At 47.4% G+C, this 288,358-nt stretch overlaps 1 protein-coding gene across 3 annotated transcripts; it reads right to left on the minus strand.

The window, feature by feature from the left end:
- Nucleotides 1-49,935: 49,935 nt before the first annotated feature.
- MVB12B (multivesicular body subunit 12B) lies at nt 49,936-231,815 on the minus strand. Of its 3 annotated transcripts, none has more exons than XM_027615789.2 (10): nt 231,642-231,815; nt 218,643-218,765; nt 172,721-172,828; nt 167,676-167,772; nt 160,472-160,601; nt 156,677-156,799; nt 126,109-126,203; nt 70,398-70,453; nt 67,906-67,965; nt 49,936-50,071 (listed from the first exon to the last, which is right to left on the minus strand). In XM_027615789.2, the coding sequence occupies exons 1-10, from the start codon at nt 231,714-231,716 to the stop codon at nt 49,985-49,987; spliced, it is 954 nt and encodes a 317-aa protein (XP_027471590.1). In that variant the 5' UTR covers nt 231,717-231,815; the 3' UTR covers nt 49,936-49,984. The 3 variants fall into 3 exon arrangements, with proteins under 3 accessions (XP_027471590.1, XP_027471591.1, XP_027471592.1); XM_027615790.1 differs by lacking the exon at nt 231,642-231,815 and adding an exon at nt 230,957-231,063; XM_027615791.1 differs by lacking the exon at nt 231,642-231,815 and adding an exon at nt 230,916-230,975.
- Nucleotides 231,816-288,358: the final 56,543 nt, after the last annotated feature.

Below are 288,358 nucleotides of genomic sequence, written 5' to 3' on the forward strand. Positions count from 1 at the left end.
CATTTCCAGTCTCCTGTCCCATGTGGAGGGGACTTCCTAGCCACACCTGGGACCAGATCTGTTCAGGGTCACTCCCAGAGGGAGAGGTCTTGGCTAAAGCCAGAGCTAGAGGTGGTCCTGGTGTGGTCAGGGAGTGAGGATGCTCAGGCTGAGCTGAGTGTGAGGGCTCTGGTCAAGTTCAGGTGGGAAGAGCTGATCACGCATTATGTGCTGGGCTGTTAATACATATTGTTCTCATTTCTCACAGGGTTGTTCCCATCTGAATAGTGTGGATGAAGAACCTGGGGCTCAGAGGGGGTGAGGTCACTTGCTAAGGTCACACAGCCGGAAGTGATGGGTTTTAGGATTTTAATCCAGGTGAACAGATAGCAAAGCTTTGTCTCAAGGAGAAATTTTTAAACCATAATATTTAAAAAACACATTACTTATTTCTTGGATGTGATCCATTTTTTAAAAAATTCAAAGTTGTAAAAGGCATGTGGACCAAAATTCAAAAGTGATATAAAATAACATTAAAGTTTATGTCTTCTTCTCCCTTCTCCTATTGTACTTTGCCTCCCTGCTTTTAATTCTTTTGAGTATATTCCCAGAGCGGGAATTGCTGGATTGTATGGTCCAACTTCATTCTTTTGCATGCAGATATCCGGTTTTCTCCATACCATCTGTTGAAAAGACTGTCTTTTCCCCATTGACTAGTCTTGGCATTCTTGTTGAAAATCATTTGACCATACACATGAGGGTTTATTTCTGGACCCCCTATTCTATCCCATTGGCTTGTATGTCTGTCTTTGTGTCAGTACCACACTGTTTTGGTTAATGTCACTTTATAGTAAGTTTTGAAATCAGGAAGTGTGAATCCAACTTTGTTCTTCTTTTTCGGGATTGTTTTGGCTATTTGAGGTCCCTTGAGATTCTATTTGAACTTTCGTTTTGGGGGATAAGTTTTTCTATGTCTGAAAAAAAGGTTGTTGAGATTGCATTAAGTATATAGATTGTCTTGGCTAGCATTGATATCTTAAAAATATTAATTATCCTATTCATGAATAAGGGATGTTTTTCCATTTAGCTGTCATCTTTAATTTCTTTTCAGCAATGTTTTGTAATTTTTACCGTATAGATCTTTTACCTTCTCAGTTAATTCCCACGTATTTTATTTTTTTATTAATGCCTTTGTAAACGGAATTGTTTTCTTAATCTCCTTTTTAGATTGTTCATTGTTGGTGTACAGAAATGTAACTGATTTTTGTGTGTTGACTTTGTATCCTGCTACTTTGCTGAATTTATTAATTCTAACCATGTTTTGTCTGTGTGTATGTGTAATTTCAGGGTTTTCAACATATAAGATCATATCACCTGTGAGCAAAGATAATTTTACTTCTTCCTTTCTAGTTTGGATGTCTTTTAGTTCTTTTTCTTGTCTAATTGCTCTGGCTAGCATGCCCAGTACTATCTTGAGTAGAAATGGCAAAAGCAAGCTTCCTTGCCTTGTACTTGATCTTAGGGAAAAGCTTTCAATTTTTCACCATTGGGTATGATGTTTGCTGTGGGTTTTTCATATATGGCTTCTATTATATTGAGGTAGTTTCCTTCTATTCCTAGTTTTTTGAGTGTTTTTTTTTAATCATGAAAGGGTGTTGAATTTTGCTGAATGCTGTTTCTGTGTCAACTGAGATGATCATGTGTGTTTTTTTTCCCCTTCGTTATGTTAATGTGGAACATTACATTGATCAGTTTTCAATCAAACCACCCTTGCATTCCAGGAATAAATTCCATTTGGCCATGGTGTGTGATCCTTTAAATATGTGGTGCAGCACATTTTGCACTTGAGATTCAATATTATAGAACAAGATGTGCTTGTCTGTCTAATATCAATCTCCTCCCATTATGTTGATCTCATTGAGGGCAGGGACTAGGTCAGTCTTGTTCACCACTTTTTCCCCAGCACCATGCACAAGGCTTGGCACAGAGTAGGGCTCACTAAAGAATGAATGAATGAATGAATGAATGAGCAAACAGTAAAATAACAGACAGAAGTTAACCCAAATAGATAACAATATGGGATTACATGTGATTTAAATTTTCTTTTTATACTTTTCTTTTATACATATTTATCCTGATTTTATTTTATAATCAAGTAAAAGTTAAATATACATTAATTTGATGGTAGAATGAGAGACAGCTCTGGGTGCCCAGAGGAGACAGGATTGAAAGGCATGAGATCAGGACAGGAAACCTAATAAGGAGGCTGCTGGGATGTCCAGGTGTGGGGTGATGTCAGGGGAGTGTGTACAAGAGACTGTGGGGACCAGAGCCCCAGTTTTCCCTTTGGAAAATGGGGCTAATAGCCACTCCTGTACTTAAATTACAAAAGCCAAATGAAAAGAGCCATCATTTATTGAAACTTATTCCATGTCCTTCCCTGTCCTATTTAATGCCCCCATTCCCAGTTGGGGATTATTATCTTTGTCTTCCAGGTGGGGAAACTGAGGCAGTGGTCCATTCAACTCCTAGCTCAGCCATAATATAAGCCATGTGACCCAAAGTAATTAGTTTCTGAGCTTCAGTTTCTCTATTATGTATAATGGGATAACAACAGTCCCTACTTCTTGGGGTGTTGTGTGAGGTCAACAGCATTGTGCACATAAAGTTCATAGATTACCTGCCAGGATGGTCTGGCAAATACAAGCTGCCCATCATCACCATTACTGAACGCAGTGAAGCTGCCCTCCTAGAGTCACACGGCCAACAAGTGGCCAAGCCAGGATTCAGCCCAGGTTTCTCTGACCCCAGAGCCCAGCTCCTTCCAGTTCCTGGTGTGAGGGGCTCCCCCGGTCAGCAAGAGCTCTGGGTGGCAGGTGCCTGAGTGGAACTTACTACAGGCTGAGTGTGAGAGGGCTCTGTCCAGAGCTTCTCCCTGGTGATACAGTGTGGACAGGGGAGGGGTTAGCCATTGTGACCCCATGGGGGATTTTGCGGGGACTGTGTGTCCAGTGCAGCAAGCGGTTTCCCGGCAACCCACGCGCCACTAATGGGCCTCCCTTCATACAACAAAGCACTGAGATAACAGACAGATTTAATTAAAAAGAACACACGTCCTCCTCTGCAGGGCGGCTACAGCCAGGGTGTGGGGCCCGCAATTAAAACTTAGCTCTATAAAGTCAGCGCATAGGCATGGGTGCCCGCAGCTGCCTCGTTTTCTAAAAAGAACGCCCCCACCCCCACATGCCCACATTATTTATCGAGTTAATTTTGTTCTCTGGCCACAGGGTGAACCGACTCTGAGCCCCGAGCCCGGCTGTGCCAGGCCAGCACTTGCCTCCTTTGCGGAGGAGCCAGGCTGAGATGGCCAGCTTTAAACGAGGAAGCACCGGGTGGGACTCTCCCTGGCTTTGTGGTCCCAGGCAAGTGACCCACTCTTCATCAAGAAATGGGGCAGAACCTGAATCTGCCCCCCGAGGTCGGGTGAGGCCCAAATGGGGCACACGGTGGGCACTCAGAGAGTATCAGCTCTTAGTGTTTTTGGTGTCATGACCACTGGTGGCGAGAGCTTCTGGAAGGAGACCAGGAGGCCTTGGCGAGAGGGAGGCTGGGATGGTTGGGGAGGCCCAGGCTGGGCACTCAAAGTTGTAGAGGTAGCCGTTGAGCGGAGACTTTGGAGTCTGAAGGATCCAGGTTTGAATCGTCCTTCTGCCACTTCCTAGCTGTGTGGACCTGGGTGAGCGACTTCCCCTTCTGGGGCTCTGTTTTCTCTTCTGTAAAGTGGAAATGAAAACAGAATCTTCCTTTTGGGTTGCAGCCTGAGGAATCCACAACCTGGGTACCACACCTAGCACTGAGTGAAAGCCCAGGAGGTGTGGGCTGGGGTACTGCGGCCCCGGGGAGGTGGCTTTGAAGGCCGAGGGGAGGGGTCAGAGATGCCTGGTTTCTTGCCTGGCTCAGGGCAGTTTCTCTGCAGGCCAGTAGCTTGCAGGCAGAAGGGGCCCTTCCGTGCGTTTCCTCTCCAGGTGCCCGCTGCTGTCAGGCTGGGGATGGGGGCGCCTGCCTTGTGACCAGATAGGTGGCCTGATAGCAGGGTCTGTGAGACAAAGCTATCGGAGACGTCAACAGGATACTGAATGGGCTTCTCTGAGCGGCGGGTACAGGATTGCTTTTGGCTCAGATTTAATTAAAAAGACTCAAATCTTTCTGATAATCCTCCCAGCAACGGCTGGAGCAGGGCCTGAGGCAGGCTCCCTGGCAACGACGCATCCTGCTGATAAAGAACTTTGGGGGGAGGACACAGTGAGCCCCCTCAGCTGGTCCAACGTCGCTGCTATCAGCCCTGCCCATCACGCAGCCAGAGAGGGACAGCAGCTGCCGCCACCCTCCACCCCCACCCGCTCCCTCCTTGCTCTGTGCCCCTCACTCCTGCCGTGCACATGGGTGGGTTGCTCTGTTCCTGGGTCTGAACCCTCTGCCCCGCCTTCACACCTACTCCCCCAATCCAGCCGCCCAGGTCTTGCTTTTCTCCTGCTCCTCCCCTAGTGCACCAGCATTGAGCCTGGGGTGTCCAGTTTTGGGTGTGCATGGAATGGGCAGGTCTCTGGCTCTGCTTGGAGGCTGAATCAAGAGCGGAAGGGTGAGGCTGGGCACCCACGCCTGCATCCGAGGGGCACTGCTCCCCTCCTACCTCCCAGGCTTGGCTTGTATTCTCCCTTCTGCCTGGTCTCCCATTCATGGATCCTGACTAGTCGTTCAAATCCCAGCCCTAGGGGTCTCTTCTAGCCCTCCTCCCGTTTACATATAAGTCCGCAGAATCCAGCGCAGAGCCTGGCAAAGAGCAGGGGCTCAAGGGTTATCTGATGATTGAATGAATGGAATGAATGAATGAAAGAAATAGATGAGCAAGACTGAGCTTGGTGTAGGAGTTCCGTTTTTTTTTTTTTTAAGATTTTATTTATTTATTCATAAGAGACAGAGACAGACAGAGAGGCAGAGGGAGAAGCAGGCTCCCTGCTGAGCAGGGAGCCCGATGCGGGACTCGATCCCAGGACCCCGGGATCATGACCTGAGCCGAAGGCAGACGCTTAATGACTGAGCCACCCAGGCACCCTAGGAGTTCCTTTATTTTTTTTAATATTTATTTTTAAAGTTTTATTTATTTGATAGAGAGAAAGAGAACACAAGCAGGGGGAGTGGCAGGCAGAGGGAGAAGCAGGCTCCCCACCAAGCAGAGAGCCCGATGCGGGACTCGATCCCAGGACCCCGGGATCATGACCTGAGCCGAAGGCAGACGCTTAATGACTGAGCCACCCAGGCACCCTAGGAGTTCCTTTATTTTTTTTAATATTTATTTTTAAAGTTTTATTTATTTGATAGAGAGAAAGAGAACACAAGCAGGGGGAGTGGCAGGCAGAGGGAGAAGCAGGCTCCCCACCAAGCAGAGAGCCTGATGTGGGGCTCGATCCCAGAACCCTGGGATCATGACCTGAGCTGAAGGCAGATGCTTTTTTTTTTTTTTTAGATTTTATTTATTTATTTGAGAGAGAGAGCATGAAAGGGGGGAGGGTCAGAGGGAGAAGCAGACTCCCTGCTGAGCAGGGAGCCCAGTGTGGGACTCGATCCTGGGGCTCCAGGATCATGATGTGAGCCAAAGGCAGTTGCTTAACCAACTGAGCCACCCAGGCGCCCCCCAAAAGCAGATGCTTAACCAAATGAGCCACTCAGGTGCCCCAAGGGTAGGGGTTCCTATACTGTTTTACCTCATTACTAGGCCAGTGACCTGGCAGGCAAATGACTTGCCTCCTCCATGCCTCAGTTTCCCCCCTGCACATCAGGGGCACCCATCAGGAAGGTAGGCTGCCCTGCGGTGGGGGGAAGAGATGTGATCCCTGCCAGTTCATCACCTCCTGCCCCCACGCCTGTCACTGCTCTGTAGGGGCCTGAGGGGTGCTCCATGGTGCAACCAGCTCCACATGGCCCCAGCTTTGGCCCCCCCAAGGCCAGCTAGCAGGGCTGAGACGAGTCTTCCTCTTCACCGTCTTCTCCCTGGACCCTGCCTCACCCTGGAACCCATTAAAATATTTTAAATTTAATTATTTTGATATGCAACAATCCATGCAGCTCAAAGTTATTTGTAGACCGAAGGGTGAAGCCCCCACTTCCTGCCTCCACCTGCCACAGACAGCCACTGCTGTCAACTTTTGGGTGCCTTTCTCAAGCTTCTTTATGCACATGGACATTTGATATGATCATAAGATGCAAACAAAACAAAACTCTGCGCTGTGATCTCTACCTTGCTCTTTCCACTTACTGGGTCCTGAAGATCTTTCCATGTCGCTGTGGAAGGGTATGCTTCTTTTTACAGCTGCATAGTATTCCATTGAGCAGATGGCCTGCTGTGATGGACATTTTGATTGTGGTCTATCTTTTGTTATTATTAACAAAGCTGCTTGGAAGAAACATGTACACACATCATTGGGTCATTTGTCTGTAGAGCCATTCCCAGAATAGAACCTGTTCGATTGAAGGTGTAATCCATTTTAATGCAGCACAACTCAGGCATTCTGTTGTCCATTTGTGCTTACTATGTGCCAGGCACTAAGCCAAGTGCAGAGGGCTGAATGGTTGAATGAGCCAGGCCTGATCCTTGTCCTCTTAGAGAATAAACTTCTGCTCCATGGTCTTCCACCCACCTTGTCTACTGCTGCTGGAGGGCTGCCCTCACTCAAGAACCTGCTCTGGCTCCCTATGGCCATTGGCTCACATTCAGTTTCCCAGACTAAAGGGTGAGGTTCTCTGTCCTTTCTCATCTGGCCTGTTATGTCCTAATTTTCCAGCCAAAGCTTTCACCAAAGCTTCCTTACTGACTTCACCTCTGGGCAACCCCAGAAAATAAGCCCCAAGCTGGGTGGGTACCTTTGCTACTGGAGCACCTGTGATGTGCTGGGCTGCTGGGCTGTGTTTGGGAGCACTGGCTCTGGGGTCAGACCATTTGGATTCAAATCCCGTCCCATCACCCTTGAACCCTGTGGCCCTGGGCAAACCATCTAAGCTCTCTGGCCTTGGCTTCCTCATCTGAAAAATGGGGACAGTAATCTGACCTGCTTCCAGGCTTGTGGTGAGAAGGAGATGATCTCAGGCAGCAAAAGCAAGCACCAGACAGGAGCAGGCTGGCATCATATGCTTGATTAATCCCCCCAAATACCTTCTGAGGGGGGTTATTGGCCCCACTTTACAGATGAAGAAGTGGAGGCAGGGTCAGGGTTGGAATCCAGCATGTTGGGCTCCAGGTCCTTACCTTCAATCACCAGCCTCTCCAGCCGCCTGTGGTTTGCCCACTGCACAGTGATGCCCAGCCTGCCCACCACAATGGCCTTTCCTGCCTGTCTCTGTCTTTGTGGCCCTTCTGCTGGGCTCTGGCTTCTCTCTGCTTATTCATCCAGTTGTGGCTAGGCACTATTCTAGGAGCTCAGGATTCAGCAAGGAACAAGATGGATATTACCTGTGATGATCAAGAGTTGATGGGGGGCAGGGTGTGGAGGGAGGGAGAAGCCAAGAGAAGGAAGAATCTCAAAGGAAGGTGGGTCAAGAAGCTGGGACAGGACAGAGATGCACCTGGAAGGGGGTGGTGGCTTTGGTGGGTGAGGGGAAGTGGGCAGAGCCTGAGTGGAGGTGAGGAGCAGGGGTGCTGAGGACCCTCCCGGGAGTTTGCGTGTGCAGAGGTGAGCAATGAGAGGGCCCAGACACTGGTACAGGGCGTCCAGGGACTTTTCCTTTAAGCATGGAGACCAGAACAGGGTTAGGGCCACAGGAATATGGAGAGAGAGATGAGAGGCCTCTGATAAAGGGGCTGGAGGCAGAGCCCAGCAGGAGGGATTGACCGTAGGCTAGGTGGTCCCGTGGTGTGGGGGGGACTTATGTTTGGGGCCCTAAGAGGTCAAGGGCACTTCCCACCTGAAGCCCCACCTGCCCTGGGAAGAGGAGCTTGTTGGGGGCCAGCCAGTGGGTAAGGGCCTGGGGTGGGGGGCCCCAAGGAGAGGACCAGACGGCCCTGGCGAGGTCTCCCCATCACCAGGTGACTGCTCACTCAGAGCCCCTGCTGGGCTGAGAGCATTTACGTGGACATTCTCATTCCATCCACACAGCACCCCAGTGATGAGGCGCGAGCATTATGCCCATTTACCAGAGGAGGAATCTGAGGTTAGAGAGGATGGGAGTTTGCCTGAAGCCACACAGCTGAGGAGCCAGTCAAGGGCAGTGGTGGGATTTGAGGTCCAGAGGCCAGGCCTTGGCCAGGGTTCCCTTCACCCAGGACAGAATCCTGGAAGACCCCACCCTTCTGCATGGGCCTCGGCACCAGGGCATTCACTTGCTCTCTCCTAGCCTGTGTTCGGCGGGGGCGGGCACAGGAGGCACAGAGGGAATCAAGGTCCAGGCTCACCCCAGGGGCTCACTGTGCTCTTCTGATGTGGGGGTGCATCACAGGGACTGCCACACTCTAGCCCCGCCTATTGCTGAGGTCTGGCCTCTGTCATGCCGAGTGCTCCAGGACACCCTTCCACCTCTCGCCAAGTGGCTGGGCCTGGGGCCACCAGGCTCCCTGAGATCCAGACCAGAGGGATGGGGAGAGGAGCCGGGGCTCACCCGATTTACCTCACCTCATCCCCAGTGTCCAGAGACCCATAGTAGCGTGGGAGCGGGGATTTTGGGAAAGATAGGGAATGAAGGGCACTATGAGAAATGGGGTGTGCAAATGTGTGTGCCCAGGATGAGCCCACGCAGACTCCAGGGGCCTTCAGTCTCCCCTCCCAAGCAATGTCACACTTTCCTCCAGTCCTCCTGCACCAGGACATCCAGGCCTCGGTCCTCACCCGCTGGGAGTGCAGTGTGGGGAAGAGGGTACAAGGAATCTTGGGGGTTATGAGACCCTGTGTGCAGGGGTGTCATGTGCCGAGCCCAGCTGGAGAAGCTTGGGGGAGGTTGGGTGAAGGGCAAAAAAGGAGGGCCAGAAGCCCTCCCTCCCCCTGCGCCAATTCCAAGATGAGATTCCTGAGCCCTTGGCGATTCTGTGCCAATCGGGAAGCCCCCACTCTACCCACAGTGCGCCGACTGGAAGGTAGGCATTTTCTAATGGGGTGTTTGTTGCTTGTTAATGTGTAAGAATCATTTATGAGACAGCAGGTGTGAGGGAGGAGGGGGTGGTGGTCAGGATAGTGCCAGCCTCCCTAGGCATCTGCAAGAGAGGAAGGTTCTAGAGGGTTCTGATTGAGCATCCTGTCTCCAGGGATGCAGCAAGCCGGCCACAGTTTCAGGGCTGCAGGTCATCTGCCCAGAATGGGGTTGGGAGGGATGATTAGAGTCCAGGGAAAGTGAGTTGTTCTGGAGACCCCGGGACTCTGGGTACAGGGTGGCTGCTGGCTGTTTCCAGTGTGGGGGGTGTGTCTGAATATGCATTCAGGATTGGCTTGCGTGGGGAACAGTGTGCCAGGAGGCAGAGTGGGGTCACATCCCAGATTGGGAAGTTGTACGTGTGAAGGTGTGAGGGGCCAGGCCTATTTCAGGAAGAGTGACAAGTTTAGTAGGGGCAAAGGGGAATGTGGTTCAAGAGAGACGGGGTGCTGTATGACTTCGGAGTAGTCTGAGGCCAGAGTAACTGAGGCCACCTCCCTAGAGGCCTTGAATGTTGGGATGTCAGCGAAGCGGTAGCATCTAGCCCTGGTCTGCAGGCTACCCCGTCCCCCGGCACCCTCCAGAGAGCCGGCTGGCCTGGGCCAGGGCTTGGCAGCGTGACTGTTGTTATAAGCTTCCAAGTGAGTGTGATGCTTGTTTGGGATGGAAATCAGGACAGTGGGGAAGGGACGCTAGGGAAGGGATCTTTCCTGGGAGTGTGCCCTGGGCAGACTGTACCACCACGTCTGGCCCCACTTCTACGATGTCCCCAGACTCAACCACGTGACCCATTCCATTGATCAGCCTGTTAGTCACCAACTTTCTAGAGAAATGATTAGCTTCTACTTTTTAGTCAAAGTTATGAAAGTAATGCACACAATACCAGTTCAAGAAAGTTTAGGGGAAAATGACAAATAGAAAAAAATAAAAACTATTCGTAGTCCTGTCACCTAGAAACCAGCACCATTTAAGATATATCTTCCAGGAATATGCATTTTAATTGATTCAGCAAATTTTTTTTTTTTTTTTGAGAGAGAGATTGGGAGAGCGCAGGCTAGCTGGGTGAGGGGCAGTGGTAGAGGGAGAGAGAATCTTAAGCAGGCTTCATGCTAAGTGTGGAGCCCAACACGGGGCTTGATCTCACGACCCTGAGATCATGACCTGAGCCGAAATCAGGAGGCGGTTGCTTAACCAACTGAGCCATGTAGGTGCCCCTCAGCAAATGTTTATTAAGTCCCAATTTTGTGTCTAACAGTGAGTGAGATGAAGTAATGAATAAGCCAGATACATACAACACACACACACACACACACACACACACACACATTCTTTTTCTTTTTTTAAAAGATGGGATCATGCTATTTGCACTATTCAGTAAACTGATTTTTGACAGCTTTTGCATGTGGAAGTACACACACATATTTGGCATAACGTTCTTGTTTTATTTTTTTATTTATTTTTTATTTTATTTTATTTTTTTTAAGATTTTTATTTATTGAGAGAGAGAGAGAATGGTAGAGAGAGAGCATGAGAGGGAGGAAGGTCAGAGGGAGAAGCAGACTCCCTGCTGAGCAGGGAGCCTGATGTGGGACTCGATCCCGGGACTCCAGGATCATGACCTGAGCCGAAGGCAGTCGCTTAACCAACTGAGCCACCCAGGCGTCCCTTGTTTTTTTTTTTATATTAAAAAATCACAAGATAAAAAATTTAGAAGTACCAATGGCTTTTATCCCATCCCCCTTCATCATCCATTGTTAACAATTGAGGGGGGAGCATCTTTTTAGGATTTCTGTGCCTATACATGTAAATATACATATTTTTCCACAACATATTTTCCTATACATCCCGCTTGGCATTTGCCCTTCATATTTAACCACAGTCTTGCAGGTGGTTCCACATCAGCACACAAAGATCTCCCTCATTCTTTCTAATGCTGCTTAGGATGGGTGTGTAACAATTTAGCCTTTTCTCTAAACTTTTACTTTGTATCCAATTTTTCACGTATTTATAAAGCTTGCTTCACAGAATACTCTTGTGCATGGAACTTGTTCAGTACTTTATCTTTCATGATAAAGTACCAGAAGGCTGTTAACGTGTGTTGCCTCCTCCAGAAGGCTGCACCAGTTGGCTCTCCCTCTAGCGGTGCGTTAAGAGTGCCTTTTTCCCTGAATCCTCATCAGCACTGTGTATTACCACTCTTTTGAATCTTGATCGATCTGATAAGCAAAATGTGTTATCTTGATGTTACCGTGATTTGCCTTTTTTGAGCATGGCTGAGGTTGGCACTTTTTCTTACATATACAGACCGTTTTAATTTCTTTTTTGTGAATTGTTTCTATTGTATTTCTAGATTTTTAAGAGATTCTTATATGTAAGTATATTCACTTCTTTCTGTCATAGATCTAACAAATATCCCTTCTTCCTCCAATAAGAGTGTATCTTTTATATTTTCCTCATTTGGAATACTTTTATGTAGTTAAATATAGCAATTAAAAAGATTTTTTTGGTCTTTGAAGTCATATTAGGAAGATCTTCTGCACACTCAAGATTATAAAAATACCAATATTTTCTTCTCAATTCCCTTCTAAAGGCTTAAATCCTTAATAAATCTGGAATTTATTTTCATGTAAGGTACGAATTGGACTTAATTTTTCCCCAGTGGTTCCCCTAATGTTTCCACTTATTTATTAAAAATTCCACTGTTTCCTTATGGATTTGGATCCTATATTTTGCTGTATTTAATTCTCATTGTTTTTGGATCTGTCTTTTGGCATGCTTGTCTCTTCCTCTGCCAGTGTCTCTTTGATTTATTGACTATAGTTTTACAATATGTTTTGTTATCTTATAAGCAAACTCTCCTCATTGATCTTTTTTTTTCAAAAAAAATTTTGGTAATTCTAATACATCTGTATTTCCAGATGAACTTTAGAATTATTTAATTAAAAAAATAAAAATCCCACTGCGTTTTGTTTGTATTTGGGTTAAATTTGTAGATTACTTTGGAGAAAATAAGCATTTTATAGATTTTTATAGTAATCAATCTTCCCATCTAGTTATCCAAGAGTGCTATGTTGCTCAATAAAGTTTTTTAGTTTTATTTGTAGAGGTCCTATACATTTCTGGTTAAGTTTATTTGTAGGCATTTGGTACTTTTTATGGCTTTTATAAATGGGATTTTTTTCATTATATTTTCTTTTTTTTTTAAAGATTTTTATTTACTTATTGAGAGAGAGAGAGAATGGTAGAGAGAGAGCATGAGAGGGAGGAAAGTCAGAGGGAGAAGCAGACTCCCTGCTGAGCAGGGAGCCCGACACAGGACTCGATCCTGGGACTCCAGGATCATGACCTGAGCCGAAGGCAGTCGCTTAACCAACTGAGCCACCCAGGCACCCTCATTATATTTTCTAACTGCTTGTCACTGACATATAGAAAGCTATTTCTACTTATCTAACCACTAGCTATTTTACCAGATTCTCTTTTTAGTTCTAATAATTTTTTATTTAAGTGTTGATTTTTATTTAAATTCCATTTAATTCCATTTAATTAATAAATTAAATTTTATTTAATTTTTTAATTTAAGTGTCAAGTTTATAAGCAAACAGCATCTTCATCTGAAAATGGTGATACTTTCTTTCCCAGTGTTTCTACTTCCTATTAGCTCCCTGGGATGTCATGATTATTTGGAGTGGGTGGTTTACCTCCGTGGACTGGGAATCATGAATAACCTCCGGTGTGGCTTAGTGAGCTGAGCACCACTTTCAACACCTGGCGGTGGCCAGAAGAGTATGTGAGTGTATGTCTGTGTTGTGAAGACAAAAGAAGGGCTCCTGAGCCAGCAGAGCCGGGACAACGGGGCAGGGTAGTTGCCATCACAGCTGTTCTTGTCAGCGGCCTGGGCTGCTTTGTGTACTGCCGGCGTTTCATTCTTAGGTGCGAAGTGTGCACAGTATTTAAATTGAGAATGAGCATTGAATGCAGTGGACAATATAAGTAGCTTTTCCTCATGTTGACCTTGCATTCTTGGACCTGCATTCCTAGAATAAATGCTATCTAATCATGGTGTATTATGCTTTTAATGTCCTACTAGATTCTCTTTGATAGTGTTTGACTTCATATTTCCCCATCAGTATTTCAGCGGAGATTGACCTACAGGGCTTTATTGCACTGTCTTTGTTGGATTATGGCATTAGATTTATACGAGCTTCACAGGATTATAAGTGACACTTTCCATCTTTTCCTCTTCTCTGGAATGTATTAGTTGCATGTGAATGATCTGTTCTTTGTGAGAGCTCATATTGGTGCCCTATCTGGATCTGGTGCCATTTTAGGGTCATCTTTCCAAAACTGAAATTTGGCTAGGCCACATGCTTTCAACAACTTTTCACCAATCACAGGGTAGAGTGCAAATTCGTCAGTCTGACATTCAGGATGCGGTATGAGTTAACTAGCTCGGCATCGCTCTCACCATTTCCCCTCCCTCTCTTATACTCTGGCCACACCTAGCTTCTGGAAGTTGCCCAGCCCCTAGAGTGGGAGATTCAAGAGGGTAGGAACACGTTTGTTTTGTTTAATGCAAGAGCTCTGGCACCCTGCAGAAGCTTCCTTTTAAAAGGTATTCTTTGAGTTCTTACTGAATGGCATGCACTCTGTTAATATTGCTGTCTTTTAGTTTATGTCAACACATGTTCACTAAGCATATCCTTTGTGCCTGGTCCTATGCTGGCCCTGGGGAGAAGGAATCCCAGGCACTGTACTCAAGTTGCTGTTTGGCTGTTGGGGAAACAGGTGAGTAGAAAGACCTTATACACAATGAGGTAACTGCAGTGAGGGGGATATGAATGGGCATCAGGGGAACACTGGGAAGGGCTTCCTGACCCAGCCTGGGGAGAGAAATCAGAGAGGCTTCCTGGAGGAGGTAGCCATGGATTTAGACTTACCTGATAAGGAGAACTGGGACCAGGCTGTTCCAGGCTAACAGGACACCGTGAGCCAAGGTCCAGAAGGAAGAGCCAGCACGGGCCCCATCATCTCCTCGGGACAACGGCACTTGCCTGCTAGTGCATCCTGCCCTTCCCCCTGCTGAAAATCTGCTAATGGCTTCTTAGATTACTCCAGATGAATTCCAAGTCCTTGACACAAATAAGGCCCCGTGTTTCTCTGAATTTACTGGATCACTCTCTTCCAACCACTGCTGTTCCTTGCATAGCCCCAAGAGTCCTAACCCAGGGCCTTTGCATGGTTGTTCCCTTTGCCTAGAGACTCACACCTTTGCTTTCTCCAGGTCTCTGCCCCAAAGTCACCAATTGGTGAGGCTGTCCCTCTACCCCTTTGGGAAACAACCCCCTCAATTATTCTCTGTCCTTATCCTGGTTTGTTCCCCCCCCCGCCAGCAAAGCCACCTGATATTATACATACACATACATGTGTTTATATATACACATGTATATATAAACACACACACATATGTGTATGTGTGTATCATAACTTATGATATGTATATGATTTTTAACTTTTTTTGCCTGCCAGAATGAGAGTTTCAGTAGAATAGGGATTTTTCTTGTTCACTCTTGTAGCCCCAGTACCTAGAACACCCCGTCTAGAGGAGTGTGCTCAACAAACATAAGCAGTTTGGCATTGCTGGGAGCGGAACGTGTCTGAGGGAGGAGCGGGGAGGTGGGGACCAGTAATTAGCAGCAGGAGGCCGGGGCAAGCCTCCCATGATAGTGAGGAGCTGACCTTCTCCTGGAGGTGAGTGGGAGCCAGGAAAGGGTAACAGGATGAGGCTTATGCCCTTTGGAAGGGTGTGGACTGGAGGGAGTGAGATTGGCAAACATTGAGGGCTAGTTACCCCAGGGTAGGCCAGAGGTAGTGGTGAAGGGCTGGGGGTGAGGATGGCAGACAGGGAGGAGGCCAGATGGACGGCCTGGCTGCGGGCGGGGGTGGGGCTTGAAGATGCTCCTCGCTGAGCGGGCGAGTCCCGGGGGGCGGGGGGAGGGCAGAGATTCCATTCTGGACGTGTCACATCCAAGGGGCTCCTGGGCATGCTAGTGGGGATGTCCAGCAAGCTGGGGTCAGGTGGGTCTGGAACTCAGGAGAGAGGCCTGGACTGGAGAGAGGTTGAGGTTGGGAGCATGGGGAGCCTGACTTCATTGGCATTGCTGCCATGACCACCACTCATCATCCTCAAAGTACTTTTTTTTTTTTTTAGATTTTATTTATTTGACAGAGAGAGACAAAGCAAGAGAGGGAACACAAGCAGGGGGAGTGGGAGAGGGAGAAGCAGGCCTCCCACAGAGCAGGGAGCCCGATGTGGGGCTCGATCCCAGGACCCTGGGACCATGACCTGAGCCGAAAGCAGGCGCTTAACAACTGAGCCACCCAGGCGCCCCTCAAAGTAACTTTTAATTGGGTGCCTTGTATGTATCAGGCCCTGTGCTCGGAGCTCTAGGTAGATTCTTTGTTGACTCTTCTCTAGAATCTGGTGGTATGCTGGTACAGGTCTTAACCAGCTCTCTGGAGAACCACCCAACCAACCCTGACGTGTAGTTTGCCAATTTCCAGGGTATAAATACTCCCAACACGGCTGATTTTAAGCTACCAGCATGATGTCATCAAACATGGAGTTGGAAAGGGATGTGCAGCGGTTCACCGTCATATGACATGTTTGTAACACAGAGGCGGTGGACAGAGACAACCTCAAGAGCATTGGTAAGAGTAAAATGAAGTAAATTTATAAGAATCAATGACTTTGGAATATTTATTACCTTTGATTTTAATATCACTTATTTAATTGTAAATTTATGGCTGTTTTTAACAACCGGCTCACAAAATGATTCCTGAAAATTAACAAGTGTTTTCAGGCCAGTATCAATCAATTCCAGCCCATTGCTGCAGTCCCGTGATGTAACAGAGAGGTGAAGTGAGGTCTGGTAAATGAGAGAGCTGGGTATCCTTGGGCAAGTAACTTCTTGTCCTTGAGCTTCAGTTTCTTCATCTGTAAAATGGGGACAATTAATGTATTTCCCAGGAAACTGGGGAGACTCAATGAACTCATGCTTGTTTTTTTTTTTTTAAGATTTTATTTATTTATTTGAGAGAGAGTGAGGAGGGGAAGAGCATGAGTTGGGTGGAGGGGCAGAGGGAGAAGAGAAGCAGGCTTCCTGCTGAGCAGGGAGCCAGATGATGACCCGGGGCTCGATCCCAGAGCCCTGGGATCATGACCTGAGCTGAAGGCAGACGCTTAACGGACTGAGCCACCCAGGCGCCCCTGAACTCATCATGCTTGTAAAGCACCTGGCGTACAGTAAATGCTGGACAAGTGGGAACCCTAGTGTGTGATAGTTATTTTGATAATAATAATCAACATGGATCCTGCCCTTAAGCTATTAATAGTTTAGTGGAGGGAAGGAGCCGATGATAAGACATATACACGTTCATAGGATTCTGATTCAGGCAGAAAAGGAAGGCTTCCTGGAGGAGGCTGCATCTGAACTGGGTCTGGCAGGTTTGGGAGAAGGAGGACCCATGGGGGTATGGGGGAGGCATTCCTGGCTGATGGTTCACAACAAGCAGAGGATGGACCCAGGATGCAGGAAGATGAGAGTGCCAGATGAGGCTGGAGGCAACAAAAGGAGCAATCGAAGCCAAGACAAAGTCTGAACTTCCCTCTGAGGGCAGTGGGGAGCCCCAGTGGCTGTTCAGCAGGGCCTGAGGGGGATCTGATTGGCCTTTGGGAACTTCAGTGCGACTGCAGTGGGGAGGAGGGCCAGGAGGGGGCAGGAGGGGAGGCGGCATTGGCCATGGGTGGGGTGGGGTGGGGTGGTGGGAATGGCAGCTTACCCATCTGGGCTCCTTCTCTGTGCCTGGGTGGGGCTGGGGGGTGTCCAAAGACACAGGCTCCCTTGACCCCTCCTCTCCCGTAGCTCCTGGAGGGGAGCAGCAGGGTTCCCTCCCTTAACCGCTATCATCCCCAGACCTGCCCAGGTCCAGGTCCTGCTCCAGCAGCTAATCCTGGTCACATTGGGTCCCAAGGCCGGGGCGGGGCAGCCGGGCAGCTGGCCTCAATTAGCTGGGGAGCCGGGTCTGGACAGTGTCATTAGGAGAAAACCAGAGCCCAGCCATAAACTCTAATGAATGCATTAATGGAAGACTTGTGCGCCTCAAAGGGAAAAAAAAAAGCGAGTCTAAATAAAGTTATTAACACAGCCCACCTGTGTTCGGCTCTTGGCCTATATTGTTCAAATAGCCCATTAACTCCTGAAGCATCCAGTCTTGAAAGTGAGCCCTGCCTCTCTGAAGCAGACGTTTAACTGCGTTCATATAATTCAATTAGATTCCACAGTCATGGTCCAAAGGCATTCTCTGGGCTTTCATCTCGGTAATGGCCTGCAGGCCGGCGTGGAGAACAGGGGGTTAAAAAGAGGGGCTTGGAACCTGCCTTTTGGCCTGACTCACCCCATCACCTGGAGGGGCCTCCAAATGAGTTTCCTGGGGCGGAATGCATTCCTCATGCACCCGACTCTTAGATGGTCTTTGGTGCCTGGAATTGGAACCCAGACCCTTCTCGTGCCTTCTCCGTCCAGCATCCAGGTCCGCCGCCCCCCCTTTGGCTCCATCCCCCTCATCCAGTGGTCCAGCAGTCCAAGGACCCCGACTCCACTCAGCTGACTCTATTAATAAAGAGTTAAGAAAATTCATTAGGAAGTGGACCTTTAATAGATTCCATTAAAGCCTTCTTCCTACTTCTGTCACTGAGAAAGGATAAAAATCCTTTTATCACTGTACAACTTGTTAATGTTCCACCCCGGGAGCACTTCATCTGTAATAAACATCTTCACAAAATATGCATCCCCAGGGAGGAGCCGTTAATTTCCTCAAGGCCTCACACATGTAAGGGGTTTTTACTGCCTGCAGGTGCTTCATGATATTGCGTGGGCTTCTAATAAACGTCCAGTAAACCGCAGGTAGTGCCTCGGAGAGGGATGGGCCCGTGCACCTGTCCACAAAGGGTCTCCACACGCCGCACCTCCACCTTCTGTCGCCCAGCCCTGGCACGGCCAGCTTCGGAGACGAGCCTGCCCCTCGGGACGCCTGCAGGTAAGTTCCTACAGCTCTAAACTCCATCCGACCTGCTTGCAGAGCCTCGGGGGGAGCCGGGGACTGGCTGCCATTTGACGCCAGGAAAATTCCGCCCTGGAACTGTCACACCTTGGCAGGGAGGGCGAACACACAAAGACCGTGAAGGCGTGTTCTCTGGTTTATTTCTTGGTTTCCTTTCCTTGGTTGCTGTGGGGGAGTCGCCCCCGTTAGGATCTGTTGTGGAAATGTGATTATCGAGAAATTTGACTTCCCATTTTCTTAATAACTGAGATGGAGGAGAAAGAGAGCTTGTCTCTCTTAAGTGCGATTCATACGAAATGTGTTTTGTGTATCTTCAGGGCAATTTTTGGAATGTTAAAAATAATTGCTAGAAAAATACATTGCAGCTCAGTCACTAGAAAAAAGATTATTTAAGGAGCATTTCTTGAAGTAATTAGAAGTTTGCATTTAATAAATATCGCGCTAGTTCCTGGGATTCTCTCCAAGTTGTGATCACCAAATTAATGGTGAGGTATGTGCTGGGTACAGATCTGTGCCTGCAGATATGATGACATGTGGCAGGGGAAGCTGGGGACGCTGCCTGTGGTTCTTTTCTAACCTCGACATGAGCTGGAGAGCGAGCCCCAGGCTCCTGGGGGTTCGCAGAGGCCTGCAGGGGTGTTGGGGGGGGAGACGGTGGGGGTAGGGCACGGCTCTGCAGCCCCTTCCGGGACGAACCACCTCTGAGGACTGGAGGGCTCGTCTCTAAATCCGACAGCTTATGCCGCTTCTGGACTCTGAACAGCCTGCATTTCTGGGACACTTACATGGTGGTGGGTCTCTGAGGGACATGACCCGAGGTCCGTAAGGTGGCCCGAAACTTCTGTGAGCTTGGTTTTGGTTCAGATCTGTAAATGCTGAGCGTTGGTGTTCCCCTGCACGGGGCTTGCTGGCTTGGGGCACACACACTTCGCCCCAGGGAAGCTGCCCAAGCAAGGGAGGGAAGGGAGAGGGCTCCTAGATTCAGCCCTCCTGGGACCCCCCAGGCCTGTAGAGGCACCACACTGGGGCCGCAGAGGCTTTTGGAAAGGGGAGATTCCTCAAATCTTTCTGGAGGCACTGAGGCAGAAAAGCTAACTCCACTGTGTTTGCAGACCCCCTCCTTCCCAGCCAGGGGCGGCAGCAGAATCTCATAGTCCCAGAACCCAGCACTGTGAGGTGAGGCAGAGCTGGGCCTTTGGGATGTGCCCGTTCCTGGTCTGGGGTGACAAGTAATACTGATAACTTTCATTGCCCACAGCACCCACCGACGATACACGTCCTAATGCTCCTGAGCTCTTGAGGTGGGTCAGGGCCAAGCACCTTAGGGGCTTACCTTGGGAATCTTCCTAACTACTCCTTTATAGGTGAGGAAGCTCAGGTTTAAGAGGTGAGGTTAGTGGCCCGAAGTCACCCAGCAGAGGAAGAGGAGGAGTTCAGGAAGGCCTGGAACAGAAGCGGAGGGCTCTACCCATATCCCCTCCTGGAGTCCTCCCACCAAACCTTCGAGGGAGGTCATAGAGTCCCCAATGTCTAGATGAAAAACTTTGGCTCACCTGGCAGTGGGGCAGACTGGCACGGCTCTGACATCTGTCTCCTTCCCCCTAGACATGGCTGCCCCTACCCCCCACTTCTCTGGGCTGGGAGGAGAGTGGGGTCATTCACCCCCTGACCCAGCCCTTGCCATCAGTCTGGCCCGGCCCAGCATAAGCCATAGGAGGGCTAGGGAGCCTGGAGGGGCATCAGAGGCCACACTGGACATGATGAAAGCCCTGGAGCGCGGACCCAGCCGAAAGGTTAGAGGAAGCAGGATTATTCCTCCCGGGGAGCGGAAGGCCCAGGGGGCAGGGGCCCTGGCTAATGGAGAGCACCAGATGCTGACCAGCTGTTCTCCGTCTCCTCCGGAGGCCCAGCAGGACCAGAAGGGCTTCTACAGCAGGAGGGAATTAGGGGGGATAGGAGAAAGAACTGGCTGAGGGAATGGTTGAGCTGAAGGCAGCAGGCAGTCCTCTGAGGAGCTGTAGGAAGAAACAGGACGGCAGTTCCTAACTGGGGCCTGGGGCCAGAGAGCGAGAGGATGTGGACGGTTAGCCTTGAGGAACTGCACCCTCTTCGTCTATGGACATGATCTGAATGAATCACCCCTGCAGCACTGGCATCCTGAGATCCCAAGCCTCCGACAGGAGCCTCTGAGGCCACTTTCCCAAGCTCACTGAGCAGTCAGGGGCCTGGGGAGCCCCACGTCTTGGGGGCAGGGACCCACACAGGCCAGAGACAGCTGGACCCAGAAGTCAAGACCTTCAGCTGTCAAAGCCCCTAAACCAGCATGATGCCCCTACCCCCACAGCTTATCCAAATAAACGGCACTAAACTCTAAAGTGTTAGGAAGGCCTCCAGAGTCCCCCTTCTCCTTACAACAAATACATGGGTGCTTTAAAACCATTCAGGTAAAATTTCTAGGTGTCCACGCTCAGCTGGTGCCCTAAGCAAAGGCTCTGTCTGCTCACTGGGTGAACCAGCCTGGCGCTTCCTCCCTCTGATCAGGGACAGGGTCACTGACGTGGGGGCCTTGTGTAGGGAGGACTGGGTGAGACCCTAGAAGGCCCACTGAGGGCTGGCATAGAACTGATCGCCTCCTTCCTGCAGACTTCACTCCAACCCTCAGCTCATGAATGGGAAAGCCAGGGCACCAAGCGAGGGTGGGACAGGCCCCTGGGGAGGGATCGCACAAGGATGATGGCAGCCAGGCATTGTCCCCGGTGCAACCCAAAGCAGTGCTTTCGTGGTGGACTTGCTGCTCCTTCTGGATGGGAAAACTCGGATGTCCCTGCTCAGCTTCCTCTACCCCATTTGGAACTCAGGGCTAGGGCTATCAGATAAAATACAGGATGCTCCTTTCAAATGGGATTTCAGATAACAAGGGATAATTTTTCGGTGTAAGTGTGTCCAGTGCAATATTTGGGACACATTTATACTAAAACAATTCCTTATTTGAAATTGAATGAATTCAATAGAAATTGAATGGTGCATCTGGTTTGTTTTTTGTTTTCGTATTGTATTTGCATCTTGCCAAATCTGACAGTTCTACCCAGGGCTCCTTTTCCAGTTGAGGGTGCCTGTTTCCTCCTAGGTGAGAACCTTCCAGAGAGCCTGGGGTCTCTGGCAGCAGGACCCCAGGTTGGAAGCACTTGTTCTTAACATTTGGAAATGCCAGAGACCGTAATCACCCCTTTACTGTTCCGAAGAGTAGAAAATGCGTTTTCCTGTGCTCGTTTTCTTTCAGTATGTATTTTTGGCGGGGGCTTGGCGAGGGGGGGGGGTGTTCCCTCACGATGAGAATTATTTTTCCCGGAAATGAGGCATTTTTGAGTTCGTTGTTTGTAGAGAATGTGGCAGTACCGGCGGCCTGCCTCTGTGTTGTCTGGTTTCTCTTGGAGAATACGGAAAACAGCCTCCATACGGGAAGCTTTTCCCTCTGATGCTCTGGGAACTCATCTCCTTGATTTAAAACTTGCTAGGACACAGGTGAATTTTTAAGGGGTAAAGTGGGAGGAAAGGAAAAGGCAGAGTACTAGCACAAACTCTAGGGGCAACTCTTGGAATGTGGTTCCTTGGATCAGTGGTATTTCATTTTTCAAAATGATTGAGGGCTTTTTTTCAAAAAATTATTTCCAAAAGGGCCATTGTATTTGTCTATGAATAGATTTAGGTCTTTTTCTTTCTCCCTTTCTCTTAAGCTAAGACAAAAATGTTAAAGACAAATTATTTGCACTGAGCAATCAGGAAAAAAAAATGTTTGCAGAATCAAGAAAGACTGACAGATGTGGAAAGAAACCGATAAAAAGCAAATAAAATACGTGCCAGGAAAATTCGTTCTATTAGATTTTCTTTAAAAATTTTGGATTTTATACCTTGGCATAGTACCCTAATCCTATTGTTTCAAATTTCCATAATGAAAATTTCAAATATTGATGGCTTTTTTTTCTCACGTTTTCTCAAAGTATTTGATGGCTTTTTCTTTTTTTAACCTCTTCCTGGACCAGAAGAAATATCCCAATGTGGGAAAATAATGTATTCCGTGTATTTCCTTTCCAGGAGGGCATTCAAAGGAGGCAATCCGGCTCTGGTCTTACGATGGCAGAATTCTGTAAAGACAAAATCCTAACTCCGGTTCACACCAGAATGAGAGCGGGGGGGTTTGTTTACCAATGTTCAGCCTAGCCTGAATAATGGGGCGAGTCCCTCATCACTGAGTGAAGGGTGCAGCCAGGCTCTAAGGGACCCAGACCTCAGCCTTTATCTCCTTTCTATCTCCCATCCATCCTCTTTCCTCTAGGAGCATAGACTCCAGATCAGAATTTTGGCCCCCAGCCTGGAGCCTGGAGGTGCAGCTTGATGTCGATTACGGCCCAATTCCAGAGGTGCCATCAAAGAGTTAACTAGGATGTCCCAGTGCGCAAATGTGGGATAATTGGGAAACAAATTCTACAAACATCCTGAAAGGGGCAAAAGACCTTTGATCTTTCTATAGAAAGGCCGACATTACAGACATTACTGCCTTTTGGGGTCTGCACACATCTCATACCAGGTTAGAGGATGGTATCTTTCTGAGAAATCAGGCGACACCTAATTCCAGCGTACCTTAATTATCCTAACTGGATTCGTATGTCTCGGGGCATTTTCCCCAAAGATTAGAGGAGAAGGAGGGACTGACAAAATAATTAAATATGCAATTTGCCAAGCGTGGGCAATATGGCTTTGAAATCACCTTTTCAGGAAGTTTTACCGCTTGTTCATGGACATGTATATTGCAGGCTTCAGACTTTTATTTAAGCTCTTTTGATTGCCTTAATGGATTAATACCTGAGTGCTATCAGCGAGGGGCTGAGACCCAAGGCTGTTTCTAATTTTGTAAATATTGCGCCTGCTTCCTCTGGTGTTATGACAAAAACAAGTATCTAGAATTTGCCTTCTCACTTAAAGCAACATGCCGATCCCTGCAAATAATTGCCTGGTGTCGGAATCTGCGTCTCACAAGTGGTGTCGTCGATTACAGGAAAACTTCCATGGTGCCAGGGGCTTGGGTTGTGGGCGGCGGCATTGGCAGGACCGGGCAGGCCCGTGTTGCACGCGGGGCCTGGATCGGTTTTGGGGAGCATATCTGAAACAAGCCCGCATCTCTGGACTGCGCGATGCCTGTCAAACTAAGGCCCCCCGGCAGCATCCAGGGGTGTGGAGGAATGTGTTACTGTCCCTGCTTATGACTCCTGACATGGGTAAGGAACATTCCATAGGGAAGGGGCGGGGGAGGTGCTCGTCGGGATTTGGAGAAGAATCTCGGCTTAGACTGCTGCATCGGAGGGAGGCATCCGGAAACCAGAGCCCGGAGTTTGCTCTGGGGGAATAGTTCGCATTCTGTACTCATGATGGGGGAGCTGGAGTTAAGGAGAAGGAACAGGCCTTAGTGATGGCACCCTTCCCATCTTTTGACGGAGCTGGGCGTCTCGGGGCGGCGTCCTGTTCCAAGGATGTTTCGTCTGGTCGGGACATCTGGGGGGTGCCCCGGGGGCCGAAGATGGAGCTTTAGGGACATGCGCGGTAGCTGTTGCCCAAGGGGGTGAAAACAGAAGAGAAAAACAGTCAAAAAAGATAAAAGGACAGAAGGAAGAAGCCACCCTATCTAGGTGCACGCGCACTCCACGCACACCGAGATTGCCTTTGAAGGCCGAGGCCCCCGGCCTAATTGTCCCAGGGACGCGCGGCCGGCCGGGCGGTTTCATGGTTCCCAGATCTCTCTAATGAGGCTGTGGCCTCTCTCGGTAGGGACGCTGCTCCCTGGAATCAGCTTTGATAAAGCGGACGGACCCGTCTGGGACGAGTTACCAGGTTTTCCTCTTCCTTTTGAACCCTGCGGTGGTTTTGCTCTTTCATGGCAACAGAGCAGGGCCAAAGTCTCTGGCCTCTGGCCTCGGGGACGCAGGCCATCCCACCTCCTGGCTCGGGGGACAAGGACATGGCAATCCCTGGATGGGGGACGCTGGCCCCGGGCCACAGGCAGTGGGCGAGGAGGGGGCTGGGAGACTCCGTATTCAGACCCGCTCGCCATCGCACGGGCCCCCGGGGTAAGCATTGCCTAAAACGCGTCTCAGCAAATCGCAGCAGCCCCGGGGCTGGCCGGCGTGGGGAGCGCACACGGGCCAACAATAACAGTGGCAGCGACGTTCATAGCACTCGCTGCTCATTGAGCGTGCCGTCTGTGCCCGGCACCGTGCCAAGTGTTTGCCGAGGATCATTTAGTGCGGTAGCACTGTTGTGCCCCTTTCACAGAAGAGCAAAGGGAGGCTCCGGGAGTTAGGTGGCTTCCTGGTCAGAGGCAGCATGGGACCGAAGCTGTCCTCCCACAGTCCCGGCCTTTGACCACTAGCCTCGCCCAAGGGGCGGGAGCCTCAGCTGGCCCTCAGACCCCCTCGCCAGACCAGTTTTCTATCTGCACGGTTCTTCCTTCGTTTCTTCTTACCAGTGATGGGCTTTCTGAGGCCACAGCCATAGAGTCTGCAAGACCCCAGTTCTGAGGTCTCCCTGAGCCCTGACTGCCCTGGGCAGCCTCTCTGGCAGGGAGGGGGCATTGAACCAGGCACCCTGAGTGAGAGGAGGAAAAAGGGCTGCTCTAGGTCCTTCTTGGCTGCCTGCTGGCCACCTGGGACCCAGAAGGACCCTCCCCACTCCCAGCCCAGTGGGACATGTCCGTGATCTCTAGTGGTTATAACTGTACACCCCCTTAGGTGGTTCCTCCTTGTCGGAGAGGCAGGCCTCCCCTCCCCCCATCCCTCTTGCTGGCTCGCAGACGTTGAGCAGCCTCAGAAAGGCCGTCCCATCCCAGAGCCTTCACATGGGAGAGGGCCTGGTTCCAAAGGCAGCTCTAGGGAAGCTCACCTGGATACGTGGTTCTGGCCAGGTCAGATTTGTCTCTGGTCCGGCGACCTCTGCCACCACCCTCATCTCTGGCCCCCGCTGCCTTCCTCCTGCCCTGATCCCAGCTGCCTGCACTTCAGGCTTTCCCATGCTGATGCCTCAGGCCCGCCACCTGCTTACCCTCCACCACAGCTGCCCAGAAAGACAGGCAGCCGGTGTGCCCAGTCCCCACACACTGCCAGCCATTCACCTGGGTCTGTGGTCAGCTGGGCTGTGAGGAAAGACCTTAAGTTTATTCTCACTGGTGAAAAGAGAACCTCGCTGGTAAGCTTTAGTTCATTCCATCAAGCACCCAGTTTGTGCCAGGCTCTGGGCTGGTGCCAGGAGCCTGCAGCGAGGGGGCTGGATGTGGCTCCTGCACTCACCGAGGGGTTTCTGATTCTGCTGAGCGCCGGATTCTGTGCCACACACTTCACGGATGATTGGGACAGCCCGGAGTGTGGCTGTGCCACGAGGAGAGAAAACTATGGCCATTACCTCGTACTTGGTGTCTGATGACAGTCCTGGCCATGGTCCTTTTGGGGCCCAGGGGACGGTGTCTGATGAGACGGTCACTTCAGCTTTGTGCTCCCATCTGAACCAACTCTTTCCACAGCTCATGGCAGAGCCACGTGATGCTTCCATTATGAGAGGGCAAGTTGAGCGTGCCTGCTCACGTGCCCGGCAGAATGTTCTTTCATGTCCCCCCATGGATGTGTTCCCTTGTACCTTTGGGTCACATTTGTGGTGAGTGTGCAGAGGCACAGAGCAGTAAAGGGAGAGGCATGATGAAAGCGAAGCATTTCCCCTAAACTTTATTATGAAAATATTCAAACACCTAGAAAAGTTGAGAGAAGAGTACACGGACGCCCATACACCACCTCCTAGACTCAACCCGTGTAAACATTTTACCATACTTGCTTTATCTATGTATACACATGTCCACAAGGGTTTTTCTGCTGTAAGTTTTTGAAAGTAAGTTTCGTATGTCATCCCTAAATATTTCAAGCGTGCATTTTCTGAGAGTAAGAAGCCTCTCCTCCATAACCGTAACACCACTGCCATTTGAAGAGAATTAAGAGTAATTTGAGAGGGTGGGATTTTGATAGACATAAGTACTGGTACCTCAGAAAAATGAAAGACACAGCAGAACAGGATTATTTTAAAAGCTTCCTTTGGTTTCAGTCGCCACACGGGGCAGCTAGGAGGAGACCCGGTGGCAGAGTCTGTGAGTTCGGAGGCAGAGTGCTGGCACCCAGTAGGCGCTGGGGAGGCTTGCATGCCAGGCCCGCCTCCAGGTCCCCCCCCCTACAACCCCCCCCTTGCTCTGACTCCACCCCTGCTCAGGACAGAGGCTTGTGAGGAGAGCTTGTGAGGAGAGCCGGGGCTCGGCAGGCCGACTGGGGCTGGGTTTCAATCTTTGTGAAGATTGTGAAGTACCCCTAAGTCCCTGGCTCCCCTCGGGGCCGGCAAAGCCGGGCCGAGGGGGCGCTCCCTGCAGTGTCCCCCCAGGCGTGGTGTGGCCCCGTCTTTTGCCCTGCCGAGGGGGAGCATTTTAAGGTGTACCTGTGGCCGGGGCCATGTACTTGTCTATGTGACTGTACGTGTGGAAGGTCAGACGAAGAGCTTTGCTACAGTGGAACAGTATTCAGCTTGAAAAAGGAAGGACACTGTGATGCACACTCTAACAGATAACCCGAAGGACAGCAGGTGAAATATGCCAGTCACAAAGCGACAGATACAGTATGATGTCACGCACAGGACGTAGCTAGAGGATTCACATTCGTAGACGAAAGTAGACTTGTGCTTGCCGGGGGGCGGGGGTGGTGGGAAGTGTTTAATGGGTGAGGAATCCTAGTTTGGCAAGGTGAAAAGCGTTCTGGAGATGGATGGTGGCACAACAGTGTGAAGGTGCTTAATGCCAGAGAACTGCACGCTTAAAAATGGTGAATTTTACGTTTTGCATGTTTTACCACAAGAAAGAAAAGTGGGGTTTTGGTGCCTGTGACTGGCTGCATCGCGAGGTTCTGTATTAGGACGATGGTGCTCCCCACCCGGCCGCGCCTTCCCCGGGGAACACGACTCCTGGATGTTGCTCACGGAGAAAGCTGGAATGTTGTCAGTCTGAGGAAGTCTAATGGAGCCAAAGATACTTGGGAGTATCAGGCCCAAGACCTGTTTCTGGAAATGGTGCCTCATTTGAAGCGAATCTCACCAGGCAGGAACGAAACAGGGGCATTTTGTCAAAAGAAAGAACTTGATGAAAAATTGTTTTATGAAACCTGAATTTTGGCATGTTTTCACATTTCAGTTTGTCAGAAGGCAAACCAATAAATGTTAAACATGTTGTTTGTTATTCACAGTTGATTTCTTTATGATGACAATTTTATTTTAAAGTTCGTCCTAGAGGAGCCTCAGGACGGCTGGGGAAATCTAGAAGAGAAGGGCCAAGGGACCATTTACAGCGTATCCCTGCAGGACTATTGGGTGAGCACATTTTATTAATAACGACAAAAAAGGAGGTGGCCCAGGCCCAAAGCCTGCTCCCACAGCGTACTGGGCGGGGAGGGGGGGCCGGGTAGCGTGGTGTGCTGGTGGCTGCACTTGGGGCCCTGTTTCCGAGCTCCAGGCGCCTGACCGTGGTCACCACTGGCTCGTGCAGGCCCGGCTTGCCAAGCCCCTCGGCCTCACTGCCTTCTCCTGCGGTCTTTGTTCTTGGGGCGATATCCCCTTGTCAGGGCTGCTGGTCTGTGGTTGTAAGTGGAGTGTGCTGGGGCCTCGGGCCTCGGTGCCAGCCTGTCTCCCTGCAGGGTATGGATGGCCCGGCAAACCAGCCACAGCAGCTGTCCCGAGGGGGAGAGGTTGCACTTGCGTGAGTCCCCTTCACTCTCACCTGGTCTTTATTGGCAGTGGCTGGAGAAGGGGTCAGTTTCCAGCCCCTCATGCGCTGAGGGCAGAGGGACCCAAGAAGACGCTGAGGTTGCACAGCTGGTCCTTCCTGCTACCTTCCCTCCAGAAGCCTGTTTCCGCCACTGTGAATTGGGGTCTCTATACCCACCCCTCGGGGCTCTGAGCTCCCATTTTGTGGGTGTGCACCCTGGACTGGGGGCTTCGGAGGCAGTATTCCACCCAAACCCCAGGACAACCCTATGTCCAGTTCCGATCCCCATTTACAGATGAGGAATCTGGGATCAGAGAGGGAGTCCAGTTACCCAAATTGCCCAGTAGTGAAGGTGGGGCTGGGCCAGTCTGTCTGCTCAAACCTGTGGGGGAAATACGGTGACTGCTCTGCCCTGGCTGGCTCAGGGTAGGCGCTTGATATCCATGAGGTGACCTGGCCCCTGGTCTCAGGCTGAGGAGGAAGGGCAGGCTTCTACTGAAGCCCAAGGGTCCTGCCAAACGTGGGCAACTGTAAGCCCTTGAGGGTCTCTCTCTTGCTAGAGCTAAGGCCTTGGGCTCCTGGGTCTGTGCTCTTGGCCCAAGTCTGGTCAGCTGGTGAAGGGACTGCCTGGGCCCCACACCATGGATGAGTCCCCACATCTGCTTGGGTGGTGGGGTGCTCTTTGGTGGGTTCTGGGCTGGGAAGGCAAAGTGGGGGCAGCAGGTTTAGGGAGCCCCCCCAGGAAGAGAGGCACAGGGCTGGCTGTCATGCAGAGGAGTTCTGCAGGTCCAGAGCTCTGGTGGCCCTGGTCTGCTGTCACACAGCATGCTGGCAGAGGGCCCCCTGCCCAGCCCTTCCTGAGGTCCCTGGTGAGGGCACTGAGGCTCGGGCCAGTCGATGCCCCGCCTTGGGCTGCCACATCCTCTGCTTCCTTTGGCATGTTTTGGGGAGAGGGGTTGGAGGGAGGAAGCATGCCCCTCCACGGTCCTCCCCACTAAGGCCTGTCAACACTGTTTTCACACCCAGACCCGGGTCAGTGGCTTTGAACACAGATATTGATCAGGGCAAGCTGAGGGGGCCGGCCAGGGGCCAGTTTGGCTAGTTTGGCCCAAAAAATACATCCAGCCACCCTCTAGGGCCCTTGGTTGCTACCCCTGCTGGAGAAAACACTTTTGAGAAAGGGCGGTTGGGGAGATCAGCTCTGGCCGGGGAGTGAGTGTCTTGGCCCTGGCCGCTGGCTGGTGGCAGAGGCCGGGCGGGTGGGGGGCCAGCTCCTGCCCCTTCTGACCCAAGGCTTCTTCAGCTGCTGGCTGGCGGGGCCTCCAGCAAGGCAGCCTGATCCTCCATAGAAGGATAAGGATCTCATTCTTCACTTTCTAAGCCGCACAAAAGCGGTATGCATAATTAATGTGCAATAAATGTGAGCGGCTGGAAATTAACTAAATGAAAAAACTTATACTTAATTGTAAAAATTTAATTTTGCTTTTATTCTTTTCTTTCTCCCTCTTCCCCTCCCCCCTGCCCCCCCCCCCCCGCCCTTTTACAACTTGTTATATTCTCAGAGCCCCTCAGATCTCGCCGGAGATCATATTCTGAAAGAGTCGCCCCCTGACCTCTTGCCAGGGAGCCGTGGACAAGATTAGTTTTAAGCTGCAGCCCAGCTAGTTACTTTCAACAGAGGGTCTGAGCGTGCCCACGAGCGGGGTGTTACTGTGTCGCACAGAGGAATGTTGTAATCATCCCCCAAGACCTTCCTTGGGGGACCTCTATGCCTGATTTTAAGGGCTTTGGTAGATGTAATTTTGAGAGTTGCCTTTTGAAACTCGGAGAGCACCCATCACGGTATTTAAAATTCCTAAACATGAATTCAGTGGTTAAAAAGTCAAAGGATTAAATACATTTACGTATATTCAAACAAAGTATTTGAAGCAATACCATCTAAAGCTTCTTTTCTTCTAATTTTTTTTTTTTTTAAAGGACAAGACCTTTTCTAGATGATAAGACTGGGTGGCAAAATTTCCCAGAGGAAAAATTTATTGACACATTCTTATTGTCACATCTCTTAATAAACCCAAGAGTTCAGCCTCAAGAAACAACCCATCCACTTGAAAGATTTTTTTTAATTATTTTTTTTTTTAGGAAAACACTCTATTAACAGATACTTTAAATATGATTTATTGCACACACAGAACAACAATAACTTGAAATATCAGATCCTTGGAAATAAATCACAGCTGATCCCATCTGCCTTACATACCCCTCTTTTCCTGTTTCTGCCGTCTCTCTCGGCCTGGTCTGTATCAGCAGATAATTTTAAAAGAGGCGGAAAAATCAAGAGACCCAACCCAGAGGCATCTAGGTGGTTTGGGCAAGAATCGTGTTTTCAGAACATCCTACTTTGTTCAGGACAGTTTGTCGCTGGCCCTTCTCAAAGTCTTCACAAACAAAACAGTAACCAACTCAGGGTGTCCCTGAGTCACTCTGTTACCGGATTAATTTATAACAAGGCGCCAGTCCAGTTGCTCATGCTTGCTGCTGCCTTTGCCCAGGTACCTGGTCTTGTCTCGGGCGAACTGCCATCATCCCAGAGATGCCCAGTCATCGGGGACCACCGGCAGGCCGTAAATAACCAGGTCTGTGGCTTCAGATCATCTCTGGCCGGCCAGGTCCGCCACAGCCCAGCTGGCAACTACGGCTGCCTTTGTGAACAGGTGGTCTGGTGGGGGGGGGGGGCGCCAAGGCCAGGCAATGAGCTGGGCCAGCGGGCTGGTTTCTGCAGCAGCCTTTAAGACCCAGTCCGTTTGGAGCCCGAGCCAGCCACCCAGGGCTCGGCCGGGCCCCAGGCGCAGACCTCTGTATTAAACAGGTTCTGACACTAAAAATCAAGGTCTGTCGGCTGTTGTCATAGGAATGCAATATCCTCTGCAGGTCCCCTTATTAAAAAAACCCAGTCTTGCTCCTGCTGCCTGGGATAGATTTCTATTCCGTTTGTATTGATCACGGGGAAATGTCTCATTCCCTGGCTGACAAATACAGTCAGCAGGGAGGGAGTTCGTGTGTGCTGGAAACATTTGTTTCCACAGTGATTTGGGGGACCCCGAGCTGAAGCCGTGGTTGTGCTCCACGAGATGGTGGCGGGTCACTGCTCTGATGCGGCATTACAAACGCGGGGGTTATGGTCTTGCAGAACAATGGAGCCTGCCAAGGCTTCAGAGATTATCCAGTGTGGCCGCCGCATTTCGAAGACTTCAGAGAGGGGACCTGCTGTACCCACATCCCAGGTAGTGGCGTTTCTAGGAATCTGTCCTACAGAGAATACCTGTGTGTGAAAGGATATTTAGCACAGAGCTGTTTGTAGGTGCAAGAGGTGAGAAACCACATAAATGTGCATCACAAGAAAGTGGGTTAAAAAATATATTATTAAGCAGAACCATGTTAAGTTGCCAGTTTTGCTGGTCAAAACTGGATATTAATCATTTCATGGTTGAATCTATTACATCTCTTGAATGGAATGGCCCGCTGTCTTAGGAACGAGATGGAGAACTCTCCAAGATCTTTTATGAAATGAAAAAAGCAAGCTGCAGAATAGTGTACCTGTTATGCTCCATATGCGTTTTTTAAAAGGGCAATAGACACATATTTGCTGGAATAAGCCTCAACTCTGGAAGGAGACCCGGGGAATTGTCCCTGGTGCCTGCCATGGAGGAGGGGACCCAGGGGGCCGAGGGAGGGAGAGAGCAAGACTGACTTTGCCCTTCACGGCCTCTGTACTTTCTGCATTGTAACCTGTGTGTGTGTGTGTGGGGGGGAGACAGAAGATCAATTAAGATGTAAAAGACAAAGACCGAAATGTCCGTGAAGCCCCATTACTGGGGGTTGAGAGCTCAGACTCTGGTCTGAGAATTTTGGGCTTCAAGCCCCCTCATCTCAAGGAGGCTCAGTTTTCTTATCTGCCAAGTGGGGGTAATAGTGGTGTTCACTTCGTAGACTGGAAGTGAAGATTTCTTTGAGACCTGACTGGGGCTCGGCACAGTGGCACAGAGAATCCAGTAAATGGTACATGTGGTTCATAACACACACGGAAGTCCTTTCAGTGACCTGCTCGGCATTTTCGTTTTCTTGGAAGAGAGATTAAAACTAGCTGTGTGTGTTTGGAGTCAGGAGCTGAGACTCCAGAGTACTGTGTGGACCTCTGTTGGGGGACCATTTCGTGATGCAGGGACGGCCCATGCTGCATTTACAGGGTGGGTCTGATGATTTTTTTTTTTTTTCTGAACCAGTAAATGGTCTTCTGCATCTCTGTGTACACAGGCAGGTGAACTAATAGAATTAAGCTTATTGGTTTAATTCCTCTGGGCCCCCTTGGTGAGGGGAGAGCAGCTGGATGAATATTTTAATTAAGCTCTGACACCCAGAAGTCAAAGTCCCTGAGTGGTCCCAATGGGCAAGGTCTCGCAGTTTGGGGTTTAATCAAGTTCGGTTTCAGAGTTCAGATTTCTTCCTGGACAGAAATATGTCATTAGGCGTCCAAGATTTCCACTGGAAAAAAAAATACAACTTGACTGTATTTTCTCTAGAGAATGACACCATGATTCGATTAGCCCCTTTTCCTTGACATTTTGCCCACTTTATTAACTTCTGCTTTGCTTTTAAGCAGGCAACTACTGTTTTACTTCCCTGAAGAAGCTCATAATATTATAATTCAAGTGTCAGGACAGATTAGGTTAAACGAACTGTGTAATTCCCGAAGGAAAACAAACTTCAAAACGGACGCAGTTTGCCTTGTAACATGTCATGGATTGCATTAGCGTTGAATGGGCGATTCTATCACCTCATGTGCTAAAGTTGGCTCGAATGTTCCCCACTCTGCAAGGTGAGAAATTACTTAGCTAACAAAACATTTCGTTTTCCTCTCTTTGCATTCTTTCTTTATGAGATCCTGAATGTGACATTTTCACCAAAAAATCCCTGTGCTTATTTGTGAAAAATGTATATTAAAACCAAAACCCATCAAATGGAAAGAAATCACAGATGGTTTTATTCACAAGCAGTAGAATTAATGGCCTCTCTTCTCTTTATAAATATTAGAAGCAGATGAGTTCATTACGATTTCACCCTAATAGAGAAAACCTGCTTGATTTTGACAAGACACCGACTTATCTAATACATCTCTTAAATAACAAAGCTACTTCCCGCCCGTAAAACACGGCTCGCAAACACCAGCTTTACCTGGACCGCTCCTAAATTAATGAAAAACACTCGAATCCAAAGAGAGCAAAAGAAGTGTGTGTGTGGGGGGCAGGGGGGTGCTACGCGGAGAGATGGAATTCAAGGGATTTTTGAAAATGTGACTGATTTTGAAAAGAGCGAGTTTTGAAATGTTTACTTTGTGGTGGTTTGAAATTTTTACATCTTTCAACAAAGCGCACAGAGAAGTGAAACCATCTGAAAGGGCTTTTGAAAAGAGCGAATCAGCACAAGTTGGATGAAGCTGTGGTTCCTTTATCTTGGGCAATCTGTGCCCATAGTGCAGGAGGGCGGCCCGGCCCTCGCCCCCCTCTGCTCCTGGAGCGCTGGGGCTCAGCCGGCTCGGCCCCCGGCTTCAAAGCGCTGTTGGCGGAGCATCCTGGGAGGGAACCGGACACCTCACTCCGGGGCCCACTCGGCCCGGCCTGCTCGTTCTTCTCCCCCAGCACGGCTGCCTGATGCGGTCATCTTGTTAGTCATGGAAAGCCGGGGCCCTCTCTGTTTGTGCCGCTTTCACCACTTATTAAGTGAGAAGTGGGAGGCTTTACTTGAAACTGCAAAAGATGTTTTTTCTCCCCAGGGCCACAGCAGTTGGGGCCGGGGCTTATCCATCACTGCAAAGATCGGCTCTCTGAGAAACGGAATGAGCCAGCCCTGCCCTGGGGAGGGGGGGGGGGGTGGGGTGTGTGTGTGTGTGTGTGTGTGTGTGTGTGTGTGTGTGTGTGTGTGTGTGTGTGTGTAGAAAAATGAGCGGCACATGGGGCCCACTGTCCCAGGACCTTCTTGGCTTGGCTCCCATGGAAGGGCGTGGGCTCCTTCATCTGAAAAATGCTGAGGGAACGCCTTGGGGGAGGCAAGACCCACAGCTTAAGAAAAATGGCACATCTCCGTGGCTTTGGTGTCCCATTCTACTCTACGATTCCTTTTCCAACTTCCCCCAGCTCCGAGACCACCAGGGACTTACACTGCAGAGATCCAGACACCTGTACAAACGTGTCACTGCTGGGGTAGGGGGTGGTGGTGAAGGTGAATTATTTCTAAGCCACTCCTTAGAAGTGAATGGATTCCGGTACCTCTGCATTGTCTCGGGAGCCTGCATCTCGCTGTTCTGTGCTCCCTTTCTCCAAGTGAGGGGCTGTGGAATCTCTGACAGGCCCAGGTGGGATTCTGAGTTCTGAGATCATTGGAGTCCCTCCTTCAAGCCTTGGTTCCACAAGCGTCAAACTCCTGTGGGGAGATTTTGGGGGAAGCAACATGTCTGAGCCAAGAACCCATGATTGAAATTCTCCAATAAATCCCTCCCAGCTGAGCCCGTAGGGTCTGTAGTTGGTTCAGCAAGCCGGGATGGCAGGAAGGGGGGTGGGAAGGGTTGCAAACTTCAAACGGGACCTGGGCTTGGGGGAAAGACTGTGGAGGGGCGAGGCCACCGACAGAGGGCTGAGAGTTAATTAAAGAGGCTGCGTTTTGGGTTCCTATAAATGCAGCCCTCTCCATATTAAAGCGCCAGCGACTCGAGTTCTGTGCAGGGATGCCCTCTCGTCCAGGGCTGAGCCTGAAGGGGAAGGCGGCTCGAGCCCCACTCAGGGTGGACATCTGCAGCCCTCTGGAAGGCCCCGGCCAGGAGCACTTTGCCTTTCCACCTAGCAGTTCCAGGGGGGGCCGAGCCTCTGCTCAAAAGCCTCCTTCAACATTGAGGGTTGGCTGTCTTCCAGTTGCTGGGTTGGGTACGTGACCTGGAAGATAGGGGCCATCATCCCTCCCATTTTACAGAGAGGGAAAGTAAGGTCTAGAGAGGCCAAGCCACTGGCTCAAGTATTTACGGCTGGTGTGGGGGACAGGCAGGGTTGGAGCTGGGGATGGGGCAGAGACCAGCAAAGGACAGGTTGTCCCTGCTGCTTACATTCCGCCCTCAGCTCAGCTCAGCCCTGCCCCACCCCCTCGCACTGTCCTTGACATTCAATCAGGTGCTGGTGATGTCTGGCCCAGCAGTTGGGGCTGGGCCTCCCCAGCTTCCCAGCGACAAATGGTTCTCATTTGAAAGAGAGGTTATAAAAACACATGCCCAAAGACACTGTCAGAGAACTGAGGATTAATCTCATTTCAGTCAAAGACCATTCCAAATGTTTTTTTGGGGGATATGGGGGCCGGCAGCAGCCCTGGTTGGGAAGGAAGTCAGGGTTCTTGGCGCGCACCTCAGGTTGTGGCGGGTTTGGAAGCATGTTGTGATGTGGGCTGGTGGGAGTCAGGGGTCACCCCCTACCTGGCCTGGCTGAGTCTGACCAAGGTGTTGCTTTGCTCCCCAAGTCGCAAGGCTGGCTTTGCGGGAGGCCGGGACTCCAGGGTGGACCCCCATGCTGCATTCAGTACCTTGCTTTCAGTTCAGGGCAGTTTCAGTTGCCAAAAGGAAGGGAAGGATTAGACGCCTGGGACATTTCCATTTTCTGGCTGGTGTCAGAAAGCTGAGTGTTTTTGCCTGGTGACTCAACCAGAGAGGGCCCGAGACCAGGGTGGAGGGGTGTGGGCACCGCCTCTCAGTCGCCTGTGAGCTGCAGGTGAGCGTCCCATTTGAGGCAGGGCGAGAGGGAGCTCCAGCTCTGCTTTGAGCCAGCAGCTCCCAAACCCGGTGGCCTGGTCCGGAAAGGGCAAGCTGTGGGCTTCTGGAGCACAGGCGAAGGGCCAGACTCTGGGGGGCAACGCTGAGCTTTCATGACAACCCCAGTAGCTGCTTTTCCTGAGAGCTGAGGGGTGCCAGGCAGCTGCTGCCATCTCCTCTGCACAGTGGCCTTGTAAGGACTTCCTTGTCCCCATTTTATGGCTAGGGAAACTGAGGCTCAAGGAGGTAGGTGCAGGTGGCTGGCCTAAGGCCGGGAAGCAGGAGGACGGTGATACGATTCCTTTAACTCTCTCAGCAACTTTCCGAAGTAGGGACTGTTGACTTCCCCGTATTAGGGATGTAGCAGCTGAGGTTCGGAGTGAAGGCTCTGGGATGTGACTTGTCCAAGCCCCCCATCTGCAAGGGAGGGTGGAGCTGGGGGCTTCCGGTCCCAAGGCCAGGGCTCAGGCCCTCAGCTCCTCGGGATTCCAGGTTAGGGCAAGGGCGGCCGGCCCCGCCCGTCCTCCACCGGGGCGATCCGCAGTTCACGCGGGCTGCTCCCCGTGGGCCGGGTGGGACCTCAGAGGGACGCGGAGGGGGCTGGCGCTGCAGGCTGGCGTCCACCCAACCAAACGTCCGCGGCGCGGAGCCCAAGGATTGATTTTCCGGCAGCCAGGCGAACTCGCGGAGCTGCGCTTTCTTTCTGGAAGGGTGGGAGAAGCACCAGCACGGCCCAGGGGCCCGGTCGGGCGCAGCAGAGCGCCCCCGCGCGGCCGGACTTGGGCGTGCGCCCCGGCTGCCCGGTGCCTCCTGGCCCTGCGGGTGGAGGGCCTTGCAGGCTTGGCGCTTTCCTGAGACCCTGCCTAGCCGCATCGAGAGGGAGCTGCCAGGATGGCCCTAATTTTACAGAGGACACAACAGGCAAGAGAAAAGTGCAAGAGACACTCCTGGTTCCCCCAGCTGGGGTTTGCCTCCCTGCAGGGTGCCACCTCCCTGGGAGCTGCTGCAAGAGGCTGCCCCAGCTCCTGCAGGAGCCCACCCTGGGGAGCCCTCCAGTCGGTGGGCTGGGGTGCTGGGAGCCCAGCTCTGCAGCTCTTGCCAAGCCCACAGTGGCTCAGTATACCAGCAGGAAGCTCAGACGGATACAGCGAGGCCAGTGCTGAGACTGGAAGCAAATTGCAAATACAGAGTACTTGGGCCTTCTGGCGAGATTCAGCCAGGGAGCACTGATGGGGCACTAGCATGCGCTAGGCTGGAGGTTCCCACTCCAGGTGGACAGGTCTGGAGTGGGCCATGGTCACTGTAGACACTCAGTCCCCTTTCTTGCCTTCCGGGGCCTCCCCATGGCCAAATGCCTCTGGGTCCCTCCACTGCCCCCAGCACTGTGCCCTGCCCCGGGCCCAGCAAGTTATGGGTCTGGGTTCAGTTCCTCAGGAATGCCCCGGGGGGTTAGTTGCTGTTAGCCCAGAGCCCCTGGGTCACATTTAGGGGAGGCAGCAGAGCTGGGCACTGAGTGGGGTCCATCTGACCGCTAGGAGTTCTCCCCGCCGTCACCACCGCGTGGCAACACCCTTCCATCCCGCCTGTGGTCAGGTGCGGCACTGGAGTTGGGCATTCTGGGATCGCCCCCCACCCCCCACCCCACGCTGGCTCTGGTTTGGCTGGCCGTGTGCTTCCCAGGACCCTCTGGAGCTTCTGTTTCGGGAATAGCTGCGTGCAGGACTGTGGTGGTAACACAGTGAAGTGTGCACTCTGGCCATGTTTGCGGATGCTGTGTGGACAGGTGTGATGGCCCCCACCGCCCCCTTGTTTGCCCCTCACTGGGAGCATCGTCCATCCCAGGCCAACCCTGTGTAGACTCAGTGCACACCTCATCTCCCCCAGGGGCTCCCCCTCTCCCATCTTCCAGGGCTCCTCTCCGAGGGAAGGTCCTGGCAGGAAAGAAAAGGCGTTTTTGAATCTGCTTGGGAGAATACGCGGATTCTTAAATTTAGCAAGACACAGAAAGCACTAACCATAAAGGAAAAGATTAATAATTAGGCTATATTTATTAATAATGTCCTAACAAATTTCTAAGTTATTTTTAAAATTGAGGTATAACATTATGTTAGTTTTAGGTGTACAACATAGTGATTCTGTGTTTGTATATATTGTGAAATGATCACCATAACAAGGCTAGTGAACATCGGTCACTATACATGGTTACAAAATTATTTTTCTTGTGATGAAAACTTTTAAGATTTATTCTCTTAGTAACCTTCAAACATGCAGCACAGGATTATTAACGATAGATAGTCACTATGTTGTATGTTATATCCCCATGACGTATTTATTTCACAACTGGAAGTTTGTACCTTTTGACCCCACCCCCCTTCACCTCTGGTAACTGCCAATTTCTGTATCTCTGAGTTGGGTTTTTGTGTGTTTGTTTTTTAAGATTCCACATATAAGTGAGATCATATGGTACTTATCTTTATCTGACTTATTTCACTTAGCATAATATCCTTAAGATCTATCCAGGTTGTCACAAATGGCAAGATTTCATTCCTTTTTATGGCCGAATGGTATTCCATTGTACATATAAATCACACCTCTTTTAGGCATTCATCCATCAGTGAATGCTTGGGTTGTTTTCATGTCTTAGATATTATAAATAATGTTTCAGTGAACATGAGAGTGCACATATCTTTTCGAGTTAGTATTTTTGTTTTCTTCAGATAAATACCCAGAAGTGGGATTGATGGGTCACCTGGTAGTTCTATTTTTAATTTTTTTGAGGAAGCTCCATACATACTCTTTTCCATGGTGGCTACATTTTCATTTTGAACAACAGTGCTCTATATTCTTGCTAACACTTGCTATTTCTTGTCTTTTTGAGAATAGCCACTTTAACAGGCATAAGGTGATCTCTCATCATGGTTTTGATTTACATTTTCCTGATGATGAGTGATGTTGAGCATCCTTTCATGTACGTGTTGGCCATCTGTCTGTCTTCTTTGGAAAAATGTCTATTCAGGTCTTCTGCCGATTTTTAAATCAGATGTTTGGGTTTTTGCTATTGAGTGCTAGGAGTATAACTTCGGCTCATCAAAAGACACCATTAAAAGGGAGGGTAGGCAAGCCATAGAGTGGGAGGAGATATTTGCACAAATATATGTTAAAAAAACTCACTTTGAGAATATATACAGAATTTAAGAAATAAAGTAAGGAAAAGACAGGCCATACAATAGAAAAATGGGCAAGAGACTTACCAGGTTTTCACAAAAGATGATATGCAAATGTTCAATAAAGGTATGAACATGTGCTCAACCTCATGAGTCAACAGAGAAATGCAAATTTTTAAATGCAGTCAGATCCTACTTCACATCTACTAAAATGGCTAATTTTTCAGTCTGAAATTTTGTTAAGAATGTGAAGCAACTGGAACTTTTGTGCATTTATTTATTTTAGAGAGAGTCAGATGCTTGACTGAGCCATGCAAGCACCCCAATCAGAGATGATTTTAGGTATGATGTTGATACTTTGGAATTTATTGAGACTTCTTCAGTGGCTTAGTACATAGTAAATTTTAAAAGGATATGAGATCTATGTTGGGTCGAAAGTGCTGTGCTTCTTAATTAGGCAAATTGCTCAAATCTTTTATCTGCTCATGTATATTTTTTAATTGAGGTACAGTTGCCATATAACATATTAGTTTCAGGTGTACAATATGATGATTCAGTGTCTGTATATCTTGCCAAATGGTCACCACAATAAATCTAGTGAAGATCTGTCACCCATACACAGTAATAAAAATATTTTTTCTCGTGATGAGGACTTTTAAGATCTATCCTCTCAGCTTTCAAATACGCAATACAGCAGGTAACATTATTGTCACCAGGCTGTGTGTTATATCCAGATGACTGTTGTCACAAATGGCAAGATTTGATTTTTTATGGTGGAATAATATTAAGTGGTATAGATACACCACATCACACATTGTCTTTCTCCATTCATCCACTGATGGACACTTAGGTTGTTGTCATGTCTTGCCTATTGTAAATAATGCTGCAATAAACATGGGGGTGCAGATACCTTTTTGAGTTAGTGTTTTTGTTCAGGTAAATACTCAGAAGTGGAATTGATGGGTCATACAGTAGTTGTATTTTTAATTTTTTGAGTAACCTCTGTACTGTTTTCCACAGTGGCTGTACCAATTTACATTCTCGCCAACAGTGCACGAGGGTTTTTCTACCTCCCCTCTAATACTTGTTAATTTTTTTTGTCTTTTTTGATACTAGCCATTCTAACTGCTGCGAGGTGATATCTCATTCTGCTGATTTGAGGAGTAATGTCGAGCATCTTTTCACCAATCTGTTGGCCATCTAGATGCCTTCTTTAGGAAAATGACTATTCGGGTCCTCTATTTTTTAATCAGATTGTTTAATTAATTTTGCTACTGAGTTGTATGAGGTATGAGTTCTTTACATATTTGGGATATTAACACCTTATCAGATACATGACTTGCAAACATTTTCTCCCATTCAGTAGGTTGCCTTTTCGTTTTGTTGACGAGTTCTTCTGTACAGGAGCTTCTTAGTGTATATAGTCCCACTTGTTTATTGTTGCTTTTGTTGCCTTTGTGAGGAGTTTTTTGATTAGATTCCAAAAGCAAAGACTGATATCATGGTGCTTACTGCTTATGCTTTCTTCTAGGAGTTTCATGGTTTCAGGACTTATACTTAAGTCTTTCATTCACTTTGAATTAATTTTTGTGTATGGTGTAAGAAAGTGTAAAGAACAATTTTGCGTATGGTGGAAGAAAGTCCGGTTTTATTCTTTTGCGTTTGGCTGTCCAGTTTTCCCAACACTATTTATTGAAGAGACTGTACATTCCCTATTGTATATTATTGGCCTTTTGGCATAAGTTAATTGACCATATATGCATGGGTTTATTTCTGGGCTCTCTATTCTGTTGCTGTATGTATTTGTTTTATGACAATACCATACTGTTTTGATTACTATAACTTTGTAATATAGTTTTAAACCAGGGAGCATGGTGCCTCCAACTTTCTTTCTTTCTTTTTTTCTTTTTTCAAGATTGCTTTTGCTACTTGGGTCTTTTGTGATTCCATACAAATTTTAGGATCCTTTGTTCTAGTTCTGTGAAAAATGCCGTTGGAATTTTGATAGGGGTTGCATTGAATCTGGAGATTGTTTTGAGAAGTACAGACATTTTAACAATATTAATCCTTTCAATCCATGAACATGGAATATCTTTCCATTTATTTGTGTTTTCTTCAATTTCTTTAATCAGTGTCTTATAATTTTTAGTGTACAGGTCTTTCACCTTCTTAGTTAAATTTATTCCTAGGTATTTTATTCTTTTTGATGCAATTTACAAATGGGATTGCTTTCTTAAATTCTCTTTGTGATGGCTCCTTATTAGTGTGTAGAAATGCAACTGATTTTTTTGTATATTGATTTTGTATTCTCCAACTTTACTGAATTCATTTATTCTAACAGTTTTTTGGTGGAGTCTTTAGGGTTTTTTTATCGTATCATGTTGTCTGCAAATAATGACAACTTCTTTCTTCCCAATTTGGATGTATTTTATTTCTCTTTAGTGCCTAATTGCTCTGGCTAGGACTTCTGATACTATGTTGAGTAAAAGTGGTGAGAGTGGGCATCCTTGTTTAGCTCCTATCCCTGAAAGCTCTTCACCATTGCGTATGTCAGCCATGAGCTTGTCCTATAAAGCCATTATTATGATATAGACAATGTATAGGTATAGGAACGTATAGGTACATTCCCTTTATACCCAGTTTGTTAAGAGTTTTTTTTTTTATCATAAATGATGTTGAATTTTGTCAAATGCTTTTTCTGCATCTATTTTATCCTTTGTTTTGTTAATGTGGTATAGTATTGATTGATTTATGGATGTTGAACCATCTTTGCATTCCTAGAATAAGTCCCACTTGATCATCGTACATGATCCTTGTAGTGCATTGTTGAAATCAGCTTGCTAATGTTTTGTTAAGGATTTTTGCATCTGTGTTGACCAGGGATATTGGTTTGTCATTTTCTTGTGGTGTCTTTGTCTGGTTTTGGTATCAGGTCATGCTTGCCTTGTATTTGCTCATGTGTTATCAATTTGGCTAGTTTCTAGGAGAGGCATAGTAAAATCTTCAAGTGTAATTGTTGATTTATCAGTTTCTTTTCCTCTCTGGCCTGTTAGTATTTCATGATGGGCAGGAGCAGGTTGTTTTGAATAAGACCCTAATGTTTCCAGTGTCCTCCTCTCTCTCGGGGGGATAGTTTTTGTTTATATTAAATTCATGTTCTGTCTGGACTATTCTTCTTCTGGTGTTGGTTGGTCAGTGTCTTATCTTCCTTTTGGTGGACCAGCTCTTCTGGAGTCTGTTTTTTTTCCCGTGGATTTATTCCTGAGGACTCTAAGCTTCATTGCTGGTAACATGTAACTGAGGGATGTGGTTAAAGCCCACAGCTTGGTGGTTCTTAATCTCAGCTGTACATTGGCATCACCTGGGGAGAATGAAGAAGACTGACTCATGGGTCCTCCTCCAGAGACTCTGATTTCACAGATCTAGGTGTGGTCTGGGCACAGGAAGTTTTAAAAACTCTATAGGTGGTTCTATCATGCAGTTAAGGTCATGAAACTTTGTGCTCCCTCCAGAGGAAGACAGGGGGATGGATGTGCCTTGAGTGTTCAACTGTGCCAATGTCTGCCTATGTGCCCTCCCCCTTCAGGAGATCCAGACCCTCATGGAAATGGCCAAGACCTCTTCCCAGCACCACTTTTTCTAAGACTCATGTCTCTGGTTGAACTTACCTGGCCCAAAGTGTGGGGTGAGGGGAGGAGGGAGCTCAGGGGTCAGCCGAGCTCCTGTTTTGGGGGAGAAAGGATGAAATGACCCACCCGTGTGTGTGTGTGTGTGTGTGTGTGTGTGAGAGAGAGATGAATGAGCATAGCCAGCAAATTGCTTCCCCATGTCATCTGTGGCATTGGCCATCTTTCCCTCTGGTCTGCTGCTCTTCCCCAAAACCAAGCCTCTCCTAGCTCCTGTGATCCATTGATCATCTTTCTTTTTGTGGCAGCCCCATAAGTTGGGCTTGAGGGGGAGAACCAGCAGCCCATGGCCATTTGTCTTCCTGCCACACACCCATCATGGATCTTGTTGGATGCCGTGGCTTCAGAGATGGGCCAGGTGAGGGACCAGTTCTCACTCTGGTCTCTGGCCTCTTTGGGGCCAGCATTAGGACTTGTCCAGGGAGGGCTGCTGCTGGTCATCACAGTCCCTGGGGTGGTCACAAGCCTCGCAGCAGGTGCCACTGGGGCCCATTCTTCTTGGGCTGCTCAGCAGTGGAGTCCAGCCCAACTGTCTCCCCACCTACTTTGAGGAATTCATTCAAGGAGCATTTGCTCATGCCTGTTTTTTATTCTAGGCCTGTGCTAGGTGCTTTATTTGCATATGGGTGTAGCTATAGAGGAAGGTGTCCTACATGAGACTGTACCCCTTCCTTCCGGAGCAGATCATCTAATGAAAGGATCAAAGGGCTGCAGTGTTGCCATTGGGTCAGTGGTTCCAGTGTACAAGGTGTGGAGTGGCTTGAAGGGGAGGAACGTTAGCTTTGCCTCCAAGGGATCAGGCAGGACATCACATAAGAGGTGTATGAGCAGAGTCTTAGAGGGTGAGCAGGACTTGGCCAGGCAGAAAAATGAGGGAAAAGCATTCTAGGTAGAGGGAATAGCATATGCAAAGGCAAGGAAGTACAGAGTTTAGAGTATGCGAAATCACAAATAATCCATCAGAGAGATTTGCAGGAGCTGAGGCTGGGACAGGAGGCGGGGTCAGACTGAGAAAGGTGGTGTTGGGGAAACCTCAGGGGCTTTGATCTTGTTCTTAGGGTAAGGGGTGAAGCATTGTAAGTGGAGGAGCCCCGTTGGGTGACTCTGAGGCAGATGGATGGGAGAGGAAGACCGTGGGGGTGGGGTGGGGTGGGCAGGAATGGTTAAGGGGCTGATGCTGTAATCCAGGTGAAACATGTCAAGGGGCAGAATTGGGAAAGGAGCAGCCAGAAGAGAAAATAATGGCGGAGTTTGAGCACAAATCTAGATGGGTGAACCGTCCAGCTGGAAAACGGGTGATCACAGATGGCTCCAGGGGGTGGTGGGGGCACCTCTGCAGGAGATGGGGGGGCCTGTTCCAGGACAGGGAGTCAGGAGAAGGGGAGCAGTTTGGGGCTTGAGGGGGGGAGATAGTGCACTGGGCTTGGGATGTGCTGAGGTCAAGGTATAACACCCAGGGGCCGCCTCCCCCGCCCTGCCCCACCTCGCCCCACCCCGCCCCGGTGGCTGCTGGAGCTCAGGGAGATTGGCCTGTCAGGAACACACAGGCAGAAGCAGGGGAGGAAGTGGGAGAGACATGGTGGAGGGGATGTAGGGGTAGAGTGGGACAGACTAGACCATCAGCTCTGCGAGGACAGGGATGTCAGTGGTATTGGGTCGCTGCTGAATCCCCAGTGCTGGGCTCAGGCCCTACAAGCAGAAGGTGCTTCTAACACATGGGGTGAGGGGATGGACGCATAGATGGTGGGAGGGTGAATGATGCTCCATCCACCTCGGTGGCTTCTCCCCATGGCACAGATCTGCTGATGGAGGATCTGTCCGTGTCCCCAGGCAGGGCTGCCCCTCCTCCCCCTCCTCCCCCTCCTCCCCCTCCAGGCTCTCACTCCCCTGTCAATGGGGAGATGTCTGTCGAGGGTCTGAATAAATCTAGATCTGCTCCAGATACATTGTGATCACACACTCCCCTGCCCCCAGGGCCGGAGCTGCCCGGGGCCAGAGGGGTCACCTGACCCAGGCTGACCATTCAGAATCTGCCCTGGGACTCTCGCCTTTGGATCTTCTGAACGGACACATAAACTTGAGTGGCCTGTGGACGCACGAGTCCCTGTGCATTGCGTGCTGGCATAGAGAGCACACGGGGGGGAAGGCCAGAGTGTGTGAGGACGGGAAGCAGGTGGCCAGGTGGAGGCAGGTGAGGCAGTGTGGGCAAGAACAGGAGAAACAGGCGCCAGGTCTGGCCATGAACCCTGCCCTGGCCTAGGCTGCTGCGAGTAGATTTTGGTTTCTTGCTGCCCAAAGGCCAGTGAGGTGCCTCCCCCCGGGGCCCTGGGGGATCCATTTGTCTGCCTTCCCGAGCCGAGCATGAGGCCTCTTGCAAACAGACTCTGTGTCCTGGGTGCCGGAGGCCATCACCTGCACCCCGCTGAGACCCAGCACTTGTAGGGACTCAGTAGTGTGGATGGCCACACAGAAGCCTGGCCCCAAAGACCTGGCGGGTCCCTCTGTCTCTGCTTATGCTCGGTGCCCGGCAGGTGTCCTCATTCCATCTTCCCGGGGCAAGCCACGGAGGGAGGCGGTGTCCCCCTTCTGGGGGTGCTGGGTAACTGGCTGAAGGCCACGTGGTCAGGCCGTGGCAGAGCCAGAATCTGAATCTAGCTCTTCAAACTCCACGTTGAGTGTGCTTTGTGGGTTTCTCATGAAATTCTCTGAGCTGCTTTCCCTTTCTCCCGAGAGCTGGCAGAGGTGGGCGTCCTGGGCTGGAGGCACAGACACTTTGGGGGCTCTCATGGTCCTCATGAGAGCTGAGCTAAAGGTGGCCCCATTCTGAGTCTGGCATAAACAGGGCCGGAGGCACTGACAGCTCAGACTCTTGACGTCTAGCCCAAAAATGCAAAGGTCACTTCTAAAGGAGGCAGAGAGCTTTGACAGTGAAACCTGAACTGACGGGTCTTCACAAGGAGCCCCGGGCGGTGTCCTGCGGCCCTTTGGTACCTTCCCCGGTGTTCGGAGGGGCATCTTGCACGCAGGTGAACAGTCGGGGTGGGGCTGAAACCGTGGGGGCCACATGTCCTCCTGAGCAGCCGAGCAGCCCGCCGGCTCTGAGCCCTGCGCAGACAGGGCCCCGGGCCCGGCGCACATGAAAGCGCACCCCTGCATTCCTTGCTGGCGGCCTCTTGTAGCACACGTGTTTCACGTGCTTTCGTGGTGACGGGGGTTTTCGCCTCAAGGAGCATTCCTGAGGGCTGTTCCCAGAGAAGGGCAGGGCTTGCTTTGCCCTCCTGAACTCCGCTGGCTTGTACCCAGGTCTCTCAACTCAATGGGGGCAGAGAAGCCCACCAGCGCTTTCTGGCAGGCTGGGAGGCCCGGTGGTGGCTCTCGGCTGGCCCTGCCAGCATCTGCGATGGGCTGGGGAGGGCGCTGGGGATGAGCTGGGGAGGGCGCTGGGGCCCGGAGCCTCCCCCGAGGGACTCTGACCTCACTCAGGTAGCACCACAGCAGCAAACCGAGAAAAGGTTAAAACAAACGTTTATTTAACAAATTATATTAAGACAGACAATCACACAGTGAAACTTCCCTTTGCCAAATACAAGAGTCACCTCAAATAAATACGGTAAGGACATCGTTCCTAGGGCGAGTGCACAGTGGCCTGGCCCCGGCCCGTGCGGCCCCAGGGCAGCTCCCATGCCTTCTGCCGGGAGAACAGAAGCCCTGTCTTGGGGGCGACGGCCACTCCCGGGTGGCATTCACAAGGGGCGAAGAAAGAGGGGCTGACCCAGGGGTGCCAGGCTGCTTGGGTGGGGTGGGGGCCCGGCCATCCCCTCCAGGTCCCGAGGGCATGGCGGACGGTGAACCGAGTCAGATGAGCTCGGCTTCTGGCCCCCACAGGCATGCACCTGCTTGGCCCTCAGGCTCCCGGGTGTCCGGGGGCCCTGGTTGGGGTGGAGCGAGCGGGCAGGCGGGCTCCTGCCCCATGCTGAGCACCATGGCGCCGTGCAGCGGCGGCTGATCATGCTAGAACCAGCGTGGCTGGTGGTGCTGGGAAGTCTTTACTGGACATGTGCTTGTGACGGGCCTGCTGGTGGGGCGGCTGCGAGACGAGACTCGGCTCCAGATTCCGGCTCTGCCCCGTGCCTGCCCCGTGCCCCGTGTCCGAGGCGGACAGGCCTCCGCTGCTTCAGCTGCCACAAGGGGCAACAAACATCCGCTTCTGGGTGTGTGTTTTTTAAGGGGAACAACAGGAGAAAATGTGCTTAAAGTGCCGGCCTAGGGCCTGGCAAGGAGCAGGGGCTTCAGTGTGGGTGAGTCCTTGCTGTCGCCTGCCCCGGGAGGGTGTCCCGAAGGACACCGGACAGGGGCGTGTCGGGGGCGGCAGTCTGGACTTCCAGCGAGGGAGGCGGCCGGGGCAGGTGGGGGGGGGTCGGGACACCTGTTGCCTCCGCCACCGGGGCTCCCAGCCCCCCAAGCGGAAGAGGGTTGTGGCCCAGATTAGTTCCTGGACCCGGGGTGGGGAAAAAAGGCTTGAAACAAATTTGTGAGTGGACATGAAGTCAACAACTTACTCCTTGTTACCTTTGTGCCATTTCCAAGGGCTTTGGAGGGAGACTGAATTTTCAGAGGGAAAAGGAAAGACAACAGGGAAGCTGTGCTCTGGTTAGTCTTTTTGAGGGGGGACGGCAGCAGGGAGTGCTGGGGGGCTGAGGGCCAGGCTGCTGCCCTTCCCAAGAACCCTCGTCGTCCCCTCCCCACGGGACCCCAGCGCTGGTGCAGAAACGCTCCCAGGCACAAGCCAGGGGTCCGGGCTGTCCTGCAGTCCACACAAGCCCCCACGTGCACCCCCCCAGCCTACTGTCACACGCTGGCTTGCCCCCACCCCAGAAGGCCAGGAAAGAGGGCAAGGAGCAGCCTGCAATCTACCCTGGTCACTGTCTAACTTGTCTAAGGGTGGTTCAGGGGTACAAACAGTCACTGTCACACGTAGCTTCTGTCTATGATGTGGTGGAGGTGGCACAGCTTATCCAAGCCCAGCTGCTCTGTCCGCCTCCTGGTGGCCTCTGGCCCGGCCCGGCCTTGCTCTTGGTCCATCCCCTATCTGCAGGACGGCCTGGGGGCTCGGGAGGTTGCGCACCCTCCTCCTCCCCGGACAGCCACCCTCCCGGCCCGGCTCCGCCTTCGTGCACCTGGACTCGGGCTCCTGCGCGCATGTCTCTGGACACCTCTGCTAAAATGCCCAGTTGTCAGACAAGGGCCACCAGGCGCTGTCAGATGACGATCTCACAATCAGGCTGTGAGCAAAGTGCACAAACCAAGTGAAGAGGAGTAATCAGAGTTGCCCCTCTCTGTGGGGCTTCAGGTCACATGGGTCACTTGGTTCTGGACCAGCCACCCATCCAAAAAGCAGCAGTAGACCCGGGTCCTCTGGGCCCCACGGGGCTCCAATTCCCCAGAAAGACGACTAGCTTATTTCAGTGGGGACATCTGAGACCAGTTCAAGAGCTCTCTCCTCTCCTGGTTAAGCACCAATCCCCAAGGGTCCTCCGATGGACTGCTGGCTCCAGCCCGTGGCCCCCTGGGGGTTCCACCCACTACCTGCATTTTCCTGCCACTCTGCTGTGTGGGAGGCCCAGGAAGGCTGGCCCCACCAGGGACGTCCTCAGATCCGGGTGAAGGCAGGGAGAGGCGACCACTTCCCTAATGCAGAGAGAGCAGGAGGTATTGAATGATCCACGGGCGACCCAGGTGGGCAGGTGGAGCTGCTGGAGATGGCGGGGCCCATGAAGGTACATGAGGTATTTTTGTCCGCCCTACTTCTTAGCCAGCGGCCACCCTCCTCACAGTGCTGGCCTGTAGTGCCCCGGCCAACACGAGCCATCCCAGGAGCCCCAGGGAGGTGGGGTCCATCCCCGGCCATGGTTCTCCTGGGCTCCCTTCGTGGTGGGGGACCCTTCCCGTTCTCCAAGCGCCCCCCTCCAGCTTCCAGACACATGTCCAAAGCTCCCACCATCTGGGGACCCCCAAGAGGGGAGAGACCAACATTCTGTGGAACTAATTCAAGACCAATCCTGAGAGCTAGACCAGGCAGGCCACCGGGGGGAGGGCCCGAGCCCCCAGGGACGGCAGCAGCCCTGTTCTCATGGCAAACATGTGTGGAGCTGAACTCGGCAGCCGGCAGGGTGAGAAGTGCCTGTGCGTCCACTGGCTGGTCGTGGCAGACATGTCCACGCTGGCCCAGTTCAGTGGCCTGGCTCATGTGGACTTCCTGAAACAACTGTTGCTGTTTGCGGAGCGCATCACGATGCAGCCGGGCTCTGAGGAGCGAGCTAACCCGGTCCCCGCGTCCCTCTGGGGCTGGGCACTGGCTGAGTGTCTTCTCACCCGCGGCCGGTGGCGGGCCCGTCCCTGGGCCAGGACACTGAGGCGGCTGGCACGGCAGTTGGCACGTGGGCATTGCAGAGATGAGCCCTTTGGGAGGAACGGGGGTGTGGGGGTGAGCACAGTGTCCTGGGCAGCGAGACTCGCCTCCGAGCAAGCACCAGGTCCCTCCGCCTTCTCGCCCAGAAGGCAAGTCCCCTGTGTGGGCAAACGGGCGGCTGTTCCCCCACCTCAGCGGGGCCACCACTGGGGCAGGGACCCAGGCTCGGGGCCACTTGGGGACGATGGGCTTCTTCCTCCTGTGTGTCGTCCGCGTCGCTGTGAAATGCGCAGGGCGCTCGCTGCTGTTGGCGTGAGGGACTTGTTCCACGGCAGCCCCGGGTCTGGGGCCCGCGGTGAGGCCCGGAGGGGGCTCTGCACAGCTGCCACCCGCCCCGGGGCTTCCAGAAGGAAACGGATAGCGTCGTGGCAGGCAACAGGAGGAAAGGGGGCCCGAGGCGTCACTGGGCAGCTCCCGCAAGTGTGCGGGGCCCTCAGGGGTGACTCCCGCGGCGGGTAGGGTTGTTCGTGGGAGGGTTGGTCGCCACACAGACACGTTAGGAGCCGCTGGTCACTACAGCAAACACAGATTAGTCCAGATTATGAACAGTGTCTCCAGGGAGGCGGGGGTGTCCCGTCAGGCAAGCGGAGGCCACAGCCCAGCTGCCCAGGGTCTCCCGGATGAGCCCCACGGTGGGTGGGCAGGAGGGCCTGGGCGAGGGAGGGGCGCTCAGTAGTCTGGGCAGCAGCGTCTTCTCCACACGGGGCCAGGGTGGTGGCCGGGCCCTCAGGACTGGGGGATCTGCTGACACCGAGTGGGGCTGGGCGGGAGCCGGGCAGCAGCGCTCTGTTCCGTGCGGAAGCTGTATTCATACTGGAGGAGGGAGAGGACAGAGCAGCAGGGTCAGTGTGAGAGCAGCAGAGAGCAGCAGTCCCAGGCCTCGGGCCCAGCGGGGGCCCTGGTGCCACCTTGCCGAGTGTGCGTGCACAGAAACGGGCGCCCTCTGGGTGCGGTGGGGGGGGATGTAGAGACACACCTCTGCGGCTGCAGGTGGCCCCCCAGTTTGTGATGAGGGATTCCATTTACAGTCCCTGCTCTGCTAACTGTCAAGGAGGGACCGTGGTGCCCGAAGCCACGAGCTGACCATGGGCCAGGCTGTCTGCTGGGAGAGGGGTCGCAGGCCAGGTAAAGGACTGCTCTGGAACTCCATCCCCCACCTGACCCGAGGCCAGCCACAGCCACCAGGCCCAGGGGACCCTTGGACTCGGTGCCTCCTGGCACGCCTGCTGACATGCTAGGTGACCCTGGGAGGTGGGGGGGCAGCACCCCACACGTGCGTGTACTCTCCTGAGTTCTAGCGCCGCTCCCTGAAGGGGTGTGGCTGTCCTCAACTGATGAGGGCCCGAGGCTCCAAGAGGGCAGCACCCCCACACCAGCCACCCAGCCTGGGCCAGGGCGGTCCCTGGAGGGGCACACCTGTCCCCTGTCCCACCTCATGCTGAAGACTGAAGCTTACCTGACTCTAGGTCATGGAAATGTGTAAAGGTAGGTTCTCGAGTCTGATGGAAATTCAAAGGCAAGTACTTCTGTTGGGGAAGGGGGACCGCCTGCGGCTTGCCCCGAGGGCCAGGCACTGGCCAGGAGGGATGGCACTGTCCAAATGTGGGGCTGGTGGGCCGGGCGGAAGAGCAGGCACAGGCGAGGGGGGCCCTGCAGCAGAGCTGGGCTGTGGGGTCGGGGGCAGGGCCTGGCACACTATATGCCACAGCAGCCATGTGGTCCCAGGGCTTTAGGAACGAGAAGCTTAGATGAGGTCAGTGGTGGTTAAACATTTTAAATCCTATCCCAAGACTTTTTAGCAGTAGAATTGCCCTAAAAAGGGCCCTCCCTGTAAGAGCAAAGTGGAGCTGCCCTGGTTGAGGAAGCTATTTCCTCAGGGACACGGGGCGGGGGTGGGGGGAGAGGGTGACAGGAAGCCTGGCTGCCTCCCCCTCCCCGCCCCCAGGGATGTTGCCTGCCACAGAACAGCTAAGCGCTGAGGGCTTTAGCGGTCAGTCAAGAATGAGGGGCAGCTACAGCCCTTTGAGGGTTTTTCCCCTCAAGTGGAAATGGTGAGGAGGCAGCCAGCGGACCCCGCTGCCCAGCACTGTGTCCTCAGCCGCCCCTGCCTGAGGGCCCCACAGGGCTGACCCAGCACAGACAGACTGGGGCTGAGCCCCGTCTTGTCTCTGTGTGAACCACAGGCGTGAAGAGCCTCAAGCGGCCCCTGAGCCAAAGGGCCCCGCGACGCAGATAGGACGGTGGTGCCTACAGACGTCGTCTATCACCAGAAGGGGCGGGAGGGAAGGACTTGACTTTGGAGGGTGACCTCAGGCAGGTCTTTGCTCCTCTCTGAACCTCTGAGAGCTCCTTTCTGAACCGGGGCCACGGTCAGAAGTAACAAGTGTTGGTGAGGATGTGGAGAAAGAGGGACCCTTGGCCCTGTTGGGAATGCAAACGGGTACAGCCAGCGTGAAACACGGTATGGAGGGTCCTCACAAAATCAGAGCTAGAACTCCCCTAGGACTCAGCAATTCCTCTTCTGGGAATTTATCCAAACAAAACAAAAACACTAACTCAAAAAGATATCTGCAGCCCCACGTTCACTGCGGCAGTATCTCCAACAGCCAAGACGTGGGAAAACCCTAGGTGTCGGACGACAGGTCCCTAGGTGTCGGACAACAGGTGAAGGGATGAAGACGCGGCGTAGAGATGCAGTGGGACTTACTCAGCCATAAAGAAATCTTGCCATTTGCAACAGCACGGATGGATCTTGAAGGCGGCATGTGAAGCGCAATAAGTCCGAGAAAGACAAAGACCACGTGCCCTCACTTATATGTGGAATCTAACCCCCCCCATACTTACAGGTACAGAGAACAGACTGGGGGTTGCCAGGGGAGGGGGGGTTGAAGGTACAGATTCCAGTTGTAAAATGAGTCCGGGGGATGCCACGTACGGCAGGCTGACAATCGTTAATACTGCAGTGCATCTTGGGAAGCTGCTAAGAGTAAATCTTAAAGGTTAAAAATTTTGTAACCATGGTGACAGATGTTAACTAGACATGTTATGATCATTTTGCAATATATACAAATATGGATTCATTATATTGTACACCTGAAACTAATGTTCTCTGTCAATTATACCTCAATAAAAAAGTGGGATCACAATCTGCTCCCAGGGCTGGCTGTGGGGATGGGGTGAGCTATCGCAGGTTAAGACCCTGCACACTGCTGGCACCAGACACATTTGCTGGCTACTTAGGAAAATCTAACAAAGCAGCTCCCAGCCTGCTCCCCGATGACCAGGGCACGGGCCACGGCTGGACTCCAGCTCGAGGCTGGCCCAGTGGAGCAGCCCCAGAGGAGGAGACCTCCGGGCAAAGTCTGGGACGATACCGCCACCTGGTGGCTGCTTGGGTGCATCACGGCAGGAAAGGTTCCCTGGGCTCCATTAGCACCCACCACATTCTTCACCCCGTGCTAGGCCCCAGGGTCGGGCAAGAGCCCCACGAGGGCAGCAGGGCAGGGGCACGTCAGCACTGCTAACCCAACTGGGCAACACAGGAGGAAGGGTGGGTTGGGGGAGAACATGAGTGCACTTCTGCCCATGGCTCCGGGGTAGGCGCCTGGCTGGGGAGAGATGGAACCAGGGACCAAAGGTTGGGAACTGGAAGCACTGGAGATGTGGTGAGGGGAAGGGTAGCTGGAGTGATGATGGAGAGAGGTTTTAGCAGATGCACACAGGCTCAGAGGGTGAGGACAGGCCTGGCATTTGGGGTGGAGGACCTGGAGTGGGCCGGGGAGGGGAGCGGAGGGCGGGCACAGGCTCGGGAGACCGTCATTAACCAGCATCCCCCCCCCCCGCCCCCGTGGCCTCAGCAGGAGCAGCTCTTGGTTGGCGAAGGCTGGAGAGCTGCCAGTGTGGTGGGTGCGGCCGCACCTCAGGGGTGGGGAGGGGGGCACCCAGGGCAAGTGCTGGAGCGGGTAGATCCACCTTTACTGTGCAAAAGTCCCTGGAGGTCCTGGTAAAATGCAGATTCTCAGAAGGCCTGGGTTGGGGCCCAGGATTCTGCATTTCCAACCAACTCCCAGGTGACCTGCTGCTGCTGTTTCTGGGGACCAGTTCAGACAATTCTGTGGCCCAACCAAGGGGACGGAGGAGTGGATGTGGGTGGGAGTGGGCAGCAAGCAGAGGGCTAGAGACATTAGGACTGGGCTGGAGGGAGCTGGGGGTGGGGAGGCTGGGGGCTTTACTTCGGCTGCCTTGAGGCCATGCCTGGGGGCAGCAGACAGAAGGCCCCTCTCAAATGAAGCACCGAGAAGTCCCGAGTGTGCTGCCTTTTCCGGATTCACAGCCTGCGCCCGCCCCTCCCCCCTCCAGAGGGCCAGGACTCAGCGCAGTGCAGATTGCTGTCCCCCCACTCCTACCCTTAGGAGCTTTCCCTTTTTAGGTTATCTTGGCTGGAGAAAAGCGTTACCCTCCCACCCCCCAACCTCTTGTTTTCTCTAACTCCCCAAATGAAATTTCAACATATGTCCCCAGACATAATCCCCCTTAGGCTGCGGATAACCCTTCCCACAGACACTGTCTTCTGCTCGGGATTGCTGGCCCCAAAGTGTTTGCCCAAGAGACTAGGGCCGCTTCTGGAAGGCCTTTCACTCCCTTGGGCAAACAGCGAGTACCTTTGAAGGTGGATTTGGGCCCGGATCTGTTTACTCAAGACATTAGTCTCCTGCATAAGGAAAACCTGCACTCGCGTACAAACAGCAAATCCTTTTTGAATTAAAAAAATTTTCAATTAAAAAGCATTTGGGTTCGCAGAGCGGAGCCCAGCTGAGCGGCGCCGGGCCATGGCGCCCTCTGGTGGACACCGGCCATCACAGCAGCCGGGCCTGGCGGTCTCTCCAGGAGAGAGATGTCACTGTCAGGAGCTCTCTCTGGAGCTTTCCTGGGGCCCAGGGACCGCAGCGTGCCTCCGTCTGGGAGACCCTGCAACTGACGCATCAGGCCTCTCTAGCTACGGGGCATGAGGCCCAGCGGGGCCATCGTCCTGGTCAGTGGGACATGCAGACCCTGGCTTCCAGCTGCATGGTGGAGGCAAACTTGCCTCCACCCAGCCTCACTGGCACGAAGGGGGCCATCAAACCCTCGTCAACCCACAAAGGTGTGAGTATCACCTGAGACGATTCGCCTGAAAAACCCAGTCCTCCTGATGCATCAGAGTCAAGGGTTTTAACAAAGCCATGGGTGCCCGGGCCCCATCTGGGGTGGGGTGGTTCTGGTTCACCAGGCATAGCAGGGCGCCATTTTCCAAAACACCCTTCCTGGTTGGGCAAGGGAGAACCACTGCCTGGAAACTTTTACCAAATACGATACAGACGGTCCCCGATTTACGATGTTTCGACTTTATGACCCTGCAAAAGTGATAAACCACACCTCAGATTTTGAATTGGACAGTCTTGGCGATGCTTGGCAGCCGTAACCCCCAGGGAGCCACGCGACCACGAGGGTTCACGACGGATATGCTGAAGGCCATGCTGTCCCCATACGACCGTCCTGTTTTCCACTTTCAGTACAGTATTCAATAAAGTACACGAGATAGCCAACATTTTGTTATAAAATGGGCTTTGTGTTGGATGCTTCTGCCCAACTGTGGGTTACTGGACGTGTTCTGGGAGTTTAAGGTACGCCAAGCTAAGCTGTGCTGTTCGGTAAGTTAGGTGTATTAAATGCATTTTCAGTTTACAGTTGCTTTCCACTCATGATAGATTTATTGGGGGGGGGTCACCCCATTGCAAGTTGAGGAAGATCTACAGAGGGCAAAAAGGGCAAACATATACCTTCCCTTCCTGGGTCCGGCAACAATCAAATCAGAGGCTCCAGAGGAGAAAGGGCAGTAAGGGATTATTTCCAGCGCCTAAGCTTTGCAGATACAGAAGCTGAGACCTGGGGCAGGATCAGACTTCCCAAAGGTCTGGAGAGAGCCAGGGCAAAGCTGGACTAGGCCCACAGGTGTCCCAAGGGTGGGGGACTGACAAGGGTCTGCACCCACCTCTCACGCAGGTACAGCTCGGAGGTGGAGGGGGGGGGCAGAATGACAGATGAGCCAATGAGTCAACATAAGTTGGCACTGCGGTGGGTCACAGAAGAGCCTGGAAGGGTGTGTTAAGAGCAGGCCTAGAACGGCCAGGCTGGGACTCAGAGGCCTGGCTAGGGGAGAACAGGTTGGGGGGAAGTAAAGGGGCCAAGATTTAGGTCAACAAGAAGTCTGGTTCAGGGGTGAATGGACACTGAAGGGTGGGCTTCAGCAGTCACGGAGGGTCTCCTGGGCAGGCGATGGGCCTGGCCCCATACAGTCAGGAAGGTGGATAAAGTCCTTAGTGGCCCTGCCTCCCCCAGTGCCTGCCCTCCCAAGCCTGTCCGGCACTTGTTCTAGTTCCCCACAGCCCCAACCTTGACATGGGCTCTGCTCATCACCCACGGCTTAACCGCTCCAGGAATTTCAGCTATGGGAAGCCTCTACTCCTCACTCGAGGGCTCCATGTCCTCCCCTCTGTCTGCAGAAGCCTGGCTGCTGGAACTCAGCCCCCAGGGGAGGAAAAAGCCGATGTCCCTGTGAGCAGCGGGCACAGAAGGGCCTCGCATCCCCAAAGGGCAGCCTTGTCTGTGCACCAGGGGAGGCCCATCCAGCTGATTTGAATACGTCCATCCCTTCAAGCTCCCGAAGGGGAGACTGAGGACCACCGCCTCATTGGACAGGCCCGGGAGTCCATACTTGGACTTGTTCCATACTTGGACTACGGTGCCACAGAGATACAGGAAACATTGAGTGACGGGGGGAAGCACTGGGGTCCTGACAAGCATGCTGCATCACCTGACCTGGAGGAGGTCTGTCCACGTGCACACTGGGGGCACAGGGGGAGCATGGGGGATGCCAAGACTGCCCTCCCCATTCCACAGGGAGGTTCTAGAACACCCCGGAGCTGGGGAGAACAGGCCTGGAGCTCAGGGCTCATGGGCTACAGCCCATGACCCCGGTGGCCACTAATAAGGTGACAGGGGTGGCAGGAGATGCCATGTCCTGAGTCAGGGTGCCGGGACCAAATCCGTACGCCCCGCGAAGCTGGTATTGCTCTTTCCCCCCCAGGTGGGCAAACTGGGGCTCTGAGAGGCTGAGCAGCCTTTCGATGCCACAGGGGGTCAGGGGACAGCAGGGAGGCGTCTTCAATGCCACAGTCAGATATGGATGATCGGGTCCCATGCAGCTCACAGAGGGGTCGGCGTGGCTCCTGCAGGCCCTTAGGGAAGCCACTTTGGTTTCCATCCCAGCTTTCCCATTGGGTTCCTGGGCTCTAATCTGCGAGAAGTAACCCCGGGTCGGGGCCCTGAGCCCCACCTAGGCCCACTGCTGGACCCCTCTCTAAATGACGGTCTGAAGAAGGACCCCTCCAAGACCTACCTGCTCCGGCGGGAGCCGCGTCTGTCTGTGCACCAGATCTGGCATGGTGCCGGCCCAGAGAGGGCCTCCAAAATCAGCTTCATTACTTTCATAGCCTTCTGCCGATTCAGCCCCTACGTCTTCCTGCTCTGGGGCATCCAGGTCCCTTTCAGGGATCCTCAGCACCCAGCCCTCCCCCGTTTCCTGCTCTAAGCCTGGGACTCCCTGGAGGGGGTGGTGATACCCATGAGCTTGCCTCCTGGGCTCAGTGCTGGGAGAGCCCCCCACTCTCAAGGTACCCTCAGCTCACAAAGCACCTTCCCGCTAGGACCCAGACAGAAGTGAGAACTTCTGGGAGTGGCACAGTGACTCCCACATCCCTGCCCTGCGGCACAGCGCGAGGCCCTCCCCCTCCTCCAGAGTGAGGTTGAGCGGGTTCTGCAGAGACCTTTCCCCATGCACGGCTCCTGGACCTCTCCTCCCTCCCTGCCCAGCACTGAGTCCTAAATGGGTCGCCCAGTCACACCTTTGTGCCTTTCTGAATGCTATTTTCCCTAGGACACTTTCTCCCTTCAATGGCTAAACCCTACTGTCCTTCAAGGCCCAGCTAAAGGGGCACCTGTTCTGGGACATGTTCCCTCCTCCCCTGGGAAGAATTCATCCCAACCCCCTGGGCCTCCCCAACACTCCACATATCCTCCTAAGTGTGTGGTCAGGAGGGGCCACAGCCATTTCTATAGCTCCAGAGCCTGGTGGAGGCCATGGCCTAGAATGGATGGATGGATGGTTGGATGGATGGTTGGATGGATGGATGGATGGATGGATGAGTGGATGGATGGGTGGGTGGATGGGTGGATGGGTGGGTGGGTGGATGGGTGGATGGATGGATGGATGGATGGGTGGATGGATGGGTGGATGGATGGGTGGATGGGTGGATGGATGGGTGGATGGATGGATGGATGGGTGGGTGGATGGATGGATGGATGGATGGGTGGGTGGATGGATGGATGGATGGGTGGATGGGTGGATGGGTGGATGGATGGATGGATGGGTGGATGGGTGGATGGGTGGGTGGATGGGTGGATGGGTGGGTGGATGGGTGGGTGGGTGGATGGATGGGTGGGTGGACGGACGGATGGACGGATGGACGGATAGGTGGGTGGATGGATGGATGGATGGACAAATGGATGGATAGGTGGATGGATGGATGGGTGGATGGATGTATGGGTGGATGGATGGTGCAGGATGGGTGAATGAAGGGACAGATCAGTCTCTGGGCACAGCTCAGTGCAAAGGAGAGAAGGCAGCTAGCTTAGGGCTATGTTCTGAGGCAGACGGCAGGTTATTCTGATTTTCAGTCTTTTGTGGAAGCAGCAGTTGGTCCAGCCCTGGGTTTCCTGACTTCTCCAGGTCCTCTGAGCATGATGGTGGGATAGGTCCTACTGTGTGGTGTTTAATTCATGCACGTAAAATCCAAAGCCCAGCGCTTGTCCACATCACCCCTACGAATGGAAGATTATGAGTCTGAATGTGATTTGTGTTTGTATATCCACACACACACACTGTGTGCAAGCTGGAGGTTCATACACTGTTGGCCTGTGGGGTGTTTCAAAATGAACATTGAAAAGTTGAGAGACTGCATAAAATGCCAACATTCTCCAGCTTTTACTAGAAAAAAATAGGGGGCTGTGGCAATTCTGGATGTTCATTCTTGCAACTAGAGGCTGCTTCCTTTAGAGAGGCACGTACTTTCCAATTTGCCACACTTTCCACCACTCCCTAGAAACTGCCCAATCGGGCAGTGTCAACTGCCATGTGATCACTGTGACTGTATTTTGTGAGTGTGTGGGGTGGTGGGGACAAAGGAAGCCAGAAAGTGAAATATTCCTTGCAGCCATGACTACCAAAAGTAGGAGAGTGAAAGAGACTGAGAAGTTCGGGCAATTTTAAGGAAAATGGGGGAAAAGCTGATTTAGTGGTGGGACTGAAGACTGCCGTGTAGTCAGTGAGGACACAGAGGTGTCTTGCTTGTCCCTGGCCCCTCCCTCACTGCAGGACCAGCGGCCTGGCGGGCACCTGTGTGTCCAGCCTGCTTGCTCTGCTGTGGGCATGGCCGCGGATGGTGCCTTTGCTGCTGAAAACACCAGTTCTATGTCCGCAAGCAGCTGTGGGGCCTTCCCCTCATTGGATCAGCATTTCGGAGCTCACCTGGGTATCACCTTAAAAAAATGGATATGTGTACTTTCCCTGCCCTAGGCTATTTGTAGGAAATGTTTAAAACACCACCACTTTCTGGCACTGGAAGATGAGGGACGTGGTCGCTCTGGGAAAGCGCTCTCCCTATTCTTTCTGTCGTCTTCATGCTTTTTACCTGCGTGACAGGCAACCTTCTCAGAGTTCAGTTTTGGGAGGGGGAATATTACTTTAAAACTTGGGGGATCAGAGTTCCCAAAACATGAAGAGAGAAAAATCCTTTCGTGAAGGGACTTGCCGAAGACCACCTCGTCATCCTGACTTGGGGTTGCATGAGTGCATGCACAACTCACGAGGGCAACCAGGGCAGGTGAGGCTGCCAAACTTCACCTCTGCTGCAGCTTCCTTGCCACCGGCTCAGCTTGCTTCTCTCATCTCTGTGATGAATGTCCAGGCCCTCCGCGGGAGCGGGCTGGGTGGGGGCTGCCGCTGGGGACGCTGCGGCTGGCAGAACCCCAGGGGTGGTGGGGGGGGTGGGCTCGGAGACTCTCAGAATTAGGAACTCTATTAATATAATCTAGCATATTAATATGCCCATGGAGAAAATACATGATCATCTCAATAGATGATTAAAAGACATTTATCAAAAGCCACCATCCATTCCTGATAAAAAACATAAAAATAGAAACAGATGGCTAATTCCTTAGCAGGAGAGAGAGAGAGAGAGAGAGAGAGAGAGAGAGAGAGAGAGAGAGAGAGAGAGAGAGAGAGAGAGAGAGAGAGAGAGAGAGAGAGAGAGAGAATGTGTCTATATATAACAAGCCCAAATGCGGCATTATGAGTTAATGTTGAAATGAGAAACCCCTATTAACGTGCCGAGGCGGCGCAGTGGCCTGAAGGCGGCAGGCGAGGTGCGGACCCTGGAAGGAGGCCCCGTTGGTGTCCGCTGGCGGCAGAACTGCCTGCCAGGGACCCCAAAAGAAAGCAACTGAAAACCTGTCAGAAACAAAGAAGTCGGTGAGAAGCCCACAGCTTCTTGATATAGAAATGTCGGGAAATACAACGTCAGAAAAGAGCCATTCACAAGAGCCGCAAAAACATCAAACACCGAGAAGGACCTGAGAAGCAGCGTGTGGGGTCATCAGTTCTGCTCTGCGTGGTGACAGAGACCAGCCTCGGGGTGGGGACTCTTCATCTAAAATCACTCCTCTGTTGATCTATGTAGTCAGGGTGGTTACAATAAACACCTAGAACAGAGTTTCTGGAAACCCCTCCCCTCACCACAAGGTTCTCTAATGAAGCTGGAAGAATAATCACGTGAGTATAATTAGAAAAACTGAGGGGTTATAAAGGGAGAACTCTATCATATATTAGAGCTTATCATAAAACTATAAGGTTCAAAACAGTGTGGCAATAATATAAAAAGAACTGAGAACAGAGTTAAGAGAAATGTTCATTGATCCACTTACATAATAGAATAATATGATAAAGACAGCATTTAAAATTCACTGAAGAAAATATTCTAATCAGTGTTAAAAAGCTGGCTAATGCCATGGGAGAAAATAAGGCTGGTCCTAATTCTTCTAATAAATTTCAGATGGATTTAGTAGTTGAAAAGAATTTAGTGTTTTATTTTTTTAAAAGATTTTATTTATTTGACAGAGAGAGACACAGCGAGAGAGGGAACACAAGCCGGGGGAGTGGGAGAGGGAGAAGCAGGCTCCCCGCGGAGCAGGGAGCCTGATGCGGGGCTCGATCCCAGGACCCTGGGATCATGACCTGAGCCGAAGGCAGACACTTAATGACTGAGCCACCCAGGCACCCCAAGAATTTAGTATTTTAATATATTAAAATATGAAAGAATGGAAAAAACAGGACTGACTATTCTTATAATCTTCTATGACACAAAGCCCCAAATAAAATGTTAAAACATAAAGACAAAAGAGCCCATGAAAAAATTAAAACTATTTAGCAGAACACATCATTAACAAGAAAAGCCACTGGTTAAAGGTGTGTTTGAGAATGTGACAGGGAGAAAGTTGTTATAAAGAGCATAAAGAAGGGGCACCCAGTTGGCTCAGTCGTTTAAGTGTCTGCCTTGGCTCAGGTCATGATCTCTGGGTCCTGGGATCGAGTCCCACATTCCGGCTTCCTGCTCAGCGGGGAGTCTGCTTCTCTCTCTCCCTTTCCCTCTGGCTCTCCCCACTGTTCATTCTCTCTCTCAAATAAATAAATAAAATCTAAAAAAAAAGCATAAAGAATTCTTAAAGACAAATGGAAAAAAATGAAATAAGCCAACAAATAATAAGGCAAAGGGTACAAACAGAAAAGATTTGCAAAATAAATGCAAGTGGCCAATAACCATTTGAAAGAATGTTCACTTTCAGATGCTGGTGATGCTCAGCCATAGTGAGAATGTGGGAAACAGGTACCCCCCTCATATACTATGAGGGGGGAGGTCTGAATGCGCACTCCCTTTTTGGAAGGCAAAATGATAATATATATTCTCCTAAAGAAAGACCCAGGGGAGCAAAGGCACATGTACAAGGAAATATACTGCAGCCGTGTTAATAGCGAATAATTGGAAACAACTCAAAAGTCAATCAATAGTGGATTACTTAAATAAATTATGGCATAATCATAAAAGGGAACCACATGTAGTCATTAAAAAGAACGAGGTAGGTCTGTGTGAAGTGATACGGAAGGCTGTGGAGGTGAACAGCGAGGTGAGGCTTGTGTACTGTGTGAGCCTATGTAACGCCCGTGTGTGTGTGCGCGCACCTTTTACTTTACATGTTTCTGTGATGTTTGCAGTTTTATAAACACGTACAACCTTTGAACTCAAGGGGAAAACACTAAATAGTAAACGACTGATTCTGACTGGCAGGGTAGCTGCTTCAGATGATAAACTGCCCAAGAGATCTGCTACAATTTATGGGGACGGAAGTGATCTTGTGGCATGAAGCTGGTTCCTACGGTGTGGTCACACTCCCAAAGAGTCTATGCAGTGGTGGTCCCCAAGCTACTTCCCATATTTCAAGAGAAGCCTAACACGTCTTGTGTGACTTCAGAAGGGCTATCCATTAAACTAATTCATTAGGTTTCTTTGTTTTGGGCGGGAATGATCTAACTGTGTGCGTAAGGGTTTCGGTGGCAGCTCGGTGCCTTTGAGCAATTTAAAAAAGGGGAGCAGAACAGGTTAACGTCTATTTATTTAACGGACTTTTACTTAATAAATAAATTAGGCAGATTTCTTTTCCAAAACAGATCAGCATCCTTACTGAAAAATCAAGAAAAAGGGTTCTGGGTGGTGGAAACCTTTAATCTAGGCAGAGAGAACGCTGCTGCCGATTTCCCGTTGCAGTTTGAGACCTGACCACTAGATGGTGCAAAGGGACCGCAAATTTTGCGACCTCTCCCTCAACAAAATTCTTTAACGTTAATAAGCACAATGAAAGCTTTCCAAAAGTAGAGAGAATGAACAATTGTGCTGGGACATGAACATTTTGCTTTTATAAAAATTGGGACTCTGCCATTTCATTAGTGATACAAAAATCTTCTGCCTCCCTTTCTTCCCGCATATGCTGGTCCCAAGTCTACTCTCATCTCATCTATTTGAAGGGGGCCGAAGAAAGCCATGCAAAGTGGATGTCCAAAAGTTGAATTAGAATTTTTTTTTTTTTACCTTGCACTGCCAAATGTGTTTCCATTAATTTCACCTCAATGTCGTGACGTAAATGCTAGTGGAATCGGCCCCAAGCTAAATAAGCAATAAGCCCCATTTTTCAACACACAAACACATAAAGATGTCAGCTCAAACTGTTTACTAATTAACACTTAAAAAGACACAAATTAGATATGCGTGGCTAAGAGCAATTATAATCAAGACGAATTTCTCTAGTCATTTGGGAACTGAGAAAAATGCCTAATTGCTGGAACCAATGTTTTAAAAACTGAAATCACGCCAGTTAGCAAATATGTTCATTTAAAGAACATTCCACGTGACTACACTCTTGAGGATTGACTACAAACATGAGAACAAGGAAAATATTTAGGTATAAAATTAAAATTTTAAGCTCCCTTAGATTTATAACTTCTTCATTAAATACGTCTCCACACAGCAGCCCATAAAAACCTGTAGCAATTAAGTGGTTAAATGAACTGCCTCCCTTGTCAATTTTAAGGGAGTGATTAATATTAGATCGTCCCTTTACTAATTAGACTCTCCCGTGTCTTTCAGCTTTAAAGTCGAGTGAAAATGGAGGCTGTGTGCCCTAAGGAAGCAGGGTGGGCTAAGGACGCTTCCCTCGCCAGGCTGAATTTTCAGCGTGGCACCCATGGAAGGGAGGGCGAGCATCGTGGTTTTCCATGGGAGGTCGGCAGCAGGTGGGGAGATGGCTCTGCACCGAGCTGGAAAGCACTGCGGATGCCGGATGCTGCTTCATCATAGGCATTGTTGGCTCCTCGTTTTAAAAGGCTTGCAGGTTGTTACGTGTGCGGCGTGAAATCTACAATCAAGGCCGCTGTCTCTTGGCTATTATTCCTTGAGACAGGGATGGAGGGTCTGCAGGGGAGGCGAGACTGGGGGGCCGGGCCACAGGGCAGGGGGGGCAGTGGGCGGGCAGGCGGGACAAACAGGCATGGTAAAGGGGACGGAGACACCAGCACGATTTTAGAAGCTGCAGCCTGGGCTGCAGAGCTGGGGTGCTCCCACCCTGGCTGTGACGGGGAATCCATCAGATGGAGAAATGGAGCAACCGCTTACAAGGGAAATAAAGAGCGGCAGAGACGGAGAATATTTATATGCCCATCTTCTCACTCCCAGAGAAGACGCTTCATCACGGGGGTCAGCTGCAAAATCACACTTTTCCTGACTCCTGAACAGACAGAAGCTTTTGTTTGGGTTGCGGGGCAGACAATTAGGGTTTCACGGAGCCACCACCCCACTGGGGGTCACCACCACCCTCCTGCTGCCCAGCCCTGTGGGGGAGGGGCGGGGCCAGAAAGCCTCCCCATCACTGCCACTCACTGGTCACCTCCGTGGCTGAGGGGAGATGAGCCAAAACTCACTTTCTCATGCCTCGGACTAACGTGCACGGCAGAGGCCCTGCTCCAAGCCAGGGACGGATGCGGACGGCAGGGAATACGGCTGCTGGAGGGCAGGCGGGGCAGGAAGGAGGCTGCCATCCCCACCCGGCGCCAGGAGAGTGACCGCATTCACGGGGGAATTTATTAGCCACAGCTTTGTTCATTTTCAACACCCACACCTGAGAGTATTTCTTAGTTGTGAGAGGTTTCGTGTTCGTCAAGAATTCCACCTCCCCCTGCAAATCTGCTCGACGGCACGTAGAGGGATTTTTAATCACGACCTTAAAACATGACCTTCCTTGGGGGGGGGTCTTTCAAGAAACTCAAGCCAGTGCTACATGCCACGGCTTCTGGGGAACTCGCAATGAAGTCAGGAGCAGCAGCTGTGGGACGAGTGAGGCACACAGGCTGGGGCCATCAGGCCCGTGGCGGGGGCGGGGGGAGCCAGGGGACCCACCCAGGGTCGATCCTCCGCGGCAGAGTTGGCGTGCTACCCCAGCATCCAGACTCAAACTGTGTCCTCTTCACCCTACCCCGTTGCCTGCACTGTCTACATGGTCCGTAAACGTCCCTGCGAACACCCGGGATGTGCCCCTCAGTGTGACAGGTGGCTCTGGTCCACACGGCCAGCGAGCCTTGTCCTGTCTTCCTGCTGGCAGGGCCCCGCGTCACACGCTCCCTGAAGCTCAGCTAACTTTGGGGGGCTGGAGGTGCCCTGCCCACCCACACCTGGTCTCTCTCCATCTTTACATGGGCAATTCTTGGCTGTGGCAGGCTGGGGGGCACTGAGGGTCCCTGCTCACGCTGGCAGCTGGGGCGTTCCCTTTGGTCCCCAACCACCAAAGTCAAGGTTGGCAGGGTCACGGGGTTCGTTCATGGAGTGAACTGTCCCTGTGGCCGAATGGCGGTGATGGGGCACAGGCTTAAATTCCGAATCATCCCCCAGGCAGAGCGTGGTAAGTAAAGTTGGCAAGAAAGCAAGCCCACCCCAGTTCTGGACAGACAGAACAACGTGCTGCCATCAGGGGCTGCATCTTCAGCTTCCTTCACGGCAGGGACCATGCGAGCCCAGGTCTCTGCTGGAAGCCCAGGCAACACCATTTCTCCACACAGGGGGCGGGGGGGGGGGTGTGGTAAAGGAGAGAAGCACCTGCCAGCACAAAGCAGCCTCCGTGGACGCTAGCCTCTTCCAGCTGCTCAGGAATCCGAGAGCTCAGGGAGGCATTCAGGACGGGCAGAGAAACACGGTTCTGGTCGTGTGTCTGCCCCTGAACCCAGTGGCAGTCTCCTTTTTGTGGGGAAGGGGTTTGGCTTAACAGTGTAAAATATGACAACATGATACACAGCGAGCCAAGCAAAGTCCTCCGCCAAGATCCCCCCACCGCCTCCAGGGGCAGCCAGACTTGCTGGGGATGGAAAGGAGCAAAATCATCCTGACCAAAGGGACACCCAGCTACTCAGGAGCCAAGAGCCGGGGCCAGGGGGACGGTGGGCCCGGCTCCTCCTCAGCCTCCACCTCCATGAGCAATGCTGAGTTCAGCAGCAGAAAGGAGGAAGTTCATGTTTATTTATGGAGAAAATTCTCTGCCATTGTTGCCGAAGCAGCAGCTCATTCACGGGAGTGTGATATCAACATACTAATCACCATGAAATGCACGCGGATCGCCGGGGCCAGTAACCTCTAAAGCCCCAGATTAAATGAAAAACCGTGGCATTCTTGACTGTGGTGGTATCGGTGATGGTTTTACACCCTACTTAATGTTTCTAACCTTCCCCGTTTCCCCACTTTCTAACTCCACTTTAATTTCCATCCACAGAGAACACAGACGTGTGTTTTTAGCCCATTACCGGAACAAGAAATAAAGTGAGGTGTGGACACCTGGGCCGGATTTGTGCTTGCTCGCGATAATAACAGCGAGCACGACCGTGGTGGCCGAGGCTAGACCCTGTCCTGCGTCCTTCACACGACTGTCTCAGATCCCGTAAGTGCTGTGCCGGCAGTACTTTCATTACTCTCCCGTTTTACAGAAGAGAAGACAGAGGTTCAGAGCAGTTAAGTGGTGCTGCCGAGACCCAAGCCTGGGGTGGCCAAGTCCAGAACCCCTCCGCACCCCTCCAGGCTCAGAGTGCCGGACAGCAAGACAACACATTCTAACAAAACGTGTGTTTAGGTGGCATTTCAGTCCTCAGCATGATAATTCAGGTTTCTGGTGGCTTCTGCAGCCTGCACCGAGCCCTACACAGGCCTCATCTATCTGTCCCATCTGGTAACTCAAAGGCCCAGCCCGGGTCAGGTGGACCAACCTCCCCAGCACTGTTGTCTCCATCAGCCCCTTTGAGGGACATGGAGCCACAGGCTTTAAGCCATAAGGGGCAGGGTTTGGAGTGTGACCACTGGGTCTCAATCTTGTCTTGGGCAAGACCTTTCACCTCTAGAGTCTCAATTTCTGCCCCAAGAGATGAGGAGGAATGACACCCACTTGGTCAGCGGCGGGAACCAGTGGAAATGCAGAGAGAGCGCCCCAGCTGAAGGTGAGCACGTAGCAGGTGCTAAAATAAAACAGGGACGACTGTGGACAAGGGAAAGCACGACATCCAGACGGCTTGCCTTCCTGATCCAGCACATGCCACCTCACAGCCTCCAACCCACGGGGCCGGGCACCTGTGTTTACATATATTCACATGGTGTTCCTGAAAACCCTAGGAGATACGTTCTCCTGTTATCCCGGCTTTAAACAGAGGGGGGACGACTTGCCCCCAAGTCAGCGTGGAGCTGGGTTGGACATCTGTCTGTATGACCTTGTCCCTCCTAAAGGGGTCACAGGCCATGCCCCTGCTTTACCCTGCAGCCAGAGTAAGCCACCCTCAAAGGCCTTCTGCACATACTCACCGGGGCCACCGTACTCGGGACCCCACTCGAAGGCAGTTTGTAGAACCACCTATGACTGCCTTGCTTCTGGGAAGAGCTGACACGGAGCTCCACGTGCACAGGGATCTCTAATGGAGCCGCCATTCTTTCCCCCAAGTTTACTGCTCCTCCCACCCCCACGGAACCTATAGATGACAATCAGGTTGGTTTTTATGATTTACTGAAAATCAAAGACAAAGGGGGACTTTTTTGTCTTGTTTTTGCTATGACAGGTTTAGAAATTTGTTGTACTACATTGATTCAATTTTCCTTGATTTCAGCCATCTTTCAATAATGCGACCGGCTTCTGCTAGCTGGGTGTACCGGAGAAAACCCAGAGGAACTGAGAATATTGAAATGGTTCTACCATTTCCATCTTTGAGACAAATGTTCCTCTCAGAGGAGAGCTGGTTGCAAGCATGTGACTGCTTAACAGTCGTCTACACATGCAAGACGACACACGCACACTCTAATGCTGTCTTATGAAAACAGGGAAGACATGGGCGGGCCTGACCTCCGGTTTCATGCCAATATCTCAGCTCTCAGAGTTGTCACAAGTGCTCCAGGCTTGGATTTCTTTCTGTTTTTTTAGGCAAACACCCAAACTATGTGGAACCAGGCTGCCGAATGGGGTCTGGCTCATCAGGCACAATGGAACGGACCCTGATGCTGGCTCTAGATCGCAAAAAGGCTCGGTGGACATGTTCCCACACCCCTACTGGTGGCAAATAATAGAGCCCGAGGAGAGAAAGGAGACTCCGTGCCCATCCCCCAACTCCCACCTCTTAAAAATGGGGGCATTTTAAAGCCTTCTGAGAACACACCTTTCAGAGAACACACGGAGGTGTTGGTCATAACTGACTTGAAGCAGTAAACACATCCAAAGTGAGTTTCTTCTAACAAATAAATCTGAGTGACATGGAAGTGTTTTCCTCAGAGGGGCACCCCACACGTACGTCCTCCCTGTTCCTGGGATGGAGACCCTGTGGGGAGCAAGCAGGCCCAGGCCCCACCTGCCCCCACTCTGGGCAGCTTGCTTACCTCTTTTTCAATTTCTGCCAGAGATTTGATGGTGATTCCCAAGAGATCAAAGGGCTGCATCTGCAAATACAGATCAAGTCATCCTTTCAAGTGGCTGGAAAATGCTGTTTCACATTTGCTTTTATGCTTAACAATTGTGACATCTCAAACCTCCCTATGTGATCTAGCACGTTCTCTACCCTCTTTCAACAGGAAACCCACCACTGCAAATCTGTAGTGATTACACGAGCAAACATTCCAGAAAACCTGGCCGACCCCTGCTGAGTCATCTGTCGGCAGCACCTGGGAGGGTCCCAGCCCTCCTGAGGGACAGTGGCAGTCACTGATGACTTCCGTCTCTCCTTTCTCCCTGCCCAGGCCAAAAGCCGGTTTGCTCCTTCCGCAGCTGGGGGCACAGAGGGGTACAAGGCTTGGCCACAGCTGCCCTGACCGTGTCATCCTTGTGGTGGGATGGGTCTAAGGAACCGTGGGAGCGAATTCTAGGTCTTTGAAGATGCAAGGTGAAGGGAAAAAAAGCTGCCTATCAACGATCATTTGAGAACTCAATGGTAGTGAAAAATGGTATCGCTGCATTTTAATGTGGGTTTCTATAATTTCATGACAATGGGAGCCTTCTCTGAAAATGCTGGCTTTCCCGCAGCCAGCAGGAGTCAAGTGCACGAGGCAACAAGTCAGCTGGAGGCGCAGAGAGGCCGGGGCTGGACGCACGGTGAGAGGTAAGAGGGCAGTGGGCACCCTGTCCTGGAGGGCACCCTGTCCTGCTCTACGCCTGTCAGCGTTCTGTATTCCTGAGAGGGGCCAGCAACTGGCACCTGAGGACGAACAGGTGAAACCGGGGTCCCAGACAAAAACCCCAGGCCCTTATGCTTCTGAACCACAGCCCAGAGGTCAGCGCAGAGCTAGAGCCCAAGCCGAGCCTGCGGGGATTTCCTGCAGGTGCGGTTGAAAGGCCAGCTCCCGGGTCCACGGACCTGGGTTCAAAACAGGGCGGCTGTGGGTTAGACTGCCGCATCACTTCCTCTCCCGCTCAGAGCAGCGTGGCTGGGTTCTCCCAGCTGGGCTACCGGAGGGGGAGCGAGAAGCGCTCGGAGGTGCCCAGCACCCGGTTTGGCCCGAGCTGCCCGCCTCAAGCACTTGCTGAGTCGGCAGCGCTGGGCAGCGGCACATTTGCAAGGGCGATCTTGGGACAGGGCCACCGAATGAGGCACTCAGCTCCCAGGGCTGCTCTGCCAGTAGCCACAAAACAGTTTGGCTCTCTCCTGCTGCCAGCCCGAGTGACGAGAACGGGGCTGCTTGCCCGCGATCAGCAGAGGTCCAGCTGTTGCATCATTAGGCTCTAACTGCCCCACTAAACTTTCCCGACTGGAGCTGGTGCGCAGGACAGAACAGCCTCTCCGAGGGAGCAGGGCGGGAGAGGCGCCAGCGTCGCCATGGCAACGCGGCCAAGTGGCGGCGGCTGAAGTTACTCATGCCCCGCATGTCACGTCACGAGCATTTTTCAAGATTAAGCTGCTTACCAGAAGGGTTCAGAGGAGGCCTATTATATTTCATGAAAATGGAAACTACAGAGCAGGTCAAATCGCAAGCCGGGTGGTTTTAAGCTGGATCCAAGAAATACAATGAAGGATTCCTTAGCTGGTGCCCAAACTGGGGCCCTCACGGTTGTTAGCTACTCAAAACAAACTCCTGCGAAAGGGATAAAAAACACCCAGAAACAAGGCCATCGAGCCGGCATGGACCAGGACCAGCTGGGGGAGTGGGGTTGGGTGGGGGGCTCCCACCTGGGGGGCAGGTGCCATCCGAGAGAGGGTCCCTGGAGTGCCAGGTGGGGTCTGCAGTGCCAGCCCACAGCCTGCAAGGCTGCGTATGGTGGGCGCCCCTCATGGTCTGGGTTCTGGGCTGCACGCCCAGCCAGCTCACACAGCCCCTCCGTCATCACAGGTAGCTCGGGGGCCCCGGCCGGCTGGTGTGTGTCGTGGGGTCCCTGCGGGCCTGTGGCGAGCGGGTGACCACAGCTGTGGGCACGCACACTGGCCGACCAGCCTGCCATTCGGAGGCCTCCCTCCAACTCGGAGCAGAGAGTGTGGTTATCACAGAATCCAGGTTACAATGAAAAAAATGAGGCAGCCTTCTTTCGGCAAGATGTTGTCATGGTTAAATAAAAAACAACAAAAATTATTAACCTGAACTTGGGACCCAAGAACATTCACAACTAGTGAAGTTCAGCCCTATTTACCATCACATTTGAAAGAAAAAGGCTCTGTTATGGCTGAATCGGAGTCTGTCCGCTAGTCTGTCTTCGCTCCCTCCCCGCGCCTCATCCCTACTCTCCTGTCACTCCTCGAGCACCTACTACGTGCAGCGTTAGCTGGAGGGGCCCAGAGAGGAAGCCCTGTCCTTGGGATGACTCGAGGGCAGGGGCCTGCGGGCCGAGCAGAGGGAACACACGCTGGGGGTGGCCGAACCGAAGGGCCATCATGCAGAACACTTACACTTTCTGGAACGCAAGAAAACTTCTCTGAAATCATGAAAGGCACACCATCCATTGCTGTAAGAGAAGAGAAAAAGAGAAAATGGCATTGCAGGCACCAGCCGTGTTCAGTGACTTGAGACACTGACAGTACAAGCCGACGTGGGCACAGGTGAGTGGGGCCCTGGGGTGACGTGGGCACAGGCTCCGCCCCTGCACCCAGGACACACACCTGGGCACCGCACAGAAGTGCAGACAGAGCTGTGGGGGCAGAGAAAGGGCCAGAGCCCACCCTGGGAGTCTGGTCTCTGACCTGTAAGTGGTGGCAGCTCCCGAGGGGCTGGTGGCAGGACAGAGGGGCACGCGGGCAGGGAGGGGACAAAACTGTGCTCTGTGAGGTGGGCAGGGAGCGTATTCGGGAGACATTCTCTCCGCTCTCCGAGAATGACGCCATACCGCAGGCTGCTGGGCCCACAGGAAAGGTCTAGGTTGGAGGAGTGACTTTGGAGTCAGAAAGACCTGGTTTGAATCCTGGCTGTGGGTTTCGGTGAGTTTAAGTTACATTTTAAAAGGAGGATGGCAGGGGGCGCCTGGGTGGCTCAGTCGGTATCAGAGGTCCCGGGCTCGAGCCCCAAGCCGGGCTCCCTGCTTGTCCTCCCTGCTCCTGCTCTCTCTTGCTATTTCTGTCGCTGTCTCGCTTTCTCAAATAAATAAAAATCTTAAAAACAAACAAACAGGGAGGATGGCAGGGCCTGTGAGCAGGGGTGTGTGTGAGCTGGAGGTGTGTGCAGCATCGGACACAGAGCAGGTGGGTGGGCCACAGCACAGCCACCGTGGTTCCCTCTCCGTCTCCTAGTCCCGGGCTTCGAGGCTGACTCGAGGCGCCAGGCTGCTCGAGATGGGACACCAGGGAAAGGTGGAAATGGGTCCCTAGCAAACGAAAACACGGGGTCAGTGGTGCAGCGCCCGGAGGGAGACGGACTTCTGGCCCATTCGGCTTTAGGAGGACACGGGGCAGGCCTGGCGAGGGGGCTCCCCAGGAAGTCGTGTTCTCTGCTTCCCCCAACATCTAAGGTGAGTTTTCTCTGGTATACAAGTGGCAGACAATTTCTTTCAGTCCTAAGAAAGAAGAGTCGCAGAAGCAGAAAGAAGGCAGGCAGGAAAAAAATAAGAGAAAGAGAAGTCTGGGACAAATCCTCCCTGATCAGCAAGCTGAGCCCCGTAGCTCATTTTAAGCTACGTTCAGAATGTATTTCAGGGAAGGGAAAATGAAGGCTCCTCTGGTAGGTCTGAAGAAAAGGAAGCAGCACAGCTGGCCCCAGCTGCCAGCCTGGAAGCCTCCTTTCTTTGGAAGGCTACTGCCCCAGGTCCGGCCCCAGGCTCAGACAGAGACAGCCACGGTCGGGGGCGTTCTCCCATCCTGGGCCCCTGCGAGCTGCCAGGACTGCCTGGGGGAGCACCGGCTGAGGGCCAGGAAGTGTGACCCTTCTCCAGAAAGGAGGTGGGGAGGACACCCACGGTAATCTGTGGCACATCACACGTGCAGACACACGGGTGACACTGGGGCACACGTGCGTGCTTTCTCACATATGCCTGGGAAAACCCACCCTGAACACACGACCCTTGCAAGGCCACACGCCTTCTAGAGAGGGACACACGGGGTCCCACCCAAGATCCAAGAAGAGGCCGTGCTCCCTTCCCGGCAACTGCCACTATCTGCCCAACTCTGGCTGTGCACCAAGGCCTATCCCACACGGCATTCGGACGCCTGACCCCGACCCCCTGCACCTTCTCGGCCCATGGACACATGCGGGCAGGTGCCACTCAGCACCTGCGGTCATTTCACAGATCGGGGCCTGCTGAGGGCACACAGGTAGCAAGCGGGGACTCCAAATCCTCCGGCCCTTCCACTGGGTATAAATGGAATTTCTGAGAACAAATCTGCTTCTTCCAGACCAGGACCTTTCAAGGTTTGACCATTATCATGTCCTCCCGAAGTCTCCACGCATCCCTTCCACCAGCTCCTTTTGGTCAGACCTACGGGCCAGGAAGTGGGTGTGTGCGAGAAGAGTCCAGTCAGACCCACCACCACCTTCTCCCCAAACCTGCTCCTCCCTGCGCCTTCCCACTCACCGGCCACGTGCCACCTGCTCCTGACCATCCCAAGCCCGGGGCTGGAAGCCACAGCCTGCTCTGTCTCTCTAAGTCCCACAAGCCCACGGCCGTCACCTGCCAGGGCCACTGTGCTCTCTGCACACACACACACACACACACACACACACACACACACACACACACACACCTCCTCCTGCCAGGGCCACTGTGCTCTCTGCACACACACCCCCACTGTGCTCTCTGCACACACACCCCCACTGTGCTCTCTGCACACACACACACACACACACACACACACACACACACACACACACACACACACACACACACACACACCTCCTTCTGCTTCTTTCTACCCACTAGACAGACGGCAGCGCCCAGAGGAGAGCTCCCTTCACACGCCCCACGGACTGCACTCGGGAAACAGGCTGACCAAATGCCTGGTGAGTAGTTTTTGGTGAGCACATCTTTAGCCCACATCCCCACCCTGGGCACCCCTGACCATTCACTCACTAGGCTTTCTGTTTTAAAGACCTTATTCGTGTCTGGGGGCTTCTGATGAGATAGGTCAAGAACTCCCCATCGCTGCTAACAGTGCTTCCATCTGAACGTCAGGGTGGGTTTAGAGAACTCATATCCTGAAGGGGAAGTAGGGTGACCTTCTACAGCCTGATCACCCCTGAAAACAAGAGGCCCGGGGAGCACGGAGAGCAGGAGCAAGGCAGAGAGGTGGCTCCATCCTGTCCAAGACTGGTAGCCACACCAGCGCCCCACACAGCAGGATTCCCAAGGGGGGTCCTCACTGGCACATAAGGACCTGCAAGCCCTTCACAGGAGGCCCCTTCCCCTCCTACTCCTTATGTCGACACCTGGCTGGTCTTCTGAGGTCTGCTCTCAGTGCCTCTCCTGCAGCAAGCCTTCCCAGAGGCGCCCCCCGCCCAGGTCCCCGGCCACGGCCACGTCTCTTCTTGGGCAGTGGGCTTCCTGGCAGTCCACGTATGAGTCACAGCTGCATTCCTGTGTCCCTGGCCCAGGGCCAGGCCTGGAGGCGCTCGGGCAGGGAGGGCAGGAGGGTGGCTGCTCCCACAGAACTGGCCTGAGCATGGGGGCTCTGGCCTGGGGCATGTACCTAGCCCCCAGGGGTTTGGTTGAGGGTTTGGTGAGCTGCTGACAAAAGCCATGGGTTTCTGGAAGAAGTCTGGGAATCGCCTCTAGGAACTGGGGAGATTAAAGCAGAGAGGAGTATTTTTGATCTTTAAAATTTTTTTTGCACATTAGTAAAAATTTAGTAAATTTTGTTGAGCTAAAATTCACATAATATAAAACTAATCATTTTAGAGTGAACACTTGGGCGGTATCTGGTCCATTCACAATGTTGAGCAACCACCATCATTCCCCAGTTGCACAGCATGTCCCCCCCTTCCAGAGCAACACCCTACCACTCAATACTTTCCCTTTATCCCCCCGAGAGTGTGTGTTTCTCTCTCCTTCCAACTGATGGTCATGTCTTTGAAAAAGAAAGATCTAGAAAGAGAAGACTGGCTTTCTGGACCGTGGTGGCCCAGTCTCCTGGAATGTTGCATTCCTGCCTCGTGGGTTATGGTGGCGGAGGGGAAAGGCAGGTTTGCCCAGATTGATCCTTGGGACCTGGAGGGCTGTAAATAAAAATTGAGGAGAAAAAGACCCAGAAAAGGGATTTGTAAAACTTGGATACTAACAATAGCATTTGTGTGTGTGTGTGTGTGTGTGTGTGTATAAAAAAAATGCACCTTTACATCAGGCATATTTATAGGACAGGTAATAAATACATATTTTTACATTATACATATACATATATACGTGTGTATGTATATGTCTACATGCACACACAATTTCCAAAAGGCCCCCTCTTAGCTTCTAAGTCAGACTAGAGAAAGTGAGTAGAGACTGGCACAGGCACACCCCATAGAGTTTCTGAGCCACCAGAAGGGGGGTTCATTCAGAGGCGCCTCCTGTTCACCTACAGCCCCTCCCCCCACCACCTCATTCCCCAGGTGAAGTCCTCACTCCCAGACCTGGAGAATGATGGAGATTTGTTGGGGCCAAGGGCCAATGCCCCACGTGAACAATGAAGGTGTTTGGTGAGGGCACGCCTTCTGGTCCCTGGGTAGGCTCCAAGGTAATTTCACAGAGCAACTTCTTGAGGAGGCTGAAGGCAGAAGACCAGAAGCGACATCCTATGGGACCACACCAAAGACAGCCCTTCTGGAGAGAAGAAAGGGAGGATGCACCCCCAAGACTCTGTGAGAAAAGGCAGCTGTGGCCTTCAGGGTGCCCTCCTGATGGGCTCGGCAGCAGAGGAGATGATGGGGAGGACCACTCAGACCCGCTCCAACCCCCAAAGGGAGCTGCCTGCTGACGGGAACTTTGGGATAAATTTCCACTGTATCTTAAAGTTCATGACAGAAAGATGAGCACAGTCAGATCCTTCTCATATTCTCTTAGAAAACAGACTTTAATAGTCTCGGAAGAAAAGAAAGCAAGTCGCTAGGATCCTATGGGCTGATAGCTCCCAATGGAGCTGGCGAGAGAACAGGATGCTCTCACCCATGCGTGGAGCCCCTTCAAAGGGGAGCCAATAAAAGTTTGCTAAACAGAGAATCAGCATATTATCTTTCTTCTTCAGCAGACTGGCCAAATTTCATTTATTTTAAAAAATCTAGTGTATCAAAGATTATGGTAGGCTGAAAGAATGTGGATTTTAGCAAAACATTTGACAAAATTTCTCATGTTACCCATGTGGACATGGATAAATATGACTGAACAGTGTTAAGAAGAGGAGAATCCACAACTGGTTGGACTAGATGTTCAAGAAACTGATTAATACATTGATGTTGACCTCAACTGACCTCTCTGGAGGGTACCCAGGGCATTAGCAATTAGTTCAATGAAGACATACATAGTAGGCCTATCGCAGAGGTGGCTGATGGGGAGTCTGGGAGGACAATCTATAAGCTGGATAACTGGGAGAAATCCAATGAAGATCCCCCCAAATCGGGATCATGGTCTAAATTTAGGGATGGGATTTACTACAGATCAATGCTTGTAAGTAAGTCCTGTACTTTAGGTCTTAAAAACCAGTTGTATTAGATGGAATGAAAGACATGTGGAATAACAGCAGAAGGTATGAAAAAGACTTGTAGCTGAATGGGTCAGTAATGCCATTCGACTAACTCGAGGCGGGAGGGCTGCCGAGGTAAGTAACAGCGCTACAATCCTGGTGCAATGTGAGGGAGCCGCCATCTTGGTCTGCTCTGGGCTTGAGTGTGAGTTCAGTGCGGGGACCAAATGTTAGAGGGTCCTCCCATGTGGCCTACAAGGAGTCCCAGGATGGTGTGGGACCTGAAGTCAGACCACACGAGGAGAGGGGAGGAAACCATCAGGCCTGATGCTCCAGGAAGGCATCATCCTGTCCACTTTTGTTCACCATCAGCCCCTGCCCGGCACCTTAGAACCCAGCGCCAGAACATGGGGAAGTGCCGCGAGATCTGGTCCAGCTAAGACTCGAAGGTGAGTGTAATCCAAGGTCTGCCCATATTCTTAGAGCTGCCACAGGGTGAGGGCTAGAGGCATGGTTCCTTCTCTAGACGAGATGAAAGGGAGAATGAGCAGAGCTGGCTGAGCAGGGTCCCGGAAGGGGCCACGTGTGGGGGAGCTCAGGAGAGATTTTGTGTGTTGAGTGGAAAGCTGATCTGTGGGACTGCTGAATCCCCTTCTGATTCCATAACATCCATTTCTACTCTCTTTATCTGGGCAGCCATTCCATATTTTAAAATATCCAGAGATTTGCCAAACATAATTCTTAAAATCAATGGCACACATTTTTCACGTGTTCCGAAAGAGTGTTCATAAATCATCTCCATCCTGGCTTCCCATGGGGGAGCCGTGTTTCCTTCCTTCCTTTCTCCCCTAGCTGAAGCCAGTATTTTGTCTTCACTATTCTATAGCGCTTAGAGACTGTGACACTCGCTCTAGCCTTCAGTCTATTGCCGAGTCTACTCAGCGGGACGTGCACGGGGATGCTGGATGGAGAGTCGTGAGCGAAGGGTCCCTGCTCTCAGAGAGTACGTTTTCATCTCCCAACCTGCCCTCCCAGTCAGCCTGGGGGATCCCAGAGGGACACCGCCTGACCAGTCTGCGGTCATGACCCAGAAGCAGGGACAGCGCCTGCAAAGCGAGAATCCCTGGGGCACACGGCAGTCGCCTCTCCAGGCCCCTCGGCTCCCAGGGTGACATGACACAGGCCGCCCCCAAACGTTGGAGGTAACAGACCTGCTCCTGAGGCCCAGTGCTACAAAAGAAGAGAGGACAGGAAACCCACGTTTGCTGGCTGCACACTAGGTAGTGAAGATGAACGTGCACCGAATAACTTCAGCCTCAACATGATCACTTGCAAGTTATCCTCGAGGAAGCCTAGGCTTAGAGCAGTCAGGTAGCTTGCCAGGGCCAGGAGTCGAGCACCGAGTTGGGCTGGTGGTGGTGGAGGGGCTGCAGTGGTAGGGTGGGAGGGCAGGCCTGGCAAGTCAACAGCCTGGGCCTTCCCTCCAACTCCGCAGGCGTGGGTGTGTGGCCCAGCGGGCCGCCCCACCACCATGAGCCTCAGCTACCCTGTCTGTGAAATGGGGAGAAGACGCAGCTCTCAGGAGGCTGCATGAGGGTGACGGGGGCCACAGTCCAAGAGAGGGGAGGCCCACCATTTGGCAAATGGTGGTGTCCGCTCGGACCTAAAGCCACATCCAGACAGGCTTTCTTTTAGTACCAGGATACTGTTTTCTTCTTCTTCTTATTCCTTTTTTTTTTTTTTAATTTTGTTTTTGGTGGCAGTTTTAACAAAGCGCTGATCCACAGCACAGAGGAGCATACAGCAGATGAGAGCAAGGATGTGCCGCGGGCTCCGTAGTGCAATTAGCATTCTCCTAAACAAACGAGCTTCAACAGAGCTGTAATTAAGCAGGCCTGTAATTAAGTATATGCCCTTTATCATAACGATCATGCTTAAAAATGGCATGATGCATGGAGCTCTGTTATTAATGCTGTAATCCCAAACTGAAGTGCGAGTACATAGAAATCAGTGTGTCAGGCCTGTCACCGGAGTGTTTGTAAAATACATTAAAGAAAAAAACCAGGAAACAATGAGCTCATTCAACTGTTCTTTTTACAATCAGGCACTACAAGTCAAGAGGATGGTGAATGCAAGGTTTAAACAAATAAAGCTCTAATCTGCTACTGTATTAATACCGCCCCTGATTTTAAAGAAGGAGGGGGGGCGGATTTCTTTTTTTTCCCCAACTGACCCGAATACCTGACTTTGCTGTTCTCGGGGAAGGAGTCCAATTTGCATGCTGTATTTATTTGGACAGAAAATTGGACTCCTGCTTGCACAGACAACCCTGCTAGGGCTCGGTAGGAATTCTGCCTGGCAACGGGAAAGGGTTGTTACAGTTCCTGTATCTTTCCTTCACATGGGAACTATAATTGTACTTGCCAAGGCAGGCCCCTCAGAGCCATCCCTTGATTCTCCCACCGAAACGCACACTTTCGGATTTCTCCGGGCTCGACTCGAACCCACCGCTCATTCCCAAGGGCTCCGGACCCAGGGCCACCCTACTGCCTTGCAACACCCCACAGTTGCTCAGGGCTTTCGACCCCTTCCCTCACTGATATCTCAACGAGGAAATACTCCAATCAATGCATGTATTAATTTCAACATGCTTGATAACGAGTCTTAAAATCATGTGGCAAAAAAAAAAAAAAAAAAAGTAATATTAAGAGAAAGAGACTCCATGACCAGCATCTCAACTGTCATCTGCTTACAGCTGTCAGGCGGTGTTACTTGAACTGGAGTCACAGCTCCTCAGAAGTACTGGCAGGGATGGTGGTGAATGATGTGGCTTTATTGGCAGGTCGTCATTTTTAGGATAAAGTTAAATGCAGCTGGAATCGGGGGAGGCCTTTAATCCTGGCGACTTGCTTGTAAATTATCAGCAACCTGGCTCTTTCTTCTCTCCTTTCCCATGGCTTCAAAAATCCTTTACAATTTGTGATGGGAAAGATGCCAACACCTCAAGATCTCAAGGCTGTTTCTCAAAACTCATTCGCACACTGAAACACCAAGCCTGTTTTGCTTTCCTGGTGATTTCACTTCAGGGATATTCCTTGGAAGATATGTGTAGCTGCCTCCTAGGTTGTCTGCTCAGTGACACTCCAATTGAGTCCACACTAGGCCAACAACTTCTTTCTAGATCCCCTAAGTAATTTGTTTTGCCGGTTACTCAAAAGCCAGAAGAACGGACTAATCAGCCACAGTGACCTCCTGAGGCCCACGGCACCGTGGGGAGCAGGAAGTGGGTGCCACAGTCAGACACGTGTGAGCCCCGAGCCAGGCTCAGCCACTTGCTGGCCGTGGGCCTTTGGGGAGGTTACTCAGCCTGAGTCAGACCTGCACCCATCAAAGGAGAACCACGGCTGCAGCAAGGCCGCGGGGCTGAGCCTGCGGAGGAGAGAGGGCCGAGCACTGCCCGATCTGCAGCAGGTACTCAGCGTGTATAGTTATGGGTGGTCCACAGCCACCAAGCAGGCCCTGCTCTTCAGAGGCGGGATTCGGGCAGGTCCACCTTGGACTTAGGACAAGTGTTTCATCTCTCGGTGCCTCTCTTTCCTCAACTGTAGAAGGAAGGAAATAACCCTGCCTGGCTTGCTGTGATGTTTAAAGGAGATAAAACAATTCCCTGCTCATTCTCATCGTCATCACGAGTTGGGGAGAATGCCCTTCCAAGGCAAGGACAGACCTTTTGGGTGCTCGACCTGCTTTTACATCAAAACGGAAATGCAGCCACATTAAATTCTGTAACCCATGGGCTGGGAGTCCCCATCCAGAGGCTTCTGGAGGTGTGGAAGCAATGCCTGCCCAGGACTACCTCAGAGGGTCCTCCTGACCATGGCCCTCCCTGGTGTCTGCCACCTCTGGGGTCACAGGTCAAGGTCAACTGTAGGAGCAAGACCCATGCTGGGCCCAGCCTGCTTAGCGTCCCCCGGAAAAGAGCCCCAAAAGCAAAGTGAAGAAAACTGCCCTTGGGTGTCAGGAGGTTAATTTGCCAGGTCAGTCAGAAATGCCATACTCTTCAAAATAAACGTGGCTTCACCCCACAAGTGAATATTCTCTGAGGTTCTATGAAGTGGGGAAGCCTCCCCGTCCCCCATACAGACCACCTGCCAGGAAGTGTCACTTTAGCTGTGTGGTCCACTTCATGTCTCCACATCCCCAGTATCCTGGGAGGAAACCGAGGGCCCTACACTCCCCCGTCTTCCTTCCAGAGCTGCCCCTCGGGGGCCTGGAGGCTGCTGTCTGAGCCACGGGAGCTGGGAGGGCAGGAGTCCCGAGAGGCAAGGCCACGCACGGCTGCCCCACACCCCACAGCCCACGAAAAACTCCAGGTCCACGAACAAGAACACTCTCCCTGTACTGCAGAAATGCTTTCTAAAACTTCATGAATATCTGGCGACTTGGGGCAGAGACCTGTTGCATTTTGTTCACGGTAAAGGTAAAATCCAACTAAGTGCCACCTTTCCATATGAGTGAAAAGGCGAGATTGTTGAGGCCTTGCGGGGAAATGACCACGGGTTCCCGCCTGCCGTCCCACAGCGCACCACACACAGAGACCCCTAAGCGAGCTGGAGAACAAGAGCAGCTCTCTAAAAGTAGGATAAGAAGTAGACCGAGGGGGCCAGTGAAGGTCTGCTGCTATGAGGAGTACACACTCCTCCAGAACACAGGCATGGCCTGAACAAGCAGTTTAATCCACAGCCGGTCGTGGCCGGAGGCCTGGACTCTAGCTGTGCAGGGTCCGAGCGGCGGGCGGGGTGACAGATACCAACATTGCCGGGCCGTTCTGGCCGCATGGGCGGGAAGGTGCCCCACCCCCTCCTTCCGCCTTACAAGGCCCTTCCTTGTCTTCTCAAGACCATTGCACGCACAGGCAGTCCCGACTCAGGATGGTCCCACTTACGAGTTCTCGACTTCACGTTGGTGCAAAGGTGGTACGCATCCAGTAGAAGTCGTACTTCAAACTCTGAATTTTGACTTTCCCTGAGCTAGCGATGAGTGATTCCATCCCTTCTCATGGTGCAGGGCGGTGACAGCAGCTCCCAGGCAGCCAGGGGACCACGAGGGTCCACAGCACATACATGGACGGCCATTCTGTCCAAGTACAGCCATCCTGTTTTTCACTTTCGCTACAGTATTCAAGAGATTACAAGAGACATTCAACACTTTGGCATAAAATAGGCTTTTGTTAGATGATTTTGCCCAACTGTACGTGGTTCTGAGCATGTCTAAGGCTAGGCTGAGCGATGATGCTCAGAAGGGTAAGGGTAGTAACTGCATTTTCAACTGATGATGGGTTTATTGGGACAGAGCCCCACAGTGAGAAGACAAAGACCTGTATGTTTTTACGTTGTATTTTTTACCCCCCTCAATAAAGGACTATACTTCCTAAACAAACAATTCCAATAGCACGGGTTAAGTTAAAGCGCCCCTTGAATGCAGAGCCCTGATCCCGGACCCTCCTCAGGGCTAGCCCCGGATGCGGTCTACGCACCGTCCCCTGGGGCTCTCCCAGCCTCTCACTACGCGTGTACAGACGGGTCTGCATACACAGAATACAGGATTTTGTTTTGTATGTGTCTGTGCTTTTCATAAAAATTGTATCACAGCACAACTGTTCTACACTTTGCTTTTCTTCAGTAATTGTCAGAGTTTCCCTGTCCGTAGCTATAGATGTATCTCGGTCTTTGTAACACCCAAGCAGAAGTAGGAGTGGAGAGAAAACCAATGGCCAGCTCATCAGGAGCCCTGACTGCCATTTTAAGAGGCCTGCAGGTCACCATGAGGTCCCTGGGAAGCCACTGAAGGGTTTTTGAGCTGGAGAGAGACATGTTTATATTTTAGGAATGGCTCCTTGGCTATGGAGAGAAGCATGGATTAGAGGGAGTGAGGCTGGGGGCAGGACCACCAGGGAGGAGGTTCTGGCAGTAGATCAGGTGAGGGATGCTGGTGGCGGTGTCTAGGACCGTGACAGTAAGAATGGAGAAGAGGGGACAGATCGAAGGGTATTCAGATGCAGACCCAAGAGACTTGGCAACTGGCTGCGGTAGTTTCACTACTTTCCAGGGGGGGACGAGACAAGGGCGACCCTGAGATTCTGGCTTAACCATCGGGAGAATGGGGGCCCGGAGACCTGGGAGACGTGTGGGGTAAGCTGGTGGGGTCTCTTTTGTCTGTGTTGGGTTCGAGAGGCTTGTGAGACGACATCCCAGGGGAGATGCTGGTCAACATGGTTGGGACATGATGAGCAAGATGCAAGACTGGCTGGTAAGGACTGCCAGGATGGAAATACGGAAGTGAGGCGGTTAGGGGAGGACCCGGGGCATCCCGCCTGCTGGTGACTGAGGCACAAGGGAAGATGAGAGGTTCTGGGAAGAGCATGGGGTGAAAAGAGGACAGGCCCAGCTCAGGGTTCTGAGCCATGTTAACATCTGATGCTTGTGTGGAGGAAGAGAAGTCAGCCAAACAACGGGAAGAAGACTCAAATGTGCTCTGTGATGCTTGATCACAACCGGAGGTGTTGCTATGAGCTTGGTTTTACTAAGTAGATCTAGATACACTGATACACAGAGGTATGTATGTATTTGAATGCACATGCGTTTATATGCATGCACGTGTGCTCAGACACACACAAATGGATGTATATTTCTATCTGCTGACAGCCCAGAAGCCATGAGCACACCTAGTGCCCAGGGTTTTGGGTCCTAGCGTTCTCCTCTGAAAGACACGGGGGCTCTTTAGAAAAATGGCTGATGGAGGGGGAGGCAGGGAGGGAACAAGCCTGGGACACCTTGTTGCATCAGAAAGTAAGACAACCTCCAAGAATCATGGGAACTCAGCAGAAGGACCCAGAAGCCAGCTCGAAGGGGCTCCCACTGGCTAATATGGAACAATCTGAGTGTCCAAATAATGACAATAACGAATTAGAACCCCCCTCCCCAGTCTACACTAACGTGCACAAACCGGGGGGATAAGGGGAAGCTCATCCTTACAATAAAATGCCAACTCACACTGAAGGAATGATGGAGCTATAAAAATCAGTGGACAATCTGATTAGGAACGAACTATTTACATAGTCCCAAAGTAGTTCCCACTGATGACACATTAATTACAAGAAGAAAAACAGTCACTTTACGGTACAGTGCAAGCAGCGCTGTAAGCAGGTGATCCCAGCGGGGTCATGCCAACATCACAAACTTCCAGATAGGATGCATGGAGAGGGACAAAGCGACAGCTGACACAGTGACAGAGAAGAGAGCTGGCCTCACAGCTCGGTGTCCTCATCTGAGAGTGAGGGGCTGGGCTAGGTGACTCAGCTCGTGCTGATCTGTGACTTTTTTTTTTTTTTTTTAAAGATTTATTTTAGAGAGAGCATGTGCAAGCAGGGGGAGAGACAGAGGAGAAGAGAGAATCTCAAGCAGACTCCCTGCTGAGTGCGTAGCTGGATGTGGGGCTTGATCCCAGGACGCTGAGATCATGACCTAAGCTGAAATCAAGAGTCGGATGCTTAACTGATGGAGCCACCCAGGTGTCCCCGAGCTGTGACTTTCAAAAATTGCCCACTGCCTGTGGTTCCTCCCCTAGGAGGCCCTGATTTACTTGGCCTGAGCCGTGGCCCCAGGAGTTAGTAGCTTTTCAAGGCTCCCAGGTGATTCTCAGGTGCGACTAGGTTACAATAGCCCTGGGCTAGGTGAGGTCTAAACCCCCACCCCCCGGACATTCTTCCATCTCAGAATCATGGTATTAAATATGTACTGGTGATCTGAGACCTTTATTAAGCCCCAGAGGATGCAATTTCCAAACCCACTGTAGGTAACAGCGGGTTTCTAGCTGACTTCTCTAGCCCTCAACTGGATTCTACTCACAAAAGCTTCTGAAAAGCAACAATCACGAAGGGTAAGTGTCGGTTCTGGTCAGATGCCTCCCCATCATGGAACCAAAGGGCAGGGAGAGAAGGTGTCCCAGGTTTCTGTGTGTCTGAAGCCAGGACTGACTGGTCCACCACTCTCTAGAGCACCACACCAGGGTGTGTCCGTCTGGGGGGGAACGAGGGTGTGTCAGGGCACTTGCACACAGTCCCGTTTAAACCTCTGAACTGCCCTGTGAGGCGTCGCCATACCCACTCTGCCAAAGGGACCTGAAGCTCAGAAGGGAAGGGGCTTGTTGGAGCCACAAGGCTGGTAAATGGCAGGGCTGGTGCAGAAAGGGAGATCTTCCAAGTCCACTGCCTTCCCACTGTAAGAAGGATGAGGTGCGGATGCCTTCCTCTGAGAAATGAAAGAGTCTCCTACAGATGGCAGCCGAAGAGTCTAATCAAGAAGGGTGAGAAAGTGAATGGAAGGTGTGTGGAGGTGGAAGGTGTCCGGCGGCCACTCCCTGCAGCATCGCTGGCACTCTCCCAGGGGGACACCCTCTCGGCCAAGACAAATACACCCGGTTCGGGGATCTTGGCCATTCATTTTCAAATGTCATGATTCCATAACCAGTAAGTAAGTTTTTAATTGTCTAACTGCCCAATTACTTTATCAATAGGATGGTAGCATCACCCAAACGGGAAAAGCAGAACCTCATTATACATTTTATTTAAGATTTGAAAAGAGATTGCCTACTGGTTAATGAAAAATGGTCTAAAACGTAACAGCACAGAGTTCTTCTGACCTTGATAAGGGGGATCGAATTCCCCAGGGCCTGGGCATCCCCCAGTGAAGGAGAGAACCGTGGACGAGAGTCCTGCAGCTAAGGAGGGGGGCAGCCACTGTGGGAGAGGCTGCCTGAGCGGGCCCCAGGCTTCAGCCTCCCTGAGCTGCCAAGTGCTTCCAACAGACCAGGCTCAGTGACGGACACAGGTATGGGCCAAAAAATGGGACCTCCATGGAGAGTCTGACACCCATCTAAACCCAACTTATGCTCACGTAAGATTGCGCTGCTTGTGTGCACTGGAACCAGTCATAACTTAATTAATAAAACTTAATTTGAAGAGGAAAAAAAGGCATTTTTATTTTTCTCACTTTACAGGAAGCTCAAATACTGAACCTCCCTGTTCAAAGCGAAGGCCTGGCCGTTGTCCCCCTCGCGTAGCTAGACCTTTAACGTCGGTTGAGGTGGGCAGGCTCTGCCGGTCCCCGAGGCTGGGTGTGGAAGGACCGGAGACCACAGACTCATGCCTGTAGTTGGGATGGGATACAGGAGCACACACACACACCGGACCTCCAGGGCCCTGCGTTTCCAAACTGCATCATTTTCCAGAAATGTTGCCCTGGAAAATGGCTTCTCTTGCAAGCAGCGTATCACCTTCCCCAAAACTCAGCTCCCGTGGACAAGCCTCTATGGACCACGCTGATATGAAGATGAAGTCTGAGACAGAACTGATGCCTGAATGGACACCCACCTTGATTTGGAATTACCCGGGAGGGCGCTCCCTTCTTTCTCACTTGACATGTCTGCGAAGTACAATGCCATATATTACCCAGATCTCAGATTTAATATTAACCTTTAAAGGGCATGTCACAAAAATGTATTCTCTAAATATTGGTTGTTAGCTCATTTTGTAAGTCCATCGTGGAGAATAGGTGTGAGGCTGCTACCCGTCTTGGACTGCACCTGTCATGGGTACCTCCTGCCACCTGACAGTAATTCCAACCGAATGAACAATTCAGCCATCGACTCGAACCATGGCCTAAGCTCAGCCTCAAGATTTAATAATAGAGCCTGCAAATATTACTCTAATTTCTAGAGCTGATGAACTTTCAGAGGCAAGGCGCGTTGAAATAACCGAGCGCAGGCATGACAAAGAACTTGAATCCGCGGTTCTTTGAACTATCCGGTATAATAAGCACTTGTTCCTTCCTCACAATGGGCATGTACAAGAGAAATCTAAATAATAATTGCTGTAATTATCATGAAAAAATATGCAGAGATTAATGGTGATTATGAAAATCTGTATAATTGTTCTCTGAAACCGCCGCTGATCAAGCGGTATCTTGAAATGGCCGCTGCCAGAGAACTTTCAACACCGAACAACATGTGGGCACAGAAATGTGACATTTTGGCTCTCTCCCTGTAAAATATTACCCTGTGTTTGTGAAGTTGGTTTTCATCATTTCCAATACCCTGGCCTGATTTTAACTCTTCCTACCAGCGCCCTGCAAAGGTTCCAAGACGCCCTTAATGGATGCGTATGTCATTGTGGTTCAAAGCCCCACGTTCAACTTGTTATTTATTCAAATAATTAATTACTCTTGTATCCATCGAGCAGTTTGTCATGACACATTAATGACTTGATAGACTTCTATGAACTGGTGAACACAGAACAGCAGAGCGTTTTTATCGCCATTTAATTTTAAAACGATCCTGTGTGAAATTATCTAGTCGTGAGTGATGGGGGCATAAAGAACAGACTCAGCAAAGCCCCTTTTGGATCATTGCTTTATTAATGGTAACGTCAGGGAAATGAAAAATGCTAACATTGTCATATTCCACTGCTGGGCGGAGACGGATGGCTGGGGGACTGGGCGGGGGCTCCCAGCGCTCACTGCCAAGAGCACCAAGCCCCTCGTGCCGCCGGGCCGGCGGGACCCCAGCCTCGCGCACCCACAGGCTCTGTGAAAGCACCTCCATGCCCGGTCTCCCCTTCCAGTGTATGGCTCTCGACGTCTGTTACTTTGTGACTTTGTGTGTGTGGTCTTTTTTTTTTTTCCCCCCACTTGAATTTTCCACTACTGATATAAAGCACCCTCACGAAAACATTCACTTTATTGCTTTGAACATTAAACGTTATTAATCCAATAGAAAAACGTTAAAGATATTGCTGTCACCTTTAAATGTGAAATGATATTAGTCGCTAAAAAAAACGCTGGGTTAGTAGAAAAGATGTTCCCTTCGTTTTTCTTTCAAGTCTTGAGATAACCGTTTGGGGTTGATGATAAAATAATATTTCTACATGGCTCACAGCACAACATCTGCTTAAAAGACACTTCCTGTTCAGCTATTCTTTTTTTTTTTATACTGGAAATTGTTTCTCAATTGTTTTAATTACAAACTTGGGAATCTATGCAAACTACTTCCCAGCAGTGGGATTCAAAGACAATAGACAGCAATCCCTGAAGAGCCCTGGAGCCAGGCAGCGGGCGGATTCGCGGGGGCTCTCTGACGGCCATGTGGGCGGCCCACTGGGGACACGACAGAAAGGCAGCCAGGCATTGTCCCCGCCCCTCTGCCAAGGCAGAAGAAAGGGTGGATCTCTCTTCCCTTACAAGCTTCCTGCTTCTGTTTCCCCGCTCCCAGTGAATAGCTCTACCGCCCACCTGGATGTCTAATCCTGGGGCCTGGGGACAACAGGGACTTGTTCCCATCCCTCACACCTGTCATCGGTCCTTTAAATCCCAAAGAGGGTAGTGGTAGGGGTGGCGGCTCACAGTGAATTGAACTACTCCAGCCAGGCCCCGGTCTAGGTGCTTTCTGTGTACGGACAGATTTCTCAGGACCATCCTGAGTTACGTATTGGTGTTATTCATTATTGCCATCACACCCCCCACCTTCCGATTTCACAGAGGACACTCAGGCTAACAGCAGTTAAGCAACCTGCCCAGGAGCTCATGGCCAGCAAGATGCAGAGGCGGATCTGAACTGAGACCGCTGCACACAACCTTCCCCACACCACCACAGGGCTCCTTAATTCCCTCCGGAGAATCCTCTCCACGGCCCTGGACTTGGGGGATGCCCACCTCTACGGCCCTGACATCAGCTGCTCCACATCACTCTACTCTCCTCCAGAAAGGGATCTGGAAAGGAATGGGGCAAAGCGGCTGCTTCCGCAGTGGACAGAAAGTGTGAGAAAAGTGGAGCGTTTGGTGCACATCCTGGTGCGAGTTCAGATGGGAGAGTTCTGAGGATAAACAAATCAAAGGAGCTGAGGAGGTCCAAGCCAGAAGTTGAGTTTTGTGTCCTAGGCTGTGGAATGCTTTCCCTTCCCAGGTGGGGACACCGGGGGCTGAGCGCTGACCGCCACACGGACACTTCCAGCACTGTGGCAGCAAAGTGGGAGCTCAAAACCTGGTGGCCTTAGACGCCAGGCTGTCTCCACCCAGGACCTGCCTCCTTGTGCAGGAAGCGCCAGTCCCTGCGGGGGAGCAGAGCCTCAGGGAGGTCTGGGCAGAGCCCCAGCAAGCTAATGCAGCTACATGGGGATCTGCCAAGTTTAGGGTCACAGATTCATTTGGGAGCCTGCGAGGGGGGCCTCTAAAAGAGACAGGCAGACATCCTCCAGAGCAGCTGAGACAGGTAGAGCCAACTGTAAATGCCACAGTCAGGAAGAACAGTGGTTTCAAAGAGGAGCCCCAAATGGAAAGTCCAGGCAGATAACTCAAACCGCAGGAGCCGCTGCTTCTCAATCAGGGCAACTCCACTGTGAAGCCAGCCCATGGAAAAGCAGCTCTGAGCACAGACACCCTCTCTCTGGAGAGCAGCCACATCCCTGTGGGGGAGGTGCCCGTCCAGACAAGTGCAGGAGATAAGGGGGCACTGGTAGCGCTTTAGACACAATGTCTTCAGAGCTGGCCCCCCCTTCCCCCTGCCTCCAGAGGACGCATCCTTTCTCTCCAAACCACAAGTCCTCAAACTATCAAGTGCGTCAGAATGGTCTGGGATGCTCACTCACAAGATGTTAGGAACCCAGAAAGGTCCTTGGTCTGTCTTTCTCTCTATCTGCAGTGAATTTCTTGAGCACTCAGGGTTTCTATGGCTTTTACCTTTAATAGTAGGAAGAAAAGGTAACATCCAGGTAGCTTGTGACCATCTTTTGTGGAATCCAGAGAGAAGGCTTGCTTTTCTCCTCTCTCTACACCTAACTCTAATTGAGCTCTTCATTTCTTGAAGCTAAGAAACATATGTCTAACTTGTGCTGGATCCTTGAGTTTCCTTCTTAAACCTTTCTGTGCTTTCCCAAGTAATGACTTCCAGCCACTTGAAAATCTGCCCTGAATTTTTCAAAGGGACCCTTTGGTCAGAACAAAGTATGAAAGGATACATTTCAATGGAACCTAACAGCTTAAAAAGACACACGTAAGTGATTTCTCCACCACAAGGCTTTCAGAGCTGCCTCAGCCGCTGGACAAATGGCGGGCAGGAATTAGGGGGGCACCATCACGAAACGCAAGGTCCAACAGGAAAGCAAAGGCTTGTTCTTAAAAATGCTTTCTTTAAAGCCCCAGGGAAGGGGGAAATACTAGGTGAATTAAAAAACCAAAAACCAGAAGGGGAAACAGAAACCCTGCAGGTAGGCAAAGTTATAGGCCAGTGTGGAGTGAGGGCATTAGCCTGGGCAAGGAGCAGCTTACAAATGAGGGAACCGAGACCCCAAGAGTTGTAAGACCCACACGGTGAATACCTGTGGTGCCTTGTAGCTTCCTTTCAGGACTGCACACCCATTAACTCCTTTATCCTAGTTTCCACCCTGTGTCCGCGAGGCCAACCCTGGTCCAGGGTCGCCATGACGACGCCAGAACTCAGACACGTTTATAGGCTTGCTCAATGCGGCCCAGTGGGCCCGTAACAGAACCGGGTGTTGAATATGGGCCTCCTGACTGCACTGTAATCATTTATGGGGTCAGTGGAAAAACCATTTGAGCAGAGGCCTGGAAGGGACCCCAGATCGCAAAGTCAAAGGCTGCCTTTCCATGAGAGAATGTTCAGGGTTGCCGGTCTGGGGGCACTGGGAGCTCAGAGGACAAGTGCCATTAAGAGTCTGCTCAGTCTTTACTAGGAAAGAATTTGCAAATGGTCTCCGACAGGTACACCTTGAAAGCACACATCTTTTTGGCTTGTTTTTGTTTCATTTTTGGTGGAGAGGAGACCAGCCTGCTGATTGGCGGCACTCTCAGCTTGATTCTGGTCCAGACTGTTGGATAAACACCAGACTGTGACTTCATTTTCACCTAAGGCTGAGAAAACATGAGGTGGCTTTTCGATGCTGGCCTGTAAAGTCCCACAGGGCCAGGAGTGGGGTGCTGCTCCAGCACACCTTCCCCCTTTGGAGAAGGAGATGCCACACTTCTGTATCCCCATGAAGTCCCCACCCAGGGTGGTCTGAGGTCTGATAAGACACGGAGAAGGCAGAAGGACAGGGAGCTGTGTCCTCGCCCCCGAAACAGCTCTACCCCTGGGTACCTGAGAATACAACATTGGTGGTGTCTACTGTTGGTGGGAATCCTGATGGTCACGACGTGAAATGATTTGTCATTTTGCTAAAGTACAAACTGCAGTCCACGCGTGGGGTCAGCTGGACAGATGCCCGGCACCTGAATTTCAGCCCAACTGCGCTAACTCTCCACTTTTCTCAGGCAAAAGCAGTAACTTTCTTGAAGTGACCATTTCTTATTTTTTAAAACGGACTCCACTGAGGCGGAAGGGAAGACTGAGGAAGGTGGAAGAAAATGAAGGGGTGTGAGCGGCGCATAGACTGACCCCTAGCCCCAGGCGCTGGCGGTAAGGAAGGAGGGGAGAGGGCCTAGGACGGTGTGGCCCTTGGGGGCTCTGCTGGGGAGGCGACCACTAACATGGCCTCAGGACCTGGTACCTGGACGGTCCTGACAATCAGCTGGTGAACCTGGCCTCTGCTGGAAGGAGCAGCCTTCTCAGACAGAGGCCAGGCGGCCCCAACAGAGCCGATCCCCTTCCTCCCTCGTTTTGAAGCCCATCCCCACATTCAGCCAGGTTCCTGCCAACATTCTGAACATCCTGGGGGGGGGGGCGGACAGGGGGCAAAAATGGGAACCTCGGCCAAGCACAATGACAGCCTGATTAGAAAAACCTTGGGTCTTGGCCCGATTCTTTCCTACATAAACAGAACTCACAGTTAAAATTATTATTAACGGTGATGTAATATATGGAGGAATTTTAGTGACAAAATTTATTTAAAATAACTTTATAAATGACGTCAGTTTTTATTTATAGAATCATTAGTTCTAAAGGTTCACCCAAATGTTTCACTTTTATGTTCCCATGTTTCATGGAGAGAATTATGTGCTAAAGAGCTGTTTCTAAATTTCGGCACTTGGGGATATCTTGGGGAATTATCCTACGAAAACATTTATGGTCTAATTATTGTATTAGGAAGAGACGTTCAAGATGACCTATGAAAGTTTATTGTTCTAGAATCACCCAAGACAGCAAAACCGTAATAGAGTGCCTTAGAGGCTCAAAAATGCCCCCCAGCCCGATTATTCGGTTGGGTCTTTGTGAGGTTAAATACATGCAGAGGTTAAAAACTGACAGAAGCCACACGGCCAGCCATTGCAAATGTGTCCTTACTTGAGACTGGGAAATTCCTTTGGCTGTGACCAGGGCCACCTTCTCCTCAGCCCAGCACCGGGCCACGGAGGCGACCAGTTACAGAGACTGGGGTTCAATGGGGCAGGTGAAGAGCTGAGGAGTGCCCAACCCGGGAAGGCTTTCCTCCAGAAAAACACAAAGGCCAATTTCGCCCCTCTGGGCTCTACTGAACGAGACTTGGATGGGGATGAAGGAGAGGCTGGAGCCGCATGGCGGTGAAGTGAGCTGGGAGAATACTTCAGAGGACAAAGTGGAGGCAGCTGCAGGGCTTTTGTGGTTAAGGGGACCAAGGGGCAGAGCAAACACATTTTAACAACCAGACTCCTCCTTTCACACATGTGTAAAACCTTTGGAATTTCACTGGAAAACTTTATTTCAGAAGTAATCTTTGAAGTTTGAAAATAAAAGCAGAAAGGCTATTTTTCAGTATAGAAAGATGGTTTCAAACTTGAAGGGCCCAAAGGAAGGTGCTCACGGGTGGTAAGTTGTAGCCACTCCAGGGGATGTGCTCTGCGTTGGTCTCTGGAAGCTCTCCTCTATGTTACTGTGGGTCTTTCTCAGATTGTCCCTAATGGGACCTGAGATATTTGTTTTCTCTCTCTCTGTCGTGTCAGGGCCTGGTGGGCCTTCACCCCAGGCCTGTATGGTACCCGGGTTGGTAACGTCGATGATTCAGAGAGAAGGGGTGTGTGTGTGTGTGTGTGTGTGTGTGTGTGTGTGTGTGTGTGTGTGTGTGTGTGTGTGTGTGTGTGTGTGTGTGTGTGTGTGTGTGTGTGTGTGTGTGTGTGTGTGTGTGTGTGTGTGTGTGTGTGTACATGAGCCTCGTAGCTGAGTAAACATGGAGCCTGTGTGACTACCTCCCTCTTCCAGCACGGTTGGAAATAGGGTTCCACGTGAGCAGAGAGGACACGGTCACTGAAATGCCCAAATTTACAGTTAAAACTCCAAACCTGAGAACGTTGCATGGGCGAACAGTGACTCTGCCGCCCTATCTCTGAGCCCTGAGTCCCTGACCTGCCCTCACCAGGGCCCTGGCCCACCCCCACTCAGTTGGCTTCCCTTGTTCACTGGGGAAGAGCCAGCTCATGGGCAGGGCGGCTGACGGCCTGTTGTTCGGGGAGAGCTCCCAGGAAGGTGGCATCTTCATGGGGTTTGTGTACATAACACCAGCCCCAATAAAACAGATGCTCAATAAAAACTTCCTGTGTTGAAGAAACAGGGATCTTACCCTCCTGTATCTTATAGCTGATAAGAAAAGACACAGTAAAAGTGCCTTAATTGGTCTTTCCTATCATCCCCGCTTAACAGAGATAGACCCGAAGCTCAAAGGCAGTGAGGGGCTTGTCTTAAGGGTAGAGCTGCTACCTGGGTCCAGGGCTTTAAAATGAAACCGTCTCGTCCTGTAGTCACCTTCCCGCACCCCATTACAGGCCACTTGTCCCAGAGAAAGAACTGGAAGTTGCCAAGCATTCCACAGCTCTCTTATTTTTGGTGTCAGCAATTACCCTTGAACGTTGCCTCCTGTCTTCCCTCCTAAGAGATTCCAATTATTCTTCCAATCATTTCAGCCAAAACACTTACCCAAAACCAAATCACCCCCTCTCCCAAACACACACGTCAGAGACCAAAGGCACGGGCAAACGGGCTTGCACAACTCTTCCCTTCCTCTGCCGGGTGGAACACTTTCTACCTATTAAGCCATCACAGAGAGGCTCAACACCTGCCCTGTTGTTTCCAGCAATATTCAGAATAGAACCAGTGTCCAGAACAAACAAGCTGGAGGCCCCATGGGATCTGTTACGCTGGCTGCCTCCAAGTCACCAAATAGACCGTGCTTCACCGGTGACACAATTCCCTGGCTCCCAGGCCAACTCCGAGGACCACTAGGCCAACACGCACCTGAAGCTGAGCACTAGCCTTGTAGACAGAGGGAGAGCGCCCTAGTGTGTGCAAGTGGGCACGCACACGAAATGAAGATCCTTGGGGCGGGGCGGGGGGGGGGGCTCGGTAATGACTTTCCTTTTTTCATCTACCAGAGCAAAAGAAGGTGCACGCACAGGGAGTTGCTGGGAAAGGAGTTTCCCACAACCAGTAAGGGGGACTGAGGAATGAAACAGTGTGACTTTCATAACCACCCAGCTCATGACATTCCAGGTGTCCTCAGTCAACCAGCCCACATGGAATTTACACAGAGACTCTGCCAACAGCGCGGGATCAATCACACGATCGCCTCATCTGCTCTTTATATTCCGCCTGGCTTTTCATTGCTTACCTGTGCCCAAAGGCTGTGAGTTCTGGGGTTTCTTTAAAGCTAAATCAGAAAGATAAATAAATGCTTTCAAAGGATATGTGTCCTGGGCACCCAGCCCAGGCCCTGAGCATTCTCTCTTCCTATCTCCGGAAGGCAGGGGACAAGGGCAGTCCCACCACTGAGCTCCCTGTGGCCCCTTCCCCTCCATCTGCTTCTGCCCCCTCCTTTGGACTCCCGCTGCTTGTGGGACCTGACTCAATCCACTCCTCTCTGTGGAGCCCTGCTATGGTCTGGTCTCCTCTTACACAGGGCCGCTGGGTGCAGCTCTCAGGACCCTCCCCTCAACGAGTGCCCATGGCCTGTCCCGACTCCTCCTCCACCCACAAGTGCCCCAAAGGGCTGACCCCTTCCACCAGTCCCCTCTCTGCTTCCCCGGCCCACTCTGCGGCATGAGCACCTGCTGTGGGCCGGGCGTCTTGCAAGCTCTAGCTCACAGAATCTTCACTGGGCTCTGGGAGGAAGCTTTGCTCGCCTCCGTATCTGTTTCTACAACGGAGGAAACAGAGTGAAGAGGTTAAGAGTAGGTGCATGGCCAACCTGCCTCGTGGCAGGTGACGGTGGTGAGTGAACTAGGTTGCCTGTGCCTTTGTTTCTGGGGCTATAGGCTGGGATTAAGGACGCCTCCACTTCTTCCACCTCTTAGGGTTGTCAGGGTGGAAGAGACAGTTTGGGTAAGGCACTCAGAACAGGGGCTGACACTATAAATGCCGGATAAGTGCTATTATCATCATTCACTTCCCAAATGCGAAGGAAAATGACCAATGTCCATTCTGGAAACCCTCTGTCATTGTGCCCTCCCCTCCCCCCATAAAAATCCGTTTCCTGTAAATAATCCTCCCATGGGGGATGAAGCAGGGCAGGCCGGGAGGGTGCCCCCGAATCCACAAGGCTGCCGTGACATGACAAATAAGCTGCAGGCTGATAGTGTCTCCAAGACATATTGGAGTTTACTCTGTCATTTGGGCTTGCCATCTGTGCCACCCTGGAGGGGGCTGGCTTCCCAGGCTGCTCTGGGAGCAAGCGGGAGAGCCTACCAGTCCCTGGACAGATCTGCGAGCTCAGGTGACCATCGGTTAGGCTGCCTAATGAGAGGACATGGATTTGTCCACTGCCTTCCTGGGCGCCAGGCCTTCCTTCCCAGGGAGGGCCCGGGTCTGTGCCCCGCACAGCGCAGGCAACCAGCAGGCTCGGCACCTAATGAGCCTCCCCACCTGTGCGGCTCTGCAGCGGCTGGTGCTACGGCCCAGGCCCAGGCTGTTGGCCAGAGCGGGGACCGGACAGTGAAATGAACTTGACTTCAGAGCCCTCCGTTAACTCTGAGGCTGTCCATCAGGACGCTGGGGTTGCAAAGACTGTTGAGGCTAAGCACCTCCCTCGTGGAACACACTGTCGAGGGAATAAGGAGACGTAAAGCTAAGAGCAGAGTGTGAAAGGCTAGGATGGAATTCTGTGGAAACCACAGCAAAGGCACTGTTGAGACTGTGTGACCTTGGGGAACTCACTCACCTCTCTGAGCCTCCTTTATAAAATGGGGACAATAGTAATACCATATGCCTCCCAGGGTGGGGGTACAGATCAAGTAAGTTCACACACGAAGGCGATTTAGCTCAATAAAGACTATTATCCCCGAAACCAGACAGACACTCCTATCACTTGCTCCTCCAAGGCAAGGCTGGACAGGAGAGGACAGAAGCCAGTCCTTGTCACTGCAGGTAATGCCACCACAGCCATCCCAGCCTGAGTACAGCTGCCCCTGGGACTCAGGGCCTCCTGGGCCTAGGCCAGCCCTTCCAGGTTCAGAAACACTCCTCTGTCTCTGGGCAGGAAAGGTATGAAGTGGCTAAATTTGCCCAAATTATAGGCTGTCCTTACTTTTAACCATGAAGAATGACACTCTGTCTTCCTCTGGAAATGAGCCTTAGCAAGGAGGTGCTGTGGGCATATTCACTCTCATCCGAAACCACAATAATGACAGGAAACCAGGGAGGCCGTGCTGTCAGGCAGACAGCCTGAGAGAAGAGAGCCTGCAGGTCTCTGGGGCCCAGGGTCACCCTGTGGCCGCTGGGCCTCCTCCAATGACCCACCTCAACACGCCAAAGAGCAACCTGATCGCTACAATTTGCATGGCATGTTTCTGGTGGCAGGTCACAGCAAAATGGTGTGTTTGGGGGCCCATGTTTTCTGGGCCCCCAGCCACTGTCCCCAGGCTCTCTGCTGGCACTGGGCATCTGGGCATGCTACCAACCAGGCTTGACCCTGTGCGGGCACATGGGAGGTGCTCAGTCCCTGCTGACTGAAGGTGCTGTTGAGCCTCACAGCCCCGTGTGCAGGAGGAGCGGGAGTCCTGCCAGACAGGACAGCAAGCCTGGGGGAGGGCGCCTGCAGGTGAAAGGGGTGGTGCCTGGGCCTGCAAGGTGGGCGTCTGCAACACCGCTGCTGCCTCTTCCACACATGCTGCCCAGTGTTCTGTGCGTGTCCCTGGAGAGTCACCGGGGAATGTGGGAGAGCTTTCAAATAGTGTTTCTCATGATCCACACTTTGGAGCAAGGCTCTTAAAGTAATTTTTTTACTGAATTACTTGGTGTTTCACGATAAACTCTTTTTAAAAAAAATTATTTGGGAGAGAGAGAGAGAGAGCATAAGTGGGGGGGTGAGGGGGATGGGAGAGGGAGAAGCCGACTCCCCGCGGAGCAGGGAGCCCGATGCAGGGCTGATCCCAGGACCCTGAGATCATGACCTGAGCCGAAGGCAGATGCTTAATTGCCTGAGCCACCCAGGCGCCCCCATGATAAACTCTTAAAAACAGAACAGTCTAGTAGCAGCGATCAATTCCTTTATAAGAAAGTGACTAGGTGGCGAAAAAGACTGAGCAGGCCTAGACTTGGTCCCACTCTGAAAGCAGAGTTCCTGCCCACCAGGAGTGGACGTGGGGCAGCTGACTGCATATGGAGGGCACCCGAGAGGTACATGTTCATGCTTGGGTACAAAGGTGGGCCAGGGTCACCCGTGAAAGGCACCAGAGGAGCATACGAGTCACCAGGGATGGCTCCCAGGAAGAGAGGGACTACAGGGGAGGCTGGAGGCTGGTAAGAATGAGGATGGGGAACAGGAAGGTTCTTGGGGGCGAGAGGAAAACCAAGCAAAGGCCTGTGTGGGCAGCACCCTCAGGAGGAGCCTCAGCTGGCCAGAATAGAGGGAGGGGTGACAGAGCTCACAGCCGAGCACCCGACAGCCAAGCGGGACAAGAACCCTCTAGAACTTAAGGCCCCAAACACAAAACGGTACCATTCTTGGCTAAGCAGGATGGATGGGGACATGGATACGGACATATCCGTCCATCCTACCTGATGAGAGGATAGTTGTGTGCGTATCTCAAACACGGTGCCTTACAGAAAGGAGACATATTTTCAAGTGTCATCTGAACACTTCCTGAAATAGGTAATCCATTAGATGACAAACTATGTAGACTTGAAAAAATAAAACATTAGAGACCACATTCTCTGACCAGTGTGCAATAAAGTTAGAAACAAGCTGGGGCGCCTGGGTGGCTCAGTCATTAAGCGTCTGCCTTCGGCTCGGGTCATGGTCCCGGGGTCCTGGGATCGAGCCCCGCATCGGGCTCCCTGCTCCGCGGGAAGCCTGCTTCTCCCTCTCCCACTCCCTCTGCTTGTGTTCCCTCTCTCGCTGTGTCCCTCTCTGTCAAATAAATAAAATCTTAAAAAAAAAAAAAAAAAGAAACAAGTTAAAATCTCAGTCACTCTGAGTCAGAGAGGCAATCAAAACCAAAATTACTGTATATTTATAATGTATATTTACATATTTGATGACTATATATCAGACTTCCATAAAGTGATACACAGACATACTTCTATAGCTTTGAATACTTTCGTTAAAAGTCATAAACAAAACAGGGGCACCTGGGTGGCTCAGCTGGTTAAGCGTCTGACTCTTGGTTCCCGCTCAGGTCATGATCTCAGGGTCATGAGATGGAGCCCAGTATTGGGCTCAGTGTGGAGTCTGCTTGAGATTCTTTCACACTCCTTCTCCCTCCCCCAGCTTGCATGCTCTCTCAAATAAATTAATAAATAAAATGTTTAAAAAATAAAAAAATCACAAACAAAATAAATGAGGGGACCATCCAACTGAAGCAGCTGTATATATATATAAAAAAAACCACCCAAAAGAAGCCAAAAGAAAGTAGAAGAAAGGAACTAATGAAGATAAATAATGAAACAGGCAGCCTAATGCCTTTATTTGTAGATCAAAAACTGGTTATATGAAAAGATAAATACGATAAATCTTTCGCAAGACCAAAGGAAAATAACTAGGAATATATGTAATTGCAGGTATATTAATTTTAAAATCAAGATAAACTCTTAGGCACAGTTTTATACCACTAAACTTTATTTTTTTTACTTCATCTTTTTTTTGGGGGGGAGGAGCAGAGGGAGAGAGAGAGAATCTTAAGCAGGCCCCACACCCAATGTGGGGCTTGATCTCATGGCCCTGAAATAATGACCTGAACCAAAACCAAGAGTTGGACCCCTAACCGACTGAACCATCCAGGCACCCCTATACTACTAAACTCTAAAATTTAGGTGAAAGCACTGTTTTTCCTTTCCAAGAAAATATAAATGACAAAAATGATTCAAGAAAAAAAGCAGAAAGCCTGAAAAAAAAAAATCAATCATTGTGAAAGAAAGTGAAATTGTCCCTCATCCCAAAGTACATGCTAGCTCTCCAGGTCCATTTAGTTTTTACAGGGAATTTTTTTTTTTCATTTTCTGCCCCCCACCCCAAGGAACAGAAATTACAATATCTTAAGAATCTTCTCATATTTGAAAGAAAAATTCTGATTCTTAGATCACTTAGATCAGATTCTTAGATCACAAAATTAATATTTTAGTAAGCACTAAGCCCAATCTCATATAAATACCAAAATCCTAACTTAAATAACAGTAGCTAAGATCTAGTACCAGATAATACACCACAGTAAAAAAGGACTTCAAAAATATAGCAATTATCTCAATGTTAAATCATCAAAATAAAATGATTCATACCAATAAGTCAAATGAGAAAAAATACAATACTGTATGGATAGATTTTATTTGAAATTGAGATTAGTGCCTGAATTAAAAACACACACACACACACATACTCCCAGGAAAATGGGAATAGAAGAATTGTTCTTTTTACATGATCAAACTCTCTCCTGAATTAACACCCTACCTCAGCTTTGATTATGAAACACTAGAAACATTCATCCCCACTAAAGTCAGGAACCAGGTAAGAATGCAAACTATTGCTACTATCATTTGCTGCTTTGGATGTTCTGGCCAAGAATATAAAGCAAGAAAAAGAAATGAAGTATAAATGTTATCAAAAAGACAAAATGGTATTTGCAAATGATATTGTTGTCTACTGAGAAAACCCAAGTAAATTAGTTGGAAGCTACTAGAAATAACATGCATAGAAGAGAGGAAGCCAGTTATAAAATGAAGATTCAAGAACCAACAGTATTTTAAAATATATGTATAAGCAACTCCTGGATAAAACAAAGTGGGCAAAACAACCACAACAAAAATTTGAAACCTAGGAATTAGATAAACAAAGTAAATGATAATATTTTACTGAATGATATAAAAGAACATATGAATAAATGGAGAGTCATGTTACATTTCTAGAAGGAAAGATCAAGTATTTTAAAGATGACTATTCTCCCTAAATTAATTTACAGCTTCAATATTTTCTCAAACAAAATCTTGAAAGTATTTTCCCTGGAACTTAAAGTGATTCTAAATTTCAACTGGGTAAAAATCTGAGCTGGAATTACCAGGAACATTTTGAAAACAAAGGATAATAAGACAGGACACCAAAACATATTCATTTATTATAATTAAAATATGACTTTCCCATCAGAATATGCAATCAAGTCAATAGGACACAAGTCACAAAATATATCATAATATATCATAGGTTTATATGATTGTTTTCAAATGAGTTGGTTAAAATAAATAAAATAAATGATTATTTAATAAGTGGTACTAGGACAAAGATGATTTGGAAAAACATAGGCCCTTACCTCAGGTTATACATCAAAACAAATCACAGATGGATTTTAGATTAAAAAAAAGAAAAAGGGTAACAATACACCATGAACCAGAGAAGGCCCTTCTAAAATGTGATGGCAAAGGTGCAAAACATAAAGGGAAAAAAAAAAAAAAAGAAAGGAGAAACCACAAACTGGAAAAAAAAAGTAGTAGTTACACAGCAGCAAAAGAAAGACTTTGTTCCATAAGGAGCTGCTACAGCTTGAACAAGAAAAGCCAGATAACTTCAAGAGAAAAGCAGCAGCGGCAGGGACAGGCAAGGACCAGGGGTACCAACGGCCGCCATTCAGCACAGGGAAACGTGCCCTCATGGTGAGACACCATGTCCTCTTTCAAACTGATCAGGATTTTGGAAAGTACAGCTAACCTCTTTCACATATGTGTAAGTGTAAATGGACTCAACCATTTCGGTGGGCAATTTGTCATAATATATCGAGATGCCTAAAAATTGACACACTTACCCTAAGGAACAAAGATTTATCTAAAGGGAAGCTTACCAAAGTATTTCAAAAGTGAAGAAAACATAAATATCCAGCCTTAGAGGACCTGTTAGATAAAGTGCACTGCATCCATGAGGAAGATCACACAACCATTACATTTGCCCTGGGGAAGACGACGGAATGGCAGGGAGGAAGCCTGTGACCAGGTCTCAGAATGGAACGGATGCTCTCAGCAATAAAAAGGAGCAAGCTACTGGGGCGCCTGGCTGGCTCAGTCGGTGAAGCATGCAACTCTTGATCTCGGGGTTGTGGGTTCGAGCCTCACCAATGGGGTGTAGAGAGGACTTAAATAAATATTAAAAAAAAAAAAGAGCAAGCTACAGATAGACGCAGCATGGATGAATCTCAAAAACATGATGGTGAGCAAGACACAAAGCTACATCCTGTAGGGCTCCATTTATGACACATGAAACACATGCGTGATTGCCATGCTGGGCGTGGGGCAGGAAATGACCAGCAGCAGGAACTGGAGAACTTTTTTGGCATGATGGAAAAATTCTGTATCTTGCTTCTGGTGGCAATTACATGACATTTATCATGCCGATTTGACATTTAACATTTGTTAAAAACTAACTGAACTGTACACATTAAAGGGGTGAATTTTACTATATGTAAATTATACCTCAATAAATCCGACAAAAAACCAGAATGGACACTTAATTAGGTAGGAATATACTTTTTTTTTTAAGATTTTATTTATTTGACAGAAAGAGACAAAGCGAGAGAAGGAACACAAGCAGGGGGAGTGGGAGAGGGAGAAGCAGGCTTCCCGCTGAGCAGGGAGCCTGACGCGGGGCTCGATTCCAGGACCCTGGGATCATGACCTGAGCTGAAGGCAGACGCTTAACAACTGAGCCACCCAGGCGCCCCAGAATATACTTTTATATAAAGATCTATATGGTATAGAAAAAACGGTAAGGATATATCCTAAAATATTGTCTGAATTTATAATTCAGAAAAGTTTTTATCTGTTTTTGATGAAATGTTTATCAACGAACTGTTCTAACAGCAAACTTTTTAAGTTTCTTGTAGGAACTGCTGAGTCCCACAAGTCCTGAGGCAGAATTTTCTGGAACACCTCTGTTCTAGCCCCTGCAAAGTGCTTGGCTCTCAACAGGTGCTCAGAAGGGGTGGTGGGAGGGCAGAGCATCTAGAAGGACCACCACCTAGTCCAATAGCTTCATTTTGCAGCTGGGAAAACTGAATCCCAGAGAAAAGGAGTGACTTTTTCAAGTTTGGAAGAGGTCAAAATGAGCTTTAACCCCCAGGGGGCAGCGCTATTTCCACCACACTGGAACACCTGTGAAAATCCTGGTGCTAATGCCTAACTATGCCAGGAGAAGCAAGCGCCTGATGGGTTGAAATAAGCTACAGAAAGCATAGGTATAGGCCAATGTTTCCCAAACTTTAGGAAACAACGTCTCATGCCCCAGCTTCACTTATTTTTTCCAGGATGATTATTTTTATATTTTTCTCTACATCTGAAAACTCACTTTAAAAATTTTTTAAATTAACATTTTAATTTTATTTTGTATTATTTTTTTTCTGAAACCCACCTTTTTTTTGGTTGAACTTTTTTTTTTAAATTGAAGTATAAATGACATACAGTATCTTATTAGTGTCAGGTGTACATGATAGTGACTCAGAACTTTTATACATTATAGAAATGATCCCCATAAGTCTAATTACCATCTCTCACCAAAGTTTTTACAATATTATTGACTATATCCCCTATGCTGTATATTACATCCCCATGACTTATTTTATAAGTGTAAGTTTGTACCTCTTAATCCTCTCTCTCACCAACCACCTCCCACCCAACCACTGTGCCCTCTGGTAACCAGCAGTTTGTCTCCTATACTTATGAGTCTTTGTTTTTTTTGTTCATTTTTTAGATTCCACACATAAGTCAAATCATGATATTTGTCTTTATCTTATTTCACTTAACATAATACCCTCAAGGTCCACTCATTTTGTTGTAAATGGCAAGGTTTTAGTCATTTTTTTATGGCTGAATAATACTCTATTGTATGTATATACCACAGGTTCTTTTTCCATTCATCCATCAATGAACACTTGGGCTGCGTCCGTATCTTGGTTATTGTAAATAATGATGCAATCAACGCTGGGGTGGCATATATCTCTTCAAACTGGTATTTTCATTTTCTTCAGATAAATACCCAGAAGTGGAACTGCAGAATCCTGTGGTAGTTCTATTTTTAATTTTTTGAAGGACTTCCACATTTTCCATAGCAGCCGCCCCAATTTACATTCCCACCAACAGTGTACAAGAATTCCCCTTTTTCCACATCCTTCCCAACACTTGTTATTTTGTGTCTTTTTGATAATAGTCAATTTGACAGGTGTGAGGTGATAACACACTGTGGTTTTGATTTGTATTTCCCTGAAGATTAGTCGAACATCCTTTCATGTGCCAGGTGGCCATGAGTAAGTCTTCTATGAAAAATGTCTATCAAGTTCTCTGTCCGTTTTTTAAACTGGGTTGTGTTTTAAGTTGTATACCTTCTTTATATATTTTGGATATTAACCCCCTTATCAGATGTATGATTTGTGAATATCTTCTCCCATTCAGTAGATTGCCTTTACATTTTGTTGATGGCTTTCTTTCTGTATAAAAGCTTTTTAGTTTTGTGTTTTAGTTTTTGTTACCCTTGCCTGAGGAGACTGACCCCCCAAAACATTGCTAAAACCAATGTCAAAGAGCTTACTGACCACTTATGTTTTCTTCTAGGAGTCTATGGGTTCAGGTCTTAAATTCAAAGTTTTATATCCATTTTAAATGTGGTCTTGTATGTAATATAGCACGGTGGTCCAGTTTCATCCTTTATGTGTAGCTGTCCAGTTTTCTCAACACTATTTATTAAAGAGACTGTCTTTCCCCCACTGTATATTCTTGCCTCCTTCAAAGATTAATTGACATTATATGTGTGGTTTTACTTCTGGGCTTTCTATTTTATTCCACTAATATGTGTGTCTGTTTTCATGCTAGTACCATACTGTTTTGATTACTACAGCTTAAAGGCAGTATAGTTTGATATCAGAAAGCATGATACTTTCAAGTTTGTTCTTCTTTCTCAGTATTGCTTTGGCGATTAGGAGTCTTTTCTGACCGCATACAAATTTCAGGATTCTTTGTTCTAATTCTGTGAAAAATGCCACTGGAATTTTGATGGAGATTGCTCTGAATCTGTAGATTGCTTTGGGTAGAACAGACATTTTAACAATATTAATTCTTCCAACCCATGAGCATGAAATATCTTTCCATTTGTCTCTTCTTCAATCTCTTTCACCAGCGTCTTATAGTTTTCAGTGCACTGGTCTTTCACCTTGGTTACATTTATTCCTAGGTATTTTATTCTTTTTGATGCAATTGCAAATGGGATTTTCTTAATTTCTCTTATAACTCATTATCAGTGTGTAGAAACACATTCAAGCTCTGTACGTTAATTTGGTATCCTGTGACTTTGCTGAATTCATTTACCAGCTCTAATTGTGTGTGTGTGTGTGTGTGTGTGTGTAGTCTAGAGTTCTCTGTATATAATATTATGTCATCTGCAAATAGTGACAGTTTTACTTCTTCCTTTCCAATTTGGATTCCTTTTTTTTGTTTCTATTGCCCAACTGATGTGCCTAGGATTTTCAATAATATGTTGAATAAAAGTGGTGAGAGTGGGCATCCTTGTCTTGTTCCTGATGTTAGAGGAAAAGCTTTCATCTTTTCACCACTGAGTAGGATGTCAGCTTTGGGTTTGTCATAGGTGGCCTTTATTATATTGAGATAATTTTCTTCTATATCCACTATCTTGAGCGTTTTTATCACAAATGGATGTTGCATTTTGTCAAATGTTTTTTCTGCATAGACTGAGAAGATCATATGATTTTTATCCTTCATTTTGTGATGAATCATACCGATTTATGGATGTTGAGCCATCCTTGTATTCCTGGAATGAATCCACTCGATGATGATGTATGATCCTTTTAATGTATTGCTGAGTTAAGTTTGCCAATATTTTGTTAAAAAGCTTTGCATCTATATTCATTGGAAATATTGGCCTGTAATTTTCTTTTTGTGTGTGGTGTCTTGGTCTGCTTTTGGTATCAGGGTAATGCTGAGCTCGTAAAATGAGTTTGGAAGTGTTACTCCCCTTCAATGTTTTGGAATAATTTGAGAAGGACAGGTACTAACTCTTCTTTAAGTGTTTGCTAGAATTCACCTGGGAAGCCATCTGGTCCTGGACTTCTGCTTTTCAGGAGTTTTAAAATTACTGACTCAGTTCATTACTTGTAATCAGTCTATCCAGATTTCCCATTTCTTCATGATTCAGCGTTGGAAGGTTGGGTATTCCTAGGAATTTATCCATTTTTTCTAGGTTTTCTAATTCATTGGTATATAATTGTTTGTAATAGTCTCTTATCTCTTATGTTTCTGTGGTGTCAGTTATAACTGTTCTTTCATTTCTGATTTTATTTGGGCCTTTTTCTTGATGAGTCTGGCTAGAAGCTTATTAATTTTGTTTATCTTTTCAAAGAATCAGCTTTTAGTTTCATTGGTACTTTTCCTTTTTTTTTTTTGGTCTCCATTTATTTCCATTCTGATCTTTATAATTTCCTTCTATCTACTAACTTTGGGCTTTGTTTACTCTTCCTAATTCCTTTAGGTGTAAAGTTAGATTGTTTGAGATTTTCCTTGTTTCTTGAGGTAGGCCCTGTATCACAATGAACTTCTCTCTTAGAAATGTTTTTGCTGTGTCCCATAGATTTTGGAAAGTTTTATTTCCATTTTCATTTGTCTCAGGATATATTTTGATTTCCTCTTTTATTTCTTTGTTTACCCGCTGGTTGCTTAGTCTCTCTGTATTTGTGTTTTTCCCAGTGTCCTTGTAATTATTTCTAGTTTCATACCATTGTGGTCAGAAAAGATGATTGATGTAATTTCATAAACTTGAATTTACTGAGACTTGTTTTGTGGCCTACCTAACATGTGATCTGTCCTGGAGAATGTTCCATGTGCTCTTGAAAAGAATGTGTATTCTGCATTTTTTGGATGGAATATTCTGTGTACATCTATTTCATCCATCTGGTCTAATTTGTTGTTTAAGGCCAATGTTTCCTTATGGATTTTCTGTCTGGATGATCTGTCCATTGATGTAAGTGGGGTATTAAAGTCCCCTACTATTATTCTATTACTGTCAATTTTCCCCTTTATGTCTGTTAATATTTGCTTTACATATTTAGGTGTTCCTACATTGGGCGCATAAATATTTATGAATGCTATATTCTCTTCTCGCATTGACCCCTTTATCATTATGTAATGCCCTTCTTTTCTTTTGTTCAGTCTTTGTTTTAAAGTCTATTTCATCTGATATGAGTATCATACTCCAGCTTTCTTTTCATTTCCATTTGCGTGGCATATCTTTTTCCATCCATTCACTTTTAGTATGTGTGGATCTTTAGATCTGAAAGGAGCTTCTTGTGGGCATCATATAGATGGGTCTTCTTATTTTTGTATCTTTTCAGTCTCCCTATGTCTTTTGATTAAATGTAAATGGACTGAATGCTCCAAAGTACTTATTGACAGGTATGTACTTATTGCCATCTTGTAAACAGTTTTCTGGTTGTTTGTGCTGAAACTCACTTGGTAAAACTCAAAACCACCATTCCTGTGTAAGTGCTCTCACTTACCTGTGTGAGTCTGACCATTCCCCCCCTCCCCACTGCCATGGGAAGGTCAGGGCCTCCCGGGGAAGAGAACACTGTGCACTGATGTTGGCAGGGCTGGATACCTTGGCATGTCTGACCAGAAGCTTTTAGAGTCACTGGGTGTTACTTCTGGGGGGCTCTTGCTCTTCTCCTCTATTCTAAGAACAACATGATGCAGATTGGGGCTACCTTCAGCCTGGGTCCCAGAACAAGAAGACCTACAGAGCAGGAACCCATCAACTTGCAGGCACCAACTGGGAACTTGAGCAACATACAAAATGGTGGTATTGTATCCCACTACGATTTGGGGGATTGTTTGTTACTGCAGCATAACCCAAAGACTAATTAACATACCTACTTTAATCTTTTTCTAAACAATGCTATCCACTGATATGCTATTATGGTTGAAATAAAATGTTAAAAAGGCCCTTCACATCTCATACTCCCTCCTCAGGGACACATGCCCCATCTTTTGGGAAGCACCACTACAGCCTGAAGGAGATATACAGATGGGTACCAGAGGAGGTGTAGATAAAGCAGTGGCTCTGACTTAGGGCCACACAGATAAAACTCAGAGCTTTTTGAATATTCTCCCAAGAACTGTAAGCTGCACCATCAATTTCATAATTTGCCATGCTCATATGTGTGTATAACTGCTTTAAAAGTACACACGAACTGTAAGACAAATCCAATATTCAGAAATGTTAAAATATGTAGGGAAAGTACAAGGCATATTGGGAAACATGGAGAAATCTAAGCCAAGGGGAGGACCATGTGGTCAGCTCTTTCCCAAAGCAGTTAGCTTATTTAACCCTCCAGCTACTAATTCGTCTCAAAACAAAATCCACTCTGACCACCTAAATATAAAAAGATCCATACCTGCTTCACCACTTAATAGATACTTGGCATAATGGATACCATTCAGCTATCTAGAACTTTCAGTCAGCTCTATCACACTCCAATCATTAATGGTGCACTTGCTTAGTTCAGGTAAATTACATTTGCATATGCAAATTATGCCTAAATACCCTGTACTATTAATGTTATCACTAATTACATAATAATAGTTACCAATTTCCACACGGATCAAACTTACAGTTTTGTAGCTATTAGGGAAATTGTGCTTTGTAATTAAGATAATCCTCATTTCCAGATGCTAATTAACTATATAATAATTAGTCTCATTCACTAATGCAAATTAAGGATTTTCATCTTTATTGATAAAAGAATTGCTTCTTATCGGTTAAGGAAAGATAGCCCCAGAAATCTTGCAGAGAAATACTTTTCCCCTCGAAAGGTTAAAAGGTAAATCCATTTTTATCAGTCTCATTTGAGAATGCAAATTAGGCCTGATTAATCAAGTCAAAGATAAATGTGCTAGTCTTATTTCAGGACAGAATGTATAGCTTCCTGAGTTCATCTCTTTTCCCCTTATAAATACTCAGATAAACAGAGTCCACAAAGCAGAAGTCTTCCTAACGGGAGTAATCCATCTAATGGTCAGAGGAAAGCGTTGTGATAGGAGTGTCAATTACACTACCTTTTGTTTCCCCTTCAAGTATCATGGAAGCATCTTGAAATGGCTGTGTCTTCGTGGTTCAGCCACCACGGGGACGAGCAAGTGGAGATTTTTGTGAGTAAATAGAGGAAAAAGGGAAAGCCGCATTTGCTTGGATTATTAAGTTTTCTGTGCTCCAAACAGAATACAAACTGGCACCTCCCATCGTGACTAATGAGGGCTGCCTCGGCGAGAACAGAAGGGCTGACAGCCAGCGAGGCCTAGTTGGCAGGCCCCAGCCTGGGCCTTGCCGCATTCATCATCCGCTAAACCAATCCACCAATTCCGTACCACCATTTGTCATTAATTATGCTAATCAGCACACCATTACTCTCTGATGACACTGTAGCTGTTATTAGCTAGTTATGGCTTTTCAAAAGCACAACTTATTGTGCATGCACGGGCTGTGCATGCATTAGCCTACAGGGAAGAAATGTCCAATTATGAAAAGAAGAAATTTGCTATTATCTTTTTATAACAAACCAATTTAGTAATTAGAAAAGTCTCTGAACTCATAGGTTCTTTTTTTTCTCTCCTTTAAAATAACTGGAACAAAAAAAAAAATTGTGCTCTTCAGTATTTCTTTGAAAGACAAGGAAATACCAACACAGAATTTTTTGCGACACATTTGAAAAGTGGGGCCTGGGGGATTGACCGTGTGTGAGCATGGGGCACACAGAGATTCCTGTTGGGCTGGGTTTTTACTTTCCAATTTTGAATTAGCAGGATCACTTTATTACGTATATTTCAGGCACTATGAATGCCTGAAAGATGAAAGCACACCCATGTGACCTTTTACAGTTCACTTATGGCAGATCGAAGCTGTTCACATAACGACGCCAGACTGCGCACACCTTACCTGGCAGATGCTTACACGGGAAGCACAGCAACAGACTCCTTTAACCCTCCTGTACCCCAGCGACACTGCGAAGAGCATCAGCGCTGCTCCAATGACCTTGGAGATGTACAGTTTGGCCAAATGAGCACATGTCTTGTGCCTGGTTTTGGGGGGAAGAGAAGACTGCGTGCAGAAAAATGGGAGTCCTCTGGGGTCAACGGCCAGACCAAAGCAGGAAGGGGAGACCCTTTTCCAAAGCTCAGGGCTCATCAGAGGGGCTTGCATCGGCCCTGGAATATTAGCAGGGCTCACCTGGGGGCTCTCGTCCAAACTAGGCACGAATTCCAAGTTGTGTTCAGGCTGGAGTATTTACCACTAGTTTTAGAAGCTTAGTCTGTATTAAGAGCTCATTAATATCATCAGAGTAAATGGGCCTATTAAAACATCTTTAAGCAATATCTGAACATAAATCTCCCTAAACTATATTTAATGACTGTACTTAAGATACATTATATGCAAGTCTTAATGAGACATTAGATAGCATTTTGAAGATTAAAATTAGAGAATCCATATAAAGTCTGTCCACTTAATGTAGCCTTAAGCTGGACTGATGAAAGCATTACTACCAAATTATTACTGCATTAGAACAAATATTTTTAATCATGTCTGATTTATGCATTCTTTCTCAGAAAACTTCCATTTTCTCAAAAATATTTTTTGAGTTTACAAAAGAGGGTATGTGAAAGGTTTCAAGTTTTTGAAGTACTCGAGAGGTAACGTGAATACAGAATTTCACTGGTACTGCCTTTTGAAAGTGCTCTGGGCTCTGAATCACATTTCTTTATGTTAGGTTTAGCTAGTCATTCTAGTCCTATAGGTAGTCAAAGATATTTACCTTCCTATAAAATTCCTTCAAGACTGGATGAGCTATAGCGGAGAGTTCAACCAAAGATATCCTGAAGGCCAGAAAGCAGCAGAGAATGCACAGTACCATCTACACAACACTGCTGGTGGTAACATCTGGGCATCTAACTGAATTGGTTTTTCTGGACTCTGTGGAGACCCCCCTCCCAAGAGCAACTGTTGCCCTGCGCCCCAGGCCCTGAACCCCGAGCCCCAGCCAACACAGGCAGACAGCTATCTTCTGAGTTCTGAGGTCTGTGACCTTCTGTTTCCCTAAGAGCATGCCATGGGGCTGTCAATGAAGTCCTGCCTCCACTCCACTGACCCCTCTGTGAAGAGCAGTGTTGCTGGTGGAAGAATATTAAAAAAAAAAAAAAAAAAAAAAAAGTTTGACTCCTCTGGGGGCTAAGGGACTCGAACCCTTTAAACAGATCCAAATCCACCTCAAGTCTGCTCAAGCAAGGAAGAGTTCTCATGGTCTGTGGACGACGGGTAGGGGTGGGAAGGGGCTGATGTGCAGAAGTGGACTTATCTGGAGTGAGCTGTCGGCCGGCCACATGAAGATCTGTGTGAGTGGCTCTGTGTATGGGATCTGACTCAAATAGAACTATATATTTTGAGTCTATAGAAGTCCTGATAAGACTTGATACACAGTGGTCTTTTCTGAAAACAAGTCAAACTTCAGATTATAGACATAGAAATATTTTCCTTTATCTGCTATATTTAAAATACTGCAGCATCCCCTGCCCCAGACAGGAATTCTGATGCAACAGAAAAATCTCCCTCCTCCCACCCCCTTGGAAAGTGCATCCATCCCCGCACCAAGATAACAGCCCCACGATCCCATTCTGGGATCAGTCCGCTGAGTCCTTCATATACCACGACCAGCTGAATTGCAGGGAGAATGTGATCTCAGGGCCTGGACACGGATAAGCCTAGATTCATGTCACCTGGTAGAACACACAACCTGGGCTTCGATCTGACACCGGTGTGGGACACTTTGCAAAAAGCAACACTTTGGGAAACGTCAGAGACGAATTATCACTGAGGCTTTTTAGACTGTTTTTTTTTTTTTTGATACTTTACACCAAAGTGTAACCACCTTTTATAAATGCTATTCAATTATGAAAGGCTTCTGGGATTATGTAAATCAAGACAAGTCAACTGATGACACCTCTCTTAATAGAATGAGATTATCTGGCCTTTTTTTCCCCCCTTCAAAGAAGAAGAAAGTAGCACAATTTAAACAGTCTGCTCATTTAAGACAACCCGTCCTTCAGCTGTGGAAAATCTGTAGCAATGTGCCTATTGCCATTTGCTTCTCTCAGATATTCTCTCCCCAAAAGGAACTACTTCATGGTACAATTTTGCATTTTTAACTGTATGAATTAGGCATTCTTCATAAATAACAGCTATGTTCTATACACAGGAGCTCCTTTTTATTAGGGACACAGTAATGAACAATGAGCAATGTGTTCTATTATTCTTTGTCAAATCACAAAATGCTACATTAGAATAACGGTGCTGGTCAATGTAATATAGTAGATTAAATTCAACTTCTGTGGAAAAACCACTGTAAAACAGCATGATAAGAAGGCTATAAAAAATTTAATTTTACTCCAAACTCCATCACAAAAAAAATGGTGTGAAAAGTAATTTTGCATAATCAGTACACGCCATCTGGAACAATTAACCGATTTCTATAGAACTATGAGGATCAGTCATATCTGCTTATTAAAGATCAGAAATTATACAAGTAATAAATCCTTGAAAAAACTAAGCGTACTCCCGCCTGTCAACGCTATTTTAACTTCAAATACTGAAGAACGCCTGATAAGGCTGAAAAGAAGAGATTAATATATGCAAATTACATCCAGCATTTAAAATCCCCACAACTGTCTCCGGTTTTCTGTCCCTTATTGCTGCCTTTATGTTTTATTCATACACCAACTCACCTGTCACTTCATAAGCTATAATATTATGGGGGTATTATTAAACAGCATAAAGCCGTGCTTTAATTGGAAAGCTTCATTGCATTTTCCAATTATTTGGAGTAAATTAAAAGCAGATGCACATAGTTTAATAAGGAGTCTAATATCAGTTCCGGGAAATCAAAATTCATTGTCATTACTATGCCGTGATAGTTTTGCAAACTGTACTCAATTTCAGAGGTTTTCAAAAGAAAATCTGTCTATGCAATCTGTTAATTGTCATTTGGTTAATAACTGTTTAAATATCCAAACTACACAGCAGCTTCCTATTAAAAAAAATTAAACTATGGGGTTTATGCAAGCAAACAAATGTGGCGTGCCGCTCCTGGGCTGGACTTTTCAGACTTGCCTGTTCACCTTAAAACAATGGAGGCTGGGAGAAACCCACCCACACGGCAGCTTCCAGCTTCGCCCAGAGGGGAGGACAAAGGATGGAGGGTCTGTAACTTCCCTGAGCGCCAGAGGCTGCAGCGCCATCAGACAGCTCTAGCTGGAAAAGGGCAGGAGCCAGGTTATAAATTGTGTTTTCAGAGGTCTGCGCTGCTCAGCAAAAAATTAGCCTCCAAGTTTTAATTGGTCCACCTCAAATAAATCCTTTTAATGAGTGAATTAACTGATTCAGGACACAAACATGGAAAAATCAAAGAAAGCAAATGTCACGAGCAATTTGTTTTTGAAAAAATTGACCCCTTAAGGGCCGTTCCCTGACTGGTTCTTGGCCCAGGAGCGGAGTGTTCCCGAGGCTCCGGGGCGGGGGGGCGGGGGGGGGCAGCGGCGGCTGGCCACAGTGCCTACAAGTGGGTTGCACTGCAAGACAAAGGGCTATATTCTAAGTCATCATAGATTTAAGGAACTGAATCTGAAAGGCTACTCCTCATAAGGAATCTTGCTCACAGATGTAGTTAGATCATAGCTCTCTGCTGCTACAAGCCGCATACATACAAATACGTGTAGCTAAAGCACTTACAAATGAAAACTCATAGGTATACTCAAACTAGTAACGTAACCTTTTCATTTTCATACTAAGTGACAGACTTTTTCAAATCTTAGGTGTGTAAATTATAATAGGACAAGCAGTAATTGACTTTTAAACTCCACCCACTGTGAGGGCTACAATTAATCTGTTTTCAGCACAAGAACTGTTGCTCTGTAAAGTTCATAACTTGTAGACTCTTTTCCCCAATCCAATTAAAACCCAAGAGTCTTTCTAAAAGGCAACAGCACAGAATGTGCTCTTCATCTCCCGTTTCAAAGGGTGTAGTGACTAACACCCCAATGATCCAAGGCCGAGCCCCTCCAGACCGAAGAGGACACCAAATGCCTGAACATGAGGGCCTTCTGGCAAAGCAATGAGAAACTGTGCTCAAAGATGAAGATAAAAGCAATTCTTGTGCAGTGATCCAAAAAACAGCATCTTTTTTTTCAGAATTACCTGTTTTAATAAAGTAGACACACTGTGCCAACTGAACCATTTAATTATCTGCAAAAATGATGAATCAAAACAATAGTTTGCAGAAATAAATGACTAACCTCTGATTAAAATGTCTGTCCTCATTAAATCCAAATAAAAGGTACAATATCTTTTTTTAAAAAAATGTAGCCTGAAGAGAGGAACAGTTCCTCACCATCAATAGATAGTCTGGTGTCCTCCCATAAGATGGGGACATCTAGGAAAGTCATTCAATCCACTCTCAAACACAGAGAAAGGATGCTTGGTTGCAGCTGTGTCTTCAGTACAGGCCTCAGAGCTTGGGGGCCCCGGGTCTGGCAGGCAGCTTTGGAGCAGGAGACGTGGCGATGTGCTCCGTGGCTGGTAGGACTCTGATGTACCCTTAAGCCAAGTCCTGGCTCACAGATATGTAAGGATTCTGGGGCAAGGAAAGGGCTGGGGTGTGTGTGTGTGGTTTTTTTTTTTTTTCTTCTTTCCTTTTTTTTTTCTCCCCCCACTATGTCCTGGGATAGGAGGGGCAGGGAAGAAAGAGTCACAAACCGAAAGACAAAGACAAAGTCAAACCATTTCAAGGGTGGAACACAGCTATGATCCTTTCTCAATCACAGCTGATTTGATGAGAAGGAATAAATCAGAGGCCGATTTAAACGTTGAGGAATTTGTTTTTAAAATAATTTGACCCAGTAGTAGTAAACTAACATCTCAAGCAGTTACTGATTTCTGACCTGGGATGGAGGGTTTGCCTTATGTTATGCCAAAAAGTCCCCTGTACCGGGCAGGGTCCCTGCCCGTGTGAGCTCCCTTCTGGTTCTTCCTTAGTGAAGCAGCTGCTCCCTCCCCTGATTGCATTTTTAGGTGGGGTGGCGGATGGGGCGGGGTGGTGGTGTCAAACTGTAGGATGAATAAGACCAGTGCTTCCAGAATAATAAGCAGCACTTTACTGGAATAACAGTATTTATGACAGTCATACCCGCTACAGTTTCTGGGGTGCTCATTCAGTACTAGGTACTTCACAAACATTATCTCTGATCCTCAAAACTACAGTAGAGAAAATGAATTGAAATGTCACAGGAACTATCCGAAGTCACACAGCTGGAAAGGGTGGGTCTCAAGAACCAATCGAACAACAGAGATCCTTGAGTGCCTCCTGCCCCCCTAGGCCCTGGGTTGGGTGTCAGGCACATACCAGTGCGTGAGAGGCATCCTTGTGCTAGCCGCCCAGAAGGGATCCTGCACTCCAGCAGAGAACCCGGCACTGAACAAGCTGCTCCCACCAAAGATGGATCCACTTTCTTAGAACTGGGAAACCAATTGGATGGCCAAAGTTTCACAGGAAGGCATCAATTGCCAAGAGGCCTATGGCCAAAGACAGCACAACCGTCTCTGGCAGAATAAGGGTGAATGAGGGCTCTGTCATTCATGAGCCCAAGGACCTTCTGACAGGAGTGACACGGGCGTTTTGTTAGCACAGGGCATACTTAAGGTAAATACGCAGGGCAATGGAACATAAAGATGGGTGTGTTTATTGCCTCTAGGTAGCAAGCGATTAAGTACCTCTAAGTGTGTCACTAGAAGCAACGCTTAGGGCCAACGAGGCAAGCTTTACTCTCTCATTCAAAATTATGGATGTTGTCTCGCCAGTGGATCATGAGATCGTTCATGCTATAAAACAAGTCAGGCATGAGAAGCCGCTCTTTGACAAAGGATCTCAGCCTTGAATGAGAGTTGTGCATCGCTCATTGTCTCAGAGACAATCAAAAGACAAATCTGAGGAAGAAGGAGCCTCCTTCTCTGGGATAAGTGATAAATATATTCCATCCAAATTCTAGGCTGGAGCACTGAGATTTTTTTTTTTTTTTTAACATAAACAGGTGAGGACCATCCTTGGCTATTAACAAAAAGACAGGGAAATGCACTGGGTATTCAGGGCACAAACACCGAACGCACGACAATGCGTGGATTCAAGTATTCTGTCCACAGGAAAGGTGGCTTCAGATCAGAATTTCTTTTGTCCTAATGTTAGCAAATGAATGCATTTCTTCTACCACAAAAGTGAGGAGGCTTATATGGTGTGACGAAGGGTAACTTCTGATCTCATCCCTGAATCCTATGTGGCTGTCCAACTCCACCCCAGGTTCTGCCAATGCCCCCATCTTCACTCATTAAGCCGTCAGGAGTTTAAGTGCCTTCGGCACTCACCTGGAGTATGACCCCATGCCTACCACTGTAAGTCAGCAAGGCTAAAGCTGGGGTGCTCGGCGGCAGCGGCAATGGCAGAAGTTGGGGAGCTGGAACCAGGCAGGAGCGGAATGTGGGCTGGGCTCTGACAGGGAACACGCAGGGTCTGCAATGGCTCCGGAACCTCGGGCTTGGATGCATCCTAGGAGGCCCAACCCAGACAATGATGCTTCAAAGCAGGGGAGGCCCTAAGGTGACTGTCCGTTCAAATCAGTGACCCATCATGGGCACAGCTGAGAAGAGCTGGGTCAGGAGGAGGAGAACAGCTAAGGTTCAGTCCTGATAGGTGGCGGGGGGACTGGGCCACCCACTGTCACCAAAGCGCTAAGCGAAGACCATGGTAAGGGGATACCCAGATGCCCAGACCTCCCCAGACAAAGGTCTCCAACAGCAAGAGCGATGGCAGCCCCACCTACTGATGGGGAGGAGGTTCCTTGAGGATCCTGGAATATTCCCTTTCCTGGTCAGGAAAGCTCTGAGAAGTGGTGGGAGGAGGGGCTATGGAATAGTTGCAATCATAGCAACACACCTATGGCACTTCCCGCGTGCCAGGCATGATTCCAAGCCTCACCAACAAACCACTGTCGTCCCCGTTTAACAGATAAAGAAACTAAGCACAGACAGGGTAAGCCCCTCACCTAGGGCCACTCAGCTTAAGTGCGGGCGCTGCATGCTCATCCCTTCACTGTTCTGCCCAGCAACAGCCAACGGGAGCCATGCCCACTGTTCCAGATGCTCTGTGGACTCGGGAGTTGTCGTCAGCCAGTGTCAAGGGCCTCACGCGGATGGGGTGCCAGAGGGGATTGGTCCAGGGAATCGTCTGAGATTTAAACAACGCTGAGACCTAATATCCCAAGTTAGTCCCAGCGTGACTCACTCTAGGTGTGGGTGCCATTCTCACCTTCAGTTTGACGAGGGGAAGGAAATGGTCACATGCAACCTCAGCTGCATCTTTGGCTCGGGGATTTGGAGCTTAGCAGCTGGATCAGAGGGACCTGGGTTCGAATCTCAGCCCTTTTCCTTATACTAGCAGCAGAACTGTGGAAAGACCCAAATCTCTCAAAAGCTCATTTTTTTTCTATCTGTAAAATAAAACTATTTATAAACATTTATATAAGAGAGATTCGTTTTATAAGGCTTGAGCAGCTGTGCTATACTTATAAAGTAGAGATTATAGTAGTAATGATACAAACTCTAACGGTTTTTTGTAAGGTTTTCTTGGTAAGGATTTATCTCGATTAAATGACAAAATGCATGCAGAGGGCTTACTACAGAGGCTTGTACATGCTAAGTGCTGGAGGAAGGTTAGGTGTTATTAAAATAAATTAATATAATCCATTTTAATAAAAGCAAAAACAACTTCAGCTCCCTAAATGTGTTTAAATTGAAGAAGTTGCGTTAATTATAGCATTTCCCCCTCTCAGCCGCCAGTCTATTAGCGTGAGAGAGAGAGCTAGAAAAAGAAACGGAAAGGCTGATAGGATGTCATCTGCCCTGAGGCAGGTCTGGCCAGCCAGGCTTCTTCATTCAGCCCAGGGAAAGCCTCTGAAGAGAGGCTAAGAGCAGACGAAGAGCGGGGATTCAGTGTGCTTCCCCTGTTCTCAGTACTTCTCTGACCAGGCCTCCAGAAAGGACCCTGCTGCCGGCTCCCAGGCATGCAGCCTGCCGGGAAGGGAAGTACGATGGGCAAATGCAGGCCTATTTCTGCCTGACAACTAGACAAGGACGATAAGCACACGGGGAGAAGGGTGTCAGAAAGCTGGTTTTTCTCGAGTTGTTCCCACGTTCAGGGTCTTCGTGGTCAAGGCGGTGTTTGGATGGGACGCCTGTGAAGTCTGGGCCATAGCTGCACATTTGCTGGTGACACCCTGGGAGCTGGGTATGATCGCTGCCACCTTAGATACTAGACCATGTCTGGCGCACAGAAAGCTTCCGGGAAATATCGTTCTGTTTAACTTACTGATGCTCTTGTGGCCATTATGGACACTGGGAGATTCAAGCATTTAGACCCAGTAAGCTGTTACGGGGCTAGTCAGTGGGAGAATGGGGCCTGAACCTGGCATTCCCAGCTCCTGCCCTGGCTCCTTTCACTGCCCCTCAGCTGCCTTGCTCTTGGGTTTGAGTGGGGGACGTGGGCCATTAAACCAACGCTGCCTAAACTTGGCCTTGCCGAGAAACCAGAGAGAGAACGAAAGCACAGTGGGAGGCTGGCCACCCTTCAAGAGCACCGAAGTATCTGTCACCTAATAATTTTTTAATTTTTTCTTTTACAGTGACGAAACTGGAAAAAGCCTTAACGTTCTCCTACCCACGGAGCACAGGATGAAGCAGAAATGAAAGCCTGGAGCAGAAAGCAGTCCCTCCGCCCCCTTCCCAAGTACTTTTCCTCCAAAAAAACCAAAGGCACATTGGAAGATTTTATAGAAGTTGCCAGCTCACTCTGCCAAGCTCCCCTCCTTCCTGCCCCAAGCTATCATTCTGTCACCCTCCTGAGAGAGGGCTCGTGGGCTGCCAGCCACAGAAAATAGCCCACTTCTAAGTGACGATGCGTGACAGAATGTCTCAGTTTGCAGAGGGTGCCGAGCTGAGCCAGGCCAGAGAGCCTTTATTGTAAGTTTGTTTGGACTGAGGCAGAGATTATCTCCAAACACGCTGATGACAGAGAAGTAATCTTATATATAAAACTATAGAAGAGAGGGCTAAGAAGGTGAAGGCCATGCTGGGCAGGAGCCAGTGTGTCCTGAGTGATAATTCTCCACAAATCTTTGGGCTCCTGCTCTGATCACAGCCCTACAGGGGAGGTGGGTGTGGAGAGAAGGGGGCCATTCCTGCGCTGCTTCACGACTTAGAAAATGTTCTCATACACCCCAGATCCATATACAGCCCCCGGTGCTGGGAAGGTGGCATTCATTAGCGAATCATTTCACAGCTATGAATAACTAGCTTTGAGTGACTTGCCCAAGGCAACGTCACGCGGGACCGTGGCACGGCCCTGGCGGGGGGCCGTTCACATGTGTTGTGTGGTATGCAACCCGTGTGGTCATTCACAGAGGCTCTGGTGGGATGGCCACATGTGCTTCGGACTCCAAATGCCCCATCGGTCACCTGCTGACCCTTCTTCCACCGGCTTCCTGTGGTCCTCGGGAGGGAACATGGGGCTAGACACATGGAAGCTCTCAGGGTCTGCTAAACGGACGGAGGAGTGATTCAAAGAGGATTGAAGGCAGCCTCCTTCCTCAAAGTGCTCACACAGCACGAAGCAGTGTGGGAGTTCACCAGGAAGGGAGCAGCCCCACACAGAAGGGACTCAGAAAAGCTTCCTGGAAGAGGCAGTCTGGGGACAGGCCCTCAAAGATGGATCCACAGAGAAATTAGTTCAATCCGGGCCATTGTGACTGGCAGGGGCAAAGGCACAAAGAGACAAAGGTGAGGACCCAGGAGTGACACAGGTGGTGGGGGGCACAGGTGAAGAGAAATGGAGAGAAGGCACTGGAAAAGTAGAGACTGGCCACCAGACAGCCTCAATGCCAGGCAAGTGAGGTGTGGATAACGCCACTGGCCGTGGACTGGGGCAGGCTGATAAAGGTTTGCTCTTCGGAGTTCTACTTTGGGGAGATGAGTCTGCCACCTGGGCAACTGGACTGAGCATAGATGAGCCATGTCAAGGAAGACGGACAAGTGCGAGGCACCAATGCCTGGTACTGCAGGCCTGAGCACAGCCAGCCCCAAAAACAGGGATGCAGGAAAGCCAAGAGAGGACCACCCTTGACGCTCGGCGCCGGGAGACTTAGCTGGGGCCACTAGCCATGGCTGTGCATCCATACTTGATCTGAAGTAAGATGATCTAGAGCCCAGCGGAGGGGGCTCGGGGTCTCTCTCTCTCTCTCTCTCTCTGTGAGCTCCTAGAGGAGGCCCTTGCAGAGCGGAACACCTCCAGGAGGCGAGAGTTCCCTGAGCGCCCTGTGTGTTTGCCCGCACACGCTGTTCATTAACTTCAGTGACACAGCCATCACGGCGGGTGTATAAAAGCACATCCAATTAGCCAGGCCTACATGAATATTTGCACTCTTAAATCTTTTGCATTTCGAAAGGGTTAAAGCTTATTATTAGCATATAATTTATAGTCCTTTCTCCCAGGAAAGGAATAATGCACAGTAAATGCCACATTCATTTTAATAATACATGTTACAGTCTGTGCCCAACATCTGCACAAAGGTAAAGGAGGCAGATTTTTTTGACATGTCCCACTCTGCCATCTAAACACAGGCTTTTTGTTTCTTAAGTGACGGAAGGTTTAATCAAGAAAGCAGGCAATTCATCAATCGAAACAAGGCAGCGTGCGTGCGCCTGACAGCACACACATGGTTGTGTACAGAGCGAAGCCGGCCACCTGTCAACTGCACCTTTTACATCAGGATCTACAAATACACGATGCGATCAATTCCCCATCCGCTCCCATTCATTTCTTCTTTTTCTTATTATATTTTTCTTTGCACTCGATTTTGTTGTCAGTCAGGGCAAGAATAGATGGATAGACAAGGGACGCATGGCTGTTGGAGGTGATGATAAAAATTTATATGCCTCTAAAATGACTTATTTCCTCCCTGATTTGAGCGCCATTATTATAAATATTTTTTTCGCTTCATTCAGGAATTTCCCCCATCTGCTATTATCTGTGGCTGCGTCAAATGGATGCTTCTCTCTCTCCTGGATCCTTGCCACCCTCCCCCACGCTCCCCCACCAAGTCTCCGACCAGTCCTTGGTGGTTCTGAAAATCCTCGGTGGAGGGCAAAGGGAGGCAGGGGTCTGGATGCAAGGCAGGCAAAGGCCACATAAGCCACACGAACACGTTCACAAAGGACAAAGGCCATGGAGGGGGTGCCTGCGAATGCAGAGGTTGCCTGGCAGTTTTACTTATGGGGGCTTCCGCTGGAAGACACTGGGGTTCCCTCATTTGTGGTTATTGGTAACATCGTCACTCAACCCACACACAGCTGACACTCACCCGAACACAGGGGAAAAGGAGAACCACGGCCACGCGCATGGAAAACACGGACACAGATTCTGCCAGAATATCGTCAACGCTGCGCATGGAGCAGCTGTGGGTTAGAACACCTTATGCAGAAAAGAAAGCCAGTCTTTCTCGAGCACCCTATTGTTTTGGTCTTTTAGCCTTTATTTTCCAGCTTGGCCATGCTTTACGATCACAAAAGTATTAAGTTTACTTTCAATTTTCCAGGTGAGATTCCCCCCCCCCCCAATTAAAAGATAGAAATAATGTAATCACTACAAATGAAAGGAAAATATGTTTATAACTGTTTGGTGTATTGCAGAGGAGTTTTTCAATGATCACACCGTAATATATACAGATCTTTTTTTTTTTTTTTGGTAATAAGATGAAGAGCTGGTGGCAGAAATTTTATCCAATTGGATGAAATATATAAATCATGAATTTCATAATACTGATAATTAAATGTCCATCTTCCAATTTAAATGAGGACTAGATTAAAACTGCATGGAGAAGGCTGATATTCAGAAATCATTAATTATTTTTAATTGCTTTGTGCTTTCCTGGTCTGATGTCAGAGTTACACACGGCTCGTACACGGTTCTGTTTCAGAGGAGATCCTCCTCTTCTCTGCACAAGTCGTTGTGAGCCTAAAGCAACAAGCCCATGGACTCCGGCTTGCCCATGCTCACGGGCTTCCTGGCCCAACATCTTGAAAAGGGACTGGTTTTTAAGAGGGAACAGCTGTGGAGGGCAATAAAAGGGCTTTTCCAGCCATCAGAAGGAACACTGGAAAAAATGAAAAGATTGAGAAAGCCAAAGGCAGGATGACCACACCCCACCCCACCCTGTCTGCTGGGACAGTTCCAGGTTACAGCTTTTGTCCGGGTACAAGTGGGACCCTCTTTGACTCTCAGAAGGGACGGTGTGGGCAATCAATTCCATGGTCAGCCTAACGCTGGTGGATAAATGAAGATGTCAGCAAGGCAATCTGCCGACGGACGAAAGGGAAGGGAAGCCGGACCCCTTAGCTCCCTGCACTGTGTTTCTGCATTGTGGCTCAACCTGAATTCATGAGCTGTTTGAGATTTTTGGTTTTATTACATGCCAGTTCCAATGTGCATTTGCTTAATTTTACTATTTTACACTACTATGCCAATTTTTTCAAAAGGGAGAAAAATAAGTTCTTTGGGAAAAAAAATCTTCACTTGGAGATATAAATCAGTTGATAACAACAAAACAAAAGAATGGCACAGCATGGTTTCCCATACCTATTGCATCCTGTTCATTAAGTAAAACTGCCCTAAAGACAGATAGCAGACATTCCTTGCTCAGGAAAAGCGATCCTGGGCACCTCGGGCTAAGCTGCTCCATATGGGAGCCTCCGACACGGGTGCGTCCTCCAGGTTGGACCGGAGGCCAGGGAGCCCCTCATTCCTGACATCTCCCCTGTCTCCAGTCCTTAAGACACGTGACACCCAACACAAGAACATTTAAGAAACCTCTCACTCAACCACCAAGCGTGTTAGGGGTTCAAACACGAGCAGATCCCCTGATACGTGGGCACCCAGGCTGTCCTCAGACTCACTGAAAAGTGGTTGTTCTGTTGTCCACAGCCTTGTACAGGGCCCTCTTTATGAGGAAGAATTCCATAAAAGGAATAGTTAGGTTCTTCCCAAGCAAGCAGCTTGGTTTTAATCTCATCCATAGAGAGACTGTCCTGATTCAAATCCAGAATCCCCTTTGTCCAAAACCACGCCCACAGCCGCACCCTCCTTTTCTATCCTATATTTTTGTTCGCTCTTATTTTTTTACTTCCATTTTCATTTGGTTAGATGTATTTTTGGAACTGCTTTGTATCTTTCTGGAATAGTTGGACTAGAAATAAATGGTCAGACATCTAGACATCTAAAATAATTCTAAGGGGAACAAAAAGTGTAGGAGGCTGTCGTTCAGGACTACAGCAGAAGACTTTCCAGGACAGAGAATATATATATATATATATTTAAAGTTTATTTATTTAAGAGAGAGAGAGAGAAAGATTGGCGGAGAGAGAGCAAGCGTGCCAGGAGTCGGGGGGAGAGGCAGAGGGAGAGAATCTCAAGCAGAATCTGCACTGAGTGCAGAGCCCGACACGGGGCTAAATCTCATGACCCTGAGATGATGACCTGAGCGGAAATCAAGAGTTGGCTGCTTAACCAACTGAGTCACCCAGGCGTCCCCAGAACAGAGACAGTATTCTTAAGAAGAAAACTAACAGCCCCCGAAAAATCTGACAAGGACTCTCAGGAGTAGGGCTTTGGGGTAGAATCTAGAAAATCAACATGGCCCAAGAAGACACCTCCCAGGAGGTAAGGTCTTAAGTGGGACACACCCATTAGAATGTTGCCAGGAAAGCGTGAGCCCATGAGCTGCCATTTATCAAACATAAAAAAAAAAAAAAGTGGTTTGCCAACTCTAACATACGTGGATAATAGAGTGAGCCAAACCAGGCACATACCCTTCGATTTCTATCTCCTCTTTCAAGGAAAATCATCCTCAGGCCCTAACAAGAAGAGCGATATGGTAACGTGGGGTGTGAGGAACAAGACAGGTGAAGATGTGGCCCAAGCAGCGGGGCTCTCGCGCCCAGTCCACATCTGTACCACCGCAGTGTTAGACTGGTGGTCAGTGGTCTTTGGGGTACATCAGTGGACAGGAGATTCCAGTAACTGGACAATAAGGAAAAAACCCCCATATTTTCTAAAAGGACCATAGAAAAATTATTGATCTGTGGCCTGGAAGTGACTTCCACTAGAATTCGGAAGCCTGCTGGGAGTCAGGAGGCTTGGGAGCACTGAGAAAAGGCAAGGTGACCACAGGGCCCAGCACGGCTTACTAAGAGCATGCCAAATGAGCTTAGGGTCTAAACTTTTCTTTTTTCTAAGATTGATTTATTTATTTGAGAGCGAGCAGGGGGAGGGGGGCGGAGAATCCTGGAGCAGACTCTGTGCTGAGTGTGGAGCCCGACGTGGGGCTCAATCCCAGGACCCCGAGGATCATGACCTGAGCTGAAACCAAGAGTTGGGCACTTAACTGACTGAGTCAAACAGGTGCCCCCAAACTTTTTATTATAAAAGTAACACTTGCCAACATACAGAAATGAGATACCGCAAAGAAGGAAAAAAGAAGAAAAGAGCAGGAAAGGCTGGTGAAAACCACTATAAACACCTTGGTGGGTACCTTTCCAGACCTTTGGATTTTTTTTTTTTTTTTTTTTTGCAGTGGGCAGGGGAGAGAGAGAGAGCATGTGTGCAAGCAGGGGGAAGAGCAGAGGGAGAGGGACAATCTTAAGCAGACTCCACACTGAGCACAGAGCGTGACGCAGGGCTTGATCCCACAACCGTCAGATCACGACCTAAGTGGAAATCAAGAGTCGGACGCTTAACCGACTGAGCTGCCCAGGTGTTCCTGGATATTTTTTGAAATGCGACCACATTGCACATTCTGGTTGTCACTTAACAACATTCACCCACACCTTCTTATCCAAATCATTATTTTTTGATGCCTAAAGAGTTAAGGCATCAAATGTAAGAATGTTTCATAATTTAACCCTTTGCTTTTGTTTTGGGCATTTAGGAGACCCACCCCCAAACTCCTTTCCTGAGTATTATTTTTAAGCAGCAGCAGTGCTCATCCCTGAGGGTAAATCCTTCTGTACACCTGTAAGTATTTTTCAGAAGAGATTCTTACCGGCAGACGCATGAGGATCAAAGGTGGGCTTTATGGCGGTGTGATAGGGTACAAAGTGGCACGGCAAGGGACATGAGCTTCTCAGGATTTCAGCACTGAGTTAGCAGAAGCCCCTCACCCCACTTCTGTGAGCAAGAGAGAACTGTTGGCTGAACAGTTGGCACATTTTGGTCAATGGAACGCGTCTGTACCCCAAATGGCTGGATGGGTATGAACATGAGCTCAGTTGGACAAGGGAGGACCTCGCAGAGATAGAAGGGCTGGTCGGAGGTGGTGGTCCCAGACACCGGAGGTACTGGAGCAGCACCTCAGGATGATCACCTGCCCCAGAGGTCATAGAGGGTATTCCTGGGCAGGGCAGACACTGGGCTAAAGGCTCTCCTTCCTTCTTCCCATAAACAGCTCATGAGCACCTCTGCATCTCCTCCCCTTACTTCAGCAACTCTAAGCACTGTCTCTCCCTCTGGAGGCCTCCGTGAGAGGGATAGAAGAGGGGCTAGACTAACGGGTATGCCTTTGAGAAAACATCAAAAAGTAAATATTACTTTAATAACCATACATACAAGTTAAACGTGGGCTGCTCGCTTTTCAAATTGCATAGTTTGGAAATCTACTTCTCTTCGGAAGGGCCTGCCCGTGAAGGGAGCCGTCATTAAATGTTTCCAGGAACGAACCAGAGCACACCAGGAGTCTGCACCAAAGGCTCAGCCGTGAAGCCTGCAGCGGACGGCGCCAGAGCCGGTTCGCAACAGTCTGAAACTTTGTTCCATCAGCAGCAGAGCTCCAGCTACCGTGCATCCGGCACTGGGCAAGGGTGAGGGCCTGGGGCACACTTCTGCCTTGACTGTTTTTGGAATAAACCACTGGAACCTTAACTATGCAATCCCAAATTGAGACGTGCCACTCCATGCCAAACGCTGTTCATGGGGGGCAGGGGGAAAGAGGTGGTCTCTGTTCCCTTCTACCAGAACGGCTCGCAGGCAGGCAGCCGGTGGGGGGGTGGGGTGGGCAGGCTTCCCAGCTGCACCATGGTTGCCCAGTGCTGAGCTTGCAGGCCTTATGGAGCCAGCAGGCCCTGCGGGCTCTTTCTGGCAGGCTTCCCACAAAGCAGTCTTGGACCCTGGTGGAGCAATTTGGTGCCTGCAGCCGCTGAGGAGCTGGAGGCTGCCTGCTGCCGGGGGGCAGCCTCCACTACCTCTGTTTGGAAGATAAAATCCGACCGACTGCCACTTACATAAATGTAACAGGAAGTTTCTGAATGGCTTCCCCTGTGTCTTGAGGCTGTTACCTTGGTGTTGCTAAACTCACAGCTGAAATGAACCCAGACAACACCTCATCAAAGCCGCGGGGCGAGGAAGCAGTGGTCCACAGGCAGACAGGAACATTCCTGCCAAACCAGAGGCGATTTCGCTCTGTGGGCCCTTTTCTGCAGAAATGTCAACAGCTGGGAAAGGCATCAGAGAATCCAGGTAAGGCGGGGGGAGCTGAACACCATGGCCGGAAAAAGGTTTGCAAGATGGAGGGAAAAAGGCATCTGCTTTGATTGAGCTTTCCTCCTGCGAATTCGGAACGGGGCCGCCCTGCTGGGTTTCGCAGACCTGTTTTGCGCCTCTATGCCACGCAGCATCTGGGGAAATAGTCAGCTTTTGTACAAAATAGGTCATCTTTCCACACTTGTTATGCTCCTTGTCTACTTTGCTGAAATAGCCACAGCACAAAAGAAATTCTCCCTGGAGGTGCTTTTCTGAGACAACGCGCTCCCTCTGCCCTTTCGGGAGCCGGGCTCCTGGAGGGGGGCCAGGGCTTTAAGGCGTCCCGGGTCTTCCCTTTCCCCCACCCAGAAATGGAAAAATTGGCTTTTGCTTACACTTCCAAACCTATTAGGGAGTGATCATAACAAGAGAAACTGATACTGACATGAATTATACCATTGTTCTATTTCATCTATTTAGTAACCCCAAGTTGCAATTTTTAGAAAAAAGATTACCTTTTAAATAACGGATTCATTATGGTACATGAATGAGTGCCATGTTCCCATGTTCAAAACGTCACTCACCATTAAGGGCGTGCGCTGGTAAGTGGCACTGATTTGCCACTTCCCCCTTAGCTACAAATGCCCCTGAGTGGAGGCTGAGGATAATCGGAGGTGAGCCTGTGGGTTTCCCCGGCTCTTAGAGGGTCACCTGCGCTGCCAGGCACCTAATGAATCTCCACTCTGCAATCAGGCCTGTAAGCGCTCCCCTCCCTGGGTGAAGGTGGAAAGGCAAACTCGCACTGCTGAGGTCCCTGCCGAGGTACCACCATCCATTTCAAGGCCGAGTTCAGAAATCACAGACCCTTATGATGGGGGCGGGAGGGGAGACTGCCCGTGTCCCTTCTGGCCACAAACCTGGCTTTGGGAAATGAGAGGTGAGGACAGACCTGGACACAGGCTGGTGAGCGGGCTGGGCCTCAGCTCCGTGCTGCTCCCGAGACCCCATGGGAAACCCGCCCTGGCTCTGGCAGGTGAACAATGCAGTGACTATTCTCTGGAAACCACCCTTCAAGCTCATGAAATCCACACATTGTTTTTCATCATTAGTTTCAAAATGCGCTGAGTATCTGGCCCTTCTTTAAGCGCTGAGGTGACACAAAGGAAGGAAAGGGCTGATCTCTGCAGGGGACAGGCCCCTTGCAGGGTGAAAAAGAGACCTAAGACAGATGCCATTCGAAGCCAGGAGACACGCAGAGGGAGATGGTGCCCGGGACACAGACGCGGTAGCTGGCCATGAGCAGAGGCCCCACGTACCTGATATGGCATACAGATTGGAGTGCTGGTACTCGTAGTCAGCCCGAGTGCTGTTCCTGCCTCGGAAGGTAGCAGGGAGCGTTAGTGAGATGTGCCTAAGAGAGAGAGGAGAAAGGAGGTTACAGGGCACACAGAGCACTCCCCAAGTCTCCAAAAGCACCCGCACCACCAACAGCTGCCGCAGCACAGAGCAGGAGGAGGGGGCGCCCTGGTGAGCGGGGGGGGGGGGGGCCCAACAGCTCGAATCCCCCCAAGGAATTCAGAAGTTTCCAGACATCAGCAACCACCTTTTTCAATTCCAAGAGGAACATTCAAGTGGAGGAAAGGGTTTCCCAAGCCTTATGGCATGTGCGAGGTGCTTCAAGGAGGTCAGCAACTTAGTCTAGATCTCTGCCCACTGGGCAAAATACACCGATAGGAGCAGAACATGTGGGCCCTGAACAGGAGCCCTGGTGTGTTCTGCCGTCTTCCTTCCATTATCCATCAGATGGCTTTCATTCCTGTCTCGCAGGGCCGCTGAGAACAGCGCAAGAAGCACTTTGTGAATGAAGGTGTTGAGTATCATTACTACCACGTGAGTCCAGGAAAACGAACAAGCACTGAGAATCAGAATGGCATGCTCTTCTGAATTGCTATGTCTGCATGTTCGCCCTCTGGCAGGAGCACACAGTAGGTGCTCAGGAAATCACCTTCAATCAGTCCAGCACGGTCTTTTTATGGCACAGGTGCTGGCCATTAAAGCTCACAGTGCCCACAGAGCCTAAATGAGTATTCGATCAAAGTAAAAAAGCCATTTGGTGTGGTCATCAGCTGCCTTTAGCCAATGCAAAAAAGATTAAAAGGGTAGGAAATATATTTCAAAACCAACAGGTCTGGGGGATAAAACAACAATAAAGCCTCTTACTGGTAGAACTGGGGACTGGCTTGAACTAGCTCAGTAGCCTGAGTTTTGGCAGCACTCAGTCATCTCCAAAAGGGAAAAGACCGAGGAAGGGAGCATTTGTTACAAGTTTTATGTTGTACATGCTGCCTTTTTTTACACAATAGGTGCATGACCTCTAGGAATGACTCCTGTACGTACAAGTCTCCCGGGAGGGAAGGTTCTCTAGGCAAGACCTATTCCCACAGAGTCTCTCGGTGACAAGATGAGCACCAAAGGCTGTAAAGGCATTTGGTTTGCTGGGCTGCAGCGTGAGCACTGAGGCAAACACCTGTGTGACAGAACAGCCTGGCTCAACCGGGTGGCCAGTGTGTGGTGGGGGGGTGGCTTGCCAAGCACTGGCTGGACTCAGGGCTGGGGGCAGGGGGCACCAGCAGACCCAAGCACAGGGAGACTCCAACACGTGTGGAGTGAATCTGAGTGTCTGCTCATTACTGATGCTAACGAAGGATGCAGAGATGAGCTCCCTGAAGGAGCTCCCAGGCTACAGGGGATCGAGGTCCAGAAATAAACCACCAGATGCAACAGGACATGCACCTGGGTGCTGAGTGAGCACAAGAGTTCTGATAAAGGGGCCAGGGTTCTAGGGACACCTTCTCAGAGGGGGACACGGGTACTGATGGAGTAAAAGGGACTCGCTGGGTGGTCAGAGAAAGCCAACACTCTGGCATAGGGTCAGGGTACGCGTGGCAGCAAGGCAAGGCTGGAAAGGCAGGCTGGGGCCAGGTTGGAACGGACACCCCCCACTGCCAAGCTGCAAGACTTGATCCCCTAGGACGAGGGTTGCTAACTCTGTCCCGCCCACATCACAGCACAAACGAGGGCACAGCGCAACACGGAGTCAGAGCCATGACCCTGGGGAGTCCAGGTCGGTGGGCCTGGGGTGTGGCCAGAAATCTGTCTTTAACAAGTTCCAGCAGTGACTCTGAAGGCTGGCCAGGTTTGGGACCCTGAGAGGGTAAGGAGCAGCTGCAGAAGGGTTTTACACAGTTGATCAACGCCTCTGACCATGGCACTTAGTCAATGAAGCTGAGCAAACAGAAGAATGAATTATTGACTGTGGCTGTGGTTGAGCAGAGCTAAAATGATGATAGGTGACCCCGCAGAGGGTGCCCGCTGTGTGCCAGGCCTCGGGGGAGGCAGAGCTCACGCAGTCTCTTCTGGCTCCTCGCGCTGCCCCTACAAGGCAAGCGTAGGGCCCGGTGCAAACTGAGAATGCGAGGCCCTGGTTCAAACAGTCAAAATTTCGAGATGCTGACACACAGCAGTATGCCGAATGTGGGGCCTTCAGAGCCTGGGGTCTTCAGAGCCTGGGGCCTTCGGAGCCTGGGGCCTAGAGGGCCAGTGCTGGCTGCACACCCATGAAGCTGGCTGAGGGGGACGCTGTTATTGCACCCATCATTCCACAGTGAGGGAATTTCCAGAAGCCAGGGAAGAACTACGCTGCAGGGCGGCCATACCTTGAGATTTCTAAGTCTTGAAGGCACTTTCAAAAGGTGCATCCAACCAAACTAAGGGCATCACACATCTGTGCAGTGCGGTGGCCCCTCCAGAGGCTGGAGGCATTCAGGAAGGCTTGTGGACAAGGTGGGTGTTAGCAGAACTTTGGAAGACAGGCAGACCTGGGTGGCAGCAAAGACGCCAAGCAGAAGCCAGAAGAGAAAACAGGGTCGGCCCACCCGTTCAGTGGTTAAAGAGGGGCTGAGAGTCTGGCAGGAGAAAATGCAGATGGGGCCTCAGGGTGGCAGGACAGCAGGGCCCCTATGTGCACCGAGCTCACCCTGCAGCGGGGTGGGGGGGAGGGGCATGAAAATACCCACAAAGTTACAGGAACACTTGCTTACAAATGGGAAAGCAGGAAGTGCTGTGTGTGGGGAGAAGTGAGGACCTCTGGGCAGGGAGGACGGGGAGCAGGGCTCCAGACTCTGTAGTGAGCCTCCTATATGGCAGGAAGTGTGGTGGAGGGAGGACCTGGAAGGAGGCTGGAGTGGCCAGAGCCTGAAGGCCAGGAGAGGGTGTGGGACCAGGCAGAAGAGGGCTGCAAGGCCACAGCACAGCGGGGCCCTGCATGAGCTCTGACTTGATCCAGAAGGATTTTTAAGCAGAGATGTGAAAAGATCCAGTTTGCAATTTTAAAAGATTGTCTGCGTGTGGGAAAGTGAGGAAAAAAAACGGCAATGCCATGGGAGACTGAGATGGAGCAGCAAATTACAGTGGGGATTCTCGTGAAACTGCAATTATTGAGCACTTACTGTGTGTAGACCCTTCACAGTTCCTGCCAAAGTGTCCTGCTGCAACCCTCTGAACAGTTTGGGGGAAATTCTATGGTACACAAGACTTAAAAACGAAGGATATACCAGAGAAACCAAGGTGCCTGGCTCCTTAGCTGCCCTGCCCAACGTGGACTCCCTGGTCTCAACTTTTCCTGCTTCTCTGGGACATCCGATTGTGCCTGGCAGACGCGATCTGCAACCCTCCCTCCCTTGGCCAGCCTTTCTTCCTTGCAGATGGTCCTTTCTGGCCTCTCCTCCAACTTTTTAAAAAAGTTGCTGTTTGTGCGGGTTCTGCTTGAGCTCTCTCCTCATTCCACATGCCTTCCCGAGGCAACCTCATCCCCAGCCATTCCCTGACTTTAGCTGTCCGCACACACCAGCCCACCTTCCGTGTCTCTTGCACTGCTTACTTCTCCCTCTACCCGGAAGAGGGAAAATCCTGTAAATCTATGAATATGCCGTGCATTGTTCATACCTTAGCCTGACTCTTTATCCAGGCTGCTCCCCTTCCTAGAATCTCCATTTATTCCTTACCTACACTCCAAACTCCTATTCATCCCTCAAGACCCCACCCAAGCATACCTTCTTTGGTGGAAACTTCCCTGGGCTTGTCCCAGGCTCACTGGATGCCTGCATGTCCCCTCTCTCTCTGGTTTGCACAAAATACTTGAAGCATTTGATACAAGCCTGTCTTCCTAACATGACTGTGACCTCCTCAAGAACAGGGTCAAAGCTCACCAATTTTGGACCCCATTTTCTAGGACAATTTTTGACCTGGAGTAGATGACAATTGAACATGTGTTGACCAAATCAGGTGTTGTACCTACTCCATCAAGACCTCTGGATCTTTTTGATATAAACTGCCAGAGCGTCTATGACTCCATTTCTGCCCATGTGTGTTTTTGCCAATCAGACTCAAGTGGTCTCTGTATTATAACAGGCATCCCACTCCTCTCTGCTCTGGAAGAAAACAGGTATGATGTAAGAAGGAATCAGTGGTGGTGACGGGGAATTTACGGGAGGTGGTGGGGGTGGGTGGGAGAGAGAAAAAGAAAGTTTCTGATCTCCTACAATGTGTGGTTGATAGAGTACATGTGAAATTAACAGCATTCGAGTCGCAGACCCGACTGTATCTTAGACAGAGTCATTGCTCAGCAGGAATGGGGTGAGCTGAAATGAAGTCACCCTGTACTCCAGCTCTAGCCACTGCTGTAGGAGGGTATGAGGCAGCACCCAGAGAGAAGAGAGGCCCCCGGCCAGGGACAGCTTTAGGGAGAAAAGTTCGCTACGCTGCAAAGAGCTGCTTTTCACTTCATTGTTCGGACACAGGAAGGAGGGATGTGGGGGTGGGGGGACGAAAAGGCACAGCAAGGCCTCCCGTAATGAGAATGGCCAGTTGGGGCCGAGGGGACAGATAACCTGTGGTTAAAGAGGAAGAACAAGTCACCTGCTGAAGGAGAAGCGGCCCAGGGGCACTGCAGCGTCAGATTAACCGGAAAATGACAGACGACAGGAACCAGGGAGGCTCTGCAATGAGCAGAGCCTCAGAGTGAAAGGCGATTCTAGTTCCCCGGGAGGGGGGAGGGGACCCCGTGCCAGGCACTGGTCTGGGTTCCTTCATGGACACCCCTCACCTCACCCTCTCGGCAACCTTTTCCGATAGGAATAAACTCCATCTGATAGAACAGGGAACAGGCGCCTTCAGAAGTAAAGCTGACACACAGAAAGCTGGGAATTAGTGAAAAGCTTCGTCCACGTGTCCTCTGGGGGTTATTACTATTATCCGGAAATTGCCCTGTTGTATCATCTTGACTCTCAGGTATACAGAGTGAGGACTGCATGGTCCATCCTGAGACCCCTTTGAAAGCGATGACGACAAGGACTCAGCATCTCGGTCACTTACTAGCTTGATGACCCCGGCAAGCAGGCCACAGTCCCTCTGGTATCACGTCACGAAGGGAAAAGCAACAGAATGGGACAACCCACGGCCCAGCCACATGCCCAGGAAGGCAGAGCAGTGGTGGCAGTTAACAGCACCGACCCTAGAGTCAGCCTGACATAGGTTCAAGTCCCAGCACCACCCCCCTGGAGCTGGGTGCCCTTCAGGGACAGCATGTTGCCTCATCATGCACACCTCGCTACCAGGCTGAGCAGACAGCACAGAACCAGGCGTGTGGTGGGCATGCAGAAGTAGAATGTCTGTTATAATTTCACATACAGCTCCTATTCTGATTCTTCCCACTCCTGCCATTATTTTAGCGCCCCACGTGTGAGGGCCTCAGTCCAGGACCGTGACAGAACCTGCTGGTCCCTCCCTCTGCATTAGAATGAAATCCAACTGCCCTATGGTTCGGAGGTCCTGAGAGCTCCAGCCCATCCCTTCTCACCGAGCTTGTCTCGTTCACGGTCCTTGCACTCACATGCTCCAACCTTACCAGCTCCCTGCACTCTCATTCCTGCCTCAGGGCCTTTGTACTTGTTCCCTCTGCCTTAAACACTCTTCCTCCAGCTCTCCAGAAGCTGGCTCCTCCCATAGGCAGGCCAACCCCTAGATGCCTGCTGGGGCACCCTGCCTCCAGTCACTCTTACTACACCCCACTTTCCTCTCTGCAGACCCTGCCAACTCTACTGACTGGTTCACAATCACCAGCACATGATCTCCACTACACTTTCCACCATATCCCCAGAGCCTAGAACAGTGCCCTGCACACGTTGGGCACTTAAAATATGAGAGCCCTGGAAGATCACCTAATACCTGAATGAATGAGTGAATCCCACTGACTTGTACTTTGAGATAATTTGGGGAAACTTACGTGAAAACTTCCCACTTGTCTCTTTCTCATCCCCAGGACAGGGCTGGTTAACTGGAAAATGCAGCTATTTCTGACTCATGAATATTTTTACATAAACAGTAAATACATTCATCATGGCATTGCTTATAATGCCAAAAACCGGAGTCAGATCTCAAACAATAGGGGACTGGTTAAAAAATTATGGTACAACTGTCTGACAAAATATTTTACAGTCATTTGAAATACTTTAGAAGACTAACAGCCAGAGCCCATGCCTGTTACTGTAGCATCTAGCAAGAAGAGATACAAAATCCTCATTTTCACACTTGGGAGCTGTGATTGGTTAACCCAGCACCTTGGCTCCTTTCCCACAGCCTAGTCGTCTAAAGGGATTAAAGGAACATGCGATTCATAATGCTGGGTGTTGCCGGCAGAGGAAAGAAAGAAGAAGCCAGGCACTTGGGCAGACCGTGGACCCTAGATGCTCAGCCCTTCTGACGCGCCCAGTCCAGAGGTTTCTAAGAACGAGCAGGTACTCTATGGCTTCCAGCCACACTGAGCAGTCTAAGAGTGTGACGGCTGCTGGGGCCCCGTGGACAACAAGTTTGGCGAGGTCATTTCAATGGGCCCCAAAGTTGTTGATTACTCCGTAAGCAGAGCCCTGTTTTTTAGATTTTAAGAGAGTTCATAAAGATCACCAGCAGGCCAAGAGATAGACCTAAGGACTCAGGAAACCATCTCGACCTAGGGAGGCACCTAGAGATGAAGACTTTCTAGTATCATCCCCAGCAGGCCTCAGACCATTGGAACAAACTGACCATCAGAGGCCAACAATGTCTGCCACTTGACTCAAATGATGGCTTATTATTCCAAAATCTGTCTGGTCACTGGAGAATTCCAGGGAGAAGAGCCCCTAAATCTTAGGGGGAGCTGTACCAAGCTCTCCTCCCCATTCCCTATGCAGGGGACAGCCCAGAGGACACGGGCATGCCCTGCTGAGCGATCACCACCCTCCATAGGAGGGACGGGCTGTTGTGTAACAAATAGGTCAGCATCACACAGGCTGCTGACAACGGCTCTGGCTAAACAGATGCTGAGGGAAATTTCATTTTTTTCCCCCCCAGTCAGTTTTAGGCACCTTATTCAATTAACATGGCCACTAAGCTGCAGACAGCTCCATATAAAAGCCCTTCAGTTATAGAAGACATTTTATTAGGTGACAATAGTTGCCAGTACGATTTATTTCCTTTGATGGGGTTCTGCTTTTTCCTTGTTAATTTAAATCTGTATTTTCTAGTGCTGATTCCAGGTCTGTGTGAATTTTTAAAATGTTACCATTAATCTTCTGGACCCAGTGGCCACATATAATGAAGATGGCTCTGCCCAGGCAGTGGTGATGCCTGATGTCCCCTCAAACTGTCACAGGGCAGCATGGAGGGAATGGGGGCTGGTAAGGCAGAGGCAGACTCATGGTTAGAGATGCACATCACTTTCATCTCTCACCTTTTTTTTTTTTTTTAAGATTTTATTTATCTGACGGAGAGAGAGACAGCGAGAGAGGGAACACAAGCAGGGGGAGTGGGAGAGGGAGAAGCAGGCTTCCCGCGGAGCAGGGATCATGGGATCATGACCTGAGCTGAAGGCAGACGCTTAACTGCCTGAGCCACCCAGGCGCCCCTATCTCACCTCTTAAACACACACGTGTGAACACACATGCATGCACATTTGCAGAGGAAGCTTTGTAGTGTGAAACTACAACTCCCATTCTGTTTTTCAGGAGCTGACGGTTGTATTAAAACCACTTTAGGGCAGCAGTTTTCAGTGTGTCCTCCAGGGACCTCAGGGGTGGGTTCCCAAGACACTTTCAGAGAGTCCATTAGGTCATAACTGTTTTCATAATAAAACCTAAGACAACACTCGTGTTTTTCACTCTCTTCTCACAAGCAGAATTTTTTTTAAAGATTTATTTATTTTAGAGAGAGAGAGAGAGAGAGAGAGAGCATGAGCAGGGGGAGGGGTAGAGGGAGAGAATCTCAAGCAGACTCCCTGCTGAATGGGGAGCCCGATGCCAGGCTTGATCCCACAACCCTGAGACCATGACCTGAGCCAAAACCAAGAGTCAGACCCTTAACTGACTGAACCACCCAGGAGCCCCAGAAAGAATTTTTTAGAAGCTGCGTGACTTATGGGGTCATCGCTCTGAGGTCTCCTTGCATACTTGTATGTTCATTTTTCTCAATTTTAACTTCTAATAAGGTAATTATAGGTAAACACAAGCCATGTAAACAAAAGCTCTCTGGAATCCTCATTTTTTTTTTTTAAAGATTTTATTTATTTACTTGAGAGAGAGAATGAGATAGAGAGAGAGAGCATGAGAGGGGGGAGGGTCAGAGGGAGAAGCGGACTCCCCGCTGAGCAGGGAGCCCGATGCGGGACTCGATCCCAGGACTCCAGGATCATGACCTGAGCCGAAAGCAGTCGCTTAACCAACTGAGCCACCCAGGCGCCCCCTCATTTTTTTTTAATTAAAGATTTTTATTTATTTATTTGAGAGAGAGAGACATAGCGAGAAAGGGAACACTAGCAGGGGGAGTGGGAGAGGGAGAAGCAGGCTTCCTGCCGAGCAGGGACCCCGATGCGGGGCTCGATCCCGGGACCCTGAGATCATGACCTGAGCCAAAGGCAGACGCTTAACGACTGAGCCACCCAGGTGCCCCTGGAATCCTCAACTGCAAAAAGTTTGCAAACCACTATTGTAGGGCAACATGTTGAACCTAACTAACAAAAACTTGAGGTCTGAAGTTGGTGGGGTTGGGCTAAGAAGAGTAGTAAGAACAAGAATGAAGGCTCGGTCTTGATGGTATGCTTCATTAAAGAAAAAGGTGCTCACGGAAAAAGGGTAATAAACTTTCAAAAAGGCAGAATGACAAGGCTTACTTGCTACAGCAAGGCCAGTAACTATTTTCAAGAATTTAGTTCGAGGGCACCTGGGTGGCTCAGTCGTTATGCATCTGCCTTCGGCTCGGGTCATGATCCTGGGGTCCTGGCATCAAGCCCCACATCGGGCTCCCTGCTCAGTGGGGAGCCTGCTTCTCCCTCTGCCCCTCCCCCCACTCGTTCTCTCTCTCAAATAAATAAAATCTTTAAAGAAAAAGAATTTAGTTTGAGAATAAAGTAGTCTAAGGTAATTGAAGATTTTGCTTTCCCCTATTATCCATTTGCCGGAACCCTGCGAGGGCGAATGGCAGAGCGATCAAATGTTTGTCAATACATACAAAGGAAAAAAAAAGCAGAGCAGGAATAAAAATAGGAAACGACCCAGGAGAGTCACAGAACTATCCTAGACAAGATGAAAGGAAGAGACAAAATTATTAAGTCCAGAAGGCCTAGGGTTTGATACTCTCTGCTTAAATGCATCTTGATTTAACAGGCACAGCATGGCGGGAAGGTGACAGTGCCTGGACAGCCAGGCAGAAAGGAGGAGCCAGACGTCTGGCTATCTGAACTGGATGGTGATGCTCCTCACACAAAAGCCACCTCACAGTTCCCCGACAAGCCTGTGAGTCCCTTTTCTGAATTGGCACTGACCAAACCCTTAAGAGAACATAAACTTGGGTTTGGGGGACAGAGCAGTCACACGAGGCAGGCCCCTCTAGACAGAAACAGTATATCCCCAAAATAATGAGGAATGACATTTGTTTATTCACTCTCTTTGCTACAAAAAATCAATAGTTGAAAAAAAAATCACATCAGGAGGATGATGTGATACATGCCCTAGAAAAACCAAAACTGGATGATTTGTTGGGCTGGTGAAACCAGCATCCCATCACTGAGGCTCTACAAAAACTAATGAGAACAGAGAAAGGTAATGAAGAATCAGAAGATTATGTACCAAATAATGAGCACCTAAATGAGACGAGGGGATAATTCACACATCCCGATGCCTTTTGGCCAACACCCAGGCTAGATATATCCTCATGCAGGTCTATAAAAAAAATGTCAAACAACAAGATAAGAACATTAGCTTTAAAAAAAGAATTTACTGTAGGATATAGAGAAAGTTATCTGCATTAGAAATAATACAGAAATAAAATTCCAAAAAAACCCTAAATCAGTAATATTGTGGAAAAGCCCCCCAAAATTTCAGAATGTAAAGAACGAACACAGAGATGAGGAGGAAAATTACAATAAACACAGAAAACCAACCTGAATATTCTAGGTGTTGGAAAGAAATCACAACAATTAAAAGAGAAGTAACAATCAAGAAAAAAGTTTAAAGCTTGTCTAATTAAAAAATAATAACAACAACTAAATACAGAAGTCAATAGGGCTTCCAATATTCCAAGCAAAATCAATAAAGAGACTCATGGCTGAGTAAATCCTGATTTCCAGACTCCAATTTCAAGACTTAGTGTAAGGCTACAATAATATGGTGTGGCATCAGGGCATAAAGACAGACCATATAGATCAATGCAAGAGAATGGAGAGTCCAGAAATAGACCCACACATATATGATCAATCAATTTTCAACAAAAGGTGCCAAGACGATTCAAGGGAGAAAGGGTAATCTTTTCAACAAATGGTGTTGGAACAACTGGATAGCCACATGCAAATAAATGAACCTAGATGCTTACCTCACACCATATATAAAATGACCCAAGAGATTCAGAGAACTATTTTTAGGAAAGAGGAAAGAGAAAGGGTAAATTATTAAGTCTAGAAGTCCTAGGATTTCATATTTTTATTTCAATGCATCTTGACTTCACAGGCATAGCATGGCCTCTTCTAGAAGAAAACAAAGGGGGAAATCTTTGTGACCTTAGGCTTGGCAAAAGTTTCTTAAATAAGACACAAAAAAAGCACAAACTATACCAGAGAAAAAAATTAATCAACTGGACTTCACCACCGCTTAAAACTCTTGTTCTTTAAAAGATTTGTTACATAATTGAAAAGATAACCCACAGACCTGAAGAAGCTATCTGTAAACACATATCCAATTTATAGCCAGCATTTATACAGAACTCTTAGAACTTAAGAGAAGACAAACAGTCCAATTTAAAAAAAATGGCCAAAAGATCAGAACAGCCACTTCACTAAAGAAAATGTATGAATGGTAAATCAGCACATGAAAAGATAGCCAACATCCCTGGTCATTAGGGAGGTGCTCACTGAAGCCACAGTGCAATGCTAACACTTACCTTCTAGAATGGCAAAAATCAGGTTAGGGAGCAGCTGGAACTCTTATGCATTGTTGGTGGGAATGTAAAATGGTACAACCACTGCAGGAAACAATTAGCAGTTTCTTAGAAAGTTCAACACATCCTATCACTCGAGCCAGCCGTTACACCTCTTGGTTTTTACCCAAGAGGAATGAAAGCGTAGGTCTGTAGGAAGATCTGTACACAAATGCACTAAGCAGCTTTATTTGTAATAAAAAAACAACCCAGACGTCCAGTAATAAGTGATTTGATAAATATACTGAGGAACATCCACACGATGGATACTACTCAACAATAAAATGGAAACAAACTATTGAGGCACCCAAGGTGGATAAATCTCAAGATACTAAGTGCCAAGTAAAATACACTAGGTAAAAAGTACACGTGGTATTATTCCATTATATTATGGAACATTCTAGGAAATACGAACTAACCCATAGGGAAAGAAAGCAGATCAGTGGTTGGCCTGAGGAGGGAGGGTGGACTATGAAGGAGCCCAAGGAAGTTTTGGGGGTGGTAGATACATACACGACCTTGACTTTGGTGATGGTATCGTAAATGTGCATATACGTCAAAGCTCATCAAATTCTATTTAAATATGTGCAGTTTATCGTATATTGAGTATACTGTAGTAAAGCCTAAAATACTTCCTGATCTAAAAAACATAAAAAAAAAAAAAAGGCCTAAAGAAGGAAGCCAATCAGGCCGACAGGACTCGACAACGGCAATGAAGAGAGAACCACCACTAGATGAATCCTGGCAGAGCCTGACGGTGATTTCAGACTCTTCCTCTACCATACTATGTGCCTGAAGACAATGGAGCCACAGAAGTTTAAGGGAGAGAGAGTGGCTTTTCAGAAACTTCTTATTCCTTCAAGTTGTCTTTTATATGTGAAGACACTGACAATGAAAGATCATTCACATTCCTTTTTCTGAAAGAGATACATTCAAACATGCTCCAGAGGATTTGAAATTAAGACTTAAGAACTGGGAAGGAAGCAGACAAAAGGACCGGCGTTTTTGCTTTCCCTCTAGAAATGAGGAAATAACCGGAAATGTGGGAAAGGACTTATTTAAGATAAAAACAGGCAAACAACATTAGCTGCCATTTTCACAGGGCTTCCCCCTCACACTCACCACGTAACCCCCACCCGGATCCTACGACTAGGCACTGAGATCATCTCTATTTGACAGATGGCCTCAGAAAGGCTCCGCAGCTTGCCTGAAGGGATACAGCTTGGGTTTGAACCCTGATGGGGGGAAAAAAAAATCACCAAATGCAGCTCGGAATCATGATGCTCGACTCAAAAACCGGAACACTATAAAATGTTATAAACGTGATATAATTTATAGGACATTATAAAGTGTCGGATTCAGAACACCGTACGGACATAAAATGATGTTTACAGGTTTTTTGGGTGGGACGGGGGAGGGTGTGGACCATGTGGCGCTGGGAGAGAGAACTCAGCTGCAGGAGAGCCGGGAGCCGGGTCCTTCCAGGCAACGTTGGCAAGAGCAGTGAACTGGGAAAATGTTCATATGATACTAAACCAGGACAGAACAAGAAGGAATAAGCCAGACATTTTTTCATATTACCACAGCCAAATCTCCAAGACTCAGCTGTTTGGTCAAAACAAAACAAAACGAAATAAAACCCGACTACAGAAACAACCCTACAAACACTGTTACGGACACAGGGACGCACGGAAGAGTCAAAGGGGCCCTGGGGGAGGGTGGGGCTACGCCAGCTCCCAGCAGATGGCCTGGGGCTGGCGGCAGGACTGGGGGCACACTGTGGACCACGGAAGTCTGAGGCCACTGAGAGTGCAGTTTTCCCCTCCCCCTCCCCTTTCATATATATATATATTTTTTAAGATTTTATTTATTTATTGGACAGAGAGAGACACAGCGAGAGAGGGAACACAAGCAGGGGGAGTGGGAGAGGGAGAAGCAGGCTTCCCGCTGAGCAGGGAGCCCGATGCGGGGCTCGATCCCAGGACCCTGGGATCAATGACCTGAGCCGAAGGCAGACGCTTAACGACTGAGCCACCCAGGTGTCCTCCCCTTCCATATATTTTATGTGTTAATTTTTTCCAATGAGAAGTTTTCTTTTTATCAGTAAGAAGAAGATGGCAGAAAACAGGAGAAGTTGCTGGGAGTGTTGGCCTCGCTTTCAAACGCATATGACAGCAAACAGCACAGCACTTGGTGCTAAAGGAACGTCTTGTTTTCTAGAGAACCTGTCTGCTGGTGGACAAGGACCAGAGGTAACGTGCAAAAGAAATTAACAAATGGTGGGGGGGGAGTGGTGGCAGCAGAGGAATATAATATGCAAAAGCCACGATAATTGAGTGAAGGTGGTCAGGTGGGGGAAAGAACACAGCAAACCGCTATGTGAAATTCCACTTTATTCCTGCAAACCACCACTGGGAAGAAGTCATCTGTGACACGCAGCTTCTGTGCCAGGTGTAAGGACGTGCTTAATGAATGCCATTTAATGAAGAAAAAGGCTCTTATAAAACACCTGGCACAAGCAGGGTGAGGGAGTCACAGGGAAGGGGACCCTCGCTGCACCTGCTGGCATTTTAATAAGCACCTTCTAGAGCGTCCGCTCTCCAAGGCTGGTCAACGGTGTCAGAATGAGGTCCCTGACCATTGCCCACACTCGCTGACAGTTTGGGCAAGCTTATTTCTTAAGGACCATATGCTCAGGTATCAGATTGCCCTGGACAGTAATTAAAATGAATCATTTTCAGCTGGAAGGCCTGACCAGCACCAGCATCGTCCTCAAAGACTTCACAGAAATGATTCCAGCTCCAGGTCCCCTGTGCTTCCAAACTGAGTTCTGAGTTAGGATTCAGATCTGTGAAGACCCAGAGATAATGTTAGATAATGCTGGACATTTTTCTTGTCACTTCATTCTACTAAAACCGAGAGTCAGTTATTTTAATGACTCTAGGCCCTCAAATAATTTTCGGTATAGGGATTTTTTTCTCATTGATTTTGGAGCCGACCTCAGAAAGAAATCACCAATGTGCAAACTTTACTACCATTTTCAAGGTCCGATGAGACATCTTTGTTTTGTTATGTGATTGACATCAGCGAAGTCAAGCGAGGTTTTGTAAAATCTAAAACAGACCCATTTCCTTTACAGTGATATCCGCCATCTCATAAACTTTCTATGCCCAGACTTGAAACTTAATTCCAAATATACCCGATGAATTGATGCTATCCAAGGGAAGACAGACTGTGTTATCAGCAGGCACACAAGGCTGCTATAATCTTGTCTTGTGACTGATTCGGTCCACCAGTTTTTAACTGAGCTCCTACTATAGGTCAAGTACAGGACTTGGCACTGAGATCATTTAAAAACCCAAATGATAAATGCATATTACTAAGTGAAAGATGCCAATCTGAAAAGGCTCTATACTGCAGGATTCCGATTCTAGGACATTCTGGAAAAGGCAACACTGTGGAGACAGTAAAAAGACCAGTGGTTGCCAGGGGCTGGGGGAGAGGTGAATGCGCAGGGCACAAGATTTTTAGGGCAGTGAAAATATTCTGTATGATTTTATAATGATGGACATATGTCATCATACATTTGTCCAAACCCACAGAATGTACAACACCAAGAGTGAACCCTGAGGTAAACTATGGACTTGGGGTGATTACGATGTGTCAATGTAGTTTCATCCCTGGTTACGAAAAAAAAGAAAAGAAAGGTACCAGTCTAGTGAGTCATGTTGATAACAGGGAGGCTACGCATATGTGAGGACAGGGGATATATGGAAAATCTCTGTACTTTCCTCTCAATTTTATAGGGACCTTAAAACTACTCTAAGAGAATAAAGTTTCTTTAAAAATGAAAAAACAAAAAAAAGAGCCAAATGAGACTTCTATCTTTCCTCTTTAGGAATTTATCTATAAGTAAATTAAAACACATAAATCGCCTAGATCATAAAGTAAAAAGCTCTAAATATAAGATATGCAAATAAGGTTGTATGTTTCCATTTTAAAGCAATGGCAAAAAAAAAGCAAAAGAAAACAACAAACATCTGTTGAGTGCCTACCATGGACCAGGCACTCCACCAAACCCTAGGAAGTGCCCAGTTCAGGGTCGTGGAAGCTGTTGTCTCATCTGCCAAGAGAAAAGACTGCGGGGGGCGGGGCGGCAGAAAAGTCTCAAGCCATGAAATAGTAATTCACGAGTCAAGACAATGAGGTAGGAGAGGTCACAGAGGGAGAAAGAGCAAAGGAGGCTCCTGGAGTCAGAGAAGTGGGAGATCATTCCCGAGTGAGATGTCAGGAGGTGGGGGGGCGGGGGACAACACTGAAGGTTTCCGTAATCATCTATTACTATGACAGTTACCACTTACTGAGCACCTGAACTATTCTTCACGATTCACACTCATCCCGAAGTGGCCCAGCCCAACAAGGTAAGTATTATTCTACTGACCAGGGGAAAGGAGGTTCAGAGAGGTTAGGGGACTTGCCCAGGAACACAGAGTGAAAGAAACTGGCTGAGCTAGGATTTGAGTTGATGCTTTTTCCACTAGAAACACGTTGCTTTGCTGAGACAATGCAAAGCCCAAGCTAAATGTAAATGCAGACTTGTTCATTTTCCATTCAAGCAACCCATTTGCCATAATCAATACAACCTCAGCCTACCAACTTGACTATATGATGAGTTTTCCTCCTGGGCAACACAGACACCATCCCCTCCCCACCGAATCACTCTGCATGGGACAAGAAAACTGCCACTGGAAGACGAAGGAAATCAAAATTCCAAACCCCCCGAGTTCCTAAACGCACAGCTTTAAAGTATGTGCAGCTCAACAGCATATGGCAAATCAATTACTAGTTTAAATCTTAAAACAAAAACATGGCAAGTGCAGTGCAGAAATAATCAAGAACAACGGTTCAGTTTAGATTACAGTGGGCCACTAGAGTTTTGAATACAATTAATCATCATTCCAGGCAATGGGAAGCCATATTGACACTTATTCCTAATTTGAATATTTAATTAGGGTGAAGTTCTTCATCAAATTATCGCAGGACTGGGAGAAAGCCTGGAAGACTCACACAATTACTATCTTAACCCCTCGCCAGCTGCTCACCTGTGAGCACAGCGATCCCTGCCCCAGCTCTGCGGGGCCCGAGCCCACAGTCTGGCTCTGTGAGAACCGGCGGGGGGGGGGGGGGGGGGGCGGGCGGGACTGAAGCTACAGCAGGGGCAGAAAGGGGCCAAATGGGGGCAACGGAGAGGTCTCGGGCCCAGATTGGACAAAGACAGAAGGCCACGCGCACGAGTGCCTGCTGTGGGCCTGGTGTGGCCCTTCCATGTGTCCCCCGTTTATTTCTCAGAACAATCTGCAAGGGAGATATTCTTATCCCCACTTTACAGAAGAGGAAACTGAGACTTGGAGTAGCGACAGAACGCACTCAAGAGAACACTGCTTGTGAGTCGTATAAAGAAGGCCAAGTTACATACCCCCCTGTATGCACCAGAAATAAGGACAAAGAGATCAAAGGTCAAAAAAACATATTCAAAGCCTGTATTTTGGATATCCTGCATTGTGTATATAAATTGGGGGGGGGTGTTTAGGAGTAGCATCCAGAGCCCAGGTGCACTCAACAAGCATTCTAAAATTTAACTCTTGGATTCAAAATGTACCACTGAGCTCTTCCAACCGGGGAGGCACAAGGACATTGTGACTAGCTGCTCAGGAGAATGGCCGTGGTGAGGGGCAGCAAAGCTCAAGGGAACAGCCTTGTACAGTGGACCTGAGACCCCCTATAGCCGTCTACACCCTGTACAGCGGGGCCTCGCAGAGGTGGGCACTGCAGAGCCCTACCGGTGTTCAAGGGGGAGGGAAGTCAGTGACAGCAGAAGAAAATGTGGATTTCTCTTCTTTTGAAATGGCAACAGCTCAACAATAGTTTTTAAAAAGATTTTATTTATTTGAGAGAGAGTGCGAGAGTGCACGTGAGTGGGGGAGGGGAAGAGGGAGGGAGGGAGGGGGAAAGAATCTCAAGCAGACTCCATGCCCAGAGCGGAGCCCAACTGGGGGCTCCATCTCATGACCCCGAGATCACGACCTCAGCCAAAACCAAGAGTTGGATGCCTAATGGCCTGAGCCACCCAGGCGCCCCTCAACAATAGCATTTGTAACTACCTATCAGTTTAGACAAGAGATAACATTTCCTTAAGGTACTCTCTTTTACGCTATGACAAGACTTTTGGGGCACCTGGGTGGCTCAGATGGTTAGGCGTCTGCCTTCAGCTCAGGTCATGATCTCCAGGTCCTGGGATCGGGCCCCGCATCGGGCTCCCTGCTCAGCAGGCAGCCTGCTTCTCCCTCTCCCTCTCCCCACTGCTTGTGCTCTCTCTCTCTCAAATGAATAAATAAAATCGTTAAGAAAAAAAAAAAAGAACTTTTGACATTTCACAGAGGCCATGTGATCCTGCAGGACTCAAAGTAAGTTTTCCCACGAAATCTCCCCTGAGGCCCCTAGGACAAGACCAAAGGCTGGCTTTACACATGGCCATGGTAGGTCTTGAGAGCTTTCTGCTTCCAGACTTCACAGGTGCTGTGGGTGAGCGACATCCCCATAGTTTCAGATTAGCAGTTTTCTGTTAAAGGCTTGAGATGGGTTCATTTACCCTCTTGTGGCAATCCTCAAAACTCCATTTTTGTAATGGCCACTTTAGCAGGAGGGGTGAGCTGCTCCATACAGTACCAGCACGGCCCCCTCTGGCCACAGCTCCCCGGCTCGGCCTCCTCCTCCTCCTCCCCCCCCTCCCCCCGCCCCGCCGTCCCCCTCCCCTGCCTCTGCCAGGCCTGGCCGGTGGCCACAGTAGACCCAGGATCCACCAGCCCCGCTCCGAGCCTGCTCGTTGCAGGAGCAAATGGCATCGGGAACTTTGAAACTTTCCTTTGTATATTACATTAATCCGTATAAGAAAATCTCTTTTAATGAGGAGTGATGTAGTTACAAACTCTCCAGAGCCATAATTAGAGCAAACTAATTGAAGTTGTGTTTTGACACACTTTCCGAATTCACGGGTGCCGGATGACATACTCACAACACTGCTGCTGCACCACCATGGCGACGGCAAAATCATTAGGCTAATAACACTTATTTGCATTCTTATCACGCCGGCAGCTCTCCCTTAAATACTGTTTCTACTATTGCTCCTTTACTGTAAGTTTCCACTAAAAGATATTAACAGTAATTATTACTACTTTAGTGGAATTTTAATGTTAAAGAATAACAATGTGCATTAACATACATTGAATGCCAATTCTTTTTAACCACCTTCAGCAGGTTTGGGGGCTTCTTCCCGTGCCCCGACCCCACAGCCTGAGGGTGGTTGAGATGCTATTTCAGTTTCTCTTAGGACAACCCCTCAGCCCACACCCGGTGAGATCTGAAGTTAGGGTTTCTGAACTGTTTTGTTTCAAATGTTTGATGAGAAAAATCTTTCTTCCTTTTTTTTTTTAAAGCACATTAAAATGAAATAGTTAAGGAGAAATTTTTTCCACGCAGTTAAAAAAAATCAACAATTTACAACACGGTCTTTGGTAATAATACTAATGAATTCCAGGAGGACGTGCTTTAACCACTCGGCCGCCACCCTCTCGGTGATTAAAGACAGACTTGGAATAACTAGAAAGGCCAGTGGGGGTGGGGCAGCCTCGGATCTGTCAATACGGAGGCCCCGTTTGCCACCAACAAGGCCAATTTTTTGGATGCTTAACTCAGACACTCACACACTGAGAGGAAGCCTCGACAGTTCTAAATAATGGTTATTAATGACTCCCTGCTCTAAAGTGACAAATTACTCCTGAAATTTAGAATCAAAGAGGTATGAAGAGTGAATGAACATGACAGGAAACGCCAGCGAGCGCACAAGAGTTCCCGCTTACTCTAGGTGGAGAAGGGCGGGGGCCCGGAAAACAAGTAAGGTCCGGGTCCCTCCTGTCTGGGTAGTCTGGTGACCACAGCCCTCCCTCACGCAGGTGTCTCCCAGGACCTGATGTGGGGCAACCAAGGGCAGGAAAATGCTGTCTGTCCCACCTCACGGCAGGAAGTATAAAATGCTAGGTGCGCTGTAACTGGAGGCGAGACCTGGTCCTAGCCCCACCTCTCTCCACGTGTGTGGCATCAAGACCTCCAAGGGCACCTCGTTGGAAACTTGGGTTTGGGCTAGGCCAGTTGCTCAGATTCCCGGCTTCTGCAAATATCTTGGGATCCAGACAAACCAGCACCACATCATATTTACCAATTCTAATCCAAGAGAAAATGAGAGCAAAGGTCGGCGTGGTTTCAACAAAATGCACAACTGTGTGCAATTTCAAAGTACTCGAACAGACACTTCAGGATGGATGCTTAATCTCAACTCGTGAAGATTTAACTGGGTGAAGAAAATGCTTCCGTAGAAAAATGCCGAAGACTGTACTCCTTTAAAGCTTTGGAGTTTTCGGTTAAGTTACGCCATCCTTGTACCAATCGTCTATTTTTCAAGTCCCTGATTACTTTAAACAAAAGAAAGAAAAGAAGGGAGGGAAGGAAGGAAAGGAGGAAAGAAAGAAGGAAGGAAGGAAGGAAAAGAAAGAAAGAAAGAAACTAACTTTACAGTTGCAGCAACACTCCAAATCATGGTATTTATTCACTACATTTAAGTTTTATTACACTTGAACCCTGCAATGCCAAAACACCTACCTCCCATATAAAAGAAATGAAGAAAAAAGCGAAGTCTGGGACCCAGGGCACCGCACTTCCATTCCAGATGATCTAGTCTAATCTTATAAACTGAAATATTTAAAGAGTCTCTAAACCTCACTGACCCTACTTTTAAAAACAAGGAACATATGGGCACTTCTAGCTTTTCATCTTCTTCCAGCCTACTAAAATATCCGCTTTTCCAAAATTCAAGAGCAGGGAGACTGCCAAACTCAGATCCATAAAAGGCTATGTGCGTGAGAGTGCAGGGTGGGCAGGGAACAGTCTGAGCCGAAAACAAACCCTAACAAAGAATCAAAGATGCATTCTTCTCCTTCTTGCTCAATCAATCTCGGAAGCTGTGGAAAACAATTTGTTTAGCAAAATAAAGCAATGACTAATAAGGAGGTGCAATGTGGACCATGGTCTGGAATGGCTTGTGGCTAATGTTTGGTCCCCGGTGAGGCCGGAGGAGACAGTGAGGTGAAGTCCTAAAACTCAGGCAAGGATGGTGGGACCAGGCTCCTGTCCTGACTCCTGAGTCCCGATGCCCTGCGCTTGGTTCAGCTGCCAACTCTCCCCGCTGCATCTTGCTTATTTCTTAAAGGCTTTGCTCATTCCCATTATGCACCTCACTGCATGGTTATAAAGATTAAAACGATATCTATAAAGTGTTTGCACAATGCCTGGCACAAGATGTTCAAAAGATTGTAGCTGAAATAATGATGATGATAATTTTATTTATCCTAATAATTATTAACATTATTATTCAACTGGAAACAAAACATCTGCTCAAGAAAAGGTATTCAAGTTGAATGCTACCCTACCCATGGGCAAAAACCTGACCCAAATAAAATTCAAGGGGCCTTTTAAAAGTTACTTGCAAGCCCAGGATTTTGTTAAATATCCAAATTAATAATTGAAACCCTGCCTTGAAATAGAACAGCACTGGGGTGGGGGTTGGGGGCTGGGTATAAAATAGTGGGAAATTTCACTTAATGCCCATTTTTACTTTGTTTGGCAGCTAGATTTACACTGAGAGATCCAGATGAAATATTCTGTAGAGCTACCTGCAAATAGACTGTCAGCTTCCACTCTGATAAAAGGTAAAATATCCTTCTCTAAATGGTCTGGTTCACAAAACCGGCCCTAAAGTGAACTGATAAATCTGTTCTGACACACGGAAAACTATTTTCATAATCCTGAAAAAGGCCTTTCTCCAAACCCTGGAGCTTAAACCAAGTGCACAAAGAGCCCGCGCGCACCCGTGAAGCAGGCACGGGAGGAAATCATTTCACATTTACAACCCTGCTTCCGGGACAACGCCAAGCAGCGCGCATAACCGTCATAACCACCAAGAAAAATTAGACACTCACAGAGTCACAAAAATTACAAAGATACCACATTTACAAGCAGCAACTACCTTGTCAAAACCTGATGTGTAAGAGTGAAAGCGAAGAAGTCCAGCTCAGAGATGGAAGCCGTATTGACGAATAGTCAATTCTTCTTTAAATAGAAGCTCTGACTTCCCAAGAAGCCGTATTAAAAATTAATATCAAAAAGTGTATTGCTCGGCCTCAACTCATCATTCACATCCAGCAAAACCAAACTGCACTCTAATGAAATCTCCCCTCAACATCGCTCTGACACCACAGCGAAGTTGGATACTGTCGCAAAAGCAAAAGCCCTGTGACACAAGCCCTTCAAAGATGTTCAGAGAACCCTCCCCTGTAGGTCTCTCTCGCACTGCTCTTCTAATGGCCAGAAGAAATCACACCGCTTGTAACCCTGCCTCATCGTGGGCTCAGAGACCGCTGGAGGGAGCTGCGCCGCCAGGACCCCCTCGTGTATGGCCTCCACACGTTCTCCTCAGCCACCATCTCTGGCTCTGGTGGACTGGACCCCAGAAACATTCACGGGTCTCCTACAAGGGTATGGATGCAGACCTCGTGGGCAGCTCCCGACCAGAGGAGCCTGAGGAAGACAATGGGCTCCCTGCACCCACACGTGCACACTCTGCCAAGTCCGTGGCTCCCAGCTGCTGGTCAGGAGCCTACAGGGGCCACACGTGGAAACAGCTGGGACAACCTGGGTGGCTGCTTCACAGCCGGCGACCCTGTGGCCGGGAGCCTCGGGGCATAGACAGTCTAAGCCAGAGGCCGCTCCCCTTCTTGGGTTCAAATCCTAGCTCTGACGCTCAGTAGCTGTGTGAACTTGGGAAAGGGATTTCACCTCCTTGGTCTTGGTGTCCTCGTCTTAAAGTGGATGTGATGACAGTACCCTACTCACAGAGCTGTTAGGAGGATTAAAGGAGTTCTTATTTGTAAACCACTTGGAAAGTGCCCGACACGTAGCAGATACAAGGTAAGTCTCTGCTGGCTGGCAGAATAGATGGAAGAGGGATGGACCAGTAGATTAATACCTGGTGCTATGTATCTAAACCAGCTCACTTTATACATTCAACAGATAAGCCAGGAACCTGGCGTTCAAAGGTCCCTGCCATTTTGAGACCACGTGCTTTTCACTGAACGCTTACTGAATTAAGTGAGAGGACACAGTTCAAAGTACTTGCTAAGTTTCCATACACGGGAGTACAATGTTATCATCTGTATTTCTGTGTGACTAGCCTTTTCTAAAGCATTAAAGGACAGAACGGAAACAGAAGAATCCCTGTCATCAATAAGCCAGCAAATCTAGTCATAAGACCAAACATAGCTACACGTAGCAATGACAGGAAAAGGCGGAATGCCGAATCGTCTGGTGCGAGCAACTGGAGGAGGGGAAGGGGGAAAATAGACTGGGCCGGGCTTTCTAGAAGGGGCGAAGGCTATCCCAGGCTGGAAGGTGGACGGGACTAAGGCTCTGCATTCTGAAGTCTGGTCTGCCCCTTCCCGGAGGGCAGAGGCCGAGATACACAGCAATGGCCAGAGCAGAGACGGTTCTGGAAGGAGAGTGATGTGCTCAGGAGTCAAGAAGAGACTCATCTGATTAATGCAAGATGATGTGGGAGGTATGTCAGATAATAGGAAGCCAGTGAAGGTTTCAGAAAGTAAGAAGAACATGTGGAAATCTGGAAAGCCCACCAGGACAGCAGGCAACGTAGGGCTTTAAAGTTCCAGGCAAAGAATGTCAAGGTGAGCTACTGAAATAATACCTCAGGCCCAGGAAGCTCAACCTTGAATCTAACTTTGATTTAAATCAGTGTTCAGGTCCCACCCCATGGACAGCCCTTCTCGGGAGCACCCCTGGCTGTTGGTACTTTCGAAAGCAGTGGGTGGAAGGTACCGGGGGCAGAGTGAGGGGAGCTCAAGTCTACAGTGTTGGTGTTAGTGCCCTGTGTGAAAAACATCTGCAGTAAGTCTTCATCTTCAAAGGGGTGACGCAGCCAGGAAGGAAATAAAAATGTGTATCCCATCTTCAAAGTTAAATAAACAAAAATGTGTGTGGTTTTTCGTGTGAAGGAAAAGGAAGTCTAATTATCCCAAGTGAAGCCAGACCCACAGTCCTGCCTGGGCACGCCCTGCGGAGGTGCAAGGCTCTGAAGGCCCCCGCTGGAACGGCCAGCCCCAAACCCTCCTTCAGTGGGACCAAGAGAGCTCCCCCGGGGCTCATGTACCCCCAACCTGTCTCTTGTTCCTATGGATGTGAGCTTGGAATCCAGGGCATACAGTGTTTACTGTTAGGGGGAAGAAAAGGATCACTGGACTTGGCGGCCCTCGGCCTCTAATCTCACCTTGATGCAGGACACAGACAACTCTTCTCGTAAATGAGGGACCTTAAAGAAGAGCTTTCCACTCTGGAATTCCCTCTACTCCCCTAGGCTGAACCTTCTCCATTAAACCTACACAACAGGAAAATCTGCTGGGGCTCCTCTCCTGATAGGCAACGTCTCTGGTGCCAAGCCTTCTGTCCCTTGGGACGGCGGCAAACACCTCGTTGGGGAAACTTGGCCTCCCTGATGGGTGCTGTTCAAGTCCTGCCACAACAGGGCAGGGGACACACGTCCTCTGTAACACAAAGACCGCCTTGTAACTGAACAGTGACAGGCTTAGACAACAGGACGCCACCCAGTGTGCTGAGGCTCCCTCCGCTTGCTGGCTTACTCTGCAGGTTGACCCCATGTCCCCGGGAAGGTGGGGTCCGGGGGTCCGGGGTGGGGGACAGAGCGCAGCGGCTCACGGGCTTCTGACAACGGCTGTGATGGGGGGTGTGCCTGGGCGTGCACGGCCTGAATTCCAGATCCTCGCAGTGTGATTGTCTCTCTCCTTTAGGAAGAGCCATTAACCTTTCAGATGACAGCCCTGGGATCGGAGTGACGGAACGATTTTTGAGGTCAGCAAGGATCTATGTTCTCAAAACCTGACATCGACATGCAAAAGTTGTGACTGAATCCTAGTGTCCCTGAGAGAAAGACTAAATGCATGTGACAGATCTTCTGCAATCAGAATGCCCCATTTCCCAGAGTATCTGTCACAGATTGATAACATCCACGCAAAAAGTTAAGTACAATTATGTCTGTCACTAAGAAACATACTTTGGAACCTGTGACTGACAACTCGCTGGGAGCTGACAAATCACCGGAAGATTACTGGAACAACTCAGGGCAGCACCATGTGCCGTATAAGGGAAGCTCAGCCCCGCCTGGCACCTGGGAGAAGCTCCCCAGAGGCTGCACCTCGCAGGCTGGGGCTGCACGGCAGGATTCAACAGCTGGTGAAGGAGTGTGTGCTCTGGGGTTCTGGGGTGGGGGGCGGGGAGAAGACACTTTCTCCCAGGGGAGGGCCAATGTCTGTGCAGGATCACACGTGCCCGTGGCCTGAGGGGGCAGCTTCTCCCTCAGAAGCACAATGTGCAATCAGGCCAAGGGAAAGGGCACAGTGGGAGCTACTAGAACCACACGTCCCATCTTTCCTAGGACAGCCCGAGTACAGGGTCCACAGAAGGTAGAAATGCCAGCACTCTGGAGTCCAGACTGCCTATTGCAGATGGACTCTGAAAGGGGCAAAATACAGGCCAAAGCTGGGACACAGACACAGGGTCAGCACCGTCGGGGCCCCTCTGTGCCATCCATCCCAGGGAGGGGGGCCCCACGGCCCTCTGCAGCTCAGGGAGACACCCAGACACCAGCACTGGGGAGCAGAAGAGGACAATGGCCGCAAGTCAGATGGCGAGGAAGCACCGAAAGCCACACGGGCAGACCCCGGTGACAAGCACCCCCTGCTCTGCGCCCTCCCTACCCAGTGGAGCTGCCCGGAGGCACCCTCGGTAAGGTGTCTGCAAGGCCTACTGTGCAGGTCTGGGAGTCTGATTTTTTTTTTTTTTTTCTTTTTAAGTAGGCTCCACACCCAGTGCGGAACCCACTGCGGGGCTTGAACCCACGACCCTGAGATTAATACCTGAGTTGAGATCAAGTGTTGGGCGCTTAACTGACTGAGCCACCCAGGTGCCGTGGGAGTCTGAATTTTTGAGGATGGGGACAAGATACACTTCTTAAATAAGGCTTTTGAAGAACCCCTGCAGGTCTGAAAAATCCAAATGCTGTTTGAACGCTGCCCATGGCTGGGAGCACACAACCTCTTGAGTGGGCTTCTTCAACGCCATGGCAGTTTTGCCTTTGGGGAGTTCTTTAATTTTTTTTGAACATGTTAAGCCTAAATCTACCACCTTAAAACTTCAGTCCACGTGATCTAATTTTTTGTCTTCTGGGGCCGCCAACAACCCATCCCCACCTGGAAACACTTCTCTCGGCTACATATTGACCATTTAAACACCTGAGGCCAGCTGCCCTGTCTCTACTCAGGGCAAAACAACGGTTCGTCCTACCCAAATTCAGTGCTCAGTTTGGGTAACTTTTACAAGGTGGTGTGTGGCAGTGGATGTGACCCTCCCAAATGAACCTGACAGGTGTAGGACACTACCTCCCCGGACACGCCCCACTGGCACAGCAGGCCGCATTCTACACCATCCCAGTTCGTGCCCAGCCTGGTCACTGCACACAAATCACTAAGCCAGGTGTCCTCAGTTTGGTTCTTGTGCAACTGATTTTTTTTTTTTTTTTTTAACCTGGGAGTGGGGTATGCCGTCTGTTTTTACCCAACACCTTTCATCTCCTGGTTCCAGTAGAGTGTTCGAGATGCAGAGTATTGATTCTGTCATTCAGCACATCAGCTCTCCCTAATGACTCTGTGTCATCTGCAAATTTGATAAGCGTGCCTCTGATGTCTTTATCAAGCCCCTGGTTCCACTGCTCAGCAAGCCAGGGGGCAGCAGTCCACCAGGGGCCCTCTCCCGGGACGACATGGAGCCATTCATTTATCCACACTCTGTGGCAACCGGTGCTCCATCAGTTGTGAATCCACCTGCCTCTCAGAGCTCTTTCAAACCTTGGAACTGGCAGCAGCAGAACCATATGTGAGACATGGTGCGAGCGGAGGAGCGGGGCCCGCTGTGGATGAAGTGGGAAGGTGCTTCCTCTACCTGCCCTCTGCCCCAAGGCAGCGGCATGGAAGAGCATCAGAAAAGCCTGGATCCACACACCAACTGTCTGCTTCTATGTACCAGGCTGACTTGCAAAGCTGAGGCCAGTCTGTCAGACAGATGGGGAGAGGGGACAGTGCCTCAACCCCAAGGCCAGCCTATGCTGAGCAGGGTGCACGGAGCAGACAGGCAGAGGGTGGAGCAGCCTGGACGCCCAGAGAGAAAACGGGGGCTCCCCACTCCTCGAAGAGGTGGCACGCCTTTCTCAATTGGAAATGGTCAGGAAACATGTGCAGAGATGTATGCGTGTGAGAAGAGTCACTGAACAAGGAAGAGGTCTGCAGAGACACATTGTCATCCTGTCTTTTGCCATGAACTTTACCAAACATGGCATCCGATTCACTGGATACAGCCAAGGGGCTCCCTCTTCTCTCCAGGGGCCCAACCATTCTGAAAGGACAACCGAGATCTGGCCTCCCGACTAGCATTCCCTGCAACAACAGGAAGGAAACAGGCAGGAAGCGCTTGTTCCTAGGGCTGGCACCTGCCTCTAGAGCGCGCAGTTCTGCTAGGACCATGAGGTCCTCAGGTAATGACTCATCAACTCCGGAGAAAGTCCACCAACCGCTCCTTTTGCCTGAAATAAGCTGGGGATAACAGCTCTCCAAAAAATGGCACAGAATTCTTTGAAATATGAGTAACAACATAAGAAATGGAGGCAGAGCACACGTTTTTAGTTTTTTTAGCTAACATTGTCTTTTTCTTTTTTTATTATGTTATGTTAGTCACCATACAATACATCATAAAAGCTCGAGCTCAAGCTGGCAACAAGGTCTGCTACTGGCCCTCCTTTGGTCCCTTGCAGTCCCCGCCGGGGATTTGCTGGGAAAAGGGCCTGCTATCCCTTGGAACCAGCTCGCTAGTCCTCCTGGCCACCTCCAAATCTGGTCAGTAGAGGGCGCTGCATCACCGCACACGCTCGCTCGCTCTAGCCCTGCTGTGCCACCTGATCCCTGCGTCCACACAAAAGACCACACTTGGAAGTATTTCTTATGCTTACGCTCTAGTCAGAAAAGGACCCAAGGAGTGCTCAGAGACTCAGGAGTCGTCAGGGGCAGGGGGGAGCTGCAACACAGGGTCCTAGGCTGTTGGAGAAGCATTTGCTGCAAAACTGAGCATGTGCCTGGATCTGGGCAGAGTGCTACGAGGTAACAGGCACTGGACATGGTTCCCGCCCTCAAGGAGTTCACAACCTGACCACAACCCAAGGTGAAGGCACGATGGCTGAAAAGAAGCATTCAGAGAGGAAAGCCCAGCCCAGGCCCAGGCCCAGGCCCAGGCCCAGGCCCAGGCCCAGGGTGTTCAGGGAAGGCTTCCTGGGAGAGGCATCTGAGCCAACATCTAAGACAGGGGATTTGAGACACATCGTTGTATAGCTGTCCGCAGGAGCAAAGGCACAGAAACACGAAAAAGGAAGGGAAGGAGAGACTACCAGTTTAGCTTAAATTCTGAAGCTTAGGGATGGGGGAGAGCAGAGGTCCCAGGAGCTGGATTTGGAAGCCTTCACCCTACAGGCCCACTGCAGACCCCCACACCAGAAAAACAAGTGTCTCCCGCAGCCCACCACCGGAGAGAAAGCTATCGGATTCCTCTGCTGGGGAGATCACAGACCTGAAACCTCAAGGAAATAAGATGCTCTTCATTTCACAAATCTTCAGTGGAAATACTGAGTGAAACATCAGCATTTCATTTTTTTAAAGTCAAAGGTACTGAATAGGAAAACAATAGAAAAAGCAAAGACACCCCCCCCTCCGCGATTCATTAGGAGGCTCACAGAGATGTGCATACCACCTGGAAAGGACTGCCCAGCGAAAGAGAACTGGGGACAGACAAGTGGCATTTACCCGGGAGCATTAATGTAACATTCAGTTATCCTTCGGCGTACCGGTGGGCTTAACCTTACAGCTACATGGGAATACGTTTTTATCTTATTTTATTTTTAAAGATTTATTTGAGGGAGAGAGAGAGAGACAGAGATAGCAACAGAGAACAGGGAGGAGAAGGAGAAGCAGGCTCCCAGCTGAGCAGGGAGCCCAACATGGGGCCCGATCCCAGGACCCCGGGATCATGACCTGAGTCGAAGACAGACGCTTAACCGATTGAACCACCCAGGCACCCCGGGAATACACTTTATATGGACTATTCTGACATCTATTTCATTTGGCAAGTAAAACAAAACTGATCCAATTTCCTTGTAGCCCTTGTAACCACAAACTGTACAAGAGTTTTACATAAAATACATAAACCTTATAAACCTTTTGTTCTAACGCACTACCTTCAATTCTGCCTGGCTTCCCGTGGCCTGCGTTCTCGGGCCCTCTCGCTTCAGCTGCTAGTGACCGTGTTCTCTCGCTGCCTGGCAAGCTTCTGGGGAGGTCGCTCTTCCTGCTTTAACTGGGAGAAGCAGTGCTCTTGATCCAACAGAAAAGTTATAGCCAGCCCGGAGGTGGGGCCCAAGCCTAGGCCCTTCCAGATCATGTGATGTCAACAGGCAGCAGCTGTAACCATTCTAGAACTATGGGTCTGAGCTGCCCCCGGGCACAGGTGATGGGTCTGAGCTGCCCCCGGGCACAGGTGATGGGTCTGAGCTGCCCCCGGGCACAGGTGATGGGTCTGAGCTGCCCCCGGGCACAGGTGATGGGTCTGAGCTGCCCCCGGGCACAGGCGACAGCATGCAGCTGTGCCGATGCTCTGGGTATTGAGAAAGGACCGTGAAAATGCTGACCTGAGCTGTGTTAGCCCGGTACCCCTAAACTGGAGGCACTCCACTGCTCACCCTGCGACTCTGGGAAGCTCACTGGCTCTTCCTGTGTCTTCGTGCCAATTCAAGACTAAAAACTACTTGTCAAGTTTCAGGCCATTCCAAGTAGTCAAGCTGAAGTATCACTCTGGGTTTGTGAAACTGTCACCAAGAAAGACCAGACCCGAAGGACAGAGTCCTCTGCGCTGCTGGCTCACGACAGTGGCGCTCTTCTGAGGGGGGCAGACGCTCAGCCAGAGGAACAGGGCGCAGAGAACCGGCGGCCACACCACCCTCTCGTCTGCACCTCCCGGAGGGCAGGGTGTGGTCTGTGGGCCCCGGAGGAGCCCCACAATCTGTTCCTGACAGACACTGTTCATCTCTATTCACCCATGTGGAAGCTTTTAGACTCATTCTCGTTTATGCTACATCCATCCCCAAACAGCACTGTCTCACCAATTCTTGTTTTTTACTTTTGTAAAAAAGTATTTTTTTAATTTATTTTTTTTACTTTTGTAATCACTTTCTCAAATTTAATCCCTCCTTGCTGTTTGTTCCTTGCCCTCAAATAATTCACTACTAGTAAGGCACAGGGTTTTTTTTTTATTATTGAACTATAGCTGACATACATTGTTATATTAGCTTCAGGTGTACAACACAGGAAATCGACAATTCTCAACATTAGGCAATGCTCACCACGATAAGTCAGTGCTGAGAGGTAAGAGTTTTTTTTTTTTATTTGACAGGATTCTTTTTACCACCTGCTTTTTGCAGAGACCATGACTACCTCTATTAAACTGAAATCAGGTGCAGAGTGACCCGTTTGCTCACCTAAGTTTCTTTGTGGAGTTACTGAAACCAGCTCCCCCAAAAACCTTCTCGCTATTCTCTCATACCCAAACTACCCGTTTCTTAGTTTGTAGCTCACTGGGAAAAGAAACAATATGAAAACGAGCAAAATTACTTACCAACCCTCAAATGAGTTGTTGACCAAGGCAGAGAAGGAATTCTGCCTTCTTATGGCCAACCACATGGCTACAAATCATGTGTCTGTGTGCAGCTATGAGCTCTTTAGAATAGCCAGCCAATTTAAAGTTGAATATTCTGCTATCTTAGGAGCCTGCAGAATACGTACAAGATAGAATACAGAATGGCCTTTACATTTGTGTAATGCAAACATTTCTAATTGGATTTTTAAAAATCTCCTCTAGCGGTGTATTGCTTCTGCAGTTTTCAGTAGATACTAAGTGGAGGTGTTCTAAAATGTCACGCAGTGAGACCCAAGACCACATCACTGTAACATGCGTTAACAGCACAGGACACCACTGACGAGGCCTCACCTGGGGAGATTGGGGGCTGGGGTGGAAGCAGCTGATGACTGGGAAGGTGTTGTGGGTTGAGATGAATCATGATTCCTCGGTACTTTGCCCATTCGATACCAGATCCCCATGCTGTTCAGTTCCCTTTAGGAGAAAACAGAAATCTTCATAGTGTGGTTCAGCACAAAGCATTTACCTGAGCAACAAAGCAAACCAACCCATTTAAAAGAATCGCAGTCTCCAACACCAGGGAGTCCACTCTTGCCCACAAAGATCAGTTCCATCACCACCCTTTGTGCTCAGGGTGTCAGAGTTCAGAGCCTGATGTGAAGTCAACTGTCCCAACGAGGCAGGCTCTCTGATTTGCCATCTTCTTTACCTGCGCTGGAGCCTGCCTTCTTACTACACTATTGCTGTTTTCGTTGGTTCTCAGTCTTCAAAATTCTTTTTATTTTGCCACTTCATTATAGGTAATTATGTAAAAATCCACTTCAAGTTCTTTGTATGGTTAGGGTGAGACAGACGGGGCAACAGTGGGCGAACGGATGCATGTGCCTGTTTGTTTTTTGTTTTTAAAGACTTTATTTGGGGGGGCAGGAGTGGGGGCAGGGAGGAGCACAGGCAGAGGGAGAAGCAGGCTCCCCACTGAGCAAGGAGCCCGACACAGGGCTCAATCCCAGGACCCCGGGATCATGACCGGAGCTGAAGGCAGACGCTTAACCGACTGAGCCACCCAGGCGCCCGTATGTGCCTGGTTTTTTCCCTATGAGGGGAATTAGCCCCACCCTGTTCAAGGACATGTCCCAACTTCTGGATAAAGCTCCCATTGCCTGGAGATCACCTGCAGTTGGCTTCATTCTCAGGGGCAGCTGGGGAGACCTCTTCAAACCACAAAGCCTGAGGCATGTGCCTCATGGACCACTGCAACCAAGAGTGATCACAAAGGGGCTCGACAGATGCCACATCAGGTCTCCTGTTCCCTGATGTGTGCCCCTACCCCACCCCATTATGAGTGTTTACAAGACAGGTTTGGTCTTAGAAACTGGAACAGGGTTATTTTAGCCACATCCAACTTAAAACTTCTCAACTCCCCCATCGAACTGCATCTCATCAAACAATGAGGACAGATTTATTCAGTGGAGAATCCTGGCAGCTTCTCAGTACACTACAGGAACTACTCTAAACCACAATCACGTCTTACCAGGTGGCTGATTCCCATCGGCCACCCTGATTCCATCACACCTCGGCGATGGCCCCATGGTCCTGGCCTTGGAGGGGCTGTTCTCAGCCTGAGGTTCGTCTCCCCCAGCCGACAAGCCTGAACTCTTGCAGAGTAATGTATGTGCTCATTTTTAAGAGAAAGGTGACTCAGAGTTCTGGACACTGTTCTTTTTCCTTCCTTAAAAATAATACTGGAATTTTCTTCTTCTGAAAAGGAGTTTTTGCTCTAAGATGATACAAAATATGCTTTATTTAGCAATCTTTCCAAAATGATATAAAAGAAAGAAGGCTCTAATTTTGATTATCAAGATATATATGGTAACAATCTATTCTTTAGAATTGTTTAAATTGGTTAACAATTGAGTCTTTTAAAGTACTACAGCTTGTAATTAAAAATATACATAGTAACTGAAATTAGACTTTAAAAATTCATTGTTAAATTGTTGCTTTCTACTATTTATATGTAAATGGCTGCTTCTAGGTACCTGAAGTACAGTCATTTTTTTAAACTATTTCCTCCTCCCGTAATCCTGTTCATATAATTAGTTTAAACCATGTTGCAAAACAGGACTTTGGATTGTGTAGGAAGGGGATGATCACAGAATTCTGAGACAGAGCATTCGGATTCCACAGCCGAAGAGTCTAAACGAACTTTCATGCACCAGGATGAAAATCATCTGCTCCCATGACACCTGTTCTCCAGGTGCTCCACACAAATACCACACCTCCAGGCCATCGCCCACAGGGAAAGGTCCACAGAGAAAGGCCCGGTTTGTAGAGTGAAGACCTGGGTTCAAGCGAACAAGAAGCAAAACAGAACACAACCCAGATCCAGAGGCCACTGCAAAAGCCAAGTAGGAGAGCACACCCATGGGGACCCAGGGGGATGAGCGGGGTACCTGCAGACCTGGCCAGGGAAAGAGGGATGCCGAAAACCATCTCGGGGACTCATTAGTTTGAGAGACCTGAATTCAGTTGACTGAATATAATAAATACTCTTATCTTCTGGGCATCCAGCATCCATTCACCCCTCTTTCTGACTCGTTGCCTGCTTCCTTCCATATTTGGGGGGGCACTCAACCCCTCAGTCTTAGCCTCTGGGTTCCAATGGAGTCAATCCCATTTCCAGCTCAGTTCTGGTTTCTCAGACAATGACACCTGTCCAGGTAGCAGTCATGGGTTCAGGGCACAGGACTTCAGTGAGATCAATTAAGACCAGTTAGACTGAATTCTAGAACCTGTTTGAATTATCAAGAACGTAGATTTGCTCTTTGCCTCAGAAACTGAACCTGAAGGAAAAGTAGGTAGAGCTCCCACACCACCATTAGTCCACTAACTAGGGGAGAAGATGTGGAAGAATGGGATCCACACTTTGGAATCAGAGCAAGGAGGTAAACGGGGGAAACTAGACCCTAGTGATGTCCTCTGAGCACCTACTTCAAGCCACACCTGAAGCCATCCTGCCCCCTGAACTCCGCTGTTATGCCAGACCACAAATTCTTCCTTTTGCTTGAGCCAGCCTGGGTTGGGTTTCCTGTCACTTACAAGCAAGAGTGCGGAATGAAATCCTGAGATTCCCTGTCTTCGTGTTTACAAAATAGCTACAGAGCTGGGTCCATGCCTAGTACTGAGGCTACCAGGTATACAAGACACAGCGGGCCTAGCCCTCAGCTGTCCTCTGCCTATCGGGGAAGATGAACATGAGACCAGAGAAGTACACAGGGAATTATCATGTAGTCATGGGATACTCGTGTTTCTTCCTGACTCAGACCTTCCAGTGGCTCTCCAGCGTGCTTGGGATAAAATCCCAGCTGCCGCTACGCTAACCGCTCACCCCAGAGCCCGACTCACCCTCGCTCACCCACATCAGCTACACCGGGCTGCTTCCTGCCCCTGAACATGCCACACCCATTCCCGCCTTTACTCTTGCTCTGCTCCTGAGCCTAGAAGGCTCTGCCTTCAAGTCTCTGCATGGCTGACTTCTTCTTGACATTGACATCTCTGCCACATGTCCCCACCCCCACCCCACCTCCGACACCCTCACTGAAGCAGCCTCCATTCGTCGCTGTGTTTCATTTTCGCCACTAATGAAATGGTCTCACTCATTTATTACTTGTTTGTTGCTTGTCTCCCCTTTTAGAATACCAACTCCATGACAGCCAGGCTTCGCTTGCTCATTCACCACCATATCCAGGGTCTTTGGCCCAGAGGTACAAATGGGTGCTCCTCAAACTCTAGTGGGGTGAATAAACAATGCAGAGAGTTGAGGCCGAGTGGTCAAAAAGGAGAGGACACCTGGGCTTTCAGCTATGTGGGAAGGTCCCCGAGGAGCCTGAAGGACGAACACACAGAAGGACAAGGGAAGGAAAGGCCCTTAGATGGAGCAAGCAGCATGGACAAGGCACAGAGAGGTCAAGAGCTCGGCACCTGGACTGGCAGCAGCATTAGCAAGAAGGGCAGTGATGAGAGCTCAGGCCGGAGAGGCAGGTGGCCGAGAGCCCCGTGGGTCCCACAGCCTCAGGACTTTTATCCCCAGGAGTGACCTGAGCTCTCTGGGCAGAGAGAAGAGAGGACATCTGTGTTACTAAGACTTACCCAATAAACGTGTACTGAGGAGGGGCCTGCTTGGTCCGGCCCATGATCCGAATGTCACAAATTGCAGCTTCAGTTGAATCCCGTGGGATAAATTTAATGCACAGCCTCTTTTTTCTAAAAGCCAATTCCTCTGAAGAAAAGGACAACAAGAAAAGGCATGAGTCTTCCAGAGATGCCAACATCTCTGTTCTGAGTGCCGTGTCTCCTGTCATGTTCCCTTCCTGGTGGCAGGAGCGACTAGCCATCCAGGTCGCTGGGCTGCGCCCCTCCTGCCCTCCACAGGGTGCAGAGGCTGTGACTGCGGCGCGGGCACCAGTCACCCTGCCCTGCATCTGGGACCTGACCCCAGGCACCTCTGCGGGGAAGGGCTCCCAAGGACATGCAGAGCTGGAACAAACCCGTGGGGCTGGCTTCTAAAGGCCACAACCACCATCTGCTCACTGCTCAAGCCATCAGGGACATACACACAGGCACCCTGAATATTAACACTTTTGCCAGGTGGACTTTTCTTCTTTTTTACTCTTTATTATGGGAATTTTCAAACATTTCCCAAAGTGGGGAGAACAACAGACTGAATCCACCCGGTCCCCTCATCCAGTTTCAACATTGCCAACAAGGCACAAGCTGCTTTCGCCTCTCCCCCCTAATCCGTGGCGGTTTTGCTAGAGGATTTAAGATGAATCCCCACACTGTGTCATGTCACCCATCAATATCTCAGTAGGCATCTATGGCAAACAATTTGTTTTATTATGACCAGCAGGCTATTATCATACCTAACAAAATGAACAATGATTCCTTAGTATCACCCAGTAGATAGTCTATATTCAAGTTTTCTCCATTGTCTCAAAAATACCATTTAACTATTGCTTTGCCTGGATCAAGATCCAAACGATGTCGATGCACCGAATATGGTTGTTAGGCCTCTTGGGTTCCTTTTATTCTGTAAGGACCTCTCTACCCTCCCCTTTCCTTCAGGCCACTGGTTAAGTTGGGGAAATTGGGTCATTCTCCGGTATTTCCTGTGAACTGGCAGTTAGAGCAAAAGGCTTGATTAGATGCTGGTTAGATTATTTTTTTTAGGTAGGAACGATTCACAAGTGGTGCAGAGATGTCTGATGGTGTCCTGTTGCAAGGCACGGAGTCCAGCTCTGCCACCCTGCGTGGGGTTCTGGTGGGGTCGGCCTGCGACCTGGGTCATAACAAGTCCCCAGCAACTGTTCTTTGGGCAGCGTTTTCATCCCCTGATGACTGCTGCTTAGATTCATAATTTCACTAAAGTTTTCAAAATGGTGATTTTCTAATTCTGTGATTCCTTCTGTATTTATTAGCTGGAATTCTTCTACATAAAAAGCAACTTTTCTTCTTCAACTACTTGCTCTCCCTGAAAAAGCTTTGGTACAGGAAAGGAAAAATAAATACGTGTGATTCTTTGCTCTTATTTATTAAATCTTAAAGCAATGAGCTGGCGATCTAGCAACCGCCAATGGTGACTAACCAGGTGTTTTTTGTTTGTTCATTTGTGGTTTTTAAATATGAATTCCAATCAGTTGCAGACACCGGATACAGGAGTCAGGTGTACCTGGGTTGAAATCCCAACTCGGCCATCAGCTCTATGATCTTAGGCAAGTGACTTAATTTCTCTGAGCCTAGGTTTCATTATCTGTAAAACGGAGTTAATGAAACCCCACCCCAAAGGGACGTTGGGTGGATGAAATGTGATAACACTTCCTATGCTTCACCTAGCCCAGCGCCTGGCACACAGTAAGTGCTCAATAAAGCATAGCCATGAAAGTTCTTATCATCATTACTACCGGTAAGCCTCCAGGGCACAACTTATGTCAGCGTTTGGCATTGACTTTCAAGACCTTTCACTTCTGGGGCAGGAAGTAAGCACACTCAAATCAGACACCGAGTGGGGAGGGAAGGACAGTCACGCCACTGGTCCTGGCTTGACCAAGGGGAGATTACCGTCAGTCGTGTTGTCTTATTGTTGACTGGGGGGAGGGTGTCTTTTAAAGAGCCAGGTAGAAACTCAGAAACTCGGTGGGTTCTTTTCCCAGGCAAGGAAACTGAGGGCTAGATCGGATATATGAGCTATGAGTAATAATGTCCTGAATCCAGACCCCAGACATTACACCCTACAAGACAGGGATGGTATCCTGGAGGAAAACACCCATACCAACACCGCACCTTCGAAAACTATTAGCTGGTAAGATCAGACCTGGTAAAGCGTGAAGGAGGTGAGATGAAAATGCAGGTCTATTACTTGCTTTTGCCACGCTGCTCTTTGCTCTATTCCTCCGTCTACAGCAACTCGGGGTAAGAGATGAAGCCACTAATTACACATGCTTAAACAGGCCTAATTTTAAGTAAACATATTATACAGAGTCAATAGAAATGTGTTCAGTCACGCTAATGAACACAGGGAAAGAATACAGCACTTTACTAAAACAAACAGTCTTCCAGTTTCTAAGTACTGTGTGGATAGCAACAAACTATTTTAAATTCATTACAGGAGTCTCATCTTTTTGGCTGACTTTATAAAATCGGGGCCTTAAATGCACTGAGACTTCACAGAGCTGACCACAGGTTCATCCGGTCAGCCTGGGCTCACCGTGCCCCCCTGGGGACAGGCTCTAGGAAATGACCACACAACCCAAAATGAACAGGCTGCCCTAAACCCACCCTTCTTGTGTGATAAGACGCTTGTTGGTGATGCCAAGACCTGCCCTCAGAATGCCCACGGGCAGCAACTGTCAGGGGGAAGAGGCCTCCCACCCAGGACCACCGGGGTCCCACCACAGCTGGACCACAGGCCCAGGCAGGACGCAGCCCTGGGCCTCCTCACTTAACTGGTTCAACAAATTAAGAGGAAAATGCAGAATGGGAAATCCCCTTGTGGCTCCAGAGTCTATCAATATAAAGACATTATAAGTCAATTAGTTGTCAAAACTGAACACCAATGCAAATTTTGAAACTAAGAAAAGCACGAGGGAGAAGTAGGAAATTAATACAAGTCTACAAGGCAATTTTAGCTCCTAGGCAGACAAGTCATATAAGAGTAAGCAAAAGCAGCAAGCAAACACTTGTGAAAATGTTCAGCCTTGCTAATAAATGATGACATGAAAATTAAATAAAATTAGAACAGTAAAACTGAATAAAAATTTAAAACCTATGCTGGCAGGACTGTGGAAAACAGGCACAAGCCTGTATCATTAGTGGCACCGTGAACTGGTATTTCTGGAAGTTAATTTGGCAACAGAGAATAATAAAGCTTATCTGTATGAAGCCCATCCTCTGAGCAAGGCACCGTGTATGGTAGGTGTCTCAGGTGATTCACAAGTGAATTAAACATGGATCTTGCCCTCAAAGAAAGAGGTAAGTAGTGCAGATGTGCATAAAACATGTAAGCAGCTAAAATGCAAGCTTTACATTATGAGGTAGATACTAATCCCCCCGTTTTACAGATCAGGAAACCGAGGCCTAGAAAGGTGAAGTCATTTGCTTGGGGCACTAAAGCTGTAAGCGGCAAAGCCAGGCAGTCTCAGGTGGGTCTGACTCCAGAGTACAAGTGCTGCCTGCCCTAGGCCAAGCCGCAGTGCGTCCTGACAGAGTTGAGGTGGGAAGTGAGAGACAGAATCTATTCTTCCTTTGGCTTCTGGCCACTGTAACCTGTGGTGCTTCCCTCCCTCCCTCCGTCCACTGAATGTGTGCTGAGCCGGGTGTGATGAAAAGCAGCAGAGAAGGCAGATGGTCCCTGATCTCTCTGACGAGAGAGAGCTCTCTCTGATTATGCTGTGATGCAACTCCGTGCTTTCAGGGCCAGGTCACCCACCAGACTAAGCTCCCAGAGGGAAAGGCCAGCATCTCAGTCAGCTGCCTTCTCTCACAAAGCCTGCGGTGCCTACACAAGGCATTCATCAATCTCCACTTACTGTGGAAGAGAGAGAGCTTGCTTGAAACTGGTATCTGGGGGTCAGAGACGGTTTCATGCAGGGGGCAGAATTAAAGCTCACCCTTGAAAGATACAGGGTGTGGACACTCCGAGTTGAGGGAAAGGGCTTTTCAGACAGGGAAAAAAACAACGAAGCAAATAAGTAGAGCCAGGAAAGAAACAAGGGTGAAGAGCGCACAGTGAGTGCCTCAGTTTGGGTAAAGTATAGGGTGCTTGAAGATGAGGAAGACGTTTCTAGAAGAAGGCTGGAGCAGACCGTAGAGGACCTAAGACCCAGTAGCCTCCAGTACTTGGAAACGCATCACAAGAAAATCCTTCAAAATCAATGCATACCCAAACTGGTTTATAGATTCAACACCACTCCTACCAAAATATCAGCTAGCTTCTTCGCAGAAATGGACTAAGCCTAAGATTCATATGGAAATTCAAAGGACCCAGACTAGCCTAAATAATCTTGAAAAAGAAGAATGAGGGTGGAAGACTCATACTTCCTGGTTTCAAAACTTGCCACAAAGCTACCGTCATTAAGACTGCGTGGTACTGGCATGAGGAAAGACATACAGATCAATGGAAGAGAACTCAGGGTCCAGAAAAAAACTCACATTTATGGTCAACTGATTTTCAACAAGGATGCTGAGACAATTCCATGGGGGAAAGACTAGTCTTTTCAAGACATGATGCTGGAACAACATGACATTCACATGCGAAAGAATAAAGGAGGACCCCTATCTCACACCATACACGGAAGTTAACTCAGAATGGATCAAAGACATAAGTGTAAGAGCAAACACTACAAAACGCTCAGAAAAAAAGAAAAACAGGCAGTGACCTTGAATTAAGCAATGCTTTCTTAGGTATGACACCAAAAACATAAGCAACAAAGGAAAAAAATAAACAAACGAAACTCCATCAAAATAAAAAGCTTGTGTATTTCAAAGGACATCAAGAAAGTGAAAAGAAAACTCAAAGAAAGAACATTTTGCAAACCATATAATTAATAAAGGGCTCATATCTAGAATATGTTCAAATATTTATAACTCAATAAAAAAGACAACCCAATTTAAAATGCCAGAGGATCAGAATAGACATTTCTCCAGAGAAGATATACAAATGGCCAGCAAGCACACAAAACTATGCTCAACACCATTAACCATCAGGAAATGCAAATTGAAACCACGAGAGACCACTTCGTGCCCAGTAAGATGGCCAGAATAATAAGAACAAGTGTTGGCGGAGATGCAGTGACACCGGAGCCCTCATGTGCCGTTGGTGGGGATGTAAAATGGCACTGCTCCTTTGAAAAACAGTCTGGCAGCTCTGCGAGAAGTTAAATATAGAGTTACCATATGACTCTGGCAGTTCCACTCCTAGGTACGGCCCCACGAGCAATGAAAACACGTGTCTCCACAAAAACCTGTACATGAATGTCCACAGCAGCACCAGTCTTAACAGTCCAAAGAGGAAACAACCCGAATATCCACCAACTGAATGGGTAAGCAAAATGCCGAAGTCCACAAAACGGAATATGATTTGGCAATAGAAAGGCATAAAGTACTAACACATGCTACAACATGGACCTACCTTAAAAACGTTATGCTTGGTGAAAGAAGCCCATCACAAAAGACCACATGTTGTAGGATTCCACTTACATGAAATGTACAGAACAGGTAGGTCTGTATAGAAAGTAGATCAGTGGTTGCCCAGGGCTGGAAAGGGGTGAGAAGGGGCAGGTTGGAGAGGAATGGGGAGTGACTGCTAATGGGTACAGGGTTTTGGGGGGGGGGTGTGATGAAATGTTCTAAAATTAATTGTGGTAAGAGTCACACAACTCTGTGAATACCCTAAAGACCACTGAATTGTATATTCCAAATGGGTAAATTAATGGTATGTGAATTATATCTCGATAGAACTGTTACCAACAACACCTGATGCATAAATGTATTAAATCTATCTGTAAAAGGCACTTAACCACATGCTGCGACAGGGTCGCGCGGTGGTTAACAGTAGGGCTGGAGTCAGACTCCCGTGTGTCTTCTCGTGACTCCCTTACTTCCAGACGTGTGATCGTGGATAAGTTCTGCAAACCCTCAGGAGTTACTGTGCCCCACTGTCCTCACGTGGGATGCGTATAACAATACCCGTCTCCGAACAGGGGTCTTCTGGAGATCCAGTGACGTCAGGTACGTAAAGCATTTACCACGGGGATGAGCATCTGGTAAGTCACATACCACATATCAGCTAGCATGATTATTAGCTAATACATCTAATAAGAAAAGCAAAATGTCCAAAAGTGAGAGGACTATTAAGAAAACAAAAATGTGCGATACAACGGACTTGACTTGTTTCGAGAAAATGACGGCTGAGTGGCAGCTGAGTAGATAAACAAAGTCTGGTCAGTACGAAACGCTAGCAAGAAAACAGCGAAAGATTATGGGTCCAAAATGGGGCTAACTATGGAAAGATAAAGTATGCGTGACAAAGAATGAGATAAAGGATTTCATAAATGAATCAGGGGTAATAAAGAAAGGACTCTTTGTTTTTCATTTACTGCTTCACCGCTGGAGACTTCCTAAAGTTAGTGACAGTAATTAAAAATAAAACAAGTTAAGTTAAATCAAAATGAGGAGGCTCAAATATCCAGAGGTTTTCCAGCATTATTTAATAACCGACAGGCATGACAAGAACGGCAAAGCCCTTCCAGATCCTGAAGAAGCTTTGGTTGGTCGGTGATTCGCTTTTGCTCACTGTGGCTCAGGGGTCAGCGTATTCATTCGGATTCGATCCTGTGTCCGCTAACGTGCAGTCTTTCTGGTTCTGGCTTTTCTTGTGTGCTCCAAGAGCCAAAAATAAGGACATTATTGCACTTATATTCCTTGGGTATCTCTGATTTTTTTTTTCCTTTTGCTTCTGGGTCTTGTGCCAAGCTTGGCTTCCACGACACCAGAGGATGTGGACTAAGTAGGGACTATAACCAGTTTCACCGTTCCATTCCTGAGTGAGCCGATTCAGCAGGGAGCCCATTCTAAGAGAAAAGGACATTCTGCTCATTTACATGCTGCTACCCAGAACACCACAAACTCCTCGGAGAACCAAGTCAGACACGCGGCAAAAGCAGCAGGGTTTATTCACGGGCATGCAGCAAGGCCTCCTAAAATGTTCCCAAAGAAAAATGCACACACAAAACATCTAAAAATATACCTGGTGGAAGAAAAGTCCCATTGTGATGAGTGGTACTAAAGGGAGACTCACGTGTGTCCACTGTCTCCTGAATTGGGATGAAGCCTACAGGCAGAGTGTCCTTGATGTCAATGAGCTTCATATCCACTAACACGTTCCCTAAATGACTCTTGGGAAGAGAGAAAAGAGATACAGATTATTAATCTGAACACCCCTGTGGTGGGTTTGCCATTTTGGCTTCGAGATGCATATTTAACACAATGACTCATGCAGCTTTACTACAGCAGGTTAATTAGAGTAGGTGCCACTTAATGTTCCCCAGCGGCTATGCGGGGACTCGGGTGGCCCCTGGGAAGGAGCTTCATCTGTAGCACCTCAAAGCCACTCACTCAGACATGGCTTTGTCTAGTGTGCTAGACAGCAACCCAGGAGAAGCGTGAGACATAACCCAGCAGAGGGCAGCTGTGCACGCATGTCCTGGGACCAGGCTGCCACTCAGCCTGGAGCATGGGCTCTCGGGGGCCAGCAGGTTTTAGAAAAGAGCACATTCCTAGGGCAGTCACTGCAGCAGGGGAGCGCTGCATCAAAGCCTACCAGATCGCCAGTCTGCATACTGACACACATTTCGGTTGCTGGATATGTTCTGGAAAATGCCAGGAATCACAAACTAATACAGACTGAAAAGCCCTGCTGCCTCAATATTACACATCTACTAAAATGACATGTACAAGGGCCTCTTATAGTTTCTACTTAGTGGTAGCATAAGGGGTCCACAGTGCGCGGTTTCTGTAACCAGTGCAAAAATACAATCTGAAGGCAGCACAGGCCATTCTGTAACCGCAGGAGAGCATCCTCTGCAAACACACCGGCATTTGCTGCCCACATTTCTGGCTGAAATGCTCCATGCCAACACTAGCTCGGAGAGCCAATCAAGGAATTCTTACCATCTGAACGCTGCACTATCGTCTCTCTTGGCCCCTCTCTATTTTCCTTCCTACCAATTTAAAATGGCACATCTGTGAGGTTCTTTCTTCAGTATCTGTCTCACCACAAGAGTTCAAGGGCCATGAGGACCAAAACTGTCTGTTACTACTATACATCCAAGCGTAGCACGCTTCTTGGCACATGGTAGGTGTGCAATTATTGTCTACTGAATAACGTAATGTTTTGGGGCACATTTTCAACTGGGTGGGCAAGAGTTGGAAATCAAATTGGATCTGCTTAGATGACAAATCTAAACTGTATCAATAAAAACAAAAGTATACTTAATAAATACATTATAAACCGAAAGCTCACAAGTGAAATAAATTCTTCAAACTTCACTATGACAGTCAATGTGTCAAGTGTCAACTGTGACCAGGGCTTTTATGGCACTGTTGTCACAAAACTGTTTCTTTCTCTCACAATTACTGCGTTTGGCGACTATTTTCTATTATTACATTTCAGGTAGCTGCGTCTTGGGGAAACAATGCACAGTGCAGTGCAGCCCGTGGAATGTGTACTGCAGCCTTACTAATGCAGAATAAATCTCTGACCGTGTAGAAAAGGTTTGAAACGTTAACCTAACTCGAAAACATCAGCTGCTTTCAGAATTGCCTGATCTAATCTATCATAATTTTTTCTTTTCCTGGCAGTTGCCTTTCCGTGTCATCACTGCTTTCTGCATTGAGAAATTAACAACTGGGTATGTTTTCCTGGCCCGCAGATGGATGGGCATTCATCAATATCCTTCTCCAATGTCTTCGGCTTGACAAGTTGGGTTTTACACAAGTCAACTGCAAACCACTTAGCGACCTCACCCTCCACACTCTACAAATGTCCCTGATCATAAAACCAGAACGTCAGTGGTGTGGCCATTAAAAAAAAAAAAAAAAAAAAAAAAAGCATCAGGAACCCTCCCATGCATACAAAATGGGAGGCTGCACTGTCAAGGCTTCCCACAGCCCAAGTGTGGTCCCTCCGTGCATGGGGCTGCTGCTGTACTGGGTTTAATACAGTAGGTCTGCGACACCTCTCCCCTCCCCCATCCCATGCTCTCTTTCATTTCCTCCTCATAAATATGAAGAACGTATTCCCAATCCTTGTTGAGCAAATGATTCATGCCAAAAGCCCAATATGCACTGACTCAGGGTATTTATACTGTCTCTGGTAGCCAGTATTTGCTAGTATACTGTAATTATTTTTGACAACCTTGCATTTAAGGTAGCCACAGATAACCAACTTAATATTCAAATGTTCATAAATCCTTCTGTTTAATATCCTCCCTACCTAATCTATGTACATTATTATTACAGGTAATGCAGAAAGTACAGGGCATGAAAAGTGCAATTAATCTCGATCCTTCCCCAGGAAGCAATGTCACTCCAAAGCCAGGTTTCCGTATTAAGAGCATTATTGGGGAAAAGGAACTTAGGTTCCAAAGGAGTGTCCCCAAACTCCTACACTGGGAGTCTCGAGCTGCCTAATTAAGAATCTGTCCAGTCTTGAGAGCCCACATCCCTCCTCTACAGTTGTAAAAATACACACTGTACAATGTCCTGGTTGTGAACAGCAGGGCCAGGACAGACCGGCTGTAGTGGATTAAAACACACCCATTCCTACTGTGCTCCTGGGCTGGCAAGTGGGTACCTGCAACCCCCCTGAGTGGATCCCCCTGGATCTCACTAAAGGACTCAGTCATTCTTCTTCTGAAAACAAAATGCACCGACTTCCCACCCTCCTTCAGAGGGGAGGCAGGGACTCCTCCCACCACCCTCACCCTCCTCCCCCAGCCCTTCCTCACACCCTGCCCCACCACACCCAGCCCGCGAGGGGTTAAGGCTTACAAAGGGAGCAGTCAATAACATCTGTTTCACGTTCAACAAATGCTGACGAACTCGATACATTTTCCATCATACATTTACGCAGGACACTCCAAATTAGCAAGTACTGGTGACTTCTCTCTGTCATTTTTAGACTTGTCACTGTCCCCAACTCCAAGGGATCCAGGACTCTTTTGGCCTAGACTACCAATACCCCACAGCCTTCAGGGGAAATGCAAAACAAACCCCCAAAAGACAAAAAACCAAAACACAACCAGAACTCAAAAACAATCGAAGTGATCGTGGCTGTCCTCTGAGGCCACAGTTGGGAACTGCAGCCTCAGTCAGGGAAGGTGGGGGCTGAGCAGAGATCAGTGAAGAACATCGTGAGACCACTGGGCACGGTGAGTTGTGCAAATCCTCAGGAGTCTGTCCTTGCTGCCTGAGCAGCAGTGAGTGCACTGACCTGCACAAAGCGGCAGCCAGCAGACAGAACAGAGGTGACAAAAGCTAAAAATATAAACAGTTTCAAAAACAGGCTTAGGTCAAACTCCAGGGACAAAGGGGCATGAGAGTCCACTGCATGTGGATATGGATGCAGGGGTGGAGGAATGGAGCAATGGGGGGAGGGTAACTACCCCTATCTGCTCGAGCCCACAGCCGGAAAGGCAACCTGGCCTCCAGACTGTTCCTCAATGTCTCCTCGGGCTGCACGACGAACCCCAGGGACCTGCTCAGACTCATTATAGGCTCAGCTGCCACCTTCTCACCTGTATGTGAAGGATTTCTAGTGTTTAGCACCAGGACCGTCTCTGCCCCATTAGAAACTCTGGACTTTACAGCAAGCATATATTACTCTCATAATTAGGGGGAAAAAATTAAAGCGATGTCTTCTCTCCCAGTCCTGAATACATTAGGAATAATGTTCCTAACAAAGACTTATCAATAAACAACAGGAACGGCTGATGGAAGAGAGTGCAAGCCAGAGGACCACGTGACTGTCTACATGCAGACAACACTGAAGGGGCACACAAGGACCCTGGGGTAGGACCACAGCTGTGTCGTATGTGATGCGGAGAAGACTCATTGTTCCCCGTCCACACTTCTGGATGAGGATGTTTGAAATATTTTTTTCTTTTTAAACCATGAGCATATATTACTGTCATAACAAAATTTATAAAAATAAATTAACAAAAACATTCCTCCCCTTTTCTGTTTCTTTTTTTGCATTAGAAAGAGACAATAACATTTAGGCCAAAAATAAAATGTCACTCCTGAAAATGAAAATCTCGACTGCACCCTGTTTGGGGCTAGGGAACACAGGTGAACCTTGGGCAAGCACAAAAACTCTCTGATCTCAGGAAAGGAGCTAATACTTCAAGAGATTGTCTGAGGATGGAAGAGGTTTATTTGCAGAGTGCCTAGGACAGGCCTCCCTCAGAGCTGATCTGTGTAGATCCTCACAAAAGCTACTTCCCTTTTTTTCTAAGCCACTCATTAAAACATTCTGTTGGAAAGGGCTTAAGAGATAGCTTTAGGGTGCCTGGGTGGCTCAGATGGTTGAGCGTCTGCCTTCGGCTCAGGTCATGATCCCAGGGTCCTGGGATCGAGTCCCGCATCGGGCTCCCTGCTCAGTGGGAAGCCTGCTTCTCCCTCTGCCTCTCTCTCTCTCTCTCTCTCATGAATAAATAAATTTAAAAAAAAAAAAAAAAAAAAAAAAAAAAAAAAAAAGAGATAGCTTTAAAACATCCTAATTTACGGGCCCAAGAGTTCAGAACAGCATACTGAAAGAAACCTGCACACGTGGTAGGTACCTACCTGCAGAAACAATGAAATGTCAAATGTCACAGAGACTCAGGGAGAAAGTCAGTCATTTTGGAAACAAGGCCGTGTCTGGGGAAAGAAGTGGTCGCGGAGCTCTGCCTCTGCATGCTGGCCAGGTTTAAATCCCGCTGCATAGGCAAATACTCACGTCCACACCCCCCTGTGATTTGTGACTTACAGGAAAGCTAGGCAAATGAGGGCTGGGAGAGAAATTTCCTGGTTCCCTTTTGAGAACACACTTTAATGGAATTCACTGTACACTTGGGTACATGGTTAATACTACTGTTAATAAATGAAACAGCGCTAGCTCCTGATTCTACCCAGTTCACTAAAACCACAGATTAATATGGCAATGAAAATAAACCACAACCACAACAACAAAAACAACAACAACAAAAAAAAAAAAAAAGAAAGAAAGAAAAGAGGAAATTTCAACCAGGCACGTAAATGCCTTGTGCTCACTCAGCAAACGGACACCATGACTAGACTTACATTTTCTTTGGAAAATGATCTCGTGAAACACAGGTATCTGGTAACCTTGGATTTAAATAAGCCGTCTTTCCAGAGGTCAGCATCCACACCATCTGCTGTCTGTGCAACCTGCACCAAAGAGACAGAAGAGGAGCGCAGGTGAGGCAGGCTGGAACCGAAGGTGTACCTGAGCAGCTTCTTCATACCTGTACCAATTAACACCGGCCCGGACTTTCATAGCATCTCATTAGTTCATTTTACCAGGCGCTGGGAAGAGACTTTCCAAAAGGGGGAAAGGGAGAGTGTGAAAAATACAACTTCTAAAAATATTGTCCCCAGGGAAGCCATTGATTAAAGGCACCCTGACAAAAATGGTTCTAACGAGAAAAAGAGCAACTTTTGTTGCAATGGACCAAAGAAGGACTGGAGAAGTCAGCACATTAAGTTGCTCATTATCCCTTACTCAGGGGACAGCAGAGGGTGCAGAAAAAAGTCCAATAGGGTGTGACATGCCACCTGAGACGGGCACCGCCTGCGAGGAGACGGCCGTGGCTGCTTGCTCCAGGACCCTGAGGCCAGCCGGGGTGCTTCGTCATCGGGACCCTAGTGGGGACTGGGGGCGGGGTGCCAGGGAAACTCGCTCCTTGCTGTGTCTTCTCCCTACGAGCTCTGCAAGGGGTACTCAAGGTCGGAAACTGTCTCATGATAGAAAAATAGAAAAGATTCAGCTCCTTGTTTATAGTCTAAGAAGCCATTCTCCCGTGCGCGGCTATAGACGTGTTCCTCTCAGAAGCATCCAGGCATGAAGCCAGCCTTGAGTTGAGTCTTAAAGGACCTGTGTACTGGGCTGGGGTTTGGAGGGCCTCGTGTGAAGATTCCTGCTTGGGGGCAAAGAGTGGACAAGGAGATTGGAGAGCGCGAGAGAAATGGCTGGACGAGGGCAACACAGCCCCCATCTCCTTCCATCTCCTTCTATTCCTGGCCTGGCAGGGCGTGCTCTGCTTTCTCGCCTAGCAGCCCGGCAGGACGGCACTTCCGGCCCAGGGTCTGTGGCTGGCACCCCCAGGGGGCACAGCCGGGAAGACAGAGGGAGCGGCAACCCATTTGGGGATGGGCTCCAAAGCCGTCTGCTCTCTGTCGTCCCCCTGGCTGTCCTGTTGAGGTTTAGGCTTTGGGATGCGGTCCTTGATCTGACAAACTGCTGAAAGCACCTCCATGCTTTGCACAAAAACTGCCCTGATTCAGCCCCATCCCGAGTACACGCTACACAGCACGCCAGTGGCCTGGGGCTGTCACACACGCAGGGCGGGGGCGTGTTGGGCTGTGCTGCCAGGACATCCCCAGGGCCCCCCACAGCCATGTTCTCTGAGGCTGCCTCAGAGAGGCCCAAATGCCAACGGGCAAAAGAAAAGTGCCTTTTTTCCCCCCTCCAAATGGACCAATTGTAAATTAGCAAATGCAACACAGGAAGAGAAAGGTCCTTATGCTACGTTTGCAAATATGTTTGGCCTGAGACCTGGAGGAGGAATGGTAGGGGGATAACTTCAAGAACCGCGGCTCCAAGTATGGCCCCCCCGTAGAGAGACGTGAAAGAGAACAGCATCAGGCCTCCTCAGCACTTTTCCCCATAAGGGTCTTCCATCAAGTTTCTTGGAAAACATGAGATTTCAGGCAGTGGCACTAACTCTCTGCCACCAAGGATCCCCTTGGTCGATTTTCTCTTGTGGGTTCCAAGTTTTGAAAGACTTTTGTTTCCCCAACTGTCCTTTTTCTGTACTCCCTCGATTCTAGGACGTAGTCATTTAAACCCACGGATTTAAAGACTAAACCTTCAGGAAATAAGGAACAGGATGTGCAAAGGTACAGATCTATTTTAAGATGCATTCCAATTTCAGAACCATTAAGATGTGAAAAAAAAGATGCTATAGGAATAAGGAAATAAGGGAACCTATATGGTTTCTCTATAATAAATACATTGTCTTTAACAAATTAAAAAAAAAAAAAGAGTCTGCAGAGCACTGGAAGGCTGTGGAACCCCAAACCAGGACCTCAGAAGACAGAGCTGTCCTTAACCTTCCACTAGAAAAGGAATGGAGTTCAGAAGGGCTCTGCTGGGTATCTGGGAATTGCACTGGGGGGGTGGGCGTACCCTAAATCAAGACTACTGTTTCCAGGGCTTGGAAATGATGGTTCCCTCCACTTGCCGCACTGCCTGAGTTTTCCTTTTTCTGGGTGAAAAGCCACCTCACTGTGATAAAGAGGCCGGGGCAAGTGTGTAGAGAGAAAAAGCTCGCAGCAGGCCTGCCCCTCCCTCAGAGGCCCAGACAGTGGTGGTCCTCCAACCCGCACTGGAGAAGCATTAAAAATGGACCACCAAAGGCCTGGCTTTGCCCTGAGGCCACAACTCATTTGCAATGAAGTAAAAATGTGCAATGCCCTCCAACCTCAACCAAGGGGAGGTGAGGAGGGTGGTGAGAAAGCGCGTGAGCAAGCATAAGCGTGTGTGTGTGTGTGTGCGTGTGCGTGTGTGTGTGTGTGTGTGTGTGTGTGTCTGGGCAAAATGCAGAGCTGCCCAAAGCCTGGACCTAGGCAGGGGATGGACTGAAGTGAGCAGTGAGAAGACCCGGGGTCCCAGCTCATCAGGAGCACTAGGGAAGTGGGCCTGGTGTAACAAAGCCGGGCATTCCCAGCCTTGCCTTCCCCGTAACAATAAGATGTACCCAGAAGCTGCTTTCCAACCCAGTCACATAAAGATGTTTACTAATCTTAATTCTTCCCATCCCAAATTAGATGAGCTAACGACCTACAAGATACATTATGTATGAGGCAGGTAGCTGCATGGGCGCCCCTGCAGAAATTCACACCTCAACTCTGACCATGAGACCCCAGCAGCCAGCCTCTGAATCCTGGGACAGGAAAGGCGAGGTGGGCTGAGGGCTGCAGGAAGACGTGCTCTAGGTGCAGCACAGCCCATGAAATTAAGAGGCCGACTTGAACTTGACACAGGATGACTGAAGCAAGCCCCCTCCTCCTGGGGGCACTGTGGTTAGAGATGATGTATGTGCAAAGCATCTGCCTTAGTGCACGCCAGGGAGCACCCACAAGGCCAGCGCTAACATGTCTAAACCCAAAATGGAGACATCTAGTCTCATATTGAACCAAACCTCTAAAGTGATGTCATGCTACATCAAGATGCAAAAAGTCCTAAACTGTCACGCTGGGGTTCAGCTGGTCCTCTGGGATTCCTTCCCCATCTCTGGGACTCGATTTAGTTTTCAAACACAAGTTATACACATGTGCAATTAACGTTTACCTGCCCCCTGCTATCCTGCCGCTGGACTATAAGCTTCACAAGGAAAACGGCGACCCTCACCTCTTGCTTGTCGTAAGCATAGGGCCTGATACATATGAGCTCAATCAAAACTTGTTGAAGGAATGAAAGAATCAGCCATTCAATCAGGAGCAAAATGTGAAAAGCTATACACCTTGTTAGCTCCCCAAGTAAGGTAACCTCAAAAAAAATTTTTTAAGATTTTATTTATTTATTTATTTGAGAGAGAGGGGCAGGGAGGGAAGGAGCAGAGGGTGAGGGACAAGCGGATGCCACACTGAGCATAGAGCCCAACACGGGGCTCGATCCCACGACCCTGAGATCATGACCTGAGCCCAAATCAAGAGTCAGACGCTTAACTGACTGAGCCACCCAGGCACCCTGGTAATCAAACATTTTAAAATGAAGTTTCCAGGATATAATCCCTTCAGCTGAGTGTATCCCCTTGAGGATCCCCACTCTGTGAGGCCATATAACCCATTTCAACGATGAGGTCCCTTATTCTTCTGGTAATCTTGTTGGTATCCGGCCCTGTTCCCCAAATCACTGGAGTATGTCCCATGCTGTCACTATGCCTTGAGTATCTGTTACGGGGCTTCACACGCGCACACCCACACACACACACTCTCACACACTCTTTTATTACACACACATGCACGCACACACACCCACACAATACACTCTCACACATACACTCTTTTATTACACACTCACACACTCATTCTGCTCTCTTATACACACTCGCTCTTACATGCCCTCCCTGTCTTTCCAGAGTCTCCCTGGGTACAGGGGCGGCCTCTTGGGAGGAGTACGTGGGCAGTGACAGCCTGAACACATGGCTCTGTCTCCCTTCACTGCCAATATTCTTCTCAAATGACAACCATGTGAAGAAGGTATGAACCCACTAAAATAAAGAGCAAGAGCAGAGTATGATGCAAGAGAGATGCCAACAACTGTTTGGAGATGTGGAGTGAAAGGCTGGGCTTTGGCAAAGTGGAGTGGGGGTGACATCTAAGGACCCTCAGGGACTAATGATCTGTCCCCAGACCCTGGGCCCCAGAGCTACCAGATTCCATTGGGGTGAGGGTGGGGGCTTTGGGGGTGGGTGCGTGTAAGTTTCCAGCTGAAATAGGAAGATCCGAACAAGGTCTATAAACATGGCAGTTATACTCCCAGATCCCTGCCTCCATTTCAGATGTATTTTCTGCAGAAATGGAATCAGCAAGGCTCAGGACTCCAGAACACCAAGAGGAAGTAGACTCCAGACTGAAAACAGGGGGGTAACTACGCACACTGAATGGTGGGCCCTCCCCTGTCCGCCACCCCGCCCTGCTCCCACCAGGCTTATCCTCCTTCCTGCTGCCGGCACCTCAGCAGCCAGGGGTATCCCCTAAATGCTGGATATCGAAGGATCCATCTCTGGAGCCACTGAAGAATGCCAGAGAGCGCATCGGCACACCCAGACTCTGGGGTCTCCTGCTCCAAAAGCTACTTCCCGGCTACATCACCTTGTGAGCTGCCCACCAGCCGACAGGCCCCACGCCCACCCCCGGCGCTCCAACCTCATTCTTAAAAATAAACTGACAACTGAGGATCACCAGGTGCTGGGGGTTAAGTCTCAAATATGAAAGACAGGGTCCAAACTAGAAAAACGGGCATCTGAAGGTAGCACAAATAGTATGAGGAAACAAAGTTAAGGAACAAACAACCAAACCTATAATTCATGTAATTGCAACCACCAAACAATAAGGGAATATTGTGAAAAAAAATTCTAAAGGATCAATTTAAGAATAATATAAAGGGCCTAGAAATAAAAATGTTATAGATAAAATGAAAAATTTAAAAAAATACTGGAAGAGAAAATTGAGGAACTCTTTCAGAAAGTAAAATACAAGGATGAGGTAAGCTATAGGAAAGAAAAAACGAAGAAGGCTGAAGGACCAGGACAACACTCAACTAATGAAATCTCCAGAAAGAGAAAGAAAAAATGGAAGAGAAGGTGAATGTAAATATTAAAGAGGTCTTGAGTATTCTAGCACAGGGAATGAAAAAGTCCCAAAGCAAAACAGGAGAGAATCCCACCAAATTTCAGAGAAATAAACTATCTTTAAAAACTTCCAGAGAGGGGCGCCTGGGCGGCTCAGTTGGTTGGGCGACTGCCTTCGGCTCAGGTCAGGATCCTGGAGTCCCGGGATCGAGTCCCGCATCGGGCTCCCTGCTCAGCGGGGAGTCTGCTTCTCCCTCTGACCTTCCCCCCTCTCCTGCTCTCTCTCTCTCACAAATAAATAATAAAATCTTTAAAAAATAAAATAAAATAAAACTTCCAAAGAGAAGTAACAGGTCACATACAAAAGAATGCAGATCAGAATGCATCAGACTTCTCGACAGCAACACTGAATGCGATATAAGACAAAAGAAAAACATTTTTAAAATTCTGGGGAAGGGGCGCCTGGGCGGCTCAGTCGGTTGAGCATCCGCCTTTGGCTCTGGTTCTGATCCTGGAGTCCTGGGATTGAGCCCCGCATCGGGCTCCCTGCTCAGTGTGGGGTCTGCTTCTGCCCCTCCCCCGGGGCAGAAGCAAGCTTGTACTTGCTAGCTTGCTCGCTCTCTTTCTCTCTCTCTAGAATAAATAAAATCTTTAAAAAAATAAAATTCTGGGGAATTCTGGAATTCTCTACCTAAACCAATTAATTGTGAGGGCAGAATAAAGACCTTTGCAGATGCACAAGGAGTTAAGAAGTTAATCTCCCATCGGGCCTCTCTTGGGAACCTACTGGAAGATGCATCAGCAAAATTGGGGATGAAATCAATGAAGAGGGAACCACGAACCCCAGGAAACAGATCCTGCACAGGGGTGATGAGAGGGGCAGCATTGTGCCTGGGACTAGACACAACACGAGGAAGAGAAGAGGTGGCCGTGGCGGGCCGTCTGCAGGACGAAGGGGTATGACCGTTTTTAGAATTGTACTTAAGCCCTGGGAAGAAATATCGATGGGTGTGTGACAGATGTACTGGAGTGTTTAGAAAACTAAAAACACAGGCATAAAGTTGTTTGAAACATAACTTATTAACTTAAAATTAAAAAAAAAATTTAAAAATGTAAATGTAAAAATCAATAGGAACTTAGTATGGAGGTTCCTCAAAAAGTTAGAACTAGAACTACCCTATGATCTAGTAATCACGCTACTGGGTATTTACCCCCAAAATACAAAAACACTAATTCAAAAGGATACATGCACCCCAATGTCTATAGCAGCGGTATCTACAATGTCTACAACAGCCAAGATATGGAAGCAGCCCGAGTGTCCATTGACTGATGAATGGATAAAGAAGATGTATGAATATTATTCAGCCATAAAAAAGAATGAAATCTTGCCATTTGCAATGACATGGATGAAGCTAGAGAGTATTATGCTAAGCAAAATATGTCAGTCAGAGGAAGACAAATACCATATGATTTCACTCATATGTGGAATTTAAGAAACAAAACAAATGAGCAAAGGAAAAAAAGAGAGGCAAACCAAGGAACAGATTCTTAAGTATAGAGAACAAACTGATGGTTCCCAGAGGGGAGGTGGGGGAGGGGGTGAAACAGGTGATGGGGATTAAGGAGGGCACTTGTGGTGATATATGGAAGTGTTGAATCACATATACGTTATACACCTGAAGCTACTATAACACTATGTTAACTACACTGGAAATAAAATGAAATGAAATAAAAGATAGCTGGGAAAAAATTAAAAAGAAAATTTAAAAATTCAAATATAAAAATCAACAGACACCTAGACAATTAAACAAATGAAAGAAACAAGTCAATGACTAATTCCAAGAAAATGAAAAGGTTGTACGAGAAAGAAAAGCTACCCCCAGTACATGACCTGATGGAGCGGTACTCCGTGTTTGCCTTGTCATATATAAACACTGACAACCAATTTACCAAAAATTGTGATGCTGCCTGATGGGGGAGATTATAAGAAAACTGAATGTGTAGGATAGGTAAATCAAGAAATAAGCAGTATACTCAAATTATTTACAAACATTGGAGATAAAGTACCAGAAGTGAAGAAATCTAAGAGTTGAAAGTGACTACCTCTGGGGAGTGAGAAAGGAAGAGATGGGCTGGGGGCTGCTACGTGGTCTTACAAGCCTTTTGGTACTCTTTGATTTTTTTTTTTTTTAAGTAGGCGCCACACCCAGCATGGAGCCCAACACGGGGCTTGAACTCGCCACCCTGAGATCAAGACCTGAGCTGAGATCAAGAGTTGGACGCTTAACCAACCTAGCCACCCAGGTGCCCCAGTACTCTTTGATTTTTTTTTAAACTATAAATGTATTACTTTGTTAAAAGAAAAGTGAATTTATTTTTTTAAGATTTTATTTATTTATTAGAGAGAGACACAGCCAGAGAGGGACCACAAGCAGGGGGAGTGGGGGAGGGAGAAGCAGGCTTCCCACTGAGCAGGGAGCCCGATGCGGGGCTCGATACCAGGACCCTGGGATCACGACCTGAGCCGAAGGCAGACGCTTAATGACTGAGCCACCCAGGCGCCCCAAGAAAAATGAATTAAAAGAAAAGTGGAGAGTTGGGAAAATATATCATGGAATGGGAATGTACTATTCCTTTTAGGGAAACCCCCACCATCAGGGACATTCCTACAGGTGCAACATGACCCAATGCCAGTTACCTCCTCAGTGTGTTCCCAAGAACACACTGTGACATGTGTGACATGTGACAATGTCCACAGCCGTGTGCACGGTGGATTCCAGCTTTCTCTACTGCTAGAGTCCACGAAGAGTTACTCCCCGGGGGAGTCCTGTGAGTGGTAGCCCCGAGCCCTGCAGAACCAACCACAGGACCTTATACCACTTTATACTCCTCTGTATTCAGGCAAGGCCCCGTGTTTTCACCGCATTCCTCTGCTTGCGAGACACAGAAGTACGAGGGCTCACCCACGTGAGAGGGAGGGTGGGGAAATGGAGCAAGAACCAGGACACAAGCCCACAGAAACCAAGAAAAGTCAGAGCAAGCAGACCTCAGCGAGAAACAGAGCTTCTGGTTCACTGGAGGGCCAGCACCAGGCTCAGGCTCCCCAGGGGGTTGGGGGAAGTGCTGGAACCCGATGCCACAGCCCCCTCGCAGACAACCCTCCCATGCAGTCTGCTCCACTGCGGCACGTACTGCGGCCAATAGCAGCTAACACTCACTGTGCACATCCTGCATGCCAGGAGCCTCTCTAAGTCAGTAGTGTAAGTAATGCATTTACACAACACTAGGCTTTACGGTGAAGCATAATCAGTTACTCTCTGATTTTACAGGTGAGGAAACTGAGGAACAGAAGGGTCTTGGCTCAATCAATTATGGTATGCCTATGCAACAGAATATTTATTCAGTTCTTAAAAAGGATGAAGTATATTTACAATTAGGTCCATGATATATTAAGTTGGGGGGGGGGATCTTCCTACCAAGAAGCATATAAGAGCACATATATATGCAGCTCTTCTAAAGCAGCAGGGGAAAGATGAACACTCCAGTCAAGGAATGGACTATGGTCGTGAACCAGCAGTTCACAGAAGCAAAACACGGCCAGTGAACATGAAAATATGTTCCACCTGGGTAATTATTAAATTCCAGTGCCAACAACAAGATGCCACGTTCTTTGTCAAACTAACAAAGACACACTTTAAAGGGGAAAGAGGCTATGGGGGAAACAGGTGCCCTGGCTGCGGCTAGAGTATCAAGGGGTAAACTTTAGATTAGATTCACTTAGTGCTACATACCACATGCCTTAAAAACAGACGTGCCTCGGGCGCCTGGGTGGCTCAGCTGGTTAAGCATCTGCCTTCGGCTCAGGTCCTGATCTCAGGGTCCTAGGGTCGAGCCCCGCGACGGGCTCCGTGCTCATCGAGGAGCCTGCTTCAGATTCTTTCTCTCCCCCTACCCTCCCCCTCCCTGCTCATTCTCTCTCTCTCTCTTTCTTAAATAAATAAATCTTAAAAAAATAGACATGGCTGTGACCCAGGAATTCCACTCCTGGACCGAGAGCCTAAGGTGGTGATGAGATGTGGGCACAAGAGGACGGCCACCGTGTGGTCATTCGTATGGAGCTTCCGGGCGCCCGGCTCTGATCACAGTGCAGAGGACAGACAGTCGAACAAGACAGACCCAGGCACCAACCCCACAGGGTCACAGTCTCGGTGGCAGAAGACACACAGTAAACACAAACAAACAAAGATGTGAGATAACTTTAGAGAGAAGCAAGTGCCTTGTATAAAATAAAATAGGGTAACGGGAACAGAGACTGAAGGAAGAGGCTGCTTCAGGTGGGGTGACCGGGGAGGTCCCCTCTGAGGAGGCGCCTCAAGCGCTGATACCCGGGGGACAAGAAGAAACCATCTCATGAGATCTGGAGACACAGCCTTGCAAGGCGAGGGAACAGCTACTGTGAGGACAGGTGGAAACCAGGCCAATGGGTAAGGGGACAGAAAGGGGGCTCCGTCACCAAAGCCTGGTCACATGGGAGGAGTGTAATCTATACGTCCCTTGGGGCACAGTGTTTACAGAAGTGGGGAATGATAAATTTCTTTTTTTTTTTAAGATTTTATTTATTTGACAGAGAGACACACAGCGAGAGAGGGGACACAAGCAGGGGGAGTGGGAGAGGGAGAAGCAGGCTTCCCGCGGAGCAGGGAGCCCGACGCAAGGCTCGATCCCAGGACCCTGGGATCATGCCCTGAGTGGAAGGCAGACGCATAACGACTGAGCCACCCAGGCGCCCCGGGAATGATAAATTTCTAATCATTAGGGAACATCTTTACAGTGGAAGACTCAGCAGCAGGAAACAATTTTGAGGACACGTATCTAGGAACATGGAAAGTTCCGGGGGAAAGACTAAGTCACAAAATGGTTTACATAGTACAATCTCCTATTTTGTTTCTTAAAAATAATCGACATAGAAATAGATCTAGACAAATGTAAAGCAAAGCATTAACCACTGTTTGGTTCTGACCCGTTGAGATTATGGGTATTTTTTGGTGTTCTCTTTCTTAATTGAGGTATAATGGACATACGTTGTATTAGTTTCAGGTATGTAAATAGGGATTCGGTATTTGTCTATACTGTGAAATGATCACCAGTTAACATCCGTCATCACACGGAGTTACAGAAATTGTTTTCTTTTGAGGCTTAGACTCTCAAATGTGCAACACAGTATTATTAACTCTCGTTGCCACTCCCCATGACTGCTGTATTTTATAACTGCAAGTCTGTTCCTTTCGACTCTATATAGCTTTTATAATAAGAAAAACAACAATCTAGAAGACTTCATTTGCTGGGGTGAGAAATAATGATCTATGGGATTTAAACCTGAGAAACACTTTGTAAATCAGCTCCCCATCTGAGCTGTCCGGAGAGGGACTGTGTGTTAAGTCCTTAAAACTGTCAGCAGTTCTTCCATGTCAGCATTAAGTACTCCTTGCCCAAGGAGAGGTTCTCGAAAGACACCACAGCTAACCACCAGGCTGATTACCAGACGGGTTACCCCGTTCACACCCTGGTGTTTTAAGGGAGCCCACCCACAATTCAAAGATGTATCTGGCAGACACCAAGTGATCAAAGGGGCGAGGAAACTCTGCAGACATTCCAAAGGAAATATCTGGCTGACGCTGTGAATAAGAATGAAGTTCAAAGGGCTCCTGATGTGTTAGATCATCCACTGTGGAAACACAGACACTTGGCCCAGGTCAGACAGTGGCCAACCATGAAGCCATTTCAACTCTTAATCAGAGCAGTTTGGGCACCGCATGGAGACAAGGAGCCTCAGTAGCCTCTCTTCTGAATCCGTAACAGGAGGTGTGCCCAAAATGCTTTCTTAAACCCTAAAGTGAAAAGAGCGACCTGACTGACAATGAGTCCAGAAATCCTTGGTTGTTGTTTGATTTATGATTTCATTTGCATTATTTTATCATTTTGTATCCTGAACGAACAGCTCAAGTCTAGCCTAGATTTTCACCTGAAATGTCAAAGGTTTCTTAACAAAAGAAATGGGTGCATGCCCCTGTCCCTGAGACTGCTCCATCTCCCTCAGTCTCTGCAATTTCCTGCCTCCCTGGCTTTGCTCTTGGGGTTCCCTCTGGAACTTTGTTGTGTGGAACATTCTCATCACTTTGGGCCTAGCTGAAGGAACCCTATCCCCGCAAAGCCTCTCTGATGATATCAGCCAGAAGCACACCCTCTTCTTCCAGGATCTTCCCTTTCCTCTGGCTTCTTGCATGAAATCTCTAAGACAGAGAAAACCATAGACAAAGGAAAGAACTCGGATTTTTGGAGTCAGGTAGATTGGAGTTCAAGTCCCAGCTTTGCCACTTATATACCGGAGTTTCCCAGAAGTTGTATTTTTCCTTTCTGAACCTCATCAGAAAATGAAAATCATACTACCTAACTCATGGGATCCTTTGTGATGACTAAAGGAGAGAAGCCACAGAAAGTACTCAGCCATAATGAGATACCATTTCATAGCTGCTGGGATGACTATACTCAAAAAGAAAGACAACAGCACACGTGGACAAGGATGTGGAATCTGAGCCCTTGTCCGCTGCTGGCGGGACGGTAACGGGGGGCAGCCGTTTCAGAAACAGCCCGGCAATTCCTCAAAATGATAACACAGAGTTATCAGAGGACCCCACAGTTCCAATCCTAGGTATAACCCTAAGAGAACAGAAAACAGACATCCACACAAAAACTTGTTCACATCAGGGCTAGCAGCATTCATCATGATCGCCCCAAAGTGGCAACAACAGAAACACCCACCCACTGACATATAAACAGAAGGTGGTACATCCATACAGTAGGATCTTTTTCAGCTGTGAGAAGGGGATGAAGTTTGAACAGCTGCCGTAACATGGAGGTACCCTGACCAGCGCTGTGCTAAGTGAAAGAAGACAGTCACAAGAGGCACAGACTGTGTCACACCCTTTTACGTGAAATGTCCAGAAAAGGCAAATCCCCAGAGTCAGAAAGCACACTGGTGGTTGCCAGGGGCTGGTGGTGGTGGGGGGGAATGGGGAGTGACTGCTAATGGGTTTAAGGTTTTTTGGGGGGGTGATGAAAATATTCTGGAACTAGACAGTGGGGAAGGCTGCACAACTCTGTGAATACACTGAAAACCACTGAATTGTTCACTTGTAAAGGGTGAGTTTTATGGTATGGGAACGATATTTCCATAAAGCTATTCTCTTTTGGTGTACACTCAAAAAATGTCAGCTCCTTATTATTATTTCTGCACCTTGAAAAAGGATCCTATTTTATTCAGTAGGGTCTTTTTCAGAGTACCCAGCCCAAGGCCCTGCTGGTAGTACACAATCAGGTATTTTCCAACTGGCTGAATGAATAAGGAAAAGAGGGTATGGTAAGAAAATGCACAAAGACTAAAGCGGGCACACGCGTGGCTATGTAGACACCCTTCTTCATTCTATCTGCCGCACAGCTGCGGCCCAGGGGCTCCAGCAGGCATGGAGAGGACTGGTTCCGGAGGCTGGGCAGGGTGGAAGAAAGCAAAGGCCCTTGGTGATACCCCCAGAAATGAGGAGGCCTGCTTCTGCACCTGCTTATGGGGAAAGGCAGACACAAAGGGAAATCAGTTCCTGGAGACTTGTGAGGCCAGGAGCTGGAAAATGGGATGTAAACGGGGGTGGGGCACTTGGCTACATCAAATCGGGAATGTCCTGTCCATCCCTGGTCATCAGGAAGGATGGCTCGGGGACACAGCCCTGCATCTCCGCAGACCCCATGGGGAACTGCGGTAGGGTTCCTCGGGGCTGGCTGGCACCCATGCAGAGGCGGGCTCCTCTCCACCACAGACAATCTGGAACAGAGCTGCGGATGACACAGCAGTGGTCAAGCATGAACTGTTCAATCAATACTCAGACATCTGCATGTCACTGTGAAACAAAAAACTGAATTAGAGCTCCAGCTCCCACAAAGAACAAACTCCGGGTGGATTAAAGACTAAAAGTGAAAAGCAAAACTTTAAAACTTTTTAGAAAAATATGTAAAAAATCTTTATGATGTTAATACAGGAAATTATTAAAGAAATAGACATGTGTAGAAAAAAGTCCATAAAAGAAGACGGGTGAATTTTACTACTCTAAAATTTAAAACTTCAGTTCTACAAAGGACACTGAAAACAGTAAAAAGACAAGCCTCAGACTATAAGCAATGCGTAACTGGCAGTGGATTAATTTCCCAAATAAATAAAGAACTCCTACAAATCAATGAGAAAAAGAAATAATCCAAAAGAAAAAATGACATACAATACGTAGAAGCCATGGAAGAAAATGTTCAACCTCTCTAGGAAATGCCAATTAAAAATGACAATGTTCTATCGTTCAGGGCAATCACTGACTAAACTGTAAATATCTGACAAAAATGAGTGGGGCACAAATTGGCACAGCCACTTTGGAGAACACATTCACTAAATTTAGTAAGGTGAAAATGACCCAGCAATTCCACTCTGAAACTGTTCCCTAGAGAAATTCTTAGCATAAAGATATGAAGGTACTATTTGCAATGCTGTTTATAATAGTAAATTATTAGAAACAACCCAAATCCTTATCAACAGAAGGATGAATAAATACGTCATAGTCTATTCATGCAACAGATTTTGATACAGCCTTGGAAATACATGAACTAGAGCTGTATCAACAAGGATAAATCTCAAAAATAATGCTTAGCAGAAAAGCAAGTTGAAAAATATGTAGAGTATGATAATAGATTCCATATGAATATCATCTATATAAAGTTTGAAAATAGGAAGAATGTACAGGAGTGATAAACACCAAACTCAGTAGTTACTCTGGGCAAAGGAAGATGCATGGCCTGGAGGGGGCAAAGGCACCAATAATGTTTTATCTCTCTTACTGAAAAGAAATTTCACATAAACTTAGTGAAACACTAATATTTGAAAAAGCCACATGGCAGTTACATGGATATTTGTTACATTATTCTCTATACTTTTCTTATATACAGTTGACCCTTGAACAAGACGGGTTTGTGTCGGTCCACTTCCTTGCCAATTTTTTTTTGCAATAAATATGGTATGGTACTGTAAATGTATTTTCTTTTTCTTATGCTTTCCTAATAACATTTTCTTTTCTCTAGCTTATTGCAAGAATACAGTATGTAATACATATAATAAAAACAGGTGTTAATCGACTATGTTATCTATAACAATAGGCTATTAGTAGTTAAATTTTTGTGGAGTCAACAGTTTTATATGGATTTTCAATTGTGCCAGTGGGGGGAGCTGGCACCCCTATCCCCTTTGTTCAAGGAAAACTATATATGAAATGCTTGATAATATAATTTTTATTTATTTTATTTTTTTAAAATATTTTATTTGTTTAGTGAGAGAGAGAGAGCAGGGCGAGGGGCAGAGGGAGAAGGAAAGAGAGAGACTCAAGTAGACTCCATGTTGAGCGTGGAGCCCGATGTAGGGCTCGATCTCACGACTCTGAGATCATGACCTGTGCTGAAATCGAGTTGGACGCTTAACCAACCGAGCCACCCAGGTGCCCCTAGTAATACAATTTTTAAATCAAAAAATCAGGTCGTAGACCCCTTAAGAAACAAATGAGTAGGGCCTCCAAATACTTGCAGATGTTCACAAGGAGGAAGAGTTGCCAGAGAAAACACACTCAGTTAAAATTGAATTTCAGATGAACAGTAAATAATTTTTTCAAATTTAAAAAATTTTCAAGATTTTCAGATTTAATTGGGCATCCTATTGTTTTTATTTGCTAAATCTGGCAACCCAAACAAGGGGGGTTGTGCTCTACGGTTCTGTCCAGTGAAAAACTGGAAGAAAACCATACGCTGAGCATCAGGAGAATGCCGGTGTAGCATGTTCAGCCTGCCATGGAACATCACACACCAGGGAGTGAGAACATGTTAGTCCTATACACACGAGTCTAGAAAGATCTAGCCGGCATGTGCTTCATTTGGAAAAAATAAAGCGAGAGCTTACTGCATGATCTAATTTGTATTAAAAAGCTGGGTTACAATGAATAGTTCTGTAAGTCATTTAAACACGGAGGTGCTGAGGGAAAAGGAAGAAAAAGAGCAAACTGATGATAGTGGCTAATATGTATTAGGCGTGTGATAGTTACCTGAGCCTCGGCTGTATTATTTGATTTTTTAAAATAAGAAGATTTTCATATCTCTTATTTAATTAAAAATAAATACAGTTTTTTGCAAAAAGAAAAAAACAAGTCTAGAAGGATACTTCCAAACTGTTAATAATATGCATAGGATTAGAAGAAAGGAAAGGTAGTAATATTTTCACTCTTCAGTTCATATAATTCTATATGATTTGGATTTTCTGAAATGGGCTTTTATAATTTTTTAAATGTCATGAAGGTATTTTTAATTAAAAAAAAAAAGGGCAGGGTTCACTAATCCTCTCTACCACAGGATCCGAAGAGTAAGAGAGAATTATTATGGACGATGCATCTGCTGAGCAAAGGTTAGAAGAGAGAAGAGAGGAACTGCTCACAAGGCTATTCCTGAAGACCACCCTCTCTGTCTCTGCTAACCATGGCACAGTATTTCCAAGTCCTTTTCTCTCGGGACTCTGGGATAACAACCTGTGCCTCACACCACCCAGCCCCTACTCTCCTGGGCCAGGAAAGCAAGAGTAGGCTGCAATGTAGAACATGGGCTTGGGTACTGGACAGAGAGAGATGTGAGCTCAAATCATGGCTTCACCACTTGGTAGCTGTGTGACCTTGGCTGAATTCCTCAACCTCTCTGAGCCTCAGCTTGGGCCTCTGTAAATGGAAATGGTAGATCCGCTCTCATACAGTTGTAGTAATAATTAAAAGAGACAGTGCAAACAAAGTGCTTTGCCCGTCACTGGAACGTAGTAATCCCTTAATCAGTGGTAAATATTGGTGTTGATGTAGCAGAAACACTCCTTCCCATGCCCAGGTATGCAGGCTGACCTGGCTTGAAACAGAGACCTCTACCTGCATGTGCAACTCATCTCTTCGGGCTGCAGGTCTTTACTCTCTTTCAGCAGATATTTAACAAGCACTTAGATACGCAAGGCACTGCAGCACGCTCTTCAGCATTATACAAATATGAGTAAGATACGGTCCCTTCCTCGGAGGAGGACCAGCAGACAAGCTGAATCAGCAGTGAGGGCACTGTGTGTGCTTGCAGGAGACCTGGGTTTGATCTCTGCTCATCCACACCTGTTGTGTGATCTCAAGAAGGGCCCTTGAGCTCTCTGAGGCTTTGTTTTCTTATTATAAGATAAGATTATAACAGTAACTTCCCAGAGTCATTGTGTGAAGGAAACACGGTCTATGGAAACCGCTAGCACAGGGACAGGCCTAGCAGGGATATTCAGAGTTACCGGAAGGGCAAGGAGAGTTACCTTAGTACTATAATGGAGGTAAATGTTCAGAGGGTATTTATTTATTTATTTATTTATTTATTTATTTATTTTTTTTTTTTTAAGATTTTATTTATTTATTTGAGAGAGAGAGAATGAGAGCGAGCACGAGAGGGAAGAGGGTCAGAGGGAGAAGCAGACACCCTGCTGAGCAGGGAGCCCTATGCGGGACTCGATCCCGGGACTCCAGGATCATGACCTGAGCCGAAGGCAGTCACTTAACCAACTGAGCCACCCAGGCGCCCCGGAGGTAAATGTTCAGAAGAACAAGAAAGTACAGCAGGGCGCAGGGAGGGAGTGGGGTGGAAAAAGGAAGAAGCAAAGCCACGGCAGCTTCAGGTGGGATGCCCCAAGGAGCAGAGGGAGGAGAAGCCAGAACCTGGGGGAGCACAGCAGATGCAGGAGGTGGGACTCTGCCTGATGCTTCAAGGAGAAATGCCGGAGCTGAGACGAGTGGGACCAGAGTCCCTTTAGAGACCGCCCAGGACATGAAGAGTGAGGGCTCACTTTGGCGACAGAACAAACAGAAAAGGATGGTGTGAAAGAAGAGGCGGGGTCTAATCCAAGAACCTGCTTGCGGAGGCCGGGTGTTGTCCAGGAAGAGTCTGGCCTCTCCCCGGTAGGAAATGTTGGGAGCAGGGACGGTTGTGGGTTGGGGGGCTGGGTGGGCAGTGGTAAGGGGACAGAAGACCATCCAGTTTGGGAGTACTCAGGATGAGCAGCAGGGCCGTCGTACTAGTGGACTAGTCTGGCAGGCAGATGGAAACGCGGGTCTGGCTAAGGACAACGGCCGGAGCACAGGGTGTCTGCGTGAGGATGCGGCTTAGCTCTGGGTGGCTGAGACACAGGCCTGAGGAGAACACACCGTGAAGGAGGCTGGGACAGAAGCTGGGGGTGTCGTGATGTAGCAGAGACTACACAGGGAGGGCAAATCAAAGAACAAGGTAGAAAACAGCTGAAATCACATTTCAGGGATAAGAGTGCTTCAAGAAAGAAGGGCTCTGGGTGCCTGGGTGGCTCAGTCGTTAAGCATCTGCCTTTGGCTCAGGTCATGATCCCAGGGTCCTGGGATCGAGCCCCGCATCGGGCTCCCTGCTCAGCGGGAAGCCTGCTTCTCCCTCTCCCACTCCCCCTGCTTCTGTTCCTGCTCTCGCTATGTCTCTCTCTGTCAAATAAATAAATAAAATCTTAAAAAGAAAGAAAGAAAGAAAGAAGGGCTCTGGAAGAATATTTGATGACCTAAGAAAATAGTGCAATAAAATAAAAATATACAATGCAATAATAAGAATATTATATAGTATAGACAACAGAAAAAGAATACACAACAGAATGCCATTATTGCTGAAACACCCACCACCCACACACACGCACAAACTAAAGGATACAGGTCAAAATGTTACTGAGTGGTAGAATTATGAGCCACTTTTTTCTTCCCTGCATTTTCTATCTTCCAAATTGTCTGCAGGGAGCTTGTGTTAGTTCTGCATGCAGAAAATGGATGTGTTCAGGAAGGAAGGAACTGGCCAACAGTGTCCAAATTTGAGATGAGATCAAAAAGAATAGAAATTAGGAAGAAGCCATCAAGTCAGATGATTCGGAAGCAAGCCGTGAGTGGAGATACTGAAGAAGAGAGGCAGGCAGAGGGGGGTGGGAAAGTACTGTGAAGGCAGCAGACGGAGGGGCCGGTAAGGCGAAGGGAGGCAATGTGGGGGGGCTGCCTCTGTTTCTAGGACGTGAGAACTCCCCTGGGAGGATTACTCTCGGGAAGGAAGGGGGCTCCCCAAGGATGTGCACCTCTTCCCTTCTGCCCGGGTCCGTAAATTGCCTGCAGGCAGGGACCACATCTGACACTCACGATTGCCAGTGCCCAGCACAGGACCTACGGTGCGTGGGGGCTCAATAAATATCTACCAGTCAATAGACGCTTCCCCTCCTCTTCTGCTCCATCTCTAAAGTTTCAGGAAACCTCCTCTGAATGCAGGAGGGTGGCCCTATATAAAGGAGCATATCAGTCGATTTAGGGAGGCCACACAAATGCTCATTAACAAGCAACTGCACAGGACTGAAAGATTCTGGAGATTCCCACCTTGAGACTCCAAGATATCCAAGTACCTCCTTAAGAACAAGAAGGAAGTTTTTCTATCCACCCAACTGAACTGACCTTAAGGGAGGTCCAATGACAAGACACAATGTCTGAATACAATTCAATAAAGCCACAAAAACCAAAATGGCTCTAAGATAAGGAGGCAATGTCCTTGATAAATAGCACTGTTTTTGCCTTAGCTAGGGCTCTAGCAGGATATGGTAGAGAAAACAGCAAAAGCTAGCAATCCTGGGATCAGCAGAAAATCCAGTGACTCCGCATGGCTTCCCCAGACCTTGAGGAAGGAGGCTGGCCTGCACGCCGGCCCAGGCTCCCCAGCCCCATGCCGCTGGCTCCACATCGGCCCCGGCTCTCGGCAGAGACCACCGGCTGTGGACAGGACAGCCTCCTGTTGGAGCCAACCCCCTCGGACTGCAAGGCCTGGCCCTGGGCTTCTGGCCTGTTTTAACAAAGGGGCCCCGGGAAGAGACCCAGCAAGACCAGGAGGACGGGAAGGGTTAAAGTGATGGGGTAGGAGGGAGGACACTTGAACCCGTGCTGCTCATGCATCACACTCAGTGACAGGAGGCAGGAAAGCAGAGGAGATGAACTGGCCCTCGCGACTAAGTCACCCTTCTTATTTACTCTGTTACTCAGCTCTCAAACCACACTGTCAGCTGTAACTGCATTTCAGTTCATGTTTAACACAAACATAACTTAGCTGGATGTTGGCATCCAATATCCCAGGCACAGAAAGGCAGAACAAAGAAGCCAGCTAATTCAATTCAATAAATGTTCTTTATGCCTGCTGGGGTACGTATACACCCAGGCATTCTATGGAAGTCCTGGAGGTAGAGCCACATGAAAGACACGGTTCCACAGCCTCCAGGGGCCTCAGGACCCAGGGAGAGTGCACACTGGCTGCCCTCTGCAATTAGAGAGGTAGGAGCTGCAAGAGAGGAAAGTAAAGGTGCTACCAAAATACAAAAAGCTGGAACATAATTCCCCAGGGAGTGGCATGGCGTGCAGGCACAAGGGTGTGCAGGCAAGAACAGGAACAGCCCATGTGAAGGACTACACAGAGCTGAAGGGCAGGATGGGGGCTGGGAAGGTAGTGAATGAGCAAATCAAAAAAAAGTCTTAGATTCCAGTGAAGTCCATCCATTGGATGAACACCGACTCAGCGCTAGTTGCTGGGTATTTAAGTAAAACAATGAGTTTGCCTCTGAATCTAGAAACAGAAGGCTGGAGAACAATTCTGAGCCGGAGTGTAATCTGATCTTTTAGAAGGTTTCCACCGGCAATCACAAAGGGAAGGCTGGAAGTCAGAATCAGAGCTAGGGAGACTTGTGGGAGACAATTCATAGGCCTTAGCAAAGGTGACTGGAGACACACTTAGTGGATATCTGCTCAGTCAGAAGGCCCATCCCTTCTTAAACTCTGCCCCTGTCACCTGCCCCTCTCCACAAACATGGTGGAATTTGCAATCACGTAACTTCTCACTACATAAGCCTTACAAACTTGTCATCCGTTTGAACCATGGTCCAAAGGGTCATGGAACGGCCAAGGGCAGAAGGGGAAATCAGAAACAATAAAAGAATTCAAAGAGGTTGTTGGACATAAGATAAATGTATTTTTTTAAAGTTAGTTTCCCTTCACACAAAATATACAAACCAAAACTAATAATCATTTAAATAAAACAATGGGGATAAAACAGCACCTTGCACAATAGCAATATCGATTATCAATTAACTTAGCTCTATAAAACAAACTGAGAAATTTCCCCTCCTTTTTTAAAGCTTTAAGATAGTTTTCAGGATGTGGGAATTGTTCCTTGACAATTTTAGGGAATGCTACCTTAAAACAATTTGGGCCTGGTGTTTCTGTTAGAACTAATTCTCTAATGACTTCTCCTATTTCTTCCTTCAAAACATGTTTGTTATAGGATTTCTTCTTAAATAGCAGTGTAAATGATCTAACTCATCAAGATTTTCAATTTTAGTCACATAAGCCTTCACACAGCAGCTATGCATATTATATCCTCTTATAATTTTAAAATCTCTTTATACTCTTACTTGCCTTTTCTCAATCTAAATTCTGCTTATCTTTATCTTATTTCTGTTTACTATTATATTTGCTAGAAGTTTATCTATTATGCTTTTTTCAGAGAATCAATTCTCAATTAACAATTCTCTCCCTTTTTTTACTTCTAATTTCTGATCTTATTTTTATTATTTCCTTCCATGTGTTTATCCAGATACTTGAGTTTTGGGACAACATCAAGTAGTCTAATATACATGTAACTAGAATGCCTAGAAAAGGGAGAGGTGAAGAAGAACTATTTTAATAATTACCCAAAATTTTCCAACTGCAACAAGAGCAGAATATACATTCTTCTTAGGTATACATGGAGCATTTACTAAGAAAGATTATAGTCTAGGCCGGGGTTGATGAACTATAGCCCACAGGCCAAATCCAGCCAGTAGCCTGTTTGTGTACAGTCTATGAATTACAAATGGTTCTACATTTTTTTAAGGGTTAAAAAAAATCAATATACAATAGAGACCACATTTGGTCCATGAAGCTTAAAATATTTACTATCTGGACCTTTACAGAAAACGTTTGCTGATGCCTGTTCTAGGCCAAAAAACTGAGTTTGTTCTCTGATGATCTAGAATTAAGTAAGATATCAATAACAGAAATATACCTAGAAAATTCACAAATACACAGAAGTGAGACAAGACATATCTAAATAATCCATGGTTCAAAAAAGAAACCGAAAGGTAAATTAGACAGTATCATGAATGGAATTAAAATTTAATACAACACATCAAAATTTGAGGGATGCAGCTAATGCAGACTTTAGAGGGAAATTCATAGCACTAAAAATGCTTATAGTAGAAATGATGAAAGGTCTCAAATCAATGACTATAACTTTCACCTTAAAAAAATAGAACACTAAATCCAAAGTCAGCAGAAGAAAATAATAAAGAGAAAACAATAAAATAGAAAAGAAAGAGAAAATCAATAAAACCAAAAGCTGGATCTTTAAGAACATTAATAAAACTGATAAAACTCTAGACAGCCTGAGCAAGAAAAAAGAGAAATGATACCAATTGTCACTATAGGGAATGAAAGAGAAGACATCCTATGGATCCTAAGGCTATTAAGAAGACAATAAGGAAATATTCCTTCACACAAATTACCAAAGCTCATTCAAGAATAGATAACTTAAATAGCAGTATATCTATTTAAAAACTTGAGCTTATAAAACCTTCCCATGACCAAGCCCAGAGAGCTTCACTGGTAGATTCTATAAACATTTAAAGAAAAAATAATACCAATCCTACATTAAATATTCCAGAAAATATATGAGGAAGGAACATTTCCCAACTCATTATATGAGACCAACATTACCCTAATACCAAAACCAGACAACGACATTATAAGAAAAGAAAACGGCAGACCAACCAATATTTCTCATGCATATATACATAAAATGTTCTAACACAATTCAGGAAATTGAATCTAACAATGTATTAAAAGGACAACATATTATAGGCATGTGGGGTTTATCCCCAAAAAATGTAAGTTTGGTTTAACATCCAAAAATCAATCAGTATATTTCATCATATTAAAAGATTAATAAGGGAAATACTACATGATCATCTCAATAGCTGTAGATAAAGCATTTGGCAAAATTCAACAGCCATGTATGGTAAAAACCTTCTGGAGGGCTATTTCCGAAGCCTAGGAAACAGTATCTACAAAAAGTCTACAGCTAATACTATATTTAAGTGGTGAGACACTGAACGCTGTTCCCCTAAGATCTGGAAGGAGAAGAGCATGTCTGCCTTCACCATGTCAACTCAGTTGTATACTGGAAGTTCTAGCCAGTTCAGTAAAGCAGAAATAAATACACAAATCTGTCCATATAGACTGGACAGGAAGAAGTAAAATTGTTTTTCTTCATAGACAACATGACTGTTTATGTAGAAAGGTTGTGAGGAATATTCAAAAAAGTTACCAGAACTAATCAAAGCTGCAGAATACCAGGTCAATATACAAAAATCAATTGTATTTCTATAAACTAAAATGGAATTAAAGTGAAAATAAATGCCATTTACAATAGCATCAAAGTATGAAATTCTTAAGGATAAATTTTTCAAAAGACCTGCATGACTTATCCACTGAAAACTAAAAATGACGGATGAGAGAAACTAAAGAAGGCTTAAATAAATGATGGGATATTACCATGTTAATAAATCTGAAGGTTTAATATTGTTAAGATGTTCATTCTATGCAAATGGGTCCATACATCTAATACGAACCCAATCAAAAATCCCACCAGGCCTTTTCTACAGAAACTGACATGCTGATTCTAAAATTTATATTAAAATTCAAAGGAGCCAGAATAACTAAAATAGCTGGAAAAGAAAAAGTTAGAGGACTGCCTGATTTTAACAATTATTATAAAGCTATGGTAATCAAAGGGTGCAGTTTTAGTACACAGACAGATATATGTCAATGGAATAGAATACAGAGTCCAGCAAAATACCTATGCATATATGATGATTTGATATTTGACAAAGGTGCCAAATCAATTCAATGAAGAAAGGAAAATATTTTAAAGAAAGGATGTTAGAATAATTTGACAGCTATATGTAAAGATGACCCTTGATCTTTGCATCATACAATAAAAATTAACTTCAAATAAGTTTAACCTAAACATAAGAGCTAAAAATATAAAATTTCTAGAAGGGATTATAGAGAAAAATCTTGACCTTTAGTTTGGCAAAGATTTCTTAAATGTTACACAAAAAGCCCTAGCTATAAAAGAAAAAAATTAATAAGCTTGACTTCATCAGACATTAGCTTCTAAAATATACTGTTAAGATAATGAAAGGCAACCTACAATGTGGGCGAAAATATTTGTAAAACATACACCCAACAAGGGACTTGTATTTAAAATATACAAAGACCTCACTTGGGTGACACAGTCTGTAAAGTATCTGACTCTTGGTTTCAGGCTGTGATCTCAGGGTCGTGAGATCAAGCTCTGAGTTGGGCTTCATGCTCAGCACAGTCTGCTTCAGACTCTCCCTCTTCCCCAACTCTCCCCCTACTCTCTCTTTCTAAAATAAATAAATAAATAAATCTTTTAAAAAACCAAGGAACTCTTCAAACTGAGCAGTAAGACAAACAACCCAATAAAAATGGGCAAAAAACTTGAACAGGCCATTCACCAATGAGGATATATACTAATGGCAAAAAAAAGGAAAAAAAAGCACAAGATAAGATATTCAAAATCATTAGTTCCCAGAGAAATGCAAGCTAAAACCATAATCAGATGCCATTACACACCCACTAGAATGGCTAAAATTCAAAAGAGTGAGCAAATCAAGTGTTCACAAGGGAACAGCTAGAACTCTAAGGTCCTGCTGGCAGGAATGTACAATGATATAAGCAATTAAAATGTTAAATGTACATCTACCATTCAATCCAGCATCCACTCCTACATTTTTACCCAAGAGAAATTAAAGCACATGACCACACAAAGACTTATATCTGAATGTTCATAGCAGCTTTATTTTTATTTTTTTAAGATTTTATTTCTTTATTTGACAGAGAGAGACACAGCGAGAGAGGGAACACAAGCAGGGGGAGTGGGAGAGGGAGAAGAGACTCCCCACAGTGCAGGGAGCCTGATGCAGGGCTTGATCCCAGGACCCCGGGATCATGACCCAAGTCGAAGGCAGAGGCTTAACTGACTGAGCCACCGGGACACCCCTATTATTAATACTCCAAACTGGAAACCCAAATAATCATCAAGTAAACTATCATATAAATGTTCAACAAGGTTGAATATATTACAACTCATTAAACAATCACGCAAAACCTCTTGATACAGTCAATAGTATGAATGAATCTTGAAATAATTATTCTGAGAGAAGAAAGCCAGACAAGAAATTCTGAGAAAAAAAGCCAGACCAAAAAAATAATTTATATAAAATTGCAAAAAATGCAACCTAGTCTACAGTGACAGACAGTTGACCAGTGGTGGGGCACCTGGATGGCTTAGCCTGTTAAACATCTGACTCCTGGGTTGGGCTCAGGTCATGATCTCAGGGTCCTGGGATCAAGCCCCGCATCAGGCTCTGCACTCAGCATGGAGTCTGTTTGAGATTCTTTCCCCTCCCTCTCCCTCTGCTCCTCCCCCTGCTCATGCTCTCTCTCTCTCTCTCTCTCTCTCTCAAACAAACAAATAAATAAATAAAATGTTGGAAGGAAGGAAGGAAGGAAAGAACTAGACCAGTGGTTTTCTAAGGGATGGGGCTGGGATAGTGAGGGATGTGTTAGAAAGGGCATGAGGAAACTACTGAGGGTGATGGATACACTCATCATGTTGACTGTGGTGGTTTCACAGGTGTGAACCCCATTTACATGTCAAGACTCATCAAACTGAATACATATACGCTGTATATTGTAGGCCAAGTATGCCTCAATAAAGCTATATAAAAAAGTAACCTATGCACAACAAATATAAAAGCACATATGGAAATAACAAGACATATGAAGAACATTATAAAACTTCACTGAAGGACATAAAACAAGACCTAAATACATAGAAGTACATACCATGTCCCTAGATGGGAAAACTCAATATTGTAAATATGCTGACTCCCCCCAAATCAACTTATGGACTCAGTGCAATTGTACTGAGAATCAAAACATAGTATTCTGTGGAATTTAACAAGGTGATTCTCAAGTTCTTTTAGAAAAGATAAGATGCAGTAATAAGCGAAACATTTTCAAAAAAAAAGAACATGAAGGAAGGAAATGGCTCTATCAGACATCAAAGCATGCTGTGAAAATCTTGAAACCATCATGCTGAGTGAAAGAAGCCAAACAAAAAAGGTCCTAGTGGAGATGATTCTATTTATACAAAATATCCAGAACAGACAAATCCCATGGAAACAGAACCCAGACTGGTGGTTGCCAGGGACTGGGGCTGGGGAGAGCAGCCAGCAACTTTTTGGTGAGTGCTGGGTCTCCTTTCGGGGTGATGAAATGTTCTGGAACTAGAGAGAGGTGATGGCTGCACGACTTTGTGAGTGTACTAAATGCCACTTAATTGTTCACTTTAAACTGGGTGATTTTAGGTCATGGCAACCTCACCTCAATTTTCAGAAAATCAAAGAATTAGTGACTTCAAAAAAGCCCACATACTATAAAGTTTCAAAAACAGAAACAGCATGTTGTTGTGGAAGAATAGGTTACATAGATAAATGGTAAGGAACAGAACCTAGAAATGGCCTGGAAAATTCTTGTCCTTGGGGTTCAAACAAATGCCACCCTGGAACAAGATTTCCCTCCGTGGTCACCAGACTGCTTCCTAAATCAGCTGATGCTCGCAGGCCTTAGGTTAACAATAGGAGGTTGCAACATGGGTCATAATGCAGTTTTAGATTTACTCACAGAAGCTAAGGTTGAATGTTAATAAGGGCATGATTTGCTGTTAGTGGTATAATCTGACCTAATTGGAGGGTTTTTTAACACCGCTGGGCCTGGGCCTGCTGTAGTGTAGCTGCCGTTGTATCTACTGGCAACACACAGGGGCCCTGCATCCCAGCCCTGAAGGCAAGGCCTACCCAGCATTCCTTGCAGACCCGGAGGATCAGCTCTCCTCCACCTCCCACTCCCCCATGCCTCCAATCCCAGGGGGCTGGCTTGGTGGGGGTCAGCAGGAGTCAGAAGGCAGCTGTAACACGGCTTATGTTTGCTTCATGTCCTGCACTCCCTGCATCAGGGTCCTATCCCTAAGGGAAAAGAAGATGCTGAATTCCATCTTTGGGACAGGAAATGAGTTTTCGGCCAGTCTAAAGCACAAACCTGTATATAGGCAGGGGTCTGCTTTATGACAACAGCTGTGCATCAAACCAATAGGTAGAAGACAATGCTCAGAAAGTGGCTACACACGTTTATGCTCTACATTATACTATAATCCAAAACAAAAATCTGGATGTTTAAAAAGCCCAATGAACAAAACAACATGAAGTATTAGCTAAAAATATAGGATAATATTTTTATAATCCTGGGGGAGGCAGGTTTTTTTGTGGCTCTTTAATTCTTTTTATTTTTGTTTTGAAATAATTTAAGATTTAGGGGTGTTACAAAAATAATACAAATAATTCCTGTATACTCTTCACCCAGATTCCCTAAAATGTTAACATTTCACATTTGCTTTTTTCTCTCTTTCTCTCTCTCTTATATACACGTGTGTAATACACATATATTCACATATTTATTTATATGCTATATCCTTCACAGTGTATCATATACAGAGGCACATGAGATCCATTTTTCTCATTACTGGTAATGTTAACTTGGATCACCTGCTTGAGATGATATCTGCTTGGTTTCCCTACTTTTATTCTTTTGTACTTAAAAAATATTTTGTGAACCATACTTTGAGACATTTTAAATGTACTATTTCTCATAAAACTTATCTGTGAGTTTTAGCATCCAGACAAATCTTTTAAAGCATTAAGACAAGAAAACCTGACATGGGTTGACTACACAAAAACCAAAAATGGACCACATGAACAAACAACAAAGTTTGGTACTGTGAACAAACTGAAAGACAATGATGGTCTGAGAGAAAAATATCTGTAACATAAGTAACAGGAAAAGAATTGATAAATAGAATCTATGAGGGAATCCTACAAAGCAAGAAGAAGGCAACCGCATGAGCCAACTATAAAAACAGGATATAAATAGAAAAAATAGAAATGGCCAATCAACAGGAAAGATACTCAACCTAAATATAAATAACATCACTACAAATTCACAGGGTGAGCTCCTAGTTTGGGAAAATAAAAATAAGAAGACCTACAGAGTGATGGAAAGGATGAGAACAAACAGAAACTTCTGCATGTAATTCACCAGGAGTATTCAGAAATTGGTAAAGCACTTTTGAAAAGCTATTGGCAGTTAACTACTAAAATTTAAGATGTACATATCCAGGGCGCCTGGGTGGCTCAGTCGGTTAAGTGTCTGCCTTCGGCTCAGGTCATGATCCCAGGGTCAGGGGATCAAGACCTGAGTCGGGCTCCCTGCTCAGCAGGGAGTCTGCTTCTGCCCCTCCCTCCGCTCATGCACTCACACACACTCTCTCTCTCAAATAAATAAATTAAAAATAATAAAATAAAAATAAAATGTACATATCCTTGGATCCATCAGCACACATCTAGACATGCGTGTACAGTATTGCTTTTCAAAGACCAAAAAACAAAACAAAAAAATTAAATTAAATTTTTTTCTGCGGGGCAGTGGCTAACAAGTTACTATACAGTGGAAAAACAGTGATTAAAAAGAATGAGCTTGATATATAATATGGGTCATGACACGGAAAGATTTCCTACAACTACTGTTAAGGAAAAGAAAAAAGCTAAGGAACATTATGCATATATCGATATGTATAAATATTAATAATAATATACGAACAGCTACATAGCTTAGGATAATGCAAGTTACCATTTTAATCACTTTATGAACATTAGCTCACTTAATCCTCACACAATTCTATGAGGAAAGTTGTTATCCCTCTCCACTTTAGAGACAAGGAAACTGAGGCACTAAGAGGTAAAGTACCTTGACCAAGGTCACACAGCTAATAAATGGCAGAACCAAGATTTTTTTTTAAAAAGATTTTATTTATTTATTTGAGAGAGAGAGAGAGAGAGAGAACGAGTGGGGGCGGGGAGAGGCAGAGGGAGAAGCAGACTCCCCGCTGAGCTGGGAGCCTGACATGGGGCTCCATTCCAGGACCCTGGGATCATGACCTGAGCTGAAGGCAGACGCTTAACTGACTGAGCCACCCAGGGGCCCCCAGAACCAAGATTTGAATCCAGGTGGGAAGGTTCCAGAGTCTATGCTTTTGACTACTGAACTCTACACCCTCTCTTTATATACAGTTGACCCTTGAACAATGTGGGGGTTAGGGGCACCAACATACCACTCTGTGCAGTGGAGAATCCATGTAGAACTTTTGACCCCCCTCCCCCCGAAAAAACTTAACTATCAATAGTCTACTATTGACTGGAAGCCTTACTGCTAACATCAATAGTTGATTAACACATATTCTGTATGTTATATGTATCATATACTCTAGTCTTACAATAAAGTAAGCCAGAGAAAAGAAAATGTTAAGAAAATCATAAGGAAGAGAAAATACATTTACAGTACTGCACCGTATTTGTTGAAAAAAGTCCACATATATATGGAACTGCATAGTTCAAAACCCATGTTGTTCAAAGATCAACTGTATTTGCAAATTCACAGAAAAGGGATTGGAAGGATAGAGACCAAACTATTAACAACTGACCTGCTGTTAAAACAAAGCAACGCCTTACAAATAACTAACTAATTAATCAATAGCACTGGTTGCTGGAATCCCTGGATGTCTGCCCATTTTAAGAATCCTAACAGATACTGCCTTCTATTCTCACCTCCTCTCTTTGGAGACATTTCATGGACTCTTCCTCCCCTCCGGTGATCCTCGATCTTTCAATAAGATAGTTCGCCACCCACAACTGTCAACTCCAGCTACATCTTCTCTTCCAAATATGCACCATCCCTCATGCAAACAGTCTCTTAATACTCCAAGTGTGGACCACAAAAATTGAGAAAGGTGGCCCTGAAGCATTTTGAGTCTTGAAGACATTAAGGAGTACCTGGCAAGTATTTTACAAGCATGTAGTAGCATATCTCTTGCTTATAAATATAATAAGGCTGAAACATAAATGTTTCAGAAAGATTTCTGACAGGCGTAGAAACAAACAGATTCTCTGGTTAACCCTGAATTAACAAAAAATTAAAGCAAGCCAGGGCTTCTACTTCCAGGAATATGGTGGGGTGGATATACTTTTCCCTATTCCTCGTGCTAAGTACAACTAAAAACCCTGGACATTATATGAAACAAACATAAGTGAACCCTGAAAGGTGACAGAAGAAGGCAGGCAGCTATGGACCTCAGGACCCAAGAAATGACGTGGTAGTGAGTTCTGTGGGATTTCTTTTTGCCCGACATCCCAGTCTTGGAGCTAAAGAAGCCAGCAACCAGAAAACAGCAACAGACACAGACCAAAAAAAGCCCCAACAAAAGACTGCTTTCTTCAGCCAAAGGGGCATCCTAGCACGACAGAAACTTTTAGACATTAACAAATCTACTCCAGACAAACACCATGTAAAATACTGCACCCCACCCCACCCGCCCATGTAAGCAAAGCCAAAGTAGGGAGCCTAGACTTCCACCCTCACCAGGCTGTAATGGGGCATCCTAACACTTCTGCCAAGATGGTGTCAGGGAAGGCCAAGTAGGGATCCAGGACTCTCATCCCCACCAGGTGGTAATGAGGCACCCCACCCCACATCCTTCCCTCTTCCCAGCGGGGTGACATTGATGGAGGGCCTGATGGAGAGATAGGACTTTCACCATGGTATCTAACAAGGACCTCCCCAAACCTATGACGTCAGTAGAAGCCACAAGAGGAGTTGTAATTAGACACTTCTATCAGGGAGGTATAAGTGGGAGTCAAGTAGGGGGTTAGAACTCCCACCACTGTCCAGCAATAACAAGGAGTCCCACCTCCTTGAGTGTCAACAGAGGCCAAGTGAGAAAATTGGACTTCTACATCTTTCTGGCAGTAAAGACGTAGTTCTCCCTGCTCTTCCTACCAGAACAGTGTCAAGAGAAGCCAGCTAAAACAGAAGATTTAAATAAGATCCAGAGTCTTACAACATATACCCCAAATTTCCAAGTTTTAATCAAAATTCACTCATCAAAGAAAATCACCAAGAAACAGAAAGATCTCAAACTAAATAAAAAAGAATAATCAATAGACGCCAAAATCAGGATAATGGACATGTTAGAATTACCTGAAGAAAAAAAAATTTTATAACAGCCATCATGAAAATGCTTCACTGAGCAATTATGAACATGCTTAAAGCAAATGAAAAAATAGAAAGTCTCAGCAAAGAAACAGAAAGTCTCAGCAAAGAAGGAGAAAACACAAAGAACCAAACTGAAATTTTAGAACTGAAAAATATAGTAACTGAAATAAACTTAATGGATGGGCTCAATAGCATCATGGAAGAGAGAGAAGAAAGAATCAGTGAACTGGGAGACAGACCAGAAATTACCCAATATGAACCACAGAGAGAAAACAGCCTGCATAAAACAGGAACAGAGCCTCAGGGACCTGTGGGACTATAACAAAAGATCTAACATTCCTGTCATTAGAGTTCTAGGACAGGAGAAAGAGGATGAACTTGAAAAAGTACCTGAAGAAATAACGGCTAAAAACTATCTATATTTAGCAACAGGCACAAAACTAGAGTCAAGAAGGTAAGCAAAGTCCAAACAGGATATATCCCACCAAGACACATCATAGTCAAACTTCTGAAAAATGAGGACAAAGAACATTTTTTGAAGAAGTGAGAAAGAAACTATTCTTTACTTAGAAGGGAAGAACAATTTGAATGACGGCAGATTTCTCATTAGAAATCACAGGAGCCAGGAGGAAATGGCAGGTCATTTTTCAAGTGCTAAAAGAACTGTCAACCCAGATTCCTATATCCAGTGAAATATCCTTCATGAAAGAACAAGAAATAAAGACATTCTCAGATAAAGGAAAACTAAGAGAATTTTTCACAAGCAGACATACTCTAAAGGAAGTTCTATAAACAGAAAAGAAATGATAAAAGCAGGAACTCTGAAACATCAGGAAGGGAGAAAAAAACATGGTAAGCAAAAATACAGGTAAATTGACTTTCCTTCTCCTCTTGAACCTTCTAGTTATGTTTGATAGGAGAAGCAAAAATCAACACTGATAAGGTTCTAAATGTATGCAAAGGAGGAAAGGAACATAAAAGAGAGTGAGGGTTCTATACTTCACTTGAACTGGTAAAATGAGGTTACCATTAGATTGTTATAAGACACACACATACACAATGTAATGCCCAGAGAAACCACTAAAAAAGTCATTAAAAATACACTCAAAAACACATAAGCCAAAATGAAATTCTAACAAATGTTCAACTAACCCACAGGAAGGTGGGAGAAAAAAACACAGAAACAAACAAACAAACAATAGCCAGAAAACAAAAAATAAAACAGCACATTTAAGCCCCAACAGATCAATAATTACATTAAATATAAGTGGTCTAAATATACTAATTAAAAGACAGAGAATGGCAGAGTAGATTTAAAATCATGATCTAAATATATGCTGTCTACAAGAAACTTATTTCTAATATAATGCTACAGGCAGATGCAAAGTAAAAGTATAGAAAAAGTTATATCATAAAAACACTAATTAAACGGAAGAAGTAGCTATATTAATATCAGATAAAACAGACTTCAGAGCTAAATAAGACAGAAAGGGACATTATATAATGATAATAGGTCAGTACACAAAAAAGACACAACAATCCTGAATGTGTATGCACCAGACAACAGTGCTGTAAAGTACATGTAAAGCTAAAACTGATAGAACTGAAAGGAAAAAAAGACAATTCCAAAATTAGAGTTGTAGACTTCATCACCCCTCTCTGAAAAATTGATACAATAACTACACAGAAAATCAGCAAGCGTACAGAAGAACACAACAACACTATCAGCCAAGAGGATCTAATGATATTTAAAGAGAATTCCTCTCAGTAACAGCAGAATACACAGTTTTTTCAAGCGACCATAGAATATATTCCCGAATAGACCAATTCATGGGCTATAAAACAAGCCTCAACAAATCTAAAATAATTGAAATCATACAGATTGTGTTCTCCAACGTAGTCAAATCAAACTAGAAATCAAAAACAGAAAAATTACAGGAAAAATCACTAAATGCTTGTACACTAAATAACAAAATTCTAAATAGTCCATGGGTAAAAGAAGAAGTTTAAAGGGAAATTAAAAAATACACTGAACAGAATGAAAATTTTTAAAAATATGAAAATTTGTGATACATAGCTAAAGCCTCATTGAGGGGGGAAATTCATAGCCCTAAATGCATACATCAGGAATGAGGAAAAGTCTCAAATTAATAATCTAAGTTCTTTCCACCAGAATCTAGAAAAAGAGCAAAATAAACCCAAAGTAAGGAAAGGAAGGAAATAATGAAGATAAATTAAAAAGAGAAAAATAGAGAAAAATCAATGAAAGAGCTGGGTTTTTAAAAAGATTCATAAAATTGCAAACTTCTAGGAAGACAAACAAAGGCAAAAAGTGAGAAGACACAAATTACCAATATCAGAAATGGGGAATATTATTACAGACTCTGCAGACATCAAAAGGGTAATAATGGAATGCTATGAACAATTCTACATACACAAATTTGACAACTTAGGTGAAGTGGATCAATCCCTCAAAAAACACAAACTACCACAACTTACCCAGTATGAAATAAATTATTTGAATAGCCCTATAGCTAGAAAGGACATTGAAGTCATCATTTTAAAACTTCCAAAAAGTAAATGTTCAGGTCCAGCCTATCTCATCAGAGACTAGAGAATTCTACCTAACATTAAAATCCTACCTAACGTTTTATTAACACCAATCCTACACAATCCCTTCCAGAAAATGAAAGAGGAGCAAACACGTTCCAATTCATTTTATGAATCTAGTATTACCAAACCAGGTAAAAATGGTATCAAAAAGAAAACTACAGATCAATATCTCGCATGGATACAGATATATAAATTCTTAACAAAATATTAACAAAGAGAATTCAGCAATAAATCAAAGGAATTATACACCACAACCAAGTGGAATCTATTCAAGGTTTGCAAGGCTGGTTCATTACTCAAAAATCAATGTAGTATACACATTAACAGACTAAAGAAAAAAAAAACCACATGATCACATCAATCAATGTAGATAAGGCATTTGACAATATTCGACACCCATTCACTATAAAAGTTCTCAGAAAAAAACAGGAATAGAAAGGAACTTCTTCAACTTGATAAAGAGCAACTACAATGAAACCTACAGCTAATATTATACTTAATGGTGAAAGACTGAATGCCTTCCCCCATGATCAGGAATAAGACAAGGATGTCCGCTCTCACCACTGCTATGCAACATAGCACTAGAAATTCTAGCCATTGCAATAAGGCAAGAAAAGGAAATGAAAGGCATACAAGTCAGAAAGAAAGAATGATGTGACAGTCCACACAGAAAATCCCAAGGAACATACACTAAGTGAGTTCAGCAAGGTCTCAAAGTTCAGCAAAGATAAACACACAAAAGTGAGTTCAGGAAAAATAAACATACAAAAATCAATTGCATTTCTATATAATAGCAATGAACACATGGACATCAAAATTAAAAATACAATTCCATTTATAATTACTCAAAATAAAAAAATGAAGCACTTAGGTTTAATTATACCAAAACACGTATAGAGCTTGTCTGCTGAAACCTACAAAATGCTGGTGAAAGGGGCGCCTGGGTGGCTTAGTCGTTAAGCGTCTGCCTTCGGCTCAGGTCATGATTCCAGCGCCCTGGGATCGAGCCCCACATTGGGCTCCCAGCTAAGCAGGTAGCCTGCTTCTCCCTCTCCAGCCTGCTTTTCCCTCTGCAGCTCCCCCATGTTTGTGTTCCCTCTCTCGCTCTCTCTCTCTGTCAAACAAATAAATAAAATCTTTTTTAAAAATGCTGGTGAAAGTAATCAAAATACTAAATAAATGGAGAGAATATTATGCTCATGAATTGGGAAACTCCACATAGTAAATATGTGAATTCTTAAATTGATATACACAGATTTAATACTATGACATTGTGATTTATAATAGAAATACATATTTGGTCTTCACCCATGGTTCCTGGCTTATAGCTCCCAAAACCCTTGGAATTTCCTGAGCAATAAGGGCAATGGAAACATCTTCTGTTATAATATTTGGTCTCTTGCCCTCAGTTCCTGAAACTGTTTCAGAGCCATAAAGGTCAAAGAGGTGTCCTATTGTCCATTGCAAGCCCCTTTCCACCACAACTGGGTTTATGTTAATGAGGTGATTTTTGTAAAGCTCCTAAGGATGGGGGCTGCCAGGGGAACCAACCATGAATAAAGGGTTGGAACTTTCAGTCCCACCTCTTGATTTCTGGGAAGGGAAGAGGAGGTAGAATTTGAATCAATCAACAATGGCCAATGATTTAATCAATTGTGCCTCTGTAATAAAGCCTCCACAATCCCAAAAGGATGTGGTTTGGAGAGCTTCCAAGTTGGCAAGCACATGGAGATGTGGGGAGAATGGTGTACTGGAAGAAAGAGCATAAAAGCTCCATGCCCTTTCCCTACACCCTGGCTTACACATCTCTTCCATCTGGCTGTTCCTGTGTTATATCCTTTTATAAAACCAGTGATCTAGGAAGTAAAATGTTTCTCTGAGCTCTGTGAGCCACTCTAGCAAATTAATGGAACTCAAGGAAGGGGTAGTTGGAACCTCTGATCTAATAACTGGTAGGTCAGAAGCACACGTAACAACCCAGCCTTGTGACTGTCATCTGAAGCAGGGAGAGGGCAGTCTTGTGGGACTGAGCCTTTACTCTGTGGAATCCGATGCTATCTCCAGGTGAACAGTGTCAGAATTGGTGAACTAAAGCATCCCTAGAGCTGGTGTCTGAGAATTGTTGGTTGTCAGTGTGAGGAACCACCCCCCACAGTGGAGTTGGGTCAGAACCCCTTTGAAATGTTAGTTCCCATCTAAAGTCCAGCATGAGATTTTTTATAGATATGGACAAGATTATTCTAAAATTTCTATGGAAAGACAAAGGACTTGAATAACTGAAACAATTTTTAAAAAGAATAAAGTGGATGGAGGGGTGCCTGGGTGGCTTAGTCGGTTAAGCGGCTGCCTTCGGCTCAGGTCCTGATCCCTGGGATCGAGCCGCACATCGGGCTCCTTCCTCAGGGGGGAGCCTGCTTCTTCCTTTCACACTCCCCCTTCTTGTGTTCCCTCTCTCACTGTCTCTCTCTCTCTCTGTCAAATAAATAAATAAAATCTTAAAAAAAAAAGAATAAAGTGGATGGAATCATTCTCGCCAATATCAAGACCTATTACAGAGCTGCAGTAATCAATACGGTGTGGTATTGGCAGAAGGCTAGACACACAGAATGGAACCTAAGAGAGAGCCACACAAATATGCCCAATTGATTTTTTTTTTCTAAAGGCTCAAAAGCAATTCAAAAGGAAAGGTTGCCTTTCAAACAAATGGTACTGGAGCAGTTGTTCATCCATAGCAGAAAAAAGAGAGAACTCAGACCTAAGTCCACACCTTGTGCAAAAGTCAAAACGTATCACAGACTTAAATGTTAAATGTAAAACAGTAAATCTTGTAGAAAAAAAAAATAGGAGAAAATCTTCAGGATCTAGGGCTAAGCTACAAGTTCTTAGACTTGACACCAAAAAAAATGGAAAAATTGGTAAGTTGGACTTTGTCAAAATTTAAAACTTTTGCTCATACGAGACCCTGTTACAATAAAAAGAGAAGTACAGACCAGAAGAAAGTATTTCCAAACCACATAACCAACAAAAAGACGCACACCTACAGTACACAAGGACACTTCAGACAGTAAAAAAACCAAACAATCAAATTAGAAAATGAGTAAGAGTTGAAGTGACATTTCAGTGAAGACACAGAGATGGCAAATACACACGGGAAAGGGTGTTCGACGTCATTAGCCACTAGAGTAATACGAATTAAAACCAAACGACTTGTCACTACACAACTATCAGACTGGCTAAAACAAACAAACAAACAAACAAAACTAGTGACAATAATATATGCTGGAAAGAATGTAGAGAAACCGGATCATTTCTACATTACCAGTGGAAATGTAAAATGTTAACAGCCACATGGGAAAAGGATTTGGCATTTTCTTAAAAAACGAAACATGCAGCTACCACAGGACCAAGAGCCTCACTCCTGGACATTTATCCCAGAGGGATGAAAACATGTTCACACGAAAACGTGTTCACAAGAATTTACAGCAGCTTTATTCATAATAGTTCCAAACTTGGAACAACCAGGATGTCCTTCAATAGGTAAACAGTTAAGCTAACTGCGGTGCAGCCATACCAATTAATACTATTCAGCAATAAGAAGCGCAATAGATGACTCTCCAGAGAATTATGCTGAGTTTTTGAAAAAAAGAACAGCAAAAAAGCCAATCCCAAAAGGTTACATGCTGTATGATTCCATTTACATAACATTCCTAAAATGACAAAATTACAGAAATGGAGAACAAATTAGTGCTTGTCCGCGGTTAAGGAGAAGGGTAGTTAACTCCTAGAGAGAGGAGACAACCTGCCTATAAGCACAGTGTTTATATGCAAACCAACCAATCCTGAGTCTATATCCCCATCCACCTCCTTTTATCAGCTCCTTCCACTGTCGCCCTACCCTAAATCACCCCAGGGCCAGGTTATCTGACAACTAGAGACCATCCCTTATAGCCCAGTCCCTTATAGCTGAAATTATTTCAACTAGACAGTCCTAAGTGTGCTTACCTGACCTGCCTTGCCTTTCCCACAGAAACCACAAGAAAGGCTCCGGCTCATGCTTCCCCCTTACTCCCCCTGCCTCCTGCCCAATGCTGGTGCCTCCCCGTGTGGCCCTGTACGGCACGGTGGCGTGTCCCCTCCTCCTGGGCGCTGGGAGTAGAACAAACTACCTTTTCAAAGGCACCTGTCCCCTGATCTGTTGGCCTCATCATACCTGAATAAAACTAAAATCCCAGGTACGTTTTAAGACGGAAGTGTTCTGTATCTTGACTGTATCAGCGTCAATATCCTGATTGTGATGTTGTACTAGAATTTGCAAGATGTTACTATCGGGAGAACATGAGTAAACACAAGATCTTTCCATGTTAATCTTACCACTGCATATGAATCTACAGTCATCTCCAAATAAAAAGCTGAACTGAAAGTAAAAAGAAAAGAAAAATTAAAGCAAACCCCTCCCTCATCTTTTCCATTAACCCAACTCACTGAGGCTTGTCAGAAGCCTTTCTAAGCAGTGAAGAGGAAGTTTGGCAGGGGCGCCTGGGTGGCTCAGTCATTAAGCGTCTGCCTTCGGCTCAGGTCATGATCCCGGGGTCCTGGGATCGAGTCCTGCATTGGGCTCCTTGCTCCACGGGGAGCCTGCTTCTCCCTCTCCCACTCCCTCTGCTTGTGTTCCCTCTCTCGCTGTGTCTCTGTCTAATAAATAAATAAAATCTTAAAAAAAAAACAAACAAACAAACAGGAGGAAGCACTGGACACTGCCTGCTCTATTTCTCAAGTCCTCCCCACTTTCCAGATGAAGGGAGCGAGTCATTACGGAGAGACAGTCTCTGGGTCAGAACCAAGATGCAGAGCTGGTGGGACAGGAGCCTGGAAGGAGGGATGGAGGCCACTTGTCCTAAGAGCAGGCCAGGCACGCCTCTCAGCCCCTGGCCGTCCGAGACCCGGGCCCTGCGGGGCACGGGCTGGTGTGCGGGGACAGGCTGGCGCGGCCCGAGGTCCGCTAACCCAGGTCGCAGGAAACAAGGGCCCGAGGGCTGGTCACAAGACCGCTGTCTGTGTTTTCAGTAATTCTCAGTTTCATGTATTTTCTAACAAAACAAAAGGGAGGAACACCTGGTGCTTTTTCTCAAAACAAGCTCTGGTTCTGAAAATAAACCAGCGTGTGGGCTGGGTCCCCGCCTGTGGAGGTTTCCACTCTGGCCAGTGGAGTGGTGGGGAGGCGACCCGAGGCAGCAGGAAGACGCCGCTGCCCCTTGCTTCTGCTTTTGCTCCGCGGAGGCAGAGCCTCGGGACGGCAGCTCCTCGAGGCCATGGGCTCTGGCTGTCCTCTGGCCACGAGGAGCACTTGAGCTGTCCAGGGGGCCGCGTGACAGCTGGGACCAGGCGGGACAGAGGATTACATCCCACATTTCCCACTTGAGGCCCGCCATATGTTTTTAGTGATACCGTCACCATCTTCACAGGCTTTCCATGTGACTTTTTTACGAATTTCTTGAGCGCTGTTTAAAAACCCCAGCTTGCTGGAACCTGTTTCAGCATTTAGCAGATCATTCTTTTCTTTCACCGCTTTGCTAAGTAGGACCTCATTTGCAGGCTTAGGACTTTAAACTTACCCCTCTGTGTGCCCCCTAGACACAGCCCCACTGGCCCAGAGGGGAGCTGGTCTTCCCGAGTCCCCCCCCCCCCCCAGTGCCCCTCACGTTTGACAGTTCAAGCGTTTGAAACTTCTCATTATTTGGAAATCCCAAATATGTTTAGGGCATATATAAATTATTCAGGTCCAACCGTTTTTAAGAAAGGTTTTGTTGTCTAATTAGTTTCAGAAATAAGCAGCGTTGAGAGAAAGGAGACAGGGGAAGTGCAGACTTAAGGCATGACTGGCCAGTGTCTGCCCAGGAGGCCCACTCGCTGGTCATAGCCCATGACCAGGGCCGGCTCCCCAGCACGCGGTGCCAGCAGGGAGGCGGAACCATGCAAGCATCACTTCCCGGCTCTTCTCCGGCAGGTCCTGGACACCAAGTCTTCGGCCCCTCGTGGGCCTTGCTTCCTCACACAGCCCTCCCTCCCATATATCCTCAGCCCTCCGTCACCCTGGTTCCTTCCCACTGGCAGCTAAGCGTGCTCAACACTCTCCCACCTTTACACAAAGGAAGAAAGACTGCTGACCCCACATCACCCTCCAGCTGCCGCCTCCCTCTCCCTTCCTTCCTTCGAGGTCCCCTCCCACTTCAGGTGGGCTCTTCAGGTCCACTCCAGCCTTGCACTACCGAGTCCATAACCACCTCCTTGGTATTAACTCAACAGAAACCTTTCAGCTTCATTTCACTTAACCTTCAGGCAACTGGGAAAGTTAACAACCACCCCTTCTTCTAGAAAGACTCATTTTCCTTCAGTTTCTTACTAATTTTCACCTACGTCTCTGGACGCTCAGCCCCGGTCCCCTCTTTGCGGCCCCCTTCGCACCCAGTACTCAGTGACACTCCAGGCACCACCTCCCAGGAGCATCTCAGTTACACCGTGGTCTCTTGGGACCTTCAGCCCGGGGGCCCCTCAACATCTCCGCCTGGATGTCACACAAGCAACTCAATGTGCCCCAAACTGAGCCAATCACCCTTCTCCACCTGCAACCCACCTGGCTTCGCATGTTTCCCTTTCAGGTAGAGAGCATCAGCGTCCACCGGCTGCCCAGCAAGACACCCCGTATCATCGGGGCCCTTCCTTTCCTCACCTCTGTGCCTGCCTCCCAACACTTAATCCATTTTTTCCTGTGAAAGAATATGTATTTGGATGCCCATGTCCCTCAGATCCATGTACTTCCTGTTTCCAGGGTGACTGGTCAGGCCACTACTCTCACACCCCGCGCTAGCACGGAGCCTCCAAACCCACGCCCCTGCCCCAGTATTCCTATCTTCTAATCATTCTCCTTGTTGCACACACCGAGTGAAATTCTGCAAACACACACCTAAGAATCTCTTCTTCTTGAAGTCCTTTGACCACCCCTGCCGCCCTCAGAATAACAGCCAACTCCTTTGTGCTGTGATCCAGCCTCATCCGCTCCCCCAGCCTCACCTCTGACCTTCCACTTGGTGGAACCCAACCTTCCCAGGCCTTGGATTCCCAGGGCCTCACGCAATAGCAGCTGGTTGACAAATATTTATGAAACCAGTGCATGAATAAATAAATGAATGAGTAATGTCAGAAAAAAATTTCACTAAGGAGCTACTCAAACGCGGTTTTGAAGGAGAGGTAAAATTTTACCCAAAAAGTGGGGAGGGAGGTACAGAAATTCCGGATTTCTGGAAAAAGTAGACTCAGAGGCCTGATGGTACAAAGTTTTCTGCTTATTCTGACCATGAGAAAGTGAGAAGTTCAGTGAGGCCAGAGAAGAAGCTAGTAGAAGGAAGTGAGACTAGAAGATACACTGAAATCATGTGTGCCAAATGAGGCTGGATTTTTGTCCTACACGGTCTCTGCTTCTCAGGGATGACAGACCTCTTGTTGGCTAGCATCGCAACAAGTGTGCATACTATCATTAGGCCCTCACTCCTGGAGGTATGCCCACTGGGAAAAGTCCTAGGACAACAGGAAGTTGGGCACAAAGCCTAGGGGAGGGGGAGACTGTCAGTTCATCCCCTGCCCTCCCCCCCAAAATTCATTTTACTCACTTTCACCTTAGTGAGAATGGAGACTGACAGAATGTCACAACCTTTCTGGAAGGCAATCAGTAATGTTTGTCAAATTAAAATGTGAATACCCTGACCCAGTAATTCCAACCTATGGAATTGTTTTTTGGATCCAGTAGGCCAACCATGCCAGGATACATGTGCAAGGACCTTGTTTATCGTATTAAAAACAAAAATTGGAAACAAACTAAGTGTCCTTCAGTGTGGGATTATTAGCCAAATTTTGGCACAGCCAGATAATACAATATTCATTATTAAAAGGATGAGATATATCTATATGGATTGATATAGAGCTATCTATGCCCACAATATGTTTTAAAAGGTAGGAGAGTGTGAATAGCACCATTCCATTTATATTTTTAAAACATATTTAAAAAAGAAAAACCCACAGACATACGCACACATCCCCAGAGACTTCCTAACGTCTAAATCAGGAGAGGCTGAAAGCAACAGAAAAAGCTCTAGCATAGCCCTCCCTGAGGTAGACCTGTGCTGGCCACATGTAGAGATTATTTAAGAATGACTTGATTTAGACCAGTGGTTCTCAAAGTGTGGCCCCAGGACCAGCAGCCTCAACATCACCTGGGAACTGGTTAGAATGAAATTCTCAGGCCCCGCCCCAGAGCTACTGCAGCAGGAATTTGGCGTGTGGGGTCCACCGGAAGACTGAGACCCACAAAAGCTTGAGAATCCCCCACGTGGACATCTGAAAGTAGTCACTGAGTTAAAGGATAATCTGTCACTTTGGGGTGACTGTGCCATAAAGATTCCGTGTACAGGGTGAGGTTTCTCTCGAAGAGAATGAAGGAGGTCTTAGATTGGAGAGAGGAAAAAGAAAAAACATCTCCTCTCTCCGAGGCTGGGATTCAACTCTAAACATCGTCTGGGGTAGGCAGAATGAAGGCAGAGTCTGGGCAAGTAGGGGGTCAAAGAACACTGAGCCTCAGTAGCATAATCTCATATTCTCTGAGTTTTACTCTCTCATTCCTCTCATCCTCAGAGCTCCAGAAAAGTCTCCTGAAAAGTGACTCTGGTCTCAGCTGTTCTGTGGTAGGGAAAGCAGCGTCCATCCCCACTCAGGCCAGAAAGGTGGGAGCAGCCATTGCTAGGTTAGCAGGGAGCTGCACCCAGCCAAGGGCAGCCTCACAGATGTCACCAACAGGAATGGTGCAGTGCGGTGGCCGGGGAGAGAGCCAGAGCCAAAGAACCCTGAGCATGCTTGAGGCGGTGCCCTGGGAGAGGCTCAGAAAATGCTGGAGGACACACACTTGGCAGGTATCAGGGTAGAGAAGAAAGGGAGGGATTTCTAGAAGTAAATTGGAGTGAGTCCTTGCTGTCGTAATCTGGAATTTAGCAAGAAGGGTGGACAGGTCTGGAAAGCGGGATCTGACAGGAACAACAGTGTGTCAGGACTTCCCTTCCAAGCACTCACCACAGTTTTATTTTACATTTATCTGCGTGATCATTTAATTCTCTTCCTCTTCCTCTGGGCTGTAAGCTTCATGAAGGCAGGACACTGTATGTTTTCACTCACCACTATGTTCCCCGTTCCTAGCTGGTACATAGTATTTGCTCACAAAACAGGTGGGATAAATAGACAATTTAAGTTAAAATGCTCTAGAGCATTTGATTATTCTTTCTCTGTGTTGTTGACTTTTTGTTTTGTTAGTTTTTGCCCAAACAGCATATTATCATATGAAAGTATACTACCAAAAAGCATATTACCAAAGGAAGCTATTTCCGTTTTGGAGAGAGTCATCTCATAAATACGGTGTTGGAGGCTTTAGTCTCTGAGTTGTAAGCACTTGTTTAGAAAGGCAAAAGGATGTAAAAGTTAGGATGTATTAGCATGTATTTTGCCAGAAATACATAGAAACAGACCCACACTGGCCGTCAGCCTTTATGGCCAGCCTCATGCCCTCAGATGTTGCTATATCCCAGAGTGACTCGGGAATCAAAGATTAATTCTGCACAGAATTAATGAAGAGAGCTTCTAGGCATTACGGTTTGCTGAAAACTGACCATCCACATATGATAAAACAGCATGTACTACCCTCAGCAAATGCCAGGCATCTCCAACACAGAGTCAGCGCGCAGCTGCAATGACGTCACAAGGACACAGGCGACCCACCGGCCCTCTGATGACAGGAAGGATCATCACCAGTCACGCTAAGATCTGAGAATGTGGCAGTGGAACAGAAAGGACAGACATTTCAGAGAGGACTGCAGAAATAGGGACAATAAATTGAGAAGTTTAGCAAATAATCCCACCCCTTAGCCTAAGAAGTTTCCCCTGACCTAGAGAGAAGGGAAGTTATAAAATTAAATTTTTATAAACACACATGTGGCATCTTTGGCTTCAAACAAGCAGCAAGGCGTGTGGCCGTGCTGCCCAGGGTCAGCGGTCCATCCCTGCCAAACTCTCGGGGCTCTGTGGTCACAGTACTGACCATACTCTGTGCACAGGAGGGATTAATCCTGCCACAGATGTGACAGGCAGAGAGGGGTCTTGCCACAATCCACAGCAAGCTCCCTCAGCCACTGCAGTTCAGTCTAAGCATCTCGGAAGCCCACCACCATAAAATGCCTTACACTTCGGTTTGGAGGTTGACGTTCTATGAAACTCCGGATAAAAGGAATGGGAAGTGCCTCTCTTCCCCCTGGCCTCCCTGCCCGCCCCGCCCCCCGCCCCCATTCCCCTTGAACTCAGGGTCAGACTTCTAGGGAACCAGATCCTATCTGGGAACAACCCAGCGGTCAGTACAAAGAGACATCTCCCACCCGTCTCCCCGAAAGGGCTTTCAGAGGGAGCTCGGACACTCTCCATCTCCGCGTGCAGAGGCTGGGTAATTGCCGGGCTGACCCTCGGGAGCCTCTTGCCCTGCTCACCTTTCACTATAATGCGTGGTACAGCATAATCATGAAATGTGCTTATTAATTTTACTCATTTGACACTGCGCTCTTCTGCCCTGAGCTAGATGTTAGGAGAAAATGATAGGGATAGATTCTGCTCCTGTCAGACTTACCAAGACTTTCAGAAAACCAGACTATCAAAGGCCATCTGCCACCCACTAGCCGAGCTTTCAAGATGACCCCAAAGGTACAAACAGGATGTTAAAGACACAGATCAACAAAGGAGAACAGCAAGAAGATGTGGAGACCCATGCCCTGGGTGTGAGCCCCCCGCATGAGCCCTCCCAGGAGAGCAACCCCTGAGCCAGTCCTCCCAGAGATCGCGAGCACTGAGCCCCTGCCCTGATTCATGACTTGCTGCTTCATGTCTAATTCATCAAACGACACTTTGGCTTCTCAAATCAGGAACATTTTTATTAGCTTCCCCAAGAGTTTTATGGCACAAAGCCATATCTAATGATTCTATTTTATGGCAAGTTATACATTCAAACAGTGCTTTGAAGTCAGACAGCAGGTAAGACTCAAATCTTTGTCAAAAAAGATTCCCTTGTCCTTTCACTTTTAAAATGTTTATAAGCTTTCAAACAGTTGCGGAAGTGATGTGGAACATTTTAACAGGCTTCTCCTCCCCTGGACGGGACCCGGCGCTGGCTGAGCCAATGTCTACTACAGCCTTCCCAATGGAGGCTGCTTTTGCCCCTCTGACCCCCCCACCTAGGGACATCTGGCAATGTCTGCACACATTTTTGGTTGTCACAACTGGGGGGGGGGGGCGGAGGGAGGTTAATGTTACTGGTATCTAGTAGGTGGAGGCCAGGGATGCTGCTAAGCGTCCTATATATGTAGCACAGGACAGCCCCCCAACCCAGAGTTTTCTGATTATCTGGCCCAAAATGTCACTAGTGTCAAGGTTGCGAAACCATGTTTTAGGGCTTCTTCTGGACCAGGCACTGTACCCCTCCCACCCCTGGGACATCAGATGCCAATCTAATCATGGTGGCAGGTTTTCAGGGCTGGCTAGTGAGCCTTGTATTCTTTTTATTCTTGTACATTCTTGGTGCACACTTTCAGTAAACAAGAACAAAATGCTGTCTTAAACAAAATGAGGAAAGTGAAAATAAGATCACCTTAGAATCTCAGGACACAAGACCACAGTCACTGCTAACTGAACCCTCCTAATGTTACTCTGCACCTTTTAAGCAATTTATCTACTGAAACAACAAAATAACCAATTCCAGCCATCAGTACTACCGAACACCACCACAGACGCCGGCCCGGCTGAAAAGCAAAGCAAGTTCTCTGCTAAATTGTAGCGGTGTGATCAGTCAGAGCAGTGGACTCGGAAGGGGGTCTGGTCCTGATTCACCACTCCCAAGGACTGGGACTCGGGCCTCTGTCACCTCACTTGTCGGACCTTGGGTTCTCTTAATCAGCAAAGTGGAGAAAAAGCTACTTGCCCTCCTAGCCTTCCAGGGAACTGTGAGAGCCAAATGACTTCACAGGGAGGAAACTGCTCTGCAAACTGTAAAGAGCTATGAGAATGTGTGGCAATACACTGATGACACTTAACGCATGCATGACAACCTATGACAAAGATCTTTCAGACTCTTGGATCCTGTTCCTGAAATTTCACAATTGGAAGTGAGTTTAGAAATCAACAGAGCCAACCCTTTAGTTTTACCCAAGGTGAAAATGACCATCACAGAGGTCAAGTGACTCGGCCAAGGCCAGGAAACAGCCCAGGTGGACTCAGGTCCTCTGACTCCCAAACCAGGACACTCCCACACCTTCCCACTGGTGAGGCTTTCCCTCCCTGTTTAAGTTCCCAGAGGGAAGGAGCACATTTGCACACAAGGTTCGGGCGGTCTTGAACACAGGAGATAAATATTGGTTGAATTAGTGGATCTTGACTTACTACATCATAGCCTGTTGGGGCTCGGTTCCGAGAAGCCACCACCCCCACTCCCGTGATGGGATCCATCGACGTCTCTGGCAAAGCTTCTGAAAGGTCTTTGACTTCAGGCATTGTGGATTGGTCCTGGTTCCGAAAAGGAAAGAAAGCACAAAATTCAAACTGACCATTTAAAGCGAATGATACAAAGTCTCAAACAGAACCAGAAACTTGGTGCAAACATCCCGAGCTAAGCTCCATATACCTGAACTAGCTAGAGGAGCCCTGGCCTTACCCGACCCTTTCCTCAGATCAAGAACTCAAGTCATCTCTAACCCCTGCCCTTCTCACGCTGGCTCTGAACACTGAGCTAACAGAGTTAATGAGGGCCTGTCCCTGCTCGGGGAGGTAACTTTGACTCAAACCCAGAAGCAAACCATTCTTAACACTCTCAACAAGCTGCCTGACTTCTGAACAGATACCAGTAGCTCCTCTGAGAAAGCAGACACAGCTGAATCTAACACCACTGTTCACTTCTCTCCCTTACAGTATCTCCTTGTGGAGGTGCAGACTTCCAAATCCACAGCCTCTCGCACAACCAAGCGTGGACTGTTCAGTAGGCAGAGCTTTGCAAAAACATGGAAGAAAGTGTTCTGGGAACGCAGGCAAAGGAATGGCGTTCAAGTCCAGGCTCCATGGTTTACCGGCTGGTGACTTTGAGCAAGCAAGAGGTCACGATACGGACACTCACAGAGCTGCTGTGAGATCTAAGGGAGTCACATAAATGAAGGGCCTGGAGGAGTCCCTGGCACACAGTAGGCACTCAACAAAAAGCAGATGAGACTGGCAGGTTTGGGGCCCACAGGTCCAGCGTAAGTGGCCGGAAATATGGTAGGTGCCATTCCTGGGAGGACTGGCAGGTGCCTTTGTTGTGTTTAATCCCGCAGGTCATGTGGGCACTTACTCAAAGCTAAACACTAACAATGACCATAATTCTTGCTGGGCACTTCGGGAGAAAGGAAGGGGAAATGGAATTATTCTGCTGCTGACTGCCTCTTGATGTGACCAGAGGAGACAAGGAGAATATAGAGAGCACTGGGTCTGGGCAGCTGGAGTGGCAGTGCACCAGAAAGCAAATAAAAGAGGTAACACCCTATGTAAATGACTTCTAATACTTTTAAAAGGACAAGCAGTGAAAAAGAGCAAGTTAAATTCCACCTCCTTCTGCAGCAATTAAATTCCACTGACTGTAGGTCTACCAGATCGCTCAAAGCTGGTTACTGCTTCTAAAGCAAACCAAACACCCTGCCTAACTAGGCAGGGAGAAGAAATATTCTTAGTTCTCAGCCTAGAATCAGAAAAGGCAGAGGCTATTAAAAATGACTGCAGCCTTCTAAATGGGAACAATCAGAATGCTATATGCAAGTCACCCATGTAATCAGTGTCCCCTGAAGCCCACAAAAGGCTCCGGAAACTGACTTGTCAATGAAATTGAGCCAAGTCTCCAATCAAGGCTAGGAAGTGCCTGGCAGAAACCACACTCTCAACTTCGGTTCATGACAAAAGCCAAACTAAGTTATGCTTTACTTAATTCTACTGAAAATGAGCTTCTAGAAGCCCAGGGCAGGGGGTAGGATACCATGCCACACCACTGCATCATTTTCTATTTTCAAATTTCATTTACCAGGCAGGTTTATATAAAGCACCGGGCTTGGTGCTTCCTGCACAAAGTAGGCAGGAAGTAAGTATTTATTGAATGAATAGGCATGCATGCCCCCAGTAAAGAAGGTTTAGCGTTAAATATCTGCATCAGCCCAGTCCGAAGCAAACACTACTCAAAAAGTATCATCACTTGGAAAATCCCATAGTATTGGTAGCATGAATATAACACCGCTGCCGTTTGAAAAATATGGGTACCTGCTGTTGGTTACCAAAACGCTTTGCAATTAACAACTCATTAACGGGAATGTACAAATTCTGCCAGTGCTAAAATATCATGCTGTGAATTTAATAAAACATCCGAGGTAAGTTTTTTTTATCATTATTAAGATAGTACTGCCTCTACTTTGTGAGAGAGAGAGGAGGCAAGCATGGGAATAAGTAAATATTTTATTTGCTGACGGGTTCCCGTCCCCGGGTCACGACGTCCTCGCGAAGCGCGGGTGACAACGGCTCTCCCCGCCCGAAGCCGGCGGTCAAGGGCAGTGGGGAAACTCGCCCCCTGGAGCCCCGCCGCTCCCACAATGCACCGGGGAGGCAGCCCGGCCGCAGGTTCCAAGATGGCTGCGAGCTGCCTCCAGCTGAGGCAGACAAAGGAGCCGGCGGCCTGTGCCCATGCGTGCACGGTCCCAGCCCAGCCTGCAGACGGGAGGTTGCGACAGCAGAGCATGAGCACAGAGCATCTCGGATGCACGCCTCCTTCTTCCCTTTCCCCCCAGTTGCTGTACCCTGGGGATCAAGGCAGCCTTTGTGAAATACAGACAAATGACTCCTCGCGGCGCGGGGCCGTGGCCGGCTCCGCGGTGGAGGAAGCCCCACCACCAGCAAAGGAAGCTTTTAATGAGAAACGCCCAAGATATCCATGGCAGAGGCAATCACTCAAAGCAGCTTGCCCTGAATTACATATTTTCTGACTGCAAATTACTTTTAACAGCGTCTCTACCGTCACTTCAATTGACCTTCCTAACAAAAGGCCATTTATTAACTAGCACTCCACGTTTCCCGGGCTGTGTGGAGCCTCGAGCCAGAAGGGATGGCACCGCCGAGTACTCAGCCGCCCAGGGTCACAGGCCAGGCCTCTGAGAGGGGAGAAGGGGCCATTAATGCAAGCCTGCAGAGCAGATCTGCCGGGGAGGGAAGAGTGGGGAGCGGGCTGTTTAAGACCAACATTAACCTGTGTGGCAAGAGGCAACGCTGGTCTAAAACATAAAATACCAAGGCCTACTTGCAGCAACCCCTGATTTCATCCTCAGCAGCTCCGCAGCAGATAGAGAGAGACCCACTGCTGTCTCAAAATCCTAATTGCACACAAAACACACTGACACACCCAGCTGCATTTGTACAGCGCTTTGCAATTCGCAAAAAGCTTTCTTAGGCTCCTTCTTGACTGATGATCATACCAAACCTGGAAGGTGGCTGGGTCTAATTACCTTTATTTTAGAGAAGACAAAAAATTTAGAGAAGAAGGCCCAAAGTTGTCAGCCGCCATGCAACTGGCAGCTGGCCCACCTGAACAGGACCTACCTCTAGTCCTCCTTCCCAGATCTGATCTGCTTTCCATGACACTGTGCAGAGAGACCAACATCCCATCTGATACCCACCTGAGAAAGCAGTTTCAACACTAATTATATTTAAAAATGCCAAAGCTCTTGTTTCTCCAGCTATAGCCCAATAAGTGAAGCAAGGGGGAGAAAAGTACAGAAAGATAAAAGTAACATGGGATTAATTTTCCTCACACCTCAGTTTCAAGATTCAACATTTCCCTCATAAATAATTTACAACAATAAAAATGAGCTAAGGCCATGTTTGTGTAGGACGGAGGTAAATTTAGGCCTAATGAGGGAGATCCGAGCACTGCACAGGAGGGAATAGGTTGATGTATAGCACTGTGTGCGTGCAATCGACAGCACACAGGGGCTCCATTACCAACTGGAAGTCTCGAGGCCCACCAGGAGGAGGGGGGAGCAATTGAGGGAAACTTCTACCATCCAAGCTGTGGCTGCAAGGGGAGTCTCTGCAGGGAGAGCCAAAAGTTGACCAGTATTTTAGATGACAAGACAACGGAGGCTGAGATTTCTCAGGACTAAAAGATTGAACCAGCCTGAAATTAAGTCAGTTCTCAGTAAATGCCAGGTGAGGAATCAAGCTGGTGATGGCACCTGGGAGTCATGTCTGCTGGTGGACAAAGGGAGAGTGCAGTGGCAACACTGGCCTTGAGCTGGTCCTCCTCACTTAACCTTGTGGGTCATCTGGCCCCAATCCCCATCCCAATCTCTACCCCAGGTGCATGGCCAGCCTCCACTATATCATTTCCAAGGCTGGGGGCTGCTATTCCTATGTCTGCCCCAAGAGGATTTCTCCGCCAGGCAGGAGAGTACGTATGAATGTGTTGGGGTGTGTGTGTGTGTGTGTGTGTTGCATGTACATACAGGGGCTACAAAGGATCAGTTAGGGTGAGGGGTGTGTGTGTGTGTGTGTGTGTGTGTGTGTGTGTGTGTTGCATGTACATACTGGGGCTACAGAGGATCAGTTAGGGTGAGGTGTGTTTTCCAGGCCAGGAGGATTTTTTCCACGTCATACCTGATGAATACTATGCAACAAGGCCGGGTAGGAGAAAACCCGCCTCCCACTCTGCCTGCAGTGTTGCAAACAGTACCTGGAGAAGGCCCCGGCGCCCAGGCCTGCAGCACCTTGGTAATGCTGTCATCCCAGGTTCACAGAGAAATGAACTTTAACTATAAAGCCTCTCATATAGACAGCACACTGCTCCCTTGTAGCTGATCAAAGAATTACTACAACAGTGCACTTAATCCCTAAAAGTCAGCAGTGCTGGGCTTAACTGATGCTGAATATTGTTTCAGAATCAAAGGCGTGCCTCCCGGCCCCAAGTCTGGGAGAAAACTAAGCTACTGTATCACAGTTGAAAACTCAGGGGAACTTTGATATCATCTCTGTTTAATTTCCCCGGCCCTGTGAGCCTGGGGTTTATCTCGTTTTATCAACTCCTGTACTGAAATCAAAACCCAACTAACAGAGCTCAGACCTCTCTCCACGGAGGCCCTTCCAGCAGCGGGGTGGGGTGGGGGGCAAAAACTGCAGGGGGGAAGGGGGCGCTCCATCAAAGGAGGCGCAGCAGGAACCCAGACTCGGGTTCTGCCAGCTCTGCCCACCCAGGGCTGAAGGCATGACTAGCACACAACTTTGGAGGAGAGTAATTTCAAAGTATTGGGGGGGGGGCAGGTTAAATTGGGCTACTGTAATTGAAATGACAAAACCAGTGGATTAATTAAGTCCCTACAGAAAGATGAACTTGCAATCAGCTTGTTTGAAATCCAAAGTCAAGGGCACAAAAGACATAAACTGTCTGCCCACATCCACCAGCTTGCGGGGCTGGGGAAGAGCAGTGGATAAATATTTCACTCGCCACGGGAACCTGACCAACAGCGGGGTGGAGACCGAGAACGGGCTGTCCCCCAGTGAAGGCTGCCGCTGTGCCCATCGTGGGGCAGCTACTTTGCCTCCTTCCCATGGCAGCTGCAGTCTGCAAGAACCCAGGCCCCCTTCTGCCCCATGATTACTGGCATCTTTTTGCCCACAAATCTTTAGCAGGTACAGAAGGACACGGCCCCATTCCCACCGGAGGGAGCCCACGACCAGGCTTTACCAATGCACACCACCCCACACACAAACTGGGCCGCCGGCATGCAGCGAAGGTGCAGAGACCTACCTCCTCGGGAGATGGCAGGCTGTGGCCTGAGCCCATGCAGCACCCAAGCAAGTGGCGAGCCAGCTCTTGGAGCTACTCATGGAGGACAGTGCACAGGCTGGGAGGCGTTCACTGTGGAACCCCAGAATGCCATCCTGATGCCTCCTGCACTTGGTCTGGACCACTTTCCCCATCAGAAGCCAAATCACACTGTTGAGTATGGTCAGGGGGCAACGGACCACAGGCTGCTGGGAAGGCTGCTAAGATATTAGGAAACTAAAGCAAATATTTTTCTAAGCTCTCCTAGATCGCAAAGAATTTTCCCGCTAGGGAACTAACAATGGTGAGCACTTCCTTTTCCCCAGAAAAGGCCTGTTACTTCTAATAAAAGAAACTGGTGTATACATGCATCCATTCTATCTGACCGATGCTTAGATTTTTATTAACCATTTGTATAACAAATGGATTTTCCACAAATCATGTGATACGGGCCTAGGGTTCACGTTGCTGCAGCTCATACAGTACAAGGCTAGATCCCAGAATTCACTCTCCAAAAATAAATCCAGGATCAAGTTCTACAGCCCTGCCCTAGCCAAAGCCCTGCCTCTTACAGGCCTGATTCTGCACAGCCAGGGAACCTAGTGCTGGGGGTAGGGGGGCAATCTCCCGTATACTGTGTGCCCCACCCCCACCTGCCCACAAACACTGCAAACGAGGGTCAGCCCTGCCCCCTCCCATCAAGTCTTGGTGCCATATTGTCCCGTGGAGAGAAGGAAGAAGGAGAACCCCAACAGAAGGCAGGTGCTCTACAAATGGACACCATCCCAGGAGGACCCAAGAGACACGTTCTCTTGATGTTCAGGGACGTAAGGTAAGTCACACCCTTACTCTGGTTTACAGAGTGAAAATGCCAATATTACCTCAACACCAAGCAAATGGGCTGCCAGGTGGGAATTCATCAGAACACCTGGCTTCAGGTCAGCCAGGCACGTCCCATCACCACCACCCTCCCCTCTGACTTTCACAGGGGTCTTGAGAGTTTCTTCTCATATGTTTTGTCCTCTAATCTTTCTACCTGTATGCTGATGGCTTCCAAAATAACCTCCACCGCCCCGACTTTTCTCCTGAGACTCAGAGGTATGCATCTAGTGCCCTGCTGGCTATTGCCACCCGCAGGTCCTGGCTGAACGTGTCATCCTCCCCCTGAAGCACCTCCCATATTCCCAGTCCCTGGCAGGACCTGGCACACAGCAGTAAGCCCATGAACATTTACGGAGCGCCTTTGTATAAGCAGTGAGGGAGAGTTCGCAATGACAACAATGGACAATCCAACATTCTGGAGCAGAGATTCAAACACTAGCAAGCGTGAGTCACCTGGAGAGTCTGTTAAAAGAGACTCTTGAACCCACTCCCAGCAACAACAACAACAAAGTGTAGGATGAGGCCTGAGAAGGCATTTCTAACAAGCTCCAGGTGACGGCCAAACAGCAGATCCAGTCTGAACTCTGAGTACTAGACAGCAGGTACTCATTAGATGTTTGATGAATGAATGAACAGAAACAAAAACCTGAATGTAATTATCCATGGGGAATAGCCTCAGAAAGAATCCTTCAGTCTCGCCCTCCCCAAACAGGTCAGCCAAGAGCACTTAGTTCCTCCCCTAGGATACCTGCCCCACCATTCAAAATCCAGGTCACATTCGGAGAACCCTGCTGTTCACCAAGGACGTGGTCTTAGCACACACGTGTGCGCACACGCATGTATACACACACAGAAACACACAGCCTCGCCTCTCAGAAGGTTGTAGCACACTTTCCCCAGTAGGACAGTAGCTGTTCAAAGGTGTTATGTCCACCCAGGGCCTAGCTCACAGTAGGTGCTCAATAAATGGGTTATGGGGCGGGTGGGTGGATGGATGGATGGATGGAAGGAAGGAAGGGAGGGAGGGAGGAAGGAAGGATGTATCAAGTTCCCATCATCCTTTCAAAACTGCCCCTCTTTCACTGAATTAAGAAGGATACACAAAGCATCATGGACAATGGCAAGAACAGCCCCGTGGGCCCCTTCCGATGGCAGCATCGGCTGGGCATCCATGAGCCCAGGACAAGCACCACAATTCTAGGGACAGGCAGGCTGCAGGGGCGGGGAGGCGGGACTGCAGCACTCCCAGCAATCCAGAAGTGATTGTGACTCAGTCCAAGCAGGCTGGATGAGGGCCTGGCAGGGGCCAGGGCGTCTCCAGGCTGGTTGCACGTAAGACTCCCCTAAGGAGTTAGCAAAAACCACAGCTGCCCATTCCAACCCCCAGGCTGTGATTTAACTGGTCTGGGCTTGGGCCGAGACTGGATAATGCATGGCCCAGGTGAAGTGCACGGCCACCACCCGCGGAGCTCCTAGGCTGGGGGAAACATCCCAAAGAAAGGGACTGCCCATGAGGGGACACTTCGTTCTGCCAGGGTGAGATGGGAGGGAAGGGCAGGAGCTCAAGCTGGCCTCCTGGAAAGACAGAGGGTGCAGAGTAGCGAAGGTACTGTAGGCACAAGATGCCGGATCAGCAGCAGCGTGAACGAACGCACACCACTGGGGGAACTGCGGGTAGCAGATGGGCTCTGAAACAAGCTTATGAAATGCTTAAACAAACAAACAGATAAACAAAACAGTTAAAAACCTGTCTGCACTTCTCTGCTATTTCTAAGGTCTAAGCAAAGGGGAAGGAAGGAAGAGATTCGCAAGTTTTTCGTTCGTATTTCCTCTCCTGTAACTGTAGGCTTCTTGAACTCATGCCACTGCCTGCAGACTTCCGTGGGCCTTGTCATTAGCTCAGCGGGGGAATGGGAATGGACAGGGCGCTAGCTCTGGAGTCAGGGGTCCCTGAGCTTGAATCCCGGCTCTCGTACCGCCTAGAGCTGTGTGACCACAGGCACAACAGCTCAACCCGCCCCAAGTGTCCACCCCCCTCCAACGGGAATAATAGATAATATTTCCTCTACAGGGTTATATGGTATACAGAACTTGTAGAACTTGCATCAAAAGAAACAACTGACAGAGGGAAATGGACCACTTATAGAACGGGAGAAATTATTTCCAAACCACATGTCCGCTAAGGAGTTAAAATCCAAATCTATAAAGAACTCCTACAAATTAGCAACAACAGCAAAAAACAAATACTTGATTTTAAAAAAATGGGCAAAGGACTTGAGTAGACACTTCTCCAAAGATGATATACAGATGGCCAACAAGCATATGAAAAGATGTTCAACATCACTAATCACTAGGGGAATGCAAACCAAAATCACAATGAGCTGTCACCTCATACTCACTGGGATGGCCCCTATCAAAAGCCAAAAAATTAGTGTTGGCAAGGTTTGGAAAGTTGGAAACCTGCTGCACTGTTGGTGGAAATGGAAATGCAGCCACTGTAGAAAACAGTATGGGGATTCCTCAAAAAATTAAAAATAGAAGTACTACTCTAGGGTCTGGCAATTCTGCTTCTGAGTATATACCCAAAAGAACTGAAAGCAGGGTCTCGAAAAGATATTTGTACATCTGTGTTCACAAAGGCATTATTCCTAAGAGCCAAAGGGCAGAAGCAACCCAAGTGTCCACAGACAGATACGGATAAGCAAAATGGGTACATACGTGCAGTAGAATATTATTCAGCTTAAAAAGGAAATTCTGGCACATACTACAACATGAATGAACCCTGAAGACATTATGTGGAGTGAAATAAGCCAGTCATAGAAAGACAGATACTATATAATTCCACATATGTGAGGGCCCTAGATGAGTCAAATTCATAGAAACAGAAAGTAGGATGGTGGCTGCCAGAGCCTGGGGGGAGGGGAAATGGAAACTGTTTAATGAGTATAGAGTTTTGCGAGATGGAAAAGCTCCAGAGATTAGCTGCCTGACAATGTGAATGTCCTTAATGCCACCAGTTTGTACACTTGAAAATGATTAGGATGGTACATTTTATCTTCTGTGTGTTTTACAATTTAAAAAAGGCATCTACAAGTGTGGTTTTCGAGTTTCAGTAAGCACAAGTACAACCCAAGGTTCTTACTAAACACAGAGATTCTGGGGTCCCCTTCCCCTAGATATTCTGATTGAAGGTCTGGGTGTGAGGCTCTGGAATCTGCATTTTCATAAACATCTGAGGGCTATTTAGCACACTAAGAATTCATTTATTCTGCTCTGGTTCTAAAGGGTCAAGGAATATTCTTTTGAATATTTTGCTTTGCTGATCAGTAGCTGTTTAAAACATACACACACACTATGCCTTGTGTGTGTGCGTGCGTGTGTGTGTGTCTAGAAAGATCTCATGTTGATTCTAGCCACAGCCCAACAAGATGGTCCTCCGGTCCTCAGGGAAGGAGGAGCTACAAAGCTTGGGTCTGTGGCCCCTCGGCTCCAGGCCCATGGGCTCTCACATTTCAGCCTGCACAAGCTCATCTCACCAGAAGTGTGTCAGGTAAACCAAATACGTGCCCCACAGGATGTCCCCAACAAGGGAGGTAATGTCAGGTACAGCCTGCGGGGGGCTCTGCCTCCCACACAGGGGAGAGGAAGAGAGCTAACACAGGCAACCCCACTGCCAAAGCGCACAGGACGCAGGTAAACCACAACTCTCAAGGGCAGCCGCAAGCAGAAGGCCAAGGAGAGCCAGTGGGGCCAGTGAAACACTGGCCAGGGAGGGCCTCCGAGAGAGCAAGAACAGCCTGAGAGAGCCAGCTCACTCAAGGACTCCAGGCCTCCCCTCCCACAACCCAACCAGCAAAGGAGACTCTGCTCATTCAACCGCAACCAACTAAATACAGTGTCCTCAGCCCACCACATCAGCCATGTAGTCATTTGTTATCTTCATCATCATAATAGCACCTTTGACATTTCCCATGCTTGGCTCCAACTCCATCATTACTTTCCAGTGTGGCAACGAATGTCGCTCTTTGAACAGGAAGCATGGAGCACTTCCAACCTGCTGAGGCAGAGGGGCCCACGACTTTTGGATTCGGACTCCCCCAGAAGCAGATCTGCCATGAAACTACTAGCAATGAACCTTTGGCCACCGCCACCCCTCATCCCTTCACCCCCCTCCTGGGAGGGCCCAGCAATGTGTTCACATGGTCGGGTGGTTTTGTAAAATGTACAAAAGCAAGATATTCTTGTTTTCTTTTTCTTATAACCCCTCCCCACCCCAAACTGTCTAACCCAGAAAACCAGGGTCTGCCTCTGGCTTCCACCTAAATTTGGTGAGGACTCCCCCACACCCTCTGCAGTGCCACATGCATTCACATACATCAACTCATTCAGCCTTACAGGGTAGGTTATATTCTTACGCCAGTTTTACATAGAAGGAAATCGGGATTCAGAAAGGTTCTGTGAGGGGCACCTGGGTGGCTCATGGTTAAGCATCTGCCTTCGGCTTGGGTCATGATCTCTAGGTCCTGGGATCGAGCCCCATGTCCGGCTCCCAGCTCAGTGGGGAGTCTGTTTCTCCCTTTCCCTCTGCCTCTCCCCCTGCTGGTGTTCTCTCTCTCTCAAATGAATAAAAAAGAAAAAGAAAGAAAAGAAAGAAAAGAAAGAAAAGAAAGAAAGAAAGAAAAGAAAGAAAGAAAAGAAAAGAAAGAAAAAGAAAGAAAGAAAGGCTCCATGAGGTTCCATGACATGCCTAGGCTCACTCGGACTGCAGGAAATAGACTAAGATTCAAATCCAAATCCCCAAATCCAAGCCCCGTGTTCTTCTTACTCTTTCATCTCCTCCTAGTTGTCCTAAGGAGAGCTAAATAATAACCACAAACAAAAGGACACTGTAAAGAAAAAGTAAAAATGAAGCTACTCTTCTGATTAATAAGTTAACAAACACTTAAGGATAATCACTAACTTTTACTGACCACTTGCCCGGTGGCAGACCCAGAGTTAAATGCTTCTCTTGCAATATTTCATTCACGGCTCACCATAATCCTATGAGACAGATATTAGCCTCACTCTACAGAGGAGGAAACTGAGGCTCAAAAGAGTTCATTAATTTATGCAAGAACACACAGTAAGTAGGAAAGCCAAGGATTCAGCTGAGGTCTAACTCTAAAGTCCTTGCATTTAACCATGGTGCACTGCTGCAGCTGGATGCGGGGAAAGCCCACCAGTGGGATGGAGGCAGGCAGGGAAATGCCTTCAGCATAAATCAGGAGTGTGGCCTAAGAGCTAGGCAGAAAGAAGGAAAAATGTTGATCAGAAAAGATGGTTCTGGGCTCAAATGAACCAATCAACTGGTTCACATGGGCCTTGATGCCCAGATCCCAGCAGAGGTCCCACCCCTCAGAGGCTCCATTTAAATATTCTCTGCATGGCCCAATATCTCAAAGTACCACAACAATTTCCAATGAACAAGAAAGGTGTCCCCTGTACCCTGTAACTAACCTTCTGAGTACCCTGAGCTTTTTGGTTTGTCTGGCTTTCCGCAGAGCTTATCCCCTAACTTTTCTAAGGCTTCTCTGGTGCAGCTGATAAGACTTTTTTCCACCCCCTGTTAAAATGAGATGAGATCCAGCCAGCTGTCGAGAAATGTACGATGAGATTATACTGAGAAGGAACCAACAGAGACAAAGGCCCCTAAAGAGTCGCTGGCCTGCTGTGGCTTTTGTGGCAGAAATCTGAGTGGGCGCTGGCTCCTGAGTGGGGGTGGGGAGCAGAGAAGGGGCAACGACCATTTGCCTTTTGCCTTCTTGGGGCCTTCCTCTGTTTCTTGCTGAAGAGGCTGAGAGGCAGGGGACAGAAGAGTCACATCTTTGGTAGTGAGAAAGGCTGGTAATTTAGGAAGAGTTGTCTGTTGGTAACAAAGAGGGCAAAGATGCTCATGGGTCTGCCTTCTTCACCTGGGCCTGTCGCTGGGGATCTGATGTTCCCTGGTGCTCACCCATAGCTCTTGTACCAGCCCCTGCCCGGGAGCCTCACTCAGGCTGCAGTCTTTATGGGTGCTCATCAACACTCCCACCACGCTTCCAGGATGGGTACTCTGGGTCTTGGCTGCCCAGGCTGGGCACCTCACCTTTAGACAGGTGCCCTGGCATTTGGGTGTCCTCTCTGCTGTGTCCAGGTCACAGAGGAGGCCGCACCCCAGATGATGCTCAAGGCTCAGGTGCAAGCTGGTCTGCACCACGTGACCACAGAGAGCTGGACCCCAGGCTGGGCCAGTGAAACGACTGTCTCCAGTCTGTGCAGATGGCCGCAGAGGCCTGGGCACAGGTGGGCCGCCTCACCGCCTACCCAGGCGGGGGGTGGCTCTCGGGGACCCTCACCTGTCCGGCCCAGGGGGCGGGGGGGACTGCTGGCATTCGGGTCCCTAATTTCCCTCCCGCCTGCCCGCCGCAAGGCCAAGCCGGTGTTCGAGAAGCCGCGGCGCACGCGGGCTCTGGGCAGAGGCCGCTGGGCCTGTCCCCGCGGCGGGCCGGGCACCGAGCCCGCAGGCCTCGGCGCGGCCCGGCTCCGCCCGCCCGCCCGCCCCTCGGCCCGGGGCCCGCGCCCGCCCGCCCGCCCGCCGGGGCAGCAGGGCCGGCTCGACCGAGCCTCCGCGGCGCCCAGCCCGCCCGGCCTCACTTAACTGTTCCCCGCTGGGGCGGCGGCGGCTGCGGCGGCGGCGGGTCCCGGCTCCGTCTCACGCAGAAGCAGCTTCTCATCGCCCGGGCGGCGCGGGAGGGGCCGGGCCCGGAGCCCAGGCGGCGGGGCCGGCGCCGCAGCTCGAGCGCGAGCCTCACCGGGGAGCGGCGGCAGCGGCGGCGGCGGCGGCGGCGGCGGCGGCAGGGGCGGGGCGCGGCCTGGCGGCGGCGGCGGCGGCAACGACAACGACGGCCGCGGCTCCCTCAGCGGGCCGCGGCGGCGGGCCGGGCTCTGGGCCTCCCGGCTCTGGCGCTGGCTCCGGGGGAGGCGCCGGGCGCCCGAGGCTGGCTCGGGCGGGAGGGGGGAGCGGGAGCCCTGGCGTCCGGAGCCCGCGCCGCCGCCCGGGCCGGCACCCCGCCTCCCCTTGGCCTCCCCCACGGCTCAGCCCGCTAGCCACCACCCCCCCGCCCCCGGCCCGGCCTCCCCGAGCCCGCGGCCGGCCCCCAGCCCGGCCTCCGAGCCCCAGGAGCCGCAGGCCTCTTGGAGTCTGGGCACTAGTCTCCCCTCCGCCAAGCTGGTCTCTTGCAGGGCCCCGCAGCCCACTCAGCTCTCCTAGGCCTCACTCACTCAGCCCTATCACAGCCTAAGAACCCTGGACGCCCCCAGGCCTCTTGGCGCCTAGAGGAACACGCACACACACACACACACACACACACACACACACACACACACACACACACACACGTTGGCCTCTTGCAGGGAAGACACCCGCCCCCCCCACTTACACACACACACACACACACACGTTGGCCTCTTGCAGGGAAGACACCCGCTTACACACACACACACACACACACACACACACACACACACACACACACACACACGTTGGCCTCTTGCAGGGAAGACGCCCCCACATCCCCACCCCCAGGCTTTAGTGAACATCAGGCCATTCCTTCAACTCTGCTCACTTCAGTTCAGGAGACCCCACTGTTCCAACTGACCCAACACAAGCTTAGCCAGGCCTTAGACCCATTAATAACAGACCTCTCAAAATGACCCCAATCTCCCAGCAATTCTCTACCTCCCCTTTATGCTGAGCAAATGATTTATCCACAGAAGCCCAGAACCAGGGTTATGGGACTGCCCTGGAGGGAGGCATCTAGAGGTCTACAGAAGTGATGCCTTACAGTACTTGGGAAGAGGTGCAGGCCAGAGGATAAGATGAAGCTGGATGAGGAGTGGAGTCCAGAGCTTGACTCTCAGCTAGAATGGCTGGTACCAAAGACAGGAGCAAACTCTGCACCTGTAACCAAAAATGTCCTACACAGCCCCAGCAAGGCATTCCCAGACAGAAGCTGGCCTGCTGTTTTGAAAGAACTGTGGTCAGAAGGCTGGTGCCTTTAAAAAGCTGAGGGCCATGCAAGAGTGACTGGCATCAATTTGCTAATACATCAAGTCTAATTTTCACACATTCTAGGCTTTTCTAAGCAGAATTGGCTGTTGGGGAAAATGTCCTGTGGGGAAGCGAGGCAAGTGTGTGCATTCCAAGTGTCTCACTCAGAAATGCCACTGGTTCAGACGGTTTTACAGACAAGTTTTTTCAAACCATTAGGGGACAGACAATCCCTTTGTTTTTTAAACTGTTACACAGGAAAAAAAAATCTGAGAGATTACACCAAAAAGGAGAACTGCAGATCAGTATAGAACACTGGTGTCCAGATAATTTAATATGGGTTATTTGAAAAAGAGGCTCTATAGTCAAACAGCTTGAGAAAGTACTTCCATTTATAGTCTACCTTTTGGAAAATCACAATAAGTATTTATATATTAAAGTCTCTGTGAAGTCCAGGGGTAAAGAAACTGTTTAACTTGGCATTGCTCAAACTCATCTGAGCCAGGACCACCTTCTGAAAGTTCTCCAATTATCTCTAATATGTGAATCACTACTATAGACCAGCCCACTTAAGTATATAATAGTTGTAAAGCTCCTAAACAAAATTTTAGCAGTTTGAATCCAACTTGATGTAAAACAAGTCAAAATCCACCATGATCAAGCAAGATTTATTCCAAAGAAAAATTCACCATCAGGGAATCTATAAATTGAGTGCATTGTTAGAGAAAAATAAATCACAGGGTATTTCAACGAGACAGATGCTTTAAAAGTATTTGATAAACTTCAACACCAATTATAAATTTTTGAAAACCTCTTAGTAAACTAGGAAGAAAATTGAAACTTCTTAACATGATAAAGTTTATCAGAAGCCATCAACGAACATATTTAATGGTGAAACACTAGAGGTATTCTCATTTAAGTCAGAAACAAAACAAGGATGCCTGCCGTAGCTGCTAGAGATTAATGCCAATGCAATAAGATAAGAAAAATAAATAAGAAACATATTGGAAAGGAAGAGACAAAACTGTCATTATCTGTTCATGATTTAAGTGTGTACCTAAAAACAAAAATTGAAGAGAATCAGCCAAAAATCTTAAAGATTTTGGTGAAATGGCTAGTTATAAGGTAAACACCAAAATCAATGGTTTTTCTAAATGTGAAGGGAAAAGACTTCCTTTCCATTGAGAGAAACTTCTGTGTTCTTTTTGACTCTGGCTGATTGCAGAGAGCAAATATTTCTATGTGTTCTCCCGACATGTGGCAAGTGGACCTGTTTCTTGTGCAGAGAGATACTATTGTACAGCTACCATAGAGGTAAATCTCTCCAGTTCAGGGGGAAATATTATAGCAAGTCGACTTCGCTACAGATCAAAAGCTACATTTTTCTGTCAATTTCCAGGACCTTTATCTCCTATGTCCCTTTCCTATATCTATGCCTCAGTTTCTTCCAAATTCAGAAGAGGGAGAGAGGTATTACTTATACGATCCCCTAAATATAGCACTAAATACCAGTGATTTCTATTTAGAAAGTATGATTTTTTTAAGAAAATTATATTCACATTGGCAATGAATATTATAAAATAGCTGGGCTTAACGTTAACAAGAAATGGCAAGGCCCATAGAAAGGAAACTATAAAACCTTACTGAAAAAACATAAAAGAAGTCCTTAATAAAAGGAAAAACATAATAAATCCCTGGGGAAGAAGTCTCAATATTGCAAAGATGCCATATCTCCCCTAACTCAATTTATCAATTTAGTGGAATCTAAATCAAAGAACCAATATGATTTGGGGAATGTGATGCAATGGAACATGACAAAATTATTTTAAAACTGATTTGGACAAATAAATATGGGAAAATATGCAGAAAATTTTTGAAATTGAATAATAGTATTATATTAAATTTACTATAAGAATAATAATAATGAATATAAAATATGAAACTTACATTATAACATATTTTATATATATTTTATATCATATATTAATATAGTAACTTACATTTTAATATCTGTTAGAGCAGTAATACTGGTTATCTAACATATTAAAATATAACATAGGGGCACCTGGGTGGCTCAGTTGGTTGAGGGTCTGACTCTTGATTTTGGCTCAGGTCAGGATCTCAGGGTCCTGGGATCAAGTTCCTTGTTGGGCTCCGAGCTCAATGGGGAGTCTGCTTGAGATTCTCTCTCTCCTCTTCCCCCTCCCATCTCTAAAATAAATTAATCTTTAAAAAATAATAAAATATAACATAAAACTTCAGTAAATAAAATTGTGGACCACCAGTGTAGGAATACACACTTTTATCATATATTGAGTTCCCTGTTTATAAATGCTTTGTTTCTATCCACTGATCCATTTGTATATTCCTAATACTCCACTCCAAGCCATATTATCTTGCACAGATCACTTTGATAACATCCTTACTAGTCTCCTGGCTTTGCCTCCATTCAAACAGTGGAAAACAGCAGCCAGAGTGGTGATCATTAAAATAATAATAATAATAATAATAATAAAACAGCAAGTCACTTCCTTTCTTAAGGCCCTCCAGTGACTTTCCAAAAAATAAAATAAACTCAAATGCTCCAACACAACGCAACCGACCAGATCTCTTGCTCTCTGGACCTTGCCTGCCCCTCTGTCTTCTCAGTTGCTCTAGCCATACTGGTTTCCTTTTAGATATTTAAATATGAAAGCTCTTTCTTCCCTGAGGGATTTCACCTAGAGCATTCCTCCTCACCATCTTTACAGGGCCTGGGCCCTTCTCATCCTTAAACTCTCAGCTAAATGTCACCTCTTTGGAGGCCTTCGCTGGTCATCTAAGCAGCTTCATATTGTATTCATACCACATCTGTTCATTTTCCACTTATTACTCATCACAATATGTAACTATTTACTATTTGTTTACCTGTTCAATTCTCAGTCTCCCCACCAGACTAAAAGCTCCACCATGGTATCTGTTCATCAGGCATAAATGTGCCCCATGTACTAGCCCCTCAATAAACATTTGTTTAATACATAGATGTGTCAACATTTAATATGTGCATACCCTCTGTCCATGTCTAACAGTCAGGCAAGTGCACACAGATGTATGTTCAGGGATAATTATTTCAGCATTGCTTATAATGAGAAAATATTGGATATAACCTGAATGTCTAGCAATAGAAGATTGAGTCATTAAAAAAAGAAAGCTGTACTGATATAGAAATATACCATGATATTTTAAGTAAGAAAATAAACCCAAACAGGCTATAGAACAGAATGCATTTATTCCATGAGCCTGTTAATTTTATATGTATTTATGAATATTTGTATGTACTAAAATGCATTAGATACTTGGAAGATGCATACCAGACATTAATAGTTTAACAGTGGCTATCTGTCGGGGGAGGGTAGAGATTTTCATTTTCTATTTTAGCCTATCTGTATCTACATTTTAGCATCTTAAGAATATGGACACAAATAACAGAACACCCAACCAAGAGTAGCTTGAACAACAGGCATTTGTTTTGCCGGCCAGAAGTCATCTACCTCCAGTCTCCCTGTTAGAGGAGAATGAAGACACTAAGAACACCTGTCCTTCTACCCCTTGCTGACATTCTCAGGTGGTTGTCTTTTATGTTTGTACCTGTTACCTCACTGGCTCCTCCAGCTTCAGAAGTCACAGTCTCTTCTTTCACAGCATGAAAGCAGGTGGGGAGCAAAATCTTTCCCAGGAATTCCCCAGATCTGGTAAGATCCCAAGGGCGAGAAATGGGTCACATGGCCATCCTAACTGTAAGGGAGGTTAGGAAACTGGCTTTGCCAATCATGGTCACCTCCTGAGGCTGATCATATTGACATGCCATTTAAAATCACCCTTCCCCTGGAAAACGGTGCGGAAGTTCCTCAGAAAATTTAAGAGAACTACCATGCCATCCAGCAATCCCACTTCTATATACCCAAAGGGTATATTCCCAAAGGAGATGAAAATAAGATCTCAAAGAGACACCTGCACTCCCACGTTCACTGCAGCATTATTTACAATAGCCAAGAGATGGAAACACATGTGTCTTTTGAGGGATAAATGGATAAAGAAAGTTTGAGATTCATAGACACACACACACACACACACACACACACACAGACACACACACAGAGGACTATTATTCAGTCATTAAGAAGAAGGAAATCCTGCCTTTGTGACAACATGGGTGAACCATGAGGACAATAGGCTAAGGGAAATAAATCAGACAGAGAAAGACAAATACTGGATAAGTTCATCTATATGAGGAATCTAAACAACAGAACTGATAGAAACAGAGTAGATGGGTAGTTGCCAGAGGCACTGGGGGGTGGGAGATGGGTGAAGGTGGTCAAAGGGTACAAGCTTCTAGTTACAAGATAAACAAGTTCTGGGGATCTAATACACAGCATGGGTACTAGAGTTAACTACACCATATTGCATACTGAAAAGGGGCTAAGAGAGTAGATCTTAAACGTTCTCACTAAACACGCAAATGCTAACTGTGCGAGGTGATGGGTGTGTTAACCAATCTTCCAATGGTGATCATTTCACAATACATATGTGTATCAAATCATCATATTGTATACCTTAAACTTACACAACGTACAGGTCAATTCTATTTCAACACATCTGGAAAAAGGTAAAAAATAAAATCAAAAACAATCAGTTCCTTATCAGGGAGGAAGGCAATTAAGATTTTTCACAATTTTAATAATGAGTATAATCAGGAAAGAAAAAAGTCAGCACATGTCAGACATGATAAGATGCCAAAGGGTGTTCAATGAAGTGCGGCCAACCGTTTGGACAGCAGGTCCTTTCTGCTTAGAAGGCCCTGCCCATGCAGGCCAAACACCACCTTGGCCAGCCTCCTGAACCTGAGATCACCACCGCTCAATTTTGTCCTCTTTGCGCCCCCCCGCCCCCCCCCCCCCGTAAAGTTCTCCCAATTAATAAATATGTCATTATTGCTCAGGCCACTTTCTGGTATTGATCTGTGGGAACTAGAACGGATTGATTCTGCCTTAAGAGAGCGAGGGAAAAATCTCATCAGTTACCAGTCTTGCTGGCTAAAACAGAACTTTGCCCTGATCTACACAGTTGTTGACCTGGTCTGTGCTCTCAGACTGAACACAGAGGCTCGCAGGAGCAGAAGGAAGGCAGGTGGGATGAACGTGTTTGTGGCACAGGTGTGCAAATGTGGCTGGCTCTCTTTCGTGGAGTTTGACTGGAAGGATATGAAAAATAAACACGGAACAACCACAAACAGTGCTGTTGAAACTCAGAAACCATAACCACGTGCAGAACTGCTTTTATTATACAGAGGCACCACATAATGACAGACCCAAATTGTGATTCTTTCAATACCATTTTTAGTCAAGAGGAGCTTGCTCCAGAGAGTTGGCACAAAGAAGGTAGACTGTAGGCTTCGGGAGGGCCGGCACCTTAGGAGTCTTGTCTCCCTTTTCACCACTCCAGGACACAGGTAGGTACTCAACAAATATTTCTTGAGTGAACAGTGTCATTCTCAATGTCAGTTGGAAATCACGATAATTTCCATTCGCAGGCATTTCCCTGGGCCAGGCACTGGGCTCGGCCCTTCTGCATAAATCATTTCCTTCAACACCGACACGGATCCCATGACACAGGGATTATGATCCACATATGACAACTAAGGAAATTGGGGCTTCCTGAGTCGCACTGTGGTAAGTGGGGGTCAGAGGCATCAAATTCCAAACTGAATGCCTGTAGCTTTGCTATACAGACCTTTTGAAGAGGATTCCCAGAGTCCCAGAGAACATTCTGGCTAATGGAGTCCTACTCTTCCATGGACAGTGGTTGTTCACTTAATCCCTCACTCACAGTCCTGGCCAGGCTTCTGGATTTAGAGAGTCGGTTTTGCCCTCAAGATGTGTCTGGGTGGCTCAGTGGGTTAAGCGTCTGCCTTCAGCTCAGGTTATGGTCCCAGAGTCCTGGAATCCAGCCCTGCATTGGGCTCCCGGCTCAGCAGGGAGTCTGCTTCTCCCTCTCCCTCTGCCCCTACCCTGCTCATGCTCTCTCCCTCTCTCTCAAATAATTAAATAAAATCTTAAAAAAGGGGGTGCCTGGGTGGCTTAGTCAGTTAAGCATCTGCCTTTGGCTCAGGTCATGATCCTGGGACTCTGGGATCAAGTCCTGCGTCAGGCTCCCTGCTCGGTGGGGAACCTACTTCTCCCTCTCCCTCTGCTGCTCCCCCTGCTTGTGCTCTCTCTTTTTCTTGCTCTCTGTCGAATAAATAAATAAAATCTTTTAAAAATCTTAAAAAAAGATGTGCACAGTCTGGAGGAGATTCAGCTTTTGCGGGTGACGATCACCTGGTTATCAGCAATAGAAATGCACTCTAGCTTAGGCAAAAAAGAGAATTCGAGGGGCGCCTGGGTGGCTCAGTTGGTTAAGCGACTGCCTTCGGCTCAGGTCATGATCCTGGAGTCCCGGGATCGAGTCCCACATCGGGCTCCCTGCTCAGCAGGGAGTCTGCTTCTCCCTCTGACCCTCTTCCCTCTCATGCTCTCTCTCATTCTCGCTCTCTCAAATAAATAAATAAAATCTTTAAAAAAAAAAAGTTCATTAAAATCCTTTAAAAAAAAAAAAAGAATTTGTGGAACAAATGGGGATTCTCATGGATGCAGTCACCAGACAGGAAAATTCTCGGGCTTTTCCAGGGTCACATGTCCTCCTGTTACTCCTTCTCCCTGCGTGTCTGCCCCTGCTCTTCACCCTCTCTAACAGACTGCTTTTCTATTCTCCTTGTTCACAGTCTAAGGTGGCTGCCATAATGGTACCCCCAGTCCGCCACGTATCATGTCGGGTCACGTTCCAGTGAACCGCGACGCGGGCAAGTGTCTCTTAGCTCTAATTCCAGACTTAGGGGGAGAGAATCTGAAAGGCCCACTAATGGTCAGGTCTAGCCTGAACCAAATAAACCGGGCACAGGGGAGGGTCACGTCTATTTACCCATGTGCTAGGCAATGCCGTCTGCAAATATTTCTCCTCGTCTGTAGCTTATCTTCTTATTCTCTTGATGCTATGGATTTTTAATAGTGAAAGTGGAGAATTCAAAGCCAAGACGTTACCCTTTGTTTTTGTTGTTTGTTTGTTTGGTTTTACCTTGTATCATTTCTTCCCTGAAGAACTAAGCCATGGGAAAAAGGTTTTAAGGAGGGAAGAGGCTTGGGTTGAGGTGCTAGAAAGAATTACCGAGGAGAAAACACATCGGGTAATCTTCTAAAATATTTATCAGCAACGCAGGTATCACATTATAGGGTGAAGCAATCTGCCCAAGGGTATCAATACAAATGGTCAAAGTCCTGTTGTAACAGTGAGAAGAGAAATACTCATTCTTCCAGGAAGAGGCTACAGAGAAAAAGGATGTCCACTGGTCCTTGAAGAACGAGGAGCAGTCACCAAGCAGGCAAAGGAGGAGGGCTGTGGGAACACACAGAGTAGGGAAGAAGGTGAGGGGAGACTGGAGCTGTCGTGAGGGGTTGGTGGCCAGAGGGGCGAGGGTGAGGTTAAGTGGTGGGCCAGGGCCCGCTGGAAGGACCAGCCGTCCCAGGCTAAAGGACAGCAGTTGGAAGACCTATATCCCACAGAATCTCATATCCAAAAAAGCAGTTTTACATATCAGCCTGTACTGAGGACTCCCAACTTTGTCTCTAGCCTGATCATCTTCCCTGAACCGCAAACGTTTTTTATCCCACAGCCTACTCGACATGCCTATTTGAATGCTTAGTGGGCATTTCCAACGTAACACTACTTCTAGAACCTGGCTCCTGACTGCACCTTCCAAACCCGCTCCTCCCTCCATCTGCCCCAACTCACCAGTTAGAAAATGTATCTTTCCAGGTACTCAGCCAGACCTGGGAGCCATCTTTGCCTCCTTTCTTTCTTGTATCCCTCACCTCCAATATTTCAGCCTCAAGGCTCAGGGCAGTAAAGGAGGTGTGTCCGCAGAGTGCCAAGGTTCTTCTCTGTGTGGAAGAAGGCAGAGCATGTTCCATTGGAAGTATGCATACAAGTTGGCCAGGCAGGGAAAGGCGGGGCACAGGAAGGAGGTGCTCCAGGCAGAAAGGATATGCACAAAGGGTACAGAAGTAGGAGAAGGGAGGTCTTGTGTGTGTGTGTGGGGGGGGGGCGGTCAATCTGACTGGAGGGAGCTGGGGGAAGTTAACAGTGCTTGTCAGTGAGGCAGGAAATGCAAGTAGGGAAATGTGAAAAAGAAAGACAATGTGGCATTATATAAGCAGAACTGCACGGCTGTCTGTAAGTTGCAGACAGACATCACGGCGAGACAGCTGAATGTGAGCACAACGTTGAGAATGCTCTGGTGTACAACTTAGGCCACAGGGTAAGCACAAAATTCATCTTAGGAGCCCTAAGGCGAAAGACTCTCAAACGGGTAAATTAGTTATTATAATAAGAGGGCTGTATGGCTACGAATGGAGGGGGGCATCATAGTAAAAGAAGACAGACAGTGACTTCGAATGTGACTACCAAATTGAAAGTTTTGAGTGTGATTCTTTGAATGCAAAGTGGTAACCGGCCTCAATTAGCTTCTCACACAGGCAACTCCAAAGCGTTCCACAGTAGGTCATGGAGCAGATTCACTTATTTAATGATGATAAAAGGTTCTCACGGGCGATTCCAGGAAGCCAGCTAACGTACGTTATCTGTGCATACTGGGCTCATGTGTGCACGTGTGTGTGTGTCTATGTGTGTGATCTGTGTAAAGCTGTCAATGGTCTTTTCTATGAAAGGAATGTTCTTTATTGTGCTATTATTTCCTTCTGACTTATAAATATTAAGATGCCCTTTATGTCATGAAATAAAGTGGCAGTATGTACTTACGAGACAAAATAACTTTTGTTGCTTTTCAAATTAGTTCTTGGAATTTACACATCCATGATCCCAAAGTCTGGGAATCAGCACCTCCCTGATTAAACAACATTTGGTTTTGAAATTTTGGTTCCAGCTTTGACCTGAGCATCCTTTCAGGATGCAAGTTTCCTTTTTTTTTTGGTCCAGGGATGTAAAATTTGCCCAGCACTAAGGGCCATGAGTGACAAATTCAAAAGGGAAAGAAGTGGATTCTAATTTCGGAATCTAATCATAGCTGGGGCTCCCATTGCTCACGGTTCATGTTTGTCTTGCAGGCACCAGAAGCGCTACCTTGAAATTAAAGACAAATCAAAGTCTATTACTCCCTGTGGGAGAGACTGTTGGGAGCCCTCAGGTGTACCCGTGAGCCCTTCTAGGTCCCCAGCCTCCAGGCGGCTAGCTTGGCCCCGTGACTAGTTCTGGCCAATGGGATGTGAGCAGAGGGATCTGCATTCCTTCCTTCAGGCTAAAGTGGATAAGATCTGGTGTGCCTTCTCCTCTCCCTCCCCTCCTCTACCTGTCCCCAGGTAGAGGACATAACGGTGACCGGGAAGCTACCAGTTGATGGAGCTACAAAAGGGAGGCAGCCTGAGCTCCTGAGTTACCAGTGAGAGGAAATTGTCCAAACACACAGTTAACTGCAACTCAGGAGGAAAGCAAACTCCTCTGGTGGAAAGCCACTGAGATTTTAGGGTTTATTTGTTACTGCAGCATAGCTTATCCTACTCTGACTGACACACCGCCTTGCTAAAATACCCACCAGGGCCTTCCCCTTGCATTCAGACAAAACCCCACCACCCTTTCCCTGGCCTATAAAGCCCCACAGGTGCCCCTGCACACCTGCTGGCATCCCTCTCCCACACTCACTGGCCACACCAGGCTTCGAAGGATGCCTGAATACGCTAAGCTCATTCCCACCGGAGGGCATTTCCACCAGCAATTCTTTGGCTTGGAATAGGCTGCTGCCAGCCCCTCACTCTTGACATTCACCTCACCTCAAGGGAGCAGAGAAGCCTTCCTTGATCACCTGAGTTCAAAAAACTCCATTCATCACTCTGTCTCATCATGTTTTATTTGCATCCTGGCATTTATCACTACCTGGTATTTTCTTTTTTATTTACTTGTTCATCTGTTTCCCATCTTGTTTGTCTTCTTTACCGCATGTATTTGCTGAGTAGATGGATGAACGAACAAATGACCTCAGTGCTGTTGCCTTGCGTCTGCCCAGGGAGATCACGGTGCCTAGTAAGCCCCCGAACAGTGGTCCTGTTGTCCAACGCTGAGCCCCAAACCGGCCCCAAACAGCGGCTTACGCGAATGGCAATCATTTGCTTTTGCTCATGAATCTGGAGGTTGGCTGGGTTCTGCTAGGTGTTCTCACTTGGGGGGTCTCTCAAGAGGGGGTATTCGGATGGTGACCAGGGCCCGGCTCATTCTGAAGACCTCTTTATTCACATGTCTGGCTCCTGGACTGGGAAGACTCAAACATCTGGGGTTTATTCCACTGACCAGCTGTGTGACTTTAGGAAGTTGACTTAATCTCTTTAAGCCTGTTATCTTTATATGCAAAACAGGAGAAGTAGTAATAATACCTACTATTTATTTGACATCTACTATTTCCAAGCACCATATATGCTAAACTCTTTGCATGCCTGTCTCCCCAAATCCTTAGAACCACCTATTTATAGATATTCCCATTATAAAACCTCCTGATTTTATAGATGAAGAAGCTGAAGTTCAGAGATGTTAAATGTCTTGCTCAAAGGTATATAGCTAATTGTGCCAGGAACTTCTAGTTAATGTAGTGCATGAGGTCAGTATGGGAAATCCCCACCCCTACATACATGAAAATGCAAGATAAAATATAACCAAAAAATGTAAATGCACAGCCGAGTTTGAAGCCAAGAAACAGGGAGCCCCAGCGACCAGACAAACAGGGAACTTAGAGTCAGGACAGTGAGCAGGATCTGAGGTTGAGGGGCTCCCTGGGGAGGGGACAGGTGGGAGCCAGGAGTCCCAGGGAGGTTGCTTGCTAAGAGAAAGAGGCTCTGCCCAGAGCTCTCCTGCCCCCAGTTCCTGCGAGCAGCCACAAGACCTCTAGTGGAGCTGGAGCATCCAAGTGGCATGGCTAAGTCTGGCCTGGAGCGGGCGTTCCACCTGGCCACCTGATTCCCCGCCTGTGCGCCGACCGTCGGGCACCGTCCATTTATTTAAACGTTCAACTTAATAAACCATCTCCAGACACCTCTGTAGTTGTCCTTTCTAGTTAGCATCCACTCTAAAAGTCTGTTTGAACAGACGAAAGATAAAGAGGAAACAGGAAACCTTGGAAAGGAAACAAAGCACTTGTAAATCCAAGGAAAATCAAAGACGAAATTGCAACTGCCATTAAAGAAGGCGTGAATCGGGAAATACTCCTTTACCAAAAGTTGGAGATTAATAGAGCCAAGGCCACAGATACAAGGGGCCTTTTGCCCTCCAAGAAATCTGTGGTGGAGGATCCAGGCGGCAAATGAAGCTGCAGAGCACCGTGATTAGCTAGAACGACAGACAGCATGAACAGGGAGCTGGACGGGAGAAAAGACACAAAGACAATCCCGGGTTACGATGGGTCCAAGAAGAAACCGTCACAGAAATGAGAAAGTGCCATACTTACGAAAAGACCGGGACAGAAACTCTACCTCTCAAAACTTACGGGGGGAGATTTCTGCCCACTGGTCCGTGAAAGAGACAGAAGACTTGCCATCAACCCGGGCAAGGGTGGAAAAGAAAACGGGAGGTCCGGGGCCGGGCCACACTCCGGCATCAAGCCTGGAGCCTGGAGACTTAGCCTGGGAAGTTAATAAGCAACCTCATCTGAGACCAGACCCCAGTGGAGGCAAGCTTCAAACTGCTCTGTCGATGCAACCCAGGGCATATGGTGGGGGAAACAGCTTACAGACAACAATTCCAGAGCACACAAGGAAGCCACCAAGAGAAAGGCCCAGGGGGTGCATCCGAGGGGGACATTTGTACCTCAGGACCTGGAGATGACAGAATGACCTGAAAGTGCTGTGCCTTTTAGCCTGTTAGCGGAACAGAGGGAGGGCTGGAACCCTACAGCCAGAACAGGGGAGGAAGGGAAGGAACCAGCTAGCGTGCAGTAGAGCTGATCTTCAAACCCACATCCGCAGCTGAGCTACATTGTTGCTGCCACTTAGGGCCTGTGTGTTGGGGGGAGGGGGGGACCACAGAATCGCTCTCCTATCCTTACCATCTCCTTCCCATTTGTTTCGCAAGACAGTTTGCTCCCTGGGTTAGAAGCCGGCAGTGTCCACTGTCTCTGGACAGCCACTGATTTTCCAAAAACAGCAGAGGAAAGGGCTCAAGCCCATTTACACAGGGCCAATGGGGGTGGCGGAGAAAGTGAGGGTTAGCTACTGCCCTACTCCTCCAGGGCTTTGGGTGCAGACTGTGGGTGGAGAGTGGCGGGGGGGGGGGCGGCTGTGTGCTGACGACAGTGGCCTTCATGGTGACCCCCCCCACACACACCGCTGCTTCCTCCTTCCCCGCCCCCACTGCATTCCGCTCAGTCCCATTGTTTTTGCTTCTGTATCGGGTTTGGTGACAGTTTTAAAGACACCAACATGCCACAGCACCCACCCTGCAGCCAGCCCAGCCTCAGCTGCTGTCCGCTTGGCGTCATTGCCAACATATGTTTAACCTGCTGTTCTTTCACTTTTGTAAACATACTGTCTTCTTTCAACTCTCAAATTAATATGATCCTTCCCCTCTCCTTTCAAATCCCGCCTTGCAGCCACATGCCTCATCAGATTTCATGTTTAGATACACGCGAGACAGGACTCACATGCACAGGACCCAGAGGCGGGCAGATCCCCTGGTCCCCCAGACCCCCAGGCCCCCAGACCTCCGCCGTCCTGGAGGACCTACCACGCTGTGGACACACTCACAACACGGTCAGGTTGACTCTGAACGCCGTGGAGGCCTCATGAACACAGGTACACCGAGACCTGGGGGCCCTGAAGGTCAGACCCTAGGATGGACAGACATACACACAGACACTGACATAGACACACGGGCATGCAATCAGGCGGTCACGGGAACCCACAGAACAGCTGTGCATCCACAGACATTGTAATGGACTGAAGTGTGTCCCCCAAAATTCACATGTTAAAGTTCCAACCCCCAGGACCTCAGAGTGGGGCTAAATTTGGAGGCAGGGACTTTAAAGGGGTAATTAAGGTTATGAGGTCATCGTGTGGGCCCTAATCCAATATGACTGGTGACCTTTTAAAAAGAGAAGACTTAAACATAGATGCACACAGAGGGAAGACCCTGTGAAGACCCAGGAAGAAGGGGGCCATCTACAAGCCATGGAGGGGCCTCAGAAGAAACCAACCCTGCCAATACCTTGATCCCAGACTTTTAGCCTCCAGACTCTGACAAAATAAATTTCTGTTGTTTAAACTATCCTGTCTCTGGTACTTTGTTTGGCAGCCCTAGAAAATTAATACAGACATGGGGCCCAAGAGATTTCCAACATCCCCCCAACCCAACCCCAGACCCACAGCCGTCTTCACAGCCTCACACAGGAACCCCAGGTCAGCACACCCCCCCCCACACAGACCTGAAGCCCAGGTCCTGCTGGGGAGCCCCATTCACCACAGCCCCTTTCTCAGAACAGGGGCTGAGTTTGGCCCCACCTTCCAGCATCACCAAGATGCAAGACGGGAGGGCAGCCAGGGACTTCTTCCACCAGATAGCAAAATTGTAGAAAATGCTAGAATGATAAGAACTCACCCATATTGGATAGGTTTCAAGGGCTGTTCCAAATACTCTGCAGGTATTATCTCATCTAACCTTCTCAACAGCTCTTTGAGGTAGGTACTATTATCAAAATCCCCATTCAAGAGACAGCACAAATAGGACACAGAGAGGTTAGGTAAGTTGCCCGAGACCACAGAGCCAGCAAAAGCAGAGCTGGGGCTTGAGCTGGAGCAGCTGGGCTCAAGCCTCGCTCTGAACCATGGGGCCATCTGCCACCAGGATCAGAGCCAGAGCCCAGTTACAGAGGAACTCAAACACTGGGGCAAGAAACAAGTGAGCCAAAACGTTTTCCCCAGGGCAGATATTCCTTGGGTCTTCAGGTCCGAGGCAAAACCCTGCACTCAAGGCTGGCAACATAATTGGCAGGGTCCAGTGCCAAATGAACACCTGGGCCCCCTGTTTGAAAAGCAGGGAAAAAGCACAATGAAAAATGTTCAAATACAAAATTTTTTTTTCAGTGGTCTCTCTCTCTCGACTTATCAAAACAATTTTTGAGATTTCATGCCACTCTAAGAAATCATTTTAAATTATTAGCATGCATTTTACTTAATGTTAGGCAATATCAATGCTGAATGCAAATATAAGAGCCTGTAACTCATATGCAGAATCACCAAAACCATACACCTATTTTGTTGCTCACATAGAGATATATATACTCCTTCTCACTGGAATAGCAGGAACTCTGCACTAAATGAACTCAACTGTTTTTATTTCACTTCTTGATATATGCACACGCTACTAACGCTCCCTGCCTTTAGCTTACTGACGAGTAGGGAGACTTGAGAGGTCATGGTTTGCAACGTAAGTGGTTGGCTAATCCAGGGAAGCAGCATGAATCCAAAAGGATATGAAAGGGTGGGTTGGTAGTTCATGTTGCCTTCTTTCTACTGTTCCCAGCAAATCCTTAATTGAAGGGAAAGTGAGGCCACCTGAGGCTGCGGGCACCCCACTTAGTAGAAGGAACACATTTACCTTCTAAGTGCTCAGAGTCTCACTGGGCTCCCACGCATTGTGGGTCCACCGGAATTCTGCGCTCGAGGGGCACGGCAAATGCTGTACGCCAAGAGGGAGGCCAGGAGTGGTGGCCACAAACATTGTGCGTGTTGTCTCCTCTGCTCCCGGGCATGCTCCATTGTCCCATTGGACTTCACATACAAAATACAAGTTCAAAGATAGTTGTTCAGAATGTCAAAATGACAACCGCAGAGCATTAAACAAAGCACAGGGTTCTCCTGAGCGCAGGTATGACTGCATCCAGTCCTGCCCTGGCCATGTTCCTGGCCCCAGGACAGCCTTAGCTCACAGCTCCTCCTTCCTCGGGTCGAGCCGCTCCCTCTCAGAAAGACCATGGCCCACGCAGAGCTCCCTCCGCTGCCAAGTGCTTCCCCAACCCGGTCCCGCTCCTCTGCCCTGTGTGAGAAGTCACTCAGTGTCTGGAAGCCCATCCTATCATCTGACCTAATTTCAGGATGCTGGAATTACAAGGACACGTTCTTCACCTGTTTTGAGGGGAGCTGAGTATTTCTTGTTTTTATGACGCAGACTTACTATGATCCAATCACTTTCAAGTGCCATCTATAACCCCCAAATCTTTACCAGGAGCCCATGCTTTGCTTCTGTGTTTACCCAGATGCCGACAGGATGCTTCCATCTGAATGTCTACAGACATCTCAGGCCTGGAGTTACTTACCCATCTCCCCCCAACCCAGACCTGTCCCCCATCTCAGTATTAGGGGTCACTGTTCTTCTGAAACCAGGGAGGCATCTCGTGTGCCCTCCATACAGACCCCCCCCCAACAACCTACAGAGTATACCTCTATAAGACCTGTCATTTCTGCTCCACGCCCCATCACTGGGACTATGGCAGGAGCCCCCTCACCCAGTCTACCCTCCTCACCATTCTCAAGCATGTATTTTATTACATCAGTGCCCTACTCAGAAACTTCTCAGAGCTTCCCATTGCTTCTGAGTGAAATCTGCACTCCTTAGCTCTGGGTAACAAGGTGAACATTTCCCCAGGGGAAATAATGCCCCAGGAACTAAAAATAGAGTGGGTAATTGGACATGGTGGATGGAGAGGGGTTCCCTCTGCTCTCTACAGACAAGACCCTGGGCTGGGGGCAGAGGGTGGGTTTAGGCTCAGAGAATGGTCAAAGTTGGAAACCCCTCCAAAGCCGACAGGCTCAGGTCGCCTTGGGGAACGTGGCATGGTGCAGGGAGGTGCGGAAAGGTGATGCAAGAAGGTGGGCCAGGGTGTGTCTGAAACAACCATATGGAGCTGGAGCACCATAGCTGAGTGAAGCAGAGATTGCTATGTGATCACCAAGCCGGTTTCCTCTTCCTGAGCACATGCTAGACTACATTTCCCAGTCTCCCTTGCAGTTAGGTGGGGCCATATGACTGAGTCCTGGCCAATGGAACATGAGGATTGGTCAGTTCCAGGCCAGATGACTAGAAGTCTCCAGAGCAATCCTCCATGCTATCTCTTGTGTCCCATTTAGCAGCCAGATGCAGAGGAAGAGACAAGACATCACAAGATGACAGACCATAACACAGAAGGGGCCCAGGCCCCTGAGTGACTGTGTGGAACAGAGTATCCCCTCCCCCACCATGCGCACTGAATTGTGACATGAATGAGAAATAAACTTTGGTTGTGTTACGGCACTGAGATGTTGAGGGTGTCAGTGCTAGCAGTTACCTTATCCTGACTAATCTAGTTTCTACACACACACACACACACACACACACACACACACACACACACACACACACACACACCTGCACCCTGAAGAATGATTGCCCCTCAGTGGTATGCCTGGCTCCCCACCATCTTTCTCTCAGTGAGGAGGGAGTTCACAAGCGAGACAGCCTGTTTCTCTTCATAATTCATTTTTAATTATACAAATAGTTCATGAATACCTTCTTCTTTTTTCCCTTCTGTGAGACGGTATGGAAATACAACAATGAAGTTCAAGCCCCTTTGATACTTTCCCACTAGCCCCGCTTACCTACCACCTTCCTGCCAGTGCCACCACCGCGAGCTCCTTTCCCTCAATAGCGACCAGAGGTCGCTGTTGCTGTTCTCCTTTGAGTCATCCTTTCAAATATTTTTTATATCTTTGTATCTATAAAAAATTTAAAAATTATTGTGTAGGGTGCCTGGGTGGCTCAGTCGTTAAGCGTCTGCCTTCGGCTCAGGTCGTGATCCCAGGGTCCTGGGATCGAGTCCCGCATCGGGCTCCCTGCTCTGCGGGGAGCCTGCTTCTCTCTCTCCCACTCCCCCTGCTTGTGTTCCTGCTTTCGCTATCTCTCTCTCTCTCAAATAAATAAATAAAATCTTTAAAAAAACTAAAAAAAAAATAAATATCGTGTATGTTTCTATTTCTCTGACTCAACAAAAAAGATGTCCTACTTTATGTATTTTCCGCCACTTTCTTTATTCACCCAATGATATCTCTCGATGTTATGGCATAGATTTTTCTCATTCTTTTTTTTTTAAGATTTTTATTTATTTGGGAGAGACAGAACGAGCAGGGGGGAGGGGCAGAGGGAGAGAGAGAGAAGCAGACTGCCCGCTGAGCAGGAAGCCTGACACGGGGCTGGATGCCAGGACTCTGAGATCATGACCGGAGCCGAAGGCCGATGCTCAACTGACCGAGCCACCCAGGCGCCCCAGATTTACCTCATTCTCATGAACAGTTGTGTAGTACTTCCTAGCATGGCCATGCTAGGGTTTATCTGGCTAGTCTCCTGTTGACAGACATGTAGGTTTTCTCTGAGTTTTTACTCTTTTGAATAATACTGCAGTAAACATCTCCCTGCAGGCCTCCTTGTGCACACGTACAAGCATTTTCTCTAGGGGAGATACCGGCGAGTGGGCTTGTCTTTCAAAGCAGTTGTGCCAATTTGCACTGTCGCCCACAATATGCAAGTGTCCCTATTTCCACACACCCTCACTAACATTTAATATCAAATTTAATTTTTTTCACCAATCTGATGAGTGAAATATAGTTGGTGGTAGTTTAATGTTTTATTTCCTTGATTACTAGTGAAATTGAACATTCTTCAAGTTTATTGGCCATTTGAATTTCCTTTTCCATAAATTGACTGTTTTTTATCATTTGCTGAGTGCTCTATTGGGCCATTTGTCTTTTTCTTATTGATTTGTTAGAATTCTTTATATATTCTGGATGCTAATCCCTTATCTGTTATATAAATTGCAAATATTTTCTCCCAGGCTATAGCTTGTTTCTAGCTTGTTTATAGTATCTGTTGTCACTTAGAAGTTTTACACTTTAGTATAGTGAGATCTATCAATTGTTCCTTTTATGCTGCTTGCTTTTGGCCATTCTGCTTTCAGCAGTGACACCGTGAGGCGGGGAAACCAGCGGCCAGGAACACAGGCCCTCCCTCTGGTGGACAGACTAGATTTGCTGATCCTTTCTGTTAGCAGTAACTTCAACAGACTCCTGCTGAGGCTCTCAGACTTAGCTCAGTGAGAGGGGAGAAGGCAAGGGGCCAGCAGGTGCCGCAGGGAGAGAAGAAAGACACTCTTTCCTCTATGGGGAGAGCAGATTGGAGAGTCACGAGGAATATTAAAAGGTGACTTTATTTTGTACCCCCTAGGCTGGTTCAGCCAGACATATGGCTTCTATTCCAAGTTCTCCATGATACAGTCCCCCTTTTGACTTTTATTGTTAACTACACCCCCTTCAAGTAGCCTTCCCTCCAGTTACAACAAGTTCTGTACCAAACCGCAATCGTACTCTGTCCCCTGAAGAGACAGCAGACAAACCGATGGCACTTATTCTGAATCAGGCTCTGGGCTAAGCTGTCTGCATACCATGCTGGCATCCAGGATAAGCCGGCTGTGTTGCTGTAAGAAGCAACTCTAAGCTTCCAAGTCTATATCCCGCTCATACTACCTGTCCAGGGCACCTGTCCAGGGCACACTGGCTGTGACCCGGGCACATGTCTTCTTTCTTCCAGGATGCAGGCTTCTGGAGCACCTTCTGTCTAGAACCTTGCTGGTTGTGGTTATTTCAGCTGGAAGGAGTGTGGCAAAGCACAAACGAGCTCTTAAGAGCTTCTGCCTAGAGCAACATATCACTTCTACACATACATCATTGGCCAAAGGAAGTTGCATGGCCAAGACTGACTTCAAGGGGCTGGGGTGTGGGTGACCAATAAAATAATCTACCATGGTCGGGCCTTCTGGCCACCATATATTCAATACCCTCTACGCAGAGAACCTGCTCACCTCTAGGCAAACAAACCGAAGTCCCCTCCAAACACTGGTGCAAGCTCAACGTCCAAGATTTCTGCATGATGCCTAGAATACCCTTCATCAGAGGGAAGGGAAGTGGCTCAGTTTGGTTCAGGGATCTATGAGCCGAAAATGCAGGCTACCTTCCACCCACAGGCCCAATCACTGTGGTGAAATGGGACAGGGCAATCACAGTTAACACTCCCATTCTGAAGAGACAAGAACAGGGGACATATGGCAGTCACAGCTCTGTCGATTCTGAAATCATTCTGGACACACATTTAAGGGGTCTATTCCCTAGGCATGGGGAACGTTCCCTGATTAGGCCCCAATTCCATCTCCCTGGGGGGGAATGCCCCAGTCCAGTGCTCTATGGGGCTCTGGGGGATCCTTCCCTTCGAAGATTCAACCATAGGCAAATCCACTTTTCTGGATCAAACATCCACAGAACAACGGATTGAATATTGACAATTTCAAATGGTCCAGCCTACCCTCTTCCACATATGATGACAGCACTGGAGAATATGCCCAGTGTAGGGGCTGAACAGATTTCTCGGCCTTTTTTCTTTCCATGAAAGATTGGAGGCCCAAAGAGTGAGGTTAAGGCTTAAGCAGTCACAATCTTTTAGATGAGGCTAGTTTTTCATTTTAATGAGGAAGGTATCAGTGAACAGTAATACAATCTACTATCTTACCACATTCAATCTACACAACAACTTTCTGGGATAAATGCTTTAATGATCTCTATTCTGCAGACAAGAAAAGTGAAGCTCAGAGAGGTGATGTCCTCTGTACGAGGCCCACACAGCTAACGTGTTTTTAATTGTATTGCTATACTGCCTCCCCAAAAAGAAAAAAAAAATAAAACTTCTATCCCAAGGTTACAGATGGGTTGGGAGAAGAGGCATCCAAGGCAACTCTGATTCCTTGTGCTCAGTTATAACTTCCACTTCGTTATGCAATATTTTCATCACGCTTCTTTCAGCTTCAGCTCCCCTGCCAATTCTTCCCAAGTCTCTTCAATCAAACACCCTAGAGAGGAAACCTGATCGGCCCAGCCATCGGTCATAGGTCGCTGGCCAGCCTATGATGGGCTTTTACTGGGTCAGACACTCTCCCCTGGTCAAGCAGGTCAGACTAAGGTCAGGGGATACAAAACATGGCTTCCAAGGCAGCAGGGAATCAAGTGGAATTTTTATCCCCCATAAACACCTTCACACATGCTGCTCCCTTTGCCTGGAATTACCAAGTTCTGGCTACATTCAGTAGTCATGCTGCTTAAAGCAACTCTGATTACATGCGCTATGCTAAGTACATTTAACCTTTATAAAAACCACCTGATGTAAGCTCCATCCTAGTCCCGTTCTAAAGACAAGGAAGCTGAGGCCCAATGAAACTAAGGGACTAGACCTCTGACTCACATCTTAACTTACTTCACAGCTGGGGCTCCTGAATTAAAGCACTTTACCAGGAGGTCCCGTAGCACCTCTTCCTGGAAGCCTTCCCTGATTCCCCCTTGTCGAAGTGACTTCTCTTTACCGAACACCCACAAACCTTTCTCCCACTCTTATGATCTGAGCACAATTTGCTTTGTGCCATGTCTCAGGGCTGTGTGGGATTCATCTCCGCATCTTCCTTCATTTTCATTCGTTCCTTCATTGAATATTTATTGAGTGCCAGGCTCTGTGCAAGGCACTAGAGATACATTCAAAAAGAGCCCCTGCTTTCACAGAGTTTATTGTCCAGTGGGGAAGATAGACATTAAACAGATAATGACACCAATAATTATGTAATTACCATTGTTATAAATGTTATGAAGAAGTCCAGGGAGGATATGAGCATTTATAACCGGGGACACCTGACTTTAGAGGGTGGGGGCGATGCCTCTAAGAAAGCAGCATTTCAGGTGAGTTTCTGGAAGGACAGGTATGAACTGGCCAGGACGAGAGAAGGTGGGGGGAACGGAGAGTTTCAAGACAGAGAAAACAGCTGGAGCCAGGGCGAAAAGAACTTGGTGAGCTGAGCCTGGGCACAGGAGGCCAGGAGGAGGCGGCCAGCGCATGCCTGGCACCGCTGTTTGAATGAGTCTCCCCGCATCCATGCTGCCAGCCCAGCCAGAGGCTCCTGGCCTGGGTGGCAGGGGCTGGAGCCAGGGGTTGTGGGTATTTTGTCTCTGGCGAGCCAGCAACCCTGTGCTCCTGGGTCAGGAGGAGGGAGGTAGCAGAGGACGTGCACAGCACACTTTTTATATATGTAGGGCCATAATATTTAAGTGTCTTGGCTGTAAGCCTGCGACTAGGTCCCCCGACAGCCCAGCCTTGCTCCGCACGCTCTAACAGCTGTCTGTAAAACCCGTTTATGGAGCCTCCATAAATTTCCCAGCTGCTGCAAACACAGGGCTGGGGACAAAGAGTCGGTGGGAGGGAGGCGTGGGAGAGCTGCTTCAGCGTCTCTGCTGGCTCGTCCTCTGGGCCCCGGCTTGCCCCCTGCCCACCCGGGGCTGCCTTACCCTAAATTCTTTTATTGAAGCTGATCTTAACATCGACCCCGTGGGGCCTGGCTGGGCAATCCGGCTCAGCATGGACGCAGGCACTTTCAAGATTGCAGCAAAAGGTACAGTAAATCAGAATTAAGTGTCATGATAGTGATTTGAACTGACACTGTTTTCACCTTGTCCATTTACTGGGAAATATATAACAGGAATAGATTGAGCCTGTCATATTGGTGGACCTGAAAAATACAGCTGTTAGGGTAGGAAGGCAGTTGGCACCAAGGCAGGGTCCCAGGGGACCATGGGGTGTATGGATGGGTGGAAGGGACTTGCTGTCCGCATCCTGCTGGGGTGAATGCTTGTCCTCGGAACACCGGGAACCCAAGAGTGCTTTTCTAAGGGCCCGTTTAAGGCAGAACCAGCCTGACCAGCCTCCCAGGCTGTGCCTCAACTGCTGCAGGGACCCTGGGCCATCTTCGTTTCCCCAAGGGCCCAAACCACTCAGACTACAGGGCATTTTTTAAAAACTTCCTATTGAAGTATGACATAGATACAGAAAGGTGCACACATTGTAAGTCTATCACTTGATGTATCTCCCCTAATGGAATACACCTGTGCACCCAACACCCATATCAAGAAACATTACAGAAACCCCAGGATGGGCTCCTGTGCCCTCCCTCCAATCTCTGCCCCCCCCCCCACAAAGGGGGACCACTATTCTGATGTCTCAAGCTGTGGATTGATGTTGTATGTGGCATTTTAACAAGGGCATTTTTTAAATTCCCACCCGTTTTTTTTGGCCCTCAAAACAGGAACCTCTGAGCTTTAAAATAACTTATAAGGAATATGAGCAACACATCTTGAGCCCAATTCAGAGACAGGGCAGGGGTGGGGGTGAACAGCGGGGGAAGGATCTGAGATGGATGTGAGATGGCAGGGGTGGGGCAGGAGTCAGAGGTGGGGTGGGTGAATAGGGAGGGGTGAGGCTCGGGACTGGCCTGGGATGAGGTGGGGATGGAGGGTCCAGGAGGGGCCGAGGCTCAGAGATGGCAGAAATTTCATGACTGGGGTAAGTAGGTTCAGGAATGGGGATCAGCGACAGAGTAAGGGCCAAGGATGAATTGAGGGTCAGGTTCAGGGCAAATTCAGAAACGGGGCGGAGCCACGAGCAGGAAGGGCCCAGGAAGGACAAGCTCTTTGCAGCCAGGACTGGGGCTGATTCCCTCTCCATCAGGCCAGCCCCTGGCAGCCCCAGGAAGCGGGTGGCTCTGCCTCCTGGCCCCTCCCAACTGAAGCCCTCCTCCCCCAATCCTGACTGAGTGAAGAGCTGATTTGTGGCTACAGCGCCCCCAGCAGGTGGCCTCAGGTATTACTCTTACTGCCCTGCGCTCCGGCTCTGGGTCGGCTCGGATTTGGCTACCACCATCAGCCTCCTTTTTCCTGCTGAATTTGAACTCTGCCCTGAACCCACTCTGCTTGGCTGGGGCTTGAACCCCCTGCATAATCCATGCCAGGTCCCATCCCCAAAAGTCACAACTGCTCTGGGAGCTTCTGGTTGCTGGCTGGAGACCTCCTGTGAACCCATCGTCCTGGTGCTACTGTTGACCTGTTCTTGAAAGACACCTCTCAGGCATGGACAGCTGTCCTTCTTGATCTCCACCTTCAAGCCGGTCCAACACGCCACGCAGTCAGGGACCACACAGCTACCTCCTTCACACAGGACACCCCTTGCTTCCTTCTGGCCATTTCCTTTCCACCTGCATCCACCGCCTGACCCCACATCCTGCTAATGGCTCCTCACGAGGGCCACTCTCCCTGCCTCAGCTTTGGCCTTCAATGCTTTGACCCTTAGCCCTAGCTTCTTTCCACCTTTGGCCACCTCAAGGGTCCTCAAGACCCACACTGGGGAGTTGGACTGGCTTCTCCCCGTGTTAGGGCAAGACAAGACCCCCGGCCCCTTCCTCTTGACAAAACACCCCTTGAGCACCTGTCCCCACCCCCACTCTCACTGAAGCACTGGAATCCCGTTGTTTGATGTTGTTTCCCCACAAGACTGTAAGCTCCGTGAGCGCAGGGATGATGCCTGGCTCGTGTATTCTCCGCACCCTCCTCCGTGCCTGGTGCAAAGGCACTACTTTACAAGTATCAGTGGAAGGGTCAGATGATGAATGGTTAAAAGCACAGGTTTGAAGGTAGAAATCTCTAGAGTTGAATCCTGACACCCCTATTTGGAGTATCATTTAACTGCTCTTGGCCTCACTTTTCCCATCTGTAAAATGGGATAATGCGGGGCGCCTGGGTGGTTCAGTCGTGAAGCGTCTGCCTTCGGCTCAGGTCATGATCCCAGGGTCTTGGGATCAAGCCCCTCATCGGGCTCCCTGCTCCGCGGGAAGCCCGCTTCTCCCTCTCCCACTCCCGCTGCTTGTGTTCCCTCTCTCGCTGTCTCTTGTCAAATAAATAAATAAAATCTTAAAAAAAAATAAAATGGGATAATGCTACCTTATTCCATACGACTCTCTGAGGATTGAAAATAATAATGCATTATCAATGTTTGGCACCATGCCTGGCACATGGTGAGCATTCAGTAAATGGTACCGGTTATTATTTCGTTGTTTCTCTTACTATGGCAATGACCACTGGTGTTTCTATTCCTAGAATCACCTCGTTCCATCATCCTCCACAGAGCCTTTGAGGTCCTATGTTGCCTTCAACAAGCATCTGCTCACAGCCTTGGGCTATAGGCCTCCGCCCTCCTTGAGTTCATTGGATCAAAGCCTACACAAACGTCAGCAGACCCTGCCCCTTCCTTCTGGTCCCCAGGGCCCTGGTGTCTGTGGCAGGCCTGGAGAAGGCCCAGCCCTCGCTTCCCAGGGCCCACCCTCCCCATTTGCTGGGCACCGACCTGGCCTCCCCATGTGCGCTGGAGAGTCCAGGGCCAGCCGGGGAGCAGCACGGAGAGGGGGACCAGGACCTGCTGGCCAGCTGGGAGAGGCTGCAGTTCTGCTGATGAAGAGCCCTTATCGACCTCCCTCTGCAGACACGGGCTGCATCACTCACAGACCCTAGGACGGGAGCCCATTCATCTGGGGCACAGAATGCGAGGGGGCTGGGATTTCTCATTCTAGGGCAACATGGAGTTCACATCAGGAAATATTAGTCTGATGAGTTCCCTGTGAGTAGAAGGACTGTCAGGCATTAATCACGGGCTGAGGGGGAGGCAGCGCTGGGCCGTTGGTCCAATCCCCCAGGGTCCCATCCTTCCTGGGAACTTCAGAATCTCACAGGGCCTGAAGACAAGGGCGGAAATGACCCTTGAAGAGCCTCCGGCTGCTCTCTATCACTCTCTAAGCCCTTTCTGCCTGGGCCCAGAGCCCTCTGTGAGGACTTGGGCAGGTGGCTTCACTCCCTGAGTCTCAGTTTTCTTGTCTATAAAATGGGATGGGAAGGACCTCCCTCCCCAGGTGACTATGAAGCCAAAAGATCTTGCATGTCAGCTGCCTGACTCGGTGTCCTGTATACAATAGGTACGCCATAAATGCTGACTCCAGATTCTGCCTCTTCCCTCTTCCTTCTCTACTGAACACCACTGGATGGCAGGACCTGCTTTATTTCTCATCTCCATGAGGCCTACATGCTGATGGATACATGAATGCAAGGATAGATAGATGGATGGATGGGCGGACAGATGGACGCAAGAAATCCAGTCTCTCGATTGAACACTGGTTGCAATGTTCCTTTGGCAATAAACAGGGCTGGTGCACAGTCCCTAACACTCTACAAAATGTCTTCCCTCCCCTTTCCTGTCCTGGTCCACCTTTGCACTCCTATAATGGAATGTTGTGCTGCATGAGATGGCAAGGGACACTGTGTCAAATCAGATCACATCACTCCTCTGCTCTAGACCCATCTGTGGCTCCCCAGTGCCTTTGGGTTCAAGCCCCAAATCCTTGTCTTGAGCTACAGGGTTTGGGCAACACCTGCCTGTGGTCGCCCACCCCACCATTCACTTCCTCACCCTCTCTTCCAGCCGGGCTGGGCTTTTCTCCTGTCTTGAGCAAGCAGGTCCTCCCCGGCCTCGGCCCTCTGTTGTGCTGGCCCTTGTTCACAGCTCTGTCTCCTGAACAAACTGTGTCCTGTCCGGCTTCTAGGCTTTGGAACGTAGCATCAGGACCCCTTGGGAACCAGCCCCTCCACTTCCTGAGCCTAGCACAGGGTGTCATCCGAAGGCTCCATAGGGACAGGAGCCTGAGAAAGCTGGCCATGAAGGTTTCCTCAGGGCCTCTGGGGCATCTGGGGTAACGGAGACATCCAGCCCCTGAGACTTCATGGGTTCAGAATGGAGTCCTATGCGGGCCAGGCAGGTAGCGGTGGACAGTCTGGCCTGCACCTGCTACTGAGTTCCAGGGCTGGTCTGCTATCTGGGCCTGGCATTGGGTGGGCCTTGGGTGTTCCAGGCACCAGCCGAGCCCACCTGGGGGGCCAGGTGCCCTCTCAGCCCCTGTCCTGGTAAACCGGAGCCTGCTCCAGACTCAGCCCCTGCTCGAGATAGCTGTATGTGGGCAAAGCGCATACCAGTTTACCTCAGATTTCTGAGGACCACTACCCTCTGCCTGGTCCCAGCCCACAGGGTCATACTCGGCCCCGCCATGGGGGTAGACACCTGGGGAGCCCTGAGGGCTTCCCCTGCAGCCCTTGTCTCCTTACTGTGTAGCTACGAGAGGTCACTGCTTTTGGTACTGAAGAGCTGCCCCGGGGAGGCAGGGTGACTGCAGAGGTGAATGTGACCAGAGCAGAGGGTGCTGAGCCCGGCATGTTTTACAGCTCGGCCCAGACAGCTAATGGCCCCTGTGACATTGTTGCTCCACACGGCGGCCTTGGAGCAGTTATAAATCAAGGGGCACCTGCCCAGCAGCCCTGACCCCCTCCCAGATCATGTCCCGGGAGAGGAGCATTACCAGGAGGTTTGGGGCTCTTGGCCAAGGGCTGCTGAGTGGCCCAGCAGTGTCCACCCAAACCAGGCTTAGCAAGGATGCAAAAACCTAGGCCAGGCAAAGGCGAAGCATGTGCATGCCACACGTGCAAGAGAGTGGGAGGTATTCGTTCACGTCCCTACACCTGAGCATCTGTATCTTTGTGTGTGTGTGTGTGTGTGTGTGTATGTGTGTATGTGTGTATGTGTGTGTGTGTGAGAGAGACTCTGCAAGCCTGTCTGTGCCTGTGTATGTCAATATTTGAAATTTTGAAATGTATAGATTGGTGGATATATGTTTAAAGATCAGCATTATTGTGTGAGTATATCTGTATTTGTGTGTACTATACAAGTGTGCGTAGGAACTATGTAATCGTTACGTCTGTTCACGGATGTTTCTACACAACTCTGTTTCTCCACCGGTACCTCGTGAGCATTTGTGTGTGTTCCTCTGTGTGAGTGCGCATTTGTTGCACCAGCACATCTAGGGATGCGTCTACATCATTTTATTTGATGAGTATTTAGTGTACACCTACTCTGTGTGAGGCTGTGCACTTTGTGCTAAGGATACAGTGTTGAATAGACAAGGTCTCTGCTCTGGGGGACCTTACGTTCCAGCAGGAGGGACAGACAACAAACAAGCACTGAGAAAATTAAGTTGGGTCAAGGACAGAGTCTTACTAGGCAGGAAGCTAAGTTAGAGTGGGCAAAGAGGGCTTCTCGATGGAGGTGGCATTGAGTAGAAGTGTGAATGATGAGAAAAAGCCATGTGACAGTCTGGGGGAAGAGTGTTCAGATTATGGGAAGAGCCTGTGTAAAGGCGCTGAGCTGGGCAGAGCAAGTGGGCAAGTGGCGGGAGGCAAAGATGGAAGGCAGGGAGGGGCCAAACCACGGAAGGCTTATAGACCTTGGTAAGAAATTTATATCTATTTCAGGAGGCAAGGAGAGCTTCGGGCAAGGCAATGGCCAGTTCTGATTTTAAGTCTTAAAACACTTCCTTTGGCAGTTCTTTGAGAATGGAGTGTAGGGGGAGGGGAGAGGCGGGGACCAGGAAGGAGGTGTTCAGGGAGCACAACAGTGGTGATGATCAACATGGTGGCAGTGGAGGGCGGGACTAGTGGCTCCTGTCTTTTCCATGACTTTTATTTTGAAAAAATTCAACTACTCTACAAAGAGGTTCACCAATTGTTGAAATTTTGTGCCATTTGTTCCTTCTTCTCTCCCCCGCCCATTTGAGATTTAGCGGCAGACATCACAACACTGTGTCCTATGAGACCTCAGAACATCTTCTAAGAGCAAGGATGTTCTCCTACACAACCACACTACCATGATCACGCCCAAGTTTAATCTAATATAAAGTTATATTTCAATGTTCCCAATTAACCCAATTCTGCTTTGCCAGAAAGCAAGGGTGTCTTGTAAGACTGATGAGGACATGTCAAAATACAACTTGACAAAGATGGCCAACTTCTGGAAAATTTGAGCATATAAAAGAAAGATGACAAAAATGGATTATAGCACATTGAATTAAAAAATAATCCATGGATCCACATCAATACTCAAAAGAGAGGGCAGGAAGAAAAGTTTTCCACAGAACAATATAGAATAAAAATACAAGAAATGAGAAAATGAGAGAAATTATTTTGCAATCACCAACGTAATAATTAATTCAAATAAGGCTCACTAATGGATGTTGAGATCATTGGATGAAATGCCGGGGACACAGAACATTCACACAATTTTAGAGTATCACTCAACAGGTTACTTTTCGATTTTGAATAGAAGTTTCCTTTACAAAGGCAAAATACGGCAGACACCACCTTAACCAAACTTAGCACTGCAAATGGTGGGATGGAGAGAGATTTTGAACACAGACCTGAGAGGGGCTGCTCTTGGGTTGAACGTGGGATAGGAGAGAACAAGAAGAATCAGGAGTAATTTCCAACATCTGATCTGGAAGGGCCTGATCGACTGTTAAATGGTGGTGGGATGGGAAAGACGAGCAAGAGCCCACTGAAGAGAGAATCATGCCATCCTGATTCTGTCCCCTTTCAGATGCCCCTACAGGTGGAGCTGTTGAGTAGACATCTTAGTCTATGAACCTGTAGCTCTTGACCACGGTTAGGAGTAGACATAAAAATTCAAGAACCATCAGCATACCGGGAGCCATGGACAAGATGACATCATCTAGGGAGGAAGTCAACTTCTGTAGTTTTAAAATATCTTTTTCTTCTCTTTCTTTCTTTCTTTCTTTCTTTCTTTCTTTCTTTCTTTCTTTCTTTCTTTCTTTCTTTCTTTCTTTCTTTTTCTTTCTTTCTTTTTCTTTTTCTTTCTTTCTTTCTTTCTTTTTCTTTCTTCTTTCTTTCTTCTTTCTTTCTTTCTTTCTTTCTTTCTTTCTTTCTTTCTTTCTTTCTTTCTTTCTTTCTTTCTTTCTTTCTTCTTTCTTTCTCTCTTTCTTTCTTTCTTCTTTTTCCTTCCTTCCTTCTTTTTTTCTTTCCTTCCTTCCTTCCTTTTTAGATTTTATTTCTACATAATCTCTACACCCAACGTGGGGCTCAAACTCACAACCCTGAGATCAAGAGTTGCCTGCTCCACTAACTATGCCAGCCAGGTGCCCCTAAAATCTTCATTTAAAATTTCATGATAAAAAATAGCTGTTAAGTTTTCTATTATGTGATTTATACATACTTAAAAGATTTTTTTAAAAAAATAGAAGTGTATGAAGAACTAATAATCCCCCGAACCTAAACATTCACGTTTTGATGATCATGCCTCAAGCACCTTTCTGTTACTCAGCTTCCACACACATTTGTATATAAATGTATCATATCATACATGGGTTCCCCGCCAGACACTTCAAACACTTTTTTTTTTTTAAATCTTACCCCCTTTTCCATTCCTTGGTCCTTCCCTCATATCCCACCAACCAATGTTAAAATGTTATGAATCCTTTCATCTCCTTATGTGCCCATGTAGTCATACACATATAGGGCTTGCAGATCACTGCGTGACAAAATGATCGTATTACACATATTACCTTAATTAATAATATTGTGGAAACCCTTACTAAGTGAATCTATTCTTCTTAATGGCTACATCTTGTTTCATAGCATAAATGTGTCATGGTTTAAACACTATCTATAGACCCTGTCAAGTTCTATGGGATGAATTTTTGTTTTTATTTTTGGAAGGGGGGACAAATTCTTATGAATGAGATGGTTGGGTTAAAAGATATGTATATTTAAATTTTTCAACAGATTTTTTTCCATATTGCTTTCCATAAAGGCAGCATCAATTCTCTTTCTTACCAGTTAAATATGAAAATATTTTTCCTCCCACCCCCATCAGTAGTAGGTGTTAGCATTCTTTTGAATTTTTGCCAATCTGATGGGCAAGGAGTTCGTCTAATTTGCATTTCCCTGAGTACTAGGAGGTTGAGCCATATGTTTATTGGCCATTTGGGTTTACTCTTCTCTGAGCCTATTCATATCCTGGGAACATTCTTCTACTGGATGCGTCATCTTTTTCTTAACAATTTGTAAGAGCTAGAAATTAACTCTTTATCTATCTTGCCATGAGTCCCAGCAAATACATTCTCCCAACTTACTGTTTGTCTTTCAATTGTTTCTGGGAATCTTTAGCCATCTAAAAAAAAAAAAAGCTTAAATTTCATGTAGTCAGAGAGTACCACCTCCAATAATGACAGAATACCTTTGTAAAAGATTGTCTCTCTGAAAGATAACAACTATGAATTCCGGACAAAATACTTAAAAGGCTATAGAAAGGGACTGAAAGTGACATGATCACAACCAGGTAGAAATTAGAGAGACTAACACTTGCAAGGGAACAACATTAACTGAGTTTCTCATGTTTACATCTTTGTGCCTAAGGCCAGGCCCCAGGCAGTACCATGTGAGTCGGCTAAAACTTGGATAGAAATCTGAATTCTTACTTGTTGAGGAATCAGAGGACAAAATGTGGGGCTTCCACAGCAGTTGGAAAGTGATCCCCAAAAGTAGAAAGCCATGGAGGGGATGCTCCAAAGTCTGCTTATAAACTTACCCCAAACATCAGAGTGTTTTCTGAACTATGAATTCAGTGGAGAAACTCTGAGAAGCCTAATTGGGGCTTCTGAACAGAGATTTCAGCTGCTGTCTAAACAGAGGGCCATGAGTTTAGAGTTTGAGCTCAGCCAAGTTAACTGCCTGATGAAATAAAAAATCAATAGTCTTCCAGAGGAACATAATAGAATCCAGAATCTCTACAACTTACCACTGATAGTATCTAGGATTCAATCCAAAATTACTAGACATATGAAGAAATAGGAAAATGTGACCCATATTCAAGAGGAAAGGCAATTGTGGAGACCAATCTCAAGGTGACTCAGATCTTGGAATTGAGAAGACCTTTTAAAGCAGCTGTTATAACTGTGTTCAAGGACATGAAGAAAAATATATGCTAGTCATGAATGATCAAAAAGAAAACCTCAGCACAGAAACAGAAGATAAAAATAAGCAAATGGGTATTTGAGAACCAGACATAATAATATCAAAAAAAATTAACTGGATGAGATCAAATTTTATGTTAAAAATGAATTTTTTTTATAAACTCTAGGTTTCCTGTCATGGGTAAAAATATCCCTTCTAATCCCTGGATTGTGCATACATTCACCTAAAATTTCTCCTAAGGTTTTTATATTTTATTTTTATATTTAAATCTTATAAATCTATTGGGATTCAATTTTTTTATATGGTGTGAGGTGAGAATCCAACTTCACTTTCTTACACATAGATGATTTTTCGAAACAGCATTATTAATTAACCTTTTTTGTTCTTACTGAGGCAAAACATTCATTATATATTGAATTCTCATATATACTTGGATGTATTTATGGGCTTTTTTATTCTGTTCCAAAGTTTTCTGTCAATACAATAATCCTATGCCAGTACAATATTATTGGATTCTGGCGACTTTACAGTATATTTTAATATCTATAAGGCAAGACCTCCTCCTTTAAATATTTTTTGGCCACTGTCAGACATTAATTCTCCCACATGGACTCTCCCATCGTGATCATTCACCCAATTAAAAAAAAAATACTATAGGGGCGGCTGGGTGGCTCAGTCGGTTAAGCATCTGCCTTCGGCTCAGGTCATGATCCCAGGGTCCTGGGATCGAGCCCCGCATTGGGCTCCTTGCTCAGCAGGGAGCCAGCTTCTCCCTCTCCTTCTGCTGCTCCCCCTGTTTGCGCTCTCTCTCTGTCTGTCAAATAAATAAATAAAATCTTTAAAAAATAAAAATAAAAATGGTACTATAATAGAAATTTCCTTAAATTTATACATCAGTGTTGGGAGAATGGACATTTTTATATTAAGATTTTCCATCTAAAAATATTTGCCATTTTCTCATACTATTTTAAATTTTTAATAAATTTTCATAATTCAGTGGTTAGGGAGATTGACAAGAGATTTTAGATATTTCTGCATTGTCTGAGGAATAATGAGAACATATTTTTGAAATAACTTCAAATAATTCTTTCAATAAAGTAGTATGTTTGAAGCTGATTGGTGGTTTCATGATATTTCATTACATTATCAATACTGTTGGTATGTCTAAAAAATTTTATTTAAAACATGAAAAAAGGCTAGTACATACACGGTGAAATTTTTTTTCAGACAATGCATAAAACTATAGAGAAGGAAATAAATGGTATCTAAAATTCCACTAAACAGTGATAACCACTTCAACTATTAACTTTTTGTTCTACTTAGTTTCAGACTATTTTCCTATTTTTTGGTATATACATAAAAACATACAAATATGAATATATATGATTTTTATAGCTATGTATGTGTGTATATATATATAGGTGTATATATATAGGTGTGTATATATATATGTATATGATGTGTGCAAATATCCAAGATATGTATGTATGTATCTAATGGTGTGTGTATGTATCTAATACACACACACATACATACACACCCCCAAATGGGCTTCTACCGTTATAATTTCTAATAATGGCTTTTTTGCATGATATATCATGAACATCTTTCCACTTCCAAACATACATATTATCATCATTGTTAGAACATATTCAGATTCCTTTATACAGATGCATACTATTTTCCTTAAATCCATTTTGGTTTTTTGGAAATACCTTTACTATTAGACATGGAGATGCAGATTTTCTATTTTCTACCATTGTAAATACCACTATGAAATTTGCTTTCTTGTCCTTCAACATCTGTAGGTAAATTCTTAGAAGTAATTTCTAGGATTCCCTACCTGTTCTTGAGAAACTCTACCAATAGGACAGTGGAGTTGAGGAAGTAGCCAGTACAGGCTGGAAGTGTGATTACCTACCAGTGCCAGAAAATTTTCCTTAGGATAGCAGTGCTTAACGGGCATTAAATAGTGGTAGGCCAGACTGTGGTTCACAAATGTGCCCTCCAGACTTTCAAAGATGAAAGGGAAAAAAAAAAGAAAAGAAAAAGAAAGGAAAGGTGGTACCTTTTCTCGAATACTTAATATATTCCAGAAAGCTTATATTCATTATTTCACTTAGTCCTTATAACATGTACTTTGCGTTTGATACTATTACTAGACCCATTTCACAGAGAAAGAAATGGAGGACCAGAGAAATCAAGACATTTGCCCAAGGTCATTTCTTAGGATTATCCTGGATGTTGTACGTGTTCACAGACAGCTCAGTAGAGCCCTCACCTGGAATTATGAACACAAAGTCAAGAAAGATACTCAGGATCTCATCCAGGTGCATGAGGAACTAAAATTGAGGTACTCCGGAATCTTCCCCACCCAGGAGGCCCAAAAACATAGCTGGGTCCCTGCATGGGCCCCAGAGTACCCTCTTCTGGAGCTGTCCCAGGTTGGTCTGGGGCTTCTGTTCATTGCTGCCCCCAACACATGCTCATTGGCACCTGCGAAACCACTGGCCCTGAGGTCCAGAAATAGGCCAAAGACAGACCTGCGCCTGAGGAGCTCCCAGTCTGGTAAATTAACACTAGTCAGAATTCACTAGTCTCTCCCTGAGGCCAATGATCTGGCATAAATTTGCCAAAGAACCTGAAGTCCCTTCCGAAGCCCCGTGGGATGGCTCTGTCTGCCCCTTCCTCAGCCCCAAACCCAAACCCATGGTGGTCTCAGGCCACCATTCCTAGGAGACTCAGTGTCTGCAAGTTTACCTCCAGGAAAGGGGACTCTGGGGGAGGGGCTGCTTGATGCTGAGCCCCTGCTCCTTCTTTAGTCTTTCAACCTTCTCCTGCTGCCACACCACACAGTCCCAGGGAGGTGGCTGTCCCTTTAGTCTCTGAAGCCCTCTGCCCTCCGACTGCTCCCCAGGCCCCTGGCACAGAATTTTCCCTTAGTCTTGGTTGAGCCCCTCAGATAACCACAGGGAGGTGAGGAAGTCCTGGCCTCTGGGTCCTACCCTAATGGTCCCTCACTACCATCCATGCTTCCTCCAAGAACTGGCAACATCACAGGGGCCCTATGTTAGTTTCCTAACGTTGCTATGACAAATGCCCACAAGCTCCGTGGCTTTAACAACACACACTTACTATCTCACGGTTACGGAGGTCAGAGTCTGGAATGGATTTCACGGGGCTAAAATCAGAGCGTGGGCAGGACTGCATTCTTCCTGGAAGCTCGCCAGGGAGAGGTCTTTCCTTGCCTTATCCAGCATCTACAAGTTGTCTGCATTCCTTGGCTCGTAGGCTCCTTCCATCTTCAAAGCCAGCATCACATCACTGCCCTCTGCTTCTGTCGTCCTATCTCCTTCTCGACTCTCCCGGTTCCGTTTCCCTAAGACGATTGTGGTTACACGGGACCCGCCCCGTTCATCTCAAGATCCTCTGCCCGATCACATGTGCGGTGGCCCTTTGCCAGAAGGTAACATATTCATGGGTTCTAGGGATTAGGACCCGCACACCTTGGGGGAACCATTATTCTGCCTACCATAGCCCCCAATTCCTGGCTTGTTTGCTCAGGGTGGGACTGCTTTGGTGACACTGTGACAGAGCAGGTTTCAGACCCTGGGGGCAGAGCCATGGCCCAGTAATCTCAGGCTCACCAGCTCAATTCTAGTTTCTGGGCTGAGAAGACGCCTCTCTCCCAGAGGACAGACGCCAGTTCAAAAATGGAACACTCCTGGGGTGCCCAGCTGGCTCAGTCGGTAGGTAGAGTGTGCGACTCTTGATCTCAGGGTTGTGAGTTCAAGCCCCATGTTGGGTACAGAAATGACTTAAAAAAAAAAAAAAGAACAGGACCCTCCCTTAGAACAGGACGGCTCAGTGACTGGAGCAGCAGAGAGCAGGCGTACTCCCAGACCCTTGCACACGCAGACATGTGCACACAGTGTGTATGTGCAGTTGTGCGTGCGTACATCCACACGTGAGTGTATGTGAATGTCAAGGTGAGGGTGCACGTCCGCATGTGAGTATATGTGTGTAAGAGCTTTTTAAAGAATGAACAGAAGGCAGCCAGTTTACCACCGCAGAGGACAAACGTAATTCATCTCAGGGGAGAGGGCTCTTTGTTTCGAAAAGTACATTACTGGCCCCCTTGAGTGTTTTAAGTGGCCTGGCAAGGCCTGGAAGGCAAGGGATGGAGTGGGAGGTGAGGAGCACAGCAAAAAGGTAAAAGGCGGTGGGAGGAAAGGCCGGGGAGCAGCAAGAGGACCCAACCGGCACCGAGGCAGGGGTTCCGCGGAAAGTCATGGCCGGTGCAAAATTACACTTCTAGGAATGGTGATGTCTGACACTGAGTTTTAACCTGCTTCCTGTTGTGTTCTGTTACTGTCCCCACTGCCCCAAGTCTTCAGGAGAGTCTGTTCCCAAAGCCCAAGTTGGAGGGCAGAGTCATAGGTAGGGGCTGGGAACAGTGGTGAGGGCGGCTACAGAGCGCGGCGACCTGGGAGTCCGTCCGGGACCCAAACACTGGGGGAGACCTTCCTTGGCATGTGGGATGTGAGGTTACATGACCTATAATGTAAAGTAGGGGATAATCTGTGGGCACCTGGGCTATAATGTGTCTGTAAGGACACTGTGGCCGTGTGGATAGGTTTACATCTGTGCCATCCGGAACCAAGTTAGACTTGGCGTCAATCTTACACATCAGCTACCTCCCTCTCTTGTTCGCTCAGTCCCTCCAGGGCACCTGGATTGGATTGTCTCCCATGGGGATCTCATCTGCATTAACAACGTTAGTCACTACCTATCCCTGGATATTTGATCTGAGTTCAGAGATGTGTTTACAACTGTCTACCTATCATGTCTTCAACGTCCCCAAAGCACCTCTATTCAATGTGTGTCCACCTGAACTCTCTACTTTCTCATGACCGAGGTCTTGGCCAGGATTCTCAGTAGACAGCCCCACTGTGTCCACTCAAAACCCAGAAGCAAGAAACTGGGTCACCGCTGGGTCTCCGTCTTTCTCAGCATCCCTTTATCCAACCCACCACAAGTCCCATGCGTGTGCCCTCCTGAGCAAGGGCATCCATCCATCCAACCTCTCCCCATCTCTGCTACCACCAGCCTAGTCCAACAAACTTGTTTCCCACCTGCACTGCTGCAATTTTCTCCTCACCCATCTCCCTGTGGCCTTGACCTCCTCCAATCAGATTTCCACTCTGCACCACAGTGGAATCACAATTTTAAAAAATTACACCCAAGTATTATACACGGTGGTTCAGAACAATAGATCTCCACCCCATATTTACTCCAGTCCCCTTAGCCCTCACTCCAGAGGCAACTTCCAGCCCCTTTAGTGACTATTTACAGTACCTCTGATACCTTCTGATAACACGCTTCCATTTCTGTTTCTTGACATATAGACCTTAGACGTTATTAATTGTTGTGATAGGTGAGAGTTTAGCTCACAGAAAACACTGTTTAAATATTGTTCATTGAAGAGCCAAGTAGCGTATTAGGGTTATATTTTCTTTTTGGACATCATGTTCCCCTGGAACTTCTACCTGCCCTTTGCCTTTCTGTTATTTGCCATTTTCCTATTTGTATTGTCCCCACCCCCACCCCCATCATGCTTTCTATTCTGTGACACTGTCCCTTCCAAGGAGACTCCACTTCCAATGTGGCCCATTCCTCCTTCGATCTGCTGCATTGCCTCTTCGCTAGAATGTCTCTGCTGCTTTTCTGGGTTGGTGCATTGTTTCTGGGACATTACACATTCCTTTCCCTTGGTTTATTCTGTTATTTTTGCTTGAAGCACAGTCTCAAGCAATTTCTCTTAAAAAGGATGCACTGGAGGTAAATTTTCGGAGATGATCTTTCTTCTTACATCAATCAAGTTGGGCCGGGCATACAAATTCTCATTGAAAATCATCCTCAAGGGCGCCTGGGTGGCTCAGTTGGTTAAGCGACTGCCTTCCGCTCAGGTCATGATCCTGGAGTCCCGGGATCGAGTCCCGCATTGGGCTCCCTGTTCAGCGGGGAGTCTGCTTCTCCCTCTGACCCTCCCCCCTCTCATGCTCTATCTCATTCTCTCTCTCAAATAAATAAATAAAATCTTTAAAAAAAAAAAAAAGAAAATCATCCTCAAAATTTTGAGGACATTGAAAATATTGTATCTGCCGTTGTTAGGAGAAATTCGATGCCATTTTGGCACTCGATCCTTTCCAGGTCACATGTATTTCTCTTTCTCGGAGGTTTTAATGGCTTCTGTTTCTGGTGTTCTGACATTTCAGGTCAACGTGTCTACATGTGGATTTTTATGCATTCATTTTCTTGAGCATTCGGTGGATCTATCCTGGAGACTCGTGTCCTTCCACTGTGGGAAAATTTCTTGTATTATTTCTTTGTTAATTCTTCCTCCCGTACCTCCCCCCTATAAATTAAGATCTTCTGGAACTACCATTAGTCAGTTATTGAAATCTTTAAATAAATCCTTCATCCTATTTTCTTCTTGTATTTCCTGCCTCTTTTACCTGGCTCTTCTGTTCTGGGAGATCTCCTTGAATTTAACTTTTCATTCTGTAACACTTTGTTCATTTGAGCAATTCATTGGTTAATTTCTCAGAGTCCCTTCATATCACTTGATTGTTCTTTGCGTTCTGTAAGTAGGCGTAGTGTGGGAGGAACAGAAGTCAGTGGCTTTCCTGCCAGCTTGGTTTAGGCCCCACATGTGCCTCCCACTTTCCTTTGTACACGGCGGTGTCTCTGAGATCAAGCCTCTCGCGGGTTCTGTGGGTTCGAACCATTTTGTAAAGAGAGCCCTCGGACCGCACGGAGGCCGCAGGTCCCTTGAGCGGCTCCATCAACACCTCTCTCCCATCCACTTCTTAGCTTCCAGAAATTCGTCGAAAGGTCTGGCCCTTGATATCTCTTCTCCTGGTTCTTTTCGTCACCGTGAGTGTATATCCTTTTTATTTCTTTCCATGCATTTCTGGCAGCATGAGGAACAAAGGGGGATAAATGCACATGATCAATCAGTCATCTGTAAACAGAGGTCTGGGCTGATATGCGTGAAATGCAAAACAGATCCCATCACCCCCTTCCCGCCCTCCACTCCCACCCCAACTTTCGTTTAAAACCCTTTCATGGTTTCACTGTTCCCTGACATGGCCTGTGGGCTCTGCTTGGTTTTCCCCCACTTACCTCTTCAGCCTCCTCTTGCTGCAGCCACACTGGCCTCTTGCTCCTTCTTCCTTCACACTTTTTATTGAAGTATAACACACACAGCGAAAAACACACGTGTCCTAGGTATACAGCTGTAAGACTGTGAACAAACCGAAAACACCCATGTGACCAGTCCCCAGAGCACGAAACAGAGATTCACAAACTCCAGAAGCCAACTTTGTGTCCCGTTTCAGTCTCTCCTTCCCCAGGGAGAACCATTCTCCTGACTTCGAACACCGTGGGCTAATTTTGCCTGTTTTTGTACTCGATATAGATGGAAATCCCGTGTCTATGTTCTTGTTCTGTTGGTCTCACTCATAAATAGATCTCTGAGATTCATGTGGGATGTAACAAGCATTATTTATTTGCATTTCTGTGTAGCATCTCAATGTAGGAACATACGGCAATCGATCTATTTGGATAAATTCTTCCACGTTATTTACAAGCACTTAGGCAGTTCTGAGTTGACTATTATGGGTGGTACAACGAGGAACATTTTAGTACATGTCTTCGGTAAACACTTAATATACATTTAGGAGTGGGTCACTGGCTATCTATATATTCAGCTTTAGTAGACAATGACAAACAGTTTGCCGGAAAAGTCCCGATATGCGTTCCCACCCGCAGTGCGCGAGGGTTCCCACTCTTCAGGGTTTGATATTTTGTCTTCTTAATTTTAGCTACTCTGGTAGGTGGCAGTGGTGGTATTTCATTGTCATTTTCGTTTGCATTTCTCTGATAACTAATGAAGTCTAGTACCTCGTATGTTTACCGGCCTTTGGAAAATCTTCTTTTGTAAGGTGACTTTTTTAGAAAAAAATGAATTGTCTTGTTTTTTTTCCCCTACTGATTTGTAGTCATTTAAAAAAGCATATTCTGAATCCAAGTTCCTTGTGAGATATTTGAGTCGTGAGCATCTTCTCCCACTCCGTTGGTTAGCTTTTGACTCTCCTGCTGGTATTTTTTTAGGAACAGAATCTCTTGATTTTAGTACATTCAATTGATGATTTTTTTTTTCTCATTTAAGATTGTTAGCCTTTTTGTGTCCTGTTAATGCAGATTTGCCTACTCCCAGGTCACAAGACTGGTCTCCTATGTTTTCCTCTAAAAGCTTTACTGTTTTCCCTTTCACATTTAGCTCTGCAAATTGTCTGGAATTGATTTTTGCATCTAATGGGAGGCAGGAGTCTAGAGACACTTTTTTTCACATGGATATCCAATTGCCCCAGCACCATTTCTTGAAAAAGCCACCCCTCTCCCACCAGACGATGGTGTCACCCTTGTCATAAATGTGGTAATCATCTATCTATGTGTGGGTCTTTTTCCAGACTCTCTCCTCTGTTCCACTGGTCAATTTGTTTATCCTTGTGCTAACAGCACAATGTCTGAACAACTTTATTAGAAGTCTTGGCATCCAGCTTTGTTTCTTTTCTTCAAGGGTGCCTTGGCTATTCTTGGGCACTATATTGGCCATGCCTCCCCCTTCCAACCCCAGGGCCTTTGCATGTGTCCCTTCTGCTGAAACACCTTTCCCTCCTCTCATCTCTTGGTGAGATCACATCTCAGTTGTCACTTGCTCACAGAAGGTTTCTCTAAACTCTGTGACTGAGTTAAAACGCCATGAAAACCCTCCAAATAGCCCATGCCACCCACCTCTCACTGATCACAATTCAATTTTACACTTATTCTTGTGGTCATTCAATCAGTGCTTAATTCCTTCTCTGGTCTGTCGAACTCTGTAAGGCATGGGATCATGTCTGTTCCATTTATCAGTATGGTTCCCGGGCTTAGCACAACTAGTTGCAAAATCAAACCAAACTAATCATTTCATATTTTTGAGTAAATGAAGCAACGGGTCCCTTACTTACGGCACTTTGAGTGTATATGTCGTAGGTGCCTGTGTGTGTGCGAGTGTGTGAGCGGGGGAGAGCAATAACAAAGAGGTCAGCTTAGGAGCTGCAGGTCAGGGGTGACGGACCCACCCTCTCCAGCCGTCCTTACCCCTCCCTGTCCCCTCCGCTCCCCACCCTGCACTGTCCAGCACTCCCAGCAGCCTCTCTCCTTCCTGAGTGGCTGGAGGAAGACGCTGGTCTCCAGCTGCCTCTGCTCGGCTGCCCTTGTGCAGTTGTCTGCCAGTTGTGCGCGCCGATTACTATGAATGCCACCATCTGGTACGCCACGTGGACATCATAATCTTTTCTTAATTACATTAGCAGCGCAATCAGTTACTGCATTACAAGGCCGGCGATGAGCTTTTAAATCTTGGTGGAAATCATAAATAATTGCACTAAGTACCACGCGCCAGATGTGTGTGCCAACTTTGGTTGCACTAGATAAATAGTAACCTTACAAGAGTGTTAGACAGCAGGCGGTCCGGCCGGCCACCAGGCCACACCACACCTGGGGCCCTGCTGCAGGAAGGCCCCCACCAACCGTGCACCTGAACGGACGCAGGGGAAGGGCTCAGAGGTGCTCTGTGTGTGTGGGGGGGAGGGGGGGTGCCAGGCAGAGAGACGCATTCCCAGAGCCAGAGAGGGCGCAGGAGGAATGTGGAGAAAGACAAAGGGAAAACAAGGTGGGTGGATGGGAAGGGAGAGAGAGAGGAGTGGAGAGACAACAGAGGCCCAGAGAGAGAAAGAGAGAGAGAGAGAGAGAGACACTCAGAGACAAAAAGAGACACACAGAGAGACACAGAAGAATGGCTGAGACCCACAGAGTGTGGCAGAGACAGAGATAAACAGAGTGTGGGTAAAAAGTCCCGGATGAGCAAGGAGGCTGAGAGGACAAAGGGCAGGCCTTGTTTCTGCTCACCTTGCACTCTTGGCTGGCAGCTGGGAGGGCTCTCCGGCACCACCTCAGCTCTTAGGGCAGCTGGCATACGGTCAGAGGGTGGAGGAGGCTATCGCCAGGCCTGGGGGCTTCCAGAAGGATGCTCAAGGCTCTGGGACGAGACTGCCCTCCCTTCCTTCCTTCCCTCCCTCTTTCTGAAAACTCCTGCATCTATGAAGGAGGAAGTGGCCCGTAGAGGGTCCAGAGGAAGCAGTTCTGGCTTGTGCAGAGGTAGCTACTAGAGCTGCTTAGATGAGAGAAGGCTCAGGATTGGGGAAATCTGTCCAAGGAGGTGACTTTAAAGTTGAGATGTGTATGATAAGTCACAGCCAAGTGAAGAGCAGGTGATAGAAGGAGAGAATGTTCCAGGAGAGGGGAAAGAGCATGTGCAAAGCTCCAGTGGCAGGAAGGAACTTAACACGTTTAAGAATCAGAGAGAGAGGGGCGCCTGGGTGGCTCAGTCGTTAAGCGTCTTGCCTTCGGCTCAGGTCACGATCCCAGGGTCCTGGGATGGAGCCCCGCGTCGGTCTCCCTGCTCGGCAGGAAGCCTGCTTCTCCCTCTCCCGCTCCCCCTGCTTGTGTTCCTTCTCTCACTGTGTCTCTCTCTGTCAAATAAATAAATAAAATCCTTAAAAAATTTTTTTTTAATTAAAAAAAAATCAGAGAGAGAGGGGCGCCTGGGTGGCTCAGTTGTTAAGCGTCTTGCCTTCGGCTCAGGTCATGATCTCAGTGTCCTGGGATCGAGCCCCGCATTGGCTCCACACCTAGCGAGGAGTCTCCTTGAGGATTCTCTCTCTCTCCCTCTGTGCCTCCCCTCACTTGCTCATGCGTGCTCTCTCTCTCACTCTCTCACTCTCTAAAATAAATAAATCTTAAAAAAACCCATACATCTAAAAAAAAAAAGAATCAGAGAACAAATATGGCTCAAGGAAAGAAAACAATGGAGAAAGTTAGGGAACTTTTTAGGTAAAATGTTTGGTCGAAGATGTGTTTGTTTCTACTCACTCCTGAAATCTTACCAAAATGGGCTTTAATGGAATTTAAAGATGTATAAACCCACTGGATGAAGAGAACAGGAGAGGAAACAAAAGCAGATGGAGATATTAACTAAATTTTGGAACCTAGGGAAATGGGTGATGGCAACAGACTTGCAGAGCAGGGAAAGCTGAAATCTGAGCCTGCAGGAAGGGAAGCCAACTAGGGGCAAACCCATTGGCCCCAGGGCCCCGGGAAAGGCTCAGGGTTGGAGGCTAGGTACTTCCGAAGGGGGCTGGGAGGGAGTAACACAAAAAGCAAGGTTCAAACCTCAGTTGGCCAGGGGACCAACCACACCTCCCACCACAGCTAAAGACATGAAGTTTACCCTCCAAGAGGTTGGCCAGAGGCTCTGGACTTGCAGCATCAGCTAAGCAAAGAGTGAGGCCCACACTAAAACTAGCACCCCTGTCCTCTCCTGGTGCTCACAGGATGCTGGCAGATGGGCTTAGAGCTGTCTCCACGCCTCCTTCTCCCTCCAGGCCAGGCAAATGGAAAATTTCTTTTCTGGGAAAACTGCCTGGCACAAGTAAAGAGGTCTACAGAGACCACCAAGGGCCCTCCAGTGAAATAGCCCGTGTCTGTCAGATCACCCTGGGGTGAACCCCACCCACGTACACAGAGCTTCCAGTCAGGTCCGTACACAATACTGTGAAATATGAATGACAGCCAATTATCACCAGATATTTGTAGAAGACTCTAGAATGAAGACAGAGACCAGAGATTTAGGAAAATAGGAAAAGGCAAGGAGGAGGAAAGAGAGACAATACAGGGAGCCGGGAAACACTTGAATAAGCCTCTATGAATAATATCTTCTGAAAGATAAGACACTGTAGCCATAAAAGGAGAGGAGAATGTTATCTATGTATGTTTCAAGGGAATGTTGAGAGAAGATGGAAAGGCTGGAAGGTAAAGTTAAGAGAGCCCAGAAGTTAGAATAAAAAGATAAAGAATAATTTTTTTAAATAGTAAAATATGAGAAAATTTAGGCATATTATTATGAAATTCTAGAACGCCAGGAATAAAGAGAGATCCTAGAAACTTCCAGAAATGAAGAAAGTTGTACACAAGGAACTGGGAACCAGAAAGGTATGGAATTTCCAAAAAGCAACTCGCGAAGCTAGAAGATGTGGAGCAAAGGCTTACAAATGATAAGGGGAAATAATTTCCAGCCAAGAATTCTGAGTCTCACCTAGTTAATTAACTGTGAAAGAAGAATAAATACATTTTTAGACATGCAAGATTTAAAAATATATATCAGTACCTTTGAATTCCTTTTCAGGATGCTAAGAAGATATGCTACAGTTAAGTGAGGGAGAAAACCAAATAAGAGAAAAGCATGGAATATGGGAAATGAGATCCAACAGAAAGGCAAAGGGAAAACTTGGAATGACGGGAAGGAAATGTGCCAAGATGACAGTCGTATGCCAGGGAGGCCTTGAGAAAATTCACCCTGGAGCATCACAGGAATATGCAAGGACACAGGAAAACTGTGTCCAGTAGAGAAAAAAAAAATAGAGATTATCTGATGAGTTTGACCATAATATGGGGAGGGGTACTTTAGTTCACTGGCAAGTTTGAGGCAGAGGTGGTCAAGAATCGGAAAACCAGGCAAATATAAAAAAACAAATAAATTATTAACTCTGGGAAAAACAAAAGTTGTACAGGAAAAGAATGTATTAATAGTACACTACATGGCTCAGCTGTTACCAATCTTTGCATAGCCCTAACTATATAAATATTGAGTATTCAATTAACAAAAGCTGTGATGTAATCATGTTGGAAGGATGAGAAGGGAAGTGTATGATGTGATGTAAAAGAACTAAATCTTCATCTGATTCTCACTAGAAAGTCAATAGATTTTTCTTAAAAAATGTGGAACTAGCTGCATAAACCCTTGCCTTGAAATACAAAGGTAAATAGCAGAAGAGATCACTAAAAGCTGAAAGTTGCTGTCCCATGGAAGGGGAAACTGAGGATGTAGCAGAAACCCCTGTTTTTTGTTAGAAACCTTATTCTGCTATTTGGGAAAACTGGAAAGATCCCTCAACCTATCCACTTGAGGTGCTCCTGCCCAGGCTTTACCTCACCTGTTCTAAATGAGATAGGTTTTGCTTTTGCCTTAAAAAAAGAGGGGGGGGGGGAGGCCTGTATTCAGACGATGTGGGTTTGAATCCCATCTTTACCACTTACTACTTGTGGGAAAACTGCCTCACTCCTCTGAGTCCCGCTTTACTGGATGAAAATGTGACAAGACTCCACTCCCACAGGGCTGGTGCGGGCAGCCGGTGACATGGACTGCACAGAACTACGAGAAATGTGCCAAGAGAAACCCATCACCCCAGTCCTGGTGTTTCCACAAAGACGGGGCTCCACTGGTGTAACAACCCCACCCCTCGGCCCATCCACTCACTTCTCCCTGCAGACAGAAGTTTGCTCCAGAAGTGAGTTCAGGGTGAGGAACGGGTGTAGCTTGGCCCCTTCCCCGCCCTGTTCTCAGAGCCAGCTGCCCACGGGAAGCCCCCATTCTGGACATCTCCTCCAAGCCTTAAATGTGCAGGTGCAGACTTGATCCTCAGGGAGAAGAAGGCTCCGCTGGGGGCGTGGGGGGAGGCGTGCTCATTCAGGGGAGGATTACTATATTATGCACCGGGCTTACACCTATTGGGCTAGGAGGGGAATTTGGGGAGCAAATTAATATTTGAGGGCTGAGGGTTTTGGTGGAGCTATGCCATCAGGTTGTTTCCACTGGCGAGTTGCTGCTTTTCTATAGTCATGGGCCTCAGCAAAAGTGGGTTGTGCAGGTCCATCCAGGTCTCAGGGGAAGGGCTGCTACAGCTCAACCCGGAATGCACAGTGCACAGTCTGGCGTGGCCCATGAAGGCGGCTCTCAGCAGATGTCAGCAGCTGTGGGGCCCCAGCAGACAGGCAGAGCGGAGGGGATGCTTTAATTAGAGGGAAAATAAAGCACTTTATCCATATACTGTATTAGTTTCTTACTGCTGTTCTAATAAACTAATACAAACTTAGTGGCTGAAGACAACACGAATCTATTGTCTTACAGTTCTGGAGGTCACAAGTCCAAAATGGGTTTCACTGGGTCAAAATCAAGGTTTGGGGAGGGCTGAACTACCTCCGGAGGCTTCAGGAGGAATCCGTTTCCTTGCCTTTTCCAGCTTCTAGAAGCCCCCTGCACTCCCTGGCTCATGATCCCCTCCTCCATCTTCAAAGCCAGCAGCCTAGCATCTTCCAACCTCTCTCTCTCTCTGCTTCTGTTATTACACCAACTTTTCTTCACCCTGAACTTCCTGCCTCCTTCTTATAGGGAATCTTGGGATTACATTTAGACCTCACTGGGATAATCTAGTCTGATCTTCCCATTTCAAGATCCTTTACTTAATACATCAGCATATCCCTTTTACCATGTAAGGTGACATAGTCACAGCTCTGGAGACTAAGACATGCACGTCTTGGGAGGCGTTATGCACCTACAATGTCTTTTAGACATTAAGACATTACTGTTGTTTTCATAACATTTATACTGTGCTCAAGTTCATGAATGCTACACAGTGTACACACGTGAGCCTCCACCTTTACACTCTTAGTATGAGAGTCGGGTAGACAGCGTGGTAGGCAGCCAAAATTCCACTGTCTTGTGGTACATTCAGGGCCAAGGGAAGCTGTGCATTTATGTGGCTTGCCCATAGACTCTTATGGGTCACAGTCCCCACCATGTGGTCTAAAGTTGGCTCTGGAATAATCATACCCTTGGATTTTAGAGATCCAAATTGAGACTTCACTCTCAGGAGAACAGCATATTTTATTAATGTACAAATGAAAAGGAAAAGGGAATCTGTAACAAAGAGATGTGCTGTCTTCTTAGGTTTATAGAGAAGTAACTCAATAAAATGATTGTAAACCCAAAAACTACAGAGAGGTTAAGAAATCCTGTCCTTGGAGGATTCTGTCTCTAAGATTTAAGTTGTCCAGAGAGTTAAGGTATACAGAAAAAAGTACACTTCAGACCACCAGAGCAGGAGCAGTGGAAAAAAGAAAACAATTAAAAATAGCCCCGGACACCTGGGTGGCTCAGTTGTTTAGGCGTCTTCCTTCGGCTCAGGTCATGATCCCAGGGTCCTGGGATCAAGTCCCGCATCAGGCTCCCTGCTCCGTGGGGAGCCTGCTTCTCCCTCTGCCTCTGCCTCTCTCTCTCTCTGTCTCTCATGAATAAATAAATAAAATCTTTAAAAAAAATAGCCCCACTGAATGGAGGAAGAGACACACCGAGAACTTTGTAGCAGACTGGATGGCTATGAAATGTCAAATGGGACCTTGAAGGCAGAAGAGACTGATATGGAAGGGAAAGGTAGACCCAGCATTAGAGAAGGGGCCACATCTTAGCTGTTACTATGCCAGAAATGGTGCATGAGGAAATATGCCAAAGACTGGAACGATTCTCCCCAAGGGAACCATATCCAGAGAGCCAGTGGGAAATGGCCTCTTTCACACACACACACATATATGCACACACATGCATGTGCACGTACATGCACGCGCGAACACCCACCCACCCACATGTACATGTGCGCACACACAGACATGCACACACAATTGCACACAGGCACGCACATGCGCATGCACATGCACACACACACACACACACAGTGTATCATATCATTGGAGCCATTGGGAACGCTGAACTTAAGACCCCAGAGCATCTAAACCAAGGAGTTACAGAAAATCTGGACAAATCTGAGAGGAAAGAGGAAGAAGATCAGCACAAAATACTAGAAGCATTACAAAGTGAGTTTCACTTTGTAATGGGACCATTGTAGCTGGAGATCAAGTTATGACTTGGCCCCTAAGAGAATGGCCTGATAAATCTAAGGAATTAGGACTCTCTAAGGCCGTGGTTCATAGCCCTGGCTGCACAAGACAATCGCCTGGGGAACCTTTTGAACACAGTGATGCTTGAGCACCACCCTAGATCAAATAAATCAGTCAGCATCTTGGGCAAGGGTTCTCAAACTTGAGTAGGCATAAGAATCGCCTGGAGGGCTTGATAAAACACTGATTTCTGGGCTCCACACCCCGAGTTTCTGATCAGTAGCACTGGGGAGGTGCTTGAGAATTCTGACTTTCTAACCAATTCCCAGGTGATGCTCAGGCTGCTGCCCGGGGACCCCACACTGAGAACTGCATTTTCTAAGGAAAGGCACTGCAAAAGTATGACATGAAATGGGGGCCACACAGGACAATGAGAGATGGAGGCAGGCCTACGTAGATCTCTGGGGCAGGGTTATCCTATTTAGGAAGTGAGGCCTGGGCAAGATTTGTTTGCTCAGTGGAGGCTTTCTGAATGGCCAGACCTTCTGATTTCATTCCCTCTCACTCTGGAGGACCTCCTAAGACAAAAACAGTGCCTTCCCGAAAGGTGAAACACAGGAGGACATGAAACTGCAGGGAAAGGTCTCCTTGAGGCGTGGAGCAAAGCGAATCTGCACCGTTTGAACACACGGTGGGGACCTTGGTCCTCGCCAGGATCCCAGGGAAACAGGTGACAGGAACTTCGATCGAAGCTTCAGTGCGGGCATCTGCTGAGAGCGGTTTTGCAGCAAAAGCGAAGTGTGGAGGTGAGGATACGAGGTTCTTTAGAACAGTGGTTCTCACACTTTGCTGCACACTGGAATTACCTGGAGAGGTTTTAATCTGCCCGGTGTAGGCTACCACCCATATCAATTAAATCAGAATTTCTGGGGTGGTACCCAGGCATTCAGAGTTTATAAAACTCCCCAGGGGATGCCAAAGGGCAGACAAGTTTAAGGGCAGGACCTTGCTATTCAAAGTGCGGCGGATGAACCAGCAGCCCAGGTTATTACCTGAGAGCTTGTTAGAAATGCAGAATCTCGGGTCTTATCCTAGACCCACTGAATCGGAATCTGCTTTTGATCAGTATCTCCAGGGATCTGTGTGCACATAAATGTCTGAGAAGCACCGCTCTAGAAGGCCTAAGCGGTTCCAAAGCAAGAGGCACTAGCAGTGGGAGCTGGGTGCAGCCCCAAAACACCTACTCCGAGACACATGGAGGCTATATCATTCTATATCATTAGAGAGAGTTCTGTTCACGAACCACTGGCATTCCAGAAATATGAGGCTCTGTGGAACAATGCTGGACGGAAAGAAGGTGATCTCAGGCAAAATTTGCCAAGTTGTCAACAGTGGCTGCCTTTGGCAGGAGGGGTAAGTGAAGGTGGAAACTTGAATTTTTATTTTCTGTACAATATGAATTTCCTAACTCTTTTGTGTGTGTGTGTGTGTGTGTGTGTGTGTATGTTTGGGGAATTGGTAAGGATTATGTGGATGGTAAGATTATGGGATATTCTTTAACATTTTCTTTATTAAAAAATCTAATAAATGGTTGAACTTTTTAAAAAGCAATATACAAAGCAAAAGCTATTAGAAATACCAAGATGAATTTGGCAAAATCACAATCTTAATAGGATACCTTAATATTATTGCCTCACTTTGTCAAATCAAGTAGGCAAAAAGAAATAAAAATATGGAAGATATGAATAATTTCATTAATAAGGTTATTTACCAGATATATTTCAAAATCTATAATCTGCATACATAGAATACATAATCTTAAACATTCCACGTGGTATTTTTAAAAAATGAAACATTTTTCTAGCCCACAAAGGAAATATTAAGGAAGTTTAAGCCATATGAGGGCAGAGAACATGACTGTCTTGTCACCACTGGTTCTCAGTGCCTACAACAATGTCTACCATGATGTCAGTGCTCAATAAATATTTATTATAGGAAGAGCGCTATATTTTATCACCTAAATGCAATAAAATACGAAGTCCATGAGGAAAGTTTAAGTAAATAAAAATCTCAAAGCATTTGGAAGATGAAAGAAACTCTCTCAAATAATCTTTGAAGTCAATATAATATCAACTGCAACTCAAGAGTACTTGTCATGGAATTTTATAAGCTGATTCTAAAATTAATGTGGAAGAGCAAATGTACACAAATTGACCAATTAAACGTTAAAGATAATCTATGTTTTTATCTGTAAGATTCAAAACTTTGTAAATTAAAATGGTGAGAAATTAAAATGGTATGACAATGGTATAGGAGAAGACAAATCAAGAGGTAATAGAATTGAGTAGAGTTCAGATAATATCCTGTCCATTGATTTATTAATCTAAATAAGATGCAATAGCAAATGCGTGAGGAAGTTATATACCACTTGACAAATGCGTCCCGTATGAAAAAATAAAAGTAGATCCTTACCTCACACTATCCATAAGGAAAAAATTCCAATGGATTAAAGTCCTAAAGCAAAACAAAAAACAATTGTGTTAGGAGAAATACAGGAGATTGTATGATCAATCTGGGGTCTGGGAAGCTTCTTAAACAAAGCACAAAAACCGAAAGCCATAAATGCAACATTTAGTAAAGCTGACTACTCCATAAGCCATAATTCTTACGAATCATTAAGAAAAAGACAATCTAGAATAGGAAATGGACAAAGAATATGAACAGGCATAGAAAAGGAAATTCACATTCACAGAAAAGGAAATGCAAATGGTCAGTAAGCATATTGTAAAAGTTGTTTCATTTCACTAGTAATCAGGGGACTAAATGCAAAGTAAAATAAAGGGATAATTTTCAACCACTAGCTCAGCGAATTTTTGTCAAGTTCTAGTATAACAAGGGTTGACAGGATGGGGTTAACAAATTTATACATTATGAGAGGAATATAAAAGGTATATGAAAATGTACATAGAATGGCACTCCCACTTTGAAGGGCATTTGGGCAGGATCAAAATGAAAAAATGCATATTCTATATCATGACAATACCGCATCTTTGCTTCTGTCTTACAGAAACACTGGCATGCGTTCATTCCTAAGGCAGCTTGTACATGATTTTGACTGCAACATTCCTTTTAATAGCAAAATCTGGAAATAATCTTAGTGTCCAAGCTAAATGTGGTGGAATAAACTATATTAAATCCATACTTTGCAATAAACTGCAATAGCAAAACTCAGTTTGATGCACAGATATTGACAGGAAAGATGCTTATTACTGATAGGAAAAAAGATATAGAATAGCATATGCAATAGGACTCTGTAAGTTAAAAAGAAAATCCACAGCAAAACAAACTATTTTCTCTAAGTGCGTATACATAAATGCCCAAAAATCTGGAGTGCCACTCAATAAGGCAAACTGAAATAATGTGGTGCCCCTTTCTGCTCTCATCTAGAATCTTCCTAGAAATCCTATATAAAATACTCCACAAAATTTTCAAAATACAGACCTATTCATTCTCTTTCTCTCTCTCTCTCTCTCTCTCACACACACACACATGCACGCACACACATAAATACACATACATGAAAATGCCCAGATGTGAGAAATAAAGAGAGATATTTTCAAAAACTAGAGCTGTAGGTGTACAAACTGAAGTTCACTAGGCCCTGAGGTGAGGAGACTAGATATTAAATAGAGAATGAATTTGGAGATGTCTTAAAGCAATGTGGAATTATTTTTCTAGATAAAATAACATGCACAGTGTGAGGGAGTGGTCATCAGATCCCTAAACAGGTTAGGAGGAGGGTATGAATACCAATTAACTTCCGACTTTGGTAATTCAAGCATGCATTACAAAAATTTAAGCTTATCAACTGAAAGCAGAGAAATAGATGCTAAAACTTCCAAGCCACTGGAGAACAAAGGAAGGGAGGGAATAAAGAAATCTGATCCATCAAATACAAGGCAGAACATAGGGGCAGGGGGAGAATAAATAAAGAGAAAGCATAGGAAACAGCACAAAATAAGATGGTATAAATATATGTTAGTATTTAAAATAAATATAAGTGGACCAACTCTGCCGATTAAAAGACAAAGATGCTTAGATTGGGGGAGAAAAAAAGCAAACAGCTATAAGCAGTGTAAGATGATGTCTCAGAAAAATTGAAAATAAAAGAACAGAAAATATTTTATTAGAGAAATTTAATTAAAAAAATAACTTGAGAGGTGGTGTAGCTATCTTAACATCTGGCAAAATAGATTTTGAGGGAAAAGCAGATAGAGATAAACAGCGATGTTACATAATGATAGAAAACAATTAAGGGAAAAGATGTAAGAATCTTGGGGCACCTGGGTGGCTCAGTCAGTTAAGCCTCCAACTCTTGATTTTGGCTCGGGTTATGATCTCAGGGTCGTGACATCGAGTCACGCACTGGGCTCCACGCTGGCCATGGAGCCTGCTTTAGATCCTCTCCCTTCTCTCTCCGCGCCCCCTCTAAAAAAAAAAAAAAAAAAAAAAAAAAAAAAAGATTTAAGAATCTTAAACTTGTATGCACCTAACAGCAACCTCAAAACGTATACAGCCAAACATGACTGGAATTATAAGGAAAAGCAGACACATCCACAATCACAGAGGGAAATTTTTAATGAACTCTCTCTCATATACATGGCAAGCAGATGAAAAATAAAATTAGTAAAGATAAAGAAGACTTGAACTGTACAGTTAACAAGCTTGAACTTGTAAATCTGTTTAGCACCCTGTATTTAAAATTTAGAGATGTATCAATCTTTTGAAGCATCTACAGAACAGTTATAAAAATAACCAATAACTAGACCAGACTAGTCTTTGAAAACTCCAAGACGTGCAGACCATATACTCTGACAACAAATAAAACTAGAAATAAATTACAAATAGATGGCTAACACACCCCATTTAGAAAATTTAACAAAAATAAAAGTACAATATTTTAAAAAACATGGGAGACAATACTGAAAGAACAAAGTGCTTTAAAAAGATGGAAAATCACTGAGTTAAGCCTCTAATTCTAGTAGTTAGCAAAAGAGTAAGTAAACTCAAAGGACAATGATAAAAATGAGAGGAAAACAGAAATCAATTATGTATAAATTAAATTAACAGTAGAGAGGAGGGGCGCCTGGGTGGCTCAGTCGGTTAAGCATCCACCTTTGGCTCAGGTCATGATCCTGGGGTCCTGGGATTGAGCCCCACATCAGGCTCCCTGCTCTGCAGGGAGTCTGCTTCTCCCTCTCCCACTCCCTCTGTGTGCTCTCTCTTTCTTTCTCAAATAAATGAATCTTTTTAAAAAATTAAGAGAGAAGATTTTTTAAGTCCCTAAATCAGTTCTTTGCAAAGACTAATAAAATATACGAACTTCTACCATGATTTATCAAGAAAAAAGAGAGAAGGCACAAATAAACAATATTAAGAATGAAAAGCAGGGGGACAAAACTTCAGATATAATAAATCACAGGAGGATACTGCAAAGAAGTTTCTAACAATAAATTAAAATTTGAACAATTTCATGGATAAGTGTAATTTATAAAAGTGATCCAAGAAGAAAGAAGCAAACTGCATAGATTTTAAATCACTAATAAATTGGTACCCATATTTTAGTATCCACCCACAGAAACAAAACAGAACAAAATTATCTAGCATCGATGATTTTATAGGTAAGTTATCAAAACTTCAAGGAACAGAAAATCCTGTTCTTTAGCACTTGTTTAGTGAATGGGGAAAAAAAGGGAAATCTCCTTAACACCTTTTACGAAGCAGGGACAACCTTAATACCAAAACAGACAAGGAGGCTACAGGGACTGCATGTTATAAGACAATCTTACTTGTGAACATAGATGGAAAAATCTAAATAAAATATTAAAACACCTGAGCAATGAGTGAAAAACGAAGCGAGACATTTATATCAAGTAGAGATTATTTGAGGCATGCACAGATAGTTTAGCATTTAAAAATATTAATGTATTTATCCCAGTAATATATATATACACACATATTTTAATTTTTATTTATTTTTTAAAGTACTCTCTACACCGAATGTGGGGCTCAAGCCCACAATCAAGAGTTGCGTGCTCCACTGACTGAGCCAAACAGAAGCCCCATAGCCCAGTAATATTTAAAAACAAACAAAAACTTATTATCATTTGATGTGATGAAATTGAACGCTTATTTATGAAAAGTTACCTAGGAAGCAGAAAGGAGCTTACCTGGTCTCATAAGGAGTATGTATTGGTCAAAGGGCATAAACTTCCAGCTACAAGATGAGTAAGTTCTGGAACGTGTACAGCATGGTGACTATATAATTCGGTATTGTACATACGTAAGTTGCTAAGAGAGTAAATTTTAAAGGTTCTCTCAACGAACACCACCATCCTCACAACAAAAATAGTAATTATGTGAGGTGAGGATGTACTAACTAACCTTATAATGATAATCATTTTGTAATATATACATGTAGCAAATCATCACACGGTACACCTTAAACTTGCACAATATTATACGTCAATCATATCTCAATAAAGCTCGAAAAAAACAAGGCCAAAAAAAAAAAAGAAAAGTTCCAACGTACATGATAGTTAGTGCTGAATTGCAAAAAGTATCTCTGTGAAATTCAGAAAGAAGCAAAAAAAGATCACTATCACCACTTGTATTCAATATTAGACAAATGAAATTGAGGAGACAAAAGAAAAAAAGATAAATGGATTAGAAATGACAGAATTATTATTCCCAGATTTAAAAATCATTGCCTACATCTGAAAAAATTCCAGGAAAATCTACCAACACACTATCAGAACAGTAGAGTTCCTCAAACCTGCTAAATACAAATCCCATATATAAAAATGGACTGCATTCCTATACACTAGGAACAGTTAAAAAAAATGTAATTCAAAAAGAAGGCACCGTTCACAATGACAACCATAAGATCTGCAAGAACTTTGAAGAGAAAATTATAAAACTTCACTGAAGGATATAAAAGGTCTAAATGAATGGATAACCAACTCATGTTAGGGGATGCAAAGACTCAATATCACAAAGTTGGCGATTCTCTCTAAACTGAAGTATAGATTTGCCATTCCAAAACATCAAGAGAGTCCTCCATGGAACTTGATAAGCAGATCCCAAAATATGTATGGAATCATAAAGGGTCAAGAAGAGCCTTTTTTTCGGTGTGTGTGTAAGCTAATGTGTTCTACGATACATTCTTCCGCCAGATACAAAGACTTACTATGAAGCTAGAGTAGTTAAAATAATGCGGCATTAGTGCCAGGACAAACAACTAGCTCAAGAGAATAGCAAAGAGAGCCTGGAAACCGAGCCGCATGTATACAGGCCCAGCACAAATGAATGACAAAAGAATGGACTGTTCAATAAATGATGCTATATAATAAAGGATAATGGACTGACGGAATTAGAATATTGCCATCTTCCAAGCCCTAACGCAGTAATGGATCTAGGCACATCAATGGTTGTTAATATCCCAAATATGTGATGTTAGACATTATACACCTGCTGATGGAAATACACACAATCTTGGATGAAGTATTCTTGCCAAATGTCATACCTGAATGTCATCAGGTCTCTAAACTAACTGTTTATAGGAAACACCAGGACAGAGGAACATGTTGAATGGTACCACCACAAATACACAGGAAAAATTAGAATGTGGGAATCTGTACAGAACCAACAGTCTAGTTTCTTTAGTAAATAAATTTCAAGGGGGGGAAAAAAGAGGAAGGAGATATCCATATATTAAAATAGACTTAAGAAAATTCAGTCAACAGCAATGCATGGAATTTATTTGGATTCTGATTCAAACCAACTGCAAAAAAGAAAATTATGATTTGTAGAAATCTGTTTATTGGTATAAAGGAATTAATGTTTTTTAGACATAATAATGTTATCGTGGTTCAAAAGAGATCTGATCTCTTAAAAGAGTTCATGCTCAAATACTTAAATATGAAATTATATGCTGTCTGACTTTGCTTTAAAATAATTCAGGGGAGGGAGTGACTGGCGCTATGGACGAAACAAGATTGGCCATGAAATGAGCATTCATGGATGATGAATACATGAGGTTTATTATTCTATTTGCTGTATTTCTGTATATGTTTGAAATTTTTTAAAGTAAAATGGAGAAAAATAATGCTGGAATTGTTATACATATGAGGAAAAGACAAAATAAAATTCCTAATAATTCCTATAAAAATTATACATCAGATAAAAAATTCCAGGTGGATTAAAGACTAACTATAAATTGCAAAGATCCTGAAACTTTTAGAAATAAATATAGGAACATGTGTTTATGACACTGGAGTGGGAAGGATTTCCTAAGCAAGACAGAAAAAGTGCTGAACCATAAAGGCAAACATTAATAAACTTGAGTACATAAAAATAAAGTATTTGTATACCATAAATGATACTATAAACAAAGTGAAAACAGAGCATAGTCTGGGAGAGACAATCTGCAACAAAATATTAGTGT

Source organism: Zalophus californianus, chromosome 13 (assembly GCF_009762305.2).
Source record: "Zalophus californianus isolate mZalCal1 chromosome 13, mZalCal1.pri.v2, whole genome shotgun sequence".
Classification (NCBI taxonomy): Eukaryota; Metazoa; Chordata; class Mammalia; order Carnivora; family Otariidae; genus Zalophus; species Zalophus californianus.

Bases quoted from the DNA above. Each gene is read 5' to 3' on its own strand.
- MVB12B (XM_027615789.2), bottom strand. From the start codon at position 231,716: ATGAGAAGCTGCTTCTGCGTGAGACGGAGCCGGGACCCGCCGCCGCCG. The intron at 218,766-231,641 runs GTTAAGTGAGGC...TTTCGGAACCAG, and splicing joins CGCCGCCCCAGCGGGGAACA to GACCAATCCACAATGCCTGA. The intron at 160,602-167,675 runs GTGAGTCTCCCT...CCTTTTCTTCAG, and splicing joins TCAGGAGACAGTGGACACAC to AGGAATTGGCTTTTAGAAAA.